Raw genomic sequence first — 277548 nt, 5'->3', positions numbered from 1 at the left:
TTAAAACTTTCATTTATAAAAAAAAAAAAAAAAGAAACTTTTTAAAACCCCAGTATTGTGTAGCTTTGAATCTTCAATATTGAATTTGTGTTTTTGTTTTGAACAAAAATATCATTTACAGACAATACACATGCATGCTGATTTTTCTTTATATGTCTACAATATTTGTTGATAATCTGTTATCTCCTTCATGTTCCATTTGTGTGCTTGTATAGTGAGTTAGAGATATGCAAGAACTGCATATTATTTTATTTTGTTTGTTTGTAAAAAAAAAAAAAAATGTATTCTTTGATAGTGCAGCACAATTAAAGGTGTAATCTGCCACCTGTCAAATTCATACTCAAAACAAATTTGGGGAAGCATATCTCCTGAGTAACCACACTGCTTAACTGTAGCTGCTGTTAGCTAGTTAGCCGCACAGCTTGCAGTAGAAACTGAGAGTTCGGAGCACCAGGGGAATGTTGAAGTGTACCAAAGTGGCTTTGGATCTGGGCGGTTAGTTGTAATATGGGAAAGCGCAATATCCTAATGGCAAGAAGCTGCAATTTTTTGATACAGGTCAAAAGTGTGACAAACAGCATCATAATGACATAGTGCTGCAGAGATGCAGTTGCAGTTTTGTTCTACCGAACACATGATTGTTGGGACTAACCTCAACATATGTCACATCATCATGATTTAATTTTTTTTTCTTTACCAGGGAGAATAAAAATTATGATGCCAAAAATATCCTTACCATCTTGAATCTTATCGCAACATCCATCAAAATAGTAGCAACATGTTTTTGTTGTTGTTTTACCATATTGTGCATATCATATCAAATTGGCTGCTATTAAAACAATGAGGGTTAAGTTGTTTCCTTTTTCCCCAGCACGTGTACATCAATATTAAGAAAGATCTTTACTAAAATAAAGACAGTCTCTCTGGTTGGTGATAATCTGACAGCCATCTTGAGTGGAAATACCTTATCGTCACCACATCTAGACCCCTGCTTGAACCTTTACATGTACTTATAGTAAAGCCTGCACATTTACATGAGCCCATGAGGAACCAATGTATTCACTACTCAGGCATAGTTTGGGCAAATTTTTGGAGCATAACGAAAGTTTATTTAGAGTTTAGGCCTAAAAATATACATATTATTGAAATTCAAATCAACATTATTTTCAATTACATATTAGTTAAAATGCATGCTCGTCTAATTGTACACACATGCACCACTACGAAACAAAATAGTTATTGCCCTTTCAATCTACACCTGGGATTGAAATAAGTGCAGGTGTTAAATTAGCTAAGTCTATATGGTTTTCTTCTCCTGCTGTCCAGCATCTTCTTGTCTGTGCAAACATCACAGCAGTTTATTCTCAGAGGATTTTATCAGCGCGGTTTGATAATTATGGACTCCAAGCTGAACTGCCCTTGCTCTTTTTTGGTGGCAGGCCATAGGGAAAACATTTGTTGGTCTGTCTGTAACTTCAGTGTGGAGCAAGATATTATATTCTGAAACATTAAAATAGCTCTGGCATTTGTAGGGCTCTCACGGCTATGTTTGCACCCTGTAATTTTGTGGACTCTGTGACCTCTCCTTTTGTGACACCATCAGGCCAAGAATTTACCTTTGAGCAATAATATTTAATAGTCAAGCTGTCCCCCAAATCTAATGGCAGGGTTTCAGTTTAACCTGCGAATGGTCCTGAAAAGGAAGAATCCTAATATTTTGGGTGACGCCCAGGCTTTTTTCATAGTTTAACCTTAAGGCCAACGTTTCCACTCAAGAAATAACATAATTTAATGTGCAGGTGCCATCAAATCTACGGAGTATATTCATGCTCACCAGAAGGTGAACCTTTTAGACTTAAATTTCTCCATGCGTTCTCTACATCCACACTACAAAGTTTGACAAACTTATTGGCTTAGATTTGGGGGTTTAGTATTTTAGTCTGGTTGTCCTTGGTACCAGATGGAAAGTCCAATCTGAAATCTAAAAGTAAATCTAGAATTATGGCATTGCGGTTGTATGCCTCCACGCACCAGCCAAGTTGCTTCTCCAGAGCTTTGGTGTTGAATAATGATCAGAAGATTTTTTGCAGAATATCATGATGTTGCAGAGCATTTAATCTCTGACCTTTTGGATTTTAAATGTCATAAAATTATAGCTTTATCCTAATAGACATTTGAATGGATTTATTATATGAATTCTTTAATTATAGCCATAAAAATAGGATTGAGGGGTCACAACATTTGACTTCTGGACCTTTGACCACCAAATTAATCAGTTCACCCTTGAGTCACTGGGGACATTGGTACAAATTTTAAAGAAATTCCGGGAATTTCTGAGATATCGCATTCACAAGGAGGGTTCGCATGAAGTCACAATGATCTTGACCTTTGACCTTTGGCCACCAAAATCTAATCAGTTCATACGAGTCCAAGTGAACAAAAAAAAAGAAACTCCTCAAATATGACAAAAATGGGATGTACCTACAGATGTACGGAGAACCTGAGAACTTCCCCAGCCGTGGCTGACACTATTGTGGAGGCATAAACATAGTATTGGATAATGCCATGATTCTCATATTGCTGAGATGCATGGAACAACACTGGGTAACAACTTAATCTAATAATGTACAATCCTATTGTTGAATGCTTAACTTTAGTGATGTTTGTCAAAATGGAATTAAAACTGTAATTTCAATTCAATTAAGTTCTCAATTTTGTTTGCATCACATTCCTGTATTTTATGTGTAAAAAATGGACTGGGTCTTTATCACAGGTAGGAGAGGCGTTTTACCACAGCAGACCTTTTTAATTCCTTGTTGTAGGAAAAGCACAGGTGCTACAAATAACATCAGCAGCAGTTTTGTTCTATTGAAGTATTGCAATAAGCCAGGAGAGTGTAACAAGTTATACCACTGTAAGCATTACTTGTGTGATGACAAATAAGCAATTCCAAGTCAGGACATTACCAATCATATCACTAACTTCATTTAATTTATATAACATTATCATCAATACAGGTCTAAAACCTTTCACAGACAGTTACAAAGATAACATTACTTATCAGTCATTATTTAGGCCATCATTCCCACTCTCTGTCACACACACATATGTATACATATAAAACTACATGCATACAAACACTCATACACATACAGTATGTAAACAATACAATACATACACTGGTAATGCACTTCAAATGCAGGTTATGTTATAATGAGATTTACTTCACCTTCCAAGTGAGATATATTGAGCGCTAAACAGCCATTAATGTCTGTGTTGAAAGGTGCAACACAGCACATTGGGGGCGTGTCTATGAAGGGATTACAATGTGTGGAAAGATTACTTTTAAGTTTCTGGAAAAAAGAAGTGAAAAATATGTTCAGGAAGAAGTTGTTGTTTAGTTGTTTGATAATAAGAAGGTGTGTCTCAAAAATCTTAAGATACTATCGGATACATGATCGGGTTACCATGGTATGCATCGGCAACCTGATAACTATAGAGTGAGTGTGTGCAGTGATATTAAACAGCCTCGTCATCAGAATACATGTTTGAAATGTATGCCTTTGCAAAAAAAGCAAACAAAAAACAGATACTGTATGTTGAAACTTTACATGTGTTCATGCTGCAAATGTACTTTTCTTTAAGTAACATTTTTTAATGTTATGGTTTGACAGGGATATGCTCATGATCTTGGTAGGTTTGGGCACAAAACGGACTTGAGCAGGATTAGACAAAGATTATGTTTTGTCTTACCTAACTGTTTCACCACAATCAGTGCTGGAAAATTCTGACTATTCATCTAAAATTCCTGGTTTCGTTGCCACAACAACACAGCTGGAAATATCCAGCTGTGTTGTTGAAAATATCCAGTGGTTTGACACTTACAAGTGTTGAAATGCTGTCTCAAACACCAGTCTCTGGCTTGGCATCCTTCCTGCTAGCTGTAACGGCATCACCATCCCCTTCACCTCACAACTTGATTGTCCACTCATATACTGATATGTAGAGTTAGTATTGTAGAAATGTTGATTGTAGTGCATATGACAGGTACAAATTTGAACATATCTGCGGTTTGCAGAAATGCAACATGCCCAAGATTTTATTCTTGCAGCTAATGTTGGCCCTCCAGTTCTTGCAAAGAATTCTAAAATCCATGTGGCCTCCTTCTTTAGGCGAATCATGTCTCAGTTCAGGTTTCACTTATTCAGTAATGGTGCAGTACCCATTTGTTCATAAATTAACCTAATGTTAATTCTTCACATTCACTTTTGTTTGCATTTCATGTCTACAGCTTTGTAGATTTCATAATCCATCATTCACCTTAAACCCTCTTTTTTTCATTCAATCACGTCATTCATTGGTTTAATTACTAACTCGTCAGATAAGCTTGTTGTTGGAATTTCTGGGACTCCATACACTCTGGTATTTGCCAACACTTGGCAAAGGTTTTTTTTTTTTTTAGTCTCTTTGTTTGTATTTGAACATTAGTGAAATGTGTGGTTCCTGGTTACGGCTGGATTACTCACCTGGCAGAGGTGGCCACTGCCACAGGGCTCTAAATGGCTGCAGTTTGACTGCAGGTGAATTGGTTTGTTGTAATTTGCTTAAATGCACATTTGTGTTGGAATGTGCCCCACTTGAATAAGTTATAACGTGGAAGCACCTTCACATTTCTGTTGTATTAAAGCACCTTGTGTTTGTTTTCTGTGCACATTTTATTTAAGTGCTTTATACACATCTGAAGCGCCAATAATTAATAAGGGTCCTGCATGATTGAGGCCCTGACATGTAAAGTTTAGTCAAAACAACAGTATATAATAACATGGTCAGCAAATATTATTGTGTTTTTAGATCTTGTACAAACAGGGCATGATACATTTGCTTTAACGTATATTGATCTATAAAACATACAAAGTAGTCAGTGCTCATCACTGGCAGAGTTGGGGGGCAGAGTAGAGTTTTGCCCTGGGGCCCCCTAGTGGGTTCATCCAGCCATGGTCCCCACCCTGTGCCTGGGCATGATGCATACACTGCCAGGGTAGATTCTTAGTAGAATGCTTGACACCAAAATATGAATATGAGATAAGAGATCCATGTGTCAGCTTCCATTTCCAGGTATTTACATCTAGATCCTTTAAAAAACTTTTGTTTGAACCCCACCCATTTTTCAAGTGAGCAAAATTTTCAGAACATGTGACTGACAGCTGTTTTATGATGCCCATGTGTGTCCTATCAAATTAATTATTCAAACAATAAGTAGCGCTGAAAGTATACTCTCAGTTTCAGCTTCGGGTTTTGACTTTGGAGACTGCATTTATAGTTAAAAAGGCGTAACAAACGTGAAGACCAGAGAGCTGTCTATGGGACAAAAAGCAAGCAATTTTGAAGCTGAGGGAAGATGGAAACTCCATCAGAGCCATTGCACAAACATTGGCCATAGCCAGTCCAACCATTTGGAATGTCCTGAAGAATAAAAGAAACCACTGGTGTAGTCAGTAACAGATGTCGATCTGGTAGACAAAGAAAAAACATCAGCAGTTGATGACAAAACACTGTGAGAAATGTGAAGAAAAACCCTAAAACAACTGTCAGTGACATCATCAACAACCTCCAGAGGGCAGGAGTGAAGGTATCACAATCCACCGCTCGCAGAAGACTTCAGGAACAAAAGCACAGAGGCCACACCAGAAGATACAAACCCATCAGTAACAATAAGAATAGGAAGGCCGGACTGGAATTTGCCAAAAAAAAAAAGTACAGAGACGAGGCTCATAAGTTCTGGGTTAAAGTTTTATGGACTGAAGAGACAACCTTTACCAAGGTGATGGAAAGACTAGTGTGGATAAACGAAAGGATCTGCTCACGATCCCAAACACACAAACTTGTCTGTGTAACAAGGTGGAGGTAATTTAAATGCTTGGGCTTGCATGACCTCTCCTGGGATTTTAGGCTGGCCAAGTCAATCTCCAGACTTAAACCCTACAGAGCATGCATTTTACCCGCTAAAGAGGAGAATGAAGGGAGAAAACCCCGAAACAAACAACAACTGAAAAAGGCTGCGGTGAAAGCCTGGATAAGCATCACAAAAGAAGAATGCAAAGGTTCAGTGATATCAGTGGGTCGCAGGCTTGTTGGCGTTATTTCAAGCAAAGGATTTACAGCTAAATATTCAGTATTATTTACTCTAATCTATTTTAAGTCTATCTCTTCCTTTACAAATTTGGTGTTCCGTTCCAAATGATGCTATCTTCGAAGTTGTGTAACAGATCTAGATGTAAGTACCTGTAAATGAAAGCTGAAATGCTGATCTCTTCTCTTATATTCATCTTCTGATGTCAAAGTGTTTTCAGAGTTCAGCCAAAATAAAGGCACTGGCCTCGCTGTTTCAGTAGTTTTGGAGGGGACCGAATGGTCCTGTCCCCGAGTGTTATGGTTCACTGATGTGTTTATTAAATGATAAAACAAGTTTGATGAAGCCTATAGTTTTTCCTTACAGTGGAATAAAATGTTTCGATAGCAATAATGCAAGTTAGTGTTTGTGTCAGCTTGCAAAATATCAGTAGAGCAGACAGTGCCTGCAGTAGCATAACATAAACTTGTCTGGGAAATACATGGGATTTTTAGATAAAGTTCTGGTTGTAATCTGTTCACAACCAAAATCTATGGATAGAGGACCTCTGGTACCTTGTGGCCATGTTCTGTGAAGAAAGTGTTGTTTTGTTTCGTTTCGTTTCGTTTTCTTCCGCTTTATCCATGCGGGTCGCGGGTGATGTTACCGCTTTTATACCACCTTTTTTCAAGGTGGAGCGGGGGTACTGGGGCCAAATCCAGTGACTCTATGGGCGAAGGCCAGGGTACTCCCTGGATGAGTCGCCAGCTCATCGCAGGGCCCTTACTGATGGCAGTGGCTGCCACGAAGGTGCCAACTGCACATCAGGTGAAGTGTTGTTGTTTTTCATAAAGCCTGCAAGGAATCACTTGTAGTCAAACTTTAATGTCACTTTAATTTCACCTCAAAAAATTGTTGCCATGTGTATTAAAGATGGTAAATAGTGTGTGGTAACCAAAAACACACAGCGATAGAGGCCCATGTTTGCTCAATTAATGATCATCTGCAGTGTATATTTTTACACTCTGCTCCGGACAGGCCATTTACTAACTTGGATGAACACACAACCCGAGAATAATGAATAAAAACAGTTTATAGAAAGACATGCAGTTTGCAGAATGTGTGTGTGTAAATTCCTCTACTCCTCATCATTGCATCTCTTTCCCATCAGGACCACCCACAAGGGGGAAACACCAGTTCAGTTATCCTTGGCCCTGTGTCATGAGGGCCCAAAATGGCCCTTTTTCCCCTGTTTGAATAACCAATTTGCACAACCTGTACCTGGTAGTATAGAGAGGTATTTTCTCTTACTCAGCTGGTCGTCAGCTGTGGTCTTTGCGGTGCGTTTAAATGCAACTTTTTGGCCAAGATAAGAAGATTAACAGTCAGCCCTCTGCACTACTGGTTCTTTGATGTAGCTTTGGTGTGCCTCTGCTCTCTGATCATCTGATCTTCTTGAGGAGCAAGACTACTGGCTGCCCTTATTCCACTGCTGACTTCACATACCTTTATCCTAAAGCGGTTACAATTGTGCAAATTGTAACTGCTTTATCCCTTTTTCAAGGGTTTGTTACTGGAGCCAATCCCAGCTGTCTCCCATCAGCTCATCGCAGGACCCTCAGGAGCAATTTGGAGTTCAGTATCTTGATCAAGGACACTTCAACATGCAGCTCAGCTCAGGGGAGCCGGGATTTGAACCAGAGATTTTTCAATCACTAGCCGCCCTGCTTTACCCACTGAGCTACAGCCGCCCCTAGTTAATATCAAAAGTTTAAAATCATTTATTGCAGGGAAACATTGAAGAAAGTAGATGCATTCTCTTTCTTCATGTTCTCATTTGATGCAATGGGCAGTAATTTAAAGTGACGTCTCACCTGGTTGAGTGTGCTACGGAGGCTGAGCCCTCAGCTGTGGCCCTGAGTTCAGTTCTGACCTGTGGCCTTTTGCTGCGTGTCTTCCCCCCCTTTCCTGTCTTACTTTTTGACCTCTAGCGTCTACAGAGAGCAGCTTTTGCACACCTTAGGGTCGACAGGTGGGTAGGAGAAGACCGAAGGCCGACAAAATAAGGAAAAGACCCCCATTCCGCACTGTCCACTTCACTTGCAATAAAGTTTATCGACAACAACGTTAATGTTCCAAACTAGAATTTAGAATAAGGGTTTGTTTATTGGACCAACACATCTAAGCCAGTGTTGGTCCAGGTGTGTTTGATGGCATTTTGAGGGATGTCTGTCTGCGGTGTGGCCTGATTGGGCCACGCGAGTCCACAACCCTACTTAAAACAATCCCCACCCATTGTCTTGTAAGATAAGCTGAAGGTCTAAGTACTGAAACATTGTTGTCAATAAACGTAATTGCAGGTGAAGTGGACAGTGTGCAGGAGTCTTTTTCCTGATCTCTAGTGTCAAAATCAAGGGTGAAATAAAAAAAAAATCTAACTTTCAAGTGCGTATGGAGAACGTATTTGCAAACATTGATGATTGAACTGAGTGAATGGGTGTGAAGCAGTAACATCTACACAGATTAGTGTATCCTGTGAGGGCCCCTGTGCTTCTGTAAGTGAAGGTTGAGAAGGGAACGTCGGCTTTTCAAACCGGTCCTTGTTTTGCAGTTGGAAACCTTGTGGGAAAGACTGTGGGGCGATTCTGGAGACTTTCCCTAGAGTACATTATTTGGGGGGGCACAAGAGAAAGAGATAAGCAGAGAAATGTACTCTTACGTGCTGAATAAACAGTCGGTGTGCAAGCTGGTGACAGTTGTGGTGCCAGACAGGAAGAATATTTCTGACTGTGGTCCTCATGAGTGAGACTGGCCATGGAGCCCGCAGCACAACAGGCTGAGGAAATGATTTTTGTAATGTATGATAAACTTACACATGTATGCACTGAGTTAAGATAAGGATGACAAGACCAGTTCCCTTATTTAGTGAATGTCAGTTAATAAGGAATCAAGTTCCAACAAATCTTTCCAGACGCAGTTTCCAGTGTCAGTGAATCCACCACGGTCTGCTCTACTGAAAGTTGCTCTACACGTTTGCTCTTTCTACCGGCTGCAAAAGTGACAAACATTTAGATTACAAACATGAAATAAGTGTTTGACATAATCCAACTTTAATCTTTGCAACTAGACCTCACCGAAAAGCAGACGCGAGCTCGGGTTCCCTGCGTGGACGAATTTCCTGATTAATAACTTTTCTTCTCTCTCTCTCTCTCTCTCTCTCTCTCTCTCTCTTCTCAGTCTAATGAATAAGCATATTACTTTATCCACCATTGCAGCGGTACAGTAGTCAGCTTTATTTTTTTATTTGCATCCCCTCATCCTTACCCGCTGCCACCAGCAGCACCACCATCACTTCGCAGGCAAACAAGCCTTTTCTGCCCGACATTATCTCCATCCAGACTCCGCTGGAAAGGAGGTTGAAATGACGGATGCAACCATGGGACAGAGACGCGGGGACAGTTTATTTACATCCGAAGAGGCTGTGTAAGTTTAGAGGGAAGCCGCTGCGTGTGTCTCCCTCTTTACTTTCACCGACCCCCTCCTCCTCCGCTGGCAGAAATTTATAAAGAACAAAAAATCCGACGAGGGAGGGAGGGAGGGGGGTTGATATACGCCGAGGCTGAAATCGAGAGGCGAACCTAGGGAAAGAGGAGTAATTTGTACACGGGACTTTCCCCCTCTGAGTCCCCCAAAAGGAGGGGGAAAAGTCGCAATATTGGAAACGAAAAGGAATGAGCTTCTAACGGCGTGAAAACGTCTGCAATTGTGGATACTTTATATATTTTTATTTCGAAAAAATATGGCCGAGAACGTTCTGGACTCTGGCCCGCCTTCAGCCAAGAGGCCTAAACTCTCCTCTCCGGCACTTTCCGCCTCCGCCAGCGATGGAAATGGTAAGTATTGTTTAACGATATCATTTGTTACGGTGTTATTCGTTCAGTTTGTTATTTTTTGGCGGCTTGGGTTGACTTGAAAGAGGAAGAAGACGCGGGATTACTCCTCTGTTTTTGTCGTAGCTTGCTAACGTTAGCTTGCTAGTAGTGAGTGTGTGTCGGACGTGAAGAAGAGCTCCCCCTGCTAGCTCGCATGCTAACAGCCATTTTAGCCGGAGGTAGCTGAGGTTAGCAACTCGGCTAACGCTAGGCTAGTCGAATGCGGGTCCTCAACTGACGGTCCCGTGTCTAATGGCTACTTTAGCCGGACTCATAATAAGCGCAATGCCAAGACAACTTATGATAAAGTTTTCGGTATCGTCCAGTTTTGCCATATTGACAGTCAGCTACAGTCAGCCCCATCCTGTTAATTGAGTTTTGAGGCTTCTAACGTCTGAAACAATCTGTTGTGTTGCCCCATCATAACTCGGACCCTTTCCCAACTAACGTTAGCTAGCTACCGCTGATGGTATTACTGAAATCAGAGGTTGCCAATGATGGTGGGGATCGCCTTGTGGGAGAGCTAAATTTAGGCCCACGGGTCCGACTGATTGTTAAGCTCAATTTGCCATTGTTGGTGTGTTTTTTGGTGGATGGCGTGTGACAGCAGCTGGAATAGTGGCCTGCGAACAAAACTGTGGAGCATGGACAGCGCCATGCCCAGCCACTGCGATATTAACCATCGAGTCAAGTTATCAAGCAAATGCTGCTCCAAGCACGAAACAGTCAACCAGATTGTATTGCTTGATCATTCACTCAATCATTTTACCATGATCGGCTGCATATAAGGCTGTGCACTTAGCTAAGGTTGTCAGTGGCAGTCAACATCTGGGGAAAGGGACTGTAACGGGTAAATCGTTCAGACGTCGCACACATTTGTGTTACCTTGCATGCTATATACTGACGATCAGAGCTGTGCTGTAAAGAAAATGATCTGTGGATACGGGATTCACTTCATTGCACACATTTGTTGCCTTCTCAGATTGTTTGTGACCCTGCCAGGCACGGTGTTTGTAACGTTAGTTAATTTGAGTAATAAAATCCCAAGACACGAAATTGTTATACCTCTGCCACACTTATTTCTGGTCTTGTGCCTCAAATCATAAAATGTTGATCATTTCCACTGTAGATTAATCATTTAACATGGTCACAATTCATCAAAACAAATAAAAAACAAACACTAATGGCACATGACCATCACAGTTGTTAACCTATAGTGATGTCTTCTAGCTGACTTAACCTATCTGACCTGTAATGAGAAATCTGAAGCAGTAACTTTTGTGATTGATGTTATTGTCTTGTTACTTAAAAAAAAAGAAAAAAGTCTGGAAGAACTTATTGATGTATAAATGTTGATTGTGCATCTTTCTTGATCACCTAAGCTGTGTGTTTTCTAGTGACTTAGCTCCATTTTGTGGCGTCACTTCTATGAAATGGTCCATTCGTCACCATGTCTGTGCAAACCTGTCTTTCTAACATGTTGAGTTATTTTACTGGTCAAGGATTTTGTGTGCGAATAGGCCATGTGGGCGTGTTTGTTTGCATACATCTTGATCTCACACACACACACGTTTCTTCTGGATCTCACCTGTAGTTTAGTGCTCAGTTGTAGTGTGTGATGGCATGTTATTTATTCTGGTGGGAGAAAATTGGTCATACACCTCTAAACTGCTTTTAACAGTTTTTAATGACAAGCATGCAATTGCATTTTCAGTCAGTCATGCTGAAAAATGAAGGATTATACCAGCTTAACATGGCTGTCGCCCTTTTTGTCCTCCTCTCACCCTTTCCCTGTGTTCCATCTCATTGTCTCCCCCTTCTAAACTTTGTATTTCTTTTCCATTTTAGATTTCGGCTCACTGTTTGACTTGGAGCATGATCTCCCAGACGAGCTCATCAGCTCTAATGAACCTGGCCTGATCAATGGTGGGGACCTCAGCCAGTTGCACACCACACTGGGAGCAGGACCTGCAGGGCTAGGTCCTGGGGGAGGCAGTGGAGGGCCAGGAGGAATGGGTCTTGGGCTTGGTCCTGGAGGGGGTCCTGGCGGTCAGGATGCAGTGGCCAAGCACAAACAGCTGTCTGAGCTTTTGCGTTCAGGCGCGCCCACTTCCACCCAACAAGGGCACCAAGGAGCCATGGGCAGCCCAGGTGGTCCCACCGCCATGGGGCAACACCTGGCGAACATGAAGGCGTCTCCGGGCCAGGGGCCTCCACAGATGATGGGCCAGGGGCAGCAACAACATCTCTCCCCTCAGCAGCAGGCCAACATGATGCAGCAGCAACAGAACGCTGCAGCTGGAATGATGGGTGGCATGAACAGGGCCATGATGGGAGCACAGCAAAAAGGAAATAATGGACAGCAGCAGCCAGGCATGATTGGGAACCAGGTGATGAATGGCTCCCCCAGGATGGGCTTTGGGACTCAGGGGATGGGTGGCAACAGCAACCTGTTGGCTGAGACCCTTCAGCAGCAAGGAGCTGGGGGCCAGGCTGGGATGAGAGGCCAGCAACCTGGAGCGATGAACAAGGTAAGAACTTCTTTTAATTATAGAAATGTTCTTTTCCTATGGACATGTTTTAAACATTGCATATTACCCTGTTGTATGCACTTTTAAAAATTGATTAAATGTATATGCAATAATATAGTAAACACCATATTGGGTAAAAAAAAAAAAAAAAAACTTTTATCCAAGTAATCGCTAAGTGTTGTTCTCACATGTAGCACTCCCGCTATCTTCCATTTAATTTGTAAAAAACCTTTACTGCTACCCAAAAGCTTAACTTCTGAAATAGAAATATGAATTATTTAGAAACATTTATGCACATTTTCATAAAAGGCATCGTCATTGCTTACACTTATCGTTTGGTAAGTATAAGTGATAAAAAACAAATTATTATCTAATTGATGGTAGGTCAGTAGAAAACCTATTTTCAAATTATATTTTGCTATTGTTTTCTATTTAACCTAAGCTACATTACTGTATACTCTATACCCACAAAGTATTGCTTTGGGTCCATGAATGTATTTTAACAACTGAGCAAAACACACCATGCTCGTGCTTGCACTTGAAGTGGAAGAAAGCTCGTCTGCTTGTGTGATTGACAGTCCCACAGGAGTGTCGGAAGAAATGTTGCAGTGGCAGGCTGATGCTGCTGAATGAATGTGGTGGAGATGCTGATGTTTGAGTTAGCCATAGAGATCAAAAGCAGTGAGTTTCCAGGCAAGGTATAGGAAGAGATAGAATAAAAATGCAGTGGAACTTGTAAAGGTGATGGAAGAAAAAAAGAGACAAAGCTGCTAAAGATGAATAGATCAGTGATTTTAAAAAAAGGGAAAAACAACCCCTTCAGTGTACAGGCAGAAAATTCATGTCAGATTGCTGTCATACTCCACTAGCCAATGTTACTGCTGTTGATGAACGAAACTGGTTTGCTAAAGTTTAAGGTGATTTTCAAATACTAATTACACATTACTTGATATTGTAGCCTGATTAATTAATTTAAAAGTAGCTTTTCTTCCTTCATTAGTGTGACTTGATGGCTGTTGAGTTTGAGCGATAGACAATTCAAGTGGTAAAAACAGATATTTGATATCCGCTGGTGAAATTAAATCTCTTGAACTTTCTTGCCGTTGATGAGGTTCATGGTGTGAGGACATATCTACAGGTCCTGCTCAGTTAGCACCCAAGATTTGACATCTTTGGAAGGGACTCGAAAAGGATGTTGCAAACTGCCAGAATGCAAAATACTGTTCATCATTGTTGAAAAGCTTTCACTTTTAACATCAGTGAAGTGTGTTTGTAACTACACCATTAATTGTTAACTTGTCTTACTTTGCAAGATGCATCACTCTCTTCTATTCTGAATGGTTTGTCATAATTCTAACCAACTCCCCTCTTCTTTTTACTCCTAGATGGGGATGATGGGGAACCCAGGGGGCCCTTTTGGTGGTCCGTATGCTGGGCAGGGCAATCAAGGTCTGGGAGGTGCAGGGCTGGGCCCTCAGCTCCAGAGCAAAGGTCCCATGGCCAATAGCCTGGCCCAGTTCAATGTAGACAAGAAGAACCAGCCCATGCAAGGAATGGCTGCCATGGTAGGGAACACGTGCAAACTAATTGGGGGGGGAAAAAATGTTTATGTGTTAGATGCAAGAATGAGTTGTACTACAATTTTTTTACCAAGTTGGCAGATTTGATTATGAATTAAAAATGCTCCCCTTGTCTTTTACCTCTCCCCTCCCGTCTTTCTTTCCACTTTACTGCTCTGTACTCTTTTCACTAACCTCACTCATCTATTACCTTAAACATCACCTCTTCTCTCCTTTTTATGTTCTTCTTCCTCTCACCTTCCCTGTTGCCTTCAACGTTACCTTTCCCTGTTTATTTACTCCTCTTGTCTCATCCACGCCCTCACTTCTTATTCCCTCCCTCTTAACTAACAGGGCTCCCAGCAGTCACAAACGGGTGTGGGTGGTCCCTCTGGTGCCCCTGTGGGAGGCGCCTCAGGGATGGTGCCCAATGCTCAGGCAGGTCTGGTGGGTCCCGGTACCCAGGTTTCTGCAGCATCTGCTGCAGCTGGAGCACCACCCACAGCCGACCCTGAGAAGCGCAAGCTAATCCAGCAGCAACTGGTCCTCCTGCTCCATGCACACAAGTGCCAGCGGCGGGAGCAGGCCAATGGTGAAGTCCGGCAGTGCAACCTGCCCCACTGTCGCACTATGAAGAACGTCCTCAACCACATGACTCACTGCCAGGCTGGCAAATCCTGTCAGGGTGAGTGGAAGGGATGCTGCATGCTCCTGCACTGGATAGCTATGATCTGCCTCTGTGTTTGACAAGCAGGCTGTACAGAGATATTTGAACATTATCATGGCTAACACAGGGTTACTTTATCTTTTATATCTTGGCCAACAAACCTCGTGAGATCATAATTGGCCTTTATTTATCCACTCAGCACATGTTGTATGCATATTGCTATAGAAATCCATTGTTGTCTGGAAAAAATAATATTAATTTAAGGAATTCATATCAAAATGTTGACATATTTCTTCATTATAATGGGTCGGGCCAGCACAGTTTATTCTGCTGAAGAAACACTGTGATAATTGTAATTTTCTTTCTGTTGAGAAGCTCTGTTGGGCTGATGTCACCTGGCATGCTCAGGGAAGAGATTTGGTGTTATCACTGATTTGCTAGATTGACGAGCTGAGGGCAAGTAAATACACTGGCCAAGTGAAGGTATAGGTATGGCCGATGTGGCACTATAGCTGTTAGGCAAACAGCACAGGAGGCATAAGCTATACAAGTGTGTAACTGCAGAGAGAATGCTTCTTGATAGATTTTTATAATTGTGGGTAGTAGTAAGTAGATACAATAACAGCAGCATTAGACAACAGTTTTCTGTGTCTTGCTGATTAAGCAGTTGTTTTTAGGTCAGACGCTGGCAATTTTAACTTAATCTTTTTGTTCATTGACCTCACTTTTGTTTCATTCTTGTTCTTCTGCCTCTTTTACCTCTGGGTTTTCCAACTTTCCCTGCCCCTTTTCCCTCCTCAGTTGCTCACTGTGCATCATCAAGGCAGATTATCTCCCATTGGAAGAACTGTACGCGGCACGACTGTCCTGTCTGCCTGCCGCTGAAGAATGCTGGGGACAAGAGGAACCCGCAGTGTGAGTGTCTGTATCTGACCAAACAACGCCATACATTCCCTTTTTTCTCACTACACAATACTATTACCAATTTGGCTTATTTTACGCAACCTTTGCAAATATATTGCTAGATTTGAACCTGCAAACCTTGGCATTATTAGGGAGCTAAATGTTATCTAAAGATGGCTAAATGATTATTTGACTTGCAGCATGATTTTTGGCTGCGTTTTGCATGAACATTCAGTCACAGTTTATGTATGTATGTGAACAGATCAGATGTATTATTAACCATCACCTCTCCTCTTCTTATGTCTTCACAGCTCTACTTGGCAGTGCTGCTGCAGGTCTGGGCAGTTCCCTTGGTGCAGTACCTGGTAGCCAACCAACTACTCCCAACCTCAACCCGCCGAGCCAGATCGATCCCAGTTCCATAGAAAGAGCCTACGCAGCTCTGGGCCTCACCTACCAGGGCAACCAAGTCCAGGCTCAGACCGGCCAGCCTAACATGTCCAACCAAGGCCTCCAAGGCCAGGCAGGCTTGAGGCCTCTAAACCCAATGGGTGAGTTAGTTTGGAAACTTGCATGTTCACTTGTGTCACTCTCCAGGTATTTTTTGTTTTAAAAGTGGGAGTTCAACTTAGGTTTCAGCGGTTGTTTATCCAGAATGAACTCTAAAATGTACCCACTAAAAGCATATTTCAAAGGGCCCAAAGATAGAGGAGATATAGCAGTCTGATCAAATATGTTTTTTAACTTAACTGCACTACAAGGTACACAGAGTTCCAGAGATAGATATATAACTGCGATATTATCAATAGGAAAGGAATACATACTTAAAACTAATTATTGAATAATGCCCTGTCCTTCTATGCATAGGTACAAATCCTATGGGAGTAAATGGAGGTGTGGGAACTCCCACTCAGAACCAACAAGCCAGCCTGCTGCAGGATACCATGATGCACCTCAACGTGACAAGTCAAGGGTAAGAAGGAACGCAAACACCATAACATGCCATTTTGCTGATACCTTGAGTAAAACACTGAAAATCTTGAGCTCTGTGGTAGGTATTTCTAATCAATTTTGCATCAAACCAGCAGGCCACCACCTATGTTATTATAAGAAGTTCAGAATTAAAATTGTGTCCTCCTACCCCTTCTAGTCTGATGAATGATGCCAGTGGGGTCGGCTCCATGCCCACAGCAGGCCCTCCCTCAGCTTCAGGCATGAGGAAAAGTTGGCATGAAGACATCACGCAGGACCTACGAAACCACTTGGTACACAAACTGTAAGTGTTAAGAAGAACCACCACTGAGACCATTTTTATTTGCTCTGAACAAGAATGTGATCTTATTGGTACATTACATTAATTCAAGGAGTGTTTCCAATGTCAAAAACATGACTGCTGTTCATAACTAGCATGTACATGTCTTCTTTGATTCAAAACTTCAGTTAAGCATGTGCTTATGACATACTGATATATACTTAACACACACCAAGCTTTTGCAATACATTGTATATGAGCTAGAGATTTAGTTAGAGTTCTGTTGCAACTAATGCAACACGTGGACCTGCTTATAACTATATTGTATTCAGAGCTTGACAAGATATTTATTGCTGATGAACACTAATGTTAACTTAAAAAGCAGGGCTATGACTATGCTCTGACACTTCACGAAGACATGTGCACACAGAGGGTAGTGAGTTGCCACCCCAGCTACAACAGAGGTAGCCACATAGAAGCTCTCTCACAGAGCCTATGATTAAGGTTTTGGTTTACAAATAAACAAATACAGGAGTTAACACATTCCTTGTTCCTTCCCCTCTGTGTTTCTCCACCCACAGCGTTCAGGCCATCTTTCCGACTCCAGATCCTGCTGCCCTCAAAGACCGTCGAATGGAGAACCTGGTGGCATATGCCAGAAAGGTTGAGGGAGACATGTATGAGTCAGCCAACAGCAGAGTAAGTTGGTCTTCTTAATGTCAGAAAAAAAGGGGGAAATTGTTGGGTGCCTGTCACTTGTTTTCTCATAAATTGAATCTAGAAATTTAAAATGTTAGTCAATATGCCATTGTGGGCCATGGATAAAGACGTAGAGCATTTGAGCCTGACAGCTGAACTACTTCAAGCTTAAGTTTTTCATTTTTTTCATGCATTATACTGCCACAACCCCCTTTTCCTTAATAATAAGACACCTACAAGGAACTTTTACTGTAGTTCTATTTCAACAGTAGATATTCAAAAAGTTATTTTCTCCTGCTCTACTATGTTTAAGACTTTTACCGTTGCCACATTGTCTTCATTTTGTTACCTTCTTTTTTGATAGGCTGAGTACTATCACCTGCTAGCGGAGAAGATCTATAAGATCCAGAAGGAGCTGGAGGAGAAGAGGCGGACCAGACTCCAGAAGCAGGGTCTGGGCATTGGTCCCACCGGCATGGGTCAGCCCCCCACTGGACTGCCTCCAAGTAAGTGGACATGCTGCATATGTAGACTGATGATCATTTCATCCGACAGAATCTGACATTTTAGCAGTGTTTTATATCTCTTACTTCATTTATTGAGAATAAAGACTTGTCCAGCTTGTTTTTGCAAAGTATCGTTTTAGCTGAGAAGAGGAGTTGACATCTATCTGATTCTTTCCTTTGGTTTTGTTGCCATGCATTTTCTTGTCCGGTGTTTTCTTTTTTTGTAACGCTAGGTCTTCTGAATAGAGAAACTTGTGTCAGTCTGCCTGGTATTGTCTGTGTCTTGATTTGGGTCAGTTTTGACACACATTATTAATGAAGTGTCCCACAGATCTTTTGATAAAAAGGATGAAACATTCCAGATTTTGTGTGTCTCCACACATACTTGGTTGGGGTATTGCCATATCTTCTTCTCCCAGTTCTCACAGTGAGAGGTTGATTTCCTGAATCTTGTATCTCTATTTTTACAGACGGTCCCCTCCCTGACCCGTCAATGGTGCGACCAACTGGCCCCAATCAAATGGTCAATAGGATGCAAGGCCCAGGTAAAGAATCATAGGCATTGTGTTTATTGTATCAGCCCAAATCTTACTTTCAGTCAAAAATGTGTTGAGTCTGCACTGTGTTCAAAACACATAAAAACCTCCCTGCACATTTATGGGATCTATTTAAGAACAAAATATGTTATATACCTATGCTTACACATAAAATGTTGTGTGTTGTATCTTAATATTCCATGCGTTTTTTTTGTCAGGTATGAATCAGTTCAATCAGATGGGTATGCAGTCTATGGGCCAGAGGTCAACGCCTCCCCTCCCCATGGGACCAACTGGCAACCAGGTCAGTAGTGAGCTCACAATATGTCACAGTGTTTTGTTTTGAAATTGCCCATAAACACAATTAAGAAAACATTTAAGTGCCCTCAGACTTTTTATACACTTACACAGTGGAATTTAAATGTGGTGAAAATGAATTGTTACAAACTAGCTTACAAGAATGCTTCCCCAACTATTCAAAAGGCTTGGCAGAAAATGTTGCATAAACCTGTCTAAGAACCCTTCCCATGCCTTTTTATACTTGAATTCTAGATGGGAATGGTGGGACCCAGGATGGGGCAGCCCAGTGTCAACCAGCTTCAGAATCAGTATCTATCGCAGGGTCAGTTTCCAGGCTCAGGACCAGGAGTTGGAGCAGCCCAGCCTGGGATGGGTCAATCTGGAGCACAGACAGGCATGGCACAGGTAAGCTGGCATGAAGTTCTTTTTTCTGTTAGAGATATCTTAATGTTAGATGTATAGGAAATTGTTAATACTGAAGCACAAATATCCATTTAGAAATAAATGTTCTGTTTTTGCTCTAATGCTCTATTTTTTGTAATAGTAGGAAATTGATGTAAGTTTAAAATGCGTTAACCAGGAACACTTAATACAGCAAGTGAGTTGTTCCTGTGCCGTCAAAGAGCACTATAGGCCTCCCAGGGAGAATAGTTTTGACTAACCCTAACCCCAGGAATTACAAATAGAAGTGCGTTGTATAAAGTGTATAAAAGTTCTTAAACATTTTCCAACAGTATAAATGTCTAAATTTAAACACTGAAGACTTGGTAAACAACTTCTTCTCCTTGGGCTTTTTTGTAGGTTGTAGCACATTATTAATTTATAGGCAATCTTCTGAGAGTGATTATAAATGCTTAATATTCTTCTTGAACTATTCCTTTTATTGACACTCCTTCTTTGCAACCCTCCCTTCATCCTCTTCTATCCTAAGACGCAGATGGGAACTCCACCCTCTCTTCCAGTTGCTAGTCCTCTAGCACAGCCCGGTTCAGCCAGTGGTCCAGGTAGTGTCCCACCAGTGGGGCCCATGGGTCCTCAGAGCGTGGGTGGCGGAGGTCCCAACTCAGCTGTTGGAGCCCCTGCTTCCTCAATGACTCCATCGAACACAAACCAGCAACCCAACTCCATCCCCCATTTGGCTGCCATGCGCGGCAGCTCGCCCTCCCCTGCTCATAGCCGATCTCCTACTCCTCACCAAACTCCCCCCAGACACGCCGGGTCCCAGACCCCACAGCCACACACCCCTAATGCACCACAGCTGGCTCCACCTTCAGTCCCCCCACAGAGCCAGCACGGCCAGGGCCCCGGCTCCAATAAGTCCCTCCAGCAGCAGCACATGGGGCCAGCTGGTTCGACCACTCCGTCTCACCCTGGAATGGCCTCTAGCTCAACGCCGCACAGTGCCCAGCTGCCACGCACTCCGGTCAGTGGGATTTAACCTATTGTAATCTTACACATTTCCACCTTATTCCACAGATCTTACTGATCCTGTAGTAGTAACCAATGTCCTTCAGGTTTATTTTCATCTCCCTCCCACATTTCTTAATACCATAAACTTCAGTGTATCCTGTCATTTAATAGTTTGTACACTCCCGTGCATCACTGCTGTATTCATTATTTCTTTGCACCTGACTTTGTTTCTTTGTCCCTCTGTAGCTGTCCCAAAAGGGTTCATTTCCAGCAGACAGTCAGGCCCTGACTCCAGCCTCTGTCAGCAGCCTGGACACTTCCTCCCAGCAGCCCCAGTCAAACGCTTCAGCCGGCAACCTCGACCCCAAGATGGAGGTCAAGCAGCAGGATGAGGAGGAGGAGAGTGATACTGGCAGCTGCTCCAAAGGAGGCAAGCTCAGCAACCTCAAAACGGAAGAAAAGCCTGTGAAATCAGAGGTGAAAAAGGAAGAGTGTTCTGGAGAGGGAGGTAAAGGAGTTCCCATGGATACATCGACAACAACGCCGATGGCCAGCATGAAGACAGAAGACAGGAAACCAGAGGTAAAGAAGGAGGTGAAAGAGGAAGAGGAGACGTCGGACACAACAACACCACAGGCTACAGTGAAAAAGAAGAGTAAGGAGGATTTAAGTTTTTATCAGAAAACTTCTGACCGTATATTCAATTTCTTATCCTCCCTGTGTGTGTGTCTGTGTGTATATATTTTTATTAACTGTTTTTAATTCCCCTCTCCAATTTTTATTTCTTCCCAGTCTTCAAGCCAGAGGAGCTCCGTCAGGCCCTGATGCCCACACTTGAATCTCTCTACAGACAAGATCCAGAGTCTCTGCCTTTCAGAATGCCTGTGGACCCACAACTGCTGTGCATACCTGTATGTATCCCTGCCGACACTGAGATCTATTTGTTTCTGTTTTAAACTGCACTGTCCCTGTCATGGTTCCAAATTTCTCTGCTTGTATTCCCCCCCTCATTTGCTTAATTGAAACTGCTGCTGCCTTTGGTGTTACCTCACTTTGTGAGATCTTGGATGAAAACCCAGCATGTCTTGACTGCTGTTTACTTGTGGTGTATTTACAATGACCTTCACCTTTCCTGCTTTACTGGTGTATATAATTGTCTCTCAGAAACTGGGACAAGAGTTAAAATTGCTCAGTTGTAAAACATGCTTGTTGTTTTCTTGCAGGACTACTTTGAGATAGTAAAGAACCCTATGGACCTGTCTACTATCAAACGGAAGCTGGACACAGGTTTGTACTTGATGCTAAATATTAAAACGTTTCATAATTCCAGGGGATCTTCAGGTACCACATTAAGCTTTTGCTTTGGTTCTTTGAAAGATTAAACAAAATGTGTATATATTCAGTGAAGTCGTAAGTTAATTTGTGTACATGTAAGAAATATAAAAACAAAAGTTTTTTTCTACTGCTCCTTTTGCTGTGCTTTGTTTGAAAGAACAGTTTCTGTTGATTTTATTTGACACGATGTGCATATTTCATGTCAATTAATTTTCCACCCCCCTCTTGGTTGGAAACCAGTACAACTAACCTGCAGACCATTTATAGCAGATGCTCCTGTCAGCCACAATCTTAAGTTTGGAGAGTTCTCTCATTCTGTCATCCCATGCTTTGTGTTTTGGTTGTAGGTCAATACCAGGATCCCTGGCAGTATGTGGATGACATCTGGCTGATGTTCAACAACGCCTGGCTATACAACCGCAAAACATCCAGAGTCTACAAGTACTGCTCCAAGCTGGCTGAGGTTTTTGAGCAGGAGATTGATCCTGTCATGCAGAGCCTTGGCTACTGTTGTGGGAGGAAGGTGAGACTGATTGCTGGACTTATCACCAGATGGGTGGAATTTGAAATGTGTTTTGGTGAGCGGCAATGTTGTGAAAAACAGGGAGGATGTTTTGAAGTAACATGTTGTTTAGCTTTGAAGGATGACTTTTGTTGATTTTGATTCTCATCTTATTTAAAAATAGGCTGATTTACCTTTATTGGCCATTAAACTTCATTTTTTTCTTGCATTTTGTGGTACTGCTCTGTTCACCGTCTTAAAGCTTCACTTGATAATGTGACAGGCTGGTAACTCCCAAAAAGTTTTCTTTTCCCACCCTCTTCTCAACTTTTTTCAGTGTCACTAAACCAACCTTTCTAGTACTGTTCAACCTGTAAACTCACCATCAGGTGCCTTCCTATGAGATGGAGTGCTTGATTTTATGTATGTTGAGAATGTCTCTCTATACATGGAATATGTTTAGAGAAGGTGTGAAGAATATTTTAGTTACAGAAATTAACTCTCATCATTCACATATGAAAATGGAAGCAGTGAAGTGGGTTCATAGCTAAATTTGGCCTTGGGCATACCATCGCCATATCACATTTCAGCTCTCATTAGACTCTGCTATTTTTGGTTTTGCAGACAAATAACAAAACTGATTGGCCCTTATTATGAGAGGCCTGCTGAAGGGTCAGACAATCAGAAACGCAAAGTAGCTTTAATTACTTTTTACATAACCTAAGCCAAAAACAAATGAGCTTAAGCACTCCACTGGGGGAGTTTTTCCAGCTATAATGTGGATGTAGGTTCATCTCACACAGCAGGACTGTCCTCACTAATGATATTTCATTTTAATAATGTCACGTATTTTGCAATGCCCATGTTCCAGTCAATATATTTGACATTTAACTTGTAAACATTATTTTGACAATATAAATGATAACCTAAATCAGTTGGACCATAATAATGCAGTTCCCCGTAAAGTCCGTAAAGTCCTGTTGGGAAAACCTTGTTTATGTTTTGCATAAACTCTCATATGTTGCAGCAGTTAATGTTAACTACAGGTGTGTTGACCCTTGATTCGCTGAGGTCAGAAAATGAATATGTTCTTTTTTGTTTCTGTCCATTAGCTGGAGTTCTCTCCCCAGACACTGTGCTGCTATGGAAAGCAGCTGTGCACTATTCCCCGAGATGCTGCTTACTTCAGCTATCAGAACAGGTATGGAGGGAAACTAGTAGGGGAAGGCAACTAGACTGGTGTTTGAATGGGACACTTAAACAGGAAGGGGTTATAGATGGGATTCATTGTAAAAGATTAAAGCAAAGAAATTATATATTGAATTGTATACCATTTCCCATTTTCTCTTGCGAAGTCATCAATGTATAAATTGTTTCTCCAAACGCTTCCGTTCACTTCATGTTCCCCGTTTTTTACCTTTGTTTGGCACCTAATGCACTGGCATTTTAACAGTCGGTCCTCTCCTCTCACATTCTTTAAGTTGTTCTTGGAGTCATGAAACTATAAATATCACCTCAGCACTGAATGTTTAAACAAAATAAGTGTTTACAAAAAGCTTTGAAGACAAAAGCAATGATAATATCCTGATTCTTTAGTGCTGTGTGCATTTGCACAAGATCATCTTTTGAACACACAGATAACTTTCTTTTAGGAAGATGCAGCAATAATGCAAAAATCTTAAGTTCTTCCTGTCTTTTTTTTACACACCTATGAAGGCCTTAATGGAATGTGAAAGGACTGACTTTAAAATGAACAGCTTGAATGAATGAACAGCTGAGCAGTCGTCTGTGCTTTCTTGTTCACATTTGTTCAGTGTCTGCATTACGTCCTGTGCTGCAACTTCCTGCTCCAGTTCCCTCCTCACGTTTAGCCCCCGTTGATTCTGCTCCTGCTCTGCCAACTGTGATGTTGGTTGTTGTTGTTGCTCATCCTGTCATGTCCAAATTGCTAATCAGTGCTTTGCTTCGGCTTTCTGCTGTGTGTTGTCTTGGATGTTCGTCTCTTCTTGTTCCCGGTCCATATGACTTGTCTGTCTTCCAATGGCTGTGATATCAACATTGGCTTGCTTTTGCCTTGACCAACCATGCACCTCCAAACCCATCCCCTCACCCTCACCCCTCAAAATCATGACTGGCTGTTGTGATGACGACTTCTGCTGTCCTGCGCTCCTACTTCCTGCTTGCTCCGCTTGTGGCACCCTACCATGCCCATGTCCCGTACCAATTGGTGACTGCCCTCCCATGCGCTGTCTGTGATTGACTGTGCTGTGGGGAACGGTGTAGTTCACCAACATTTGGGCTTCTTGCTAACAGGTACCACTTCTGTGAGAAGTGTTTCAACGAGATCCAGGGAGAGACGGTTTCCTTGGGCGACGACCCCACCCAGCCACAGACGTGAGTAATAGTCCATGTATAAAGCAAGATAACCCAAGCTTAAAATTCTTGTATCAACTTGAAAAGTGATTACCCTGGCCTTAATTATCCTAGTAGTATAGCTATGTGCCACCAACTCTTAAATCATACTTGACTATTATAAGTTTTACAACAGTATTTTTCTTGCTGTAGTTTGAACATTTCTTCCTGTTATCCTACACATTGTTACACCCCCTCTTCATTAATTTCAGATCTATAAACAAGGAACAGTTTGAGAAGAAGAAGAATGACACACTGGACCCTGAGCTGTAAGTTGATATTCAAATATAAAATCTTAGCATTCTGGAAGGAAACTGAAATGGAATTTTGTGTAGAGGACCAAAGTGTGTAATTTGTATGTTCATCTCTGTCCCCTTTTTCAGGCTTGTTGAATGTATGGACTGTGGGCGCAGGATGCATCAGATTTGTGTTCTGCACAATGACACAATCTGGCCAGCAGGGTGAGAGACAAACAATGTTTAGCAAAAAACAACCTGAGTTGAGAACAACTGAAAATGGTAAAAGCCAAATTCAATACGTGTAATTCAACTGTTTTTTTTGTCTACAGTTTTGTATGTGACGGCTGCTTAAAGAAGGCAAATAAGACAAGGAAAGAGAACAAGTATTCTGCCAAAAGTAAGCTTGATACTTTTTGCTCTTCTATCCAGTTTCTGTCTGTTTCTATCTGTTTTATTTGTGTGTACCCCTTTCATACAGAAACATGGTGTATTAGAAATGTAACCTACTTATTTTGGACTGCTGCCACACAAAATCCTCTCATGTCATCACCATTTACCATTTAATTTATGTCTTCAACTGTAGTTCCATCACTGCTTAGCCAGAGAATTGTATGAAATCGCCACCAAATAAAATCATAGTTCAGTGTAGTTTCTCTGACACTGTAACTTAGTTACTTAATGGCTTTGCACAGTTTGTCACAAGTATTCCTTCATATGTATTTGGATGAAGGAGAATTCCACATCTGGTTTTATAATGCTTTAAGTTACTTTTCTGCCTTTGCTTTTGCTTTTTAAGATAAGTAAACTAAAACTAAAATGCGTTGCCTGGCTTCCCTACACAGGGTTGCCACAGACAAAGTTGGGCAGTTACCTGGAGAATAGGATAAATGACTTCCTGAAGCGACAGAACCACCCAGAGTCAGGAGAAGTCACAATCCGTGTCGTCCATGTCTCTGACAAAGTTGTGGAGGTCAAACCAGGCATGAAGTCCAGGTAAGAGACACATTGTCGGAGTTGAGTGTTAACAAATCCTGCTCTCCCCATCAAGAGTTAGAGATGTCCGTCTTAATTCTTGTTAAATAGAATAGAACAATCAATCAGATGGATTTTTTTAAATAGTAGGGTTATTTAATCTCAATAACTTATATTGTACAAGTAATTTGCTATGATTTGAGTGATGCAGATATATTTTCTATTATTTTACTGTCACAAAATGTATACTCATGTTTTTGTCAACAGATTTGTGGACAGCGGAGAGATGTCGGAGTCATTTCCATACAGGACAAAAGCCCTTTTTGCATTTGAGGACATTGACGGAGCAGAAGTTTGCTTTTTTGGTATGCATGTTCAAGAGTACGGATCTGACTGCCCGCAGCCCAACCAGAGGTAAGGACATCTCCATATTACAAGCATAGCTAAACATGTAGTTTCTTGAAAATGTAATGTTTTCTTAAAACATTAATATTTCTTCTTTCACCATCTCAGACGAGTTTACATATCCTACCTGGACAGTGTACACTTCTTCCGGCCTCGCAGTCTAAGAACAGCAGTCTACCATGAAGTCCTCATCGGCTACTTGGAGTATGTCAGGAAGTTGGGGTGAGTGCTGCTCCTCATTTTTGGTAACGACTATCAGAATGCTTATTCAATTTTGCTTATTGTGTACTGTTTTTGCATTTCCTCCTTAGGTACGTCACTGGGCACATCTGGGCCTGCCCTCCCAGTGAGGGGGATGACTACATCTTCCACTGTCACCCTGCAGATCAGAAGATTCCAAAGCCTAAACGCCTCCAGGAGTGGTACAAGAAGATGTTAGACAAAGCTGTGGCAGAGCGGATAGTGCACGATTACAAGGTAGAGGGGCCATAATCAAATTCATTCTCATGTGTTAGAGAATGGTAACTTTGGAGATTCGAGGTTAGAAGTTGTGAGAAGCACAGTGATAAAGTATACGTAGGATGGTATAGGTGATGTTAATATTTGTTGATTACTATCCATGCAAAACACTAACTGTATTTTCAATTTACCCCAAAAGGATATCTTCAAGCAAGCGACAGAGGATCGTTTGACCAGTGCCAAGGAGTTGCCTTACTTTGAGGGTGACTTTTGGCCCAATGTGCTGGAGGAGAGCATCAAAGAACTGGAGCAGGAGGAGGAGGAGAGGAAACGGGAGGAGAACAGCACTTCCAATGAGAGTATTGATGTACGAACGCTATGACTTATCGATATGTTTCTGATGAGTATACATTTTGCTCTGTGGTGTAGTGCTAAAAAAAAGTGAAAAAAAGCTTGTTGGTGTCTGTCATTGATATTACACCTTCTTTCTTGTGCAGGACTCAAAAGGTGACAGTAAAAATGCAAAGAAGAAGAACAACAAGAAGACGAGTAAGAACAAGAGCAGCCTGAGCCGAGCCAATAAGAAGAAGCCAGGGATGCCAAATGTCTCAAATGACCTCTCACAGAAACTCTACGCGACTATGGAAAAACACAAAGAGGTATGAGAAAAATAAATGACACTTAAATGCCTAAATCTCAGGCAACTTTAAGTTAACTTAACTTTTTTTCAAAAAACATTTTAATAAGCACATTTCACCCATCCTTAAACTGTATTTTTTCTGTCCTAGGTGTTCTTTGTGATCCGACTGATTGCAGGCCCCATGGCAAATGCCTTGCCCCCTATTGTCGACCCTGATGGCCTTATGGCATGTGACCTCATGGATGGCCGTGATGCTTTCTTGACAATAGCCCGGGACAAACACCTGGAGTTCAGCTCGCTGAGGAGGTCTAAGTGGAGCTCCATGTGCATGTTGGTGGAGTTGCATAACCAAAGTCAGGACCGCTTTGTCTACACTTGTAACGAATGCAAGCACCATGTGGAGACTCGTTTCCACTGTACTGTCTGTGAGGTGAGATGGGGAAGGGTTGTTTTGGTAGTGCTGATTTTTGGTAACCTGTAAGAAATATGAAGCTGTGGAATTTATTTTCACTTCTAAACATTTTAAACCATTATTCATGTTATCCCCACCAGGATTACGACCTCTGCATCACATGTTACAACACTAAGGGCCACGAGCACAAGATGGAGAAGTTAGGCCTTGGTTTGGACGACGAGAGCAGCAACCAGGCTGCCGCTACGACTCAGAGCCCTGGAGACTCTCGTCGCCTCAGCATCCAGCGTTGCATCCAGTCCCTTGTCCACGCCTGCCAGTGTCGAAACGCCAACTGCTCTCTACCGTCCTGTCAGAAGATGAAACGTGTTGTTCAGCACACAAAAAGCTGCAAGAGAAAAACCAACGGTGGCTGCCCCATTTGCAAGCAGCTTATCGCATTGTGTTGCTACCACGCTAAGCACTGTCAGGAGAACAAGTGCCCAGTCCCATTCTGCCTAAACATCAAGCACAAGCTCCGCCAGCAGCAGCTGCAGCACAGGCTTCAGCAAGCCCAGATGCTACGAAGGAGGATGGCCAGCATGCAGAGAGTGGGCCAGCCAACACCTGGAGGAGCTCCTGGGGGTAATGGCTTGCCCTCTCCCGGAGCCAACAATGGAGCTACTGGTCCTGGCACACCTACATCTGTGGGTACACAGCCTCCAACTCCACAGACACCCACCCAAGGGAACATGCCTGCACTTCCCCAGCAGCAGGGAGTTGGGATGGGTGGAATGGGAGGAATGGGAGCTCCAGTCCAACAGCAGCAGGTTCAACAGCAAGGTGGAGCCATGCCTCCACAACACCATCTCCATCAGTTTCAGCAAGTGGGTGGTGGAGGTGGAGGGGGGATGATGAACTCTCCTCAGCAGCAGATGGTGCCTCAGCTCCAACAGCAGCCTCCTAATGTTCAGCAACTCCAGCAGCAGCAGCACCCTGGTGGTTTGCCTCCATACAACCCCAGACCACCTGGAGCTTCACCTCTCCACCAGTCCCTGGGAAAACCTGGACTGGGTCCAGCCACCCCACCCCAGCAGCAGCAACAACCCAACCAGGGCCAGGGCTCCATGCCTGGACAAGGTCAGCAGCAAGGGCCCCCTCTGGCTGCTGTAGAGACAGCCTTAAAAATCCAGCGCCTAGCAGAGTCACAAAGACAGATGGCTCAGGCCCAGGCCCAGATTCGTGGCTTGGGTCAGGGGGGCATGATACCCCCACATCCTCACCATCAGAACACCCAGGCCCAGATGGGCATGCCCCACATTGGGGCCCAGGGCATGCCCCCTCAGGTTCAGGGAGTTGTTGGCAGGACTATGTTAGACCCACAGCAACAGGGAATGCTACCAGGGATGCAGCAAGGTGGCCCTCAGTCACAATTGCCACCTCAAGTTCAGCAGCAGCTTCAACAAGTCCAGCAGGGAGGTGGACAACTTCAGTCAGCGAACCAGCAGTGGGGTGCTGGGGGACCAGCCATGAACCCACAACAAAGACCAGGCATGATGGGTCACATGGCACCACAGCAGCAGCCAGCAGTTGCTCAGCAACAGCAAATGAATCCGCAACAACCGCAACCGGGAAACCGTGGGCTGATGCAGGTAATGGGTGTATCAGGAGCGGCAGCAGGAGTACCTGCTGCACTAGCAGGTGCAGCTGCATCAGGAAACCTACCCCAGGCAGCACTACAAGACCTCCTGAGAACACTGCGCTCTCCCAGCTCACCCCTCCAACAGCAGCAAGTCCTCAACATCCTTCGTTCCAACCCAACCCTAATGGCTGCCTTTATCAGACAGAGAGCAGCCAGGTATCAGGGTGGTCAGGGTGGCCCTGGAGGAGGAGGGCCTCCACAAGGGGCCCCTGGAGGTGTGAGGTTCCAGGGGGCTGCTGGAGGGTTGCCTGGTGTTGGAGGGCCCGGGGCTAACCAGCTGGCTAATATAGATGGACAACAGCAGGTTAATGTGAACCAGGCAGGACAGCCGGGAATGAACATGGTTCAGGGTGGAGCAGGTGGAGGGAATATCCCCACCATGGCTCAGCTTCAGCAGTTACAACAGCAGCAGCAGCGCCCAATGTTGCCTGGGAATCTACAACAACAGCAAATTGCTGCATTACAGCAGCAGCAACAACAACAACAGCAACAACAACAACAGGGAGCAATGCAAACAGGGCAACAAGGCAACATGACCAACATGAGTCCCCAGTTCAGAGAGTTGTTGATGAGACGACACCTGCAGCAGCAGCAACAACAACAACAGCAGCAGCAGCAGCAGCAACAGCAGCAGATGGGGAGCCATGGGCAGTTTCAGCAGCCACAAGGACTCCAGCAGCAGCCAGGCCAGCAAGGCTTCATGCAACCTGGCCAGGGACAACCAGGGATACCCCCCTCTTCCCAACCCCAGCCTGGGGGTGGAGTTGTTGGGGGTCCCCAGCAGCAAGGAGGACCACAGGGTGGGCCAGCACAGCTAGGCCAGCAGCAGGGCTACCCCAACTCCATGTCACAGGTAGCTGCAGCGCTCCAGCAGAGGCTTCAGCATCAGATGCAGTTGCAGCAGCAACAACAGCAGCAACAAAATTCAATAGGCGGGCATCAAGGACAGGATGGAGGGCCTGGTGGAGGTACTGGAGGACCAGGAGGACCTCCACTCCAGCCTGGACAAGGTGGACCAGGACAGGGGCAACAACAAGGTGGAGCTGGTGGCGGGCCCCCACTGTCGCAAACTTCCCAAGGCATGATGCACCAGAATATCCACCAGAGGCTCCTGCAGCAGCAGCACCTTGGTGGGGGCTCTCCAGCCCAGCACAGCAGTCCCATGAGTCCCCAACAGCAGATGGCGCAGTCCCCTCACCCCCATCTCCAGGGACAGGGAGGACTTGGTCCAGCAGGGTCACTCAGCAGTCAGGTCAGGTCACCTCAGCCATCGCCAAGGCCGCAGTCACAGCCTCCGCACTCCAGCCCGTCCCCACGCATGCAGCCCTCCTCCCAACCTCAGCCTCAGCCCTCACCTCATCGCATCTCCCCTCAGACCCAGACTGGCTCACCCCACCCAGGTCACCTAGGCCAACACCACCCCAGTATGGCACCACCCCAACCGCCACAGTCCCAGCAGCAGGCGTTATCTCAGCAGCAGGGTAGTTCTGTAGATCCCAGTCAGTTCAGCTCAGACCAGACCTCCATCATGTCCCAGCTGAGCGGGATGACTGGGATGCATAGTGGGCAGGCAGGACAGTCGGACATGTTGGGTGGGAATAATAACAGCAGCAACAACAACCAGGAGCTGGGAACGAACATTAACCACAACAGTTTAGACCTGATGTAGCCTTGACTCCATACTGTCTCTTTGTCTTGATGCTCTGATCAGTTGCCCCAAACGACAAACTGCCATGGAATGAGAGCGAGGTGGGACTACGGCTTTGGGGTTTTAGAAGTTTTTATTTTTTATTTAAATATTTTTGTGATGTATAAATAAGAACTGAAGCTTCCTTCCTATGGGAGATGCAACATAAATCTTAGAAGTCAATAAATGAATAAATTAAAACAATGGTAAGTTATTGCTGTTAATATATATCTATATATTTTTGCCAATTGTGTACAAAAGGTGGAAGGGCAGTGTTTCAGGTTGAAGATATTTCTTCCTTAGTCTATGACACAATATTTTTGGGGACTGAGAATTTTGCCTTTTTATGAATATTTTTAAGATTTTAAATGTGGCTAAAAATTAAAGTGAGTTGACACAATGTACCTTTTTTATTGTTCCGTTTTCCTCTTCAAATACCCAGTCATACTTGTATCTATTTTGCAGAGAGTTAAGTATATTTTATTTCTGAATTATTATTATTATTATTATTTTTTCCCTCGATGGATCGTTAAAAACAAGCATCAACATATCTTCTGTTAGAGGAGTCGTCTTCTGGACAGTTTTCACAGCAAATGTACATTTTTCCGCGACTGCAACAATTCACTCATATAGAATTTATTTAATTTGATAGGTGGGAGGGAGGGTTCGCTAAATGCAGTTTGATTTTGCCAGGTTTCATAGTTTACTTGTTTTTTGACAGGGTTTATAGGTTGAAATTAAACCTCAACAGTGTTTTGGGGAGTGGGTGACAATGACCGTGGGTTTGGTCGTATTTTTCTGCAAATGATGGCCAGATCCGCAGAACAAATCCTTGCACCCGTGGGCCACCTCTCCACCCTCCATCTTCAGTTCTTCTATGAATGTGCACACCTTCCCTACCCTGAACCTCAGCCCCTCCCACCCCCCCCACGCCTGCTCAAAATGGAGGGATGAACTGTTGATGTCCGATGGTCTAGCTGTCAGAGGTGTATTGTGCCCCTGTTTCCAGCTGGCTGATGTTAAAAGGTTGTGCGTGTACATATATTACAACCTTGTTTATGAACTGTGACATGGAGAAAGTTGTCTGTTTTTTGGGCTGCAGAGGTTTAAGAGAATCCTGCTTGTATCCTCACCCCCCCCCTCGCCCCGCAACGGTTTCCCTTTCAGCAGTCCTTTCTCTTCTTCCCCTTTGTTCCTCATGACTGCCTCTCAGCCACAAGATTTAATTCAATGTTAGTACTGTACAAAGTAAGAAATGGTGGACTTAGATACTGTTTTTTTTGTAATGAAAGTGAAAGATGTAAAAAAAACAAAAAAAAAACAACCTGTACATACTTTAAAACCTTATGAGCAGAGAAACTATTTTCTGCTGCTCGTTTCCCCTCTTGTTTGATTGGATATTTGCTGTATCTGTAAAAGAAAAAAAAGTACTCCTGAGCTACTGTACAGTATTGAGATTTTTTTCTAAAAGGTACAGTATGGGGTGTAGTAGGTCACAAGCACCAATGCGCCTTTTTCTGTGTATTTTTGACAAGGTTTTAGGGAGGGAGGGGTTATTGCAACAAGTCACACACCTGAACAATCTCAAAACGTAGACATGAAATCCACATGAAGTCGAGCCGATGCAGAGGTTGATTAGAGGTGTGATATGAAAGAGTTTAAATTTGGTCACTTAGCTTTTTATGGAGAGGACTGAAGACACATTATTCACATACTCACTATTTTTCTCAAAATGTTGGGCTTGCTGGGTATGGGGAGGGGACGCATCAGAACCAGGTGGCAATATATCTTGAGACTTATTTTATAAGAAAAAACAAGGAAAAACTGTCTTTTATATATAGATATATTATTTAATTTTATTTTTTGGAAATAAAACTTGAAGCTACAGGAATTATTAGATAAAAACACGTTTTGTTTTGTATTAAAGATGTTATGGTGATGCAAAAAGACACTGCAGACAGTCATTCAGTTTGCCCTGGGGAGGCCGCGGAGTATATTATACCATCCTTTTTAAGAAATGTTTCATGTACATGAATATAGTTGTAAACATACTGAATCACTGTACAAACCGATGGCAACTGAACAAATAGTTATGTTTTAATCATTTCTTCTCCTTAAAAGAGACTGGAAATAAGACTATTTAAATATTTGTTTAGTATTCAAATGGAATCTTTGACCACTTTTTCGTTCCTCTTGTTAACAATTTTGGTGCTTGCTGAGAGAAAGCAAAAATAACTGTTGCTCCATTTTCATTAGTTTCTTTTTTTTAAGTTATTTTGGTGGTCTGATTGTTTTTTGCCAATAAATTAATTGTACAATAAAGTATGTTTGTACCATTGGAAAAAAGACTTGATTGTTGCTTATTTTTTCATATTAATGCAAGATATTTTCAGCAGGTTATTAAATAACTACAGCAATTTAATTAGAGCCTGAACGATGCAGGATTTCTTAAGCCACTACTACAAAGGGGAGTAAAACATTTGCAAAATCAATTGATAGGATGATATCGTTTACAAGGAATATACATAAATACGCGTCCTTTTCAGTGATTCCTCAAATGTGGTTATGAAATACTTGTGAAAAAATACAAATGTAAACTGCCAATAGACAAGTTTTCTATTTCAACTTCATATCATTAACATATCAGCTTGTAAATGCGGATTGCACAGTGTAATGTAGTAGTGTAAACTGTGAAATTGGTGCAAATTCTTCATCTGCACCTAAATATAAAACCAAGCAATTACTATTAAATTATGTTCAAAATCAGCTGCCATATGTCGGATTTTTTCAACTTAAAACTTAAAGTGTGATTAAAGACTTAAAGGTCCCATATTGTGAAAAATAATTGTTGATTATAATGCAGGTCTACGTGCCGTTTAGATACAGAGACGCTATCAAATCAGCTCCACAGAGTCCACCAATCCGCAGAGAAATGCACACAGGCTGTATTTAAAAACGTTGCCTTTAAATAAGCCGTTAGGACTTAAGTAAGTTTATGATGTTACGACTATACAGTACCTGCCCTCAGTCATGCCACCCCCCCTTGGTTGAAAGAAGACCAGGTTGCTGACGTGGAAACACGTTTGGCGACTCCTGCTCAAGCCTGTGAGAGCTGACCAATCAGAGTAGACAGGGCTTTTTGGGAGGGAGGTCTGACAGAGACGCATACTAAAACAGACTGTTAAGACAGATGGTGAATAGAGGTGCTGGAGCGATATACAGTCAGAGAAAAATAATGTGTTTTTTGAACGTTAAAGCATGAACCTGAAACTGAGCATCATATGGGACCTTTAAGGTGAGAACTGCGGAACAGGAACAACAACGGAACAAATTGGATTAAAATGATATTAAACATGAGCAACATTTATTTTAATGTTACCATAGAAATATTCTATACACAATGACACTTAATGGAGCGGAGCAGGTAATGTGCAGGTTTACATCACAATAAAGTGCAAGGTTCTTCGCTCAGTGGTGGACAAAAAGCAGCACAAGCAACCACATTAGGCGACGTCAAATCCAGGTGCTTGTTTTGTCATGTCAGTACATTTAAATATGGCATCAGCTCAGAGGTTATCACAAACTGTATAAAAACTATTCTGTTCAGTCATCTGCGTGACAAAAACACAGGTGTCTTCAAACAATAAATATACATTCAGGTAAATGTAGAAAAATAACGACTTAAAAAATACATGTTTCTCCCTCCATCTTCCTCCCCTTTAAGGTCTGCTCACATTTCAAGTCATCGTAACATCAGTGGAGGAACAGTGCAGTCAGACATACAGAAGCCAAATAAGCTGAGACGGTATTTATGTTTAGTGTGTGTGTGTGTGTGTGTAAAGGATAAAGAGAGGCGCATTAGCCGTACGGATGAAAATGATGCGACATCAGGCACTTCCATTCCCTGCGGCTTCACGTCGCACAAAGACTGTTTTCGGAATCACGAGACGCTTACCCATCGCCCTCAGTGTGGGACAAACAACTTGAGGACCGACGGGACGCCACTGTGGGAGATTCCACAGACGTGACACATCACGCTCAGCTTCTGTGTCCACTGGGCAGGAAGCCAGCAGGGTTAGACAGATATACTGGACACACTGGGTTCAGGGCTGAGCTTTTTATGTTTTAGATCGGTGACTTTACAGTTTTATCCCTGAACACAGTTGCATGAAACAAGTCTGTTAAACTGAAACATTTTACTTGAAGTTTATGTGATCTTAAAATTGAGCCATTATGAGTAAAATGGTTTTCATATAATTATTTAGAATAATTCATATTTCTAATTGTCTGATTGACGGAGGTCATATTGGTTAGTTTTTAGCCCATTAACTACAGATTGCATATACTGTATGAACCACTGCTGACCACTTTTTTAAACCATGGTGAAGGTTTTTCTGATCGACTTCCTACCTTCCAGGCAACAGCAGTTTATTTCTCATGTAGCTTATTGCAGTTTTAGAAATTCCTATGCTTTTGGACTCAGATATTTTTTTTAATATCTATATCTACTTCGATTTTGGTTTGCAAAATGATTGAATTCTCTTTTGTTTTCATTTTATACAGCGTGACAGCCATGCACTTCATCTTTATGCCATGATGATATGATTGACCCTGACATATTCTCTTCTTGTTTGTGTGTTTTTAATAAGTTCACATCCGAGACATAGAGCTGTGGTTCCTGGCTGTTTCTGACTGTTACCCACCCCTGAGTGGATAGGCTCATATTTCTCCTGAACTGTCTCATAACAGCAGTCAGGCGCCCCTATGAACACTGAGAGTTTAGCTTGCTGATGTCATTCTATCAGTTCGTGCCGGTCATTAATAATCAGATCCAACCATAGTCTCCTTTCTTGAACGCAAGAATGCATTCAAGATTTCATCTAAAGCTAGTCTTTGAAGTCTTGAAGTCTTCTTGTCTGTATCATTTTGTGGAGACACAAAGAGGGCACAGACTGCTCACGCTTCAGATAAACTTTGAAATTTATTTTTGGGTGATTTTGTCCGACCAGCGCTAAAATTGCCTCAAGAAGGGAAGTCTTCACGGTCGTTATGTACAGGAAGAATAGCAGGATTAGAGCAAGCAAATACACTTTCAATATTCATATGTGCACCTCACTATTGCTTCAAGACAGACTTGAAAAAATGTGAACCTACCCTTTAAATTAAGAGAATCTCTGCCTTGAACACCTTGGCATAGGGTTTCTTTTTTCTAAATTATGATAATTTCAAAGGCCTGAAAGGTTAAAACTGTGTTTTGTTTTTGTTTTTTAAAAAAGCCTAAAACTCTAACCCGTAGTGATATGTATTAGAATCTTGATTTTTCTAACTTCCCACCTAGACAATAATCTAGGGACCTACTACATTCATCCCATTTAGAGATGCTGACCGCCCGCTGACTGAGGCAAAACTTCTAAATTCACATGATCCTCCTTTTGGTTTTAGTTTTGGTTCAGTTTTTAGCATTATCATGTCACTATCACACAGTCTAACAAATAAATAAAGGAGACACACATCATTAACTCGAATACATATGGAAGCCCTGAGAGAAAAGTAGGAAAAATATCCTGATGATGAAGGATCATTTTTCTGTCTCCTTGTTTTTGTAATTTTCATTTCGGCCACAAGAGGCTGCAATGCACCGCTGACCCCTGTTGTAAATAGGACTAAAATCATATACTTTTTTCTTCTATGTGAGGTTTAATTACTCCATGTACCCTAAACACGAGATGTGTGTTACCAAGTAGTATAACATTCCTGTCTTGTGTTCAGAGTGCATGGAGGAATTCAAACTCACTGTGGAAAAATGATCCCAAAGACTTTTCTTCCACCTGTTTTTATAGACGAGAAAATGTTTTTGTTTTTTTTAAAAGGGGCTTCCATATATAGATTACAAGAGGGAATGCTGATTTTCCTGCTTTGTGAAAGGTAACTGGAAGGTAGGAAATAAATGAAACCTTTTGGTGTTTTTTATAAAATATATGTAAACTACTTGATTTACCCTGTTGGTTAAACTCCTGATGGACACACAAACCCTCATGACGTTCAGTAAATACAGTGCAATTCCATGATACATTCTGTCACCAAGTCTCATCTAGTTTTTCCCATTATTTTGGTACAATACTTGGTCACCACTAGTATGGTACGTTGGTATGGTTTGGGATAAAGAGCAAGGCGGACGGAGGAAACTACACTGTGCGTGTTTGCATCGCTATAACTGTACTGGAGGAGAAAGGCATGCAGGCGGATCAAATCAGCTCTTGGAGGAGTTTGATACGCATACAAGACTAAGCCACGTGTTGTACAGAAGTAACAGTCTATGTGTTCACAGGATACAGGTACATCACTGCATGTTAGTATGAGACTGACAGCAAAACCCACCTCATTGTAGTAAGGAGTATGTACAATAGGTATGAGTCCAGCACTGATGGTTAGTTCAGTGTGGAAGAGACGGAAACAGCGTCCATGTTTACATGCACAGAGAACTCATCGTCTACCTCTGATTTACATTATACGATATGAAGTCACCAAATGTAAATGTCATAAGTCTGCTACTATGCTACTTTATACTGCTGTACCACTATGTTCAAGATGACTCTTGTAAGTATTTACTTTGCAAATGCAAAGTAAAGCTGAATGACCAGTCAATAAATCAATCAAAACGGGTACAGAACGGAACGGAGCGGAAAGGAACGGAAAATTGGTTCACACTCGGTGGGTGTATTGCTTAGAACTGAAGAAGGTGCACTGTCGAGTGTGAAATATTTTTTTAGATATCATTAAAAGAAAACTTGACTCAATATGGCGGCTGGAAGAACCTGCTTAAGTACTGGCGCTGCATTTGTTTACTAGTTGAATCTGACTCGCCAATATGACGGCCGCACAAACCCATTTCTACACCAGAAAGCCAATTGTGTGGTTTTTTTCCGCGCTAACCGTTCATCTGACCAAACATCACACCCGGTGGGTGTATTGCTAAGAACCAAGGAGGTGCAGCGTCAAGTGTGAAGTTGTTAAGAACCACGACATGTTTGATAGGAGTGCAGACACATTTGAAAAAAATGTTTGGTGCAACCTTCGACTAAGTTATACCCAGAGCCATGTAGAGAGAGGGTTACTGTAATCCCCCTCTGTCAGTGCCGCTGGTTATCCCTGACGAGGTGTCAGCTAACGTGATTGTTAACATTGATGTTTTGATAGCCCTGCATCAGTGTTGGGAGTGAAGTAGTTTGAATGAGTGGTTCCTGACAAACTGCAAGTAGAGACACCAGAGGCCATACAATCTGCTCATTCTGAACAGGCATGTCTTGAATGAGCACTATTCCGGTGATAGTAAATGAAGATTCCTCGGGTTATGGACTGTTTGTGGTCGGACAAAAGAAGCAATTTTAAGACCCAATTTTGGTCTCACTGAAAATGTTTGATGTTTTACACATTAATCCGTTAATCGTAAAAATAACTGGCATATGTAGCAATAATGAAAATACTCTTTAGTTGCAGCTCTAACGCAAACTCATTATGTTAGATGAAAGAGTGAATAATTATCATGCATGAGGCCCATTCTTTTACTGCTTTTCAAGGTCCCCTGTGGAGTTTTTCACCACTAGTAGCACACTTATTTGATGTTTTGATGAGTGGGTATCTAGTTTGTTCGCTCTTGGGTGATGTCACACACGTTCCTGCTGCTGGTTTCAACCTATTTCACTGACTTGAGTCGCAACCAGTTATAACTATTTCATAACCCTTTGACTCAAGGCAACTCAAGGTCGCCTGTACCAAATGTGAACAGCTCAACTTAAAAATAACATTGACTGGAGTTCAGCTTTACTCCACGTGACTCTGTGCATGTAAACGTCTCGCTGACTAGGCCGGAAGTAGCTGATGAGAGGAAGAGCAGAGCGAGAGGTAACAGAGAGGGACCATTCACACACAGCAATGACACCATTACCTTTAAACTCCCTCTCGCAGCACCCTCCCCACCAACCTACACTTATTTATTTTAGACCCCCCGGCCCCATTCTCTGAAGAATCCCCTGGGCACTCTCGACTCTCGGAAAGTCACCGTGAGGGAGTTGAGGGTGACATCTGTGATGGTCACCTCCCCTGGACCGATGACGGGTCTCCAGGCATCGTCGTCCAGCTTATCTGACGCGGTGACCTCGTCTGGTCTGATAGTGGAGCTCCACTCCTCTGTTCTCTGTCCTGAGTGAGACAGGAACACGGAGAGAGAAAGTTGGAGGGGGGAAAAGGTAGAGTTGCATTGCATTAAGCATATCACGTGTACTGTTATTGAGTTAACCTCCCTGGACTGGCCTGAATAGATTATCTCTGCTCTGATAGATGTTATAAACTGACAAAGGCAGATAGGAGGCAGGAACAGACAGCTCTGAGTGGTTCTGAGGTGACAGAGGTGCCACAGTCTGCACTCAACCTCATTTTTTTACAAGGAAAGTCTCAACTTTAAATCATTCGGAGTATCATGATTCTGCAGATTCTTGCTTTTATTTGACTTTTGATTTAAAGGTTACGATTGATTTTGTAAAGTTCCAGAGCTGACTGCTTGTTAGACTATCACATCTGGTTTTGTATAGATCAAGGGATCCGTTTTGGTCATTTCATTTTCAAATTCTTGTTTAAAAAGTTTCACACACTTTAGAACACCACCTTGACTTTATCCTGGTGGCTTTTTGCTGGTTAGAGTTATGCAAGTGTAATCAAAGCTGCTGTTAGCATTAGTTTCTCAAAATAATAATAATCAAAATAAGTGTTAAATAGCTGTGTATTCAAAGAGAAATCACTATAACAGAGTGCTTGATAATAACCCATGTTTCTCCCCCCCGTTCATGTAGTAAAAGACAAGGAACTTTCTGGTATCCCTACGCTCTCTATCCAGTCAGTACAGAAGACTCCATTAGGGACTGTCCGGTCTGCTATAGGAACATATACCACCAAACAGGCCAAATGCCAAAAAAAAGAGAAAGAAAAGAAAAGACAGAGGCAAAGAGGCCTGCCTAGAAAAACAGGGAGGAGTTGTGCAAGTGTGGTGACGTAGAGAGGAATGAGGGGATTGCTTACTGCAAAATGGACAGGAAGTTCGCTTAAACGACAGCAAGGGGCACAGAAGCCTTAATAGTCACCAAAAACAAAATATTCCAGGGTTCAGCAAAAAATCCCAGACTTCAGTGATTCAACAATAAACAACGAAAAAGCGAATTAATAAATTGATCAGTTAAGACCCATGAGTAAACCTTCTTCTCAAAGAAATCAATAAAGGATCTCTGAAACATCTCCAACACTGTCGGAGTAACCTTCGTACCATTCAGTTGTTTGTCTGGAACTGTAGCTGCAAGCTAGTTGTGTTTTTTTCCCCTTTGGACAGTCAATGCAAGTGTATCACCGATACTGCCTTTGAATTCAGGGATTTAAATTTAAAGCCCATTTCGATCAACTCTCGCTTTAGAATCGACATTGTGACACCCCTATAAATCATTCAAATGAAACATTTTCAAATTTTACCACTCTCTCTCCCCTACCTTTCCAACAGTGTTCTATATACAGTATGTTCTTGTGCAGGTATCTTCAAAGTTAAAAAGTCAAAGTCCACACCAACAGAAGCTCCTTTCTCCCACAGGAAACACAGCTCCTGAAATGCCTTGTCAGTAGCCTCGCCTTTAATTCTGTGACTTTGTGATGTCACAATATGTCACCATGTCATACATTTCAATATTTTTTTGCCTAGTGGCTAGTCTGGCACGTAAACTATTTTCTAGCACAGCTGCTCTGTTGTTGTCAGTGGTGCTGGGCCAGGCGTGTGTGAGCTGACCAATCAGAGCAGACTGGGTATTCAGGAAGCGGGGCCTTAAAGAGACAGAAGCTAACACAGAGTGTTTCAGACAGAGGGTTAATACAGTGATGCAGTATTGGATAGTAAGAGAAAGATGAAGCGTTTTTTAAACACTAAAACATGTAAATCTATTCTAGTAGTAACCCAAAATAAAATTATTATCCTGAAAATTAGCATAATATGTCTCCTTTAAATGCCTCATTCATCAAAGATTTACTGCTATGGTGTCAAATGTTGAAGCCAAAGGACACATTTTTGTATAGACTGTGTAATTGTAAGTAGATCTTCGTGGAGACTCTACACTCACTGTTGTTCTTCATTTATATGCGCAAAAGTCTTTAAATACAGAGTCTCTAATGAGTCTACATTTTGAACTCCACATGATTTGCTCTTTAATCAGCTCTAGATCGAGGAAGTTTTTATGTCTTTGGTCGTGTGCCCAGTGATTAAAAAGACTGTGTATGTCAACTAGAGGGTTCACGAAGAGTCAAGTAAACTGGGTCATGATGCTGATTAGAGTCTACCGGCTGACCGACTGACACACTTACCATTTAAAATGCATCCGCTCTTCTCTGTTGTGTCCTTTACAGACTCCTCTTTCTCCTCCTCCACCCTGTCCTCCTCATACTCAACATTGTCCTCCTCCTGCTCCTCCTCGTCCTCCTCTCCCCCAACCTCCCAGTCCTCTTGTGTGGGACTTGGAGGGTTTGAGTCTAGGCACTTGAACTGTGACCTCCTGGGTTTGCTTTTTTGATGTGCCAGTTGCGGTTTTGGGTCCTGCCCGCAGGCACTGTACGGCTGATCCTCGTCCTCAGAGACCAGAGAGCGTGTCAAGGAGAGTCGCAGGCGAGGCGGAGGCTTCTCGGGAGCTTTGTGAGCGCTGCGGAGGTCCATGGTGTAGACAGTATCCTGAATAAAGATCAAAGAGAGCACACTCGACAAGTAAAACTTGTATTATGTGAAAAAATAATTATTTGACTGAAAATCAAACTATGGTTTGGAGCAACATTGCTGGACAGGGGCAAACAAAGATAGTTGTATTACCAAACAAAAAATGATGTATAAATTCTGTAGATTAGAAAAAAAAGTTACTCCTCAACTTTTTTAATTGAACACCAAACTTTACCTGCAGAAGAAGTCTTTTGGATTTGGATCCTTTTCTCCTGTGACCCAGAGCTCTGTCTCTCTGCTCTCTAAAAAGCCAAGCACACTGTTAAAAAGGAGGCGGATGGCAAAATGTCTTCTGTACACATGTTCTCTGACCATTTTAGGAGCTGTTATTACACTCAGTTTGAATTTTTTTTTTGTCCACTGGATTACAATTACACAAACATATCCCGTGTATTATCAACAAACATCTGTCCTCAAAAGGTAACACGTGGAGTGTTTGACCACTAGTAGCACTGTGGAGCTCTGTTTTGTTTGTTCTCACCCATATCAACACAATGATGACATTTCTGACTATGGTTTTACATTATTACACTCATCCACAGATGGAAGTAACAATATTAAAAACACCAGCAGGGCTGCAGGAAGATAGCCGGTAAACAAGTAAACAAAAAGGCGTCATATTTTAAAAACCTCACTGTAAACCAAATGCTTTATTTTCAAAAAACAAGTAGAAGAAAAAAAAAAAAGAGCGATGGAGGAAGAACACAGAGACCACCCAATTAAGACTCTGAACTGCCAAGCTAAAACTGTGGTTTTGTGAGTAACACTGAACGTAAATGGAAGCTTTGTTTATAAAAAAAAACTTCACAGGGCACCCTTAGAGGAAATCAGACTTGAGCGCACGCCTCCTTTCAAATCAATGGTACTGTTTACTACTCCAGAAAAAAAACATCTAGTGCCACTTGCTATCAGTCCACCAGAGTAGGACTGTCACAACACTTTACTTTCTGAGTTTGATACAATACTACAGTACTAGGAAAATATCCTTTTCAAGCACCACCTATAGGCCTGGGATATGAACTACAGCGTGTTGACTCGTTTTTAATGGATCCGTTTGAACGCAAATATTCTTGAAACGATGCCTTAGGCCATGTCCACATGTACCAAAACGATCTTTTTTTCCAGCCTATAGGTGGCGCTTGAAATTCACCCAAAACGGAGAAGAAGAGACGGAGCATGCGCATAAAGCCTGTGCCCTGTACACAAACAGACAGTAGAATGAGAAACCGAACAAAACAAGAAGACGAAAATAGCTAGTCGGTTGTCCATAATCCTTTTTCGCTCAGCGTAGTGGCAGAGGAGCATAATATTTTACCCTAGTAACCCTAATAGGCTCAATATCTTTTGTGGCACGAACACTAGCATGTAGTCCGCCACTGTTGTTGTTATGAGACCGCGCGGGGTTAAGAGGTCGAAGGCTAGAGGTCGAGGGGTGGGGGGCGATGGCGTCATCGATACGCAAAGTATGCAGATTCTCTGTCCACATGAGAATGCAAGGGCGTTTTCGTATTTTTCCACCCTGAGACCAGGTTTCAAAAAAGTGCGTTTACAGGATCAATGTGGACGATTGGCCAAAGCGATGCAAAACACGTGTGTTAACACACAGAAGCGTTTCCATGTGGATGGCCCCTTAGATACCATTGGCATATGACAGGGACAATTAACATATCAATGATAGCAGAAAATTAGTATGGAGGCGGTTTTTTGAAACTCAAAATCAATACATGTTGAAAAATCTATATTTGTGACAATACTACACCAGAGAACGCAATCTGTTTATTTGAAAAAATAACATCCACATTAGAGGAATACTGTAGCTAAACCACCATTCTAAATATGGCCCTATGCGTGTCTGACCACCTTTGGAGTTAATAGGAAGGCAACCTCCTCCTTACAAACGTTTAAATATGGCTATGGTGAGTCTTGGGATGTCTAGTTAGAATCTGACACACATACTACTGCCAGCTGCAGAGGTCCTGGATCTGGGCCTTGGTGTGCTGCTCTTTATGATTAATATAATATAAGAAGAAAAGTGGTTTATTCTGTACATTCCTGCTCCACTATGTGTCAAACCCTCTGGGCTTTTCCTGGATCCAGGCAAGGGTTTTTTATCATGGCAGATTAAGTGGGGCCTTACTTCTCTTCATAGGCCTGCACCAAGCGTTGGTCCAGAATGTGTTCCTCGGGTTCCCATGTGCTGTACCTGCCAGATGTACAAAAACATGCTGCACGTCACCGCCTTACACTGGGGAGTTAAATCAGTCTACTACTTCATTGTTGTTTAAGATTTTCCATTTTAAAAAGGGTTCTTGTTGAAAAAAGTTACATGTGTTGCCTGAAAAATGGACTCATCTACAGCTTCATCTCTGTCACAGTATCTCTACGCTGAGTAAACACTCAGAGTGGGTAGTACCTTCTACACACTTAACCAATCATTTACTCTTTAATCACAAAATGTGCCAGACAGGGGGGCGTTTCTGTTGCCAATAAGACCATTAAACTGAACAGAGTTTAGATACATAATCATGAATTCATGGAAATCATTTTCCGTACTTATCAGAGTCAGTCTGTCAAACAACTTTTCACATTAGCTCATCCAACAGCATTCCGTGTCGTATGTCAATGTGAACATGATGTACATTCACAGGCGATATATAATCCAGCCATCCTTCTGAGTGATTTTACATACTCACTTTGGAGGCCAACCTTTCCACTTCAACAGATACTCCACATTACCCTGTGGAGACATACAATTTCACAGCAGCATCAGCCAAGAGGTTAATATCATAAGTTATATCTACTGTAGCTTTTCACTGCCTTTCTACTACCACCTTAACCCTATGTGGTGCATATTTGGCCCATCCACACGTATAAAAGGTTTTCTTGCCTGTCAACAATGATTGCTTCCTTTAGGTAATATTGAAAACCATCTCCTAACTTATTTTAACTCTACAGTCCTTTATACTCTTGCTGTTTATTTGTAGTTTATGTGTAGGAGGATGTTGCCATGCCATCAGGCAATATCTATAATTAACAGATAATATAAAATGAGCAGTATGTCTTCCATATACCAGCCATGCTTGTCAGAGTTAGTCATCCTTTGGTGACATCATCCCATAATAATTCCAAGCCCTAAAATGTATTCTCAGAGGGTGAAGTCACCACTTTTCCTGACTTCATTTGACTCACCCAGTTCCCCACACACAGTAAAAAACAAACAAAAATGCATCTACTGTCTTTTGGGTGAGACTTGGGACCTCAATTGACAGAATTACATTGCACACCAGCAGCTCTCTACTACATATTTTGCCATATTGTTGTTGCATACACCTTGCAAGTGCACTTAGTAAATGCAGAATGTCCGTGTTATGCACTTTGTGCATACATTCTATAAATCAGTGCTGTAATTATCTTTTGCTTAATCAGTTGCTTGAATATCAGCGACTCTGGTGATCACATTTAACATTTAACTCATTTGTCAGTCATAATGTATGTCATTTGCTGGAGGCAGAGATTTTAAAGTTTTTTTTCTCTCTCTTCATTAGCGAGGTTTCTATCAAACTGCATTGCAAATGTTTACAGAATTTCTGGAAAATCTGCAAAAGAAAGTGAATGAATGCTTCCTTCCATCCATGCCTGTCACACGATTATTAAGAGTTGGTCCATCGAGATAAGCATGAGGTGGCGCCAATTCTCCAGTCAGAAAGCGATTACACCAATGCTGACAAATAAGGTGCCACAAGCTGACGGGATTACGAGAAAACTTGTGTAAGAACAGAAAAATAACATTTTAAATTAGGCCCTGGACTGATGGTTATACATTTCATTTAAAAAAGTCTCATTGTGATGGCCATTTTAGACTGAATTGCAAATTGATAACAACATGATATCAGACTGTTACAGAGGATATCCACATTACCGATGATTTTTTATCAAAAACATAATTGTGTTAATAATTTGTGAAAGTATCAATAGTCATCTCTATCATATTGTTGCAATATTTGTATTGAGGTATTTGGTCGAAAATATTGTGATATTTGATTTTGATTTTTGTGTAGCGAAGGCAGGAGAGACATCCGTTACTGCCCAAACACTTTGAAATATAGAGCTATTACTACTTATTTCAATAAAAGTATATCACTTACAGCAGCTTTAACAGGCACAGCGTCTACACACTCTGACACAGGAGGTGGCAGTAAGCAACGTTGTAAAGTTGGTTTGTGATGAACAGTATTAGCCATGAGAGGCAGGTAATTGGGAAAAAAATTCATGTCATGCATCCCTACATTTTCTATTAGGGCAGAGCGGTCTCAAACTACTCGGAAAACTCTTTTTTAAAGTGCTACTTGGGATTAAATGCTAATATGTGCTCCCTTTTTATCTGTTTTTATAACTCAATATACTTAAGAATTTGAGGGACTTTTTATCATAAAGTGTTGAATCAATGTTAAATAGTCTAGAGAGAAGCCTGTCATAACACGAGTAACCCTGGTGGGGGAACTAGTAGTAAACACAGGAGTTTCAGGGGGGGCTGCTGCGCCACGGGGGAACCACAATTTCTAGCTGCGCACCTCTTTTGTCAACACCGTGTGGTAATTTACCCCCAAATCCAATTAGCAGGCAAACAGGCCCAAAATGAACATCACCCCGTGTCCTCCTCCAGCCTATTTAACCAAACACCTGACATGCTAAGCTGCGTTGTAATGACAACACTCTCCACGCTACATTAAAGGGACATCCTCCTCTAACCCGCCCCCTTCTACACAGCCTGCAATTAGATAACCAGATTAGCCGCGCAATTCTGCTCATTTAATCTCTCAAAGCTTCCATTAGCATCTAAAGTAGCATCCTAAAAAAATTTGTCCCCCTCGCATGTCCCGCGGCTAAACTGGCTGACTGACACACTGAGGGTAAAACGTACACGGGTTACCTTCCTAACTCTTTTCTTGACGATTGATTCAACAGCGAACACTTGCTCCCCGATCGCTGACAGCTCCATCTCTGTGCACGCGGCCGCCGCTCGGCTCTTTAACTGTCAAAGTAACGTCTTTCGTTCCAAACTGAGCTAACGTGAACTGCTTGTGTCAGCGCTGCTTCGTCTCCTTTCCCGCTTCTCCCTCAGCCGCCTTGTTTCCCTGACATGTTCAGGGTCCCACTAACCGGGAGAGACTTCCTCGTACTGGATCTTTCCGAGCGTCCAGTGACTTTACAAAATCTGCGACACATCTGCACACTGCTTCGCGCGCGCCCGTCTGCCGGAGCGCGCCCACTTTAAATGAGTCCGCGCGCGCCGTCAGCTGCCTCATCATCCTCATCATTCAACCAGTGTATGAACCCACAGCATCCACAACATCACCCGCTGGAGTAACACTACAGCGTAAACACTCCGTCAGTGGCACTCAGCATCTCACTGAACTGAATGTAGAGACTAATAATTATACATTTTACCATAAAAGTACCTTCTTTTATGCCTAAAAAAACAAACTCTCTGTTTTCGGGACTGAAAAGACAATCTGAATTTAAAGGACAACCCCATTTCATCCTGTTTTACTTTGTTTATATGTGGCGGACCCTGCCACCTTTCTAACTTCAAACAGTGCTCTGGGTATCTTATTGTCCTTTGACAGTAGCTTGTTTATTCACTTACGGGAATATTTCTGACATTGTATCTTTATCTCATTATCTCCCCTTTGCTTTTATGTCATTTCTCCTAAACTGTTGGGATACAATTTTACGTAGGTAACTTGTATCTGTGTAAATTGTTACATAAATACCAAGGGCCAGTATAAACTCATTAAAACCTGTTTGAAACAATCTTATATCCATTAAACAATTAATTCCAGTTAAACTTGCAGGAAATAAATGGCTTATGGCATTTGATTCAGAGTTTTAGATGATAAGGCAGTAGGAAAAGTTAAGACTGCTTATGATTTGAAGTTGAACCTCTAGACATTGAACATTTTGAAAGCATGAAGAATAGGCTCTTTGTCAGAATTGAACCTGGCTCTCCAGATTACAAAGCAAAATATTTACCTATGCAATATGCCACAAAATAGATCATAATAAAGGTCTATATGCCTAGAGGGCCTAAATTTAAACATTACTTTAATACCTAAAAAAGAATTTTGGTAGAAAAACTTAGGGACATTATGTCAGTTTTGCAGAGAGGTATCATTATGATTAGTGAAATCTGCCATATTACAACTGCCCCCGGCCTTCCATCAAAGGTATAAACACTCACTGTGCAGAATGGCACAAGTGACGGCTAAATTAATGATTATTATCATTATCAGCCTGGTGGTACTGATGCATGTGTGAAAAAAAAAGTCTAGTTGTTGGTAGAAGAGGCCTTAGCTAATTTAGTACAAACAGTTTGTAGTTAAATCCAGTAGAAAGTATAGCAAAATGAAAATGCAAATATCTCAAAACTGTACTGAGGTACAGTACCACAGAAAATGTACTTAAAGGGTAACGCCACCAATGTTACACATAAAGTGTGTTTACAGGTCTTGGGGAGCACTACAGCAAATGTTAAAAGGTGGTATAAATCCTTTAGTGGCTCAGAGAAAGCTGTGTGTAATCTGATGAATTGCCTCCAATGATGTCACTTAACTCTGGCTTAACTGCACTGTGGGTAGTGTCCCAGATATCTCTGGTTCTGTTTTGATTGTTTCTTTTTAAACAATCCATAATGAGTTATAGACACGTAATGCTAGAACAGTGGACCATTTTTCAAATTCCTGTACCCACAATGCAACTGAGTGACATCACTGGAGGCAATTTAGATTACATGCAACTTCCTCTGGAGCCACAAGAGGCTTTAAATTTGCACATATGCAGTAGTACTAGTAAGGTTTGAAATTGGTGAAGTTACCCTTTACTTAAGCGAGGAAGAGGGACAATGACTTTTTCCAAGCGAATAACGACCCATTTAAAACACCCACACTGTGTCTTATACATAAAGTGCCATTATAAGCATTTTATTTCTATGCAAAAAAATACAAAAACAAAACAAAATACAGTGACAATCAGTTTAAGGGCTGAAAGATTGTCATGGCAAAAATCAAACATTGAATGCAGCTGTGAGATGCTAGCCACGATGTGATTGGGAATCTCAGCAAATGAGTGACAAGCTCTCTGATGTTTGATTCAGGTTCACTTAGATATGACATTAAAGGTCTACGGACTGGGCTGGAATCAAAGAGTATCATCCAAAGTAAGACATGCACCATTGGAAAAACATGTGATCTTTATAAAATCATACCATTTCAAACAACCGTAAATAAAGCATAGAGCCCTTGGCTGCAAAAGTGAAAACATCACATTGGATGAGCTTCAGCCGTTTCTCCTCTAGATTTTTTACGATAAATTGGTGCTTTGGAATAAATTTCCTGAAATGGCGTCAAACTGCACAGCCCCTCTTAATCTTTTAGAGCAACAAATATTTTCTTATGTAAACAAGTTAAGGCCAATATTGTCGTTAACGGACAATACATGTATAGTATAACAGTTTCTCTTAAGCAAATAGATTTGAAAGCTACAAACTCTCTCATAAGGCTCATTTCACAATAATCAACCGAAACACACATCTGACTAGACACGTGCTCACAGCCTGTCAACTTTCTCTTTTCTTTTTCTACATTATTCTCTACTCAGGCACACTGCACTCCATCTGACAACTTCCCACAAAACCCCTCCACAGACTGAAACATCGCACATTAGAGACCACTGCTGACTGTTTATGACGTGGTGGGACATAACTGTGACATCCTCTCAGAGCTGTTTGGCAGGTTTGAGAAGAGATGTTGCGCAAGAAGAAGAAGAAGAAGAGGAACCCTGCATCAGCTGAGCTCCTGTGCTACAGAGGGCTGCTGTAGGGGTGACCCTGTGGACCAGATTGGAGCCAAAAGGGGGGAAAAAATATACCAATGAATCGAAAGCATCGTCCCTTATTTTGTCATCTGTCTGTGCGGTGTCATTTGACCACTGTGCAAGAAATGATTGTGGCTCTAACTAAGCAGGAGTGGGTTCTATTGACGAATAATTATTAAAAAAATGCTCTCTTATATTGATTATTACGACAATCCAGACTCGAAGATCACTTACTCCCTTGTTCTGGAGCTTTTGACTTCAGCTGCTTAAGTTTACTCAGTTGCCATACAACTCTATATTGAAATGTAGGACTGCAACTCAAGGTTATCTGTATAATCTCTACCTTATTTGGTCAGCAAAATAAAAAAAAAAAATCTGCATCAAATTTTAACACATTTAATGCAAATTTTATTAAATTTAAACTGCTTGATTTTTAGTCTGATTGTCAGTGCGAAACCCAAAGATATTCAGTTTACTATTATAAATGAATGTGGTTTAACCATCTAAAAGATTACCTATAATGCAACTAATTAATTTTCCTTGTTTTGCTGATAAGGAACAAGTGACGCGGTCAAAAGCTCCTGAACGAGTTTGAGAGTAGAACATGAGTTGGACGGCTTTTTTACACGGCCAAATGTTAACTGCCATGCTGTTATACTTTGCACAAAGTATGGCCAATTCCTGTCATTTAGATTTAGGGAAAGCTTGATTGTATCTATGATTTAAACATGTTTTCTTATCGCCCTAGTTTGATAAACATTAAACCATGTTACAGTTAAATTCTAGTGAAAGATGATCATCGTTTGAACTGCATCATTTCCTTGATTACAACAACTCTCCATTACATCTGAATGTGAATAATTAAAACAAACTGGAAGAAAGGAGCTTTTAGTTCTTCCTTGAAAGGAAATTGAGGCAAACCTCCACTAGAGGGAGTGCTTGCCTGGGTGTTGCATTGCTTTGTTGCATATAAAACTGTTGTGTCAGCACAGGCTCTGTACAGTATAGGCTCAGACTGTGCCAGGAGTGTTTGGGAGGTGGATGAAATATGAATTTGGCAACGTGATAAATCACCGATTTTGACATGTGATATGAAAAAAGGGACAGGGAGGAGCAGGAGGAGGAGTTAGGTCGAGTGACACTGAGGCAAAGGAAGGGCACGCTTTGGTGAAAGTGAAGGACGGAGGATATGGACAGAGACAGATTCACGACATGAAGGTAAGGACAGCAACACAAAGATACATCATCGAACATCATGACTGAAGCAGGGAGGATCACTGAGGGAGACAGGCAGATCAACACAGCATTTTTTCATTACGCCTGATCTCCCATGACTTTGGAAACTTCAACAGTAAAAAGAAAAAAACAATAAACAGATCAAAACTGACATTGAAAAATAGTCAATATATATATATATATATATATATATATAAAAACACAGGAATAGCTGAAACAGAAGAGTGACTTTCTATAAGTCTTAACTGTGTTGTGAGTAAAGGACTGTGATTCTTTGATTCTCCCTGTAAGTGTTTGCCTCCTTCATCGCTTTGCGTCTTAATTGAGTCCAGCAATGTTTGTGTAAACAAAACCCAAAAAAGGGAAAAAATACATCTGCAAGTGTGCATCCATGTGATTGGCTGTGCACACGTCTACGTCCTCTCCTCGTCATTCTGTGATTGGCCCGTTGGCCCTGGTGGAGCTGTGGTCGGCTGCTGGAACCCTTAGCCATCAGAACGCCATGTTTGGTGAGCCTCCACTTCCTCTGAGACGACCAATAGGAGTTCACAGTTCTTCCCTCGCAGCTGCTGGCGTAGAAACTTCCTGTGATGAGTTGAAAACCACAGTTATAATGATGAAATGCAAGATAGGCAACTCCTTTTTGTCGATTTATATAAAAAAGGCAAACCCGACAATATAAAGGGTAGACCTTCCTAAAGTTGCTAGTTTAATATCTTAATGAACGCCCCTATTTTTAGGGTTCTTTTTCCAAAATGACATACCGAAATTAAAAGCATGACAGCTCCCACATAGTTTGAGACTCACGGAGTGAGCTTGGTACCGTTGGAAAGGTAACACCCTCAAGTTTTTTCTAGAAGTGTAAGTCTGATTCTATGACATACTGACACAGAGTTACAGAGGTTGGAACACAGGTTTTGGTTTCCGTCCAAACACAAGGGTGTTCCTATGTTGGAACGGTGTTCCTTAAGGGGTTAATATCTTGGCACTGAGTGGCAGCAAATACAAACTCCACCAACTCCAGATGGGAATATCTCACTCTTTAGCCGTTTAATACTCCACTATGTTCACAAGCTAGTTGCTTACTTTGTCTGTCTGGCAGGCAGTTTGTATGCAACAGGTTTATAAAAGCTTTACGCCAGAGCCACAGTGCCTGCATGAGCAGCACATGATGGCTGTGTCGCTCGATTACTGCGTTGCTGGACTACTGCAGCTTCCAAACCTCTGCGTCAGCACCATATGTGTAAATCCCAGAGGAGATGGGGGACATGATTCCGGGGAGAAATATGATTTGTCACCCCAAATATACCAGTGTAAACACAACTAAGCCATGTCAATACATGAAATTGAACTTTCTTAAGTCTCAAAAGTTTGTGACTCCCACCCTGTGCCTCACAATGGTCGGATCCACTTACCCCCACCAACTTTCCAAAGCCCACTCTCAGAATTTGGCAGTCTGTCATTAGTGGTTGACCTCTTCTAAAGATTTGTTAGGCATTTCTTTACCACTACCACTCATTGCAATCAATCATGTTTACAGTTGTCACCAATCTTCATTGTCGCTGCAAAGAAATACAAGTTACACTGGCTGAATTTGCTAGCTAGCTACAGTAACACCAACTACTGTTTGCAAGCTGTTTGAATTTGAGCCAGTCAAAGAGGCCAGCAATGAAACATAAAGTTCTTTATCTGACAGGCTGACAGATTATTTGTTAGCCACGTTACATCACTTCTTTGTACCTTTCCCCTCCAAAGTTGACTTCAGATTTTCACCCCTGGTCATAATGAACAATAATGATAATGACTAATTTTCCTGCTGCTGGAAAAAGGTTACACAAGAGCGGAATTTAAAGGGCAGAAGTCGCAAACAATGAGCTAAAGAAGTGCAAAAAAACTCCACTGAGCTGAAAGGAGCTGTCCAGTCTGGTGATAATTCTCTGTGGATTTATCAATATGAGTGAACCTTTTTTACACTTTACATAGTCATTTGATAAAATGTTTTTATAAAAAATTTATTTTTGTATAAACAATCTTTTAAAATCTGATTATTGCAGCTTTAAAAGGCATCGTTTGGAAATGGAAATGTTTGATAAGAAGACTGATACCTCTTCATATCTGTAAACTAAATATGTAGTTACTGCCAGCAGCTGATTAGCTTAGCTTGGCATGTTTTTATATAAAATGTGTATTTCCTCAAACCAGGGCTATTTCTGATTTTGGATTTTCAGAGTTGACTCAGAGTTGGCACTTCAGACCAGCCCCTTTGGCATATGTATTTGTCATGTGTTTGTGATTAATTCATTTATATAGACACTTTTATGTTCACATTTATAAAGAATAAACATTATTACTAATGTATTTTCTGCAATGATGAGATGTAAACCATGAACATGATTTCAACAGTTTTAATGTATAATGTGATCTGGTCTGTTTGTCTTTTTTAGTCACTGTTTATCTGTTTTTATGTTCTTGTTACATGTATTTGGAGAGACCAAGACACATTTCCACACACAATACAGATGTATTCTATTCTATTCTTTATACCTTACTAACAAATATGAAAAATGCATGATTCACTCCCCTGCTGACTTACTGTCAGTTGAGCACACCCATCCCACACTCAACTCTCCTGTTTGACTTGTAAGACCCACGCTTTTTATACCTTTGTTCATCATCTGTGATGTGAAACTATCAGATTTCCAGTCATAGAAGTCACACCTCTCTACTTCCGTCACTGTTAAGTTTTCTGGTGAGGTCATTTTAAGACCTCATTCTGCCAATCTGTAGCTTCTGCGTCACTCTGTGTACAACGAGCTAGCTGTCCGAGCTGTGATGCAACTGACTAAATGCGAGTAGACTCTGGGCCTTCTCAACTGATGACACCTACTCAAAATGGTGAACTATGCCTTAAAATCAACAACGCTGTAAAGAGATGCACCAAGGCTTTTAGAAAACATAGCTGTTAGAAATGACAACTATAAAATAACAACAACAAAATTACCATAATGTTGACATGCAGGCAACTACAGCAAATTTGCCAATTATCTTAATAGCTATGTCTGTGTCTATCACATCTAACAAAAGGGGCCACATTATTTTGTGACCTGTTCTCCCCTTCTGTTTTATCAGAGCAGCGATGATTTGTGATGCAGTTTTACTCTACTGCACATTCAACACTTCCCGCGGCTGCTTCACAGTAAAAGCCTTGATTTGTTCACAGCTGAAAGGCATTTTTACAGCCGCAGAAAATGTTGGTTAAGCTTAGTACCCAACTGAATATCAAGTTTCATAGCAATTTAGCCGATACTATCGTTATAAATAAATCTTACGCTGGTCCAGTCTGAACAGACCAATACAATAGATAGACGATCGCCATCACCACCCTGCCGCTAAAAGGTGAAAGAAATGGTGCGTTTCCACACTGATAAGTCCGAAACTATACCAAATCCCATAACACTGGTTAACATAACATTTCTGATCATTGCTGTCGCAGCACATGACACATGTGCTTAAACACATCACTCTCACCTGAGCTCATCCGGGTTGCCGATGGGTTGCGGGCTACGCAGCTTGGAGTCCAAGTTGTAGTAGACCCCTCCCACCTCTCTGACTCCTATCCAGTGCTGGCGTTTGAGCGGCAGCCGGAGAGGCCCCCAGCGCAGGTTGGATGGCACGTTCAGAATGAAGCCGGTCACGTTGGACAGCTCGATGCTGCCTACATCCCTAGAGGAGGCAAGACAAAATGTATGGTTTGTAAACTTCCATTTTGTCCTTGACCATTTCCTCTAGCAGACTAGAAGTTAAAGAGGGAATTCTAGTATTTTTTAAACTGAGGTTGGTATTCGGTGTACAAATAGGTCTATCAACAGAGTAATCATATCCGTAAGGTTTCATACACTTTGAATATTAACCTCACAATATAGGTGGCAAAAAACAAGCCCTTTTAGTGGACGTAACTATGACAGTCCAAGTTTCCCCAAAGGATTACATTGCAGCCATTAAAACTGGTTTCCCAGCTGCCAGCTAAGGTGATCTACTGGACTGATTCCAAGACCTTTGGTAAGTGTGAATAATTTACACATCAAACATGTAAATATAAGGCCTGGGTTTAAAAATACTGGAATTCCCCTTTAAGATTATTTAAATACACTTCTGCCTGCCTTTTAATTCCATATTATATGGTTACAATGACCCGAACTGAACCCTTAAATCTTGAAATCAAGATAGTTATAATAAGTGGAAAGAATCACAGAGTCAGTAGCAATAGGTAGAATGTTTTTTTTTCAGTTATATCACGTATTTCTTTTCCTTTGGTCTGTTTTCCATGAAGTTCACATGTAAAGCCATATGTGTGAATAAGGAGATGTTGAATTACTAGATGATGAAATGTAAGAATTATATGGTACAAAATGTATCAAACCTCCTAGAGATATGTTGATGAAGGTTCTCAGTCATCCTGGTCATAGTAATTCTAAGGGCTATATCAAAGGCAACTGGACTTGTTTCATAGTCTTAATTTACTCATTCTCAGAGATATCTTTACTTTTAAAGAAATAAAACAGTATATAGAACCTGTTAATCTCGGCTGTTAAAGTCTCGGCTGTGTGACTCACATGCACCGACAAGAAGAGTGATGTTAACACCAATGTTCAATGGAGAATGTGACTAAATGTAACGTGAATAAAACTTTACCACGCCCATGAACATTTCTGCTTGGTGGTTGTGTTAACACTGAAGGCAACAATTCCCATGATCCCATGCTACTTCCTGCTTTTGTTTTCGATTGAGAGCCCCCTTAAGCAGCAGAAATGTCATACTGTGCATTAAAGTGGCAATCTGTACGTTGTGTGTTTTAAAAACATGACCCTCCTAAATATTTACAATGACTAAAAATGTAAGGGCGGTAATCACATGTTTTAGGTCGAACAACCACTGCTGTGTCAATCAGCAACAGAGAGCACTATTGTTGTTTTTGTCACTAGATCAGAGGTCAGCTTTGATTTAGTTCCTGTTCTGGTCAAGACAGAGAAACAGGAATATGGCTTTTCTGATAACATTAACGTTTCACTGATAAAGCAAGTCTGTGGCAGCTTGTTGTCGTCAACAGTCATGTAAGCCCGTTAATGAGAAAAACAGGAATGCTGATAAAACTGTCCCGTAGACTCTGTCAACCGATGGAAGTGCTGAATAGTCAAAGAGATCATTCAAGGCACTGCTGATTATGTAGCTTAGGTGCAGATGAGGACACAGGGAGCCTCTTTACAACATCTCCTTCATCTTTACATTCTATGATTGAAGTGGATACTGCCATACTGCAGATGTCACAGCTGGTAATGGTTGTTTGACTTTTTTTCCTGTCACCACGTGTATTCACAGAAAATAAACATCCATTTGTTCCTCGTATTGATCGTTTATGAACACAGCAACAACAAGATATCAAGATATTCAGCAGCTGTTATGTAATAATTTATCTAAACTCGGTGAAAAGACGTCTAAAAATAAATAAAAGCATTACTGTGCAACAATAGTAACAAGAGAAATTTAAGTTTGCAGCATCAGCCTTACATACCTTCTTTTATCCCACCAAACTGCCTCAAACCCTCGGGTCTGTAAGGCTGCCATGATGACATTTACATCATAGTTCCCATTTCCCAGCATGCTTTTCTTGTGAGGTGTCACCAGAGTGCTGGGAGAAAGCCTGCAACAAGTTGTGGAGAGACATGAACAGATTATCCCCATCATTTCATGACCACATGGTAATTATTAGCACAGACTGATACACCAGCTTCCCCACCTCTGGTATATCTCCTGCAGGGTGTCTCTGCTGAAGGCCGTCCCGTCCTGGAAGACGTTATTGAGCGCGTGCAGGGCGCACAGCTCCCTCCGCTGCTTCTCATGATAAATGGCCGGAGGTGTCAGAGAGGCTTGGGGAGGCAGTGGGGGGGTGAGGGAGGAAGAGGAGGATGAGAGATCCTGCTGCTGCTGCTGCTGCTGCTGCTGAGAGTCAGTGGGATCCCTGGACTTCCTCTCCTCCACTCCCACCGCCACCACCTCTCCTCCTCCACCGCCACCTTTCTGCTTGCTGACCTTCCAGCGCATGCAGCCCAGCTCTTGCAGGCCACCTCGCCCCTTCCCCTTCCACTCACTGGCTGGATACGGAGCGCTCCCCATCCCTTCAACACCACCTCCACCACTGCCGCCGCCGGCACCACCTCCTCCGGCTCCACCACTACCTCCACAACTACTTCCTTCAGTATGCTACATCAGCATCATGACAACCACTGCCATGGCAACCTCCCAGAAAAGAGGGGAGGCTCGTGGCTCTCGATGTGCGGTCGAGGGAGAGGAGGGGGTTGCAAGGTGAACAAGACCTGTGGCTGTTTAACAAAGCAGCACCTGCTCGCACTAAAGAAGAGATGTGAAGAAAGGTCAGCAGGAGGGCGTGGGTGAAAAACCCCCCCAAAAAACGGAACTCGAAATCTTAACAAAGATACTCCAGATGCTCCCAAATGAAAGATCCCTCCTCCAACAACACCGGAGCAGTGTCATCAGTCAAACTGCCACTGCTGTCTTTGCATTTCCACTTCCTCCATCATCTGTGAGCGCTCGTTGACAGCTCTTTCCATCCAGTCACAGAGCCTATAGCTTTGCAGTTCTTTCCATCCCCGGGCCGCTGACCATGAAGCTTCACTTCCACTGGAACATACAAAAGAGGGGATTTGATGCTGAGCAGTGCCTGAAAAAACCTAAAAGAGAGAAAGTCTCATTTAAAATCAACAATCATGGTCCCAAATTCCCACCAGAAGTTAGCAGAGCCCAAACTGACCCTGACTCTGATAACTGCTTTTTTCTCAACCTGAACTGCAGCCAGACACCTTAAACAACACTTTATAACAATGCTAGTGCTGTTGTTGGTAATGATATATAGCTGAGATCATATCAGAAGCCGCTCCAACCTCCTCTTGGTCAGCAGACTCTAAAAATGAGCAGAAGGTAAACATTTCCAGCAGCTTGGATTGGAGAGAGGAAGCAGGCTGTTGTTAAGTAAACTAGCAAAATATGACAACAACAGCCCCGTACACAACAACACGCACACATTAGAGATCTTACAATCCACTCAGGAGACACGGCCAATGTTATACTCTGACACCACACACGTACAGCTGCATTTAATCCATGGTAGTAGCAGATATTTGGCGTTAATCTCCTGGCTGCTCTACGTGACTGCTGTCTATCAGCGAACACAAGCGCAACGCTTCCTTCACGTCTTCTAACTTCGTTTTCTCTCGCCGAGCACTTACCTGGCCGCTTCCCGACGGTGGTGTCACAGCCGGGCTGTCATAAAGCGGTCCAAAAACTCGGTCTGCTCTCCGCTGTTTTTGCCTAAACACTGTTCGGTCCTTTGTCTTTGCCAGTTTTCCCCTTGCAACAGCGCTCTCCTTCTCTCTGTCTATGGTCTGTCTCTCTCTCCGTCCGTGCACACGCGGACATGCGCAGTGGCGTCTCCCTGGCTCCATATTGCTGTCACCGCCTGCGTCAGTAGCCAGCGGAGACAGTCCCTCCCCTGAGACTGCGAAACCCTATATGTCCAACCTTATTCTTCATGGACAAGTCGAAAACACACAAGTAAATGTATAAAACAATGGTGCTCCGCATCCCGTCTGCAGCAGTGAGCTACAAGTAGTTAAAAAAAAGTTTTTGACGAGTTTTAATCCTGAATGTATTAACACGATAAACTTCATATTGTTTTTCTGAGTACCGAATGCTTAAAGTGTATATGACCAATATTTTACAGGTCAGTGATGGATCACATGATTGAGAATTTCACAGAAGATTATATCCAGACTGCAGTTTCACTGAGATTTATGGAGCTCTGTAGCCTCTTTTAGCACATTGTTTTGTTTTTTACTTGCTTTGCAGCTAAAGAGCCTTGTATTTTTCAGATGGTGGGGACTGAAACAAAGCTAAGAAGGCAAATTTGGTCGTTTTAAAACTGACTCCCATGCTGACATCAAGAAACTACTGGTGACGCAGGCCAACTAGTTAGTTGCCTGGGTCTAGGTCATAAAAGCTGCAGTTGAACACACCACAAAGACTACATCTGATGACAAACTAACTAACTCATAAAGCCACATCCTATGGAAAATATGTCTGATAGCAAATGGCAAATGGCACTGGCAAAGAGGTGGAGGCAAAACATAAGGAGGAACATCTCTAAATGGGTTACATCATGGACACTAAAGCAAAAGGCTCAGAGGCTGTCCTTTTGTTTTTTTCCCCCATCTCTGTTCTTGTGCACTGATTCACTTAGCTGAGCAGTCAGTCAGAGTGATTTATCCAACCGACACGCTTCACCACATCCACTGTACTGATGTGTGCCATTGGTGCTGGACACTAGGGCCACACACACTCACCGACGGCCCCAACATTGGCTGACTGCTGACCATCGGCCTGGTGTGTCAGGGCCCACAGGTTTACACGAAAGTCGAGTTGTTGCAGGAGGACGGCGGGGAAAACTTGAGTGAGAAGTTTGGGGGAGCTTTGGAGCTGACTTACAGGAAATGCAAGGTAAATATTTATTTCTAAAATCATGGCTGATTAACCGATTTTGTCAATTGTGGTGAGCCAACAACTGTAACAATTCATCTTGTGAGATTTCAGAGCGAGACTTGTGTTTCCGTCTTGTAAAAGACTGTCTCGTAGACTCTGTCAACGGATGGAAGTGATGACTAGTCAAAGAGATCATTCAGGGCGCTGATGATTATGTGGCTGCGGTGCAGATGAGGACACAGGGAACCTCTTCACAACATCTGCCACATGTTTACACTCTATGATTGAAGTGGATTCTGCCATACTGCAGATGTCACCGCTGACAATGGTTGATTTTTTTTCCTGTCACCACTTGTATTCACAGAAAATAAACATCTCTTTTGTCCTTGTATTGATCTTTTAGGGAAGCAGCAATGACAATGTATTATGATATTCAGCAGCTGTTACGTAATATTGATCTAAACTAACTTTTTTGACCTAACAAAGGGTCTTATTATTAGCAAAAAGGTATATCGCCATTGGAATCGTCTCTGTAATGTTGTTAGACACTTTGAATAACAGCCTCAGCCTGTCAGTGGCATAAGGGAGTACTTTCATTTGATGTCATTTTGAGGGTCGGAGTTTCCCCAAAGGATTACATCGCAGCTACTGTAGCCGAGTCACGGCGGCCGGATGAAGCAAAACCTTTGGAACTTATGAATTATATAAAGACCAAAATATTGAAGATAGGGCCCAGGTTTAAAAATACCAGAATTTCCCTTTAAAGCAGAGTGACCCCGAATAGATGTTATCGACTATGGCTGCTGGATGTGTAAATAGGCCACAATGTAAGGAATAAAGTAGGAAAATGTATTTATTTGTGTATTTACAACAAGCTGAATCGCCTCCACATCATCTGACCAGATATCAAAATGTACCAATATTCAACTTAAAGATTTTCAGTCCATCAAATCTCCTTTTTTTGATGGTATCTGGGGCAGATATCTCCTCAGTGAAAGCCGCCGAATGTATTTGCATTCTTTCGTTGCATCTTTATATAGTGGCCTCATTTGGACTGACTCTGCATTTCTTGTGCAGAATTCAAATGGCATACAATGCACAGGGGATCCACATGAAACAATGGATTCATGTCCTCAAGAGCTGCTTCCAGGATATACTTAACATAATGATGACATTGTTGATGGTCTCCTCTTGTCTCCCTTGTCAAAACAATGAATCACTTCAGCCCATGGTTTCTTTAGCAACACTGTGAAAACATAAAGGACTTGTTCCTCTTCTGTTGATTTTTTAAATTTTTTTTATTGTAGCTTAAAATGGGACACTTTTCCAGCGACACCTTTGCAATCACCACCAAATAAACCAGACCTGACTTTAAAGCTGCATTTAGTTATTCTTGACCACAAGGGGGAGAAAAACAAACACGACTCTGAGCTTGGCAAGTTATTGTGGCCCACATGTTAGCAAAGACCCGACACAAGAACAAATTGTCATCCATTTGATGTGGTGATTGTTTCCATCTGAGGAATATTACTCAATTTATTTTTAGCTCTTCTGTGGTCTGCCAACCCCTCTGAATGTGAGCTAAAAGTGGCTAAAAAGCCACAAATATTTGCACGTCCGTTCGGCAAAACAAGTGACCATTTTGAATCAGAGGAGTCACTTGATTCTGCGGTCAGTAGCCTCAAATTTAATAAGCTTAGAAACGCTGGTATTGTGTGCAGCTTTTGTGCTGAAAAAGGTGGAGTTTTTCTTCAGTTAAACTTAGCTGAAAATCCGATATGTTCCATCTATTTAAAATCAAAACCACTTTTCTACAATTGCGTCTTTTTCTCGGGTCAGAGGTCAGGCCCATGAGGATCCTGATTGGTCTGTTGAGGGTGCTGTGCTGTTATGCTGAAGGCTCTCCCCAACCACATGGCACATGTGCTTTACGAGACTAATTTGTGTTTCAGGTCATAAAAATGTGGGCGACCTCAACTCCACAACAATTAAAGTGGGTTTCCACTGCACTACCCTGACGACAAACAGTATACTTGTGAAGTAAAGATGCTATTGATATTTCACAATTAAAGCTAGGCTGATCTATTAAATCACAGATCTTATTGTACCATATATCATCTAATCACTGTCATCTGTTGCCAAAATGATGTTTTTGATGTTCACACCAGCTTAAATACAGTGCATAAAACTAGCAATTACATTTGGGCTTCTTTATTTAGGTAACTTCTTGGTCTAAATGCTGTTTCAGAGGCTCCTGGAGAAAGCACAGAGTAAATTGAACTCTAGTCTCGATGTTACCTCAGTTTATTTTCCCCGGTCATCTTTAAAGTTTGATAACTCTTATGAATTATGAAAGACAGGGGAGGGCAAAGCACTGGAGCAGAGGAAGGAAAACACAGGCATATACAAAAGAACAGACAGGTCAGCAAAGAATTACAACACCCCGGGATGGGAAAAATGAAACGTGTACGCGAACATCATAAGTAACCAAAAGCACGTGTGGCATGTTGAAAACCAAAAGGCGGCCAGAGGTAGTAAATTCATTGGGACAGTGGTGAACCAGCAGACTGGCAAAAATACCCCGACCAAAGAATCACCCCTTGCACTTAAAGCCAAAATTGCACATTTAACACTTGAGTCAATCCGGCCTGCTTACGTTTTCAACAACGGGACGACAGCACAATCTCTCTCTCTTATTTACATGTGTCCCAGTTTTCCAGCCAGAGCAGATGACATTTCAGCCATCAGCTCCTCCCTGATGTGGTCCTCCCTCCTCTGCAGCTCGTGGACAAAATGTCCCCTCTGTGTCTTCATCTCCATCGCACGCCCTATCAGCTGACTGCGCATTGAATTCTGCTCCTCCAGGGGGCGCTCAGGCCTGTTGTCCACCAGCTCTGGCCTCTGGTCGCATAGAGACAAAGCCTTTTTCAGACTTCCAGCATCCCCATCCAGCAGCTGATCTACAGTGCGCCTTCGACCCAGATGGTCTGCATGGGTGAGCACTGGGATGATGTGCCCCGCGGCCTCGTCTCCAAACAGTTGAAGGGTGGCTCTGATCGCCCGGCTGGCATCATGATCGATGCCCACGCTGGAGGCAGGAGCGCGGATCACCAGAAGGAAGGCATGTGGTCCAGGACTGGTGAGCTGGAGGCTCCTCAGAGCTTCCCTGGCTCTCATGCTGCTCCCCAGTGACAGCCCCAAAAGATCTGGGGTGTCGATCACTGCAACCTCTTCACCATCAATTACTGTGCAACTCTCGGTACTCTCCATTAGGGGACCCATGGGTGTCCTTGTTTCACTGTTGCCTAACAAAGTCTGTGCCAGGGAAGTTCTTCCTCCACCGGCGGGCCCCAGAAGGATCAGCCTCAAGTTAGATCTTTTGGAACCGTTGCGGGTCCGGTCTCTCTCTGATTCATTGGATGACCCTGTAAAAGTCACAAGTGTTTATCAGATAAATGAAAAAGCATATGGCCCACCTAACCCTAACCCTAAGCCCTGAACAAGCGAGAGAAGCAGAACCCTCAACCCCGCACCCCGAATACTGCACCATATAAAACACTTTGATTGACAGTTCATTTGAGCAGATCTGAGCTTATATGCCCGCCTTAGAGCCTAAAACAGCCAATGAGTGATCGCGTAGACAAGTGACCTACTCCCTCTTCTTTCTCATCACTCCTGAGCCACTTACATGCCAGTCCCCGGATGATTGATGCACCAAGCAGCCAATGAGATTTCAAATCCAGCAATGTATAGTTTATGTCAGTTTTTAAAGCTCTAAGATAGGGAAACCATGCAAGTTTATATAGTTTTATGCAGACGCTTGGGAAAAAAACCAGCTTATAAACTTTCAAAAAAGATAATTAGGATGATTTAACATAAATCTCCAGGAATGGTATCAGGTTCCAGTGAACTGACCTGTGGTTGACTTGAACTTGGAGGAAAGTCCTGATGGAGGAGCAGATTGTAAGACAGTTATTATAGGCTTGTAATTATTACCTACATCTGTCACTAAAATAGCTCCAGTCCCTCGAGATGCTAAATTGCTGTCATGTGTCTGCTGAGTTTCTGAGTCACTTCCTCTGCCCACTCAAATTGTAAACTTCTCCTGACCTGTTTACCTTCACTTAAAAAGTCAATTTGAAGCACACAGTGAAGAGTAAACGACATCCCAGCACAGATGCGGGCAGCGAGCGCTCACCTTCGAAAAACCGCCAAACCCTGCGCAGCCATTTAAACAGGCTCTGGATCCCTGAGACACAAGACATAGACAGAAAAGTTAGCATCTGCCTTTTTTTTTTTAATTCATAGGTGGTATTTGTGTTTTAATTCCTGTGGGTGAGAAATGAGGGATGCATATTTTGTACCACGAAGGGTTCCCACGAGGCGGCTCACCCAGCTCCAGAGAGCTGTCAGACCTGGGGTAGAAACAACACATGTTCTTGTTCTGGTGATTTTGTTTTACCATGAACACACAGGATTTGTGCACTTCTTCTCGCACTCAAACATGACAGGATAATAACAGATCGTTAGAGGCATTTCATCCATCGTATTGATGGCTTTGTGAGCTGCCAAAACCAAGGCTGTGACCTCTGGCCTCTGATTGATCACCCTAAAACTAAACTCACCAGTCAGAGAACAGAAAAGACGGATCGGCCAGCGGATCAGAGCTGGGAGTGCTGCAGGGAAAACAGACCACAATCAGTACGTTCAGATGAATACTGTGAATGTGAAGACGTAATCTGTGACAAGACAGAGCCCTAATTTGCTGATGGAACTGGCAAACTAAAGGTGAATCTCGAAATCAGGGACATTAAAGTTCCGATCCTGCGAACTGCCCTCGCCGTACAGATTTCTCTAATTCAGTGAACCAGCAACAAATTATGATACCAATAGAAAAAAGGAAGTGAGACAAAGTTTACATTTTAATATCATCTCGACATGAAATATTTCATCATTACAGTACGCATAGAAGAACAAATGTGGAGGGAAAACAGGATGCTCTCCAGGGAATTAAAAACCTTTTGTGATTCCCGGTGTGTATCTACGAATGAATAATTCATAATGCTTTTTAACTTTCTTATCGTGTCTGCGGCAGTCGGCCCGAAGCCAATATGTTCCTGTTAGAGACGTGCATCTTTAAAACAGGTCACAAACTCTGTATGTTGTTTGATTTAGTTGATTTAGTAAAAGAGGCTCAATCTTTTACTAAAACATTTTCAGCCACACCTATCAATTTCTGTTTGTGCTGTAGCAGTTCAGTGAGCGGGTAGGACTACAGCGTGTTATGCTGTACTGCAGTACATCACACAGCACCATCACTTATTTTGGTGTAACTGAAACAAATTTTTCAAGATGTCATCTGATTTTCCCTCTGATGTCCTCCTCTGTCTCTGGAGTTTCCTGAAAACAACCTGTAACTGCTGCGTACTGTAGCTACAAGTTAACTCGGTTAGACGAGAGGACTCTGGTTGGAGCGCTGCAGAGGAGGGTGGTGTCTACATCGCTATCACAGCAGACCACCCAGAGGTGGGTAACAGTAACAGGCTCAGCAGCCTTTACAGACATCATGACAGAGGTGAAGTGAACGAAAAATAACGCTGACGGAGGAACCAACGAAGAGAGAAAGTGACAGCTTGGGGCGCCAAAACGCACAAAATACAAATGACCACATAATGTTGCTTTAACTGTATTTTAACAAATGCACACATGTTCATTGTGATGGTGTGGCTCTTTTATGTATGTGACAACAATGGAGGCGCAGAGGATTCTATCCTCACAGGAAGTGCTTGTTAGTAGAATTTTTCATAGGATGTGTTTTAGATGTTCTGTGATGTCTAGTTTAGACTTGTGGAGAACAGACCAATCAGTAAGAGAAAGAACATGGTTGTATGTAAGAGGAATCGACGGTTTTGTTTTGTTTTAAATGAGTGTGAACGTGTGTGTGTGGGTGAGGGACTGACTCTGTGAGAATCTGTAGAGAAGATATCCCACCACAGTGAAAGCTCCCATCTGGACGCTGTTGCTGTTCATCAACCAGCCTGTGGACAGAGAGTGGAGGAAAGGGGAGCTTGACTTTAGTATTGCAGTGTTGTAACTTATCATGGGGTTGACCTTTCACCCACATGTTAAGTCCAGTATGAAATACTCCCATGAATAATCTATTGTTCTACGCAGGGCTTTGTGTGAGTGAATTCAGGTTTCTAATCAAAATAAATGCTTTCATCATTTATTCGATTCAGGGTCGGATCAATACAGGAAACCTAAGCACAGTTTTTAAACATGGCAGCTCACGGAAGCTGTGTAGAGAAGTGTTTCTAAATGTCACCCTGAAAATGCTGTTTTGTTTGTGCTTGTCAAATTAAAACGGTCAAGTCAAACAGATTTTGCTGCTAACTTGACGTTATAGACTACATTCTCCACACAAATGCAACCTTGTACAAGTCTGTAACAATGGTTTGGTATTTGCAACCATGGTACAATGTGAGATCCAATACGTGAGCAATGAACAATTTATTACATCCCTGTTTAAGTTGAAATATAAATGTGTTGTATGATCCCTATAAAGTAGTGCAGACACCTTTAACGTCTTTAGGAGCTACATTATGTTTGATGAGTTTTTAAATCGGAGTCTCACCTGTAGCAGCATCCTCAGAGTTCTCCTGTGGACACTGACACTCCATTTTTTCTCTGGGTTGACAGCCCGTCAGCCGGTGTAAAGGTAGCAGGAATATGTGACAGCACTTCTACTCAGAACTTGCAAAATAAACATAACACCTGGGTTGACAAATATTTTGCAGTGTCTATGTGATCATACAATACCTCAAACTGAAACTAGTTTCACAACAAGGAGAAGCTCCATAATCAGTCAGTTGTGTGAATACACGTAGCAAAGCCTCAAACCATGCATTAAACAGTCGACATATCGACACAAGTCTGGTATCCCACAGCAATGTTGAAATGTTCTTACAGCTCCATTACCTGGTGTGTAGTCAGAAAATCCTCCCTCAGGAATGCCATCTACAGTCACTCTATCAAAACCTGACGCAACTCACATGAGGTCAAAGTTGTCTTATGCTCCCTTCTTCCTGCTGCTGTGAAGAAACAAGTTGCCTGTGTAGGCCTGCCCCCAACAGGAACATTGCCCTTACTTTATTCTGCTGTGTGGCAACACAATGCAGTGAATAGGTCCCGGTATGCTGATAATGCTTTGGTCTTATTTTGGAAGGACACACCTTCTTTCCTGCTGCAAGAAGAACTGGAAGTGCAGCTTAAGTGCAGTGTACTGACTCATGCAGTTATCAAAATAAAACACAGCAGATGCAGAGCTGTAAAATATTTCGTTTTATTAAAGTAAATGCAAGACAATCAACAGGTGCCATACGTAGTTAGGAGTATTTTTATGACTATGTTTACAGTATAATGTATTCCAATGCACACAATTTCAATATGTTGTTAACCCACATTAACCAGTTTCAGAGATCTTGGTCACATGAATATTACATATTTTTTCCATTCAAACATTATTCATGTAATGAGGAACTGACAAACAAACTGCAGACATTAGCAGTGAGCTGCACTGAACCATGCTGCCTTTAAAAAAAGTTAAATTTAATCTGGTCAAACACAACAGGAACAAACTCATCAGTGTCATGTCTGTCCCAAATTCACATGTCACACGGTGACTTTTTTAACTGTTAACTGCTTTTAAAATTAATCACAAAATGTACCAGAACTGGGTTTGTGGAAAGGTGCTGAACACACACTGATCTGAACAAGCTCATGAAGGCACATTGAGGAGAATATATAACTGCTCATGAGCCCAGTCGGGCAATCAGAGCATCTATCAGCTCCTGCTTCTTGGTCCCAGTGGTCCGAACCCCAAACTGTTTACAGGCCTCCTTCAGCACGGGCACCGTCAGCTTTCCCAGGGTGCCGTTCTGCACGTGGGCCCTCAGCTCATCTTCTGGCACCTCCACTTTGGGCTTTTTCTCAGCTCCGCCCCCGGCATCAGCTGCGAGAGAAGAAGTTCAGTCAAAAGGAAAGTCTGATTTTTACTGTATCATAGCACAAAATGACAAAAGCAGTCAGAAACATATTTCAAAGTCATCAATGCTGATCAATAACTAGATTCAATTCCCTGGAAATATGGCCTTTTGGGGCAGAACAGATATTTATCTTAGACTCCAGCCCTGACCTGTTTTGCGTTTGGCAGCTGGTTTGCCCTCAGGGTTGTAGTCCGCAGGGTAGACCAGATCTTTAAACTCCTGAGCCAAAGGACCCAGTCGGTTGTTAATCTGCTCAACCTTTGGCACTGACAGAGACAAAGAGAGACAAGACAGTGTGAGACAGAGATGATAAGTGATTGTATCAGCCACATGAGGAGCCAGGATCTCTGTTTATTTGTTTGTATGTCTGCATCTTACGGATGAGGTCCTCTGTTTCCTCTGGAACCATCATATCCAGAGCCAAGGCCTCCAGATTCCTGTAATGCTGCTGGATCACTGGATTCTCAAAAGCATCACTCCTGCGTTACGTTGCAAAAAATGAAAGACGTTACAGAAAGTAAACCATTGAAATGGCCTTGTTGTTATGAACAGAGATCACACTTGTACTTCACTTATTGTATTTCTTTCATCACTACGTGTTCATATATTCATCAAGAAAGTGCAGACGAAAATAAATGAGTTACCTTTTTCTTTTTAAATGTATGAATAGTATCAATCTGAAGTGACTGAAGAGACTTACAGACAAACTGTTTTTTTTAGGAATACAGACTTTGAAAATCTACAGAATCATTTTAAATGTAGACGCCCACATGTACATGGTTAAGGAAAACTAAGCTGTTTCTATGTGTTTTGGTCTTTTTGAACACGCCTAAATGCTGCTCTAGGTCACTAAAAACGGACATTTGGAAAACTCTTGCTACGGTGATGTTATTCAGAAACTCTGTCGTCACTGGCAAACAGGCAGAAACGACACAGACCCACATGTTATCAGTGTTTGTAGCATCATTAGTGAACTTTAAGTATGTGTTATGATATTGGAGTATTTGAGTTTGTACTGTGGCAAAATGGATGTTAATTTCTTTACATTCAGTAAGACACAAACGGACATTGGCAGTACAATGACTGAAAAGAGTGCCAAAATGGCTGTTACGTTGTACAATGTTGAACTGACAAAATACCATTAATCAAAAAGATTCTATGACAAGCAATCACCTTTCCCAGCCTCATTCATAGTATTTTCTGTAATTAAGCAACTGACCAGAGTTTACAATCCCCTCCCTGTTTATCTTGGCATGCATGTATGTCCATGTATGTATGTACGTGTGGACTAGGACTAAGACCTCTTTAAAGCAGTGAACATGTACAGCTACCTGTATTTAAAGCGCAGCTTGGAGACGATCTCCTTCATCTTGTCCACCTGTTCTTGTGAGGCAGATGGGCACTGGGGAGGATCCAGAGTCCGCATGTCGTCAGCGTATGGCAGGAAGATGACGTTAAAACCTGATAGAGGCAAGAGAGGTGACATCCGCTTTTGAAATTTAATTTGCAAAAGAAGCTAAAGTTTTGCTATAATATGCTGCACTTTGGAGTAATCAGACCCAGTGGAACTCCATCTGAGCCCAGTGGTGTATTACCTGGTGGTGTAATCTGTACTTTCCCCTCGTCCACCTCTTCTTTCTGAGGCACCAGGGCAACAAATCGAGGTGAGTAGTTTCGGCGAGAAACTAAGCGACAGAGAGCGAACACATTTCTTTCGCTGCACTTCCTCATCAAAGCAGAGAACAGACACGCACTGCCTGCATGGAGAACACAGCATACATTGAGCTCAAACAGACAAGACAAAGGTTCAGTCCCACTGGGCTGCTGTTCACTCATGGTACAACATTTTAAAATAATTAATACTAAAAAGCATCCATGTTTAAAAGCAGATAACACTCAAGGCGAAATATCATAAACATATCAACTGATTCTTCCTTTCAGTTCTGAAGTCAATAAGACACAGGCAGACAAACAGTGCTACCTTTCACTTCACCCTCCTCAGGATAGAGGAAGACAGCAGGTCGGATATGGTGGTGAACTTTGAGCTTTTCCATTGGTTTGAACCCGATCAGAAACATTCCAGGATCTTCAAACTTCTTGATAGCGTCCACCTCGTCCCTCTCCATTACTATCTGCCTCTTACCGTACGTCTACAGCAGATGTGCAGGAGAAAAGAGAAGAGCCAACAAAATCACTGAATTAAATCAGACAATGATAGTGATGATGATCATTACTTGATTTCCAGTAAATCTTGTTCTGGCTGATACATTTTTCTGCTGTTTGTTGTTGCTGTTGTTTGTCATCATGTCTATTGGTGGGTAATGTATCATAATTTCATGTATTACTGCGTTGTTACTAAACTGTTTAACTTAAAGTGTCATGTAAATAAAAGTTTAAATCTTTCTCAAAACACACTTTGATGATACAAAATCAAAATGAGCATATAATGAGACTGCTGCTACCTGGGCTTTCTTTATCTCACTGGGCAGCAACAGGCTGCCTGTCTGGGTGTGGAAGGTTCGAGTTTTGCTATGGACCGGCTCGTTGGTTTCCCTGTAAAGTCTACTGGCTGATGGTTTCCTAGCCAACACAGCTGTTGAATAAATTCCCACAGCTACGTTTATGCCCTCACCAAGACACAGGTTTAACCTAAAGATAGCAGAGAAGGGGGGATGGTGTAAAGAATATGAGAGAGGAGGGGTTGAGTGATTGAAAAGACACAGAGACAAACCACAGTGGATGAAGAAAGCAAAAGATTGGGTGATAAATCATCTGCAGGATTCAAGACAGTGTGAATAACTTTTAATCTGTCTGGAAATGCTAATGTGTCACAGGTTTCTACCTGGCCTGTGTTCTCTTTGGCTGCTCTTTGGCCCACACCCTCTTCTGGAGTTCCTCCAGCTTGTCAGTAGGCTGTAGCTGCAGCCCCAATTCGCTCTCATCCTCAGGAGGACTTACAATGTCACGAAAAAAGCGTGAGACATCGAAGCCGCCTGGTTTCATCAGATGCAGTAAGTCTATGACAACACCTTGGAGAGAAAAAATTTGTCAAGTAAGTCCATGATAGACATGCTTAGCACAATAAAAGCTGCAAAGTTAACATTTAATGTGAAACTGCACCTGTAACCTATTTTTAGGCTAAATGATCAAATTTGACTGCAATACTGAAATTTGCCAGCAAAGTTCCTGCAGCCAGATTTGATTTTCAAAACCGTACTACAGGTTTTCCTGAGAGAGAGCAGCCTTTGCTTCCACATACCGGTCTCTTTGAGGTCACTGGCCTTGGTGCGAGCCTGTCGATCCTTTGTATTGTCGCCCTCGTGTGGTTCATCCCTGCAGGTGAAGATCATGAGCCGCTTGTGAGAGAGGCGTAGCTTGATGTCACTGTAGAGGTTGGCACAGCACCACAGGGCGTCGCCTAATGATGTCTCCCCGCTGCCCATGGTCTCTGCCGCTAGCTTGGCACCTTTTTCCCCCCGGAGAGCGTCTACTTCCTGCACTCGCTTTGCACCTATGGAAAATAAAGGATTGACAGACACATGAGGGTAAAGATGAGGAAAAAAGAATGAACAGGGATGTAAGAGCAATTTAAAACTTTTTTTAAAGGAATCAGAAAAATGCATTCTGATCAGCGAAGGCTCAAAAAATTGATTGCAGAACTTTCTTACAATGTTTACATTTTAGCTAAGTCATGCATTGATGTATATATCCACCAAAATCATTACATTGGTCTTTTTAGGGTGTGCTTACTTTTGTGATATAACATTTGTGAACAATAAAAAAAAAGTGTTGGTTGGTGTTTGTTTCAAAATTTCAGGATCTTACCAGGTTCATCGAGGTCATGGTACACGTAGACGTGCTTGAATGAGTTCCTTGGATTTTTGCTCTGCTCTGTGCCGTAGAAAACTAAAGCCACCAGGTCCCTGTGACTTCTGATGATCTTCTTGGTGTAAACACTGCGCAAAACCTACAAGGAGACAACACAGACATTATTATTTCTCATGTAATGTCAGTCAAAACAAAAAAAGTCTCCTATCCTCTAAAATACTTTTGTGAGGCTTATTTACACTTTGAAATGCTTAATCCAAATACTGGACTGGCCTGTCAACATAACTTCTTTTATTATATTCTATTCAATTATCTAACAACATTATTGTCATTTCATGCCACTTATTTGATAATTATATATCATAATAAAGCAAGTACATCCTTTTAGAGACACATTAACTTTTTATTCTTGATAATTATTATCAGATAATGCATCAAAGAGTTATAATGGTAGAAGTCCGCTTTGTAGTTATTCTGGTATCATGTTGGCTAAAATGTCCATGACATTTTAATGTAAACTAGCACAAATGTGTAACATGGGCAATATTGAGGTCAAAATTATAATGGTCATACATACATACATACAACCTTTACCTAACTTTTGAAATAATTCCAGCACATTTCTTGCAATTCCCAACCATGTTAGAATCGGAATAATTACCCAGTTCTATTTCTGAAAATTTCCAGCCGTTACAGTGCAAGGATGGCTGTTACATGATCCAAAGAGGCAGTACACTACAGAGACAAAGCAAAGACAGTAAAAATAACTGGCTATCTTACCTGCATGGTCATGTCAAAGTTGGAGGGCTGTCCGTCTTCTCCTTTGATGAACATTTCCCTGGAAGCATCAACCAAGAAGACCAAACTGTCTCTCCCTGTCACCTTGTAATGATCTCCTGAAAAGACACAGAGCCTGGTTAGTCATTGTGTAACTTTAACGGTTCAGACTATGTCCTAAATTATGGTTTTAAATGGTATATGATAACATCGTTAAACCTGTATGTTAAATAATGTGTTAACAACTGTAGTTCACAACACTTGACTGCATGGCATGCAAATGTAGCCAACTCTGAGTTAAATAAAGTCCTCTAATTGGTAAAATACAGAGTGTAATGATAATGTGGTATGACAAAATCAGAGTTGATTGATGGTAGCTGATCATTTTGACTTATTTGCACTTCATATGAAGTAGTGAGGAGGCTTTAATCTCACCTCCAGATTGCTCTCCTTCCTCCTGCTCTTCCTCCTCATCCTCATTCCGGTAATATGCGTTCCACTCTGCCATTTGTGCAGCTTCTGGTTCTGTCAAAGGATTCAGCAGTTCAACAGGACGCAACAACAGGAACATGAAGTGGGTTAGCTTGAATAATACCGATACTTAAGTTAGCTACTGTAACAAATAAGAAGTGCCCTTTTCGCGCTACAACAATAAGTATACATAGGACAGCCATTCTTGACAATTTATAATGTTAATGATTATATTATTAATGTTAATTTTAGGTTTTAACATTACCAGGGCAATATTTACGTTAGCAGGCTAGCTTAGCTTGTAATTAGCCACTGTTCGTTCCTCAGGTATCTTGGGGTAGCTTATTTAGAAAATATATCTTTCTGACAACGGAAATTATTTGGATTAAAAACATTAAAAAAACATGAACGGATATTTATTCATTGTAGGGGCGTGCAGTCAACTTACGGTGGTCTGCTACTTTCTGTCCACAAGTCCGGACTAGTTTCAATGGCTGGCGCGTTCAGAAACGTGAACGAGCACGCTGAAAAGCGTACGGAGCGGCACGTCGTCTATTGGACGTTTGTCTGCCAGTATAAGATACTGGCCAATCGTAGAGAGGTAGGCGGGGTTTGTTTTACAGAGATGCTCGACCCCGGAAGAATGGACCCGAGCGCCTCCATCATGATGTCAACGCACTTTTTGACAGTCATGTTATTGTTTACAGTGAGAGAGTGACACAGCACCCGGCGTCCTCGGCCTGTTCCTAGTGGGATTATCTTCGCTAACGTTACTTTATTTCTTACGTTCAATTTAAATTGTCTGGAGCCTGTGTTTGTAACAATTCAACGATAAGCTTTTCACTTTGAAAGTTATTTTGAAAGTTTTGTTTGCTAGCTACCGGTAAGCTAGCTAACCCACCGGTCAAGTCTTGTTGGATGTGAGTCAGCTAACTTGACACTAGAGTAGCTGCAGTTGTCATTTTGAACAAATCCCTTTTTAAACATGGACCAAACCGACTCTTATCCAGCACTACTGTACATTTACGACTTGTCCAAAGGCATGGCCCGCCAGCTGAGTCCTGTCATGCTAGGTAAGTTTATGAAAATAGCTACCTGTTGATGGTACTCGTGGAGGCCGGAAACAGTGTGAGCAGACATGTAGCACTTTAATAAGTCATTCTGACTGAGTTCTGTTTATTTTAATCATCACAGGGAAACAACTTGATGGGATTTGGTAAGTACAGCTTATTACAGGCTTATTTTGTACAAGTCATCTGACATTTCAGTTATATGTAACTCTGTAACAGTTTTCAGCGGTTTGGTTTGCATTGTTATAGGGTGTTTTGGTGTCTTATAGGCACACCGCTATTGTGGTCCATGGAAAGGAGTATTTCTATGGAGGAGAGGGTATAAGCAACTGTCCACCTGTAAGAACCATTCTCATACCTTCCTCAAATACAAAGCACATGCAATATTACCAGTCCTTTGTCACATTAATTAATGTAAAGGAAAATAAAAGTACTTAGAAAGTACTGGATCAACAAGTGTTTGTTAAAGGCATCTAAACAAGGGGCGTTGCATCCTAGGGTGGCACCCCGCTGGGTGAACCGGACTCCATCGTGGACCTTGGCTCCACTGAGGTGACTGCAGAGCTCTTCATGGATTACCTGACTTCGCTGTCAGAGTCCACATACGGGTAAGGGTTGACCACACTGATTTAGTGAAATAAGAATGAAGAAATAAAAACATTTGTGTGGCAAAATGCATAAATGAGATAACCTGCAGCGTTGTCAGATGTTACTGCCTGGAAATTGCCCCAGATGTCTGTAAGAATTATGATTTTTCATTTTGGCCCACAATTCTTGTAGAATGAAAAAATGCACTTTGTCTCCAAGAGGACCAAAAAACAAACAATCAAATATACAAGAGAGACACATTTAAAGTCTCACACTTCTCCGTTCTTCCTGTTATCTCTCACGATGTCCCTATCTTGTCCTTTTCTGCTCGCCCACCCTTCTCCACCCTGTCGGGCCTCTCTGTCTTTTCTCTGAAATTTGTCCGTCTCATTTCTTTCTCTCTCATCTTTTTTCTCCTGGTGCCCAGGCGTGACAAGTACAACGTGTTTGAGCACAACTGCAACGCTTTCAGCAACGAGGTGGCTCAGTTCCTCACGGGGAAAAAGATCCCATCGTACATCACAGACCTTCCATCTGAAGTTCTGTCCACGTGAGTCCCCTCAATTTAATAAGCATTTCAATGATCTTCCTTTTTTTTATGTCTTTCTTTTCTATCTCTGGCAATGCAGCAATAGAAATGTTGAATTCATAATATTGTAATCATACTTATTTTCTGAATGGCTGATGATATGGAAGTCTGAAACCAAAATAACCAAAACAAATATTGAACATAAATGTTGGCGTCAGTTAATTTATAGTGTGACATAAATTGATATTTGTGTTTTAATTGCTTCTGTATTTATTTACGTTATTTATAACATTTCTGTTTTTTTTCTGTATTTTTTTTGCATTCCCCCCATTTATTTCCCAAAACATATTTATTTGTTATGTTTGTTTACTTTTTAAAAGTTCTTTTTGAAATCATTTTGAATATCCTTCTCCATACCAACTATACCTCCCCATGGAGGTAAAGCTGAAACAATATTCTATTGCAGTGCAACATTTTTTGAATATTGATATGATACTCAAATAATATTGATATTTTAGTTATTGTGAAACCGACACCTGCCTTTAATATTTCTTCCTGGTCTTTCCTTGGTTTGCTCAATCAGTCCTTTACTGTCTGCTGTGTTTCCTCTTTAGGCCTTTTGGCCAGGCTCTCCGTCCATTACTGGATTCGGTCGTCATAAGTCCTGGAGGCAACAACATAACTGGACAGCGATAGATGGGGCTATGCTCATTAAAGAGAATACTATTGTTTAAGGGTTTTGGCGAGAGTGGTTGACTCGCCAATAGTTACCAGTCAGACCCTGATAACGCCTGTGGTTTACAGGTTGATCTTTGCTCTAAGTCACTTTTCCAGCTAACCAGCCATCATTTTGACCGTCTTCTCTCTTCAGTTTTTCAGCCATTCAGTTTCTCCCCATTTTGCATATCTGAAGTGTGCCAGCCACTGGGGCCAGGGGACTTAACAGTTGATTTCTATTCTGGATGAGATAATCAGGTGCAGCTATGGGTTTTTGTGTGTTTTATAAAGTGAGTGTACTTCACCTGGTTCGGCCAAATCATTAATAAGTATATCATCAAGATTTGTATTAAAAAAAAATATTTTAGAGGATGTTCACCCTTTTACACAGCTGTACTCTTAAGAGGCTTTTGAAAAAATATGACTTTGTCCTTTACTTGGGGACTCAGGGGTTTGAAAGTGAGTTAGAATTAAAGGACCAGTCCAGAAATTAATTGACATGTGCAAAATCAGATTTGAAAAGGTGACAAAAACATTTTTAGCTGCTTAATATGTGAACATATAATAATTAAAATATGTTCTTTCCTCAGTATATGTAGAACTTGGTGTATGACTTGCTCTCATCTTCATCATACCTCAGCCTTATCATACAGCCTTGTCTCTCACCCTTTTTGTCACCACAGAATGCCTCCTATAAGATGCTAGTTTCCCCCCCAGTGCCACCTTTTAGTAATTCAAACAGGTTTTTGTTTAGCATGCACATATGGGTTTCCAGTTTTAGAGCCTCTCTTCATCACGAGTAAAGCTTTTTATTACAATTTATCACAGTCCTCCTGATACCTGTCGAGTTATGCTTCATTTTGTGTTTTTAATGTGTGTTAACAGGTTTTTTGCACTCCTCTAAATGTGTTACTTTAAAAGCTACATTACTCCATCTGGATCTGGATCAGAATACAGATATATATACTTGGTGAACCATTCTCTTAATCATTCCTCTTTTTAAAGCTGTGTCATTTAGTCATTCGATTCTTTCCCTGTGACCATTGACATGACAGGACTGCACTTCAAAGGCAAGGCCAGAGTAAGGAAGAGTTTAAATGGTGAATACAGTAAAACAGTTCTGCTGGCCTTTCTTTGTATTCAGTGTTTTAGAAATTAGAATTTAACCAGATCTAAGGGGTTATCTTTAGTGTACACGTGTGTGACCTCTGAGATGCTTCACTCAGGAACATCTGCATCGTACTGTGTGTACAATAGTACAGGACCAATCATTTGAACATCTTCAGTTGCTTCACTTGCCAAGACTTGATAAAGTTGAAGTTTTGTATAGTTTGTATTTACTGGCAAGGTAAATATTATATACAGCCACAGCCACTTACCTGTATTACTGCAGAACCTTTAATCCCTCCTTTAAGAAAAACATATATTGTTGATGCCATTAATGTCTTTACTCTGAAGTTATTCTCATATCAGGACAATTAACTTCCTGAATAGTTACCTTGAAATCATTAACATTTTGAGTATACTTGATGTTTAACTGAAATCCTGTGCTTACACATACTTGATCAAGTTTAACAGGTGCCTGCAGGTTGTTAAAACATATCAAATGATCTTCCATTTTTATTTAACACATGGCCGCTAAAGTCACTTATAATTATTTTAAATTGGACTGTATGATGATTTTGTTTTATTTCTTGCACTTCAGTAAACTTGTTTGACAAAACGCCTGTTCTAGACAAACTAAACTCCCCTTTTAATAACCTGTCATACTGAGAAACCAATAGAGAATTTACATTACATTATTTATAACAACTTATAACTTGAAAGGGCTCATGAGTACTAAATGTAATTTGTAGTACAAGGTGCACTTTGTGAAATGTGTTTGACATTAAAATATCCTTTATTATTAAAATTCTTGTCCTGTCAACTAATTTGTGTTAAAGAACGGCTCATAACCGTTCTCGCATTTTAAAACGACTTCAAAAATGCGAAGCGTAATGAGCTCAGGATTTCAGGAAACGATCCTCACTTGATTTTTGTTCATGCAGTATGAAGAACACCCACAGGGGGACACTACAGGATCACTTCAGCTGTGGCAGGTAGTTGATCCATCAAGGCAACGCATAAATCTCGACTGCGTTTACGTTTCTAACATTGACAGGGGAATTAGTGGTAACTGGGACATGTTTGTGATTTGCTGTTTCAAATATCACCTGGGAAAAATTTTGCCTGTGTTCTGTAACGGCTGTCAGAGGGTCCGTGAGTGCAGGAGGAGCTGCTGATGGTGAACCCACAAGTGTGCTCTCAATCTCCTGTCAGTAGATAACTGGTAATCATAGCAGTGGTTCTGGAGTTAATTCACATCAGTGACACACACTATTTACTATTAACAAAGAGTTGGTAAACTTAAATCCATATTGTCTAATTATGATGTTTCACTCGTTCAAGTGCTCCCACGCAGAACTTGTCTTAAAGTTTTGTGTTCAGCATTTAGCCAAGCCCATTAATGTCTCCGCTTCTATTGTGTTTTATCCAAAAGAATCAAAGATCCAACATTTCTCTGATACAAACACAAGTCAAACCAAAGCCTCAACGAAATTTTTACAATCTTTAATATATCATCTTCAAAAGTGGCATCAGTTACTAAACAATCTCCAGCAAAAAACATTTCTAGAACATTTTGGGTATAAATTTGTTGTTTTGTAATAACAAGTACAAGTACGTACTGTATTTACACATTTTTGCTACATACTGTATATCACACCAATACACTTTGGATTTACTTGGCTGTCATTTATATTTATACATTTATAATAGCTCTGTTCTCTTATATACTCTTTTGTTAAAAAGACACTATAAAGTTCTTCACAAGCTGCAGAGGTTCATAGTGTCAAAGTGCGATGAATTCACTCACTTCACAATAAGGTAACACTTACTTACTATAACCATCATTAATGAATGGTAAATTAATAGTTAATTAAACTTTAGTTAACTGTTAAGTTTTTACTTTAAGCAATAAAATTCTTTATGAAACATTTATTAACCAATTGTTCATAAACATTTAGAATTGGTAAAAGGAGACCTATTGTGCTTTTTCATTGTTTTATAAACGTCTTTGTGCGTGTAAAAGATCTTGGAAGTCCACAACAACAGATGCTTCTCTCTCCCACAGAGAACACTGCTCCTGAAACACCTCTTCACACAGTCCCCCCCTTAATTCTGTGACTTTGTGACATCACATTATGTCACCATGTCACACATTTGCATAATTTATGCCTAGCGGCTAGTTTGGCACTTTTTAAATAATAATTGATTAAATTAATTTGGCGCAGCTGCTCCATTGTTGTTAGTGGTACTGGCTCAGGTGTGTGTGGATTGATCAATCAGAGCAGACTGGGTATTCAGGAGGTGGGGCCTTAAAAAGACAGGAGCTTAAACAGAGTGTTTCAGACGGACAGGTAATACAGAGCTGCCGCACCGGACAGTGTGAGAAAAGTGATGTGTTTTTTTAGCATAAAAGCATGTAAACTATTCTGGTTGTGACCCAAAAAAATAAAAAATAATTTTAATGAGCATAATAGGTCTACTTTCCTTAATGGGTGGTATAGAATTTCATTATTTATTAAAATTCAAATAATATTCACTAAGATTTGATTAACTATACATTTTCCATTTATTGATGGTCATTATGAAGTGTTACCAACTATTTGAATTGCAGTTCAGTAGTGTCAGTCCAATTCTGCAGCACTGAATATCACAGTCTACTCTCTGTATGTTGAAACAAATTGCTGCATTTTCACAAATGTTTCACTGCAAATCAAATTTACACTCAGCACTACTTGTTTTTGCACAATGTCACTATTGTGAAATCACACAGTAGAAACATTATCAATGGTGTGAGACAACCAGTCTGCTTTATAGTCGCTTTTTCCTACACCACAGTTAATTTGTGTCACTGTGTTTTGCCACTAATGTGAAACCCCACTGTAATATTGTGACATACGGTACAGTACGATAGGCCTGCTTTATCCTCTTCTATTGCACATCAGAAAATTGCACAACTCCGCTAATAAAGATTTCTCTATGCATCGTGTTTCATGTTATGAAAAATTGACATGAATTAATATATTCCATTAAAATCTGACATCAACACCAGTTCTAATAAATAGTCTTAGAATTAAAATGACTTTGTTCATACAGCCCTTATTTAAACAAAATACATAGGAAATGCCAATAAATAAACATATTTACACATTATTCATAAATAAAGCAGAACACATGATTTTAGATTAAGTTTGCACTACATACAACCTAGAAAATGTCATGTGTTCAAAAATATTGAATCATAATGTACGCAAGATGTCAATCATTTATCAGTAAAAGATGAAAACAAAAAAGGTTTGTTTGATCTACAAAGAACAGAGGGGTTCCGTTGTACAGGTAGAAGAGAAACACGGGAAGCTTTCGTTCACAGCGAAGACCTAAACTATTGCTTATAAAAACTGATTTTGTGCCTCTAAACCAGACTCATGACAACAAGCATCGAGAGGAATTTAAGCCTGCCCAGGAACCTTTGCTGCACTGGTAATCAGAGACAGTCAGTAATCACAGACATGGTGAACGTTTGCAGCAAAGTGAATAAAAAAACGAAAAAAAAAAAAACAGAAGAGACATGTTCAGTGAAAAAGAGACAAGATTATAGATGCAACATCAGTCACAGTGCTCTAAATGTCACTAATTAAAGGAATAGGTCACTCCAAAATAAAAATTCAGTCATTACCTACTCCTCCAAGTCTCCAAAAGAGATCCCAAACTGATTTAAAAATATGTTATTTACACCCCTTTTAAAGTAGAAATCTTCATTGTAGCTGCTAAAAGCATTTGCACGCATTAAATGTTGAGGGTGTAATTAACACCGTTTTAAATCAATTTGAGATCTTGCGGCTTCTGAAGACCTGAATAAGCTGTATGGAGCCATTTTATTAATCATTTTTGAACATTTTAAAACAAGTCCCCAACTTTCATGAGGGTGAGTAGATAAAGACTGAATTTTCAGTTTTGGGTCAACTTATCCTTTAATGCGCCAACATATTGTGCAGACAGTTAAAATCTGAGAAAGAAAGACTTGTATGTTTGTGTTTTTTAAAGGATAAAACATCACGTCTTGTGATCCGTCTTTGCTGACTGTGTGTGTGTGTGTGTGGCTTGGGGATCAATATGGAGTGGCAGTTACGACCACGTTTCTCTGTGATCAAACTATCCCTGTGGACGGTGAGTGTTTGGGTGTGATCACTCCTCAACCTTCAGTTCCTTTTTTGCATTTTTGTTTTTTTGATTGGCAATCTGGTAATGGGAGGGGTTTACAGCTCCAGTCTTAAACCTCCCAAACCGCTACAATACATTTATACCACATCTCTTAATCATTTAAAATTTTGACGACTCCGAATTTCATTACATCAGGATGTCAGTACTCTCACAATAGCCAATGAAAGAGATGTCCCTGAGCAGCTGACGGTGTTGTCAAGCAACTGTGAACAACCCTAGCCCCTCAGGCTAATGTTAACTAGCATACTACTGTTCATAGATAATACAGCTGACGACTAAAATCTTGCGTCCAGTTCTCACTGAAGACGGATAAACCACCATGATCGCATCTCCCCCACCATTTTCTCATTCATCTTCTTATCTCACGGTTTTGTTTATTTGTAATACAGCAAAGTATTGTCATTACTACAGAGATACAACATGCAAGATGTTGCGCCCCAACTTTTTGTTTACATTTTCCTCCCCATGAGATTGTGTGAGAGGGACAATGTGAGGTTTCTCCTTATGCGTGTGATGCAATCCAATTTCACAATCAGATAGGATTTGAAAAACTTTTTGGTGTGACGCTGCCACACATGTCCTCCATCAGGGAAGACAATGTTCTCTTATTATTGCAGGATCAAAGCTGCTCACAGATGTCGTGCTTCTCTATATAAAGCATGATATCAAAGGCTTTTTGTTTTTTGTTATTTCTGCTGTTAGAAGACAGTTTTTGCATATAGATCACCCTTAAGGTCTTGTGTATGTCGTATGTTGATGTGGGGGACTGAGACACCAGAATCTGATGGGTGAAATATTGTGACCCAGTGTGTTTTATACTGTTTATATATGTGTGTAGATTAGCTGCAAGAGACATTTGGTCGTTGCTACAGTATGTGTTGCGCTGTTATCATATGATTTGTCAATCATTTGCATTTGTTCTTGGCTCCGTCTCGCCTCCTTTCATCTGTTTGCTTGAATCTCAACCGCTACAAAGAACTTAACAGCTAACCAAATAAAAAAAAATTAAAAAAATGGCATCGTAAAATCCTCTGTGCTCTGTTAGCGAAAATGTTACAGAAGTTTAGGGAAGGATTCCGTACACACGTGCAATTATCAACAGTTCACTTCAGTGTGCAGTTCCTGAGGGTGTTGCAGCCATAAACTTTCACCAACAAGTACGATGGAGGCGTTGCATTAACTGTTGCATAGCGGCAGTGTCCTTTGCTGTCCAGGCCTCGGAGACAAGATGCGAAATGTTTAACGCTCCGGGTCCAGAAATGCCTCAGCGAATCCCCTTGCAATGGTGCCTGAGGGCTAGAATCGCAAAGAGGCATCCACACATGTCCATACACTCTGAGTTATGACCCAGACGGTTCAGTAGTGAGAGACCCAGATCCACAGTGACTCCTTCCCCCAAGGAAGGAAAACACGCAGCCACGTACGTTTGTTTTTCTATTTTCCTCTTCTCTCTCCTCACATTCTCTGCTTTTCTAAAGAGTCGCAGCCTCTGGCTCTTTCTCTGCCCCTCTCGTTCCTCCTCTCCTTCTCTCTGGTCGGGATGGAGGCTGATGGAAGCTGACATGATGGTGGCATTGTCCTCACCATCGAGTTAATGTGACCCCGGGGATGCTGTCCCTGTATGCTTGGCCTGATGGCACAGAATGCAAAGCGCTTCATTGTGGTGAGAGGGTGGGAGAGGCCAAAAGGGGATGGACACAAAACGAAGAGAGAACAGCTGTGCATGGAGGTAGACCAAGAGATGCAAAGTAGTTGAGGTGTTTTTACAAGAAGAACAAGGGAATTTCTGAAAGAACTGCACAGAATGGCATCTACGGGGCCTGGAAATGACCTGAACTGTGTTACCTTGAGATGATTTACGATTATACAGATTACATACGAGTTTATTTAATGTAACTTTTACATTTTCTAGATTAAATCCTAATCTGAATGCCTTTTCTGATTTATTATTCTGTGATCCAGTGAGGTGGTTGCCATTTCACAGAGATGTAAACTTTATGGGTGTTTGAGGATGTCGTTATACAATTTAACTGTGTACTGGAGTACTGGATGATCATCTGTAGTCACATTTTTATGGTTACAGATGGAGAATTTAATGGAATTTTAATGGAATTTTTATGCCAGACAATAAGCAACTGGGGTATCGCTCAAAACCCTTGTGCTCCATTCATGCTTTATAGAGGTTGGATTTTTACTGCTCCATACATCTAATTGAGCATAGCAATGAACAGCTTAAATAATATGTAGCCTGGCTTTCATATTTTTGGCATCAAACTCTATGACGTCTGAAAGCAAAGACAAAGAATTTAGCAAAGAACTGTATTAAAATACTGTAATCTCAGGGCTTCAGGGCAACATGGGTCCCAAAATCTGCCAATTGCAACTTAATATTTTCATTTGTGCGCTTGATATTCAGCAAGCACATTGAACATCTGCACTTTTAAACTTATTTTAATTTCTTGTTGCATGCGCTATGATTTAAACATTTATTCATGTTTACAATCATTTACATGATTTGTTAGGAAATTCAATTAAAATGTACAAAATTGTGTGCACATGCATTTAAATTATTAAGTGAAGTGCACCAGTATAACCAGTGAAAGCACTGGTCTGAAAATCTGAATCTCATGTTTCTGTTCAAAGGCAGATGATAAGTTTATCTTTTATTTATCATTGAGCTATATTAACCTTTTATGTATTATTCTATTTAAATTGTGTTCTAATTCATCTGCTGATGTGCAGGTACCTGTTGAATACACTAGTGACTTAATAAATTATTCACTTTTTGCTGGGACTTAGATGAGCAGATTGATACCACACATGTCTGTGTGGTAAATATGTAGCTACAGCCAGTTAGCTTAGCTTAGCATAAAGACTGGAAACAAGGTAAAAACACCTAGCTTGTATATTTCCATAGGTGAAAAAATCCGCCTACCGATTCAAAATCTAATTTAGCAACACATTTAACTTGTATCCTGTATATCTTGACACAACAAGACTCCAGGGAGTTATTTTATTGTGTTACATTTGTTTTGTTACTTATTAAGCACACAATTATAAGAGTGGTATCAATCTTCTCATCTAACTCTTTGCAAGAAATTCTTTAGGTGTATTTACCACTTTTATTCTTTAATTCTTTAATTTGAATGGAGCAGTGAATTTGTTTTGAGGGAGGTTTTAGCGCTGTGTTGCAGTTCCGACTGGTTGCCAATATAGGTAAAAGATTTTCAGTGTGTACCTTCAAATTTAAGTGAATGGTTCCTGAGGTCTAACACTTCCCACATAAAATCTATCTTAAATGTTGTAATAAACCATGTTTACATCAAAGGCAGCTGAAAGTAGCTGCATGTTTGCAGCAATTGTCTCTTTAAATTGACCATGTCAGAAAGTCTGGGCTCTGGATGCCAGCTTAGCCGGCGCCGGGCTCATTGTGGAATGTTTTAACAGCCCTACTTGACCTACTGTACCTAAACTTACTTGGCTAACACAAATTAACCTACAGGAAACCAACATGTAAAACCTTTCCACGGACGAAATCAACCTAAAGCCTGTACAACCCCAAACTCCCAACAAACCACAGTGTTCTCCCAAAACTGCTGAGAGTCTGTCACAGCTGTGTGAGCCTGAGAGTGGTTTTAAGCAACCACGGAAATTTATCTTTCAGGTACAGTCTAAAAACTTTGTGTGACCCATGTTGGAGTCCAATAATAATCTTTTCAAGCATTATCTGTCAGAGTGGTTGTTCTGCTACACTGTTTTTCTCCTGAATCTCAATGTTTCCACCAATCAAAACTTCCCTTTGCATCTGAATGTGTCTCTCGATTTAATATCCCTCCTCTGCTGGGCCAACAGTCCCAAACTCTGGCATTTAGCTAACACCAAAGACTTTAAGTATGCTAAAACACCTCTGAGGCCTTGGAGCTCAGACGGTCACCTCAGTCGTACTGTGGGTGGAGTAGCTCTTCTGCCTGGTGTGGTGGTAGTAGGGGGGTTGAGAAGGGTGCTGCCCCTGTGGATGCTGCCCCTGTAGATGCTGCCCCTGTAGATGCTGCCCCTGTGGATGCTGCCCCTGTAGATGTTGCCCCTGTAGATGTTGCCCCTGTAGATGCTGCCCTTGCCCTCCCCCCCCTCCAGCTCCTCCATACATGCCCCCATAGGGATGGTTGAAGAGATCCGGCATGTTTTCTATGCTCTGCTGTCTGCGGGTAGAGTAGGCATGTCTCCGATTGGAGCTGTGCATGGAGGAGGAGGAGGAGGAGGTTTGCCCTGGGGCGGAGGCCTGTCTGTGGACGTGGCGGCCAGTCGGCTCCCAGGCTTTGAAGGCTGAGCTGGTGAGCAGCGGGTGCGTGGTGGTCTTGGGGATGCGCGAGTGCTCCAGGTGGCTGGAGGGGATGGAGATTGAGAGGGGGGCGTGGAGGTCGTGGTGCGCTGATATGGGCTGGTGGTGGTGGATGTACGACTTCTCTTTGGGCGGTAATGGCACTACAGGCTGGAAGGCAGGAGGCGCCACAGGTTGGTACTGGGTGAAGTCCATGAGTGGGAAGCTCTTGTAGTAGCTACGAGATGCACTGTGCGCTGTAACAAAGAAAGGTGTGGGTGGAGACAGCATGTGAGGAAAAGTTACAGACCATTTATCAGCTATAAAGTAACACAATCCTTTCAGATTATTAAAGCTTGGGTCTGGTTTCACACCAAACCCCAAAAATGGCTCTTACACAGTCTAATGAGAATTGCCTGCCTGGTGCATTCTCCAAAAACATTTCTAGCGTCTGGGTTTACTTCCTGTTTGTGTGGCCCACTGAATACGCACAGTAGTGTTTGTCCTGCTTCTCCCACGGGCCCTGCCTTCAAGTTGTGATGACATCACAGCTATGTACATCCCTTTCTTGGCTCAAAGAAAGTTATGAATATAAATAATAGAGTCATAATTGACCTTGTTTGCCAGGTCTTTTGTAATGATGGTGGATAGAGAAAATAGTTTTTGCTGCAAAACTGGGCAAAGTTGGGAGCAAGACTTAATAATACATCCATGTTTTAAACATCCACATAAGTTTCCAGGCGAACTTCCTGTTTCAACTTTGACCTACCTACTCTACTGTAGTGTAGTTGTGCGCACACAGTTTTCCTGTGAAATGATAGGTAGGTATGCTCAATTTTTGGTTTTACCTCCAAATAAAAGGATTTAGATAATCTGGAACACACTTCTTATACTTTCAATCTGTGTGACCATCTGACTGCTCATTCTCGTCCTGTCATTGTTCATAGTAGCAAGGTTACATGTTCCCAAATCTCAGCAACGTGTGGTCGGCAAAGATAAAAAACTGAAATCGAAGTTGGAATCAACAAGAATGATATTCCAATATATTGTATTACGCTCTGTTTGTAACCCTTCACAATTAGGCCAGTAAAGTAAACATGTTATATTTGGCCTCTTAAAACTTGTTTATACTTTAGAGTCATATTAAATTTGTCACAGTCTGTTGCAGCTCTGAGTCACATGCAGAAGTAGCCTAAAATGAACTGTCAATGTGCAAACACAGAGTTTGTCATTGTAGGAGCACTGACGACTGAATCACACTTAATCCACGATGCATTTATGCGAGAACCTTCCGGCTCCAACCTGTCAGCAATGTCATCCTCGTTTGCTCCTCAAAGTATTTTAGAAAAACTTTTAAAGGGAGGCCATGGACGGTTTAAAGAAGAAATTACACATTCTTCTTTTCACAAATGAACACTTGCATTCTTAAAGCTGGGATTGGTCACTCGAAAAAATCCAACCCAAAAAAACACCACCTCTCCTTTGACAGACATGACAAACATTACGACATAACAGTTATTTTAGCTTTTTTGGTCTAATAAATACAAAAATATACAATGCTGTTAAATACCACAATCATACAAACACAAGCAAAATGGCTGTTATGAACGTACCTCGCCGTGAAAATGATACCTTGGCTCAGCAGTTATTGCTCTTTGCTGTGGGTGTGTGCTATGTGCTAGCATTACTGGGTTAGCCACCAGTCTGTTGCTGCTGCAGTGACTTGTTGTTCTGTGGCTCAGTGGCTGTGTACTATGGCTGGATACAGGATACAGCGTCGGAGGCGGAGCCATGTTTATTCCTATCAAAGCTGCTCAGTGAGGCGTGAAGCCAAAAAAAGTTTGACTTCCTCACTCGAATTGGCCTAAAACAAGTTAATGGTGCAGCTCTTTTAACTTTTTCCAAATGTTATTGAACAGAACGCCTCAAGTTGTCATGGTAAAACAAGTTATTTCCCTGGGGTTGTAACGCTAAAAAAACTCATCCAGGTTTTTACTGCTGCTTCTTTCAAAATGCAAGCTAACGTGACATTGTAACTACATGGCTCGGCCAGCTTGTCAAATTGGCTTTGTGGATGGATGCTGTTCCGGGGAGCATTGTCAACAAACATGGCTATTGTTAGGATACTCAAAGCGATCAAGCTCTCACTGTGGCTGCTCTCTTCCATTCTGGTGTGACTGGCTCGCTAATAGCTTTAGCAATTTATCCTCATAGCTTTCTGGGAAACTCTGGTCATGTGCCTCGACAGGTAGGCAGTTAGACAGGCAAGCAAGACCGTCCAATCATTTCACTCGACCAAGTAATACGATTGGACAGTGGCAGGCACAGATTCATGATTTTTTTTTAACCCTCGCTTTAATCATTAGAATACATGGTTGCTTAGCTTATTCAGGGGTTCTACCTCTTTGTCTTCGCCTATAGCTAGCTAGCTACAGTATTAGTATATGGTTAGCAAAATGCTTAATGATAGTAAGAAACACTAAAACAGTTTACACTATAAACCATCAAATGTGAACAGAGAGATGATTTTGGATGTAAAACTAGATGCACAGCATGGAGTAAGTGAAGGTTGAGTCGGAGATGGTATAGAAAGCAAGTTGAATGAGAAAATAATACAAAAGCAGAAAAGCTGTGCCCAATATGAAGGGTCAGTATGAGCCAAAGAAGTTGTGCGTTTCTCACATTACAAATATATGCAACTATCTTGTTCATAAAATTTGAAATTAGGGAAGAAAATGACTTTAAATGAGTGGAAAAGATAACATGTAGAGTGAATCTGAAGAAGGCGAAGGATAGTCAGGATGAGGGAGTTTGAAGAAGATCAAAGGGGAAAGCTAGTGATTAAAGTATTTCCATTTGGTGTGTGCCCCGAAGGTAAATACTCGCGGTATTCCTCTTGTGCTGGCAGATGAGAGGGCAGGAGGCACGGAGAGCGATGACGAGCGCAATGGAGATGATGGATGTAAAGGTATGTGTGTCAGGATGTGGGGACACAGCAGTGACGGTTTATAAATACCCTTGCCCTGAGTCCGGAGTGTGCACGTGGGCGTGCGTGTGTGTCATGGGCTAGCATGAATGTCACAGAGAATTATTTAAATAAACTAAAAACTGAGGTCATCGCCGCTAGCGTCCTGGCTACATGAGCAGTAACCTTGTCTCTGTGTGTGTTTTTACAATGAGTCCACTAACAGTAGCTGTTTTTTTATTTTTTACTTATCTTATTCAACAATAGGTACTAAAACTGCTTCAAATCAAAACTTTGAGAAATAATTATTGATATATAATTATAAATACACTGAGTTAAAAATGGACCTGCCTTAGGGTCAATATAGCACAAACTTTATACTGGGTTATCTTTATCCAGCACCAACTGGGTGTTTGACCCTGTGTCAGCATTATGGTGTTAATTTTACCCAAGTACCCATGGGTTAAAACCACCCAACAGAAGGTCTGTTTTGATCCATTAACCCAGTTATGTAAAAATAACACTGAGACTTGATTACTGCAGGAAGTAAGCCTGGGAACTGGACAAATCTGTGAGCTCATGTTCAGACAGATTTCTCTGCGACCTGGTTCGCGATGGCCCAGTCACAACTATTTATCTAATATGGGGTGTGTTTGGTACAGTGACTGTCAAAGCGTCACCAGATTTTAAAAAGTGGCAAATCTGGTGAAGCTGCCCAAAACTTTTCGCCTAGAGGGCCAAAACTGAAACTTGGACCACGGGCCAAAAGCAAGCATTTGTTAAATGTATTGTTAAGATACAAAATGGTACTATACATAAGCATTGAAGGCAAGTAAGAGAAGAGATTGTGTGATTTATTTTGTAAGTCTGATCTAAATTGTTGTCTCCTGTGTTTATGACTCAAGAACAGGTGGAAAAATAGGATCCCATATTCCCCTAATTGACTAACATCCTGCATAAAATGTCGCTCCGCCCACTGTGTGCAGATTATGGAAAATAATTTGCAATTTGGGATCCTTTGTATTTAAAGTGAATTTTTTACCTCACAAAATATAAAACCGCATAAACTTTTTTATATAGTCAATTACTGTTTTCAGTGCTCATGAGCTAGGAACCTTACCTCAGGAGCTACTGTAAAGCATGTCGATCTTTTGAGGTGTAAAAAGTGTAAATAAATTTCATGTACAATGTGTAAAGAGCGCTGTTGCTTGAAATATCTACATTGACGAGCCGTGATTTGCCTTTTGGCTCACTGGTAGGGGATTGTTTTGTTTTGTTCTGGTGGGACGCCTGGGGTTGGATGTCGTTGTGTACACTGTAGCACCCACTACTACTCGAGGACAACAACATGTGACCAACCTTTGTCGTCTGTACAGTCACCTGGTAAAAACCCTGCAGCCTCTTTTCATGACTGTAGTAGCTTTGCACCTACATGACAAATCTCTTACGAAACCATGTCTGAGTCACTACAAAGGTGCAGTTAGAGACCATACAAATAGTGACCCAAAGGACAATGTTCAAAAAAGTGAAAATTGTTGGGTGGATTTGTGTCCATATGTGCTACTGCAAACTAGTAGATTGGAATTAATGCAATCTTGACAGTGCTAAACAGCTAGCCCCATCCTTTCCCGGTCCAAGGCTCCTGTGCTAACGGTGTAAACACTAACACACCCTTGGTCCCTGAGCTCCCAGTCTGAGCCGCTAACTGTCTAGCTATCTATGTGAATTAGCTGAGGGCATCTACAGGTAGCAGCAGTTAGCAGCACTTAGTTGTCACTCTGGTCATAACACACCTTTAAAGTAAATGTCGTAAAAAAAAGTGATGTCAATTATTCATTCCTAAATGCTGATTAAGGCAGCCAATATAAAGACATAGCTTCTTCTGTAACACTTTAGAAAAACAATGAAATGCTTCAAAAAGCTACTTATAAATACCTCAGTTACAATTTTCTAATGCTCGCCCGAATACTTTTTATAGCTGAACTGCAGTATTTATTAATCGGTTATAAACATCAGTTGCATCTTTACAATAATACATAAAAATAATTGGTTTATAAAGAATTGTATTGTGTGTAAACAGTTTAATTAAATATAAATGTGTCATTCAATAATGTTGGTTATCATAAGGTTACCACTTTTTCTATGTGTTTTAGTGTGCTAGTCAGATACTGAAACATTTTTCCTATGTAAGATTAGTGAGTAGACAGCTATCATAAGTCTCAGACATCATGACAAACTATGTGCAAAGTGTTTGGAAAATTACTCTAAATTAAGTTAAAGGTTTATTTTGTCTAGATAAAATCAAAGTGAGGACAATCAAGGTATGCTCCCCAGTCATGCAGTTTTCATCATGTTTGCGCCAGTAGTTTCTTCCTGCCTAAAGGAAGATCAGTGCTATAATTAAACCTATAGTGTGACTGATTGGATAGTTCGTAAAGCCATGGGGAACTGTAAAAGAAAACCCCAGATTACATCAATCTCACTCAGAGTCACTTCCACAACAGGAACAGCATGGTCTCCTCTATAAGATCACCTCCCAGTTTGCCAAGAGGCAAAGATTCCCTCATCACCTGACAGCTCCTGTACTGCCATCCTACTGTACTTAAAGGTCGCTGTGTCGGTTGGAGTCAGCATCACCTTGTGCGTGTCTTTGTCGACCAACTTACCTACAGCTTTGAGGGAGGTATATTTGTTGAGTCCCACTGTGCTGTGGTTGCTGTGCGGGTGTGGCAGCCCTTGTCCGAACGGCCCGTAAGCTGAGTTATTCAGATGGTACTGTTCTGGTGAGAGACGGACAGAGAGAGAGTCGGAGTCAGTGGGAGTGCTCACATTATCTTTGTGGTCTAGATCAGAGTGTGCGTCCTGTCTCATACATACAATTCATATTGCTTTTTCCAGCCTTCTTCCATTCTATAGATGATGTAACCATACCATAGTAGCCATATTTAGATGGTAAATAAATAAATCGTGGCTTTGAAGCGTGGCTGGATTAGCCCCTTAGGTAGTCCTGGAGCAGAAATGAGCTGTGGGACCCGACTGACCAACATTTCCTTCCACCCTGTGCAGTCTGGAAGCACCCTGTCACCTTCAAGTACCCCTGTGCGTACAGTACACACTGCTGACTACACATGGCAGCTTCACTGTAATTTTCCTGCATCCCCAAATCTAACACACACTCATGTGCAGCATGTGAGCAGAATTTAGGAAGAAGAAGAAGAATCTTTATTTGGTCACATATCATCCAATGCACAACATAGTGAAACTGGTTCCCTGTATTCAAACCATCCCGAGGGAGCAGTGGGCAGCGTGTGCGCACCCATGGAAGAAGTCCAGATCTTAGTCAGTGCCTTTGGTCGAGGGCACTGTTCATGTTTGATCAGCACTGCCTTGTTTAACAGTTTGATCAGAGTTTTTCAGCCACCCCTTTCACAGTACAGAAACAATATGGCGGCTACTTCCTGTTCACCATTTTTCTGTACTGCAGCTGTGAATATTTGTTTCACAACACCTGTTGGTCATCTGTCGGCTCTTTTAGGACTCCTGGGGGCTCTGGTTGTAGGCAAAATGGAGAGAAGTTTAATATTCTCTGATGCTGATTGAAAATTGGCAAAGTTCCAGTTCAGATGTCTGCGCCTGGAAATAAGTGATTTCACTCATTTGGTTTCTTGACCTTTTTGCCTTCAACTTTTTTCCACCAGCAGCTTACAACAACACAAGTACATTTCTTCACAGTTCCACTTGCACCGTATGAGACACTTTAAACAGTTTTTTGTTTTGTGTTGTCTTTTTGCACTGTTAGTGAAGATGGAGAGAGACGTGATCCAGTCGGATTCATACTGTGGATGTTGCTAGCCTCATTCATTACCTCCTGTGTCATGGCCCTAAAGCCCATCATTAGTTGTACTGGGAATCCTTCAGGTGGGAATGTGCAATGAGTAAAGCGCCACACAAACGCTGGATTAACGAGAGTTTAAATTCCTCTCCCCTTTAACTTAGAGGCTGGTGACTTTCGGGCGAGACAGCGGCCCCTACCATGAGAGCCAGCCAGTCCCATGATAGCTGAGGTGAGGTTAATAAACAATGGAACAAACTAGCTGAGAGAGTGAGGCCCTGGCTATTAGCATTAATGAAGTCCACTGATGCAGTCAGCGCACTTGATGTCAGCCCTGGGGACGGATGGACACACATGAAGTGCTCACGAATGTCCAAAACACACACAGACACAGACACAGACACACACACACACAGACACACACACACACACACACACACACACACACACACACACACACACACACAGAGACAACATGGTTTATAAAGTCATTTTGATTCGAGCAACAGAATCAGTTTTTGTTTTAACATCTTTACCTAAAAAGTGTGTGTGTGTTGTGTGTGTGTTTGTGTGTGTGTGTGTGTGTGTGTGTGTGTGTGTGTGTGTGTGTCAGTGCCCCTGTTTGTGTACACTCTATGGATCTTTTCGACTGAATGAAACAGTTAAGTGTATTGACATGCTCAGCAATCTGGTTCGCAGTGTACAAGTACACTTGTGCCAAAGTGTGTGTGAGTGTATCAGGGTGTCCCAGTGGGAGAAGCACAGCATCAGGGACCAAAGAGAGTGACTGTCAGTGCTAAGAAAGAGGTGTACACGGCACAATGTCTGAATACTAATGACTGCACGCACGCACAAGAAAGAATCGTGTGGTTCAGATGACGAACAGAGACGGAGAGCTGGTGAAAGAGGGAGAAACATGGAGGATGGCGGGTTGCTGGTGGAATAAATTATAAAATGCTGCTGAAGCCAGGTGGGTGGAGAAATGTCAGGAGTTAGTCTTTACAGTAACAACATTTACAACTCTGACAGTGATTAAGGTAGAGGACCTTAATCACTGTCACATACACTCACACATACATGTGCTGTGTGCTGTGGTTTAAGCTGATTAACCGTGGAGTGTGTGTGTGTGTGTGTGTGTGTGTGTATGTGATCAGTGTATCAGCTAGTGTATTACAGCGGTGCTGACCTCTCAGCATGAGCTAGATTAGCGTATTATGAGGAAAACCTCCTCTTCACACTGTCATCATAATCATCACTGCCCATCACTACTTATATCATCATCTTTCACTACCTCATCGCGTATTGTTCCTCAAGACGTCACTGGAGCAACAGTAAATAACTGACAGGTTAGAAGACACACTGGTACTGTACAGTATAATCACTGGTTATCGTGACAAGTGAAGAAGAGTGTGTGAGCGTGGATTTTATTTCAATATTTTACATCATTTATCTGTAGTACCGTCACACCAAAGGAAGTTAACCTCAAACAATCATCCTTTTCAAGTGTTTTCAGTATATGTTACTTGTGATATTGCCGGTAAACAAAAAGGGCTGTGAAATGGTCACATTTTATCAATAGTTTAAATGTGATGTTATATTTTTGTTGAACAGTATTTAGTACCATTTTTACACCAAAATTAGTGCCTTCGTGCAGTTCTTTTTAGAGCGATACCTCTGCTAAAATAGGGCAAATGACACCTTTCCCATTGCCAGGAAGAGAGTTTGCCTTTCTGTTTTTTCTGGTGTGTCAAGTTCGACCTCACAAATTGTCCGAAAACTGAACTGTAGAACATAGTCCCCCCCTAGAATAATTTGAGACACAATTAATAATTTTTGAACAATGCAGTAGCAGTTATTAACACCAGAATGTAAGCGGTGCTCATTATAATCACGCAATAATGTGCTATCTACATCTGTAAAGATTTAGTCCCCCCCCCATTCCCAAATGGTTGAGTCCACCCCACACTCTTTCCAACGGGCAGAGCTAGCAGCTGCAGCAGCGTGTGGACCATAGACATATATACATAGACGCCTCATTGAGCGCTGGACCGTACGTCGACGTCGCCGCCATATTGGAGGAGGCAGATCCGCCCCGTGAACTAATACGAGTCAATGGAGTGAACTTTATAAAGCTCCTTCTACAAAGTGCTATAAGTTAATGTGTCTCATTTACACATTCACACACATACGGATATATTCAGGAAACAGAGAGGAACCAAAAACAACGTCTGTAACGTTCTCTGAGGATTATAAATGTTAGCTAATCCTCATATGTTCAGTATACAGGTCGGCACCAAACCATTTTATAATGTTTTTATGAGTGTTTACAGCTGCTAATGTATGTAACGCTGTTACTGTGATGATACATGACAGTTAAATATTCAATCTGTCCATAATAACCACATCCTGACATGCAAATGAGACATCTGTCCGCCATACTGTCAACTTGGTTAATCTAATTTAACTTTATATGGACAACTGACTGCATAATATACGAATCAGAATCAGAATCAGAAATACTTTATTGATCCCCGATGGGAAATTCAAGCGTTACAGCTGCTCCCATTCAAAGTCAAGAATATGCAGAAAATACTACTACTATGATTTCACTAATAATAATGTTGAAAACTATATATGGTGCATATTTATAATAGTAGCCTGCTGATACTTCACTTTTTTTTTTTTTACCATGAAATGTTATTTTATACCATATTTGTCATGGTGTGTATTTCTTCACTGCTGTTGCAGTTTCTCATCTTGATTTGCAGACTTTATTTTTGTCGCCATGATATTATTAGTCAAAAATCACTGTATTTATAAAATGACGGTGTTTTTGATTCACACAGATGCCACATTTGCATGTCAGGATGTGGTTATTGTGGACAGATTAAATATTTAACTGTCACGTATCATCACAGTAACAGCGTAACATACATTAGCAGCTGTAAACACTCATAAAAACATTATAAAATGGTTTGGTGCCGACCTGTATACTGAACATATGAGGATTAGCTAACATTTATAATCCTCAGAGAACGTTGTTTTTGGTTCCTCTCTGTTTCCTGAATATATCCGTATGTGTGTGAATGTGTAAATGAGACACATTAACTTATAGCACTTTGTAGAAGGAGCTTTATAAAGTTCACTCCATTGACTCGTATTAGTTCACGGGGCGGATCTGCCTCCTCCAATATGGCGGCGACGTTGACGTATCGCAGCAGCGGGCCAACCCACTCAATGAGGCGTCTATGTATATATGTCTATGGTGTGGACGGTGCCTGCTACTCACACCGTGCTTCGCGGGGTAAGAGGTCTATACCACACAGACATAGCTACATACGTTACAACAACACACATCCCTTTTACAAAAAACGCCAGGTCCAGGCTGTCTGCAACATTTATCCTGCATTGTTCAAAAGCCTACTCAATTACGAGTGCTGTTAAGCTAAGTTAAAAGCTACAGATAGTGATAGTCACAGACAGAGAGGAGGAGAGGGAGAGGACAGGACAAGAGCAGTAATCATTATTTTTGTCATTCTAAAAGACTGTCTGGATACAAATGTCAGAATCAGATATTACCGACATTTTAGATTTATTTACAGGAAGGCTTTATCCAGTTATCCAGAGTTAATTGTCTTAACTCTCTATCTGTAAAACTGTTTTACAGATAGAGAATTAGAATACATACAGTTTTGTGGCATAGTTGTCAGATGTTTGTTGACAACACAATAAATATATATTTTTGAAAATTGTTTTATGTTATTCTTGAAGGTATTTCCTTTAGTTTTGGGATTGTTTGGAGCTTTTACCTCTTGTAAAGATATTTAATGGACTGTGGTGGAAGTTAGAACAGTGAACTAAGGTATTATGTCAGGTGTGTTCACATAAAGTCTATTATTGGCACCTTCCACCTAATACCATTGTTTTGTATTGCTGGGTGAATAAACAAGAACTTGTATACAGGTAGGGTAAGGACTAATACAGTATAATGCAATTATTGTAATTATCATTACTTTTGACATTTTTTAAAACATTTGATTTGAACATGCTGACAGTGCAAGAGTGCAACACTGAGAGAGAGAGAGAGAGAGAGAGAGAGAAAAAAAATAGCATAATCTGATATCTTTCATCTGGAAAAAGGCAGTTATCTGATTATGAGAAATCTGATAAGCAAGCTTAGATGTTTGCCTGATAATTTGTTTATTCATTGCATGTGTACATGTTAATTTGATTTCAATCATTTTGTTTTAAATCTAGACATGTGCAGGTGGACTCAGCCAGTGCTAAGAAAGGTCTTCTGCCTGCCTGTTGGAGAGATAGAGAGACTAAAGCGTCAAATTGCGGTAAAAGATGCTGTATAAAAGACAGGCTACAACTTTTATTCCTTGTCCCCCCCCTGGAATTATTCTCTAAAATTTTACTGTTTATTGTCCCCCCCAACTATGAAATGGGATTTTCGCCCCTGCTGTAGAAGCAGCAGACCATATACTTCATCATCAAACTCAGCACTCACTGAAAAATAGAAAGTAGACGGACATAAAAGCACTGAGCCAGAGTCCTCAACTTCAACGCAAATCATACCATTGGGCTGGAATAGGGGTGGAAATTAGCATGTCCACAAGGGTGATATTTTTCCATCACAGCCGATAATCTAGAGCCAAAAACACCCTTGATTACTGCGGAATCACTTGACCTGGAAATGAATGGCGATTGAACTCTTTCTCACTGAAGACAAAAGCCATTTTTTTGTCCTGAGTGGATGGAGTATAAATTACAAAGGATTTTTTACATCATTTTTTATTGAGCTTTGGAAAAAAAACAAGAATTTAAGACTTTGCAAACCTTATCTCCTAAACCCTTTTTTTTTTTTTTACTATCTTAAGTACCACACTCCATAAACAAACTTTCAGCGATGCACACACAAACCTAAATCAGAATGCTTATGTTGTAGTAACCATGGCCGAGAGCACACACGCTCCCCCGCACAGAAATACACAAAACAATACCTCTTAATTAGTCTATCTGCTTGGCCAAACCCTCTTTCAGGTACAAGGTTTCAGTGATTGCGTAATGGAATAAGTATGCAAGTGCATGCGCAAGCCAACACATAGAACAGGACCTGAGGGAATGAGGAGAGGTTCCGGTTCCAAGGTTGTGGATGTTAAACCTCCAGCATGGTTGCACATATTAATTTCTCCATTAAGCACTGCTAAGTGAGCGTCTGGCATCGAGATCTTTTAAGCACAGAACAAGAGGGCAGGAAAACTGCATAATGAGTTATGTAATATCTTCTCTCGGCGGGAGTCACTGGCGGCGGATGATTAAGGTGAAGATCGGGCTTCCTTTGTATCATCTGTCTGAATGACTCAGGAGTGTTGAAAGAAGCTGACAGATCGGAGGGACGAAGAGAACAACTTGGCCCAGAGAGGAGGTGGTCACATATTTGAATTGCGAGGGGGTGTCCACATGACCAGAGTGAGAGAAATACTAAAGAATGGAAAGTGTGTTCATTTATTTAAATATTTCTTGCGAAGTTGTATTCAAAACTTCTCATAATAAAGTATTTATTTTGAAAACTACACGTAAAAAGGTTATATATGGAGGAAGCAAAATCATCAATTCAAACAGTATATGAATACAGGTATCAGCCAATCCCTTTGCTGCTCAGTTTTCTCATACAGTCCTACCATTACCCCTCCCTCTGAAACACTCCGTTTAACCTCCTGTCTCTTTAAGGCCCCACCTCCTGAATACCCAGTCTACTCTGATTGGTCAGCTCACACAAACCTAAGCGAGCACCGCTAACAACAACAGAGCAGCTGTGCTAAATGAATTAATACGTGCCAAACTAGCCACTCGGAATAATGAATGCAAATGTGTGACATGGTGATGGAGTGTGACGTCACCAAGTCGCAGATTTTAAGGCGGGACTACTGATGAGGCGTTTTAGGAGCAGTGTTTTCTGTGGGAGAGAGGAGCTTCTGCATGAGGGGACTTTGACCTTCTCAACTACTTCTTCTAAGGTCTTTTACATGCACAGAAACCTATTAAACAGTAAAGGAAAGGAAAAAATGAAATATGTGACTGTTTTTTTTTTCAAAAAGTAAGGAATACTTAAGTTGAGTGTCTCCTGATTGTGTCATAATGGCTGATTTTCCCTTTACAACATACTTGTTAACAACACTTAATAATTAATAATAAAGCCACGCAGACGTGAAACATTCTCTGATTAGCAGGTTTTTTTTTTAGATGAGAAGACTTTTTCGCTCATCTTGCAAAAATACTGGGTTATCAATAAAATAACAGTCATAACAGTCACAGGCGTCTACTTTGTCTACTGTTTTGACTCTCTTGCTGGTCTGGAAGCAGTTAACCGACTCTAGCAGATGCGCTAATGATGCACCAGCATGACATTTAGATTGGGATTCATTTCCAGGTCAGCAACTTAAGAGGAGTTTAAGTTTTTAGGAGGAGCTGAGGGAGTTTTTGATGTAATGGGAATCCTCTCTCTCTGTCTCACACACACAAGTACACACACAACTATACCATCTGCCCGCTGTCTCCACTGCCGTGCTATTGTGAGTACTCATGACCGTGACAAATGCTAAGAAAAGGCAGCGAGGCCGACACATGTTTTCTGTGCGTTCTGTGTACAAACCTGCATGTCTGAGTGTGTGTTTGTGCGTGGAGCGATACATAAAAGCAGCCTTAAGTGCCGCCGGGAGAGTGATGAAGGAGAGAGTGCACCGCATGCTGTCTGTCATCGCCGAGATGAAATGTGAACGTCTGACTGAGAGAGAGAGTGACGGCACGGGAATAAAGCGAAAAAAGCCGAGCGTAGGCCACCAACGCCTGTCATCGGTGAGATCATACAAGTCTGAGTGCATCATCATTTACTGCAGCAGAGTCAGAGCAGACAAACACAACCCTCTCCCACCCACACGCACTTTTTTTTAAATCCCCCCTCTGTGCGATCTGCTGAGCTGGTCGCACACACTCCTCTTGTCAGAGTGATCAACACGACATGAGCAGGGGAGCAAAGATTCATCCCGAGATCATTAATTTACAAGAATAAGTAGTTTGCCTCTCGTGACCCCAGGGAAGAGTCGAGAGCGCAGGGAATCATTTTGGAGAAGATGAGCGCAAGAAAGCGACTCCTCTGACAGCTGGGGCAAAGAAAAAAAAAAAAGAAGTGGGAGAAGAAAAGGTGAAATTTGTGCAGAAGAGTGATTTGTTACTGGGTCACGCCACTTCTGCAGTCATCTTTGATAAATAGGTCATCACGTTTTGCTTCAAGCTTTCTCCGCCATGAGTCACGTCGGAGACTTTGGAACCAAATATTTGCCTCCTGCGCTCGGTTAATGTCAGCTGCTGATGGTTCATGTAAATGATGATTTCTGACTTTTTGGCATTTCTAATCATTAAAGACGCAGTGAAACAGAAGTTGGAGCATCTTCATCCTCTGTATTGTGACTTCTGAAGGTTTCACCCAAATCCCTTACATGTCATTGGATCACGTAATGCTGGGTGTGGCTTAGTGAATGGGACGTGCACGCCTTCCTCACCTGTGTGATCAGACCAGGATGACTACAAAGGCCATCAAGCTGATTCTTTGGGAATGCAAATACATGTCGTCACATATTGCCATCAGTGACATTGGTGAAGATAGTGTGAGATAACTGCACGTATACAGTATACGAGTCCAAGTGTACAGTACTTCCCAGTTCATCCTCCAAACACTGTATAAAATAGTCTTCTTGTGTGGCATTGTGGGAAGTGAGCTTGCTTTTCGCTCTCCAACCCTGGTGTTGTAAAATGTCCATTAAGTGAACCTTTAATCTCTCACCGTTAAAGTCAAAAAAAGCAAGTAACAACATTTTTCTAAAAGCTTTCCTAATGTAGGTAAGCAGCGGTGAAAGTAGTACTCGAGTACCTGGAAGAAGGGACAACAGCCGCCTGCCAAATTGCACCTTCAAAACCAGTCATGATCACATTTCCAACAAGAAAAACATCTGCTAACGTTTTGCCAACTTAAACAACCCGATGTACTTTCTTTTACACATTGCTTCGATATCGTTCTAAATTGCCTCTCCCCATCCGTGTGGTGAGACATGCTGCCAAACTGGTAGTTACCGCAAGCTTACATCAGCACTCCTGCAGCTGACTGTTGTTCATCATTATCTGTTTTATTCCAACAACACGGACAGCAGCTCATACAGCCTGTAAAGTTACCGATCCAGGATTTTTTTTTTTCTCACAATTTCGCAGGGACTTACGAATCTTAACGAAAAGATAATCAGGCGTGTGTGGATAGCTGATATCTACGATTGAATACAATTTGATTAAGATCCTGAGTTAAAGGGATATTCCGGTGTAAATTTAATCCATGGTCTAAATCACCGTGAAACTGTGTTAGACTCCCTCTCGAGAGATCAAGTTAGCAGACCGCTAATTTACAGAGTTTTATCAAGCAATACATTGCAGTAAATGGATCTAAATATATACCGCCACCAAAAAGCCACAAATAATGCTCAGAACAGCACCAAACTTCAGCAACAGTACAAATAGGGTCTCAGCACATAGTCTGGGGCATCTAACCTCCGCTAGCTTAGCTGGATTTCTATTGTGAAGCTAAAAACAGATTTCAACTCCCCCCCCATCAGCTTCCGGGTCAGGGAAGTCCCGACGCGACGATTACTGAGTGCAATTAGAAATGCTCAATTCCGTTCTTTTCCCTGTCCGCTCTCGATAATAACTGTTATAAACTGGCAGGTAAGACACATATGAACGTTGATTGCTTTTCCATGGAGTCATAATCATACATTTTCATCCATGAGCCGCGGAACTCTACTGCACTCGGTAATCGACTCGTCGGGACTTCCCGTCCACAGGAAGCTGCTGCAGAAGAGTGGTAAATTTTGTCAGCTTTTCAGTAGAAATCCAGCTAAGCTAGTGGAGTTTTAATGCCCTGGACTATGTGCTGAGACCCTAATTGTACTGTTGCTGTAGTTTGGTGCTGTTCTGAGCATTATTTGTGGCTTTTTGGTGGCGGTTTATATTTGGATCCATTTACTGCAGTGTATTGTTGTCATGCCGTCGTTTCTGAGGTTGATAAAACTCCGTAAATTAGCAGTCTGCTAACTTGATCTCTAGAGAGGGAGTCTAACACAGTTTCACGGTGTGTTAGACCATGGATTAAACTTACACCGGAATATCCCTTTAAACGGGACTGTTGGGCCTTGGTGGAGTAATGAGCTCTACTGAGCGCTGTTGCAGTCTAGTTGCATTTGAATTCAGCTTTTCGTTTGTAGGACGAAGATTTTGGCGTTTCTTTTTCGAAAAGTTACATTACCCTGCTTTTAAGTGAGTGTCCGCCACAGAGAGAACAGTCAGCAGACCTTTTAACACTTGCACCCAATAAGTTCAAAAGTGTTCAATTACTCTGTGTGTAATGAGCATTACGTTTTCCAAACACCTCTGTCTGCCATCTTGCCTACTATGGAAAAACCAATAATGTGCATCTATTTTCTGCCCAGGAAATCTATGTGCTGTTCCACTTTCTCCTGTGACTCAATTAGGGAGCGTTTTGCATTACATTTTGTATTTGCATACGCACATGTGCCAGCTTACATTCACGTTGTTTTACAGAAAAAGCAAAAGCATTCCTGCAGAAATCAGACATGAGTCTATTAGGGTGATCAGAGGATGAGGATCGGGGGAAAGAGGGAGGTGATTCATGATGAAGCACTGACAGGTCGACCCTCAAATGTCAGGATGTGAATTTTCTTAAAACCATGTTATGACCAAAAAGAGTACATGCTTCAGGCTGACGTGCTATAAGACTGTCTTCAGGCAAAGTTCTAATCACAAACTTTGCTTTTTTCCCTCCCAAAAATCAACACCTGTCATTGTGGGTTCCGATGTGATGTGATGAGGAGTTTTGTTTTGTTGTATTTGCACAAAGCAGCCTGCAGAACAGTTTTTTCTTTTTTTTCTGTTCATTTCCATCTGTTTTTATTGATCGCAAACAGCCAGTGGACATTTTCCTCCTCTGGGAAAAAGTGGGTGTAATGTGCATAAACACGGAACACATTAGCATCAATTGGTATCATCATCGACACTGATTTCTCTGCCAAGTCTGCTGCCTTTCACCACTGTCACTTCACATTAAGAAGTGGACTCGCTCACATCGCACACCTGCATTTTTCACCCATTGTGTTTTCATTTAGCCAATTCGCTTCCACATGCTGCCTTCTTTTGCAAGGCTGCACCATGCGCTTGAAAAACATCCAGCAGTGGAAGGACGTGTGGCCCTCCTGTAGCAGCTGGATGATCGCGTCAATCCCCAGGCAGGTCCGCGGTTCGCAGCAGTGGGGGATTTAAAATTCCTCGGTTACGCTGTCGACAACGAAATACGACTTAAACCTTTTTGAGGGCAGCAACAGGAGGAGCAGCTGGAGAGAGCTCAGAAAAAGAGAGGAAAGAGCGGAATTGGGAATGAAGAAAAGTAGTAAGAACGACTGGAAAGCCAGGAAAAGAACCTGAGAGAAAATCAGAGAAAGCAGAGGTGCCATGGAGTAATAAAACATCAAATATTTACATTTTCTGAATACAGTTTTGGCCAGTAGAGTGTTGTAAAAAGTAAAAAATAATGAAATTTAGTTACTAGTTTAATGCAGGATGATATCAGTTTGGTCTCTGCATTTGGGAGATGGTCTTCTCTGATAAACATTAGGTTGGCGCGGGACGCAGAGGCGTGATGAAGTGGCTCACCTCTAGCAAAAGAGACAAAAGACACTTTATTGTGAACTCCAAAGATTTTGTAGTGTAAGATTTGTGTTATTCTTCCTGGGATATACTCTAAAAAAACCAATTTGTTCGCTGGCAAATTTTAGTCCTACATTCACTGGATAAGTTTACATTCTGAAATCAGCTGGGCTAAGCTAACGTTAGCTTTTAACGGTCAGTAAACAGGGTCTACCTTAAAGTGGCTCTGTGGAACTGCACTGGAGAGGCACGCATATCCAGCAGCATTAAACAACTTCAACAAATCGTCCACAAGGCTTGTATATGCAATCGAGACAGATGGGGAATTTTTAATTTAGTCATTTTTCATGTCACGATACAGTCCACTCACATATGGTCAATAAAAGAGAGATTCATTTATGTAAAATGCACAACCTGTTAGAGAAATTAACCAGAAAGCTCTGGTGTCTTTCTTTGCAGTCTGTTTTGAAGGCACACTTGTGGAAATTTCCCGGGACACCAAAAACAGTGACTGCTCCATTTTTTTTGTATTCCTGCCCCCTAAAGATAGCATGTAAGAATTGACTTCCTGTGAAATTCAGAACAAGTAGCAGGCAGCATATCGCTAAAGTCTCTGCCAACATTTGCTGCCTACTGTAGCCATCTTTAGCTAGTTAGCTCAGTTACCCGTGGAGCTAGCGGTCCTTGTTAGGTATTAGAACAGTTATATTTAGATATAACAATTAATAATTGTATAAGTCTAATCTCAGTGCTTCCCAGGAATCCAAATCCAAACGGTAAAACCTGTATATACTTTAGTCTCTACAAACACAATTTAAAGTACTAATAAGCATTTGTTTGTGGTGTATGCGCCTTATACTTTAACAAGTCAGTCAAGCTGCTTTCACACACGACTCTGCAGATTTTCTTTCCAACCGAACATAACGGGCACCTAATTTCAACACACTTCACACACACCAGCCAGGAGAGATCACGTCAGCCACTGAGATCAACTGATATGTGGTCATTAATATGTATTATGTGATAACTGCAGGGCCTTCAAGTTCTGCAGTATCTGAGGATCACGTCTGCTTTTCACTCCATCACCGCTTGATAGATTTCCTGTGCGTCGGTGCTTCTCGCTGTGCTGCAGGCTCTCTGGCCACAAGCAACATTTACTCAGCAACTTGGAGGTGAAATAATAAGGCCGCTGCCAGTGTGGCACATTCGCTCAACAGACATCTGTTTTCCTCCTTTTTTACTGTTGCTTCCAGCCCGCGTATCCGTCATCCTTTTCAAGTGAATATGACCAATCTGGATTGCGTTCACCTCATACAGTATGTCATATCGTGTCATTAGCAGTGTGTGAAATCTACATAGCAAGAGATGAGAGATATGCGCCGCAGGGGGCCTCTCATATCAAACAGTCCTCTCCACTCCCCCCCTCTGATACTCATACGCCCATGCGCACTCACATGTTCACTTGCAGGCACACAAACATGCATACTAATCTGCACACATGGGGACGCACAGTCACAGCCAACTTCAAGAGTCCGAACGTAAAGAAAATATAGTGACAATGTGATGCTGCAGAGTGGCATGCACCTGCTCAGAATCTGTTCCATGCAGGCAGCTGTATGTCCATGTATTGAGGCTGTGGGGAAAATGGCACATGCTGCCTGAAGGGGTGCAGTCTGCCTACATTAACATACTAATTAAACAGTTTTACGTGTGTGAGTGTAGTGCACCAGTGTTGCACGTGCAACAAGCATGTGTTCTAGTTACAGATGAGGGTGCTCTATTGTTCAATCTCTCACTCCGTCCTTCCCCCTCAGTGCTGCCTAAAAAAAGTCTCACCAGCCAGTGTTAATAATGTGTAGCATGCATTGTTCTGCATTTAATCTGCATCACTGCTGCCAATTTAGCTGGATTAGGTGTCTAGTGTCTGAGCATTGAACAGCATGCGTTAATCATGATGAGGAGTGAGTGAGTTCATCTGTGTAGACGGCAAACATTGAGATGTAGCAGCAGCCAGCAGCACTGACAACAGTGTCAAGAAAACCAGAGTTTGAAAAAGGTTGAAATACTGGAAAAGTTGGTGGATAAGTAGATGTATTGATGGAACGAATATGGAAGTGAAATGGAAAACAGTGACTTGTGAGATTTTAGCTCAACCCGATCACCATTGGATATGTACATCTCTGCAAATGATAAATATGATGAAACTTTTCACCTCAGATGCTGCAACTTATGATTCTTTAGGTTCAATGTCAGGTCTATGTTGTGACCTGTGGTCTTGTTCTTGTTATAGGTTTGGGTTAGGAAAAGATCATATTTCGGCTCAAAGTTTGGTTGACACAATCACAGCTTGACATGTCCAGTGTTTTCACTCTTCCAAACTGTGGACACTAACTCGATAGCCTCTCGCTCGTAAAGCACCGACCCCTGCACCCCCAATGTGAAGTTCAGACCCACATCACAACCATGGCTTTTTGATGTATAAGTATAATGAAGAGAATGAAAAAGCATGTCCTAGGGTTGTGCCGATGAACGATGCCATCGTCCACTGCCGATGACTGACAACCAGCGACTACTAATCCCTGCCATTGTAACATGGTGATTTAAAAGGCTCCCCACCAGAGAGCAGAATCAAGTGATGTGTCCCCTCAGAGTTACCGTGCAGCAAAAGTTGTGTTTGTAATATGTGGAGAGAGAAAATCGAAAGAAGTATGTTGCTGCTCAGTGTGCCGACATTACATCTCCATGTTCCTTTTATTATTTTCTTATTAAACCAGCTCAGTTAGGAGAACTCAAGATACTTGGTTAAATCCGTGGCAGCAGTGTTTCTTTTGCTGAGGGCCGTTTTTGTACACAGTTCTTTTTTAGCTTAGCTTCCTTGGCCGACATTGTTTTATGCATATGAGGCTGAACAAAGCTAAGTTAAGGACATGTGGTATGGAGATGAGGATGCTTTTAAACCTGGCACAGGGATGTATATCGGTGGTAATGGGAGATAGTTTCCTCTGCTGCCTTGGGACAACACTGAGGGCAACACTGCCTCAAATTCATAAACGACATCGTCGTCCATCACGATGTTTCACTGTAGACATCGTCATTTGCAAATTTGGCAGACATCGCCCAACCCTTGTATGTACATAACGTTACTTTTATAGCAACCATTTTTTATTCAGTAAATAGTATAGTGTTAGAATGGCTCTCTCGGAAGGTATCATTCACTTTTTGCTTTCATGTTTGAGATTGACACTTTAACTGTAGGTGGAAAACCCTCTGTCATGAAAATTGGATGGAGTGAAATTCTTTAATGAGTGTGCACATAATACTGTTCATTATACAAATAGAGAAAAACAGAAACACACAAAACGAGCTGAATCCAAACTGCTGCACGGAAGCTGTTTGTTGAGCTCCTCTGAAGTTCTGTTTTATGTTTTAGTCATTTGGCATGGGACCTACTGACATCAAACACGCACGCAAGCACACACACACACATACGCACACACGCACACACACACAATTTCACTGTATTTCTCTCTTACACCAGCAAATAGAGATTTGCTACTGCAGGTACAGCATTGGTACCTAAAGTATATTGTTAACCGAATCAACGCAATAAATGTCGGCAATGTACACTTCTGTAAACCATTGTTATATTGAAACTCCAGTTTTTTTATGTTGCAACTTTATGTTTGTTAAAGGTCAAATTTCACTTTTTTTGTTTTGACAACGCTGTACTTATGTCACATTGCTGTGTTTTTAAAAACACTTAATTTCGTTGCCACAAACAGCTGGAAATTGTCCCTGGGTCTCCTTACAAATATCCACTGGTTTCACACTTACAATGGTTCAAATACAGTCTTGACCTGTGGTCAGCAGCTTGGCAGCCTTCTGGCTTTTAAGTCCACCACTGTCCCCTTGACCTCCTGATATGACAGTCAGTTTACAATGTGAACAACGTGATATGACATGTTTTGTAGAGATGCCAATATGGTACGTTGGCCTATGACATGAACAAATGTGAACATTTCAGTGGTGTGTGCTGTGTTGTGTGTTTATATGTGTGTGTGCGTTCTCTCTGAGCACTCACCACTCCTGCTGCGCAGCATCCTGGCTGAGACGCCATTGGCTCTCCCTCCGTTGGGCGAACTGGCCGTGGCATTTTCCACTGAGCTCACCTCACCTCCCTGCTGCTTCAGCAGGTCCGTCAGTGTCCTGCAGAGCAACACATAAACATAATTAACATAAATTAGTGCTCAACGTGTAATTTTGACCAGATTGAATCACAGCGACACATTTCTAACGCACTCTTTATTCATTTTTTATAATTTCGAACATATGAATTTGCATTGTTGCATTGTTGTTTGACATCTTGTGGAGGTTAAGTCAATAAAGAAAAAAGGCTGTCTGCATACACAGTTTGATGCTAAAACAACTTCAGACTGTCAGTGAATGAGAAAACAAACATCATCTGTTATCCAGATGTGCATCACTGGTCCCCTGTGAGAGCTTTCCTGAACAGCTGGAACAAATGTGTGAACACATACATGCAAGCAATTCATTTACAGTAAAAACTCTCCTCCCAGGGGAAGGTGACACACTGTGTGTGGAAGTTAACTGTGTGTGAATGTGTGTGCAATCTGTGCAATTTTTTCATGGTTCCTGCCGGCTTGTGTTTGTGTGGTTATGTATCAGATGTGAAAAGAAGTGGTGTGTACAGTAATTTTATATCAGTAGAGTGTGTGCTGGGGTTTGCGTCAGAGGTCAACAGAGACAAACTGAAATCACATTCCCCTATAGTCCCAGTAAACTTCACAGCCACTTTGAAATGATTTATTTGTCTTTTATTGCCAATTGCCTTAAAATATTGGGCTGATGAGAAATTTTAGTTGAGGAATTTACCATTTTTATCAATGGTTATATATGGCAGAAAAGTTTTTGCTCTTTGAGGGAGCAAGAATCTACGGGTTTAATCCCCTTATTAAACATTCAAGAACATTAAAAGTTGAATCAACAATAACAAAAACTTGTGTAGTGAAAGTTAATGTGGTCAAGGGAGCTGTGAAAGCAAACAGAGGAGTTGAGTATGATAACATCAGCAGAGTGATACTGACCGTTATAAGGTTAATAATGGCTGCAATTTACACCTACTTGAATCTGATTGGACGCTATTACTCATCTGATAGCTGCACAGCTGTCAATGAGCCAGTGATTGTGACGCATGACTGAAGCATCTAATGCCAATCAGCTGATGCCAAGCACAACCTTAGTGCCTTGCCTGAACTAATGCTCTGCTATGCTGTGCCAGTTTAATTTCGCTGATGTTCTAAGTGCTGTATCGTAGGCAACTGGACTACGATACAGCACTTAGATTTACTATGACGTGGACAACTGAGAACCTTCAGCAACATTGTGCTGATGTTGAACCAAATATACAAAAAACATCCTATTAACCCAAACCGATATTGTACCACTATTTTTGTTTTAATTGAGTTTTTATAGGTGTTGCTGGAAAGCTTTTTTTAAGGAAACTGTGTTTGGCTCTCTTCGTGTGTTTAAAGGCCCCCACACACAGTTAATATAACTGTGTTACAGTGATTCAGGGCTGTTTCAGCCATAGTGATACATTTGACTGCATTGAGTTTTACCACTTTGATGCTTAACATCTCTCAATTTTAGTCTTTCTACCAGAACAACTTGTTAGCAATGTACGTGTCTGTAAACCACAGATATGCGGAAATCTTATATTTCTGTAATGTTGCAATTTTACCTTTCTTTAGTTCCAATTTTTTATTTTGTGATCTTGACAACACTGTGCTTATAGTCTGGTTAGATTTAGGCACAATTGCCACTTGGGTAGGGCTAGGAGAAGATCATGTTGTGGCTTAAAATACCTGTCTTGGTTGCCACAAACACAGCTGGAGATGTCCCAAGATCTCCTTAAAAAAATCCAGTGTTTTCTCGCATGCAAATGTTGAAACACAGGGTTGAACAGTGGTCAATGGCTTGGCAGCCATCTCTCCTTCAGCTCCGCCACCATCGCTTCCACTTCCTGATATAAAAGTCATAAATATGTAATATGAATTGGATATGACATGTTTTGTAGAGATGTGAGTTTGGCACATTGCCAACAACCGTGTCCAAATGTGAAACGTATCATTGGTTTGTAGAAACGTTAACTTCCAAATTCGGTTTATTTTACTACAATCATAAAAGTGAGCCCAATTATTGGTTTTTGAATCCTTTTTACTGCATTTTATAGTTGCTGAGAAAGATGTCATTCAGAGTGCCTCATCTCCTTGCTATTTATGTGTGTTTTGTTCTGTGTGTCCTCCACCACAAATTCCACTCAGCTTCATTTGACTGGCGGCCATTTTTGCTGAACGACATACGGGCAAGATTTCCTGCAATATGGTCGTGTTTTGACTCGGGGGCTTGTTGTGTTTGGATGAAAGAGATGCATAGGAATGACACACACACACACACCACTGACACATGCACAAAACACACACACGCACACACATACACATCCTTGTAGTTCCTAGCCTTTTCATTTCATTAATTCAGTATGATCTAAAGACTCACTGCCGACCACCCAAACCTTTTTTACACAGCTGATGACACCTCCCTCGTTGTCTCACACTAACACAGATACACACACACACACACACACACACACACACACACACACACACACACATAGGCATACTCATCACTTTGAATAAACATATTTCCGCACCCTGTGCATTTGCTGAATTTACAGTGTTGATGGAATTCACTCCCTTGATCAATAATTCAAACACTGGTGCCTCTGTTTCGCTAACGAAGCTCATGTGTTTAGCCCTTTCTATCATTCACACACACACACACACACACACACACACACACACCCACACACACACACACACACACACACGAACACGAATACACGTACAGGTACACAAAACACACACAACCTAGTGTATGATGGACCTGACAGCGACGGCCAGGGGCAGCTTGTTCACACTTAACCTTTCAAAAAGGAAAGCGAGTCCCTTTGGCCTCTTCTCCGCTCATCAACAAACTGTTTGTGGGTGTGATGATCACAGGGAGTAACAGTGTCACACAAAATGTCTCCTGCAGGGACTCTGGTTTTGGCATGACGTGGTTTCAATGTCAGATATCATGATCTGATTTTCTCATGTAAACAAATGGTGCATGTGTACAGTTTGTGCAACTTAGTTACAGTAGTAAAGGAGTAATCCAACCTAAAACACACTGTGGATGGTTTATTTCTGGGCCTGTTTTGGGGTTTATTGAATACAAAGCATGTAATTTCTGCTGCTAGAGGTCTCTCAGTCAAAGTGGTGACAAAAGATAGTTTGATGTTATTGTGAAGAAGGGAGTTCTTGTCTTCATGTTAAACAACCATCATTGCCAACAGAAATCTATCTGATGTCATCATTTTACCTTTCTTCTTCCCCCCGATAATCGTTTTGGGTCGTTTCCTTCACACAGAAGTTTGAGGAGACGGAACACGTAGCATACAGCAATGAATAAACGCCCTCCTTCGTGAGCGAGCGAAACAAACAACAGCCATATATTAGGCCAAAGTGTGTAACAGACCTGCTGGTTTACCCTGTCACTGTCATACTTGGCATCGCCAACCTGTGAAAACAACACTGGCTCATTTCGTGGTCAATAATAAATATGCAACAACCACTTACATTTTCAAAATAAAGGCACCAAAAACTACCTATTTAGGGGAAAAAAAACATACAACTACTCCCTTCAGACAATCATCATTTACTATTCTCACAGAATTCAAACCCCTGGCCTCATGGGTGAATTCCGGTGACCCACCTTTCCACCTCATCGTTCCTGTACATAGACTGTCTAGCTTTTTGTACTATGATTGTCCTTTGCCTCTGTCATTGAAGTCCCCTGCTGGTGCTGCACCTGCAAACAAACATGTTCTTTCGTGCGAGGCAAACCATGACTCTCATATGCTGTCCTCTATACTGGATAGGTGGGTGTTTTTACACACTTTGGCATAAAACTGGGCTCTTGGAATATTAAAGCAACATAATGTAACTTTTTTACCTTAGAATAACAGCTTCGAAAACCATATTGATGGTACAGGGTCTTGTAATAAATTGAATGGCGTCTCTGTCTCAGCTACTTCGCCCCATCACTTGTTTCTACACTATGTAACATCAGCGATCACAGCATTACATACATGTTTGTAAATGTTTCAATTCCTACATATTAGAACTTTAATAGTATTATTGATAACGTAGGTGAGAGGTCTCATATCGAGCCACCAAACAGAAAAATGACACCAAGAAATAAGACCCCGAAAGTCACACTTTTATGAGTTACACTATTTCTGGAGCCTAATTTTGTAACAGGATATTACATTCATTCATTCAAATCAATTCACATCTTAATCATCTTATTGTGAATCCTTTTATATACACAGTGAATGCGTGCGGGGCTGTGAAAGTCTGTATTAGATTATAAACTGAAATTGCTACCGTCTAAATATTTGCATCACACAACAAAAAGATCTAAAACGCCTCCTGATGTAAGATGTAAATCACTTTCTCTCTTCGTTTTTCTTCTCTTTTTCAATTCTTTTTCCTTTCAGTCTCCTTATTCCCCCCCCCCCCCCCCCCCCCAGCTAAACTCAGCCCTAAATCTGTCTCTTTCTCGTCTTCCCCCTCCTTAAACCATATCATTTGTCTTCCTCTCCTCCAGTCTCTCTCCGCTCTTCATCCCCTCTCTGACTCATTGCCGTGCACTGCCTCAGGCCTCCACGCACTCTTCTCTTGGCTCGCCGCTCAAACAACTTGCTGATTTGGACTTTTAATCTGCAACAAAAAACTTCACCTGTCTCCAGGCTATGGAGTGTTTATGGGGCGTTGGCTGAGCTTCACCAGAGTCTCGGCGGTTGCCTTTGAAAGAGCGAAGATGGCCGTGCAGCTGGTTTAAAGATTAAGACTGGCGAGGTGCGGTAAACGGCTTGTGCTGGCTGCCAAAGATGAAGTCTAAGTCAGTGATATTATGAATGAACGAGTGCAGCCTGGATCAGCTCTGATACACCGTCACTACATTTTGTCACCCTGTTGCTGCCTGTTTTGCACCTTAGAAACATTTACCTCTGATTCTTTGTGGTTTCACTCTTCGCAACTACCACAAAGAAGTCACTTCTCAAACTCATTGAACAATTACACAGTTGAACAATTAGCTTATTACTAATGTCGCATCCTTCCGACCTGCCAAAAGTCAGAAAATGATCTGCATCACAATGTGGCGATTGGGAACAGATCAATTATCAGTTCTGATACTCAACGTTTTTCGAGATCAAAAATATCTATATATTGCTTTTCAGATTGCCTAAATGTATATACAGATATATGTACCTAGTTAGCTCATTTAGCCTTTGAGCTGGTGATATTCTGCCGGGACTGGGAGCAGTTTTCAGACGTTGGGGGACCAAAGACATCTTTGACATAACGTAAAAACTGTTATTTCTTCAGATTATTCTGTAATTTTATTTAACTTCTGAATGTTTTAAACTAAAACTCTTGCATATTGGACCTTTAAGAAAAGTACAAGTATAACATTATTCTTAAGTACAGTACTTGAGAGAATTGTAGGCCTATTTAGCTACACTCCATCATTGCTTATTATAACCATGAATATACATTTTGGCACCAAGATTGACATGTTTACTGCACATGTATATGGTTCCAAATGTCAATTACCGGTGTCAGTGATTACTTATAATTCGTATTGTATTTATTGTTTATTCATCTGAAAAAAGCATACTGGTCGATCCCTGATTCATATGTACTACCGCATTAAATGAAACATCTTTTGAAATATGTCCTTTGTCTTTACATTACTGTTACATTATCGATCCACAAATCCAACCAGTTGTCATCACGTCATCAAAATATGATGCAAATATAGATGCATTTCCCTCCGTAGAACTATCCATCTCAAGCCAAGTTCCACGTAAATGCCCTAATTGACTCAACTTTGTTGCCGTTAACTGAGGTTCTCATGTAGAGCTCAATTTGAGAATCTGAGTTCTTTAAACCATCTTTTTTCTTCTGATGTGATTTGGATAATTAAATGAGAAAAAATTCAAACTGAATGCAAAATATGGTAAATTTAGCAAGGAAACCTTTTCTTACAAACCCATTTCTAGAAAAGGCTTTCTGTGTTTCTGTGAGAGAGGAACCTCACAGACTATCTGACTATCTCCTTATTCCTCCATAACATTACATAACAGCGACCTCATCTCCATGCTCTCCCATCTCATTAAAGCCACACTGAGATGAGAATTAGCTAATGTCCTGTAACAATAAATTAGAACACACGGCCAGTGATTTGTTATAACTAATATTAATGAAACCTCCTCAAACAGAGAAATACTCCCTCTTTCCCTCTGCAGCACGACTCCATTGATTATTGAAAAATGAATACATTAAAGAGGGGACGCTCAGCATCCTCATTTCATGTTCATGCATTAATGCACATGTTATTGATCATGTGACTGCACATGGGTGCACTTTTCACAGCACATTATACCATGAATTTGTCTTTGAGGCTCCAGTGAAATCAAGATTTAAATTGCATTATGTTAAGTTTTTATGTTTTTGATAAGATTTGGGAAATTATCTGACAAAGAAGCTTGTTGAGCTTGAATAATAAACACAAACTGACAGATAAAAGTAACTACAAAAACACACAAACCTGCTCATAAACACACACGGGCAAGTATCAGTGATTTCCCTCGTCTGGACTCATCAACACACTACAGTACTTTCACCATCTGTCTGAAACCACTTCCAAATTTTCTAGACACCATCCACCCAGAGATTTAACTATAAAACAAAACTTTTAGGTAATCCACTGAAAAGTAAAATGGCTGTCAGATATCAGTGTCACAGTCTCTTTATTTTCCCTCTGTTGTCAGTGCTCTCCTGTCAGTCATTACTCCCACTTTTCATCAAAGATACAGTTAAGACCAGCTTCCCTGTCACTGGCAATTACAGATTAAGAGCGAGAAGGTGTCAACTTACGTCTTAAACACACCACACACACACACAAAAGACTGCACACAGAAGTACTTTTGTGATGTCAGTGTGTTGATACTTCTGTTTTAGACTCCTCTCACATGTCTGCTCATACTGTCTCTGAAATCTCATGTGCATTTTTTTTATCCTTTAACATTTTAGGTGAGATCATTTTGTAAACAATATAAAAAAACCTATGTTGGTTACAGGTCTCACAAGTTTAAGTCAAAGACAAAGTCGATACAAGTAAACTGATGAAGAAATTCAAACTGCTGCAACATAGCCCACAGTGAAATATATGTGACTTTTTATGTTATTAAAAGAATAATATATACGTATATAAGATAGCTACATATATAATAATGTATATATGATTGGTTTGACGGGAACTTTTCTACTTGTACAATTTTTATATGTGTGAAAACATGCTTTTTGTGTGCTTTTTTGGGTCATGAAACAAACAAACATGGAAGCGATGACGCATCGACATCTAGGCTACTGTATATTTGCATCTGACTGCCTGACAGCTTAGTCTTTTTTAGACATGTAGGGAGCTGTAATTATAAATGTGCATGACCAACAGGATTAATGGTGACACATATGGTGATTTTTCAGTTTGCACGTAGCCTAGCCTACACAGCTAAATGGGTTATTGTTGAGCCGTTAGATTCAGGCAGAATCAGAGCGGTTTTATGCTTATAAAAGCAAATGTAGCTTAGACTTTGAGCACAAAGATTTTTTCAACAACCGTGAAATTAAAATACATGGTGATTTATCAGTTATTCAAAAGCCTTTATTATTTTCTGGGTTATGATTCAGCTGATAGGAAGGTATCATCTGTTTGGTTTTGGTTTCATGCTAACAAGCTAACTTGTAGCTCTTTCTTGCTACCTGTACGTTATCAGTACCTGGTAATAGTTCTGCCATGAACATCTGTGTTTTCAAGCTAACAGTAACAAACTAACTTGTTTAACTTTCCCGTTAGCGCCGAGGTTGTCATGTGGTTTTTGTTTAAAGAAAAAGTTCCCCCAAAAATAAAAATTCAGTCATTCTTTACTCGTTCATGTGCTGAGGGAAAGTCAGGTTACGTTTTTTTGTTTCGCAAACATTTCTGGAGCTACGCAGCAAACAAGTATTGCAGCATTCTCCAAAACAACTTTAGTGGACGAGGAAAAAACAACAGAAAAAATTTAACAAAATGGCCCCACAAAGCTTATATTGTGTAACCCAAGTCTACTGAAGCCTCAAGGACCCAAGCATCATTTACCCTCACCTTTTTAGCCACAATCTTACCTGTAGCCCCTGAGCGAACAATGTTAGCACATACCCGTCTGAAAAGTGGGTGCACAAGCTGGACCACACGTCCAGCGCATAATATATGACTTTTAAAGTCAGTTTGGGCTCTGGGGGCTTCCAGTGGTTTGGATTATACCAGACGAGCTGTATAGAGCCATTTTATGTGTTTTTTTGTCAGTTGTTTTTTATGTTTTTAAAACCACTACTGGTTAGCTTAGCAGCTACAGTTAAGATTTTAGCTTAAAATTGGGGATAAATTACCTTTTTTTTTTCTCACATCAACTTTTTCTTTGGGCTTCAATAGACTTATTGTCCTCGTCCCCGTCGACTTCAGTCGAATGCAGCAAGACTGGTTTGTTGGGAGGCTTCAGAAATGTTTTGCGGTTGGCAAAAACTTCACCTGACTTTCTGTCAGCGTGGGGGTGAGTAAATAATGACAAGAAAGTTTATATGGTGACTTTTCAGTTCTAAAAGCACCCTTTAGGTTTTTCTGGGGTATTATTCAGCAGTTTGACGCAGGTATCATCTGAGTGCTTCTGTTTTCACTCTACCTAACGTGTAGACTAGCCTTTTGAAGTCTGTTCTTTTTCCTTCTTCAAAACGGCTTCAGTACGGAAGAAATGCAGTTTTGTGCTAAATTAAAAGTTTCCAAGAAGCTCACATGTTTATCTGGGTTGTGTATAGCTGGTTTCCATGCCTGCTTGAAACTGCAAACAGATGGCCCATTAGAAGTTTGGATGAAGGATGAAATGGAGCTTCAGGGGCCGACTCACTGTGTGTCTGCAGGTCGTCCGAACTTCACTTTTGACTGATATGAGTTTGACTATGACAGACGAAATACTTATCTCGGAATCTTCTATTTCACTCAGTCCTAAAAATGGGAATGCCACCTTCAAGGAATGACGGAGAATGACTTTTTCATATGTCAAACATTTTAGCTTCACCCTGATAAACAGACTGACAAACACAAAAACAGCACACAGCCAAACCCTTGAGTCAGTGGGTGCTGACCCACATTTAAGCGTGTGTGTGGGCCCGGCGAAGCCTGGCAGGACTGAGGAGGAGCAAGAAGAGGAGGCGAGAGGAAGGTAAAGCAGCTGGAGGGTGAAAATTGTCACATCTGATGCAGCCAGGAAACTGTCAACTTATATGTCCTCTCACTTTGGGAGGATTTACAGCAAGTGGTGACGCAGGCGCATACATGTGCGCATTTTAACACATTGACTCGCATGCGCACATGCATGGAGACATGATCGTGCACACAGTGGTGACAAGTCGGAGGTGATGGAGAGTGACAGCACAGCCCTGGAGGTAATCAGAAGGCAGGGGAGACGGAGAGGGGATGAGAAAGTAGAGCAGAGGGGGAGGCAACTTTGTGAGAAACTTCTGTCTCTTTCCACATCTTGGTGAAAACGTGTTTTCACACATGGCAGGTATTTTTGGGTTCACACTTGTGTGATTTTTTTTTTTTTAACCTCTCCCATAAAACCAGAGGAAGTCACCGTGAAACTAGCGACAACAGAGAGGTGGAGCTCATCACAGAAATAGCACAACAGATGTGTGGGCTTGAATTTGCTGATGCCGATTTGTGTGTGGGTTCCAAGATATGACACATTTTGTACATTAGTGAGCACTAATGTAACATTCTTCGGTATGTTTTCATGTTCATGTGACGGCTTCCATACTTAGTGGAAGCCTATGGACATCATCATGACTTTGTAGCTACTCTGAGCAAGTGTGACCTCCTCTTTAGAAATGTTGTTCCCGTCATAAAAACTCAACAAAGCTTCAAGACTCACTAACTCAACCTTTGCCCTCGGTGACTTGAAGAGAATAGCGTTGACGTTTCCGAAAAAATTTATTTTATATCTGTGAATTCACCAGTCCAGTGGTGAGCTGGATCTGCAGTACCTGAAGAATACAATCTAGCAGTGGTGAAAAAGTAAGCAAAGTACATTTACTCGAAACCTGTACTTAAGTACAATTTTGAGATACCTGAGCATTTCCATTTTCTGCCACTGTATAATTCCACTCAGCTACATTTTGGAGGCAAACACTGTACATTTTACTCCTCTACATGTATTTGATAACTTTGTTTACGAGTTACCTTGCAGATTACATGCTGCATCAGAGCCAAAGTATCAACATTCAGTTAAAACTATCACGATTCCAATAATTATAAGCTTTTTGATAGTCTGTCGACCCATAGTATACGGTATGTACTTGTAATTTTTTAAACTTAAGTACATTTATTATTAGATACTCTCAGACTTTTACTCAAGTACAATTCATATGGGTGACTTTCACTCTTTACTTTTACTCTAGTATGACTTTTTTTATTTGTACCTTGGAAAAAAACATGTATGGTGTTTACCTGAGTTGAGGAAACTTCACATTGATATCAGTGCTGTGATGCTGAGAGTATGACTTTTTAAAAGACGACATGATATACAAAAAGTTTGAGCTCATAAACGTTGATAAATTATATAAAGAATGTTTTATCGGTAATAGCTTAATAATGACGGGTTTAAGGTTTCCAAGTTGTCAAAAATCCTTCTTGCTAGAGTGTATAATTTTTTTTTTCTTCTTGCTCTTCAGTCCTCTAGAGAATTCAACTTGCAGGATTTCGGACAGTCCTGACAAAATCCATTCATTATAATCGCAGCCCCCTGCAGATTGCAGTAATGGAAGAACCCTTTTCATGATCCGCTCACTTCTGTAACTTCAGATCTGATGTGAAATTCAATGCTAAGAAACTTAGTGACTCACTATGAATGACTTAATTGCTTTCTAACAAGTCTGCAAGTCTGCAGTTATAAATGTAAGTCATTATCAGGGGGCATGAGTTTCTTACTTTCTAATAAGCCATCAAGAGAGATTAGAGAGCTCTCAAAAAGACAAAGTTATACTGGCTGAAGGGATTTCCTAGAACCAAAGGTTGCTCTTATTAATGCCTATTACTAATTTATAAGCATTTATTAACATTTATACAGCCTTATATTAGAAGGTCAGACCAGAGTACACACCCTGAAGGTGGTATAAATGTTTAAATGATGATATATGTGGTGCTAAAGTATGATTTGAGCCCAAAAGGCTCAAACTGTCCCCCAAAAAATCCCACGAGCAGGCCAAAAATGAACCTTAAATATGAACCATGACGCCATACCCTGATGTCATTATCATGTGTGCATCATAGAGAGAGAGAGTGGCTGAAAAGTGTTTCCCATTTGTTGTGTGTGGTCACGGCCAATATGTTCACCCCCCCAGCTGTATCGAGTATTGCTTATCTGTCGACCCTAAATCAGACCAGAGTGGGACGGGACAGCCCTTCAAGTGGCGGTGTCCTTCATTACATAACACGGTGGCTTAAAAAGCCCACTGCAGTGCAAACACAGACACACACATAGACACAAACACTGGAGATCAGACACAAAATATAGATCTGTATGCATGTTGTGTAGATGGCAGGTGAAAACCTTGCATCAAAAGAACTAAACATTGTTGTGTTCAGCTTAAAGGGGCGCTATGTAGTTTTGGAGAAGAAATTCAGACTTCTTTCTTATTAATGAGGTAATGATACAAACTCAGACATATTTATTTTTTCCATAACTGAGTAAAGAAGCTGTTCTAGAGGGAGATAAGGTCCCCAGAACACTGTTTGGAGCTGGGAAGGTGGCAGGGTCCGCCAATTGTAAACAAAGTAGAGCGGGATGAAATTGTGTTTGTGGTCAGTTTGTTTATTGAGTTTATTCAGTCATGAAAACAAAGAGAGTTTGTTTATTTAGTTTGTTTTGGCATGAAGTACAAATCAATGACTCCCCAAAACTACACACTGCACCTTTAAAGACGAATCATTTAAAATGTTACATACTCTGTGTGAGCAGAATTCATGACCACAATGAATCAGGGAATTTCATATAATTACATTCGTATGATCTGATGTTTGGAGACACAAGGTTGTTCTTTCTGACGGCATCTGGAGCGCCGGGGCCACACAAATGGCGAGAAAACATACATGCATACGCACACTCTCACGCACTCGCATGAATGCACTTACTCTCACTTTCCCCCACATTTGCACACACACACACACACACACACACACACACACTCCGTTTAAACCATGTGACCTCCGCTGACACGTTGTTGGTCCTTGGCCTCGCGCACTCGTGTAAGGTGGACGTCGTATTTGAAGTCACCTCCTGGCTATCGCGACCCCTCGCTGTGGTGAGCTGAACCGTATACTCCCGCGGCCTAAATGCCACCACTATCATTCTTGTTGTTAATTGAACTATAAATCAGTGTGTACGTGTGCGTGCGTGTGTGTGTGTGCGTAACAGTCATGAAGGTCATCTTGTGTGGTTGTTTACTCTCTGGGTGTAAGGCCAGCCTCTCTCCGGTCGAGGCCTTTCATTTGACGTGACACGTGTGACCTAAGGCGACGCTCTCCGTTTCCTTTTGTTGGCTGAGGATTAGCGCAAGCATGCAAACACACTGAACCTGGAAGGAGAGCGGAGTTCACGTAGTAGAAGGTGTGTATGTGTGTGAGGGTAATCTGAGAGGAGGATCACTTTGGATTTGAACTTTCAAAGCTGATTCGGGAGAACTGGTGGGATTTCGGAGCGTTAATCATCGTCTGCTTGCAGGATGCTTGCGACAAAGCAAAAAAAAAAAAGAAGATGTTGGGAGAGGGAAGAGGGAGAAAAAGGTGCGCAGCAGAAAGTTGCCTTTTGAACTTCATCCCCACATCAGTATCGGAATCTGAAGTCGGTGGGCGTTCATCCATATTTATGCATTTCCACCTCACGAAGCGCGTGCGAGTCCACGAGGTCTTAGCCGCACGTACACTTTTGGACCAGGGATTTATGTCAGCAGGCTAATAACTAAATGAGCGTGCAGGCAGAGAGCAGTCCAGAAACGGTAAAGCTGTAATCTTGGTGAAATTTGTTTAATCGCGAGGAGGAGCGGTAATCTGTTGAGATGGGCTCACGGAGAGAAGGGAGGGTGTTTATGCAGCCGGAGTGTTTCTATTTCAGTGAGGTGTTACCCTGCAGGAAATATTAATCCTGGCTGTGTGTTATCCACCGAATGAGTCTTGGCGACTCAGGTTAATGGGAGACGCGCGAGGAGGAGAGTGTCCCCTTGTCCGCCACCGCAATTGAAATGCAAAAAGAAACGAATGAAAAGAATAGGTGAGGGAGGAGGAAGTGATGAAGATGTGAGCGGCCTCAGCTCTTGGAGGAGGAGGAGGGCCAGCTCACGGGAGGTGTGGAGGAAGGCCGGTGAAGAGGACAACAGTGTAAATTCTGAGAAAGAGACAGAACAAACGGCATCATGCGCAGCGAAGTTTGCGGAGATCAGCAGCAAGGAACTCGGGAGAGATGAGAAGAATGAGCTGCGGAGACGGAAGAGAATGAGGAGAGGCAGCCAGCGAGGGTTAGATGGTTTGGGATGAAAGCGGGGAGATTTGAGCCCATGCCGTGCGCCGTATGCTGTAATGATCTCCTGAGGCGAACAGATTGAACCCACGGACCACATATCGAACCCAACTGCAGCGGGAGTGTGTGTTTAAATGTGCTTTGTGCACGCTCGAAATGTCTTCTCTACACAAGGATGGGGGAAGCGATGACATTTTTAATCATCTGTTTCCCAATCCGAAAGCGTAAGGACATGATTTGAACCGTGCCCATTGCAAAACCCTGCACACGTGGGGCGAAAAAAAAGTGTTTGGTCGATTTATTTGTTTGTTTGTTTGTTTTTTTCCAGGTTTTTTTGTTTATTTCAAATATAAGTCATGCTTACAAGCGAAGCAAATGGTACACAAAGGAGTGAAATACAAAAGCATATGAAAAATAATTTGAAAAAAAATAGAAAAGGAGGAGAGACAAAGAAAAAACAAGCACAGAGAAATGAAAACAAAGAAAAATGCAAAATTAGAAAAAACATGTGAAAAAATTTTGAGCAAAGTCAGAATGAATGTGGGGGTGTGGAGACACACGGGCATGCATGGAGCTGAGCCGGGACTCAGGGAGGGACATGGCTCGGATTTCTGACTTCTTCTCTCAGCTATTTTGTCCTCCCTCTCTCCGACCCTTTACGTACATGTCAGTATGAAAGTTCTGAACTTCTGCTCTGAAAGGTTTTGTAAGGTCGGGGTGAGCTGGTCACACTTTGCTGCGTGTTGTTAGAAAAAAGGCAGTTTTGTACACATGCAAGCAAACACACATACATGCAAACGTGTTAGTAGGCCTACAGACGCACGTTCAAAGTTGGAAGTTGTAAATTCCAAGCTGGCAGGTTAAAATGTCGGTGAAACAAGAAATTGCACCTCAAAAACGTTCCACTAAAATTTTTTTCTGACTCTACTGCTTGGTTGAAATCAGAATTTCCAACTTACCAACATCCCTTCAACACATCAGAAAACACACACATGCAAATACGCAAACACACGCACACACACACTCAGGCTTCTATCCACCCCGGCTTAAGTCTTCTCTATGTTGAACAGCTTTGATGTGACATCCACATACACACTCATACTCACACACACACACACACACTTAGACACACCCTCATGCTCCTCACCTGGAGTTGAGGTCAGCATGCCCCGCCCCTGCTCCTCCTCCTCCTCCGCTCCCTCCACGGCTCTTCTCCAGGCCCAGTTTGGTGAATATGCCCACCAGCACCATGATGGCCACCACGCCGCAGATGATGTAGACGATGAGGTGCGTGCGGTCCCGGTCCTGGTCCTCCTGGCCCTCGGTGACGGCGGCCACAGGCTTGCCGGTGTTGGCCCATATGGGAGTGTCGTAGTTGGAGCAGATCCTCTGGTCCAGCCGCTGCTGGCGGAACTGGCAGCAGAAGCGATAGAAGCAGGTACCGCAGCAGTACAGAAAGACGCCGGCGTTGCAATTGAACGGCGGGTCCCATTGGCCCATCACGTCGTAGTAACCCATGCAACGTGTCCCGCCGACCGGAGGGGCGTCCTCGTCGTCCGCGTCCCCACCGCTGTTGGGAGTGGACAGCCCTGTCTCCAGAGGAGTGTTCTGAGTGGTGTCCAAGGAGGTGGGAGTCGTCTGGTTGGCCAGGGTGGTGGGGACAATGAATGGGTCGCCTTCGGGTACCGTCACGGCTGTGACGGATGGTTCCTGGGTGAGGGCAGGTCGAGTAACAAGGAAGGAGAGGAGGAGGAAGAAGAAAAGGTGGCAAGAGGAATGGTTGGCGGCCGCCATGCTGCTGGGAGGACTCCTTCTGTCCAACAGCTCACCTGCAAGCTTTGGACAGGAAACGTTTGGAGACGGGTGGAGAAGTGTTAAAGACGAGACAGAGAATCACTATTAGATGCCTTTATTTTATCATTTCAAACTCATTAAAACAAAGAAGCAGTACATTCACTGACGATGAAAGGTGAAGTTGCGGTTTGGAGAGGACGATAAAAAACAGATGGTTCCTGTTAAAGTCGCTGATCCGAGCTGGACTGAATAAATACATGATGTATGTATTGATCTCACATTCTTATGGAGTCAATAATGAAGGGAAGGTAGAGGACGTTTTAAACAGGTCAGTCAGAATCACTATTGGAGACCGTTAACACACGGTGAGACGCGATCACTAGCCAATTTTAGGTCTAATAGAGCAGCTCCATCAAGGCAAATGTAATGATCAGAATCAGCCGTCCGACTGACTAAAGTCAAATATTTGATTTTGAGGTGAGACAGCTGACACAAAGTAAGCCCTCACCTTCCAAATAACAAATCACAAGCCTGTTTTTTCCTCTTTTTTTACAGCAATAAAACAAAAAAAAGAATCCTCTGAAAGCGCTCTCACCTTTGTCTCTTCACAGTGTGCGCACGGTTGACCCTTCCTCCGCGGCTCTTCCCCAAAGTTCAAGGGCTACAAAATTCCTTCTAGACACATCCACAAACTTTACTCAGCAGCATTTTCTGTCTCCCTCGAGTGGCCCCGCAGATCTCCCCTCTCATCCTCATGTGTTCTCCATTGTCAGCTGGGGGGGGGGGCTCGATCCAACAAACACAAAGCCACGCGCGCTCCTTCCGCTCCTCCTCGCCCTCTTTCCTCCTCCCGTATCGCCTCCTCCTCCTCTTCTTCTCTCGGTTTCCTCCTCTGCTCAGTCTGCGCTGGCAGCTGAGAGCCGAGACCGGTCCGGGACTGTTGGGATCTCCTGCTGCCAAGACCCCTGTGCGCTGTGAGAGTGAGTGTGTGAGTGTGTGTGTGTGCATACACTGAATGTGTGTATGACTGGAGCTGAACGTGTGTGGCGGCACTGAGCGCTGCAACAGTTCAGGAACCAAATGAGATCTCCTCCCCTGTTTACCTCTGCTCAGTGCCAGATAGACAGAGAGAGGGAGAGAGAGAGAGGAGTGAGAGTGTGTGTGTGTGTGTGTGCATGTATGTGTGTGTGTGTGTGTGTAGGGGGGGGTAGTTTATATCCAGCTGCATCTCCCATCATCCCCAGAGGGAAAAAGCCTGATAGGAGGAGGGAGGAGGGGAGGGAGAGAGAAAGAGACGGCAGAAAAAATAAAAACGAGGAGGGAAAAAACTGAAATGTGGACTGTAACTGAGTGATTAGTCACTTTTTTCATCTTTTTTTGGTCTTTTTTGTGTCGTTCTCTTTCTCTGCCTGTGTGTGTGTGTGTGTGTGTGTGTGTGTGTGACTGTATGTCAAACGTGTTTACATGGCAGGCGGAGGACGGTCAACATCTGCTGCGGTCACTCCTGCTCATCGTCTACTTATCGTTCTCCTCGTCCCCGTCTGTCTCCCGCTTTTCCTGCACCCCCACCCCCCTCACCAGACACACACACACACACACACACACACACACACACACACACACACACACGAGCATCATCACATGACCCCCACCACCCCACCTCCCAATCTCACATCTCCGACTTTGCCGTCCACTTCTTCTCCCGTCTCTCGCCGCTTCTTCCCTGCCATCCCCTCACACCTCGAGCATAGATAACACACTTGTTTGCAGATTTCTGTGTCGTGTGTGTGCATGTGTGTGTGTGTGTGTGTGTGTGTGTGTGTGTGTTGAGCCCGTCTGTTTGCATCAGAAAGATTTAAGGAGTCAGCAGGGTCAAACTCCAGCTTCGCCTCTTCTTTTGTTTAAATCCGCAACCTGCGCCGGAGATGCCAAAACCTGGAGCCGAGACTGGCACACACTCCCAAAGGCACACACACACACACACACACAGATTTGCGCACAAACACAAACACAAACACAAACACATACATTCATACACACACGCTGGAGCCACACAGACAAAATCAGCACACATGCACATGGGAAAATGTACAAAGTGCAGATAAACACCTGCTCATTTGCACATAAACTGTGTACTGCTCTCTCTCTCTCTCACTTACACACACACACACACACACACACACACACACTCAGATGCCACTGCTGAGGCCAATTATAAGAGCTTTACCCAAAGTAAACTACCACATGTACAATTTTAATGGAATTATAAGCCAGATTGACAAGGGGCTTTTTGTTTTGCCTCCCTCTAATCGCCTCTCCCAAAATCCCCTCCTTTATGTCTTGTCATTCCGGAGCAAACTCAACGCTTCCTCCACTTTCCCTCTGATTTTCACTCCGTTGCGTGCTGGATATCGGCGAGGGGGAGAGAGATGGCGAGGGAAAGACTAATAGAGAGAGTGAAAAGAAGGGAGTAAATGTAGGGCAGTGGGGAGGAGGGCCGACGAGAAAGGAAAGAAAGGAAGGAAAGAAAGGAAGGAGGTGGGGGAGGGAGACGCACGGAGATAGCGACGGAGACGACGGGTTCAGAGGAAGAAGACGGAGGCGAGAGTTTGGGCGTGAGGATGTGAGGAGCGGAGAGGCGACAGTTACAGGATGGAGGAGTGAAGGGGGAGATGGTTGACATGGAGGGAGTGGTGATGAAGGGAAGAGCAAATGAAAAGAAATACCTTATCTATTTATTTGTTTATTTACAGGATACATTTATTTTCCACCATTTGATGCTGGTGAGACTGGTGATGTGTTAGAAGTGATCACAGCAGCAGGTTGATGTCACAGTTTACATGCAGGTGAAGAGCCAATAGCAATGTTTGTTTACAAACAATACAGTAACTTCCGGGTAGAAACGCCCTGAACACAACAGTTTACGTACATGATTTTTTTTTTTCATTTTGGTATTTCCAAGTGTAGCCATCTCATTTGATGCTTTCATATGTTACCAACACTTTCACTAATATCTGGCTGGAGAGCTGATTTCCCTGTTCCGCCGCAGACTCGAGAAAACGACAGCATGGCTTTACCCCAAACTAGCAGTTGGTTGGATTTGGTTTGTTTGGTTAGCAGATAAACACGACACGTCAATTAAGCACCGCGGAAATGGCACCTAGATCATGCCAACTCGGTCAGTGGCCAAAAAGAACAAACCGAGGCTTTATTTGTTATTGAATATGAGTCAAACCTTCGTGTGAATGCATAATTAGGACGAAAGAGGCACTTTTAAGATTTACTGTAGTTTCGTTTTCGGGCAAGCTAATTTTCAATGGGAGTGCTACGGGCACTCGTACGCTAGCATCAAAATCGCTTTTTTTAAAACACTAAGAAGGCTAGCATTAGCAGCTGCATCTCCGGCGCGCCGCCGTCATGGCAGACAAAAAGTGCCGATCCCCGAGTGCGACCTAACAGGCAGGAGAGTAATGGTGGACCGCTCCTCAAGCCTTCCTGTTAGGTCGCACTCGACGATCAATGCTCATGTTCATGTGTAGAGACCCTGGTGATACTACGAGCAAAGTTTCATGTGGTGTCGAGCCTTCTTAGTGTCTTAAAAATGAGTGCCCGTAGCACTCCCATTGAAAATTAGCTTGCCAGAAAACGAAACTAGGGTAATTCTTAAAAGTGCCTCTTTCGTTGTTATTATGCTTTTACACGAAGGTTTGACTCATATTCACGTACAAATGAAGCCTTGGTTGCTTTCGGTGAGAGTTTCACTTTAAGCTTCAAACTATGATGCTCTACCTACCAGATACTCTAGTGTCATTGTTGCATTTGGAGGGCTCCGTGGTCGAGTGAGCAATAACACGTCACATGCTACACATGTCGACTTTTGGACTGTTATAAACATGGCTGGGTTCATAAAAACATCCTATTTCCTATCAAAGTCACTAAGTTCAGTCTCGTTACGCATTTAACTTTACATATGTACGTTTAAGAGATACTATGTAGGAATTAGGGTTAACCCTAACCCCAAGTCTACTGAAAGTGATAGTTTGGGTCTTTTGCTGTGAGGTTGTATGAGGTACTTATTCCTAGTCAGTGTATTACATAGAGATGCACCGATCGATCAGCAACCGATCGCAATCGGCCGATAATGCCCCTATCGGTTTTGATCGGAGTTCTCAAAATAGATCACATCAGGCCGATCAGATGACGTTTAAGTATAAAGACAGTGCATTAACTGCATGCAGGGAGGGAATTTCATGGCCGCCGTTACCCCGCGCCACAGTGGCCTCTGTGCCCCTGGCCCGGTCAGCGTAGCGAGCTTGCCTTTAATTACAGCCACCTGAGTGCACAGTAGTCACTCACAGTAACTTCAGTGAGTCCGCGGTTCGCGCAGGTGGAGTCTCATCATCACGATGATCTCACGTGAAAGCCTCTCACACAGCAGCAGCGTCTCTAAACAGAAGAACGAAACTTACAGCACAGCGAGCGAGCGCAGCCGGTTTTTACATGATACGTAACTGACTTATGTGGTAGGATTTAGTCCGGTAAAGTTGGAAATATATTCACAGATTTGAACTTCCCGGATCAATAACTCATAAGTGCAACCTTGTTAAAACACAAACGACGGCTCTTTCCTACCGTACTACGATAGACAACGAGCTACAACCGTATGTTAATCAAAACGAGCGTCTGGACATTAACTCTGGTCTGTATGGTCAGCCGGCTGTGAGACGAGGGCGCAGGGACCGTCTACAAAGTGCAACACCGAAAAGAGAAACTACAAAAAATTCAATCAGAGTGTAGTGTCACCAAAATCACTCCACAAATCAGTGGTCTCCTGCTGGTTATTCTACAATTTTTTGTTTGGAAAAAATGTGCTTTGCCATAATTTTGGGGAATTTCTATTGGGAGAAATATTCAATAACACTAATATTCAGTGAGGTGTCACAAAACTCACCTCACCCTAACCCTACTTAACAAAAACTACTTTCTAATGTAACTTTAACTTGATTTTGGTATTAAAAAATGTTTTAATACACAATCCATGTCTTATTATAAATTAGGATGTTATAGTATCAGTCTGAAAGGTAAATCAACACATTTTACCCAGTGGCCTTTGTGCCCTGTCATGTGGCCTTTGTGCCCCTAAAAAAAAACTGAAGGCCAAATGGACTTGCCCCTAAAATGACAAAAATCCCACCCTGACTGCATGCATTCCCACTAGTAAGCTACACTTACTCTATGTAAGCTGAGTCCAAGTTGTCTCTAAGAGAGTCTCTAGAGTGTGAAATATTGTACATTGCCTCAGCCTGCAATAAAACGGTGGTCAATTCATGATACTTTCTCATCTCCTAATTTTTATACTTAGTAATACAATGTCAATGTTGTGTAAGAAGAATCATTAATTAAATATATGAAAGTTACACAAGACAACAATATAGAAAAATTTATGGATTTGACGCTGTGATCAGTGATCGGCAATATCGGGATCGGCAGATACTGCTTTTGGTGATCGGTGATCGGTGATCGGCCCCAAAAATCCTGATCGGTGCATCTCTAGTATTACATGCAGTAGATGACGTCAGCTTGCGGCGCGTAACACTGACAGGGTAGCAGAGCATCGTACTGCTAAACGGTACTGACAGAAAAATGAAGGCCCCCTCAAAAGATTCTAGCAAAGGATAACTTAAGAATTTTATGTGTGTATAAAATTAAGCGTAAGTAATTTACTTGATTTGATAGTGGCTCATTTTTTCATAAATATCTTTTTTATTAAAGAGAAAATGTTCACTTCTCTGTTATGTCTCTCTGGATGAAGTCTATAGTCATTTTAAATTACCTGTCCGTAATACATTTGGAAGTGTGCATATTTTTATCTAATGCTCTGGTATTCTTGAGTGCTGTTGTACCCTAAGAGGTGTGTGTGTGTGTGTTATTGTCTTCTACCACATTATTGTTCCTTGTGTGTGTGTTTGTGGCCTGTTTCCTGCTCCGACGAGGTGGGGTCTGCGTGACCGAAAAAATAAATTGCGTGTCTGCAGAAGGGATGAGTGTGCAGATGTTTTGACTTCTTTCCATTTGCTATATGTTTTGCGAACAACCCCGTCTTATTTTGTGGTGGCGCACAATACCTCCGGTAACGTTCACAGCATTCAAATGCACAAATTGCCTTTTCACCCTAAATGGAGAGCGCAAAAAAAAAGATATGTTGCTTCCGAATAAAAACGTCGCTTTTGCAGTCCTGTTTTCGACAACTTGGCACCTTTAGTAAAATAGAGGTCAAGGTGTCTAAATGAGAAGGCACGGTGTGTTGTTGTAGCATTTAATAGGAATGGGAAAATGAAGATGACGTGAGGTGTGTGTGTGTGTATGTGTGGGTACAGTTTAAATGCAGAGGGGCTGTTGTCACCACATGAATTCCAAATAATCCTGTTGAATTAATGTTCATCTTGAACTAGATTCACAAAGTGCCTGCAGGTCTCTGATTTACCCGAGCAGTGTTGCCCCCTTCATTAGGAGACACTTTGAATTTCCCGAAAGTGTTGAATATTTCATCCGATGGCTTCACATCGTCTATGAATATTCATATTTTGGCTTTGTGTGCTTCCACTGATTCGTGTTAACGGGAAGAACTTAATCCTAAAACACATGTTCACATCAGCCACCGCTACTCTGCAGTTTTTTTGGGCCTTTTTGTCCAACTTGTCTCATTCGCTGACAAGCAGAGGTGCCGTATAGTCACAACTTTTCCAGCAGAATACGAAAGAGTTTTGATAGAAGAGTGAAAGTGTTAGTAATTAGATGTCAGTCTCAGGTGTTGCTGTCAGTCGCTGCAAAACAAAGCGCTTCTTTATTGACACCAATCATAGAGAGAGAACCACTGCAGAAGAGGTAATGAAGCCTTGCATCTTAATGTATGAGTTAAAGATAAGACACAACTTTTGCATTCCTTACCACCGTCCGGCTAGTTTGCCGAACAACACAAACAAAGCCAAAGCAAAAAGGCTAACACCTCAATTTCAGTTTATAGCCATGCCACACATCATTAGAAGGCTTAGATTCTTGTGATTCTATTCACGCGTTAAAAAAGTTAACCACATCAGCAAGGTGCAATCAGACAAACAAGCTAGCAAACTAGCATTTAGATTGTCGAGCCAACTTACCAAAAACTCTCTTGTTATATACCCAAATGTCCAGTGGATCCATTTCAGTAATTATTAGTAGTATTAAGTCCAAAGCAAAGTATTCCATGATTAAAGGGGGGCACAATGGCATAAATTACTGTGATTGTGGATATTTTTTAATGCTTTTATCTGCAAAAAGAGAGCAGATGCCATTAAACCTCTAAACCAGAGATCCTGAGATGGCAGCCATTTGATTGACAGCTCATTTGAGCAGATATGTGTCTATATGTCCACCCTAGAGCCTACAACGGCCAATGTGTGACCATGTAGACTAGTAAACTTGGACCATGTAAGACTATGAGATGTTAAGTTGGCCCTATACTGTCATTTCTGCAGTGTGGTATCCCAATGAATGAGAAAAAATCCATGTTGGGGGTTGGTGGGAGTTATATACAGGAGAGCAGTGTTCTTGTCCTGTGTGTGGCCAAGTGTCAACGTAGACTTTTTTTAAGCTATTCTACTTACGTACGGTAAGTTTTGTTAATTAAGTATCAAGTATGATACGTATGTGATGTAACGTTCTTATTTTAAACCCAAAGCACGATCTCTTTCTCAAACTAACCAAGCGGTTTTGGTGCCTAAACCTACTGTTTCACGTTACGAACAGTCCAAAAGTAATCAAATAATAAATCTTTGTCAGCAAGCTTTATTAATGAAAGGTTAACCGGAAGTTCAGAACAGATCAGGGAAGCAGCCAAATTTGGCTGATTGTTGTGGACGAAGTTCACGTCACGTACAAATATTTGGATTTTGGCTCAGTGCTGTGTCACACCTTACATTGCTTTGATTGGTTGTAGGTCTACCCAAATGCGCCAAGAGGAATTTTGGTCTGTGACGATTGATAACGCCCCTTGAATTAAAAAATGAACTGAGAGGTTTTCAGATTAATACGCACAGTGGATTGGTGTGGTGATGTCAGGCTAAGTGAGAGAGGATCAGTCCTTAAAAACAATTAGGCTCTTGATCTCTTAAAACCCATAAGGCGCTAACTCATTCTGGATGATCTGACTATGATCATTTAAATACATATATGTCTTATTAATTCAGATATGAGGGCTGAGCAGATATTAAACAGAGGTACAGCAGGCAGAGAGGAGATTACGTCTTGCTTAAAAAGCAATTTCAGAGGATGTGTCTAACTTTGAATAAAACTTGATGATTCTAAATTGGTGCTTTTGAAAGCGGGGCCGTGTGTGTGTGTGTGTGTGTGTGTGTGTGTGTGTGTGTGTGTGTGTGCGTGTAGGAGAATGTTTCAGTGTGTGTGCATGAGAGAGTGAGTACTCCACTTGAGGCTGAAGAGCCGTGCAGCGCTGTGATCAGAGGGAAGCCCCTTAATGAGTTGATCCAGGCAAAGCTTTGATGCTGCTCCCCTCTCAGGGGATCCTGGGAAATAAAAGGGAGGAGGTGGGATGGTGGAGTGACCTTTAAACTTTGCAATCGCTGGACAAACTTAACGCTGCAGGGCTACAGTAGAACAAGTCAGATGCGATATGCTGCGCAAATCCCATTTCGACGAATTGTGCTATACTTACAATCAAAGGTAGATTTTTCTCATGCTAGGACGTGCACTTGTAAACAAGAAGCACACACATTCGGTCAGTCTAAAATCTATTTATTTTTTAGCTACTTTAGTGGTATGGCTCATGGCATAGCAGTATTAGTAAGTCAGTCCACCACTTTGGTTCAGACTGAAACATCAAAACAGCTATTGGGTAGATGGCCATGATATCTTATAGAGACATTAACGCCCCCTTCAGATTCAATTGTAATAATTTTGTGACCTCTTATCTCTTCAATTAGCGCCATTTTGGGTCAAGATTTTGATTTTAAGTGGTCCAATACTGGTTGACAACCAAATAACTAAAACATATGCTAACCCCTATAGCTTCAGCTTAGCAAATGCTAACTTTAAAAACGAAGAGTTTGAACACAGCCAACATTAAACCTACTAAACATCAGCATGTTAACACTGTCACTGTAAATTCTGACATTAGCATTTACAGTACATCACCAGAAAGCTGCTTAAATTGGCTTTGTAACTTGCTTTCAGCTGGAACGTGTGACATTTTAGAATGAATAAGACCTGTTAAAACAAAATTATAATGTTCGGTCAAACATCTGACCATTGGGGTGATTTTAATCCAACGTATGGCCCTTTGCTTCACATCATCCAATATCTCTCTCTTTCTTATCCAATTTACTCTCTCTGTTCATTTATACTATATACAGTTATAAATGAATCAATTAAAAAGACCATTTCTATTTATACAGTTTATAAAAAAAGATCTGACCATATACTCCACATGTGTAGACGATGGTAGGTTGGTATTCAGAGTAGGCTAGAACAGTGGCAGGCATGCATGCAACTTGTCCTCAATTTAAAAATGGATATGATTAACTTCTAAGCTGGTTTGGAATGAAAACTGATTATTTTTATCTTTGATCAATTTGATAGATTTTGTGTTTGTGATCATTTCAACTTGTTAGCTAGCTAAAGGTTTGAAAAAAATCCCCCCTCTAAATTAGCAGAGTTATGGAGAGTTCTGGGGATGGACTGTAGCTCAAAAAGGTTGAAGCTATCAGTAAGCTTGTCAATCCTTATATTATAAATGAACTCTATATTAATATACTGTTAATACAGCGAGAATACAGTCAGGTAGCCTTACTGCTAAGGATGACAGCAGTGCGCCACATCAGTCAGTGTTGCTGATTGTTTTGTCCTGTGTTCTATCACGACTGGGGGTCAGACCAAAGTGTGTGTGAGCGCCTCTCTTCGACTGTCTCAGGGCAGTCGATGTTCCTGGCATTTCTATTTGCATTGCATGAGTGATAATTGTGCATCCCGACATTTACAGGTGACCAACGCAGTCGAGCCTTAGTGTGTGCGTAGAACGCAGCCTAAAGTCCAAAGGTTATTCAGAGAGTTAGCCAACTTCATGCACCATAAATTGATCCACACGGGCCAGTAAATTCTATGTTATGCTCCTTTACAGATTCTGTTATCGTAAAACATCCTGTTTTTAACAAGTCTGCTGACCTATTGTGTTGAAAATACACTGGAAAATGTTGCATAACTGTAAATATCTATTTAATATGTGTCTATAAGACTGTAAATACAACATTTTAGCAACTGAAAAGTGAAAACAGAGGTCTGGCAAAAAAACAAGCAGATTGAGATTGTAGAAATAACATACACTATCCACCCACAGGCACACACACTTACAGTGACTGTACATTAGTGTCTCCTGGCCAACAGATGTACTGTGTCTCTCAGCTGGTGTGACAGGGTCCAGGGCTTTGGGTCAGGCGATTATAAGGTCAGCTCCTCAGGGGCAAGCTGACTGACCGCACACTTCAAACAGGAAGCTGATGGATCACAAACATCAGCCCATCGATCTCTGCCCGTACAGCATAATGTCATGCAACCGCCTCATGAAGGCGGCTCTGTGTGCATGCCTTTGCGTGTCGGATAATGTATTCGGTGACTTTACTAAGAGCTTGTGTGACCGAGCCGGGATATACATTTACATGTTTTTATTGTATATCGATTGATGGGATTCAATGAAGGAAAATGACTGCAAACAGATGACATCACAGTGGAGGTGATACGTACCCTCTGAGGTCAAGCTGTAAAGAGCACATTTTACATGAACCCCGATGAATAATACGCTTAGAGGTGATTTTCCTCCAGTCATTCAGGGCTTTTGGTTGCGGTCACCGGGAGCTCAAACAGTGTTGACATGAACAGAAGCCGTCACATTTTAAAGCTCTATTAATGTTAAAGGAGACATATTACGCCATTTTTCAGGTTCATAATTTTGGAACCTGAAATTTTGGATTACTATTATAATAGGTGAGCATGCATTAATCTTCAAAAAACACGCCCGTTTTCTCATCCTGTCCAGTGGAGCAGCACTCTATTCCCCCTCCTTCTGGAATGCTCTGTTTTAGCTCCTGTCTCTTTAAAGCCTCATTGCCAAATATTCAGTTTGCTCTGATTGGTTAGCTCATGCACACCTGAGCCAGCAACCCTATTCGTGACTCCAGTTGGCTCCGCCGTCTTTTCAGCTTCAGTTAGCCTAAATTCCAGCATGCATATAGCCATACATTACAAACGTGTGACATGGTGATGTCACAGAGTCAGACAATTGAGGTGGGACTGATGACGAGGCATTTCTGTTGGCGCAGACTTTGGACTCTCTAAGGTGACTACAAGCGACTTTTAAGTGTTTAAGAAACAGTCTTGTGATTCCTCTGATGGTTATAAATGACCTGTAAAATCAAACAAGACCATCAGAGAGAAGACTGCTGTTTTATATGGTTATTATTAGTGCTGGTGCTCGGGTCAGATAACATATAAATACATCACCTCATCACGACCCATCCTGCTATCTCTCTATCACTTGCTTCCAAAACTAATGCAGGCTCTGCCAGCATGCACTAGCAAGGATCTATACAGCAGCAGGCGCTGTTGTCTGCCTCCTCTGTCAAAAAGAGGCCGCCAGGATTAACAAAATTTAAAGTTCCTTGTAGTCACTTAAACTTTCAAGAAATTTTACATGCACAAGAACCTCTACAACACACTGAAGGAAATAATAAAAAAAAAAAAAATAGGTGTCCTTTAAATATCATTGCAATATGCAGTAACGAAGTCAGCGAGCTCATTTCGCTTCTCAGCGCAACACCAATGTTAGTATTCTAATGGACTCCGCCTGATAAAGCCTTTGCTCATGCAAGGGCCTTTTAATGAATACCAATTACATATGTTAATTCAGGCAATGCTTTATCTGCATTTATATGGTCGCGAGTGGAGTCTGTGATGTTCCTGTGTGCTCTCATTGGACCAAATTCTAATATGAAGAGTTTATACTCCAAGGAGCTGGAAAAGGTAATTACAAATTACCTTGTGAGGCACTGAAAGACACACACACACACACACACACACACACACACACACACACACACACACACACACACACACACACTGAAACACACAGAAACAAGCTTGGTAATAAATGAAATGCTATTACTTGCACTGCTTTGGTGCATCATCGTGATGTTTGTGTGTCAAGTGCAGTTTGTGTGTGTGAGCCTTATTCTCTTATCTCTCTTATTCCCCTTCCATTGGTGTAAAGTAAATTCTTGAATTTGAGGCGTCAGCTGTCAATCCTTTGGTCTCTTATCTCACACAAGCCTACGTGTGTATGTATATGTGTGTAAGTGTGTGTGTGTGTGTGTGTGTGTGTGTGTGTGTGTGTGTTCAGCCTGTCAGTGCACGTTGCAAGTTCACAGCGCAGAGCTAATGACTGACTGAGCCTGATGTTTGTGATGCTGCAGGACTGAACTCGTTTGACGCCACGTCAACAGACCGACGCGGCGAACAACCCGACAGACTGACACAATGATTCGAGTCAAAGACGTTTACCGCTCCACATGTTTTGACCAGACTAAATCCTGTTGACTCCACAGCTCTCCTTGGGGTGGTGGGCTTTGATTTGTTGATATGAGATGTGATGTCGGGAAGTGTTTGCCCCGGCTCCATTTTGTCTCGCCCGGAGAATCATTTAAATCTCTCCCTCTGTAGCTGTCTGCTCCCTCATGCATTAACACAGCACAGTACATATAAGGTCATACGTCGGCTGCTGCTTTAATAAGGGAACTTGAGGTGAAACATCACTTCGTGGCCATTATGCATCGTTGTAACATGTCTCTCTTCTCGTATAAAAAAAATCCCTATTACATATTGTGACACAACATTTGCATAAGGTAATGTTTCATGTAAAAGAACACCAGTTTAAATAACACGGCGCACCAAAGAAAGGCGTCACATTCATACTAATTGAGAATTTTTCATCCATGCCTGTATGTTGTTCCGTCATTGGTCACCTCTCTGTCCACAGCGGCAACCCAATTGTCCAATTAAATGTTGCCGACATATGTTTCTACAAACCATGTTGACATATTGAAACTTTGCATTTTCTTTATGTTGCAACTTTACATTTTCTGTGCTTTTGATTTGGGTTTGGTTTAGGCTCAAAAAACACTTGGTCACACACTTTGTCTCCTTAAACATGACTGAAAAAATTTCCCACTTTTTTTCATCTCAAATATCCCTTTCTGTCGCCACAATTACAGCTGGAAAATATGTCAAAATTCCGTGGTTTGGCTGCACACGCACAGGAGGAAATTGTCCAAACTTGTTGTCCAAATGATCTGGTTTTGTCTCCACAAACATGGCTGGAAAATGTCCGATGTCTTATCAAAAATATCTGCTTATTTTGCGACAAAGAAAAAACAAAAAAATAAGTTAAAAAAGTCTTCTCAAACATATCAGGTAATGGATGTCTGGTTGAAAATTTCCAGGGGCTTTCACAAAGCGGTAACTGCACCAAGTATCAGAAGTACATATTAGAACTAACATTCCATCTTTTGATGCTGGGATTATCAAGATGAAAAGTATAAAATCAGGAAGAAGACGTTGTAAGAAATGTGCAATGAAGCACCGAAAGATTCCCCCCCCCCCCCCCCTTTTTTTAATTCTAAGAATTGTGTCAAAATTACCTCGTTAGAATTATTTCTGTTTCTAATTCATTTGAAAAATCCAGTATGTTTGGACATGCAGGACATAGCCAAAGTACAGCGATAGTTCTGCAGTCAAGATTTGTATATATTTCATCCACTTCATCGTGCTCATCATACAGTTTTAGAAGGCTTTTATCACTTATCACATATGAATTGGTTGGGCATGACCTTTAAGTTGAGGGTTACCCAGCTCCGTATTGATCACTGACTGCCTTGTATGTGTGTCTGTTAAAACCAGGCACAATAAATAGAATGGCTGCACCCATAATCCATAAAACAACAGTGACATTGATTGCTTTTGCTGAGTGCGTTTACGCTGGTATTGAAATAAAGGTTGGTGCATATAAACTGCATCCTGTTTACAAAGACAGGGGGGTGAGCTCATTTCTTTATTTTTAGAAAAGCAGAGGATGGGATACGGGAATGTTGCAACACTGGAGTTTGTTGAAACCCAATGCAACTGTACGGTGGCTCAGGATTTCCACAAGTCTTGATTCACCTATTAATTGAACAAATTTGTCTCAAGGAAGGAAAATGGCTCGACGAGGTCGAAGTCTGGCTTTCCAACCTCGCCCCGAGGTGTTCCCTATGTTCTCTGAAAGTTGTGTGGAAAGGAACACAAAGACAGAGAGGGACGGCAGAGTTATTAGAATCCGTTAGGTGAATGATTAGTAATTTTCCTCTGACTGTTTGGCTGCACTCTGTCAGCCAATTAGAAAAGCAAAGACAAAGAGGGCAGCAGAGCCCAGAGGGCCTGAATTAGAACTACCATCCACTGACGCACACAAACACTATGATTGTGTGCTATACAGATGCTAAAAAGTACAAAGAAACAACTAAAAGGAAGAGTATCTTATGTTGGAGGATTGAGACACAAGACAGAGAAATTGTCTCCAATCAGGGGACCTTGTGTGTGTGTGTGTGTGTGTGTGTGTGTGTGTGTGTGTGTGTGTGTGTGTGTGTGTGTGTGTGTGTGTGTGTGTGTGTGTGTGTGTGCATATGTGTGATTTTCCACACGGTCCCCTCTGGGTCTCCCTGTCAGCAGTGACCTTTACCAAATCAAAGGAGATGCAAATATCCAGCTTCATTTGGGCCTATTACAACTGCACACACAGTGACTTATAAAAGTGAATGAGCTCCGTGCAGACACCCAGTGAGAATAGCTGTCACTCTCCGCGGCCGGCTTTGATTAGCAATTTGAAGGGCCTCTCCCCGGCCCCCGACTCTCCTCAACAGATACAAATCAGCCCTGACGCTGCCTCGTCCATTACTGGCTTCATTTCTAAAAAAGAACTATAATGAATCTCATTTCCCCACGGCCTCTGTGTCTCCATGCTCTGATCTTCTCTCCTCACTCACAGCTTTCACACCTATGTCCTGTTGGTTAGAGCGAACGTTTTGAGCACAAGCACACCGTAAATACCTGAGTGGTGATTTAACTGTGTGTGATTCAACGGTAAGGTGCTGAAAAATTTTTTAGTCATACATACCTTAAAAGTTCACATTAGTAAGTCTATAACATAACCTGAGTTTGGAAATAAGACTCAGCAAATGCAGATACAAACCTGATCGGTTATATATCGTAACCTGACCTCCCTGTTTTGAGGAGTACTGAGAATAATTCTGTCCTACAAGGCCACAATCTCAATCAGCAGCATAAAATTGCTACCATCAATATACATATCAAGTCCTAATACAACAATAAATTTAAATACATCCCATGTCACCATGTATGTGTAAAAAAAAAACCCAAAACACCCTGTATCATCATCTTTTACAGAACACTGTTTTTGGGCTTTTTCACACAAGTTTTACATTTTACTGCATGTAATAGCCTTTATCACACACAAAAGAAGTTGTGCTTTTCAATGAACAATGTTGGATTTCAACTTCAGGTTGACGTCACCTCACCCCAGGGTATGTGCTAGAATATGGATGCCGGACCTAAACACAGCGGGAACCAAGGGGCTGGGTCAGGTTTGGTCACGTTGACTTAACATTGGTGCTTTTAAATTCCTTAAGTGAAGAAAAAAAAATGTATAGTGTAAATTGTACAGCTAAGTGGTTGGCCTGTGTGTCTGTAATCAGGTTAACTGGGCAAGTTGTGACTGAGCTCGGTGCTTCGGCTTACATCAAGTGCATCAATGTTCTTATTAGCACTGAACTTAAAGGAAAGTGGAAATGAGAACGATGGGAATGTCAGTAGTTTAACAGCTATTAATTGCTGACCATAGTATTGAACACATATGCACAAGTACAGTATGTAGCATCACCTGCCACATACCATTTATAGCCAAATCTAAATACAGAAAACTCAACAAATACATTAAGTACAGTACAAACACGAACTCAGCCAAAAGACCGTACAATACAAACAGAACAATATAACACACAAACTGTAATACAACACAAGAAAACACTTTAAAGTCTGATGCACAAGAGCATTCATGAGCAAGTAACTGATCCTTCTTCAAAAAACGTTTCAGCTTGAGTTTAAAATGATCCCTGTGAGGATCCAGTTTGAATGTATGTATTCACAAAAAACAAAAAATGATGGCGCTAGATGAAAAGTGAAGGGACCATTGAAGCTTTTACTGTACGTTTAAATTCTTTCAAGGTCATGAATATTTACAGCAAATGTGGTGGAAATCCATCTAGTAATGTCATGACTTTTCTTAAAAAAATGTACATGTAAAAAGTAAAAGAAGAGAAACCCACAAATGTCTGTAAAAGGTTGTTTTCGTACTTCCATCCGTAACAAAGTGGTGGACTCACCCACTGACCAGCCGGCATGGTGCCATTCCTTGAGCCGTGCTGCTTAACAATGTATAAACCCTAGGGGGTGATTTAGCTGTGTTAAAATAACATAACACATGCATCGTGATTCCTCACTGGAGAGACTCAGCATGATGTAGATGCAAATAATCCAGGGATTCAGAGTGCTTGCCAAGCGCAGGCTGCCTGCCAACTAGTTAAACGCCGGCTGGCTGATTTACTGCAGAAAGTCACATTTTGGAAGAAGCTGGTGAAGCCTAACGAGGTTATGCAGTGATGACAATAGTGTGAATCTGCCCCGACCGTGTTTCTCCTTGATCTTGTTGTGTTTAACATAGCTTAATGAACCAATCCTGACAATGGCTTGACTCTACGAACCATGAACATCTTAACAGTATGCATTAGATACAGTGTGGGATACATAGATAGTATTTCTAGTGTAGCGCCACTGCTGTTTCTTCATGGTTAAATGATGCAGAAGCTATACCGACTTCATTCTCGTCGTGAGCAGGTCAGTTGGGAAGTCGATGCCGCTGATTCTGATGTTTTACATTTGAATAATTTTCAAATCATTGTGTAGGATTTAATGACATCCAGGGGTTATGTTGCAGTGTGCAAAAAAATTAATCTCGCCCACCCCTACGGTGGCCAGTATTTGGTTTGTCTGTTCTGGGCTACAGTAGAAACATGGCCATTCAACCTGTCGGACTCTTTGGAAGAGGAACTGCTTCATAGATTTTCAATAGAACCCAGATAGGACAGCACCACTCAGCCGTGCCTCCAATTTAGCCCGGTGGCCACTTCCGGTATTCCGGTATAGACTGCCATTTTAAAAAGAACGTCTGTAAAATTGATGACAGGACACCTCGAACTGCAAACCAGGTCAATTAGGACTCTTTCTGCCATGAATTTTGATGCATGGCAGTTTTATATTTGCAAAACGTTGGCACATTCAGCCACATAACCAGGATGTAAACCCAGAAGGTAGAAAAATGTTTTTGGCGTAAGCCCTCTGTCGAGTAATGCTCATTGGTTTGAATTGGCACCATCTTTGCATCTGGTATCCAGTTCTTCTATATAAATCTCTGACCTGATCCCTCAGTGCATATAATGGCTGATTCTAAGGTAATGAAGAAACAATCATTTTCAGCTCCATGTGATTATAAACTTCTAAAACCAGGATTATATTCCATTACTGCCAATGGATGATCTTAAATCCTACACACTGGACCATTAATATGTAAAAAGGTAGGAATATAGAAAAGTTTAATAAAAAGAAAAAAAAGTTTTTAATGGGCTTGGAGGACACATCCACATGTGTGAATGGGGTGAATGTTGGGTGTTTACTGCCTGACAGTTGCCTTGCAGTTCTGCAGATAATACCTTATTACAGAGACACACACCATATACACTATAGACATTCAGTGATGTTTTTGCCCTTGTGGCCTCCGGTGGGGACAGAAAACCTATAGTAATAAATGGATACATAGATGGAGAGATGGATTGACGGGCAGATAATGGATGGATCAACATTGACAAACAGCTGTACACAATGACCCAGTGTCCCATTGATTGATGGAGTAGACAGATCATTAAATGAACGGTTACTGTAAGGGAAGGGGATGCATAGTCCTTTTGCTGAAGATCACGATCTCCAAATCTAGAGATTTCATGTAACTTTGATAGCCTATCTGAGTTTTAATATGGTTTAACCCATGAATTCTGTCAGTATAACTTAATTTAGTTATTCATTTTTGTTTATTTTCCTGAATCAGACCCCGCTCGAGTTTCCCCTACATGGATCAACCGAAGTTTAATTTTGAATGTCAACAACTCAACCTTACAACAAGAGACATAAAATCCATCGATGAAGTCAAGCCATCGACTTCTACTCAGCCAGAGACTTTTCTAACCTGCAGCTGTAAAAGGTCACGGTGTCAGCGCTCCCTGTTACTTTGGCCAATCACAGAGTTTCTTCTTGGCAGAGCAGAAAAGTGTTGTTTTGTATGAAGGCAGCGCAGGCGGGGCGGCATGTGTCGGAAATAGTACATTTATTCTGTTTGATGTGTTGCAGCCTTAATGAAATTGCATCCTGGATTAGAAATTGAACACGCACATGTGACAACGTTATTTCAAGAAAACTATGAAATAAGAGAAATTAATGGGAATATCAGGAAGGAGCTTCATCTAAGCTATATCACACTTAGCATAAATGTCCACCACTGAGCAGTCGTCAGTTAAACCCTGTCCTCAGAAGGATAGAGGTAAAAGGAAGACGAACACACAGGAGCGCCTGAATGCGACTCGTGGGAGGAAGAAAGGAGAGAAAATATAGCAGAAGAATGAGGGACGGCTTAGTGCAAAGCTTTCATATCTGTGACGGAGCACACTGTGACGCGGAGTGGAGAAACTGGGGAGGGGAGGATCCTTAAAAACCTGCAGAAAGTGCAGATGAGAGATTTGCTGCTTCGGTCTGAGAGTGAGAAAAACATAACCAGCGCCAAGATATCCTCACGCAGTGTGTGGGGAGGTAATGATGACTGGATGATTAGAAGACATTTAAACCTTCAGGACAACCCAATTGCCACTTTACACTTTTTAATGTTGCAATTTAACATCCTGTGCCGACACTTTGTTTATTGGCTGGTTAGGTTTAGGCACAAAACCCACTTGGTTAGGGTTAGGAAAAGATCATGTTTTGGCTTAATGATGTCCAAACCTCTTGTCAAAAGTATCCAGTTTTGTCACCACAAACACGGCTTGAGATTTCCCGACTTCTCATTAAAAACACCCTGCTTTGAGGTCACAAACATGGCTGGCCTCCTCTCCTCTAAGTCCGAGAGCACATCGGTGGCTTGCAGAATCGTTAACCGCAAGCATTTTATCGTGGCGACCAGGCTGTCCAAGAACAGTGAGACTGCATACAGTTAATTTTATTTTCATCTTATTTTATTATATTTATTGGTGGGCCCATTTACAAAAACATCCATCTCTAAAAGGATACAAGATGTATTGGATTAGGCTACTAGCTGATTTCCATCTGCCGTCCCCTGGCAGGTAGACACAAACACTGATACAGCTTATGCACTTCTACACAGACATAAATTTCAGGTTGTAAATTCAATCACAGAGCCGAACATATTTTCAATTTTAATCATAACATCCAACATTGAAATATACTGTACATGTACAGTCAGTGTAATTAAGTAAGTTGTCATGGTTACTATAAACTGGTTTACAAGCAGCAGGTCAGTAATCAGATTACTTATCCTAACTGTGGTAGTGACTGAACACGCTACTGTGTGTGTGTGTGTGTGTGTGTGTGTGTGTGTGTGTGTGTGTGTGTGTGCGTGTGCGTGTGTGTCTGGGGCCGTGAAAGGACAGACAGAAGAAGCAGTTTATCCCCAAACAATGAATCTGTATCAATTTTTTCAGAATCGTACCGAATGTTCGACAGTGGAAGCAGTGATATACACTTACGGAGGCGACTTTGTGTCAGCTTTAGTTTCAACAATTATTCTGAGCACAGGGATGTTCTCATGAATGTAATGTAACTTTTGCAGTGATAGCTGTGCATATACGTGGCTGGAGATGTCAGGGGGTCTCATTACAGAAAACATGGTTTTATCGCCACAAATGCAGCTGGAAATTGTCCCGAGTTTCCCTTAAAAATATCCAGCGATGTCCCACTTACAAATGTTGAAACTAAGTCTTGAACCGTGGTCACTGGCTTGCCAGCTTTCTCGCCTAACTGTAACTCCCCTACCTTTCCCTCCACCCTAGTGATGTGAAAATGAAGTCATAAGAACTGTAAATGTGTATTGTTGAAATGTCAATAAGGTATGATGTGTAGAAATATGAACGAATTGCAGAAACTGCCATCATTTTACTCTGGTGACGCGGCTGCTACAGTTTAGTTTAATTTTTTTCACATCTCCATGATATTCTAGATGTGGCCTTCAAGACCAAGTTTTCACAATATGTTTAATCTCAAATTAAAAGTCATGAATTCGCCCTGTGATGAGCTGGCATCTTGTCCAGGGAGTACCCTGCCCTCGCCCAGAGACAGCTGGGATTGGCTCCAGCAAAACACCCGCGAACCCATAAAAGGGATAAAGCAGTTACAGACAATGGATGGATGGAATTTTTTTTCTTTCTATTCCCCAACTTTTTCATTTGCCTCATGCCTCTATGCCTGTTTCCATTGTCTGCAGTAAAATAATCCCACAGATTTCCCCCAAAGTTACCAATATAAATTCCTGATTAGAGGCCGACAGAGGCGGAACAGATGTGTGTGTTTTGCTACAAATAAATTATGATACTCTAGTTTAATATTCTGCACACAACATCGGTAAATCAACGATGGCATACGTCCGCCTTTACATCCACTGTCTCGCAGGAACAAGTACAAACTCCTCCTGACTTCCTATGGACGCTGTGATGTACCTTGTTGTCGCATACATTTGCAATGCTAAGCAGCAGCCAGGTGAGTGGCAGTCGCAGTAGTTGATTTTAATAGGGAGCTTCTATTTTGGTAAGTCCTCCAGCAGCCTTCTTTCTCTGGAGTTAATCACAGCGAACAACACACCACAGTGCTGCAGCTCCCCTCTCGTCCTCTCTGGGGCCTCCACTGGCTCTCCCTTTACTTCTGGCTCCGCTCTCGTCTTCCTCCTCCCATCGCGCTCGCTGCTGCAACTTGTCTTTATTTATATCCACATCTGTATCGCCTCCCTCCCCCTCGTCTGGTTTGCAACGCTCAGTCCTCCCTGCTTCTTTTTTTTTTCTTCACTTTTCTCAGTTAATCACCCAGAGTCTCTCAGGGATGTATGGGCTTGAAAGTCATTATGTCGGCTGCATCGGAAATAATACCCATCATCCCTACCAGGCCACCAATCTAGTTTCACCCGGATGAGCGTCCTTCGAACTAGCCATCTTTCCCCGAAAACTACCACTCATACACACACGTCACCAGCCGGTCGGTTGTCCATCACACAGCGACCATTTTTAACGGACAGTGCCATGAACTTTACCTGAAAGATCGAGTATGAGGATGCCTCTTGTGAAATTCCAGTTCAACAAAATAATTGGCTCTCGTTTTTATAATTTTGCCTATTATGTCTTTTTTTATTTTTGGCATTTTGGCCTTTATTTGACATTTGATGGTGAAGAGGCGGACGAGAAATGAGAGGAGCGAGAGGAGGTGGTGATGTGCAACAAGGATCCCTGGCCGGAATAAAAAAAATAAGAACCATGCTGTCTTGTTAAAGTATTTTACTCGCCAAAACTCAAGCAACGTTTCTATGACAAAGTCCGATGGGACGACACGATCAACAAACCAATGGTTAAATCAAGTTATCTAATCACTGTCTAATCTAATCACAATGTTTTAGGTAGTCCTTCATTTTATAGAAAAACTATGGCAATAAAGTTGAACCACAAAGTCTGTACGTAGATGGATTTAGGTGTTTATGAGGGGCCTGTTAATAATTCAATGCATTTTTTTCACACTGAATTAGTTTTCTCTTCCAATCTGTGAGTAACCATATGGAAGGCAAAAAATGCCATTTAAGTATTTATTTGTGTATTATCTTGAGAAGTGCAAAGGCATAAGAATACAAAACCAAGTATAGAAATAAATACATCGATCAGTACATTTTGAAAATTGATAAATAAATACAATGTACAATTAAATCGGAAGTAAATAAATAAAGAAGCAAATTAAAAAAGAAATATCGATCTATGTTACATTTCCATTATTTTTATATCATTTTTATAATTTAATGGCCTATAATTAATTAATAATAAAAGTATTTATTTATGATTTGGACAAGTTTAGATCTCCATATGACTTACCTTTGGGTTTGTTAAAAGCGTGTACGCTTGTGTATTTTGAACCTGTCGGACGTCATTTTAGCAATGATGGTACTATTACCCAGTAGACTGGGGTTTTGTCCTGTTTGGAAAATGTTGTAATTCTCTTGATTTATCATTTTGCGCAAAGCTCACAGGTTTTTCTGTTTTCTGACACAGTTTGTTCAGTCAAGGAAACAAAAATATATTTAGCAGAACATCCTTTGTGTTAGAATAGACCCTTTTGCACTGGATAACCATGTGTTAGATAGGATGACTTCTCCCACTTGCATATTTTTCCAAAGTCACAACACTACGACATTACAAAATGTGATCGGTCAGTTGCTGTATTGGTCCTGGATCAACATTACTTATGACGTTCCAAGAACAACACCGGCACGGCGATATCAGAGAGGGCATGGGAATGATAGCCAAAACTAGGAAAACATGACCCCAACATCCCCAACAACTCTCCTCCAGTACACAATCCATATTTACCTTACGCCGTCGTTTCAGCAGGGTTGGACTCCGGCTGTCTGAGGGACAGGGGCCAAACAAATAAAAAGGGCACCCCAAGGGCGCATGGTGGAGCAGCAGATCCTGAAATATCTGATGCATTTGTGGTTAAACAGTTCCAAACCCTAGTTTAGATCAATTAAAAGCGATAGTTAATAGTGTGTAGTTCGCAATAGAAATTAAGTATAACTACTTTTCTCTACCAGAGGAGCATCCTGGACGGCAATTCATTATATTTTAATACACACTGAGCCACCATTGCCAGAACCTCTACTCCCCTCCCCTGCAGCCAACGGACAGAAAGTAAAGTGAAACATACAAACAAAACATCACAAGTATCTGCTCAGAATATTCCTGAGCACAGCCAATCTTTACCAGCTCACACTGGTCTTGTTGTGTTTGCGTTCTCAGAGATAAAAATACCACCCGATGTAATTAATTATCCTTTGCATGTAATTAAGCTCTTGTTACTACGACAACAAACACACGCACACACAATTTTTAGCGATGCTGCACGTGAGCTTCGTGGGAACTTCAGTTATTTTCAGCTCTGAAAGCGAAATATTTCTTCCAGGGGACTAATTGGGAGGAAACAGATGGTGGACTGTTTGATGCCGTTTTGTTGCAGATAAGATAATGTATGCGTAGAACTGTGTGTGTGTGTGTGTGTGTGTGCAATTTGAAAAAAAAAAATTCAAAGAAGGAACCCGAAATTTTCCCGACACTATTACATTACTCGCTTACCGGATACTTTTATAAGACACATAAATATCCTGTAACGACTTTCCCTGATGTTACTGTACCCGGCGTCCCGGTTGTACCACTGTTCTACTTAATGTAAGTGATTTTAAGTACAATCGGCCTGATCACGTCTCTGCTCGGTCGCTCTCATCAAGCGCCTGAACTAATGCTTCCCTCCAATTAAACTGAGAGCTCAGGGCTGTTTGGGCTAAACCAGTCAATTCATTGATGCTTCCATTGTGATGAACCTACTTTCATGTTGTGCTCTCATCATGTCCATTCAGTATCATGTGCTGATCCGGAATCGGATCACTTGACACAGATACACTGTTGAACTAAAACATGGCCAACCGAAATCTATTCACTATAATGGAGGATCAGAAATAGAGCTTTTGTTCAGCATGTTTCATCTACAACGGTCGTAAACAGTTTCTGTGCTTTTCTGAACAAACTCATCAAACTTCTGTAGGAAAACCGCTCGTCTCATATCGGCCTTATGACACTAGTTGGCTCCAGTGGGCCCTAGCTACACGTCAAACTGTCTGACGCCCCTTGTATGCTAATGAAGATCCATTGATCTAGAGCGAAATTGATGCCTCGGGCCATTGCGCCTAACTCGACATTCATGCTTCATTGTTCCTAGTCAGACATGCTTTGTTCTGCACATAAGCCTCTTCTGCAACCCATGACTTCAATAGCTTTTAAACAGGTGGACCAACATTTGACCTTCCACTTCATCGCTCTCCGTCCCCTTCCACCGGCTCAGAACAAAAAAACTCTGAACCAGGCCAACATGGTGCATTGCGTAACTCGCCCTCACACGGTTTTCGCTGCACCAAGGTTATGCTCAAGGACCTCGATTACATAACGGCTAGTCAACCGAGGGTGAACCCGCCCCGCCCCAAAGGCCAGTATGATCCCACCCGGGTCAACATGCCACGATTTATTTTTCAGAGCGGGGGAAAATTCACTTATGTTACATTGAGATTGATCAGGAATTGAAAATCTATTCAAACTTTAAAATGTCACTCACAAACTGGGTTGACAGAAACAACTGTCACGGGCAACAACATACGATAAGTTAAAAGGATAGGTTCACCCATAACTGAAAATTCTATGATCTACTCAACACCCCCCCCCCCCCCCCCCCCCCCAAAAAAAAAAAAAAAAACTTTCTGGAGCTTCACAGCTAACACTATTAAGTTTGGTTCGCTGCTACATTGAGGATCTCGGCTTTAAGAAGGGTGTAACTTTACTCTTTTTAAGGATCAATTTGGGATCTCTGGGCTTCGGGAGACTTCTTTTTTCTTTTTTCTTTTTTGTTCACCCTCAAGCCAATGGAACTTGCCAACGGACATATGCTTGAGGGTCGAACTGTTCCGTTTAGTAAGCTGAGGTCTGAAAATGTAATTGATGTTTGCCACTTAAGGGCAGTGTTGGGGCTCGTTACTCAAAAAAGTAATATATTACACATTACACATTGCTCTTACACAATTGTGTTACATTCATGTTGCTCCACGGTTCCCTAGCAACAAGCTTTGTGTGTGTGCGTGCTGTCTCTGTGGGTGCTTCCGGGTGCTTCGTTAAGTTTGAGGTAGTGTTAGCAGCGATGGAGAGAAGTTTCCAACACGGACAAAGTGTGCACCTTACCGTCAAGTTATTTTCCTTACGTTCAACAAATTCAAAGTAATATTTGTATCTCCAACCGTCAAAAGTGGCTTTACGCAGCGGGGAGTCTTCAATCGGTGATGGTGAAAGATACCTCGTGCCAAACCCCAACCAATCACTGTTCCATTATCGACAGCCCCCTCCCCCAGCCCCTTGTGTGTGATGCGTGCGACTAGCAATGTAACCTAAGGAACAAGCTTAGCGAACCGTAATGTGATTACTACATTCAGAACAGTAATGCCTTACACTACTCGTTACTGAATAAAGTAATGTGATTACAGTAACGCGTTACTTTGTAACTCGTTACACCCAACACTGCTTGAGGGCAGTACAACAAGTGTTAAACACAGCATTTAAATATTATCACTATATGAAGTGCATCTGGCATCTGGCACTCATTTTTGGTTTTATTTTACTAAAGCAGGTTACTGTTAACAGCTGTTAACGGTATCCCCCCTCCTTACAGCTATGCCACTAGTTGTTACCTGTGCCTTGCAATCAATAGGCAACTGTGTTACTATGATTTACGCTCAGAGTGTGGATCATAGTGTGGCTATGTTTTATCTATCACGCCCTCCTCTGCAACCGTCTCGCTCTCTGTCTCTTTTGCCCACGTACCCTCTCGTCTTTCAAACAAACAGGTGTAGAGCAAAACACTCCTGCTATTCTTTCGGCGGCCTCATTCCTCTTTGCCTCCCACTTCCCCTCCTGATCCCCCTTCTCCCCCCCCCAAGCCCGTGCAAATGTCAGCCTTCACATCCTCTGCTATCAAAGGCTCCTCAGTCGCAGCAGGATCCACCCAAACCTGACTGCTCCTCTCACATCATACAACCTCACACAAAAAAAGAAACGGGAGGCACGGCGAGAAACATTTACACAAGGCGGTTCTGAGGAACAAACTAAAACGCGCGTGTTCGGCTTTGGCGGTGTGCAGTGATTAGCTCAATTATGGGTCAGATGATGCAATTTAGCATAGTGTGATTGCTGTTACAGTCATCACCAGCATTATGATACAATCAACAAAGACAGTTAATATGGTTACTATGATGAATGAATGAATGAATAATTTTTACAATTCAGGTGTGATTTATTACACTATAGAGAGAGCCAGGTAAGCTGTCTCCCCCTCTTTATGCTAAGCTAAGCTAATCACTTCCTGGGTCTAGCACGTACCAGTGAGTGGTGCCGATCCTTTTGGCAAGAGAGAAAATGAGCACATTTCTCCAAATGTCTGACAGCTCATTAAAGGGAAGGTGCCCAGCAACAATCTGAGTCACGCTAAATGCTGAAACCTGCACCTGTTTCAAAGCAAAGCTGGTGGAGCGAGCTGGTACAGAACTGATTAGTGACAAAAGCAGCAAAGCAGTTTTCTCTGAGCTGTTACAGGTCTGATGATAAGTTGTGATTATTGCTTATTGTGTCAGGATCATGGTAATTTAGCAGATTATTTAGTACTTTAAGAGATTCTTTCGGTATGGAACCGTGGTTTGGACGATAGTAACAGATGTTCCTCTCATCCCTCCACTCAAATAGTCTCGCAGGAACAACATGAGGGATGTGTAGCGTGTGGGGAGACGTTCAGCTCACTCTTACTTGGGGAGAGTGGGTGCAGTGTCTGTATCTTTTGTCTGCACTGGTCCCCATGAGGCATGTGCTGAGGGTGCAGAGCTCTACATCTGTCACAACTGTGACGTAAAGAAAGGGAGAAACTGTGTCAGTAATACAGCAAATGGAATGACAGTTAGTACTACAACCCTTTCACAGTTATGGCTACTACTACAGTACTGAAATGTTTTAAACAAGAATAACAAGAACTACTAAGTTTATACTGTGTTACCTTTGTTATAATTTGACTTTGAATAGAAGTTACTCATTGTAACGTTTGACCCCCCAATTACAGCAAAGTCTTTAAGCATTTGTACAAATTAGCACCTGGTATTGGTACAACCAAGACATCGTCAGACTGAATCGGTCCATTGCTAGTGACTCCCAAAATGACATATATCACCATTCCCTAAACAACATGACTGTTGCAGTGCCCCAGCAACAGGCATGCCGGGCGCTCAGAGAACACCACCTGGTTAGGTTTAGGATTACAACTACTTTGTTAGGTTTAGGCAGCAAAACTTCTTAGTTAGGTTTAGGGAAACATTACGGTTTACCTCAAAATAACTACATTACATATGTAACTTCAGGTAGGAACATACCCACATCATGTACTTAACTTTGTTAGTAAGTTAAAATAACTCACCCCTGACTTTCTCTTTCACACCGGACACGATCCTGCTTCCCTGCTGTAATAATTACTTCACCCACTAGAGGACGCCACCTGAAAAGAAACGTAAATATGGGTGATCTATGTAGTCATATTTGTTTTGAAGACGAGCCAGAAACAACCTGCGTGGGAGTTGTTCATCCCAATGAAAATTAATTTCCGTCTGTAAACTTTTGAAATGCCGTTTGTCTTTAAAGTGCCGCTTTCGCCCCGGCTCCTCCTCGTTTTCTTTCATTTTCGCACCTTTCACATTTCTGTGAAAAACGGTTTTCTGAGCACGTTTGAGTAATAATCATGCGTGTCTGCTGGCTGCAGGGTGGCGGCCTCCTGTCAGTGGGATGTGGAATACTGAGGAGATCTTTAGCCCTCGTGGCGCTGCGGCCCTTTGGAGCTCACTGTAGTTAATTAGTAGCATGGCCTCTGGACTTTTATCTGCTCTGTGTATGAGAGAGAGAGAGAGAGTGTGATGGTACTGATGCTGCACTCTGGAGCTGCTGCTGTGACCTGTGTGTGTGTGTGTGTGTGTGTGTATGTGTATGTGTGTGTGTGGTAAGTGAATCTATAAGAATGTGTTGAGCTGATTGCATGTTTGCGTGCTGTGCATTGGATATCTGTACGTGCTGGATTCAGTGTGTGTGTGTGTATGTGTGTGAGAGAGAGAGAGAGAGAGCTACTGAGGGCTCATCAGGGTCTTTGAGAGATGATGAGGGGCTAGCTGAGTGGAACTTGAAAGGCTAGAAGAAGAAGAGTGTGAGTGAGTCAAACAGGGCATTAGAGCTCGATTCAGCCCGTTGTCACAGAGAAAGGAACGAGGAGATGATGATGATGAAGAGGTCACTTAAGCCTCTCTGTTCAAAACAAGGGCTCTGTAATTACGAACACATTTCCCCCTTAATTTTGGTCATTGGATAGAAATCAGTTTTCTATTCATCGAGGGATTTCTCCCTGAATGGACCGCGCTGGAACAAAATGGTGGCTCTAGAAAGACGTCCTTGTTGTTTGAGTCCAACCCTGACATTTAACTCTGATGTTTTTAGATCACTGACACTTTTTACTATACTCTACTGTACCAGCAGGAAATCAGTAAAGATGACAACATGGTTAGTGTTCGGTTCACCAAATCAAGGAAGAAAATACAACCAACACAGACCATATTCACATGGCGGCCATTTTCCTCAAAGGTGGTGCTGCTGTGATGCAGGTTAGAATTTTACAAACATAAAGAATCTGACAAATCATTTTAGTTTCACCACTTCCTGGTCCATCAGCAACTGAAAAGAAGATGGCTAGTGAAAATCTGTAGGGACATCCGGCCACATTTCAAAGTAAAACGTCATTTTAATAACCCATTAGCTAACATTAGCTTTCGACCCCTTCCTAGCTAACATCACTGGTTGGTGACATCCTGTGAGTTTTACATCCAGGACAAAAACAGTGTTTCGAAGACATGCGCTGATATATTAAAAAGAAAGTGTATGAATGCTAACATAAGCTCCTGCAGAAGCCAATGTGCTATCAAATGTGGTGTAACTCATGGCGGACTATGAAACAACGTCTCAAAATTAATGCAGCAGGACCGGGGATATCATCTTCTTCCTTGTTAAAACTTGCCATCTACATTTCCCACGATGCAGCTCACCCACCAACCCATTCAGTCAGAGATTCAGTGCATACAAAAATTGCCTACAGTCCCAAATGAAACAAATAACCTACACTACTCACCCTATAGATTTCTCATTTATCATGAACTGATGCAATGTGAATACAGCTTGTCATGTGCAATAGAGGGTGTGAGTGTGTGTGGGGTTTTTTTATTTCAAAGGATTAAGTGTGGAAGTCTCACCAGGAACTGGGAGACAATATTCTGTAGTCCCGTTGAGCTGAGGTCTTGGGGAAAAAAAGTCAAAATATTGAGATGACATCATATCGGAGTATAACTGTGTTTGAGATTGTAATTTTAAAAAGTGTGTTTTATCTGGAGTTCTATGCTTCGCTACACATTTCAATCACATCCAGTACTGAGTGTAAATGGAGTCTGACAGTGTACAGTAAGTTCACAGAGGAGTCGGGGTAAACAGACCTTTTGACCGTTTTAAAAAAAAATATATGGTGATTACCAGAAATATATATATGAAAAAACCTGTAGAATGTAATAGTGCTATACAACTGTATGTTGAACACTACATGAAGAGGAGTGTACCAATGTTCATGCGTGTATGCAAAGAAACACCAGTAAGGAATCCAAGTGGTGTGACTGGGAAGTGCAAATTTCAGGTACTTGTACTTTAGGTGAGAATTACCTTTTAAAGCCGCTTTGTACTTGAAAAGTAAATACTGTACACTTATATTTGGATAACAACAAGCATGAAATAAGACGTGAGGACTTCATAAAGTTATCTGATTTATGATCATTCATTCAGAACGAATGCAAACACTGAAGGTCCAGCCTTTGAAGTTCCTTGACATTTAAAAGGACAGAAGGATAAACTGCTGGAAAATTATTTTAAAAAAGGGTCAATGAACTGATTATTTACCAGTGTTTGGTTCTAAACCTCCCTTCAACACCTCCACAATTGCTGATCAGACATTAACGGTTCTGATTATTGTTACTATGTGAGATCACCCCTCTTCCACTTGTTGGTTTCCAGGCTTCTGAGGGATAGATCAGACAGCTGATTTCTTTACAATGGTGCCCTCTTGTGGTCTCTGTCTTAATCACTGATATTAAACCACAATGTTCAGTAATGATTTAATAATAGGTAATGAAGTCATTAATTAGCCTGATAAAACTCAGATGTTTCTCTTTATGAAAGTTATAGTCTTTTTGTTTGGACACTTTTTTATTCTGTGTTTACCTGTTGTGAAGATGTAAAAGAAAAACAGACGCATCCTTTGAGTTTTTATAGTATGTTTTTATTTTTTTAACTTTTTTTCTTTAAAAAATGACAAGGTCCAAGTATTTTGGAGGCCCTGCCCTCGCCCTATGTTCCCCAGCCGGCTAGCTCGACTCTAAAGCAACCAGCAAAGAAAAATAGTCATATGGACAATTGATAATATACACCCCATATACAGCAATACATAGTGGTCTACCATAATGTTACCAATAATACGCAACCTCCAATGAGGCTTCAATTCAAACTGTTGCCACTGATATGGTTCATTCCAATAGCAACTGCCAACCAATGACGGTTGTGTTTTTTGACTAGTGCGGGTGGGGCTCAGGTTGCCGCGTTGAGGCGATGAGCTCGCCAACAGCTGCCTTTTCATTTCACACCACCGGCGGCCCAGCAGATAACACGTGATGGCTTCCGCTCGGCCTCACCAGAACGCCCCTTCCCCCCCTTTAAACCAATCAGATTCAGCATAAGTGCAAAGTTTAGGAGGCACTGACACACACACACACACTCTGCTATCCTCGAGGAGCCTGAGTAAACGCCACTGACGGCCCCTACTCTGCTCTAATCTGTCAAACCGCTTCCAATGGTTGAAATGATGTATTACAGTGACCTACAGCTGGTTCACTCTAACCTGGTCATAATGCAGGTCGGGACACAGGAAATGAATCATCTGCGGTTTGGATCCTCATAGAATTAAATTTCAAAAGTTCACTTCAGTTCCACCAACTTCAAGTCTCCTCTATGAATTTCATTTCTATGTTTCTCTCTTATTTCACCTCATCCTGCATACAGTAACAGCCAGTGAAAGACAGGGCAAACTGTAAATGTGTGTGTTTGCATGTGCCAGTGACCCCAGCAGTGGTACAGACAGCATAGAGAAGGTTTCTGTATGTGCATGAAATAAAGACAGAGCCTGTACACAGTGTGAGCCAGCGCGTGTCCGTGTGTGTGTGCGCAGGGCTACAGACACGACTCCCAGTGCAGCTGCAGGTCCGTGCTGTCCAGAAAGTCGGTCGAGAAGACGCTCTGCGGGGTGTGCGGTGCCAGCGGGGCCAGGCTCGTCCCCCCGTCACCAGCTCCCCCTCCGCCTCCTCTCCCCCCTCCGCTGCCTGCGCTCCCTCCGCTGGCGCTCCCCACCATGGAGATGTCCAGCCAGTCCATGCTGTCCAGGGTGGGGTCGCCAAAGTCAAGCCCCGTTGAGTGCGGGGAGAAACCCAGGTCAGACGTGTCCATGGGGGTAGGAGGGTGGTCCAGGATGCTGGGCGTGCTCAGCATTTGGCTGTGAAGGTCGTCGATCAGCGTAAGGCCGCCGTCAGGCTCCACACCCAGCAGCGGGGCGCCTGTGGTGCTCTCCAGGAAGTCCTCCAGGCGTCCACTGCCAGTGCAGGGCTCTCCCATAGAAGGCTGAGGGGAAATGAGGGGGTCCTTCGGTGTGGGAAGGGAGAGGTGGAGAGGGGACGGGGGAGAGGATGGGGAGGGCGGGTCAGAGTGGAGGGGGGCAAGGGAAGGGTCCGGGTTGGCCTTGAAGCCGGGGATTTCTGAAAGGACAGAAAGAGAAAAATGTAATGAACAAAGCAGATGACAGAGTCATGATGTCTTTGTGTCATTAATGTTGGGAACAGTTCATTACCTCCACTTTTCAGCAGGATGTCAAACAGGTCGTCCATCTGCTGACTGTTGCCGCCATTCTCCTGCTGACAGAGGAGGGAGGATGTGATCAGTCAGCCACCAGTCACACACGTAAACACAACACCACTGACTTATACACAACAGACAAACACAAATTCTGACTTTCCTACTTTCGTTAGCATTTGTCTTATCTTGTTGGATTTCAAGCAAGACCTGCATTACATAATATTACAGCTAAATTTACAGAGACCAAAACCATAAAAAAATGTTTTAAATGTATTTTACACACTTTTAGAAGCTTAACTACACTGATTGTGTGTTCGGCTCTGAGTGCTGCCAGATTGCGGTTGACCCACACTCAATACTGTGCCTGTACACATGTTGTGTAGACAGAGCACGGGCGAGAAAGTCTAATATCAACTATATTACTGAGAGATTCCTGAACAAGTGGTAACTCTGCTAACGAGCTAAGGAATACTACCTTGCTACATTTGCTACCTCAACACTGGTGAATGTTACTATATTGTCCTATAAAAGTGCTTTACTTTTGTGTTAGTGAAATTATAGAAATTACATTGTTGTTTTTAAAGTGATATATTGCAGCACTGATGCTGCTGCTCTGTTAACTTGCTGCTAAAGCTACACTTTATGTTAAGACAATGAGTTAGTCGCAGTGTGGGCTGTACAGGTATATCAAAAGCCACCCAAGTTTATTTGGCAAACCATTTTATACACATTTTTTTGTAATCTGACCAAGAGAACGACATCATCCGCATTCAATCAGTGGACAATCGGCCCTCGCTCTTTCCCTCCAGTCAATCAGAGATGCTCTGCAGAGAGAGAGAGAGAGACGCTCTCTGGTATAACCTCCCTCCCGTAAAATGGACTGTGACCTCTCCCAATCATTGTAGGCCTACTTATGCAGTTGCTTTTTGATAGACAACATTAACTTATCAAGTTGCCTCCACATGCAGCTCACCTGCTGCTAGGACAAAGGAATCCTTAACGCAAGATATGTTTTTTAGGGGGACATTCTAAAAAACGTACGGCTGACAGAGACAGCAGATAACGTTGCTGGTAGAGTGAAGAAAGAAAAAGAAAAGATTTATCCTTGGAGTACTAGTAAAGTTCCATTGAACCCTGAGGTATTCAACATACTTTTTGGCCTATCGAGGTGTGTTTGTGTGGATGTTTAAAAACACAATATAAAATACAGTTAATGTAATTGTCGCCTTGTGTGAAAATGTTGAATGAATCCACACTTCGGGAGCCACTTATCAGTAAACCTAAGAAACATCTGTTTTAGTTCCCCTGTCTGGTTTATCGCCTAAATGCAAATCAAACTAAAACAGGTTTTGGTATCAGTCACTTAAACCTACAGCTTTAGGGAGTCAGACATGATATCAATAAACTGTGGTCTGTGATTTTCACTTTCTCTCAGCTGGAAACACTTGACTGGCCTCCAGTTACTTTCTTTTACCTGCAGATATCTCACATCTAAATGTCACTAGTTCACAATCCCCGCTCTTGGGAACATAGACACGTTTCCCATGATGCTTATGGTCAGCACATGACAAAATTGAGAGTGGGCTCCAACAAAAATACATAAAGTACGAAAATGCTTTAAACATTAAAGGATTTTCTTTAAATCAGACACAAGTCAGACACTATCAAACAGTAAACCCAACATCACTTCAACCTCTCTGCCCAACATTTTCCAGCTGCCTTCTGAGTTCAGAAAAATGGGCCCAAAGCTCAGTGTGACTCTAAGAAGGAAAATGGAGGAACAGACAGAAACAGAAACACACTGAAGGAGAGATGGAAAGAAAGAGGACATACTTTGGAGCACTGAGGAGGAAGGGAGGTGTTGGGTTTGGGAGAGGGAGGGGTGAACAGTGTGTGCCGGTCGTAAGGCGGACACACTGCCGCTCTCTGCCCGGGTGGAGTGATGGGATGAAAAGAGAAGAAACAAAGAGAAAAAAAGTTAATGCCATGTGGAGAAACCCAAGCAGTAGAGATGAAATGATGGAGGAGCTGATCGAGAGCGGAGGAGGGAAGGAAGAGGAGGAGGAGGAGGAGGAGGAGGAGGAGGAGGAGGAGGAGGAGGAGGAGGAGGAGGAGGAGGAGGAGGAGGAGGAGGTGTGGGTGTTACCTTTAGAGAAGAGAAGTTGCTTTGGCATTCGCTGTCTGACATGTCGTCAAAGAAAGGCTGCAGATTGGGCGGAGCGGTGACTGACAGGCTGGTTTGTGGCACGCCATTGGTGTCTAGGTGTAGTCCCGCCTTCTGTCCCTGTGTGAAGACAGGGAAAAGACTCATTTAGACTGTAAAACAGCAGGCATAAATATGTTGCGTAAATCATCTGTTATTGGCTAGTTAGGTCTTTCTGAATAACAGGCTGCTATTTCATATTTCAGCCTACTGTCTGTGTGATCTGGAGGATTTTTTTTAACTGTGTTTGTGGCGACACCTGGTGGCGGGAAGATGTCACTGCTTGGAAGATGAAGCCAGTCTGACAAGACTACAAAATGTTACATTACATTGATCATCCTTTAACTATGTGGCATTAGTTCATGCTATATACTTTTCCGTATAAATTGAACATTAAAAAAATAAATAAAACAAAAAAAGTTATTAAAAAGCGTGTCTCAGGTGTACCTTTTTGATTGGTTGGCTCACAGGCTCGGCCTCTGGCTGCTCTCTCGATTGGCTGTCAGTGCTGGGGAGTTTACTCGGAGTCGACTGCAATCTCTAAATAAAATAGAACAACAAGCAGAGATAAATATTTCGTCACATATTATAAAGCCATCAAAGAAAGTCAGTGTAACTGTACCTGCAGCGTGATGCGTCCGTTGGTTTTTGCCAATGAGGACACTCCGTTCTGTCCGTCCGTGGTGTTACTGGTGAGAGCGATCAGGTAGTGGTTGCCGTTGCTGTCGGTGACCAGTGTTGGAGCGCCGTTAGCCTTGAGGAGGTCTAATGAAATGGCCTGAGTGTGGATCTGAGTGCCATTCTGTTGGTTGATGAAAACTGGAGCCACCTGGAAACCACAGATTTGATAAAATCAGACAATGACAACTTAAAAGGGCTATGATGTTGTCATTGAATGTAGTGCCAGTTCAGTCATTACATTCCCAGTCTGCTGCGTGATGTGTAGCTGCTGGGATGTTACCTGCTGTGTGGTTACAGCTGCTGTCTGCTGTCTATGCTGCTGCCTCTGCTGAGCCTTCAGGTGCTTCCTCTGCTGGATTTGGCTCACTGCAGGTTTCTGGATCTGAACCTGCTTCAGCTGGACCTGGCTCTTTTGCTGGCTCTGTTGAACTGGTCCTTGGGTTTGTTTCAGCTGGTTCTGCTGCACCAGCTTCTGCTGACTGAGTTTCTGCTGGGCAAGTCTCTGCTGTGCTAACTTCTGCTGGGCCTGCAGCTGTTTCTGTTGGGTTTGCTGTATGATGAGCTGCTGCAGCTGCTGCTGCTGATGGAGCAGGATTTGGGCATCTTTCTTCTGCTGTTGTAGTTTTTGCGGGTTCGACTTTAATTCCGCCACCTTCTGCAGTTGCACCTGGCTCTGCATCAGAGTTTGTTTCTGCTGTTCAGCTTGTTGGACCTGCAGCCGATGAATCTGCTGCAGCCTGAGCAGAGTCTCCTGTGAGCACTGCATCGGCTGGGCGGCCTTCTTTACCTGGGCCTCCTCTGTTACTCCCTCCATCCCCTCCTCAGGCTCCACCTCCTTCTTCACCGTCACCACAATGCCATTGGGGAGAGTGGGGGGCTGGATGGCGGAGGCTTTTATCAGAGTTTGAAGTTTAACCTCTGGGGATGATTTGCTCTTTTCACTTCCTTCCTTCTCCAACACTATTCCGCCTGCCATCTTGCCTTGCTCCAGCTGGGACCTGAGGGTCTCTACCAGCCTCTGCTTCTGCCTCAGCATCCTGGTCAGCTCCTCAATCTGTTTGTCCTTCTCCTGGAGCATCTGGTCCTTGTCCATGGTGTCCATTGAAAGGGACTCTGGATGCTGACACGAGGCAGGGGAAAGCCTGGAGAGGCTGCATGAGCTCTGGATCTCCTCTTTGACCTTGGAGAGAGCCTGTGAGAGCGGGGAGAGGTTTGATGGGTGCTGAGGAGAGGGGTGCAGGGTGAGTTGGGTCAGTGGGGAGCTCACCTGAAGGACGACAAAGCAAGAAAAATGTCAGGAAAAGGCTTGAGGGAATAATTTAAGTATATTTGCTTCTCATAAATATCTCACCATCTCTCCAAACATGTCTCCGTTACAGCTCGTCTCGTCTGGACTCATCCCAGCCAGAGACCTCTCAGACGGAGTAGGTGACACCGGAGGGCTGGAGCTGGTGCTGCCAAATCTCATGACCCGCCCTGGAACCATCTGAGCCAATGATGACAAATTTAACTTAAACCCACCCTCTCCTGAATGGTGGTCGGGTGTGGTGTTTGTTGTAGTTGGAGAGGATGTGATGGCGCTGCCAGCTGAGGTCGTGCCCTGCTGGCTCTGCTGACAGATGCCATTTTTCAAAACTGTTGTGGTGGCGCCATTTTGCTCCTGGTAGTTGCGGAGCCTCTCGATGAGATCGTTCTTAGTGCCTGAGACTGTCAGACCACGCAATTTCAGTTCCTGTTTCAGCTCAGCGACCTGGAGGATGAGAAACCAGACCATTACTCTTACTTAGCAGGAGCTGACTCAGAGTGAAAGAAACAGAATAACTGATATGTGAGGGACAAAAAACAATAAGCTCTGGGCCCAGAATCCCCTTAAAAGTCCCAAGATAAATTTGAGTGGGTCACAAAATTGTTAAGAGGTTTAAGAAGGAAAATTAGATAACATCAAGACTATTTCTCTCCCCCTTTTTTTTCGCTTCTCAAATATTGGACACTATGACCTTTGTAGGCCTACGTTTCTCACACTCAAGTCGAAGCTAAAGGTTAAGAAACTGCTTTAGTTGACTTCTGGAGGTTATGTGAGTGTGACGGTTCATCAAGGACATTATTAGTAATCATTTCTTTTGCAAATAACCGTACACTTATTAATAGTCAATTGCCATATTTTTGATATGATATACTGCATTCAATTCAGGACAGCAAACTTTGACTTCATGCCTAAAAGAACTCTTGGTTTATTAATTCAAAGCACAGACTGGCTAATTGCATTTTTAGTCAGCAAGATAGTTTAAACATGCACTTCCTGATCTCCTGGAATTAATGTCACTTAACCCAAGTACTATAAAAGTTACAATAAAACACATTTTAGAAATATTCTTGGCAGGAGCATTTCACTGGGCAAAGCTGTCGGTTTAACTTAGGCTACATCCATACCATTTCGTTTACATAAAGCAACCACACTACTCCAGTATTTTAGAACCATGGATACTATTGGAAACACAGCTGACATTGTTATAGATCCAGAACTCAAGACTGTGTTATTAGTCTGGACGGGCAGAAAGTGACACTTTCACAATGACACAGACAACCATGTTTGCTTCCTGATTGGGTTTGATCAGTCACGATGTGTCCTTCCCCTGACTTTGCCTTATGACCCCATCATATGACCCTTCTCACGAAAGAAAACAAGCCTTGCTTACTAGTGGTGAATTTTACACAGATAATGAATTACAAGCAGTGCTGGCCTTGTTTTCCATGCTGGCACCTGTCTTGCAGTACATTCTGCATTGTCTCTTCTTACTTTTCCACATTGCTCTTCTTCATTCACAGTATTTTCTGTAACTAAGAAGCTAACCAACAGAGTAGTCAATCTGCTTCCTGTTTCTCTGAGAATGTTCATGTGATGTGTGTTTTCAGACGTGTTAGTATGGACGGAGATCCTGTCTGACACGATTGTAGAACACTCGTTTTAGAAGTAGCCTTACTTTGAACTCGTCCAGGTTGGCTGGCAGAGTGCTTGGTTTGGCTCCACCCACTACAGTTTGGCTCTGACGGGCAGTCCCGTTCTGACTGGAGGGGGCCGGGGTGGTCGTCATGGGAATGCTGCGGGAAGGGGAAGGGCCAGAGTTGGTAGTGGGAGGCTGCTCACTTGGTGGCCTGAGGGGAGGCAGAAAACAGTAAAGTTTGAATATTACTTGTACTTCTTTGTTATAGCAGGGAAACATTAAATATGCTGTACAGAATATTATATTATACTAGCCAATTATATTAATGTTTCTTTACTTTCTTTAGTCCTCCAAAAGCAGAAACAATAACATAAGGTCTTCATTGGGATTTGAAGTTCCATTGCATAACAATCTTTCTTGCAGACCAAGTAAATTCCGCAAGTCACACACTTTTATTGTCTAACCACAGAAGCTAAACTGGGATATACTGTCAGTCTCAAACATTACTTCTGCTTCTGGCTCTATAGATTCACCCAAAAACCACTAATGTGGTGGCAGAAAATGTTGGGAGAACACAGGAAGTCATTATGAACACCGCCTGCAGGCTGTGCTGCAGAAATGAACTATGGGAAATTACTACTGGCTTATATGAAGAGGGAAAAAAAAGAGGGTGGCAATGTAGTTCTCACAAAACCAGTCATCCTCACTTCCACGCCACACGCACGGTCATGCTTGACACTCACTTGGGAGGGGCAGGCAGGATGGTGTGGTAGTTGTAGTGCTGCTGTTGCTGGTTGAGGATCTGCAGCTGCAGGAAGAGCTGCTGCTGTTGGAGGAGCTTCGCGTAGGACGAGTCCATCTGGGGAGGACGCTCTTTGTCTGCTTTCTGGTCGGGAGGGATGTACTGGTGGTACTTCAACTTCTTCACCTGCACCCAAGAGACCAACAAGTTAAGACAGGACTCCAGTCTTTTTTGCAGGACATTTATCTTGCTGTGTCTTGGCCTACAAAAGTTAAAACTTTCAAAAAGCACTCTGGCAATTTGAAAAACTGTACATGCATTTAGTGAATCTAGGTAGAAGGATCAACCGTAATAACATAACTACAGCCAAATAACAATAACACTTCCAGTTTTGAAAAAGAAAGTATGTATTCTGGTGTATTGAGGATATTGCGGTTAGAGAAAATTGCCTCTCATCTATTTCTACAATGGATTTCTCCTTCTTTTCATGAAATGACGAAACATTGAGTCTTGAGAAAAGCCCTGTGAGAAGTGACACCAAAACCACAGGGAGAGAAACTTCAGGTTGTTGGTTGATTCTGACAAACAAAACATGAACTGTTGAAAATTTAAAAAAATCAAACAAAGAGTGCGCTGACCTTAGGTTTGCTGTCCTTTGGTTTCTTAGGTCTCTGTGGAGGGCGGTCTGAACTCGTCTTGGACTGAGACTGATGACAGAAAGCGTGAGAAATGGGGTCGGGAGCAGGAAGTAAGGAAATGAAGAAGAGAGAGAGGGTTAGCCAGTTATAGCTGCTCCACAAAAAGAGATTAAGGTCAGATTTATTCACAAGTCATCAAATCTGCAGGATGCTCATCTCGAAACAGAGAAATACTTCAGTTTCGTGTTTGTAAAAAGATAGGAAAATAACCATAACGATATTTCCTCACCTTGACCTGTCCAGTGGAAGGGCGGGAGTTCACTGAGGTCAACATCATCCCATTTGTGATTTTTGGGAAAGGGGAAGAGTCCGACCCATTCACTTGGGGAGGAGGAGGTGGTGGTGGAGGTGGAGGAGGAGGGGACTGCGTAATGAACTGAGAAGATATCAATCTGGTTAATTTCACAATAAAGTCTCATTTGAATTTCTCTCCACTCTAGATGATTAGACATAAATGACATCCTGCGTTAGTACCTGTGTGGGGGACATGTCTCCGTTCTGGCTGTGCACGTCAGACGGGGACAGCTGAGGGACGGCGCTAAGAGGAGAGTCGTGACTGGTTGGCTGGTCTGGTGACAGAGCATCACTGCTGTCTTCGTCTAAAGACGAGCTCTCTCCCCCGGCTCCCTTTGGAGAATCTGTGACAGAGAGCGGATATTTTAAGATTAAAAGAAACAATCTGGCCTGTAATGAACATCTGTGGCCAGTAAAACAGTGAACATGGCTCCTGAATTTGGAAATTTGTGAGTGCAAGGCAGTCGAACACAATGACGACTGTTTAATGGATTGCTTAACAGTGATGACTAATTTTAGAGAAGTTATACAACACTGTACCATGTTTCAAAACAGGACTATGTCCAAATGTAGCTGTTGTGTCATTTCTGTCGCACAGTTGTTAGTCAAAGGCTGTGTGGTGTAGTTCTTCACATCCACATCACATCCGCTAGGATGTTGAAACCTGTAGTTAGCGTGCGTGTGTGTGTGTGTGTGTGTGTGTGTGTGCGCACACACTAACCCTGAATAGACAGTATTACAAGAGTGTGTAGATACCTGGATGTTGTAATTACAGAGCTAAAGGTGTGTTCCGACTGAACGGAAGTCAGATTTTAGAGGCGGTGCAACTGCACACAAAGGAAGAGGTATAAGAGCAGCTCAATAATAGCGGTGAACATGTTTTAACTTGACTCCTGCACTTATCTCTGAGCTGAATGGCTCCAGAAAAATTCCGCAAGCATCCATCCTAGGGCGAACTCAAGATATGTGTTTTGGTCTAGCTGGGGCTGTTTAATTCATCGAAATGCAATTCAGACATCAATATGATGCAATTAAAGTGCAATATCCAAATCACAAGCAGCTATGATGCATCACGGTAAAAATGTGTGACAAAACAGCCTCATGACAAAGTACTGTAATGCTGCAGAGGATGCAGAGGATTTTGTTACATCATGATTGTAACAGTTTTTTCAAAGTGAAAACTTGAATGCAAAAATTCAACAATTGTAATCATAATTTTTCTGTCAAAATAATCTTGCAGCTTTACTCCCAAAGCACCTTCAAGAGTCCAGTGGTTTTATACACAGTTTCCATGAAATCCTGCAGGTGTGTATTTGAATGTTGTACAAGTGTGTGTGTGTGTGTAGTTACCCAATGGGGAGTGCACAGGGATGTTGACGGACAGGATGTTCTTGTGAACCAGTTCGATGGGACCCGGTCTGTGGGAGATCTTGTCGTTGAGGTCATCGGCCAGTCGCGCTCTCTTCAGCTGCAGCTGCTTGGCCTGCAGGGACGGCTCTGCCGACGTTTCTGCCGTGGACACAACAGGCGACATAGCATGCATGCAAATTTATTCATCGAGTGATTCAGTTTCATCTGCAGCTCAAACAAGATAACACCAGGAACATGCTCTGTGTGCAAAAGATCTGAGAAAACAGGGAGTTTAATTACTGATGATCACTGATACAGAGTTTTAGGGCCCTTTAGAGCCCAAGCTCAATTTAATTCCAAACTAACACAACAGCAGCTACTGGTTTAACATTAGCATTAAGGGACAGCATCAAGTTACGCTGACACAGACTGACAGACCAACGTGCCACTTCATGACTGAGCATGGGAAGAGCCTCATTTCAATGTCATGAGGCTGTCAATGTGTTTAATGTCATTTATGTCAAATTCTAAGAATTTAGTTGAACTCAGTACTTAGAAATATGAACCAGAACTAGACCGTAACCTTATCACATGGAGCTGGTTCCTTTTGTTTACGGTATACTTCCTTTTTTAATCAAGTGTCACGTATTTCAGGAAACTTGAGCTGCTCATTGTTAACTTTTAATATCACTAAGGAAGATCTCATGCGTCTTAAAATGCAGTTCCGCTTTTAGGTAAAAACTCACCCTCCAGAATATGCATCCTGACCAGCTCTGAGCGTTCAGGACGACTCCGGATCTTCCTCTTCAGATAGTCCTCGGTCTGGGGAAACACAGAATGGGGGCGGAGGAGATGTAAGAAAAGAGGATCATGAGCCAAAGAACAAGAAACAAAGAGCGTAGAGTCCTAATGGACACCTGTTACCCCTGTAGACTGCATATCTTCTAAGGTGCTGTAGTTTTTCAGCACCATACTTATCAGATATCACTTTTAACAGTGTGTCCCATAGTGCGACATTACTTTTATTTTAGTTTCTTTTTTCTTTTCTTGTTTGTTTAGCAGAGAGAGTTGTTGTTGCTAACGGTAACTATGCTACGCTTAAAAGCATTTGCCATAAATTAAATTGGTTGCAAAGTGAAAAATGAGAAGTAGATCAGAACTTCAGTTATTAAAAAAAACAAACAACTGTCTAATCATGCTGTGCAACCCAGGTGGTTTGTGCAGCTCCTTCCCTGAAGAGCACTACTGTTTGACTGGCACCTACAGTTCGATTTCCTGTAAACATATAAGTGCCTATCCTGACAGCAAAATTCAATTTCATAAAGTGCTTTGTAATCTATGTCGTTTCAACAGACTGTAAAGATGTTGCCCAACGTAGCTTCAACAAAGCAAGTCCACAGAGAAAGGAGGAAAACCACCATATTCTGAGATGCTCACCCTTGCTCGCTCAAGACTCCTCCGCTGTTCGTGAAAGGCTGCCGGGCTCTTCAGTGCTGCAGGGAGAGATGGATGGAGGCGGGAAAAGAAAAAGGGAAAGAGAGATGGATGAGAATGTGGCTCACACAGGCGCTCATCGGAGTTGTGATGCTCCCTTCATCAACTGACAATGTGAGAACAGAATTGGCTACAGAGGAAGACAAGACTCAAAGCAGAAGTAGCTGCAGGACGAGAAGGTCAGTAGGAGTGCTGTTCTGACCGCACACTCTGATGACAGCTCAGGAGGCTGATGGGCTGCTGCAGCGTGCTGTGCGTGCACCAATAAAGCAACATTTGTCTGCAGTGCAAGCCAGCAGAGATATCACTAAAAACTGCAACTGCAGGTGATTTCTTTGGCCTGTTACTGCACTGCTCAGATCCCAGTCATGTTATCATTAAAGCAGCTGCAGGAAGTGTTGCAGCCAATGGTGATGGTAGCTTAGCTTAATTTAGTTCACACAAAATCTGACATTCAGTCATTTTCTACTCAGCCTCGTACTGATTGAAAGTCTGCTAAAGTTTTGTGATGCACAAAACATTTCTTGAGCTTTACAACAACAAAGCGTTGAAGCATTCTACTTCAGTTGTTTAGGAGAATGCTTCCACGTTGTTTTGTTGTAAAGCTCAAGAAACGCTTTGTGGACTATAAACTTGACATGACTTTTCTTTGGGATGATGGTGAGTAGATAATGACTGCATTACCATTTTTGGGTGAACTTCTTTTTTTAGGGAGCAAATATGCAGACAAACCTAATGGAAATGCATGACTAAAACCATGACCAAGACATTCCTAAAAACCTTCACTCAGCAGTTTCATGAGCCTAATTGTAACCATACGGCCTCTTTTGGTCACAATATTCCATACAGTTTTTCCCATGTATTCATTCTCTTAGTTTGAGCTGAGTACAGAAGTTAGTTTGAAGCTACGTGTTGACCTTTTTTGCATCTTCTTTTATTAATAGTTGTCCCAAACCTACAACATAGCTTTAATTCGACGTAGTGAAACCTTTTCCGGTTGGCAAATACACTTCTAATAACTGACTAATAGTTAAATGGTTATTTTAAAGAGGAACGGCAACAGATGTGAACTGATAGAAAACATTTTTGCTAAGATTTGGAGACAGCAGACTGCTGGAACTATTTCAGGCCAACTGTCTGTGTTACAGTAAGTCTGAGAGATGGACAGCAGCTAGGAGTCTGAGAGACATCAATTCTTGATGACCAGTCGTCTGGAATGGATCGTTAAAAGGATAGAGGAGAGTGCGGGCTGATGAAACATCTATGTCCATCACTGTACTCAACATTTACTGTGTGTAATGTACCCAGTGAATGTCTATGTGGTATATAATGTGTGAGTGGAAACATGCATTTATTTTTAGCCAGCCATTTACAGCCTAGAACCTGTAAAATCTACAAATATAATTTAGAATTTTATGATAGAAGTAATTTTGGATTCATAGACTAATTCCAAGACAATTTAAAGAAATTGCTCAACAGATTTGTTCCTTTTCACGTCGGTATGTAAGGCAGTTTGGTACCGCCAAGGAATTGGGCCAAGAGCACAAGCACAACGAGTTATCAATCTAACATCATGACTAACCAAACACCAAAACCAAATAAAGAATTCCTAAAATGTTTTGAATTGGACTTGAATACTAAGACCAGCAACGCTTACAGTCTTTGACATTTTAATTCCAAACGACAAGCTGAGAGTTAAGAAATGCCCTGCACAGATGTACAAAGACGTTCCCTCTATTTTGTGAAGGATATTGGGAAGACAGCGGCAGTTGTGATGATGCAACACAGCAATCGTCTGATTGGTCAAGAGCTGGTGAAATCACTTGTATGTGAGTGTGGACATTCTGGCCACAGCGGGGCGTCAGCTGTACGTGTGCCACAGATGACTAGCTGGGGTTGGAGGGAGACATTGCTCATGACACAATCCCACGATGTTTAAAGCTGAGATACATACCAGTTGTGGTATAACCAACAGCCAAAATGACAACAAAACAGATAACAGATCCAGTCACTAACACACCCTCATACTGAAGAACTTGTGAACATTCTCTCTCAAGAAACAAGGGTTTGACTGATAACATGTAATGAAGGCTTAACTAATACCTTGATGTATAACTGTCAGTTTGTCTCTCGTAGCACTTCCACTTTCAATGGAATATTCAGAAACTATCTCCCTTTGAGTCCTTCTGTTGGTATGTCAATGCAACCCATCTCACAATGTAGCTCTAACGGACATTTTATTCTGTTCATCATAGCTGTGCAATTAGCAGAAACAATATACAGTAGTATTTAACAGAAACAACAGAATACAACAGAATACAACGAACAGGTAAGTGGCCACAATTCTCAAAAAAGATCTACTGATTACAACCTTACACAGCCTCTTCAACATGGCCTGGTACTGCTGGTTGCACCAATTAAAATGTAGCATAAAAAGGCATAAATGACATCTTAAATCTTACACCTAGCCCTTAGTATGGTATGTGAAAAGTCCATCGTAAAATAGTGATTGGCATTGGAGGGTGCGAAGAGTGGTTTAGTGGTTTTTTCTTGCTTTACGGTCCGACATAGCCAAAGCCCAGTAATACACAAACTAATGTTAACCTGTATTAACACTATAGAACTAGCAAAGCACCACACTTAACTAAATTTGACATTAGGCACTAACTTTTTAGTGTTGGCAAGCAAATATAAGTTTAGATAACTTTCAACAATTAAAAACTACTAATTTACAACAGTTTGCTATCATGTGGTAGTTAGTGTAATTTAAGTAAGTAAACTACCCAAGTAAAACATATGTGTGGAAAACATTACAATGTCAGCTTCACTGGCTGTAGATTACGGTTGTATACCGGTAGTTGTCACCCAATCATAGTGATTTGTTGTTTGATGAATGCTATTTTAGCCAAAAGCCTCTTTGCAATTGCATAGCAGTGTGTTCACAGATAAGTGGACACGGAAGACAACACAGTAATCATCACTGCACTGAGAATAGTGGTTTTTACTTATCAGCAACAGGAAGTGAAAATGCCACTTCAGGTATTTTGGACTTTATGTCAGAGAAGTTAAGAAGAACTCTATACTATACTCCTGTGGTGCAACAATACATCAACACAGCTTTAGTATCAAACTAACTGATTTGAACATGTTGTTCTCGCCCAAACATGAGACAGAACTTGCACATAGCCACAGAAATTTCACCTAGCGCCATCCAAACTCCACTAGTCTGACACTGATGGTAAAATCTACAGAATTTCAGAGGCTGATTAGGATATTTGGGTTCAATGTTTTACTTTCAAGTTATCAGCACTAGCTCAGACATACTATGAGTTTTTGGTGAATGACATCACATGTGTGCTGTGTTAAATCATGACTGACCTCAAGACACAGGAGCATTGTTATTGTAAAAGATTCACTTGTCCAGCAATTTGTCCTGCCTCATATTTACATGGTCAATATGGACACAGTGCAACTACAGAAGGTGGGAGGACGGAGTGTCTTATTCAAGAACCCCTAGACAGTGGGAAGGTGGAAAGTTACTCATTCACACCACCTCTAGCTGCAAAACCAAAGTGACAATTTGACACCAGAGCAGAAACTGACCCTCCATCAGTTCCCAGAACTAACTGTCTCCTTTATAGCTATACAGCATGGCTGTAAGAACATTACAATATCATTAAGAACATTTTACCACTAATAATATACATCACAATTTTGAAACTGTATATAAAACAGAGTTTGGTCAACATTTTGCTTTTATCCCTGTGATACGATTCCAGTATAGTCTTTAAAGTCTATAAATGACGATTCTCCCTGCTAGCTCGTTCAACAGTTCATATGATCTTTGCTGTCCTATAATTCAACAGGGGCCTTGACAGCTCAACAGCCTTTGCAATACCTTGCTGTCTCAAAATAAGAGCTTCTGTATTAAGGGAAAACATCGCCTTGAGAGCTTACACAATCTTTCATGAATCTCTTATGAAGCCAGGCCCCTTGGCGTATCTTTTCTCTTTGTGTCTCGACTACGGAGATTCTTGGAAGTGATGGAAATGCCAGAATATGCTGATCCAAATTCAACAGTCTGGCATGAAGCCTGTTACATGAAGGGGACACGGCAAGATTGAATGTAACTACCTAATGGACTTCAGGTTGGTCTGAGTGTTCCCTCTAGTGCAATCTTTCATGCCTAAACCATACTTTTTAATGCACTCTTAAGACTCACCTTGAATATTCAGTGTGTGCTGGGTCTCTCTGTCTGAACTGTCAGATATGATGGCTCCTACTTCCATGTGGAGATTTTTTTCTACTCTCCGCTACAATGACCTGTTCATAGATGACTAACCCTAACCTTAAACTTGTATACTGTATGAGACTGTATGGCACGATTAGACATTTTGTCCACAGTAATGTACTACACAGAAGCAGAGGAACATTTAAAGAAAAAATATCTCTGCCTACTGTGTTGTGCGGAACTCTGAAACAGGAAGTGGATACAGAAGAAGAGGAAGCTGCCCTATTTGATAACACAAAGTGTTGCAAAGACTCCACAAAATACGACACTTGAAGAGCGCAGACACAGTCATGCGATAACACATGCAGATAAGGGCTGACATTTTCAGCAAAAGTCTCCTATAACCTAACATGTTACAGGAAGTCAAGCAGAAGATACAAGTTGCCAACATATCCTGTTATAGTAGATCAGAATAATCAGATATGTAATAGAACAGAGCCCATCTGGCTTATGAATAATTCAACCACACACATATAGCTCAGTGTTAGTGTTATGTGATAACCCCATTCATTTCTGAAACGGTCTGACATGCTGTCTGATGCTGTAGTATCAGGAAAGGGTTAACGCGTTGACCTAGGCTCAAAGGCACAGACACACCGCCCCAGTTGTTGACTGTAGCGTGTTTAGAGCGAGAGAGTAGATGTAACAATAAAATGTATGTGTAGGAAATAATCACAGTGCTCAAGTTTGCAATGAACAGTTTGAACTGAGAGAACACGCATCTACTGAGCATCTCAAACTTACGTGGCATGATCCCTTGGCTGACCAGTTCCTCTCGTGTACGTCTCTGCTGGAGTTTGAGCTGAAGGACTGCATGGAGACAGGGGAGGCGGAGGTGAGGGGAGAAAAAAGAGGAGAACAGAGTCAGTGAAGGCCGTTGAGAATAAGAAACTGCAGCGATGGATTTCTGAGCTCCTTAAGCTTCCTTATGGTCTCTTAATGTCCACTGATCAGTACTCCATCGACCATGTTCAGATAAATAACCCTGCACAGGAACCCAGATGCGTTTGGGCTGACGAAGAGAGGACCCAGTTCATCCTCCCATTTCCCCCTTCTTCTACCGTGCTTTTTTTTTAAGCTACAGAGGAGGCGGGTATAAGGAGGGTGTGAGCAGCCTACTACACACTTCCTGTTTCTGGACTTTTTTTTTTTTTTAATCTGTGTGGCAAGTGTGCGCATATGTGTGTGAAAAAAACAGTCAGCATTCATCGAAGAATCAGTGAAACAGTCAGGAACAGCAGAAAAGATGAGAGAAACCAGCAGAGGAAGAAAAAGAGAATACTTAAGAGTACAGACTGAAACAAGGCTCTTTTTGAGAAAACATGAGGAAAAAAGAGGCGATTGCGCCGTCATTTCAAAACAGGAAGCACTTGTTACATAATGCAGAGGCCGGGAGAAAGAGTCTCAAGGAACCCAGGCCCGAACAAAAGAAACTGGACCATTTTTGACCTTTCACTGTGCACAAAGTTTCAGTTGTTGTGCATTGTGCAGCCCAGTTGTTCTCCTCTTGGAACCTTTTAAAGTTAAACTAATTTAGGGACTCAACCCCTGGGCTGAAAGCATATTAACTCCCCTTCTATTCAATTAAATGCCCAATTAGAAACGAGATGAAGAATCTAAAGAGAATAACGATTTAAACACGGACAGCAGCTGCAGGATTACGCTAGTGCACTGTGTTTCACCATTTACTGCAACACACTGAGAATTTAGGGAAGTGAGCCGGACCCTTCAGTCAACCACACAGACAACTTGCATAGGCCATGCCAAGAATGAACAGCAACAGGATTGCCACTGCAGACACTTGTTTGTGGTGTGATGTCTTTTCTGAGGTGCATAAATAACTCATACTGCAGTCAACTTCCACTGTGCTTCTTGGCAATAGCCTGTTTCCATTTAAAACCAAAGATGTGACACACACTTATCACTCATCTTGGTTTTAAGTTTGATAAAATCTGAGGGAGGCATTCGTATGTTATTGTGGCAAATACTACTTTCACCCACAGACATTCAGCTCAGCTCCACTGAGCTCAAACTCTAGTTTTATATGTACCAGCTGTCCCTTTTGAAGGGGTAATATGTGTTTCTGTGTGCATGTGTGTGTGATAGAGAGAACACAACACTGAGGCTTCCCAAGCATTTCAGGCCCGGGTTGTGTTTGCCACACAAGCAGCACCTGTTCGTTCCCACTAACGAAAGTGACATCATTGGTGCTTGCAAGCTAGCTAACCAGTTTGCCATGCGTAGCTGCTGCAGTGTAAGCCCTCTGTTATGACAAATAATCCAGGCCTGGATGAGAAACACTTCAAATTCACGTCAGAGCCTGTGCGGCTAAATGTCACTCCTTGGCTCCTAACCCTCCGTTATATTTACAAGGGTGTACTCTCTACATCTTGAAGGATGATGTTAGCACTAGAGACTCCTCTCTGGAAGCAATAACATGTCAACTCTCAGTCAGCGACGTAAACACAGAGATATAAACACAGCCAGGCAAGTTCATGTATATGTTGCACGAGAGCAGCAGCTAAGATTGATTCTCCCTCAATGCCAAACACAAGGGCAAACACTTAGCCGACTCACGTGTTGCCTGAACCTGCACACACAGACACACACTGACCGTGCCGTGGCAGAGTGCAGGATAAGATGCCGAGCCACTTGGCACTTCCGGGGAAGAGGTTTATTCTGGGAAAAAGAATCTTAGACTTTCCTTCTATCTCAGCCTCACATCTCCACGCTCCCTCTACATATTCTTTCAGACAGGACACTCCACTTCACTTATTTATTCTCTCCTGCACTCTCTTTACCATCACTTTATCAACCAAGTGAACTGGTAAGTAAAGACATCAGCGCGTAACAAGACTTCATGATAGCATCACCATTAAATCAATTTGTGTGTGTGAAAAAGAAATGCAGAAGTCTCACAGTGACACATCACACATGCTGATGAAGGTGTCAACTGTGAAAAGCTGCAGTGGTGTTGAAACTGTGGGCTGATGTTGGGAGACCAACATCACGCGGCAATGACAACAAAATGATCTAGAAAATAATGTATAGCAAGGAAAAAATAAATACTTATTGAGGCCTAAAGTTGTTTGTACTAGAATCAGCTGTGAAAAATGCACAATACAGTTTCCCAAAGGTGGTGTCCTCAAACTGCTTTTTTAGTTCAACCAACAGTCTCAAATTTAAGAACCTGGAACAAGCAAAGTTTTGACATTCCTGCTATAAAAATGACTATAATAATTACTGTTACCATGTTTTAAATAGTTGGTAATTCCATTTCTTTTGATTGACTAATCAGTATATCGACTACTTGTTGCAGCTTTACTGCGGCAAATCACAGAAAACACATCATCTGCTGAATTTTAGGGCTTTTCTATCAAATCATATCTCTTGGATCGAACGAGGGGCATCTCATAAACCTCTGATCCAACTGTCTAAACTAGGGAGCACTGATAATCAAGATTCTGTTACTACATGGCATATTTCTATAATGTTGTCAGAAACATATTTTAGCAAGTTGTTTAGCTGCATTTCAGAAAGTTCAGAACAGGAAGAAACCACAATAATGTTCCTGTACCATTAACTGGGCAGTGCTCATCAAATATTAACCACATTCCTGTCCACTTTTTTTCTTTTACCGCATACCGTTTAGCTGTAATACAAAACTTTTTGCTACCAACCAGCCGCCATACATTTTCCTGTCTCAAAACGGAGCTAAAACCAAGCACTGCCTAACTCTCACGTCAACCATCAGTGGGAGTGTTCATTGGTCTAGTCAGGCTTAGTGCAAGGTAGTTGTTAGTTTACTACCATTCAAGCAAAAGGGAATACCACTATTTTGTCTGGTCAATGTTTGTCTTTCTACTGTACAGACAGCCCAGTTTTAGGCAAGGACAGTTAGACTTCCGATAGATAAGCCGATTATCTTGGCCATGCCTATGTATACTGGCAACTGAGGTTTTAACGTATTGTTTATGTTTGCAGGCATGGGAATCGTCGCAGTGGCAGCACTGTGGATGGATGAAATAAAGACCATTACTCCAAGTAATGCAAAACTGTATACAAAATAATGAACCTGTCAGTCTAAAAATGATATAAAATACATCTACAAAGGGTTTCACGGACGTACAGTAAACTATTTGTCAAATGATAAACATGCACCCAGTATTAATATACATTATGTTAGAGGCCTACAGAGAAATATAATATGATACTGACCAGCTGCATGTAAACATGGGTAAAATAAATAGGTTATTGCAGTGCATGTAAACATGTGCTCTGATCTTGCCTTAGTATAACTTCTTACAGTAATGTTTCATATGTGCATGTAAACACACCCAGTAACAATGTTGATGATTTGTTAATTGTTAAGGTAAATGTATGAAACATTAAATATGACAATGGCTTCATCTAAATCAGGTTTGAGGGGCATTTTGGTTAATTTAAGAAAAGGATGAAAAGGCAGGGCAGTTTTTTTGGGATACTAGGCCACAGCCAAAACTGGCCTCCGCAGTCATAAAAAGTTATGGCGAAGGAACACAGAGGGAGAGAGACAGAAAGGCAGACAGCAGATGCGGCTTCATTTACAGCTTTTAGATGGAGCAGAGGAAACGGTGGTGGACAACAGCCTGCTGGTTTAAACAAGGGCACGTGAGCCCGCCATGTTTAAGTCACAGGATGGCTCGTTTCAACAACTTTCATGACCTGCTTGCCAGAGATTCACAGTGAAATTCACAGCTTCAGTTTCAGAATAACAACCGCACACTATAATTTCTTAATGTGAGAATGTGTGTGAAGTGAAGGGCTACATGTTGAAGTTATTTTATTTTGCCAAGTTATGTTTGAGTAAATGAGTAATTGTAAATAAAGAGATAAAATGTCATGAACATTTACAATTGCCCATCTGAATTGATTGGAACCCAAAGTAATGTCAAAAGTAAGATGTTTTTGTTATGTGACCAGGAAAGAAAACAAAATTGTACCATTGCTAAAACAGGACCAGCAGGCCTTTAATATTCCTAACCTGATAACCAACTTTCATGATTTTTTTAACCGCATCTGATGAAAATTTCTGTAGGGTCAATCAAGTAATCATCTCTGATAAGTTTAGTATTTCAACACAGCTGTCTTGCAGCTACAAACTATAGCACACTACACAGCAAAAAGTTGTGTGCTATTTTGAATAGTGTGACTCGTTGCAAGTTTATAGTAGTAAGACATGGCAGGTGGGGAATTCTGTAAGCGTACACTGACACAAGGCCCTCGACAAAGTAAAAGTAGTGGGGAAAGAGGGATCCGGGGGGTTAGGTTTAAGGTTAGAGAGGGAGGAGGAGGTCAGCAAGGTAGAGCCAAGCTCTTGGCAGCCAACTAGGCTAATCCTGCTATGCTCATGTGTCGTTAGATCTGATTAAACCTGTCTGAGTTCGTCACTGTCCCAAAAGACCCCAAGGCTTGGCACAGCTATGCCTACACAAACTGACCATAGCAACCGAATGAAAGCAGCACGATCCACGCCCACACTGGGTGAGGAAGTGGGCACATGAGGACGGAGACAAGACATGGTCGTGCTGACACATGCCCAGCTAACAGACGCTCTGCGTGGACGTTGCACTTGGCATTGGTATTGGAAATCTACTTGGACAGCCTTTAAATATTCTCCAGCATGAGCTCATAATTTTTACCGCAGTTTGATTGCATCTGTTCAACAGAGAGATGAATGCATCACCTGACCACAGCAAATGCTTCACACGTCGGTGAGATCGGAAGAGGATAGAGGGCAGGAACAATACAAGGTTAAGGCCATTCACTCGCACTGCAGCACTGGGCTGGGAAGCCAGATGACAGCAAGAAGTGTTGCAGTGAATACTAATTGTCTTAAAGTTCAAGAAAGATGAGTCAAATTCCCAAAGCTTTTCGTGGATTTGCGCACTTCCCTTCACTCTCACTTTCTCTAGACATGACGTGTGCCTCCAGTGAAGACTTAGTTAGTGAGCAAAAAGCAGACCTGGAATGACTTTTCAACTGACAGCTGTAGCATCATGTACGCACAGTGAAGGAGTCAGCTGTTGTTACACCACTGTAGAAATTCCATTCACAGTTTTTTTAAGTGTATCGCCCTCGCTCTTCTCTTTACCTCCTCAGTCTTGCTTGAAATGTGTGGTATAGACAAGAGGAAGCTTATTTTAACTCAAACCATTCCAAATTAGGCTGTATCCCCAAAACCTGATATTATGTCAACATTTGCAGTCTTGACTTTTTTCCTTTATATAGAAAAAGACATTTTTGTAAGCACTAAGACTGTTTATTTTCCTCTCATTTTGCAAAAAATTTGAAAATCACATATAAATACAAAAATATAGGAAGTGTCACACTATCACATTTCAAACTTCGAACTTTCAATCTGGCTTAAAATTAGATTTTTAAGTATTAAATATTTGCTTGGAAGAATTGTAGGATGATTGGAGAACACTGCCAACCCAATGGATTATGTGTTTAACTTGGAGTAACAACCCCATAAGAGGGAAAGACCACAGATGCATACCTCATATACTTTTACTGACTGCTGAAAAATCATAACTGTAAATTGGAGGAAAGCAATTTCACAGACACAAATTCAATAGACTCAAGAAACTGAAATATTTCTATGTAACAGAGTCCATAGCAGCAAAACTCCAAATGAAAGCGGACAATTTTCTACAAAGATGGCCTCCAGTTATGCTGTACTTGAATGTCTAAATGGCAGAATATAAACAAATGTTCTAGGAAAGGCAAACAAAGAAAAAAGCCCTCTGTCAAGGACTGTTGTTACTGTTGTAACAGTGTTCAATGTTAAGTGTAACTGTTAATGTGGTTTTGCTAGCAGCTACAGTTGGGTCATAATTTGACAGTTCCCTGTTGAGTTTTTTTAAATACAAGTTAAGTTTTGTAAGAGTGGGTCTCTTTGTTTGTTGTGCATGCTGGTGATGCGATACCTGTTCCTGCTAATAGTTTCATACTAAACCACTGACCTACAGGCGGCAGTAAAAATGCAGCAAAGTGCAATCAAAAGCAGGTAAGAGGAAGACTGCTTGCACGTAAATAATATTGTAAACAGTTGCTTTCTAAATTTTTATGAGAAAGAAAATGGATTTTACAGGTTTTTTTATACCTCAGGGAAACATCCAATGAGATTTGGTGACTGACACTGACTGTAAACAATGATTCGTTTGTTTACAAGAAAACTCCACAGGGCACATTTAAGATTGTAGTAATAAGTGATGTTACTTTAACACCACACATTCAGCCATTCACAACTGCAGTTGCCCATGACTCCTTATTTTTTGCATAGTGGTCAAGTCTAACCTATTAAACATCTTCATCAGAGAGAACATATATCCAGGCCAGTGAAGCAAAGCGCTTATCTTTAGCAAAACACCATAAACCATTTATGCTGTATGAAGCCATAAAGTACTGATATGAACCAGACGGGCACATAAACACAAATCATATCAGATATCTTGTATCTGTACTGACTGTGCAGCTCCAGAAATCGCCCACCTTCTTTCAGGCTGTGATAGACATGTCTGTCATGATCCATCGTCAGTCCTGCCTTCTCCATGTCTTCTCCCATTGGAGGAGAGCCCGGTGGGGAGGGCTCAAAGGAGAGGCAATGGTTGGTGTCCAGCATTATCATTCAGAATGGAGATCAATTATTTGGTAAACATTGAACTCCTCGTTCAAAAGCAGCCCTCCTCACAAGACCCAAATGTTGGCAAGTCTGGCTGAAGAGGGGAGGAAAGAAGAGTCCTCGATGTGTCAAAACTGCACCAGCTGTCCCTTCAATTAGCTGTCCTCTCTTTCCTAGGGAAGGACATGAATATCAAATGTTTCAAAAGACTCCCATACAAGTCAAAGAGAATCTCCTTCTAAACGAAAGCGTGTCAGGGAAAGGACTGCTACTGCCTCGCCTCTTCCCTCCCAGTGCCTCTCTCTTCTTAGTAATCGATTGGTCTGTCTCAGCTTCTCTCTTTCTCTTCTTCCTCCAGATCTCTCCTTCCCTTGCAGTGGCAGTCGGCAAGTCACGACAGCGCCGCTCCGCTCTGCAAAAGGATTCCCGGAGAGACGAGGAGAGGGGGAGAAAATCCACAGGGCCGGTCGTGGATGAAAAGAACAAGAGAGCCGAGGGGAGAAAACTGAAAAGAGGCCAGCAGCGGAGGAAGAGAGGACAGCAGTGAGCTCGCCAGAGAGAGCGCCCAGAGAGACTGCTCTGGTTGCAGCTCCTCCTGAATCTCACACAGACACACAGACACACAGACACACACACACACACACACACACACACACAAGCAGGGAGTGCTGCCGATAAAGTTCTCCTGTTCAGCTGTTGCCATTCATTCACCGTTACAGGCTGGTGGGGGGGTGCCACGTACAAAACCTCTCTATCAAACACACACACAAACACAGCACACAGAACAAACTCACAGCACCTTGGTGAAACAATATGTTATTGAACACTTTCTAGACTTACACACTGGCTCTCAAGAAAGGTGACTCAGTCGATCTATGAGCAGTTTTTATTGGACGGCAGTAACCGTTTTCAGTAATGACCTCATCTGACAGAATCGACCTTTGTCGGAGATGCTTGGGTAAATCTGATACTAGGATGAATCATACACTTTTAGAGTGATTGATTGATACTCAATCACGACTGCAACTCTGAAATGGTTTGTGAACAGTCTGCCCTTGACGAGAGGCATCTCATTCAGACAAGGACTCAATGAAATATATTTTGAAGAGGACCGGTGCAAACAGAGAATCAAAGATGACGCATCCTAATCCTGTCCACCAAACTGTCTCAGGCTCCTGCAGAATTCTGATGCTAAACGCCGTCCCTGGACGCACCCCTCCCCCTCTTCTCCACTCTGTTTTAAATAGCAAGGCCAGCTGGCCATAAGGGGGCTATATTCAGCTTGGTATCACCTATGCGCTTGCAGGGTAAGGTTACTTCCAGGCATACACATCACGGCCTGCAAAAACACAGCAAACTTTTAAGCCGCATTTTCTTGTACTAAATCAATGTTTTATGAGGCATGACACAAAGGGGGATACATTGCTTTCATACCATTCATTCCACCATACATACAGCACAGAGAGGAGTATTAATAAAACAAGTAAAGAGTAAAAATATCAAACATGAAAACTCAGCACACAGAGTGACATCGTTGCTGACCAGTCCACAACACCCCTATCTTAAGGGTGACACACTCATGACTTCTGTGTATCTGAAAACACACAGGCGACACCTTGAACAAACGACGGCTGCCATCTACAATAACTGTCTGTTATGAGTCTGTGATTAGAGTCCACCTGCTGTTATGATTCATAGTCTGTGCAGGAAGCACAGGGATGACAACACACACAGGGATTAGGATGTTGCTGTGTGGGTTGAGCCAATCTCAGCAACTCACTCTTTCTCACACACACACACACACACACACACACACACACACACACACACACACACACACACACACACACACACACACACACACACACACACACACACACACACACACACACACACACACACACAGCATGCCAAACATGTTGTTTTATTTCAATCTTCATGGTTCAAAATCCTGAACTGGTTGTTATTTTCACTTGATTATTCCTGCAACTGCCTTTTACCTACTCTGATTTTGTAATTCTGTCTGTGGGCTCTAATCTACAAAATATGTGCACATTTCCATGGCAACATAAATGCCATGAGAGGATATCAATTTATAGCTCAACAGTAATGTGTAATTCTATGTTCTTTGACAATTGTCACTGTTACTTTGACCGATGGGATAAGGCAGACGTTTGCAGGGGAGGTTTTATGGTCTTAGGGCTTGGTGGCCATAGTGTGTGGGAAGTACGGCTATATTCTTTCCCATGAACCGACCACACCTGAATTAGTAACTTTGGACACTTAAGGACACAGTAGACTAGTATGTAGTAAGTATAAAGGAAACTATTGATGCAACTAAGAGCCTACAGCCATGCTAGTAGCTCTGTAAAGGCTGTATGTAGGCCCTGCAGTGCTTTAAGCTTAAAGCTAAGGCTAGCGTGGCAACATGGCAGGTAAAATGCTTACCATGTTTACCATATTAGCTTTGCATGTTAGCTTGTTAACAAAGACGAAGTGCAGCTGAAGCTGATGGGAATGTCATTAGTTTTTCTTATTTGGGTTTACGTATTTTGTCATAAATCAATAAGTGGTCTAATCAAGATTTTGACTTAAATCAACATTATTTAGAAATTGGCATTTTCTGAGTACAACACCACTAACATAATGTAAGTGCTAATTACAAACAAAACTCATCACATCATAATAATGTTATGTCCTTAAACTTCTATCCAGAAATAAACAAGTATGTAATACTGTGATCCTGCCCTCTCATTGAAGTTGCATAGTGCAACTTGATGATGGGGGGGCGAAGTGGCTGTGACAGAGACAACATTCACCTGATTACAGGACACCATACCATCAAAATGATTTTTGAGCTGTTATTTTAAGGTAAAAAAACTTACGTAGTGTTGCTTTAATGGTGGCACCACATAAAAAGTGAGGGGAAGACCAACAAAATACTATAATCACTCCTGAGGACAGAATGAATGTTTCCCAAAATATATGGCAATTACTGCAATCACTGTTGTGACATTACTCAAAAGCAGAGATGTTAACTTCATAGTGGTGCTAGAAAAAGAGTCAGCCAAAGCCATCTGAAAAAACACATCCCCAAAGCACCATAGATATCTGTAAACTTCATGGCAGTCTATTTAAAAGTTGTAGTGTTTGAGTCTGAACCAAAGTGGTGAACAAACTCACTGACAACCCTAGAGACATGCCACTATCAAGTCTAAAAACAGCATAAAGTCTAAGAACTATTAAGTACGATGGGCCTGTTTCCCAGTATGTTTCCCAATGTTTAGCTGTATATCAGCACTACTCGTATATGACGCTCTTGCCTGTGTGTACAGTATTCTAGTCACATCCACTGCATTGGGTCGTGATGTTAACCTTTAGTAACAGAAATGATCTATCATGGCTCTGGCTTCAGGAACATTCCAGTGAAACTATTTGGCCTTGGACATCGTTATCTTGGTCTTTCTTAATTCGTCACTGAAAAACATTTCTGGGAATCAACCAAAAGAAAATCCCTGCTGTTTGTGCAGGCAGACAGGATATAATTACTGTATGAAGGTCCTGCCGAAATAGAGACTCCGAGACTTCCTGTGGATGTGTAAATGAATGGAAAACTCCCCAACGGCTTTCACTCGGTCATCATAACCTGGACCACCGAGGGCATATACAGCATTAGCAGTGACTTCTTATAAAATGGCAACATGTTTAACTTTTTGTCCACTACTTGCTGTGGCATCTTAAACATCAGAGCAACAATAAAATTGTTATTGCAAAAAAAAAAACAACATCAGAGCAGCACTTAAATAGCCTACAAGCTGGTAGAGTACAACATGACTTCCACATAATGCTTTTTTTTTTTATCTACAAAATGGTTGAGGGAATGAAGTGACTTCAGTCCAAATATTTTTATTTTCTATCCTGGTGACGGAACATCATGACCTTCTTAACAGAGAGTTAATGTCATTCAGACACGACCTGCCCAAAATAATTATCCCACCACATTCCATTTACCTTCCCACAACAATTAGCAGGTTCCGTTAACCCTCCCCCAATCATTGCCAACTAACAAGACCAGGCAAGCTCGACTCAGGTCAACCACAAAAGAAGGTTCTCAAAAATTTGAGCATTGGTCCATTCCTCACCATTTGAGCAAGAATTTCCATCCTTAGTTGACCACTGATCTCAACAACATGCCTCTCAGACCCTTCTATTCATGTTTGTAAAGGTCTGTGTTTGAAGAAACAAACAAAAAATGCTTTTTGATGTCACTGTTCAGTTAAAAGTACTTTTTTAACCAATTTCTCTCCTCTTCTCTACATGCCGTTTGTGCAGTGCTAGAGCAGAATGGTCTAAATAGTGAGAAACTGCACTGGACAAGATTATGTGCTTTCCCTTTTTGTACCTTTACATGAGTTTTAAAAGAAAGGGAGAGCATTACATCTTCACTCTGCTCACTCATTACTGACCAAAATGTGTTAGTGGCGTGGTGTGTGATTTGTCAGGTATCTAAAGTTTGCATCAAATGCTAGGTTGGCATTTCAGGCATGTGTACTTGTTTTTGACCAGACATTTGATTATCTAAATGAGGAAAATTAACTTTCGATTATGTTTAATTTAGGCAATGTTCCGTCGTTAACACTGATGCGTAGAGAAGGCCATTTCTGTTCAATAAAATAATTCACAAACTAGGATGTCAGAAAAGGCCTTCATTTATTATATTTACAGACGCTTGAGTAATATTTTGGTACTATACTTCGCAGTGCTCCTCATTTGTATTTTCCCAGGATTCCGTGGGTTTTTTACTGGTGACGTTCTAGTCACGATCAAGTTTACCAATGAAACAGATAGATACAGAATGCACCAAACAGATGAACCAAACCAACCCCCGACCTGCCAAGAAAACAAACCAGGCCGTGCACCAGTCTACCACAGGTCAGACCAGCCATTAACATTCCAGCAGGAAAAACAGAAGGTGTTTTTTTCCGTTTACTTCCTGGTATCCCCCCACCCCACCCACACTGCTGTGGAATTTACCAGCACTGTTTGCATTAGGCTGTGACTCAACACTGACATCAGACCTAGGATTTCTTAGTTTGATCCACAAAGAGAACCAGTCTGAGGAATGTAGTCAATGATATCTGAACCAAGGTGTTCACACTGGTAGCTGCATGGCAGCCATGTGTGTAATCATAAAGAAAGGATGTGGAATCTGGCACAAAACCCTAATGTAAATGTTGGTATAGCAAGCCTTCACTTAATCACTTACTGTACTGTACTCATTCCAGAAGCTAGTAAGCCAACTCTGCCTGTGTTTGCAGATGAAGAATTTATACAAGTGCTTCTGGGATATCAGAGGCATGATCCCTAACTGACCTAATGCTGCACTTCAACTTGGTTCCCAAGAGGAATCTTGTTTTATTCCAAGACTTGAAAGGAAGTTCTGTTGTGCAATGTACAGATTTATTAACTATTGCAAAAATATTCTAGAATGATTGCCACATATAAAGGAAATGCATCATGGGAAAAATGGACAATGGACAAAAAAGGGGGAAAAACGTACTCACATGAAAACTGCAACATCTTAAATTGACATAAAAGTAATTTCATTCAAAGGGATCCAGGGTGTTGAGATTTAGGCTGTCATTAAATGAAAACTAAAACATGGTTCCTACTTTCACAGTTTGGACTATCGGTTCTATTGGCTCTGATTACATTTTACTCATCAAAGGAATCATTAATCCTGCCAAGACCACTGGTAGGTCAATAATTACAAATATATACTCATGTTAAGACGGATGACTTTTTTCCATTTGCTGTACTGATGTTTTGCCATAATGTGGTGTATTGAGTCTTGATATCTTACACATACTATCTATAACCAAACTTCAGTGAAGGTTTGGACGAAGTAGATGGAGTTGTTTTGTAAGCTGCGACCAGCAACCATGTAATTTAAGACCTATGTGCAAAATATGGACATATTTAAGACTTTTTAAGGCCTAAAATTGAGATTGTCAAATTTGAGACTTTAAGACTTTTTAAGACCCTGTGGAAACCCTGAGCTAGTCCAAAAAAATCCCTACACCCTCTTGCAGCGAGAGCTTCAAATGAGTGTGTTTTTGTGTGTGAAGTAGGGCTGGGAAATATATACTGGTGTCTAGGGGGGGGTGGTGAAAAAAATCGATTATTGATTAATCGCGATTATAATATTGACAATTATGATTCGATTATTAAATTTCCAAAAATCAATTTTAAAAAAAAACATTTTTTTGGGGGGGGGGGAATAGTAATACAAACTGGAGTACTCCTCTTACTGGCTTCCACTACATGGTCCACAGTCTGGAGCCAAGATATGTTATTCCATCCTGGAGCTTTTTCACACTTAAATCGATTCCAAATCTTTACAAGGAGACAAACCTTTCCGTGCAAGTGTCCCTCAACTCTGCTCACAGGGTAGCAATAATCTGCGATGCCTGGACATCCAGAGCTACAGTCTCATATGTGACCGTTACAGCTCAGTATGTCAGCAGTTCATGGAAGCTAATGTCCTACAAACTTCAGATGAAAGCTATGGATGATAGCCACACAAGCGCAAATATGTGTGAGTTTCTCAAAGCAATGGCAGACGAGTGGGGAATAGAGAAACACGCCCTGGTTCTCGTCACCAACAATGCTTCTAACATGAGTCCAGCTGCTGAGCTTGGCAACTTTCTTTTAACAGTGAAACACTACATTTAAAACAAATTAAAAAATAATAATTTTGATATTACAGTTACACTATACAATATTGAAGGTGCTGTGAGGTGTTACTCAAAAGATAAGTAAAATAATTCAGCAGCTGACTGATGTTAAATGGAAGATCAATAATCGTTAATAATTGAAAATCGAATCGATAATCGTTAATAATCGAAAATCGATTTGGAATCGAATCGAGACTTCAATAATCGGAATCGAATCGAATCGGGAAATTGGGCCGATTAACCACCCCTACTGGTGTTGTGTTATAAACTGTATAATGTCTTTGCTGCATTACAGGAAAGTGATGTTATTTTCTTCTCAGGCTGTTGTACTTGTTGTTGTACTGTTCTAATTGCTATATAATCGATATTGACATATTTGGTCAAAAATATTGTGATATTTCAGTTTGTCAAACAGTCTTACTATTTATGAAGTGTTTTTGAGAAGATTAAAAAATATCGAGATGTATATTGTGTATTGTGATATAGCTATATTGCATTGAAAAAGGCGCATAACTTAATGTAAGAATTCAAATAACATGACCAAACTTTGTAGAATAACATGCTGACACACCATTTTGCCACCTCCCCTCTCAAAACTTATGAACCATTTGTTGTAAACTGTTGCAAGTGGCATCATTGAGTTTCCCTTTCATTGCTCTATCACCCTCTGTTGGTCCATCAGTTCAACAAAAATCTATCCTTGAGTCTACCCTATAACGACTGCAATTTGGAGGCTGAAAACTGCTACGGAGGACAAGTGTTAGGTGAGGTTATGTACGTGTAACACCTGGATGTCTGTGTGTACCTGACAGCTTTAGCAAATTTTCGCTTTGTTTACTTTATTTTTATTTTGCTTATTTAAGCTATGACAGGGTGACACATGGGGTTTCTATAAGCTTAAAAACAAGCACACCGATACCCACTGAGCCTTTAGCACATTTGCACACCCACATACAGAATGCTATAGGAAATTAAAGCCATTAAAACCCTGGTCATTTTTTTTGTGGTGAAGAAAAAAGGTACTGGGCAAAGTAACAGAGTGTTTTCTAAATGGTCAAAGGTCCTTTGTTGAGCACGCATTGACCACTCTGCAGACCCACCCATCAGCCGTCTCACATCTTGTCAATAAAACTGAGACCAACTGTGGTCTAATTGTGTACTGTTGAAGGAAAGAGAAGCATCTATAAGAGCGCCAGTGTTAAAGGACAAACAGAGGCATAGACCAGCTGGCAGCTGTTAGCATCTGGTAACATGAGCCTTCACTGTAAACCAGGGAGGACTGAGGGAGGGATGGAGGAGGGGAGGTGAGGTCACGTTTAGCAAATGGGTTTTAGAGAGGAATACAGGCGGAGAAAGAGACAAGAGGGAAAAACTGAGTACCAGAACCAGTGATGACGGCTTTGTAACAGACTGTTACATAACTGGAACATCTGAAAATAATTTTTAATGTAACGAACCCCCTAACCTCCTGCCCCATTTACAGGGGGAAACACTGCTTTCTTTTCTCGTTTACGACTGGCTTCCATTTCAGTCCTACAACAACAGACTCCTGAGCAGACTGGCTACAAAGAAAGGCTGTCGAAGCAAATCAGGAGAGGAAAGAGAAGTAAAGACAACAAAGCTGAAGTGAGGGCGGCATGTGTGCAGCATGAGTGTGGGACAGAGAGAGAGAGCTTCAGCCTGATACGAGAAAGTTACTCACTAATGTATGTGTGTGTTTTTTCTGGTGTTTCCCTTCAAGTTTTACAGGCCTCTCCTTCCTGCCTTCCCCCTTTATACATCTAATAAAAGCCTGGCTGTTAATTTGCTTCAGCAACCAAAATGACGGTGCTTTTATTAGACACTGACCTTTAACTGGGACACTGGTTTCTATTCTTATTTTTCATTTTAAACAGAAATCCACTTAAATATTACCTCTTTAGACTGGCATATTTTTTCAATGTACTACACATATCATAGAAACTTGTGGTGTTTGCAGATCTGGTTCACTGCTGATAATTAGATTTGTCTTTTGCTTTTTGATGCATCTGACTCATAACCTATCCAATGTTTGTGACAGACTGTTCTAACACTAAGCTTATGAAGCCGCCTATGTTCTCACCAAGCTAAGAAACAAAGGCACAACACCGACAACACTCGAAACACTTTGTGGGGAGCGTGTGAAGGTGAGAATGAAGAGGTACTGTGACTATGACGAGTCCCTGACGACCATGAACATTTCAATCCGAGCACAGACAGCTGCGTTCCTCAGTCTGGTCTGACAGTGGGTACACACTGCTGGCAGTGTTCTCGGAATAAGAGAGTAACAAACTGACAAGACGGGAGCAGAGTTTTCCCTGGAATTTGGTGACACTGTTGATGCAATCTACTGTTGACAACAAAGTTTCCTGTTTGTGTGAGAGAGAGTCAGCTCAATTCTCACATTTACTTGGACATCAACCTAAACAACCTAAAATTGAGTTTTACTCTTGGCCTTGCCAGATCAGTGAATATGAATGGTTTCCTGAATCCCATTCACATATGCCCCAAATAAAGTGCATCTTCAAACAGCTATAACCACATTGCTTCCACCTGATGCTGTCAATAGCTGTGAATTATTGTCTGCACATGGCTTGGCATCTGAGTCACTCTAGTGACAGAACAAGAGTCCCGTCAGCTCACAGTGACCTCTGCTACATTCATCAGGAAACGTTAAGTATGGCACACTGTGTGTCAGCAGGTGAGTCAGGCTAATGGCTGTTCTATTATTCAGAAATGGCAGAGCAATTTGAGTTGCAGATGAGGCAGTGGCTAAATTAACCAGAGGATACAGGATGTGTGGTTGTTTGTTTAAGATAGGGATGTTCCTAACAACTAATTTCCCTGATGTTTAAAAAGTTTACTGGTCAATTGGTAGTTACCATGTACACTGGCTTAACATTTTTTTTATATCAAGTTTCATGTCTGTCTGGACATCATATTTCGTGAAATTATAATAGTTTTTTCGACCCAAAACCCCATGATCTTATGAAACCACTGACACTTCTGACATGTAGCATACTGTAAAAATATCATACTGTTACATTCCTATCAACCAGTCTAAAAGTAAATACAACACTAAAACTCTAAATACAGTCAAAATTGTGGACAATTTAATCTATTAGATTTCTAGCTTCAAACAGTGTTCTGAGGACCTCATTTTTAGGTTTATTCAGTTATGGAAAAGATAAATATTTCTGAGTTTGTATTATCACCTCATTAGTATTGTAAATATTAAAATTCAAGAGTTTGAATGTGTTGTCATGAACTACATAAACACATTTAAATGTGTACATAAACAAAAAATAAGTTTGACTAACAGAGGACAGCAATGTTTAATCGACTGATCTTGCACGTCTATAGTTGAAACATTCCAGCAGCATCAGGTTTGTAACTTCGGAGCAGGAACTTTTAATTCTCATTTGCATACTTTAAAGTAGAGGTTCTGCAGTGGATAATGTTGGGTTGAGTTGTTTTTTAAGGCAGAGTAGTACAGTATTTATGCTACAAAATCACCCTTTATTAAAAGAAACCTGAACCTTTTCATCACCTCCTTCAAAACAAGCTGTGGCAGTACAGCTCGTCCTGCTGCACAATGCAGTCCCCCAGTCTAATTAATACTGAGCACATTTCGATCGCAGCGTGTCTGAACAAGACGATACATGAATTCAAAGTTTTTCTACCCAACACTGACTATAAACGTGAATATGTGAGCGTGTGCTGCAGCTTTGCTCTGATCATGCACTACATCATATATGCATTTAAAAGACAGTATTGAGGTGTTTACAGACCTCTAAATGTACATAGTCTGATATGTGTGGGAAAATGTGCTGCTCGACCACGCATGTTTTAAGACTATCGCAGGCTTGTGTGCCCTCAAGTGTTGCATGGTATAAGATCTGCACGTGTGTGTGCATTTGTGTGTCTTTAAAGATCACTTAGCTACGTGAGTGGGCTTGTACCTGTGGGTGTGCAGTCACCATGCTCCTGTTGCTGAGAGCAGACCTACGAAGCTGATAAAGCGCTTTTCTTTAGCTTCAGGCTACAAATCTGAGCGAATCTCTCTTGCTTCTCATTATCTAACAGGAATTTACTGGATCGCAAATCAAAGATGTGAGTGTGTTCGTGCTTGTTGAAATACCGTGCTGTCAGGACACACTGTGAAAATGGACGGCTACCAAAAGCCTGTGAGTGCATGTCCAGGTCCCGACAGTGACATGAGATGTGAAGTGTGTGTGTTTGTGTGTGCCTTTGTGTGTGTGTGTTTGTGTGCGTGTGTGTGTATTTGTGTGTCCTGGTGAGTCATGCATAGCCTGTGGGTGTGTGCGTGGTGTGCTGGACACATTTAAGATTTAGACCTCTCGCAAAACTTGCATCAGTTGCATAAATATGTTTGTGCCTGTATGTTTATTAGACTGAAAACTGTTTACATTCAGCCAAAGACATTTGGTCACCTGCTGTTTGGATTTGGCCGGTTTCATAATGGTACTGGAAAGCTGAGATTTGTCTTGCAGTTTAATCTTATCCTGTATAATAATTTTGATGTGTTTTTTTCTTACTTTCTTTTTTTGTCATACATTTAAATCACCTGGTTTTCTTTTTGACTGAACACCATCTATGTACGTGATTGTCTTGGGAATATGGAGATTATCTAATAGCATGACAGAGTGAGGCAGAGAGGCGAGGAGACAGACAGCTGGATTGTGTTTGCTGCAGCTGTGTGTTTGGATACATTGAAACATGACCCCCCCTCCCTCCCATCCTCCCCCATGTCCTGTTCTACAGAACTTTTAATGGTCTTATTGGTCCTTATACTTTGGTCCTCTTTAATGCAATTTTTCACGTGTTCTCTCTCTTCCCTTCTCTCTCCTCTTTCTTGCTATCTATCAGTTTCTCCGTCTCCGTAACTCTTCCCTCTCCTCTCCCCTCCTACTCTCAGCCTGACAGAGTTCTGTGGGGCCTCTGCTGCTGGCTGCCTCCCAATCTGTTACATAACAGTACCGCCAGCCTCCCTGAAACACTGCGGGGCTAGGCTAGCCTCGGCCAGGCTACATATCTTGCTATCGTATCTTAAATGCTGCCCAGCAGCAAAGCGTCTGTCTGTGTGGGCTCAGATTGCATTAGCATTTTTAATTTCTGAGGGCAAACCGATCGTTTCTGGCGCCTCTTGAGCAGAGGCAAGCACTATTGGCACAACACTGCGGTTTACAGTAAGCTACGGCCCATCTATTGTCATTATGCAAGGGTGGGGACGCATAGGGACGTGATCTTTATCGCTTTATGTTTACATGTCTGGGTGATGAAGTCAGCCAAATCCCAGACCTCACTGATGGAATTTTTACCAGCTCCTCATCCAAAATTCAGCCACAGTCTCTGTTCACATTCAGACCACTTTCTGAAAGATATCCCAACATGCTTTCATTTTCTTTTCAATCTCACACTCTAAAAACAGCCAATGAAAATCACAGTATACCAGTCTCGGGGTCTGATATTCACAGTCTGGCCAGCTGATTTTAACTTGCCTGTGTTTCTGCAACACAAGAATCTGCAGGGTTTCATTGTAAGCCTCACACTGCAACAGCCAACTGGTTTGATTCGTCCCCATCAGTGGTTGTAGGTGTAATAATCAGTAAAATCAGCTGCCGTAACCAAAAAATAAATCTGCAGGCTCCCTTGCCACAGTGGCTCATGATTACAAATCACTGTTCTGGCTTCCTGAGGACACATAAAGCACTGCCTCGTTGCATTTATCATTTGCAATCCACCGTCTAGTCTTGGCAGTAGTAGCCGTAGTCTGTGTTATGATCTGGAACAATCTGTTCCGACATGAAATGAGTGGGTCACTTCCAATGTCTGTGACACCTCTAACCTACTTTCCCCCGAAAAGTCCCCGTCAGTTAGCCCGGGCTGTGTTCTCTGTTCCTCCACCCTCAGCTAACATCCAACTCTCCAGCCCTGACTGTATCCTGGCCCCTGGCCTGGAGCCGGCCCTCGGGGAGCAGCAGTGCCTTGGATGGATAGTTGACAGCTGCATTGACCTTTCCACCTTCTCCACACTTTCATCCACCCAGTTCTGCTCAGTGCAGACCCCGCAAACTTGGCCTCACTGCCCTGCCTGTTCGCTTTGTTCTCGGGAGCCTCGAAGGTACAACCCTGGAAACTACATTCGCAATCTACATATTGTAATTGCCACCAACCCAGACTTTTTAAACAACTTCTTTTACAGTGTGCAGCCTTTTCATCATTAATAATTTCATAACATCCGGAAGTTTGCACTTTATTTCTTCAGTTAAAACATTTTTTTAAAAAAACTTTTTTCCTTTCAATAAACTTTTATAAATCATGTTTCCAACCCGACCATGTTTTCTTGATATTAATGGTTTATGTGTACAGAAAAGAATGCCTACAGTTTGAGTTAAAAGTTTTACAGCGAACAATGCAGAGCAGCCATCATCTTACACAGAAGTGCACCAACACTTAAGACTGCAGTGTCAATACAGCGAACATTTACTGACACATGCAACAGCTCACACCACACCTGGAGTCAGCAAAGCCCACCTTACTTTACAGGTAATTTTCAATCATTATCATCGTGTTCTCTAAAAGACAAGACAGAGGCCTGAAAGCAAAAGACGGCGTACTCAAACGGACTTTACCTGACTGGATAGTCATATCCCTCTGCACCATGCTGAAGGGAAAGCTTCACCCTCCCGGCAAGATTAGCGATTCATACTCCCAACACAAGCAGAATAAAAAAGTGACTGGGAAAAGAAGGCTGGAGAGAAGTTCCAGTCACAGAAGAAGCCACATTAAAATACGTTTTCCTCTCACCGGCTCGCAGCTGATACTCCACAGGTAGCAGTGCACCTCACATTCCCTTTCTCTTGACTGTCTGTCTACAAGTGTGTGCACGCCTCGACAGCGAGGGCGTGTGTAGGTCTGTGTGTGTCTGCCCCTTTATTGCTCCTTGAATAACAACACCCAATGGTTCCAACCCCTCTGTGGCTACACCTCTGTTTCACTCCCATGTACAAACTTTGGGTCACTCCTCTGCACTCTCTCAGCCAGTTTGGAAGTACAAAAACTGAAAAAGAAAAACAAGCTGGTGCCAAGCCTCACCTCCTAAAATACAACACGCCCCCTCCTTTCTTGCTTTCCATTTTCCCTCGCTTTCCTTCTGTTCCCTCTCTGAGAAGTTATGCAATACTGCCATTACAGACGTGACCTCCCCCTCCTCTCCTCTTCCCCTTCCTCCTTCTTCTGCTGCTGCTGCCGCCGCCGCAGCCCACATTCAAACTAGCTTCTCCACCTCTTTTTAAAGTTTTGAATGATCTCACATTATCATAGCTTTCACAGGGCTTTTGTTTGCAGTGGAACAATTAAGAGGCAGGTTTGTGACTGAAAACAACAAATGTGAATTGCTTTGAAGATCGCTTTCTGTCGTGTCAGCCTTTATGTCATGAATCACAGCTAACCCTCTCACAGACGCATGCACACGGATGCATATGGTCCTTAACATCTGTTCCTGATCCTCAACCTGAAAACATGTCACCTCTCTCTATTTATACTTGCACGTTTGTTTAACAATAAACCTCCCAGCACTTGACCATGACTGAGGAAGGAACCTTGTGCAATAAACACATTGCATAACCTGTTGTCCGAGATAAGGCTTTGATAAGCTTTACTATGGGGGCATTCCAATCTGTTTCACTGCCCAAGCTGTATGCAGTCACATGTGATGCGTTGCTCCAGAGCTCTGAAAGCATCTTCATGTAGCTGAGCTACAAGAGTGCCTGCAGCAACATGTCTGCTTCTGGCTAGCAGAATTAAGTGTGTAAGGAACAGGACAAGAGCAGGGGTTGTTTAAGTTGGGAGTGGTGGCCTCAGGCTATGTGTGTGTGGGAAAGAGTGTGTCTTAGTGTGTTTCACTGAGGTAAACATGGTCCTGTGACTACTTGTCAGAGCTCCATTCTTAAACATTTCTGAAATGATGTAAACATTTCTTGAAATAACTGTTCATGTATTATAAATTAAGTTTCTTCTGTTTTTATTAATTCAGTCTTTGGTTAGCGCTCGCTGTACTGTGCCTTAACTTCTTTTTAAACGGTTTTTATTGTATGTATCACTGTTAGACCCGCTCTGAAGAAGGTAAATCATTTACGTGTCTGACTTGATGTACCTTTATCTCCTGACAAATCAAGAGCGGGTAACCAACTGCGTCTCTATAAAAACAAGGCGGCCAACGCCCAGCTGGGAACAATGGCTGATGGTGCAAGGTGTGTGTATGTTAGTAAGTAACAGTTACTCCATTAGCAGGTCTGACCTATGCTCTGATATCTCAGCTTATCAAACAGACTTGTCGGCGGAAACATTTTGAGACTTTGTTTGCCTAAAAGACTTTGAGTAGGCCGTGCCAATGTGCACCCTATACTATGTGCCTGCAGTTGTATGTTAACTGATGGTGCAATTCCACCAAATATGTGAAGCGCAGTTTAGCTGAACTTGGTCAGATGAGAAAGATGCTATCTGATCATTCATAGCCGACAGAAATCACAGCAACACTTGTCTTGACCTTTTATTGACCCAGTTTAGTGTGTTTTTTTATTTTTTTATTTTTTTATAGTGTGAACTGATAGCAGGAAACCACTTGAATCAGGTTTTATTGCTGTAAAAACAATTGTGTACATCTGCAAGCCAGTAGCTGCAGGTGCTTGGAGAAAAACACAACAACACAAAGCAAGAACTAACTGCAAACTGAACTAAATGTTTGCTTAAATAACTTAACAGGGAACGCCGTTTAGCTCAGTGGGTAGAGCAGGTGTCCCATGTACAGAGGCGTTGACCTCGCTGCAGAAGCCCCGGGTTTTAGTCCCGGCCAGGGGACTGTTTCCTGTCACGTCTTCATCTGTTCTATCAATAAAGCCAAAAGGCCAAAAAGATATAATAAATAAATAAATAAATAACTTAACAGAGCTCAAAGGGAGTTCTTCAAATACCTCGTCAGACAGACTAGTCAAAAATCAGAAGAAACTGAGCTTACAAGGCAAGTTTATATGTATCACATCTTTCAAGAAGGCAAATCGAGTACAACTGCACAGAATTATATAAAACATAGTAAAAGCCACAAATCCACAAATTTGAGAGGCAAGAATGAAAGAAAATTTCATTCAAAAGCTTCTATTGAGATTTTCGAAGTTTGACCGTACCACCCTAACAGAATCAAAATCTAATAAAATGGAATGGCGTGATTCCAGCCATCACTGGAATCTGATTCTACAAATAGTATCATCCTAATTATATTAGTATTAGTTGCAACAACACATTTAAAATGAATAATGAGACATGCAAACAAAAGAAAACAAAAACAAATAAAATATTGATTTAGAATGTAAATGTCAACGTTATGAATTGCTTCGAACTATTCGGCACACGCTTATTAACAACTAATTATTTTTCACAACAGTTGCTGCTTAATTGACTTAATCAATGTGTCAGTTCAGCTGTATATGCACATATCCAGCTTCTACTACATGACAGCAGAAAAGGTTTATATGCTCAATGGACAGACTTGAGTTGGATTATATTAAGACCGTGACCAAGGGCTCACAATAGCCATGCTAACAAAACCCCTGTCCAATAAACACGCTATCTCTGAGTTATGTGACTGTCATTTGTAAGCTTTGATCAGTTGTTATTTGGCCGTGTGAACCTAAACAAACCAAACACATAAACCCGGTGAAGTCAATTTTTCCACCGTGATTCAAACCAATGGAAGCTGCTGCCCGTCACTCTGCACAGAGAGTCAAGTGCTTTAAGCTCCGCGCTAACTCCAGACACAAAAAACGGCCTTCAGAGTCAAACACAGCAGACGTGCAGCACAGTCTAATCTAGTGTAACAAGAGGTCAGCGCAGAGGAGCAAGCCAATTAGGTACGGCAGCTTCTTCACTCCCTTCTTGCTGGAGACTTCACCACACACAGTCCTCCCCACAAGACACACGCTCACAGCTTCACCTTAGTACTTAAACCTTCATGTTTCTCTCTCTTTACCACCGTCCGTGGTGAGGTAAGCTCTCCACTGACAAAAACAAGACATACAGACACATCTGACATTTAACTTCTGTCTCTCAGATAAGTGTTTCTTTCCCACTTCTACTTAGCCTAAACTTATGTAACATGTTCTCTTGCATGCTTTTTAGCTGAGAGGAATTCATGTTGGAAATAGGCCACCTGTGTGAAGGATGAGTAGTGCTCCACCAAAACATTACACAAGCTGGAAGCAGGAGTGTTGGCCTACAAGGTCTGCAGGGTGATGTTTTTACAGTAGATTCAAAATGTTTAGGGGCTGTAACTGAATGAATCCCCATCTGCAAGAACAGAGGTTTAACATGCTATGACGAAAAGTAACCAGGAAGTGTGTGCCCTTCTCTTTACGGGATGATGGCTGTGATTGACCACCAAAGAAGAATGAAGAAAGATGAGTGTGGACTGGAAACATTTTGAAAAACAACCAAAAGAAACCGCTTCTGTAAAGTACTTGTCATTTTCACATTGAAATACATTTTCCGCACTCATCTGCTTTAAGCAGTGTTCAAGTCAGAAATAGCTCTGGATCGAAATAATGGCTTTTTTTTCCAAAGCTGAAACCATGTGCAGCAGTTTTCACAACTGTTTTTTTGGACTATTCTGCTGCAAATCTGCTGAGCCAGGATGATCCATCCAAAAATATGAAAATACCAAAATGTGGGATTAAGCGTGGTGATCGAAATTCAAAAAGTGTGCATCCACCATGATCTCACCATTCTTTCTCTCTTGCAGAGGCATCGGGTCGGGCGCAGGCTGAAGGGATAGCTCCTGGAGCTCACTGGTCACTGCCTCACTCTGCGGGCTCAGGGCCAAACCTGCCGTCTTGGAGGCTTCCACGCTGCCAGGACTAGGCTCCTCCCCTTTCTGTGGGTGTAGCGTTGCCATGGTGACAGAGAGACCTGCAGCAAAATAAGGACATTAATAGCTTGATAACTTATCAAATGACTCCATGTGATATAAAGATAGCTGCTACTGAGAATGAACTGGAAATGTTTATTTTAAGGTGCAATCCGTAATACGTAAATAAAAGTAAAACATAATCCACCATATGCTATGGATTTGGTTCAGTTTTATCTTAACGTCTAATTCAGAACATCAGTGCATTATTTAAAAAGCTCAGGGACTCGAGACTTAGAAAACTTCAGTCCTGATGCAGAGTTGGCATTTTATCATCTGACAGGTAAGCAGCTTACGATCTAGCTACAGAGCACATAATCCTGCTGGCTGATGTTCGTCTTTGATGCAAAAATAACAATCATCAGGTCATCACAGGATCACAGTCAATAACATTTTGAAGTCAACCTGTGGTATTTTTGTTGTTTGGTTGCCATTTTAGCTTTTTGCCAGTTCATAGGACTGAAACAAAAAAGATGGTACAAGTAAAATAAGCCATACATTCTACTGTGAACTTGAGCAGTGTGGCAACAAAACACCTGAGTCAGTTTATACTTATAGAGGTAAGTATACTGTGCTTTTTCACTAGTAAAATGTGGCAACGTTTGATAAAAATACCCTCGGGTCTAATTTCTGAAGCCCTAGCTCCTCCTCTGTTCCATCTATCTAAGACACACAATGTATTTCCCCATAAAGGGTTTGTTTTATCAGGAAAAAATGTTACAGATTCAGATTGTCTGTATTAGCCAATAAGAGTTAAGTATTGAAACCAGTCATTGAACCCGGGGCACTTCCACAAGCTACAACAAGTCAAAAAGTTCCCACTCAGGGAACTAAAAACGTCTGTTTAACTCTCCGTCTGGCTCCCTCACATACACACAAACAACTGGGGAAAGAAGAAGAATGCAGGGCTGTAGGCTAAGGGATTAAAATCAGCCGTCAGAGAAGAATTTGCATGTTTGAGCTTTTACAACTGTTGCTGTGGCCGCTGCTTTGGACAGACTCAACTTTGTTTATGGATCCCCCCCTCCCCTTTAAACTTCTTAACAACCGCAAAGTGATTTCCATACATTTAACCCTTCTAACAACGTCAACAAGACTCACAGCTGGAGGCATTTCATAAAGGAAGCTATAAAAGATGTGAATGTTTGTGAAGGCTCAGCTGAGAGTTGAAATGGGGCTTACTGTAAAAAAGGTTTACTTGATTAAGCCTAAACATCTTTAAAAGGCAATTCAGACTATCTCAAGCCTCGAGACTTAAAAGAATGTTGACATTCTGATGGTCACATAGCAGCACATTTTACACATAAATTAACATTGAAAAGGAAAATGTTAACACAAAGAAAGCCGCAGAGAGCCTTTGCAGCACATTATAAACCACTAGTGGGTACACACTCTTGACATCTTCAACTGCTGAAATGGTTGCATTTGTAGCAGCCCTCTTCTTGTAAATGTGTCATTATAGGACCCAGTCCAGCATAAATAATGTGAATTTTCCTAAGTAACCTAAATGGATGTACATATACAAGTTCCATGATAAGATTAAGATACTTTAAAAGGTGCAATATGTAAGAATTGGCCACCTGTCAAATTCACACTTGAAGCAAAAAAGGAAGCAGCATATCACCAGACTAGCAACTAACTGCTGCTAACTGTAGCTGCTGTTAGCTAGTTAGCTCAGCTAGCAGTCTGGACTTTGATCTTGGGTTAGCTGGTTAGCATGCTTCAATAGATATCTCTGCTACTCGATACACAGACATTATAAAGTCAAATATGCTATTAATTCACATTCTATTTGTAATTCTGGTTGCTGTCTGAAACTGTGCACAGCTGTCGTGGTTTTTGACTTCTGATTTCTGACATTTTGCCTTGAAATAGCAGGAAAAGCACAGGAGTTACTAATAACATTAACAATGACTCAGTTCTATTCCACCTTTCCAGTAAGTCGTATTGTCAGTAAGTCAGCATGCACAAAACTAGGACATTGAGACTGAAGCAAGAAAATTTAATTCAGCTATCATTCATTTCATTAATTACACCTTTGCTTATCCTACTGTGACAAGTCAAAATGTCTTCTGTGAGAAATGAATATTATATATTAGGAGGAAACTAAATCCTAGTAGCATATTGGGAAGGTACTCTTTCATATTGAATCCAGCCCTATTTACATACATTGCAATGACACTAATGTTTCAAAATATTGACATGCACAGCACAGCAGTAATTACTGAGGAACACCATGTTTCAGACTGACAGGTACATCTGTAATACAAACTGGTTAATCTGAGTGAAGTGAACACAAACCTGTCTGAGATTAGCCTGCTGTAGAGGGATATGTATCCATTGTAACCAGGGTCAAATTTATCTACGCCTGCTTTACAGAGCAGATTCTTTGAGATTCAATGGAGTAAGCCGCCCGGTGTGACTGGTTCTCTTCCTTCATGAATACACTCCCCTGGACTGAACAGGCCCAGTAACTTGGGCAGCACATCACTAACGGTTGTTTACAAAAGCAGGCCCGCCTGTGTTGTGTTGTGTGTTGATCTCTCTCTTGCTCTCTGTGCAAATATGTGTTTCCTAGCCGAGGGGTTCTGATGGGGATTCTGTCACTGCTGCACAGTGAGCCTGAAAACAATGAGGCAGTGTTGTCTGAGATGTCACTCTTCTCTCTCTCACAATCAAATGCTAGCGCGCACACACGTGTCTGAATAGCAGCACACTGACCACATGACACACTAAACGTATGCGTGTCGCTGGGCTCAGGGTGTGTGCAAGCTTTATCATGCTACATTTAACACACTAATGGCCTTTTGCAATGCTTGCTATAACAAAATATAAATTAAAGCAGAATATCTGCAAACATGTCAGAATAAAGGCAAATGTGCTTACTTCCACAAGGTAGTATTTCAAATATTGTGTTTTTAAAATAGATTTAAAATACCAAAAACACAAGTGACAGTTCTCAATTTTTTTGGTCTGTAGTGTGTATCAAAGCCTGGCCGATATTTTTTGTTTTTCAGGTTTGATGCTGATACTGATATAAGCCACTGAAAACATTCTGATATGCACATTTTTACCATGATCCCTCAAAAGTGGTTATAAGCACTCGTGACAAAGACATGTGATCGCTGAGTTTTGCCATAAATACAAATACTTTTTTGATACCTTCCATTGGAATTGCACTTGCTCGATCATAACCTTATATCACATGGTACTGATGTTCAGAGTCAAAACAAGTCCAGCGAAAGGGAGTCACAAGCTTTTCCAGTCAGGCTGAAAGAAACAAACCAGGAAACCGGTTTGGTAGGGGAAAGATATAACATGACAGTGAAATCTTGTAGTGCTAAAATGCAGCATTAAATCAAGAATGAAGGGTCAGGCTGCTGCAGTATGATAAGAAAGTACGCTGTACCTCGATTAGTACTAGATAATGTACTGCTCGTATCATTATTGTATAATTAAAAACAGTTCAAACAGCCGTAATAATGTTTGACGTTGCTTCAGGACAACATGTGATCTCTGCCTCTCCATATATTCGAGATGTTTATCGCCCATCAACAAGACATCAGAAAGTACGTTTGGATTTACATCTCTGTGGCGTACACAACAATTCAGTTTCTCAGGGCCCAGGACTCTACACTAACCTTGACATCAAGTGTAACATGAGTAATTAAAAGAGATGTGTTTCCAGAGATGCTCACTGCAACATCAGTTGCTTCATCCTCACTTTCCCAAGAAGGGGCTGCTGTTCTGACATGCACTGTGTACTGCTCTGGTGCAATGCACTGTAGAGAGACACTCTGTACTCCAGCATTCCTCTCCACACGCCCACACTAGCCTTTCAGATTTGAATCACAATTACAAAAGGTATACACAGAGACAGACAGCTGCTTTGTATCACCATCACACTGCTTGAAAACAATCACGACCCATTTTCAGTGAGCAGCACTGCAGCAGGGTGAAGGACGTTTCCCACCTGGTCTGTCATAAACTAGGCTCGATGGGGACTCAGCAATGTTTTCTTACCTGTATGACTAAATCAGCACGGGGCGTTTTCCCATTTCAGCAGGACGGAGCTTTGAACGGTTCTGTTGGATGAAAAACACAAAGAGCAAAGGTTCAACAGGCGATGAATGATATCTGATCTCTTCCCCTGCCAAACCCTTGTCTTTACTCTGCGGATTATGATGCTGAGCAGCGGTACTTCTATCAGTGTGGAAGAGCCATTGGGCAGGTTAAAAATGAAAAGAAAGGAGCATATGGGCCAGATGAATCCACGTTGCAGAAGGCCTTTCCACAGATGTCATGGGGCAGCAGCCTTCAGCTGTCACTGTCCAAAACACAGACATGCTAAGCTATTGTTAGCTTGTCTGGGGTGGGAGTTAACCCTGGACAGAATACACGCAGGTTTAACTAAAGCTACGTTGTGAAAATCGTACACAGCCAACAATTATGAACGTGAAAGGTTGCCAACTACAACATTACGTACTAATTTCTAACGCCGGCTCGTTTGAAACCTTCTCGGCATCCCTGTTTACTGCAGACTCCCCAAGTTAGCTAGCTACCGTTAGCATGCTATGTATCTGCTAGCCACTAACCCCAACTCCAGACATTTAGGTTAGCTAGCTGCTCGGCGCAGTTCCTGCCTGTCCTCTCTGGTGGGAAAGCTGGCTAATGTCGTGACGCTACCTGTTTAAATGTGCATATATTTAAGCTTACGTTTCATGGTCGCCGCTTGTGTGTTGTGTCTGTAAGGATAAAACGGCTTTGGCAAAACACCACCACCACTTCCGAATCACAAAGGAAACTTTAACCGGAAAACCCTCCTCTGCGTGGGACGCAAAGACCCACTTCCTTCACGACACCTCTCTGACCAGCTTACTACTAAAAGTTAGTTCCCTGTGACAGGAGGAGAGAGTGCGGCAGAGTAATTTCGGCGTATATCATATACTGTCCTGGCTTCAATACAATATGTGTAGTATTTAACGCGAAGAAAAGCAGGAAATGAAATAACGGCAGATGTATGCACACAGTAAACAACATACCGACCCCCCTGCAAGGTCTCTGTCTCCATCTAGTGGCCAACTGCGTGAACTTCAGGAGGCAACAGCTACAGGTAGGTAAATCACAGTGCCAGACTAATGGTGCAAACCAAGTTCACTGTGTCATCTCAAGTAAAGATAAAACCTCTGACTGCGTCCCCGAGGGTTTGCAATAATAAAGTTACATATTTTTTCCCCAACCAGCCAGTAAACAGCATGAAGGCAGCATTATAAAAGAGTACCCGACAGTCATATTTGAATAAAAGATCTTCAAGTTCAACCTTACGATAAACTTAGTACTTGATTAAAAGTGTCGATATTGAATTAACTTACCTTAAGTATCAAAAGTATTTGTCTGGCAATAAATGTACTTAGGGTATAAAGTAGCCAACAAGTAAAAGGAAATTATACATACATTTATACGTATGTTTATACTGCACTATACTGTATTATCGACCTGGCCAATTAGCTGATCCCATATTAATCTTTTCTGTCATTATCACATGATCAGAAGTCAGTCAAAACTCGAGTCAATTCATTAATTTAGTCTATAATGGTAACGATAAAGCATATAAAATGATGCCAGGCTGCCTGCCTGACTAGATCACCACTCAGCCTTCATTTTCTGAGGGGATTTCATCTCTGTTGGCAGAAAAAAAAGGCACAATGAAAGCGGGATTCACGGGGAGCCGATCTAAACGCTGACGGTGTCATTATTACCTGAGGACAGGTGGGTTGCTGGCTTGGTGGCAGAGCTGTGGCCTTCTCCACCGCGCTGCAGAGTGGAGCTCGAGTAATCAAACTGATTTGAACCGAGTTACAAAACGAATGACACTCTTTTACGTCCGTGCTTTATCCAGCCCGAGGCAAATATAAAAGCAAGATAGGGAATCATGCCAACATCAGAGGTGGTGCTGATGTCACAGGAAGAAATCGAGGACAAGCAGCAGATAAAAGAAATACCTTCATATAGGAAAGATAGGAGAGGGGATTTTTACAAAACTAAATGAATACAAAAAGAGACGGAACAGATAAATGAACAAAGACTACAAAGGGGTGAGGGAGTCCTTTAAAAGAGCAAGGATTGGGATATGGATATGTATAGTTTTTTTTAGCCTTCTTAGCTGTTTTTCCATATTCTTCAAAAACTCACAGAAGTCAACAGACATTTGGATAAAGAAGGTGGGAGATAACCTCGTGTTATGTTCAGAGTAACTGTTTGAAATTGGCTTAAAATCAGCTAAAAAGCACCTTTCACTTTAGAAATAGCGTCTAGAACCAGTTGGCACCAGCCATACTTTTTTTTGTCAACTGAGGGTATAAGATAATACAGGATATGATAAGATGTACCTTTATTTAGTATATCAGAAATACTTCGTAAAAGACCAGGGGACCCCAAGTACTGCCAGTTTTATAGGAATGGTTTATTAATTCATAATGGAAAATGAATAACGACAATAAACAGACGCCAAGAACTGTATTAGATTGCATCCTATCACACTATATCGTCCTTCAATCAAAATGTATTGTCCCTGAATCCTATCGAAGCCCACGTGTCTCGACGTGTGTCGGATCATCTTGTAAAGAGGGGATGCACAGCCCTACCGCATGAACATGGGAACGCTTCAAATATCAAACAGGTACTTTATTTAAAAAAACAACAACAACAAAAAAAAGTAAATCAAACTGGAGCACAGCTCCCATTGGTTACAAATGATATCACAGCTGTACATCATGTCTCTATGGCAACTACAGCAGATCCAACTCATCCATCTCTGAGTTACTGGTATGAAATATGATCGAGTGGGAATTCAAAATGTGCATTTCACAGTGCCTATTTCATTGTTTAAAGTGCCTCATTTTAAAGGCTGAAAAAACCAAACAAGGCACACGACTATTTCTGTATCAGTGTCAAAAAAAAAAGAAAGGTTAAAGACGATCCCGTGAGCGCAGGGTTCTGTTTTCTTTACATGAACTGGTAAGTAAGGAAAAGATTTAAGACAGACATTTTATAAAAGTGAATCAAACTCTTGGTTGTTCGCTCTCTTCGGCACCGAAACACCAGCTGATGGTTCTCACACACTCCCCCAAAACACAACAATAGCAAAAATATTGCAGGTAAAAACATGCACAGTAGCAAAGTATCACAGGACGTTTTTTTGGAAATGAATTACTGAAAATATGTTTTCATGTCCTGACTTGCTCTCTCACATTAAGAAACACTTGGATTTGTCGTCAGCCAAAGACACGCCAACTACAGTTACCACTAACAACCTGTACAATGAAATGTAAAAGTCCTCTCAAAGGGACGGGTGATGTTTCGACTCTAAACACCGAGTCAGGCAACAGTACAGCATCATTCATCAATGGTGCTTTGTTTTACATTTTCTTATTAATGAACCATCAGTGTTACTGAAGCCTGCACATTAAAACTGTGTTTAAAAAAAGACCTCTGAGCAGAATGTTAAGACTGAGGACAGCCTGCCTTACAGCATGAATCAGTAAATAAGCAAAAATAGAATAAAGTTTTAAAGTTTCTGATGGAAATAGTTAAGGCCAACCAGAAAAGACTATCATATTTTCCCCAGCACAGTGTCTTGGAAATGTAGTCTTAACTTCAAACTTTAAATCATACAGGCTTTTCCCTGTACTTCTTGAAATAAGGTGGCTAAGGCTGGAGATTGTGTAGACAGAAAAGGACAAAAGGGCACAGAGCCTAAAGGAAAAAAAGTGAAAACACGAATGATGAAGGAAAACAAGCTTTTTTCAGTCTGACCAGGGAACAGATACAGTCACAGGTGGATCATAAGTGTTCAAACATTATAACAAATGAATCAATAATGCATTAGCAATCAGAATAAGAGTTCAATTTGATAATTCTTAATCATTTCTTGATGTCATAATTTCCACCAATTTGGCCAAATCAGCATTAAAGTGGTAATTCAGTGTCTTTGTCTCAGTGTGTCACCTGCAGTAAATGACCGTCAGCTCTCCCCCTGTGTGGAGAAGCAGCGACAGGGAGGCAGAGCGTGGTACTGATAAACGGGACCAACAGCAAGATGTATTTCAGCCACCTAAAATATGAATAAGTGAATAAGATGGCAGCAACACATGGCACCTTTAACGTGCCCGTTTGGATCTCCTCCCATGCCGCCTTTTACTTTATCCAGCCCTCTATCTTACACAATTAGAGCTCAAAAGCAGATGTAGGGATGAGTGTTACATTTTCAGTCCATGAAATGCAACAACGTCTTTGCCGAGTTTTAACAAATGAGTGGGAGAGAGGACAAAGACATTTAGTCTTGACGACAATGCCGGCCAGCAGCACCAGTTTGAATTCTAATTAGTCCCCAGCGTGGCAGTCGCAAGGTGAAACCGGCTGGTGGTGAGATCAACAGGCAGACTTGCTGGAAAAGGTCGAGTGGCAACAGGTGAGAGATGATAACTGCTCATAAAAAGGTGAAACATCAGTGTGATGTCCATGTGGTTCTCACCTCCAGCAGTGCAAATATCAATGCAGCAGAGCACTCTTTTTTGATGTGCAGCCACAAAGCTGCTTCTTCCTTTGTCAAATGATCGTAGCAGCAGTCCAAACAAATGAAGCGAGAGCTTCTCTTCTGGAGCTGTCTCTAGCTGCTCTCAGCAGTATAACAAGAGTCACGCTGCTTCAAGTCTCAATGCAGGTTATAGGTGGTACAAGTTTTTTGGTATGGTTTGGAGTAAAGGGTGAAGATCAGATGGCCATGGGATCTCTTCTGGAGAAGGTCCAGTCCCACATGATGCCGTCTCCATTTGGCAGATGGCTGGACGGCAAGAGGACCCGTGTGAACCAATGACTGAGGAACAGAAGGAAAAATAGCCGGAATTATGGCTAGAAACAACAAAGGACATTCTCATACATGCAGTTCTGATCGGGAGTCAAGAGTTGGTCTGTAACTGCTTAAACTTAAGTTCACTTGTGTTTCACATGAAACAGCTCTACCAGCTGTGGTGCTTGCTAATCAATAAAGACTATCTCACTGCTTACAAATCAACAATCAGAATGCAGGTTTGACATACTTTTGCCTAAAGTATCCACCAGGATTCATAAAAAAAGGTTGGGCATTATGTAGTTTTAGAGAAGAAATTGAAACTCGGAATTTAAACATTTACAATATTAATGAGGTGATAATAAAAACTCCGAAATATGTATTTTTTCCACCATGGAATAAACAAGCTTTTCTCAGAGGAAAACAAGGTCCCCAGATCACTGTTTGAAGCTAGAAAAGTGGCAGGGTCCGCCAAATACAAACAAAGGAAATGTGTTTTCCCTTTAAGGTTAGTTTCTTAAATCAATGAATTTGGTCGAGTAAATGAAGAGAGTTAATCTATTTAGTTTGTTTAAGCATAAAATAATATTCTAAATTTCTCTTCTGATTAAAATTAAAAACTACATAGTGCACCTTTAATGGAATTCCTGTGATAATAGGCAAAAAAGACTTAAATTAGCAAAAACCTTTTTTCAAGATTTCAAGCAGCTATGAAATGTGAAAACATGACTGAAGGCAACTTTGGTTTGGTTAAGCATACTTTATATAAGTGTAATTCCCACCACTAGGTGGCTCTCTATCAAAACAAAACATAAGACATATGCAGAGTGTTGAGGAGACAATGCTCAGCTGCTCAGAGAAGACCAAAGTCTTGGGGTCTGATCCAGACCTGTTCTGATCTCGAGCCGTTTACCGACCGGAGGACAGCTCAGAGATTACTCTAACTTCTGAGAATAAAAAGTGGATTTATCTACACTCCCGTTTAGAAGAATTTCGAATTTAACAGAATTTGGTCTCATTCATAACAGCAGCTGCACTGTTTACTGTTACTATCTTTACAACATATGAGGGATGTATTATGTTATCGCTAATGTAAGTCCAACATTTCTCTCACTCCAACAATTCAACTGGTGAATTAAGGTTTGGGAAAAGCACCAACCGTGTTCACCCATCAATCAGCATGTGATCAGATATCAGAGTGCTGTTGTCATTATTACTGATTGATTTTTAAAAATGTCTGTCACAGCCAAGTCACCTCCCTATCAGTTGTTTGGATTTGTATATACGACAGTGGTGCTATACTCAAAACCGCACAAAATGCCAATTTCTACATAATTTTGCTTTACCAACAGATGCACTGTAAACAAATAGAGAAGTTGCTCTTGTGTTGTATTATTTTTGGAAATTGGGTGACTGAACTCACCTCCTTTTTTCTACACCAAGCAGTAACTTCCAGTTGTTCATGTTACCATGGTGATATGGATTTCTGAACACCTGCGTGAGAACAAAAGGAACTTGTAAGCTTTTTGTCTTAAAATTGAGATGTCCAATACTGCCTTTGTACAAGTGTACGTGTACCTTGCCCTTCTCCCGTAGTCTTCTGGTCTCCTTGCGGTTGATGTGTCGCTCCACGCTGGTCTCTCCTCTGCTGATGAGTATGACATGCCAAAGTGTGAGTCCTCCCAGAGCGACTGCCACTGAGCTGCAGGGGGGGGGGAACACGTTACAACTTGACCTGTCTGCATGATGTTGTCAACCTTTACCTGTTATGTAAACAGGGGAAATAATACCGCATGTAGTGTTTTTTACCTGGTCAGCACCCAGAGGAAGATGATACACTTGTGAGCAGTGGTTTCCCTCAAGGTTTCCATTGGAGGAGGAGTCATATAGTAACTCTGAAGGAGAGATTATTTATATCAGAATCATATGGGTGTATATATTTCACTTCAAAAGGTCTGATTCGAGGATGGTCAGTGTTTTCTTTATAAGGCTTTTTTTAATTCGAAGAACAGCTCCAGAAATGACAGGAAACAGGGTGAGAGAGAGAGGGGGAGTAAAGGGACCCAGGCTGGGACTCGAACCCAGGGCAGCTGCAGCGAGGACAAAGCCTCTGTATATGAGACACCCGCTCTACCAACTGAGCTAAACAGCGCCACTGGTCAGTGCTCTCTGAGGTCACTTTGGCTCAGGATCAAAATGCCACTTGCAATATGGGTAAAATTACAAGTCTAACATGCCGGGTCCTGTTCCCGGTTAAGTGATCTTTGGTTGCACAGGACATCCAAACTTACAAAGTAATTGGTATTCGAATCCGAGAGCTGTTTGTTTACCAGATGGTGCACAATCAACTTAGTGATAAGATCATCCTGGATCCGATAAATATGAGCGCCGAGGGAAAAGATCCTATTCAAGTCTCCTGTTTCACTTCTCATTAGCCACCTGAGCCCAAATTCTGCCTTGTTACTACTGCCTAGCAGGTGCTACGGTACTAGCTATAGCTATAGCTCCTCACCTAACCTCGCACCATTAACAACACCTGGACAAACCTCAAGAAGAGAGAAAATTAATGTAGTAATGTTAAACTTATGGGGTTTATGAGGTAGATCATTCTTTGTTCAAAGGTCTGATGATGAAGCCTCACCTCTATGGCGCTGTAGGCCTCCAGAAACAATTCCCTGCTGCTGATGCTGCAGTAGATGCAGCCCAGGGTCATGTACAGGCAGAAGGAGAAGAAGTAGCGGTGGTTGAAATGGCCCACACAGTTGTTCAACCAGGCTGGAAGCATGTTCAGTTTGACTTGTACAAGGTTGGATATTAAAAAGTACATTTTAAAATACGTAAAAACATTTTTTCATGTATTCTCTTCTGGCTCTTTTACGTGTTGCTTTGTCAGAAGGATACGACAGTGGTGGTCCATCTTCAAAACGCACCTTTAATGAAGCAGAGACAGATCACCATGAAAAAGATTAAAAAGACAAAATAAATGAGGAACTCAGTACACGAGCATCATCGTTTGATCATCTTACGTGTTGCAGATGCTGCAGTGGTGTGTCCTGGCCGGTTTTGGGGTGATGCATTTCTTACAGATGGACACAGAGGGGATATGAACTTTGTCCTGAAATAAACATAAACAAGAGAATGAGAGAATGTGAGAATTGTGTCAACCCCTAAGTGTCAACCTTGTGGCACTGAAAAAAAAGACATTTTATCTGCAAAATACCAGTGAAATAATTTCAACAAATCCAAAACACAAGGCAAGAACAGGGTTGCAATGTATGAGATTTTCATGGTACCCTCTCAAAAATATCAGGGTTTCACCATGTGCAGCATTACACAATTAAGATAATAATTACACTAGCAGTTACAATGACCTCAACAAAATGAAAACTGATGCCCTAAACCTTAATATTATTTTTTGAATAACACTTGTACAGTACAATTCAATACCATAGCAAGGCAAATGTAAAAGGTATGATAATCGTCCATTTTCATATCACGGTATACCATGAAAACTGGTATATGGCGGCAACCCTAAGCAGAACTCTTTGTTTTTAGTTTCATAATTGTGTTAGGGACCCTTATCTTAAGCTGACATGTGATGTCAACCAGCATGTCAACTACAGCTGCAACTAACTGATTAAAGGTGCAGTATGTAGTTTGGAGAAAAACATTTTAATCTCAAAAGAAGATCGTCATTGACTGATTCTTTTATGCCAAGACAAGCTGATTTTCACGACTGAATAATCTGAATAAACAAACTCACCTCAAAGGACAACACAGTTTCATACCTATTTTACTTTTACCTTTAATTTGGCGGACCCTGCCACCTCTCTGTCTTCAAAACAGTGTTCTGGGGAGCTTTTTTATTCACTTAAGGAAATAATAACTATCTATTAAGTTTGTATTATTACCTCATTAATATTGTGAATATTAAATTCTGAATTTCATCTTAGAAAAAACTAAGAATCGGTACCTTGGGTGGGTGTCCTGGGGAGGTGGTGGTGGCCTTGTAGTAATGGAAGACCACCATGACGAGAAGCCAGTGGCCGCAGCAGAGGTGCCAGACGACCCAGTGCAAAGGGTAAGCGCTGAGGATTGTGGGTAGGACGAACAGGTAGATGATGACTACGACTGAGGTCGTGAGCAGTATGACTAGAGTGACAAACACCTGAGAGGGAAAGACAAGAGAGGGTGAGGAGTGTAGTTAGGGAGTGTGGAAACATCCATGATAGAAATCCAACCCCTCACCACTCCAAACCAGCGGGTCACATTGTCCACGATCCAGTAGACGGGTTCAAACGCACAGTCCAGCAGGGTGTCCGAGTTGCTGAGGCTGTTGAAGTACAGTGACTTGAGCAGCAGCTTGCTGTAGCTCCACAGCTCCAAGAACCTGCCGCTGACCCACGGCTTGGTTCCCCCGCCTCGGCCTCCCCTCTGCGGGCGGCACAGCCGGCACCAGCGCAGCGCGAGTCGCATGGCCCGGGAGAGCTGCCACCTCCAGCTGCTGCTCATACGCATGCCACCCCCTCTCCTACACACTCTGCCCTCCAGACACACGCACACACACAGACACACACACCAACAGTTAGAAACGCAGGCCGCGTAAAACAGAAGCTCGTCGTAGCGTAGCTTGACGACTGCTGAGGGCTCCATTGTCATCTCAAGTGAAGTTTGTTTAAGATGAGTGAGCCAAGATGAAAAGAGCAGAGACACAAGTCCGCATGTGGGACATCCGCAGCCTGAGAGTGCTGCCTTTCTTAGAAATGACTAAAGGTTGGTGACGGCATCCTCCGTGTGACACACGTCCTTCAAAGAAAACAGGAACTGGGGCTATCAGGTAATGAGCTACACCCATCAGCTCCTACAAATAAACTTCTCCTGTTAATAATTCAAGGCAAATCCACATCTCCTGGCCAAAAACCTATTAGAAACTTGCAGGGGAGACGCAGAGTGGTAACCCTGTAAGAGGGAAATACACAGGGCTTAATGTCTTAAGAGGGAAATAAAGTGGCTACCTGATCCAGGGCATCATTTCATGAAAGTGAGTATTGGTTACACTGATAAGGCTTGTTCAGGTTCTCCAAAATAGCGTGGCATTAATAATGAGAGATGCCAACGTGGGACCTCTAGTAGACAATAACAGTAAGGTCTGGAAACAATCTGTCCTCTTTCTGTGCCATCGGCTGCTTCTTGACTTTACCCTGCTGCAAACTTTGATCCACATTATTGTTTTACACTCATACAGCAAAAAAAGAGTGCATGTGCAATAAGCCGTCTAACACAGCAAATGATGACACTGTGACTGTTGTCTATTCCATCTTCATTGAGAGGTGAGACAAACAACATTAATGAATCATGACCAACTTAATTTGATTTCATTAGAGTCATTATTCTACACAAATGTATGGAAATTAGAGTATATATGTGTGTTTATTTTAAATGTAGGTTAGCCTGCTAAAAACAGGGGATTAACTCCTTTCACAATGATGCCAGTGGACCAGTTTCCCTATTGGTTTTATTTGTGTTCCCCTTGTGTGTCGCATTTGTCATCATAAACACACAGAGAAAAAAAAAACAGCACCAGAAGACGATAAAACATACTCAAACAGTCTTCTTTTCTGAAATAGACACATTGTTTTATCAGACAGATGCTGCTACAGGAGTGAGACGTCTCACTTCTTTTCCCATCTCTTTTGAGAGTTGGATATGTGCAGTGCCGATCGAGCAGCTGGCAGTGAGGCTCAGTTATGAGTGACAAGGGAGCTACTCGGGTGTGTACTACGGGTCTCTTTTTCAAATGTAGCACAGACAGAAGTGATGTTTCGGTGCTGCTTGGCAGAGGCGGATTTTAAAGTATTACCAAACCAGCAGCTTTAAGGGTGTTGTGATAACATTAAGCCACCAAATGTGGCATTCCATCTCCCCACTATCATTACATTCACATTGCAACCCAGCTGCTGTTTGAATCAGCTGCCCCCTCAAGTGGCTGCCAGTTTGTGCACTAGCTGATGTTGCTAACAGAAGAAGAAGAAGAATCTTTATTTGTCAGATATGCAAACACACCCGAAATTTGTCCTCTGCATTTAACCCATCACTAGCTGCACATTCTAACTATACACATACCCACACAAACACATTGCAAGCTAGGAGCAGTGGGCTGCTATGTCAGCGGCCGGGGAAACAGTACAGTACCTAATGCTAACATTATAGCCAATCGAAGGTGGAGATGATAAATATTAGTGACTACTGTAGCCATTTGACCTGGGAGTGAATGCAGATTGTACAATACACATTCACATTGAAGACAAAAGTAAAATGTTAGCAGGAGTTTTTTGTGAGAGTAGTATTACTGCGTTTAGTTCAGACCAAACCAATCACACTGACTGGTAATACAACCAAGATTGAACGGATGGTTCACAGCTCTAAAAATGTTTTCAGTCTCATAATTTGGATTTAGAATCACATATTTTTGAATATTTTTTATTTTTGTCATTCAAAACATTTCTGGATTTTTTGTTTGTCCTGGCAAAAATGGGCCTTCCGGACAGATGAGACCTCGACGTTTTCTTTGTGATCAACCAGGCCAAATCGAAGAAAATATCATGTGCCAACACTTGTGCTCGTTCACACGCGCAGGCTGTTGTTGGCCGAATAAGAAGGACCTTTGAAAGGCGCAAAATGTATTTGCATGTCCTGTACCTGGCAGAGACAGTAAGAACATGAGAGAGTGGCACACAGCGGGGCACCACAGTCTCCATGGCAACCCGCTGCCCTAAATCTGGTCTTAGAGTGAGGCCGATCACTGTCTGCGTGTCTCACTGTAATAAGCTTTACTTCGTTCTGCTGTCTCTCTCTCTCTCCGACTCCAAGAGGAGAAACATGTACGTGTGTCGATGAGGAGAGACAGCAGATAAACTTCAGTGTGTTTAAGTCATGCAGAAACAGATGTTAATGAAGATTCACACCCTTTTTTTAGCCGTACAAGACAAATACTTTTTGCGCATCAGTTTCATGAGTAAAGTCGCTCTGGTACTTTGCTACTGAGATGTCACTATTTTTTTGATATTTTTAAGGGTAGATATCAATCACTATATAAACAAACATTAACAGCATTTCTAAACTTCTTGAATTGATACTCAGCTGCCTTAACAATCGATTCTTGGTTAATCATTAGTAATATATGAAATATGTTTTAACCATCGATACGACTTCTGTTCAATGCAAAATCCTAGTATGTTACATTTGGGATTAAAAGAACAGATAGGATGAACAACAAGTTACATGAATGATAAACTAAATAACACAAAATAACGCCTTTAGCTATTTAAAAGCTAAACAGTAATAATACCAGTTTATGTTTATTGTCTTTTTGTATTCTTAAACTACAAATTATTTCTTACTTTTGATTAAAAACATTTTCTCATACCAGCATTTTGTATTTCAATGTTGATATATTCGATCTGTTTTCTGTTTCTGTCATTCGTACCAGATAATACTTTATGTACTTGTGCTCATCTCTGATTGTCAGTAAGTAGATTAGTAATCGGTTATATTCTTAACAGCAATTGATCGATTATTGATTTATCATTACAATCACTCATTTACAGTGTAACAAATATTCTGTCTCTGACCACATTTACCACTCTATCGCATTTTTCTTTTACCGATTATCAAATCTGAAACTTGGCCAGGTATAAATGAAGAAACACCTCTGGATCAAACGTTCAAACCCATGCACTCACTCACTGTGCCTACTGCATATGAAGTAGACTGAAATGAAAGATGAAAACACTTCCTCTGGATTTATTACAGTTCAGAGTTGCACTGTTGTCAATCATTTTTCAAGCAAAAATGGTAGTTAATATCCTGTTCCAGCCCTCCAATATGATGGGTTCTGTACTTTATTTAATTGTTAATTCAATGTGTAGAGTAAAAAAGTCTGCAGATTAATTGATTAGCTGAGTGAAATGAGCATGTTTTCCATCCATTTGGTCACCATTTTTCCCTCTTGTTATATAATCGTCCTATAGTTTAGAATATATACTGAATGACAGCACCAGCAGTCACACCCAGAACATAGTTACACTATTATACAAACAAGTACTGAAGCAAGACATATCTTGCATTACTTTGTAATGTAGTATATTGCTTATTCAGTACACTGATCTTATCAGGACATGAGGGGGCTGAAGAATTCAATAGACGATTGAGGTTAAACAGTTTAACAAATGTCCACATCAAGACAGTTCACACCATTCAGTCTTTTAACCAAGTGGTTAATCTTGTCAGCCAGTAGATGAAAGCATTCCTCCCATTAGCTACAAAATGTCATGCTTTAGCGTTAGCTAGCTGCTAGCTGCCTCCAGACCCCTTCAACCTGCCCATGTTACCAGGCATTTTTTAAATGTATCCACAATTATGGTACACTCACTCCGACCACATTTGTCAGTGGCATACTGTACCTGGTCAGGTGAGCTGGGCGGACAAGCCTTTGGCACCACAGTCAGGTCATGGTCAGGCGGAAGGTTTAGCTAAGGTCCCCGCTGCAGAAGCACAGCCAAGAGTAGCGGTGCTGTGAAGATTGTCTATCTGACAGGGGTTTCACTCAACTGTAGCGAACACACACGTCTTCCGGTGGACCGCTGGAGGAATGTTGATTTTTTTTAAGCACAATGTAACAGTGCTTGGTCAAATACCGACCCGCCAGGATACATTAGTTTGGTTAATTTATTCCAATTAACACATTAGACAACAAAAAGTCCAGTGCACGAAAGTTAAATCCAAAGTGGGACCTCTTCATTTTCAGTCTTCTCTTTGGTGGCAATTCGCTTGAGAGCGCGCAATGTCTCCTGGGAAATGAAGTTGTTCTTTGCTGTAACAGTTCGTCAAATTGTCCCTGAATTCACGCTGTCGTGGTTACGAACGGGGAAATAACACCGTATTCCATTGTTACATTATCAGTCCTCAAGATAACAACAAAAAATTATGTATTGACCCGCCATTTGAGACTAAAAGCAGCGCTTTCTCTAAACTTGGCATAACCAGGAAGTACTGAGGTGTCATATGATGATAGAAAAATGGCTGCGGTGCAGTGGTAAGATGCTATGTTTCTCATACAAAAACTGTCAGTATGCGCACAATTCATCGGTTATATCATGTATCAATTGACCTTTTACAATTTCTTGAACGTACCAGAGTGTTTGCCGTGAGCGTAATTGTAATTTAGCTTGCCAAATGAAATGTCCAGTGTTTTTTTGCAGGTTTTCACCATAACAAGTGTTGTTATGGCTGTGGCCCTCATCAAATACCTAATTTGGCTATATTTTGGTTGTCGTCTAGCAAAGCTTGTGGGGATGTGTTACAAGATATTACACATGTTGTTGTTTTTAGCACAACGTTACGTTCACAAGTGTAATGGTAAATGTACGTGTGAGGACGTACCCTGGATTACAGCAAGTTTTAATATCGTTTTCTCATAAACACATCATGAGTTTACTGTTGATACATAGTCCAGATGGTGAAAGCAACAGTGCATCCTTACACAAGTGTCTTTGTCTTTTATTCTTTAGAGTAATACTGTAATAACTCATATCTCTGTCATGAACTGACTGTGTCCTTTGCCTGCGGAGATCCAGCAAGCTCTCGGATCCAGATGAGACTTAAAGGGGCACTATGTAGTTTTGGAGAGGAAATTCAAACTATATTTTATAACTATAAATTTTTTCCATAATAAACAAGATGTTCTCAGATGAAAATAAGGTCCCAGAACACTGTTTGAAGCTAGAAAAGTGGCAGGGTCCGCCACATATAAACAGAGTTAAACAGTATGAGATGAGTTGTCCTTTAAGGTCATTTATCCAGTTTAGAGCTAAACCTGTTCTGGTCTTCTGTCTGTCTGTTGTGTAACAAGGCGTTCCCGTGGGCGCAACTATGACACAGAGCTGCAGAGATGTCGTCCTGAAGCTGCTCCGGTGGAGTTTGGCGACTACCATCCCCTCAAACCCATCATGGTAGGCCATCTGCTGTTGTCACTGTTTTCTTACCGTTTCAACTACAAAACACCACTCTGTCAAAACATGGCAGCACAGCTCAACACAGTCTGTTATGTTATGTGACAGAATTTATAATCACTGACGTTGTGAAAATCATAATTGGTTTTCTTTGATGATCAGCTCAGATCTCCTCCCCTCCTCTCCACCCAGGTGACAGATACAAAGACCCGCCGCGGGGCTCGTAAAGGCAGCACCTCCTCGTCTTCCTCCTCGTCCTCCTCAGCACCCGCGGACCCCCTCAGCTCCATGCTGGATGGGACCGACCCCCTCTCCATGTTTGCCAGCGAGGCTCCGACCATCTCACACAGCGCCTCAACAGGGGTAGCACATACAAACCAGTCGATATTTAGACAAATGTTTTTCAACACACACAAGACGTGGAGAGGCAATGATGCCCAAACTTGTTTTTAAGGAGAGATGTTGTGATTCCAGGACCTGGGACGGAAGAGGAGGGAAAAGGAGGAAGAGGCGGTGGGACAAGACTTCGAGCCCTGGTCGTCAAAACGAGGAGAGATCCTAGCCAGGTTCACCACCACTGAAAAACTCTCAATTGTGAGTCATCCTCCATCACAACAGCAAAGATCAAGTTGCTCTGTTTCTACAGAAGTTTGTTTGGTCAGAGGCTGTGTGTACAGCTTTGCTTTGTTAGGCCGTAAATAATTCATATTTCTTTGTCTTCATAGAATCTTTTCATGGGCTCTGATAAAGGTAAGATCTGTGTTTGTACTCATCATAATAATTTAATTAACTCTTCTGAATTAACTGAATTTTTCTCAGTGTTCGGAAACACTCCTAATTTGGCAACTGTTGATATTACTAACACGTTAACCCTATCCACTTTAAAAGATGATAATACATCAGAATAATTCCTGCTTTCCCTGCAGGAAAAGCTCCAAGTCCAGGATCAGCAGTTTCAGAGAAAGTTCGTACTCGCCTGGAGGAACTGGATGATCTGGAGGAGGTACCTTTTCTCTATAAGTGCACGTCGGACATACAGGCTTGTTTGTGTCTTAACTTAATTATTCTGTGGTGCAAAAGTTTGCAGGAGTTAGTAGTTAAATAAGTTAGTGCTTAAATAAATATTCAATAGATTTGAATTGACCATCACTTGAACTAAGCACAGTGAATCAAGGAAGTGTTGTGAACTTGCTTTGTTTGTCTGCGTGTTCAGGGCTCCCAGAGAGAGCTGCTGAACCTCTCCCAGCAGGATTACGCCAACCGCATTGAGGAGCTGAACCAGTCCCTGAAGGAGGCCTGGGCCTCGGACCAGAAGGTCAAAGCCCTGAAGATCGTCATCCAGGTAATCCAGGGGTTTTGAAAACACGCAATCACCAAAACAATGAGGATAAATCTCTTGTCTCTTGTCAAATTGTCAGCGCTGATCTGTGATCTGTGTTCCAGTGCTCCAAGCTTCTGTCCGACACCTCTGTGATCCAGTTCTACCCCAGCAAGTTTGTTCTCATCACCGACATCCTCGACACTTTCGGTGTGTACGGCAGCCTCATTTCTCTCAGCTCAGTAAAAAATGTGCAGGTTTTCTGACTGTCATCTCGCTTGTTTGTAGGCCGGCTGGTGTACGATAGAATCTGGACCATGTGTTCAGACCCGAGACCCCTACCAGGTACAGATGGGATGTTGTGTTTGCTACCTTCCCATATCTAGTCAGATTTAATTTCAACCTGTTGATACACTTGAGGTCGTAGCATTTAGACTTTTGTCTAGCTTCTGATGGGACACTGCACATTATTAATTGAGTATTTAATCTTGTTTTCCTCCTTCAGAGTCCTTCACAGTTGATGATGTGAATGACACAGCAAAGGAGACGTGTCTCAACTGGTTCTTCAAGATCGCCTCCATCAGAGAGCTTCTGCCCAGATTGTATCCTTTACTACTGTCAGCAAAGGCCTCAATGCTTCAATCTGTCTTTTAGGACCAGAGCTATATCAGACCTGTTAAAACTTGGACTTCTGATCCCTCTTTCTCTTGACTCTCATTTTTCTTATTTTTTTCCATATCTGAGCATTAGTTTTACAGAAGAACAGTTAGACAGTCTTGGTATGGATTGATTTGCCTCTCAGGACTCGACTGGACCTGGTTTCAATATGACTCATTGTCTCCACCAAGACGCACTCTTTACCTCGGATGAATTTGACTCTTTAACGTTTGTGAACAGATACGTCGAGGCTGCCATTCTCAAGTGTAACCGCTTCCTAAACAAATCGTAAGTTTTGATATCTGTTTCCATCGTGGACCTCTGCATCCCAATATCCCCTTAGTTCTGTATAGTACGCAAACTGCATTCTGCCTTTACTTGTTTCAGTTCTTTAGTTAAATAAGGTTCCGACTTTTTTGGTTTTTTATCATATCATGCACAATCTATGGAAGCACAGAGAGCCAAGTGAGAACAAAAAATTCTTGGACTCCAATTTAAAATTTTTCATTTTTATTTAATTTATCTGATGTATGTTGAACAGACAGTTTTTTCTTTTTCCCCATTTGTTTTGACGGGTTTGTTTTTGTCATACTCATTTTGGCCACACGAGGCTGAAGTGCACCCCTATCCGATTTTTTAAATGGGATTAAAAGCATTCATGTTTTCCTCTTGTGTGTACAAGTACTGCAAAAACCCTCCCAAAAAAAACAGATAATCAATTGTTAAATTAATATAAGAATGACATTCATGCTTTAAATTTGTCCAATTGGTCCCAACAAATACCCGTTACTGCTTGAGGGGACTTTCAGACTAATAACATGGCTTGCTCTCACCCTCCACAGTGGTATCCAGGAGACGCTCCCTCGGTTGACGGCCATGATCAGAGGGATCGGGGACCCTCTGGTGGCAGCGTACACCAGAGCTTACCTCTGCAGGGTGAGACTTACCCACTGCTTACTTTACCTCTTGTGTTTTTGTTTGTCTTTCTCTCTTTCTCCAAGTCTTTTCTTCCCTGTTTCTGTATTTGTGGGGTGACACCAGTGGGTGAGGTATGGAAGCCCTAATTTTTGATGATCCAAGTGAAGTTAGATGTTCTGGAGTTGCATTGTCATGTCCACAGAAACCTCCAGTTCTTCCAGTGATCACTGGTTCAGGTGAAACAAGTCTTTGTCCAGAGATAAGTGATACAGTCCCATCTCCCCTTCTCTCTCTAGGTGGGCATGGAGGTCGCCCCCCAACTGAAAGACAGCCTGAATCGCAACTTCTTCGACCTGCTGGGCACCTTCCGGCAGATCAGCGGGGAGAGCGTCCAGAACCAGCTGGTCCAGCAGAGGGTGGAAGTGCCCGAGTACCTGACGCTGTATTCGCCCGCCATCAACTGGATCCTGCAGTGCATCGCCTACAGAGCTCCAGAGGCATGCTGTCACACACTTTTTACTCGAGCCTATTCAGATGGATTTCTTTACATGTTAAAAACTATTGAACGTTGGCAGAAATGGGTAACTTTCTTCTAGTCTCAGTGTCGGACTCAGTCAAAAATGTTGTTTGTGTTTCCTTTTCAGCCCCTGCTGACGGAGATGATGGAGAGATGCAAGAAGCTGGGGAACAAGTGAGTGTTAAAAAACTGTGTAATAATGAGGTGAATTTAATTAGTAGGTTTATTTCTGTGGGGGAAAGACTTGCTTGGACTGGCTTTTACCTTTTGTGAATTCCAGTACAGTTGTACCTCTGTCTCTTCAATTCAATCAGTTCATGGAAGTAGCAAAACAGCGAAAGCAAATTTTGTTCCCAGAACACAATGTGTGTCCATCTTGACATTTCCTATCGCATCACTTTATTTAGCGTTTTTGTGAACTGTTTACTTGGAATCTCTAATCGGAATGATTACGACTGGGCTGACGAAAGATTGATCCATGGAACCACGGCTCATGTTTCAAGGGTTTTTTGTTGTGGTGAAAAACTTTCTTTCTTTTCCACTGCAAAGATCAAACTTTTTTTCCCCCACAGTGCCTTGCTGCTGAATTCAGTCATGAGGGCGTTCAGGCCAGAGTTTGTTGCGGCCAGAGCCACAGACTTCATCGGTATGATCAAAGACTGCGATGAGGCCGGCTTCCCGAAGGTCAGAGGACACCAACAGCTGTGATGTGCTGATCCGATAAAAGTGAATGTTTAAATTCAAAGCTCACTCTTCGCCTCCTCTCCAGCACCTGCTGTTTGGGTCTCTGGGTCGCAGTCTGGCCTGTGCTGACCCTCCGGAATCCGAGAGGCTGACGATTCTCAATGAAGCCTGGAAGGTCGTCACCAAAGTGCGCAGTCCTCAGGTACTGTGAGGACAATGCTGCTCACTCACAGGTGTGTACTTTCCATTGAAACAGGTTATGACTGTACATGCGATTTTGTCTTTTAGGATTACATCAACTGTGCTGAGATCTGGATGGAGTTCACCTGCCGGCACTTCACAGTGAGTAAATCACAGTAAAGAGAAGGCGCCTTGACACTTGTTACTGTGTGCAATTCAAAATGACTCCTTCCTTCCTTCCTTTCTTCCATCTCTTGTTCTCAGAAACGTGAGGTCAACACCATCCTGGCTGACATCATCAAACACATGACTCCTGACCGGGCATTTGAGGACGCTTATCCACAGGTTGGCAGCTCAGCCTGTTCCCTCGCAACTGAAGCATTCCTCCTCCTCCTCTTGTCTGCTCTACCAGCGGCTCTAACTTATTTTGTTCTCTGCATCCAGCTGCAGTCGGTGATAAGGAAGATCCTCACCTACCTTCACGACTTCTCTGTCCTCTTCGCCATGGTGAGCAACCACGATGAAACACTGAAGGCCTGAAATACTCAATAATGAGTGACCCTCGGTTCCCACATGTCTCTTGTTTCCCAGGAGCGTTTCCTGCCGTTTCTCGACATGTTCCAGAAGGATAGCGTGAGGGTGGAGGTCTGCAGATCCATCATGGAGGTCTTCATCAAGTGAGAGATTGATGGAATGATGAGATTTATTTCTCTTTTTGACACAAAAGTGGCGACTACATGCAAATGTTGCCTTACCTGTTTGTCCCCTGCAGACACCAGGTGGAGCACACCAGAGACCCGGTCATCCTCAACGCCATGTTGCACATCTGCAAGACCATGCACGACTCTGTCAAGTAGGATATTTGCCGTGTTTGTTCGTGTTATATACCAGTAATTAGTTTCATTCTCTCAGATCCTTGGAGAAATTATTTTATTTTGAATTATGTTTAATATGAATTTGAATGTCAGTGAACATCCATTTGTATTTCTAGTAGATCGATACTAATTCACCAGTCAGACATCATCTGCCTCCTCTCTGTATTGCAGCGCTCTCACTCTTGAGGATGAGAAAAGATCTTTGGCTCTGTTGATCATCGGCTTCATCCGCATGGTGAGACTCCTCAGACGTTTGTCTTTGATTTAGAAATAAGAAGTTTACTAGATGTTAGTTTATATTTTCCCACTGAGAAACTATTCATTTGTCTGTCTCTATACTTTATGATCATTGTAATGTTTTACATCGCTCACACTTGCTAATGTTACGTATTGTAAAGCAATGATTTGTCTATATAAACTTTTCATTAATATGGCCTTTAACGCTCTACTGCTGTCAATCTGATGGGTCGAATTTAGCCAGTAATAGATGGTGATTGACAGATTGTTCGTCCAATCACCTGCAAAGTATTTTGTGAAAGTGCCCGCCCTTTTCTAAACGTTTAGAAACGCCGCCTTTCCACATAGTTCTGTGTAAAAAGCCATCTGTTGTTCAGGTTAGGTGTATGTGAGGCTGACTAGAAAAAGTACATCGCCAATGTTAATGACAGAAGGAAAAACATGTCACCCAGCGCACATCAATGAATTCTGAACGACAACTGGAGCTCTGTGGCACAGAGAAATCACATATGTCAGGCTGTGAATGCACAGACGCTACTTGTTAGTAGGAGGTTTGGTTTGTTTCTTTTGGGATTTGATAAAACTTGTCTCCTCACATTGTTGTTATTTTACGTACTATACATTTCTGACTTACAGAATCTCTCAGCATTAACCTTTTCCCTACAAATTCAAATCTGTTTGCACTCTAAATGTTTGGCAAACACTGTGATTTGTAGTGCACCAGTTATTTCTTTACTTTCTTATTTGACCCCTGTGAGCAGACAAAATGAGGAATGAAACAAACAACAATCAATCAATGACACTACAATGTCATCATGGTAAAATGTAATGAAATGCCGCTGTCTCTTCTTCCACTCATGTACTCTGCCTGTTTGTATTTAGGTGTCTTTTGGTCGTGACTTCGAGCAGCAGTTGAGTTTCTGTGTGGAGGCCAGAGCCACCTTCTGTAACCTGGAGCCAGTGCTGGTGCAGCTCATTCATGTAAGCGTACATCGGTGTGTTTCATTTGTGCGTGGTATTCACGCGCACACCATCCTCAGTGTTCAACGTGTTGTTTTCCAGACGGTGAACCAGCTGGCGATGGAGACCAGCAGGGTGATGAGAGGGAGTCACTCCAGGAAAACAGCGGCTTTTGTCAGGGTGAGTCAGCCTCATCCGTCACACAGAATCACGTATTGTCACAGAGCCAGACGGGAGGCAGAGTGTCTGAACTCTGGCCTCATCAACCAGTCCTTGCCTATTCAGAGACTGTTCTGTTTACCTCTCCTCCAGGCGTGTGCTGCCTACAGTTTCATCACCATCCCGTCCCTCAGCAGCATCTTCAGTCGTCTCAGCCTCTACCTGCTGTCTGGTCAGGTTGCGTTGGCAAACCAGTGTCTCTCCCAGGGTGAGCTGCTGCTTCCTTTCAGGATTTTAACATGTGATGATGGCCAGTTAATTTTTATCCTCTTCAGTAATTCATGACATCCTTCTTCTGTTTTCTCCCCCATCTTTCCTCTCTTCTTTGCTGACATCGGTCTTTCCTCCTTTCTGTATCTTCCAAATAATTTTTCTTTAATTTCCTACCTTTTCCAAAAAAAAAATGTCCGATACCTCCCTCTCATTGCTTTCCATTCGTCCTTATTTCCTCATTTTCCTTTCCTTGTTACCTACTGTCCTCCCTCCCTCTGCCCATCCTTCTTTCCTCACCTCCAGCGGATGCTTTCCTAAAGGCAGCGGTCAGCATTCTTCCGGAGGTTCCTCGCTCCATCAGCGTAGAGGGGAAGCTGCGCTCCTCAGAGAGCTTCCTGCTGGACTTCATCAACAACTTCCTGGCCACGCTTCTGGTTGTCCCGGTAACACAATTCATCTCATCTCCCGAGCCTTTCCGAACAGAAAGATGAGGAAGATCATCCAAAGCAGAAACATTCAGTGCTCGTCATTCCTCTGTTTAGATCGTTTTAGTTTGGAGTTCAGGTGCAGTTTTTGAGTCAAAGACGATGAGGCACCAAAGCAATAGGCCAGTCTCCCTAAAAGTTATACATATGTGTGTGTGTGCGCGAATGTGTTTGCAGGATCACCCAGAGCACGGCGTGCTCTATCTAGTTCGCGGTCTGCTCAACATGGTCCAAGATTACACCTGGGAGGACAACAGCGACGCCAAGGTGCGGGTCTACGTCAGTGCTCTGCCCCTGCTGGCTGCCATGAGCCAGGAAACCTACCTGTACTCCATCCCTAAAGGTCAACAGGCACACACACACACATGCAAAGTGACTGTTAGTATTGCTCATATTTTACCAGAGAGAAAAAGTCTAGAGTGCTCAGATGTTTAAAAATAGTGTGATGAAGGTGCTGTTTGGTAGGAAGCACAGAATGTCAGAAAAGAACTCTTCTGTCAGAAAGTTTAAATAGCCTTCTTTCAGGCGGCTGTTTCATGCTGGAAGTCTGAAAATCATTTGATATGCATGTTAAAAGCAAGTAAGCTTTCTCAAAGACAAATCCAGCTTTTGCTCTCTTCTAAGCACTTATTTTAAGACCACTAAACCCATGATTTTCCCCAATTTCAGATAACAGAATTTCCTAATCCTCCTCAAGGATTACCCCGAGGTTAATGTCTGTATACGTCTAGATTACCAGGTTTTAAGTGTCGCATGACGGGAGGCTGTACTTTTAATCCATTGTACGCTGTAGACGTCTATAAATGGATTTTAGTCTTTTTAGCGTTTTTTCAACTAAATTGATCATTTTTCTCCTTTCCTGGATTCAGTGGACTCCAATGAGACACTTTACGGAGGAGACCCAAAGTTTTTATCAGAGATCAACAAGCTGTCCGAGACCCTGATCGGACAGATCCTGGACCACCTGAAGACTCTCGGTCGGGACGAGGTGAGGCACAAGCGCCTTTATTGTATTACATTTTTGTGTCTTCAACGTTGGCAATAGCCGTGGCCACATATTGTTTCCAGGTTGTCCATCTGTCCTTCCATCCTATTATCGTGAACGTGATACCTCAAGAACGTCTCAAGTGGATTCCTCCTAAATAGATAAATGTAATACCTCAAAGTCAGTTAAAACCTTGCAGATTTTTTCATACTATTCATGGTTGACATGAGTAGGTATTTATTGCAGTCAAATTCAGTGATTACCTCTTCATATATATGTGGTGGTTTTAATTGTTGGTGGCAATGTACAGTTGATGGGTGAACATGCTTTTTGATCATTTTTGGGGGCTCAATTCTCTGATTGCTCATGTCTTGGGTTCATTAACCAGTTTATTTTACAGTTTTACTTAACACACACATATTTACAGAATTTTCTTGACTAATAATCCATCTTTCGAGTATGCACAAAACATGTACAAACATGTAAATAGGGACAATTATTTAACCGACATACTTTTCACACAAAATTGAAAATTCTTTTAGCTTCTTTTATGTTATTTCCCTTCCATTAACACACACTTTACACCACGTAACAGTGCTTAGTCCAAAATTCAGCTTCAGGACACAATTGAATATTCAGTTATGTGTTATATGTGGCTGCACATCAAATACAATTGTTCTTGTTTTATTTAGATATTTTGTTGTTTTTTTTCTCACAAATGTTCTAAAATTTTAGCTCGACATATTTAGTGTTGTTAGAAGCAGTGATTTAATCTGGAACTGAAGATGAATGACTGTGGAGTTAACAGAGGTTTAAATAGATATTCTCCATACAACACATGCATCATGATGACTTCATCAGATTAGCGCGTTGCTTATGAAATGGGACACATTACAGATATTTTACTACTAGGTATAAACGAATCACCACAGTAAAAGAAAAAAAAAGTATTGCAACTAAATGCATGTTTTCCCTTGAATAAAAGTAAATCATGAAGTGAGATTTATTACTACTTAGTCTACTTAGTTATTGTCAGGAGAGATGATCAGAGGTGCAGAATTCTCACTTCCATAGATGAGACCGGGACTGAAGTATGGGAGGAGTTTCTCAGTGAAGGAGCAGCCAGTGAAGCAGTAGATAAGAGCTGCAGGAACTGTGTCGTAAAAGGAAACCAGACCCTCCTCATAATCCACAAACACCCCCACCTTCTGAGGCTGAGACCTCAGGGAGAGGCTGACAACAGGGTCATCGAGAGCTTTGTACTCGTTTCCATTTCTCAAACATACAGTCCAGTAACCCTCCTCAGGACTCAGTGTTATTAGTCCCTTCCTGTTGATCGACTCTCTGGCCACTCCGACATCCCAGTCAGTCTTTCCTTTAACCTGAACCTCGAAGTAACATTTTCCTGAGGGGAAACTCTGTTTTCCCAAGACGCAGAGGCTAGTCGAAAATCTCCTTGGGTTGTCTGGAAGCGTCTTCTTCACATCACCATGATTAATTTGTTTTTCATCACGGGACAGGATGAGTTCAGGATGTGCTGTATCGGGATCAAGAGTCACTTCCACTGCATTCTGCTGGACCCTCTTCATCTCAGCTTCAAATAACCTTTTCATCTCTTTATGAAGCTCCCTCTCCAGCTGAGCAAAAGCTCTTACCGCAGTCCCCTCATATGATGGTGGGTGAACGCTGACTTCTGTCCAGTCTGCGGTGGGAAGTGTTTGGTGGACGTTTAGGGACTGAACACTCTGGAGAAGATGGAAGTGGTCTTCAGAGAGCGAGAGCTGCTTCAGCTCAGCGCTTCTTTTCATCAACTCAGAGATTTCCTGTTCCAGCTCTTGGATGAATACGTCAGCATGTTTTTCGGTTGTTTGCTGTTTCTCTTCTATAGTTTTGAGGAGCTCATTCAGGCCTCTCTCGACAGAATCCTTCAGAGAAGTGAGGACCCGAACGCCTCCTGCTTTCTCTCTGTCTGCATTTTTCTTACTGAGGTCGACTGAGTGTTTGATGTCCTGAATCTTCAGTCGTCTCACCTCGATCGTTTGCTGAATTTCAGCCTCAGTCTTCCCCAGCTCTGCCTTCTTTTCTTCAGACACGTCCTTCAGAGGAACAACTTCATGTGTCTTGTGGTCTAAAACAGTACAGAGCATGCAGACGCACGTCTGGTCGGTCTTACAGAACAGTTCCAGAAATTTATCATGCTTCGTACACATCCTGTCTTCCAGGTTGTCCACGGGGTTGATCAGCTGATGTCTTTTCAGGCCTGACATTGTCAGATGAGGCTCCAGGTGAGTCTCACAGTAGGAGACCAGACACACCAGGCAGGACTTCAGGGCCTTCAGTTTGGTTCTGGCGCAGACCTCACAGGGAATTTCTCCTGGTTCGGATGCCTGTGGCTCAGTGCTGCTGCTGCTGCTGGCTTTCTGTTGAGCTGCCTGTCTGAACTGAGCAGCCATCTCAGAGAGCAAAGTGTTGACGTGCAGCTCAGGTCTCGTGTTGAATACCTTCTTACACATCGGACACAGGTACTGGTCATTGGTATTCCAGTGTTCAGTGATGCAGTTTTTGCAGAAGTTGTGCCCGCATGGCGTGGTGACAGGGTCAGTGAACGCATCCAAACAGATGGAGCACAGAAACTGATCTTCGGACAGCAGATCTTTCAGAGCAGCCATATCTACACTTGCACTGTGGAAGAAAAGAAAACAATGTTTTATTCAGAATACAGTTTCAAATATTAAAAGAATTAAGTGTTAAAAGAAGAGTGTGGTGACTGTATGGCTTGTTTAGGCTTGCACCAAGCTGAGCTGTGAATAATCCAACCAACGAGATCGAGCTCACTGCCAAAATAGCACAGAATACATGTCCAAATGTCCTTTTGTGTGGACACGTTTTTTGTTGTGCAGCGCTGCAAACAAAGCTCTGCCTACTTGATGACCAACACATTGCGTTCCCTATCACTCCTTTTGAATTAAAAGCTTCCCGCGTGTTTTGGTGGTGGAAAACCTTTAATGGGAACAGTCAGGAGAAATGGACTGTAGAATAGCTGTACAAACGGAGCAATTAGTAAAACATAATAATAGCGGGAAATTCGGAGTGAAACTAAACTCCATACCACAGAGAAACAGTTCTAAGTTACCAAAATCCTGAGAACTGGATCAGAGAGACTGTTCCAGTGGGTTACTTGTAATGTGGGCATTTGGACAGACAGCCATTGTTGAATCTAAGTGTCAGTATGGAATGAACAGAGTGGATCTTCTTGGCTGAGTAAAACTTAAGTTTTGTGTTGATTCTGGTGTTGTAAATGCAAATATGATCAGCTGTACTCACCAGTGTTTGTCAGAGACTTTGCTGTTAATGACGACCCGATGGACTCGGTTTGAGTTTGCCTTGAGAGAGAATGCGTGACTTGTCTGGACTGCTGTGTGGCTGCTGCTGATAAACTTGTAAGTTTCATTTCTGGAGTGTGACGTTGAAGCTCTCTTCTTTTCCAGTGTTACTCCACCTCTTCCTCCTGCCCTGTCAGGGTTTGTTCACTCTTTCTGTTGACATGATTATTGGGAAATACTTTGGGATTATGTTTTATGGTTGTCCTACCAATTCTTCTGAATGTGATATCTCAGGAACATCCTTAAGGGAATTGTTTCAGATTTTGGCACAAATATTCGCATGGCTTAAGAATGAACAGATTACAAACTGGTGGTCATTGTGACCTCACAAAACACATTTTTGGCCATTACTCAACTATTTATATAATGATTACTACAGAATGTTACACAATACAGTTAAACGTTAGACACAAACTGCTGAAGTGACGACATTTTAAACCCAACGGTCAACTTCACTGTGGCATCGTAGTGTTCCGCAAAGAATGTTTTAGCCATTACTAAATGCCATAGCCCAGGAACAACAGCGAGGCTGATGCGCAAAGGCACACAACTACAAGGTGGTTATTCTAGTTTGTTAATGTACAGCACTTTTTCTAGTCATAAGTCATGTGACTGACATTGTTCCTGTTGCCCCCTTAGCAGCAGAGCACGCGGCGTCAGGGCGCCCTGGCCTTTTCCCTGTTCGGGGTCCTGCTGGCTCACGGCGACCTGAGGAACAACAAGCTGAGCCAGCTGGCCATCAACCTGTGGAACCTCAGCCACAAACACGGATACTGTGAGACTCGTGTCTCGGTGAGTTGACACACATTCACATCTCCAAAATATGTAATCATAATCTCATTCATTGAACACCCTACAGGTGAATGCAGCATTATTGACTTCCTGTTTGTCTCTGCTCCAGGTTCGGACTCTGGAGTACATCAAACACCAGGCTCTGCAGCCGGACATGAGTCACCTGACAGACACCGTCCAGAGGCTGGCACTGCAGTCCCGCACCTGAACACCAACCCTCACCAGCTTTTTGTTAAAGTGGCTGTGCTCCAAGATTGTGTAAATAAAAGATGCCAGCAAGCACGAGGAAGAGGAGGAAAATGCCTTAATGTATTCTGAAGAGGTGTACATGGATAAAAAGCACTTTGGTTACTTGGCGCTGAATGTTTGGTCAGTGTAAAATGTAAAAAGCTCAGTATTGATACTTGTAGACTGAAGTTACAGGAAGCTGTTTTTGTGCCAATTTTCGTGTGTTTTTCATGTTAAAAATAGCGAATGATTTAACCATCACAGTACAATAAACCCTAACAGAAAAAATATTTCAAGGTTGTTAATTCATCTTATGCAGTGTTGCTGTTTAAATAAATGATGACATTATACAGAAGAAGACAAATAACACTACTCGGCATGTTCTCTGCTCTACTGTATAGTCAAAGAAGAGGAAGAGGACAAACGAGCTGATAATCATGTCTGGTGTTTGTTGCCTGCAGTGTTTCCCTGCACCTTCAGTTTCCACCACAACTGATCTGTTGTGTGACAACATCACCGAGCGTCACACATACAGTTTTTATAATGTAATATTGCAGGTTGAGTAAGTGATTTAACATGTTGTCCTCTTAATAAATTTGTAAAAGAAACAATGCTGACTATTTTTCACACGGCAGCCATTTTCCTCGGGCGGAAGGCTCAAATGATGGGATAATATCATGTGTTCCACGCTGCAAGTCTTGTATACGTAGGGAATCTGAAATTTCACCACTGTGTCACTGATCAACACCTACAAAGGCAATGGCTAGTAAAAATCCGGAGGGACATTGGGCCATATTTCAAGGTAGAACAACATATTTGACAGCCCGTTAACCAACATTAGACAACAGCGTCCAACCACTTCGTAGCTTATCATTACCATTTGATAGTGTTACACAACCTGATAAAAAAAAAAAATTATAAATAAATTGTAAAATACCAGCACACCTCATAGACATATTTATGTAGGCCTGGAGGTGACACACACTGGATATAGTCAAAGAGTAATGTTCCGCCATCCATTTCATTTCCAGTTGCCGATCAATCGAGAAGCGGCGAAACAGCAACAGTCAGCCAAGATTCCCCACATTTATACGCTACATCATCCTAGCATTTGAGCTTCCCGCCCTGAGCGTGACGTCAGAGGAAAATGGCCGCCACGTGAATGTGGTCTGTTGGATAAAATGGTGAAGTTATGACACTTTATATCCAAAAGGTGAAAGGTCAGCTTTGCATGACATCCTATTATTCTGCAAAAAATGTTCTGGCCAATGGCTCAGCAACCTGAAGGATGCGATGTGGTAATCCTAGTCTCTTCTACATTATAAATGAAAATGTTGGTTTTGGTACCCCCCTCCACCAACGTTTTGGATAGGGATATGGATGGAATGATGGAATTTTTCTGCTGATACCAAAATCACCTGCTTCTCGCGGCCTGATACTGATTGGTAAACCGGTTATTTCACATTTTTTGCATTCTAAAAATAAGTTCCTAACCTGTAGTTTATGCACAGCTAATGAAAGGCCGATATGCAGCGAGCAAACATAGATAATTTCATTATCCGCAGCTCAGATTCACTCACGTGAGGGCATGCACACTTCTCCCTCCTCTCTGAACCCTTGCCGTGCATGTATTGCAAATTGCAGTTGTGTGGTCTTCCTCCGAAACTGTAGAAAATGTCCACACCGGAGGCTAATTGTTTGTGTCTCTAGTCTAAACTGCGTGGCTTCTACCTGGTTTGCACTTGTTTGTCTCCTTCTTCTCCTCTGCGTTTATCAGCGGATCACAATCCAACTTTCAAGATGCAAACGCCCCCCCCCCCCCCGACTGTATCAGAGTTTGTAAATGTTGTGGTAATTTATCAGTCTCATGCATTATCATGCACCCCCTTGCAATAACGTGGACAGAACAATATTGGTTTCAAGACATTCTCAAAGTCTTCTCAGTTGTAGTTTATTTACTCAATTAGTGAATCATCGAAAAGGCAAACACTCCCCTTTAGTTCTCAAAAGGAATAGAATTATTAGAAAACAAAAGCAAACAGCTGTAATGACGTTCTCTCAAATAGATTTGGTCACACACCCTTTTTCCCCTCCACTGCCAGATAATAAAAAAGGGAAAATTCTAACAAAACTGACTTTCAGGTTAACAAATAAACAAGATGTTTTATTCCTCTCTGCAGTCAGCAAACTAAAAGTGTTAACACTGAATAACAAAAACCTGTGTGATGTGTATATCAGAGCACGTTCTGTGGTATTGTTTCGGTGATCGACCTCTCGGGGAAATGTGCACAATTGAGGAACCTAAAAGTCAATTTTGCCTGATTTCCCTTCAGACGGTCCACCTCAGGGGTTTAACTGGGAGGTCTGCAGGAACAGACAACCCCTCTTAACAAATGGGACTTTCCAGCCCAATCAAACACAATACTGTTAAAGCTGAGTCATTGAGAAATCAGTTAGTGGTTTTCTTTTACATTTTATTTTTCAGTCTCCAATGGCCACTGCTCTTAAGTCTTTGTCTGCCGCCTCGCTGCGCTCCTTCTCTTATACATTAATAGGTATAATCACAGCAGAGTGTGTATATCAACAACTCAGTACTATTCTATCTGTCCATCTGTAGCACTACGACGTCGAGCCAGCTGGTCCCATACGGAACACCAAAACAACCAACATTAAAGCATTTTATCAAACAAAGAATCATGCAAATACAATGAGTAAAATGTTTCAAATGAACCAACAACCTGTCATGTCGATGAATACGTTTTTGTGGAATTATTAAAAAAAAATTTTTGGGAGACGTCATTTTATATTCAGTTTTTAAAAAAAGTGCAATATGCAAGAATCAGCCTCCTTTGGAATTCTTACTTAAGATAAGTAGGGGGCAGCATATCGCCAGATAAACTGCCAACTGCTGCTAACTAACTGCCATCAGATAGTTAGCTCAGTTAGCTGTGCAGCTAGCGGTACGGACTGGAAACTAGCAGAGCAGGGGTGTATAGGTATACGTAGACAGCATAAGGTCAATATTGTTATTTCTTCATTCTACTGTTATCAGTTTACTGTAATTAAAATTCTCATATATTGCACCTTTAATATGATATTACCCAAAAATGAGTTGAGTTCTTTCAAGCTGTGCACTGGTTCATTTATACATTTTATTCTATTCCATTTCACAATTATTGATTTCATAATGTCTTTTTTTAGTATTGGCCATTTTGGTGTTCTGTAAGTCCCACACAGATAATTACATAGAAGTAAATAAACTCTAACGTAGAGTAAATTACTCTACGCTGGAAGACCTCTGGACTTTCCTAGGTCCCTAGTATTCAATTAAATTTGATTACCCCCATTTTAAGATGATTTGGAGCAGAGGTCAGGATAATTCAACATAAAATCCTAAAACAGCAGACTGACCTGAACCGTGTGCCACTATGAGGACAAAAAGAAGCTGAAGATTGAATGGTGTGAGGTGAGAAAAGACAGATATCCAGAGCAACAAGCAGAGCGAGAGTGTTCTCTGAGGGCCGATCAAGTTAACACTGATAAACGGCAGCTATTGTATGAATCACACTTCCAAATATGCACCGACTGAAGTGATGTGGGACTCCTGACTCACCTCCAAGAGGAACTGTTGTAACGGAAAAACACCAAATTAAAACAGAATGGAGAGAGAAAGACAAGTCAGAGGCAGCTAGGTACACAGCTTTTGTAACATGAAAAACAAGACTCACTCCAACAGGTCATCTCACTTTGCTCATCTGATGAGATTTTTTTTTTTTTCCTTCTTCTTCTTCTTCACAGAGACATGTAGACAGTCAGAGCCAACAACCAGCAAAACAAACTCGTAAGTGCTTTAAATGCCTCAATGCAAACTGTAACAAAAACAATAAATAAAATGGATACCCTCCTCATCGTTCCTCTTGGAGATGCAAAGAAGCTGCAGATCAGCAAGTACACGGTAAAAAGGTGGGCCCTCTACAATGGAGCTATTAGTATAAAGGGTTTGTTTCGTTCATATTTAAGATGCAAGATGACTTTCTAGTAAAAACTTGCGCTGTTGCCTTGTTGTCCATTTAGCTTGCTTGACAAACAAGATGAGAAACTAAGAGTTGGCCATGACTACAAGTACAATTTAATCTACTACTGAAAGAAGAAACTTTTAACGGAGAAAGTTGTTGACAAGTGCCAACAACAGCAGCTCTGTGTGGCCGTCTGGCAAACAAAACATTTGGATAATCTTTGTCGTGAGTTGATTAAACCCTCTTTTAATGATGTAATAATCAGTTATGAAGAGGGTTTCGTGTGTAATGCTCTCCTCTCCACTGGGAGCCTGCAACCATTCCTGTCTCTGGGGGCAGGTTTGCACAGGGAGAGGGTGAGAGTTTGTTATATTTAAAAATCATACACCCTAAAACAGAGAGCAAGAGTCCCACACTGACAAAAATAATGATTAAAATAATATAATTTTACAATAATGCAACAGGGGAAGAGTTTGCAGTTTGACGCAGCCAGTCCCGGCAGTGCTGAGAGGGATGTTTTGGCGGCCTGATATTTGCTCTGATTTTACACTGGATGGGTAGGGAAGGGGTTTTTGGAAACAGCACGCCTCTGAAGACACAGACCAGCGCCTCGCCCCAACCTTGTTGTGGAGGTGAAGGAGGGAGGCGGCGTGGTCTTCCTCTATTTTGTGTGTTCGTTTGTTCTTTGTCCTGGGGCGGGCTCAGTCCAGCTCTATGGGGCTGCTGTCCTCCTGGGCTTCTTCACCCACGTCATCCTCCTCACCCGAACCCATCAGGCTGTTCAGCAGGTTTCCTGCAGCATGATACATACCGATTGTTATTCTGTGCATACAATGCTGCAACGGTGTACAGGATTACTCTGTACAGACAACAACTTTCTTTCAAGGGGTGTACATAAGCATGCAGGGACTTCTTTTGGTCTATTATGTCACTTTTAAAAGGTGCACTATGTCATTTTTGACAGTTTGTGGGAAAAAAACATCAGAATGGCTGAGTTCTATAGCATGTGCTCAGAATACCATCTCTGACTGTACTGCCCTAATGATGGCTAGCTGACATCAGCAATGTTAACGTTGTTGGAATGTGAATGCAATGGAAGGGGCGAAAGGGGGGATGTGGAATGCCACTCTTCCACTGCATTAGTTGATAGATTAATCATCTAATCAAAAAAAAAAAAGCATGATTAGAATAATTGATAAGTAATAGATAAGTGCAGCCCTAGAATACATTTACTCACATAGCCATAATGGTACTTAAAAGCATTAGCCAAGATTTATTTTTCACTGTACAGTGGTGTTTCAGTATTACTGTAGCATTTTAAAAGGAATCAGCCTACCAGCTCCACTCAAGCTCACTATAGTGCAGACTCAGCGCTCTGCTGGTTACCTTCTGACAACATGACTACAGAAGTCACTGCACCCAGCAAATGTTTAGCTCCTTATTTGCCATAAAGACATGATGGGATGATGTCAGGTTGAGTTTTAACAGCACATATGGGGAACAAAACTTATGTGTAGATAATCTTTGACATCAGTTCACATTAACGTCCTGGTCCACTCACCTAGCAGGCCACCGTACGATGGGGACTGTTTGGGTGGAACTCCAAAGAAAACTTGTCCTATTCTGTCGAGATACTGAGAGGCCAAGACGAAGACGAAGACGAAGAAGAAGAAGAAGAAGATGCGTGTGTGAATAAGATTTGTTAAATATTACAGCTGAGGACAGTGAGGTTCATATGGACTGAAACATTCCATCATGACATTAAAAATGCTATAATAGGACACTGCCATGTTTTTGATTACTTTGAAAAGGTGCAATATGTAAGAAATACAGCTCCTTTGCTAGTGGTGTAAACACCAACACTCCCTATGGTCCTCCTAACTTTCAGTCCAGACTACTAGCTGCTAACTGAGCCAACTAGCTATCAGCAGCTAATTAGCAACAGTTAGCGGTCACTCTAGCAATTTGCTGCCCTATTTGTTTTGAAATTGACAGGCAGTAAATTCTTACATATTGCACCTTTAACCGGAATAAAGATGGAGTCAAATTATGCAGTGTAATACATAAGGTACACATGGTTCATTCACGTTACAGTCACAATAATAAAAAGGCGATTTAATATCCAATTCATGGCAATACATAACTAGGCATCAAGCTGTTTTTTTAACACTCACCTCATTATACATGGGGTCCCTCTTCAGGGAAGGTTGATATTGCTCACATAACACTGTGAAAACTGTTAATTTACCCCTGACGATACAAAGAGAAGAAACATTTTAAACACTGTACGTTAAAATCCTCAGTCCAAGGAGTCTGTACAGATATACAACAGAATAAGACATACGTTTTTGAGTGTTAAAGACAAGGTTTTTCCTCACCCATCCACTGCCAGCAGCAGAAACCAGATAAAGTTTAGCAGAGGCTGGACGAAGGGAGGGCCCTTCTCTAAGGACGGGTGTTTCTCTGTGTATGTGCTGAACACCACAGAAGCGCTGTTTTTGTTCTTTAAGCAGAGGAACCTTGAGGGCGGAGGTTCACAGGAGGATCACAGGAGGATCACAGGAGGAATGGACAGAAATAGAAAAAGAAACAGATTAAAAACAGAAAAAGTGAGGGATCAAAGACTTTTTAAAAAGGTTGCTGACGAACAGAAAATGGATCCGACTGCAGGGGGAGGATATATCAATACAACTTAACTGATCCACTGAACAGACCGACTCTGAATACTCCACCTTAAATCTAATGGAGCATTTTAGATTACATTTACTGAACACTACGGACTACCGATATGCTCATTTTCAGATTAAAAGTCAAGACATTCATTTCTGGCAGGCTGGTGTTGGTTAAACATGGAAGGTGATTTCAGTTTTTATACTGTGATGATATCAAGAAAACTATTTTTGTGGGACTGACTCTTCACTTACTGTAGGACGGCCTGCGCCACAAACATGTCGACCTCGCTACGGAAGCCTCGTGACGCTGAATACTCCACCAGCATCTGTGCACAGCCCTCACCGTCAGACGAATGCAGGAAGTGGTAACGAGACTCACTGTAGTTTTGCTCTGGAGACACAAGTGGTTCAATATCTAAATTAAATCGATTCAGATGTTAACTTTTAAGCAGGAACAGGGCAACTCCAACATTACAAACAATATTAAGGTCTTCCATATAGATAGAAGACTAAGTGCAGCAGTCTGGGAAGCAAATGGAATAAATATGGTCCCTGGAGTGGCGTATCGTGACACATTACGTTAAGCATCTTTATGACTTTGACTAATAGATATTTGAATAATTGATGAGATCAAATGAGAGACTCAGAAACTTTGTTTTATATTAACTTACATTCAACATTTACAGTCTTGTGATGATCAACCACATGATTTATAGATTACCTTTCCATAAGGTGACAGCCAGCAGCTGGTGTAGTTTTGGGTGGCCCAACTTGCTGGATCCTCCTGTGGACCATTTCAAGGCTCTAGACACAAATGCTACTCTCTCTGGGGAGTTCTGGTCCATCTGGCTGAACAGCTTAGCCAGGTTTTCTTCTCAACACACAACCACACACAGATCAGATAACATCAGAGAATGTACGTTCTGATCAGAACAATCCTGCTGTCCTTCTGAGAGGCAGACTTTAAAGTGATTTGTAGTTGTTATGAAGACAAGAGATATCACTAGCAGATCAGTACAGTATTAGCGTCAATCAACAGCAGGTCAGTATATAGTATAAATCGTTTGTATATGCTACATATAGAACACATAAAGCCCATTACCATCTCAATATAAATACAACTCACTGCAATAAAACACTGGTACATTTATTCAGGATACACTGTAAATAATGGAGACCTTGTAAAAACATTTTAACATTAATACTTTTGGGTTACCTTCTTCCCCTACAGCATCATTTCCAAAGAAAGTGGATTTTAATGATTTTTTCTATTGCTCAGTGGTGAAAGGTCTCTGGGTATAGAATGATCAACTTGAAAAGCTGACATTTTAATAATTTCACTTCTCTTTCAGAAGGTAACAGATATGAAAGCAGACAACAAATCCCTGCAACTATACACAATTAAATAACTCATTAAAATATACTGTTTAGGGCTGGTAGTCTTGTACATGGTCAGGTTTCTTTTAAAGGCGAAAGGCTGCCACTCACCTAATATTTCATCTTCAACTTTTGCCTCAGATTTCTCCAACACCTCCAGTACCAGCATGGACAAGTCTGCTGCACTGTTTTGCTGGGGATTAAAACACAACCAACCATATTTTTAATTCAATATTTTGCATGAGAATTTGGGAGAAGAAGTTTAATCAATGGATCTTACATCAATATCATCCAACTAGCAATCTGACATCTAACTCCTGACTTGCTTTTAATGCACACTTAAAGCTAGGGTTGTGATGATACTGGAATTTATAACATACAAAATCCCTTGCAAAAGGTTTATGTTCAAAAACAAAGGAAAAAACTGACACAACATTCAGGACCATTCAGAACATTTTTGATATGTTATCAAAAGATTAATATAACATGTGTTAGGCAACAGTAAGCTGATTGACTTCTGACAATAGTCATAGAAGTGGGAGTGAGTCAAGTTGCTGTCAGAGAGAAGAATGTGAAGAAATTTCACAGAAGTTTTGTTGTTATATCAAAGATGTCTATGAATTGTGCTACAGTGATCAGAGATATCTATTGAGGTTGGCATGTTGACCAGCTTGCTCCTAGCCAGTTTGTACCTCAAGAGGTGATAGTCCTACTGTAAACTTCACCAACCCTCTCCTGGTCCTCTGAGCCAACAGCCTGGGCAGAGTCGCCCAATACAATAAAAGCTGCACAGTTAAATGAGCTTATTAGCTAACGGCAACTAAAATTTGGCGTATATAGCAGTTACTCCCGTGATATGCTTCCCCTTATTTGCATGAATTAGCCAACTCTTGTAAATATTACATCAGAATTATAATATATACACTCAATTATGCAAAAGTAGACAATAAACAAAGTCAATCAACAAAGCCTTTACGAAACACATCAATATCATTTTCCTATTTAGAGTGTTTCCATGACTGTGTGTACACTGAACACATAACAAACAAAACAGAAATGTATAATGTACCTGGTTATAGCTGAAGAAGAGTAGAGCGCCATTGTACATCAGCTCCCTGGCCTCAGCATGTTTAGCCTGTGACATGTACCTGATGGGAAAGCAGGAGTGTCAGCACTACGCACATGAGATGATACCATCTGCTTATCAAGACTGACACAAGACCTGTGTACATCACTCAAAACCAGTCTGGCATGGGGCTGCAAGATAAGATGCGTGCACACCTGTTATGCTTGAGATACAAAATATTACTTTTTACAAAGACTAGAATAATATTATTGAAGACCAGGGGACAGCTGTAGTGGTTTATGTTTGAGAGGATTTCAGGAGTTAATGTTGCAGTCATGAGTGCTAGTCATGAGAAAGCACAAGAGAGGTAGAGGTAGAAGTAGGAGGGTACCGAACTCAATCTGTCATATGGAGAAGGTTTGGCCTTAACTGGATTGGATTTTGAGCAGATCACCTTGTTTAGTAAACTATTCTCGAGGTGGACAGCCAACCGGTCTGGTGGCATAACGATCATTACCCCGAACAGCATCCGGGTGTCCATACTGAACCGTATAAGGTAACGTTAGCTATATACACTTGAAAGTGTGTGAGTACCCATTCCTGAAGTATACACCGGAAAACACCCCAGCACTTATTCTGACCACTCATATGTCTGACTTTGCAAATATGTCTGTCTGTCACGTTAGCATAACCAGCTGTAGATAAAAGCTATTCCAAAAAATATACCAGGTAGTAGGAAAAACATGTCAGGTTCAGACTGCGGTGGTGCAGTGTGTTGCTATCTGGTTAGCGCTAGCACAGCTGGACAGCTTCAACACACGTTAGTGAAATGACAGCGGTGAACGGAGCAGTTAGCTGCGATGTTCTGCCAATTTACACGTGACGAATCTGTTCCGAAGCCGCATATACACAGACTGTCTAGCTGTCTTGCATTAGCAGTTTAGCTAGCTCCACTTCGGCTATTATCAGTTTGTGTTGCTAACACCTAGCTAGCTAACTAGCCGTAGTTATCGGTCCTATTTTGTGACTGTAGGAGATTGACACCACAGCAGTCCACACAAACAGTCAGACCGACGTGAGTGGGTGGGTCCGCGGTGAAATTCATCCAATCATAAACGGCCAGGCACAGAAGCAAGGTTGACAGTCGAATGATCTGGAACAGGCAGGCCCCAAAGCCAGATGACAATTACAACTGCACCTACGAGCGTGAAACGAAGACTTACCTAAAAAATAAAGTCCTGTACATCTGGTGTGCTTCATAGTAATCCCCCTTTTCTACGCTGGCTCGCAGTTTTCCTTCCACCCTCTGTACGCCTCCACGGTTCCTGGCACTGGAGCACCTCAGAGACTCCTGTTCCGACATCGTCTTGCTCCGCAGCAGCGCTCGAGCCAAGTGTTGACAGTGGGAAACCGGAAAGCTTTAAACAAGACAGACCCTTCTCGCTTGCCGTAGCCGGTATATTATGGTAACTTGGACGAAATTCATGTAACCTCTGTGAACGACTAAAGAGACCCGATAGCAGCATGAGTACCCTGAAACCAAGTACTATAAATTCATTATTCATTATAGCAAATCCATATTTATAGCCATAGATATATATCCAATATTTCCGCTTTAATAATAATAATAATAATACAAAATAATGATGATGATGATGATGATTATTATTATTATTATTATTATTATTATTATTAAACCACTGGGTAGTTTAATTTACCTTAACATTACCCCAATGCTGTCTTTGAGGTACTTTAGTTGGGTATAACACGATTCAACCTAACCTTAACCCTAACCCTTTGTGTTTATTTCCTCAAACATTACAAAGGCGCTTAATAAACAGAACAGAAACAGCCTAATTTTTCCCAATTTTAAACTGCATTCATTCCTTGAACCCAGGGGTGGATTGGCCATCGGGCATACCGGGCATTTGCCCGGTGGGCCGATGGGGATTTTGGGCCGGGCCTTTTTTTTTTTTTTTTTTTTTTTACTAATGGTACTAGTAGTAATGGTATTAATCATGATACCTATTGGTACACAAAACTGGTAGATCGGCCCATTAGTCATGATTGACTCCGGGCCGGACCAATTACAGCAGAGGGCCGATGCCTTCCCTCTTGGCCCTCGGCTGTCAATCAATCAATCATACAGAGAGAGAAGATCACGAAAATGGAGAACAGCACTCAGCGGAAAGGAGGCGCGGAAAAGAATTGAGCGAAAAAGAGACAGGCCCTTCAGGCATTTGCACAGAGGTTTGCTGGTGGCAATGGCGGAGCCTCGTCTTCAGCAGCAGCGGCATCCGAAGCGGCCGCAGGTAACGTTAATGATGGCGGAGGTGGCCGTCAGGTGGATGAGGGGAAGGGGAGGCAGGAGGAGGAGAGACCCGCGGCGTCCGCCGGTGCGAGTGGAAGGGAATCTGAACTTCAGGTAAGAAGTGATGAACTGCGGTCTACCTGGGTTAGATGTAGTTTATTTTCGTTGTGCTTGTTAACTGTTAACACAGTCAGTTACAAGTTTAGCTAGCTGTGCACGCTAACTAGCAAGCTGGAGATGTTTATGCTGATGGCCACTGAAAAGGACATTGGCATGTCATTGGACTCCGACATGGTCAGTGACAGGGTAGCTGAGAAGAGCGAGCTGTTTTTGTAGCCTGATGAGGTAAAATAAAGTTATCAAAACACTCATTATAATGTATCAGATAAGATTAGATTAAACCTTGTCATTGCACAAAGTACACAAAGTCCAACATAAAAGTTTTGCATCTAACTTGAGTGCAACCAAGTAAAGTGCTCAGAAAATGCTTATATTAGATTTAATTAGAATTAGTGCATCTTAATAGGTCTTAATGCATAGGACACTAGGTGGAATAAAGATAAGAATGAGGTATTGTTTATATGGGACAGCTGTTTTCTTCCAGCCTTAACCTCTCACTGTCTCTTATAGGATGCTGTCACTCATTTTCGGAAGACTGCCGGGGTTTCCTCTAAGTAAGTACTGTATACTTTATACACTGTTCTAACATTCTACACAAAGTTCTGTTCGCAGATGATACAAATTTTTTCTTATCACACAAGAACATAAACGATCTGCAAAAGAATTTAAATGTTGAATTGATCAAGGTTGATACATGGTTAAAATGCAATAAATTGTCACTAAATTTAAATAAGACAAACTTTATAATTTTTCGGTCAAACAGAAATCGAAGCAACCTTGAACTTATTGATATTAAAATAAATGACAGCCCTATTGAGAGAGTGAAGACCACTAGATTCCTGGGAGTTCAAATGGACGAGTTTGTAAATTTCAGGGGGCATATTGATGTATTAACCAAAAAATTATCAAAATATGTCGGACTATTTTTCAAGTTAAGGCATTTTTTACCTGGTGAAGCACTTGTAACATTATATCGGTCATTATTTGAACCACATCTTAATTACTGCAATAATATTTGGAGCAATACATTCCCCAGCCACTTGGGGAATTTTTTAAAATTCTGCAAAAGAAGATCATTCGAGCTATGTCTTGGGCTAAATTTGACGCTCCTTCCGACCCACTTTTTCATGGCTATGGCCTCCTGAAAATTACTGAACTTAATACTTTTCATAATGCTTGTACTATGTTATATGTGTTGTTAATAAGCTCAATGAAAGATTTTGTGACCTGATTCCAATTTCCTTTCCTCTGCATTCATATCAGACTAGGAAGAAGCATCTTATTAAGGGTAAAAATCGGAAACTCAAATATACCAGTCTCAGTATTGTTTGTAAAGGTCCACAGGTATGGAACAATCTTGATAGAGAGATGCAAATGTCCCCATCTATAACTGTTTTTAAAAATAGACTAAGGAGGCAGCTGTTGCTGAAATATTCTCAGTCATGATCCTGATATGGCAATTTCTCTTTCCTACACTGTAGTATAATTCTTCTTGGACTGTTGGTGACGTGACCACTTGGACCATGTTAGGAGTAGCTTTAGGTTAGGGTATCTCTTGTTTGGGTGTGTATGGTTGAGAGTGTTATATGTGCATGTAAGTGTATATATGTGAAAATGTATTCTATGTTATTTTTTTATTTTTACTTGTATCTACTTTGTGCCTGGGCCCCTCTTAATAAGCTTTTTAAGCTTCCTAGGGTGTCCCATTTCACATAAGATTATTACAGATTTAAAAGAGTAAGCTGTTTATGATTTTAACTGATGTGAATAAAGAAATGAAATGAAATGAAATATAGAAAACATGATTCAACTGTTTTTGAAGATACCAGTACTGACATCATCTGAGCAAGTCCATCAGGTGTCATTCTTTCTCACATTTCTCTGTATGTCTCCTTTCTCTTTTTAAAGGTTGCCATGTTTGAGGAAATGTTCTATGTTGCTGTGCTGAGTGTTGCTGCTGTGGAGGTCTAAGGTGACAGTTTATTGATGTGGTGGGTACATAGTCTGTGAAAATATCACTTAATCACAGTCTGTCATGTATACATTTTAATATTCATCTCATCTATGTTCTTCTGTGTCCTATTTTTCAGGATCCCATCATACATTGTTCAGGAGGTTCCTCTAAGTGAGAATATGACACAACTATTTTCCCACATTCTTCTAGATATCAGTACTGTGATCATATGAGTAAGTCCAGCAAGTGTTCTCACCATTCTTTCTCTGTCTCCTTTCACTTTTTAAAGGTTGCCATGTTTGAGGAAATATTCTGTGTTGCTGTGCTGTTTAATGATGTGGTGAATAAATAGTCTATGAAAATATCACTAAATCTGTCATTTATTCATTTTAATATTCATCAATGATCATGTCTCACCTCTATTCCTTTCTGTCCTAATTTCAGAATCCCATCATATGTTGTACATTGTTCAGGAGGTTAACTAGACCAAGCAGCCTTTTGGTTTCCACTAAGTACTGTATTGAAAAACGGTACTGGGAGGATGGTGTAGGTTTAAGTTTATTAGACAAGTACATATACACCAACAAGACAGTGTATAAGCATTGTCACAAGAAAGTTTGTTTCATTCGTAGGCTTCATCGTCTTTCCATCAATACCTGGTGGGCCGGTCTCGGCTCAAAATGCCCGGGCCAATTTTTTGTCCCAGTCCAGCCCTGCTTGAACCCACGGCATGTGAACCATCTCAAGGATATTTTTTTATATAAAGATATGTTGCATTTCTTTTCATTCTAAAAGGGTGATTCTGAAATGTTCTTTCTTCAGCACTCAGAAACATTTTGAACATGAGACCTATCCATAGATAGAGGATAAAGGGGACTGTCATAATTGTATTTTTCAAAGGGGCACTATGTAGTTTTGGAGAAGAAATTCAAAGACAGAATTTTAATGTTTACAAGATTAATGAGGTGATAAAACAAACTCCATAAATATGGATTTTTCTGAATGAACAAGCTGTTCTCAGAGGAGAATATGGTACCCAGAACACTGTTTGAATCTAGAAAGGTGGCAGGGTCCGCCATTTATAAACAAAGTAAAAGAAAATAGGTAATTGTGTTGTTTTTTTAAGTTCAGTTTGTTTATTCAGTCAAGAAAAGAAGTTTGTTTATTTAGTCTGTTTAGGCATAAAAAATTCTCTAAACTACAAATTGCACCTTTAATACTAAATCACACCACTGATTTGGTATTGCCCTTCCTTAGAGCTGGTGCGTCCACAATAGACCGACTGAAAAACAAGAATGATCACAATCTGAGCAGCAGAGGCTGATATCCTGACTTTGGGTCAGTATGGATCACCATGCTCTAAATTCCTGAATTTAGAAGATAGGATCTGAAAATTAGTGGGTTTTTTGATCATCACAATCAGTGGTTGTCTGAGGCAGCATCCAATCTATAAAGTAACTAGTAACTAAAGTTAATAAATAAATGTAGTGTAGTAAAAAGTACAATATTTGCCTCAAAAGTATAGTGGAGAAGACATATAAAGTAGGAGAAAATTGAAATACTCAATTAAATTAAATGAACGTGAAACCAACAAGCTGTACATTAGGCAGTAATACTTATTTCATACACATAGCAGTTGGATGTGTCACATGACCAGTGTGTGCATTTGCAAGATGGGTGGATGATGGGATGGAAGACATACAGCAAAAATATGCCTGCATACTAAATAAAACTTCTTGGATGTGCAAGACCTAAAATTCAACTTTGAATAATTGAAAAAGCATCGTCATACTTGAAGAAAATACTGTATAAAACACACAGAGCAAAATAGTTCAGATTCAATCTCTCTATTGTTTTATTTTTTCAATTAACGACCAATTTAAACCTAAAGCACCAGTTTAACTGGAATGTTTAGGTGGTGTGGGGGAACCGGAGTACCCGGAGAAAACCCACACAGCCTTGAAGTCCCACGTCTTAAAGACTATGTCTCGAGGTAAATGTGCTTCAGGTGAGGGTGGGTGGGTAGATGGGTGGGCAGCCTGTGCACCTGGAAGCTGAGACCGCTCCTTGAACCAGGCTCGAGTTTCTGATGACAAAACAGATGATTATTTGTCAAAAGCTCCATCACTGCAGGAATCGTTTCTGTGAAGCTGTTAGACATCTCAACCTCAGCCTGTCAGTGCAAGCACTTGTAGTGACGGTCGGAGTTGCATGCCACGACCCAGCTGCCAGATGTAAGGGCCCGGGTTTAAAGGAAAGTACTGCTCAGAAGTGTTGAGATCGACTCACCTCATCATCACAGATCAGGAGCCATATTTATCAAGCAAAAGAAAAAGTGCTGACACATACTGGTGCACGGGCCGCTCATCCATCCACCCACCCACAACCACCCCCACCTTACACACATTTACCTGGAGACATAGGTGTCTTTCAGACTAGGGACTCTGACCAGGTAGCAAAATTGTTGTGGCCCAGATCTGGCCCACTCCAGACATGTTCTGATCGTCTAATTTGCTTGATAAATACAGGCCCTGAAAATACTTACCTTAAACACACCTACAATTACTTAATCTATCTATCTATCTATCTATCTATCTATCTATCTATCTACCTATCTACCTATCTATCTATCTATCTATCTATCTACCTATCTACCTATCTATCTATCTATCTATCTATCTATCTATCTATCTATCTATCTATAAAATGGCGGTGGAGGTGGAGGTTTGACCATGAACCCTGAAGTTGTAGAGGCAGGTGTAGTTCTTTTCTCCCCAGTTGCTGTCTATCTGTAGCTTCACGTGACTGAAGACACCTTTGTCCTGGTCCTGGTAAGAGACAAGAGAAACAAATGAATAAAGAGCGTCAGGCATTGTAACAGAACAGACGTGAGGACAGGACATCAGAGACAGAGATGACATTTTGATCCACCTGACATCTATGTGGACCACATGGTGTTTTCTGAATCAGGTTTTAATAACTGTCTTAGTTTAACTGCCGCAGTTTGAGGCAGTGTTGCGGCAGCAAGAGATTTTATTAAGAGAAGATCACTAAAGTTGAAGCTCATCTTTACTTCGTGTCCTATACATACATGTGTACTACGAAATAATCTGGGAATGTTTTTGTTCAGTGTTCACAATGTTTTTCAATTACAAATGCATGTTCATGGGAGTGCCGCTGCATCACTTATAACATACTCACAGGCACTACGAAGGTCTGTAATGATGGACCGTCTTGATCGTAGACTAATCTAGCCAACTCGATGTTCTTATCATCACTCCTCATTCCCTGGAGAGAAAAAAAACAAAAACAGACAGTCATGAGTTTCACCTTTGGATGTGCAATGTATGCAGGATATTTCTAGGTAGGATGGCGACAGAAAATGGCTGACTTACAGAGATAGTGAATTCCCTCAGCGCGCTTGCGATGTTGCCACGGGGGGACAGGATTTTTGATATATGGCCGATCGTCACGTGACTGATGGAGGTCGGGTGAGAGAGAGAGATCACAATATGTCCACGGTCGCCCGGAAAGCACCAACAATGTCCTGGTTGTAATGGTGAATGTCCCTGAGGAGAGAAATGAAATATTTTAGTTTCACAAACTGCCGCCGTTTCTCTATGATCACATGAACTACTAGAAGCTGCAAAAGTGTAATTTACAATCCGCTTTAAAACTATCTATGAACACTGTAAAACAGCCATCTCCCACGTAGTTTTGGAGGACAAATTCAGACTTAAAATTTTAACATATACAATATTAATCAGCTAATAACACAAACTCAGAAACATATATTTTTTCCATGACTGAATTAATCTTGACTGATTAAAATGTCTTCCCCAAAACTACACAGTGCACCTTTAAGTTTCACAACACGAGATCTGGAGAACTAGTGGTTGTGAATTCGTACCTGGATCACACGTCGCTGCGATTGGGTTGAATAAAACCAGTGGTGCATTTTGTCCTTTACAATCCAGATGTGAGGATTCCTGTGCCAATATGTGTCCGAGGATAAACTGTGCCAAACTCTTGCACCTGCGTGCACACAAATCAAGAACACAAAAGTTAGAAATCAACCTCCAAACATGTTCCACAGTAACACACATATGAATCATCGTGACACTGAAGAAGGATGATGGATGATGGGATAACTTACCTTGTGGTTCTAAGGCAAAGTTGGGCATCGTGTCTGCCAGAGGAGTGTCTCCCTGCTGTCTGAGTGACCGCACCTCCTCATTCAGCTTCAGATTCACGTTCACCAAGATTCCTGGAGGATGAGAAGCACAAAGGTCAGACATGTTCCTACTAACAAGGAACGTGACCTGAAACCTGGACCGAGGACTTGGTTAAAACCAGCTGTCCTAGGTTTTAATTTTTGTTCTAGAAATGAAATGAAAGTTTGAAATCTCTCACCAAGAAGCATGACCAGCAGGAGGAAAGTGGCTTTCATCATGCCTCTCCAAGTAGACCTGAACGGTGCCTTAGTCCCTGTGGTCCGTTCATCAGTGCTTTCCTCGTCAGGCACATCCTGATACCCGTCCAAATGGTCGTCACTGGCAATGGAGTCGTGGGAGTTGTAGTGGTCGTGGGAGTCGTGGTAGTCGTGGGAGTCGTGGGAGTCTTGGGAGTCCTGGTAGTCGTGGGTGTCGTGGGGGTCGTGGGAGTCGTGGGGGTCGTGGAGGATGCGAAATCTCCTCCTCCGAAAGACCCTGAAGGATGAAATGGAAGTTAGCAAAGACTGATACATGTGTAGATTTTATGTACAGTGTTGTAAGCACACAGAATGTTTTCATACTGCACAGAGATCTGACCTGTGTAACTTCTCCTTGTAGGAAATATGTGGAGTTCCTTCCTGCGTATAATATTCTGACCACTGCATGCGCAGGCTTCTTCTCAACGCGTTTGTAGACGGCTAGAAAGACACAGAGGAAAATCATCAGTGACACTTCATGACAACCATCGTGTGTAAATGGAGAAATGTATGGTTGATTAAACTTTATTAAATAGTTATTTCGCTGTCAACAAACAATGAAATGCTTTCAAATCAATTTATTAAGCAGCTGTAAAGGTTTATAAATGCTCTCTAAAAGCATTTCGCATTGTTAACAGTGAAGAAACTATGAACTGAAGCTCAGTGAACTCTAAATTTACCATCAACACCACACAAGTTGTATATTGTCAGTATAGCAGACAGGTAATGAAAAAACATGGTTACAATAAGTCTGTGTGCCCAGCGTGAAGTCTGTAACTTACCATTATTTCTGTAGAGACCGATGCTGTCTTCGAAGCAAATGGTTGAAATCCTAGTTGGCAGATATTGTCTGGATATATGTCTTACTCAGCAACAAATAACAGTCCTCTCACTCTGCTGCTGTGAATGAAATGGAGTTCAGATTATGATTCAGTGTTACATTACGTTACAGTCAATCAACATTCTAATGGATCCTTTAGATCAAAGCCCCGTCACATGTATGAAATAGCTGAACATTCTATATGCAAATCAGGTTTATATTTAAAAAATATTTAAAAATAGACGTCATATCTATGTTTGTTTATATTTAAAAATGGTTCTGTCTGCTTGATTTATTTTCCCCCAACACACAATCAATAAAGTTTGAATCAGTTGTATTATGATGCAGTCAGGTCTGATGTATCAAGGGTAATCTTGAAAGATCCCCACCACATAGGCATACATACAAATGTGTGTGTGTGTGTGTGTGTGTGTATAATATCCTTAAAATTGTGCCCACTCTGTCTCCCTCATTAAAAATGACTGAATATGTAAATATTCCAGAAGTTGATGCTGGACACACCTTCACTGTACAGTCCATTCTGGAGGCTTTAAGTTTCCACACCACATTGTGTACGCCCAATACCGGACCAGGATTGGCTTCCAAACTATCTGTGATGTCACAAATCACGCTCGCATGCCCGCCTCTTGAAATCAGATTCACCATGGGCACAAAAAACATTAGAGAGTCGCTGCTTTTTAGTCGTGGTCCCAAGTTTACATACACTTGTAAAGTACATGTATATCATGTCGCACACAAAAAAAAGTAGTTTTGTTACAAAGTAGATCAGCAGATTTGGTCACATTTTCAGATGACCTGTAATAAAATTCATTATTTCAAGTTTTTGTGATAAGGTAGTCCGTGTTCCACTCCTTCCATCACAGATGATGATGTAATGTAATGTAATGTATGATGTAAATGTTGAGTGCACAATGTAATGGCTATAGAATAATGACACCATCAGCATTAACATTGGCTCCCCCCAACATTGTGCCTTTTTTTTTCTGCCATCAGGGATTAAATCTCCTTGGAAAATGAAGACTGACTGGTAGCGTTTTTTAAAATCTGCTTTAACATTGCCATTATAGACTTATGGAATGAATTAACTCAAGTTTTGTCCTGTGTTTTTAGTAGTTGTTACTCTGAGAACAAAATTAAAAAAGAAAAAAATCCAATTGGAAAAGTTGTTTGTTTCAAATGAATTTATTGTCAATCAGATCACATCAGATAATCAGCCAGGCAATACTACAGTATGTTTAGCTATAAACATTCATATAAATATATGTATAAATTCCTTTTACTTGTTGGCTACTTTGATACATAACCATATTTATTGCAGGAAAATTACTGAAATTAAGTGAATATCGACACTTTTAATCAAGCACCAGGTTATTCGTAAGGGTGACCTTTACCTTTACCCTAGTCTAGTAATAATTCAACACAAGATCTTTACCTTTTCTCAAATATGACTGTCGGGTACTTTTTACAACACTTAAGTCATGGCTGTATTTGCGGTTCAATGGCTGGTTGGTGAAAAAATATGTCACTTTATTATTGCAAACATCACACCAGAATTTAAACCCTCTTGGAGACAGTTAAACGTGCAGCTGTTGCCTCCTGAAGTTCACGCAGTTGGCCACTAGATGGAGACAGAGGCTGTGCAGGGCCGGTGATTGTTGTTTACTGCAACATGTGCCTTTATTTTATTTCCTCCTTTTCTTCACGTTAAATACGACACATATGATATTGAAGCCAGGACAGTATCTGATATACGCCGACATAACTTCTCTGTCACAGAGAACTAACTTGTTGAAGTAAACTGGTTAGAGGAGTCATGAAGGAAGTGGGTTTGTGGGTGGGTTTCCTTTGTGATTCTGAGGTGTGATGCCAAAGCCTCTTGTCCTTACAGACACACCACACAAGTGTGCATATATAACATGATACAAACTACATCAAATGTTTTTTGTTTAATTAAAAAGAAAAGTTTAATGACATGTTAAGTTAGACATTTTAAATATTTTTGCTTCCTTGGCATAAGTTGATGTGAGGTCAAAAGTCAGCCAACCTCACTGAAATGACTCAACTACAATATAGCATCAGCATTTGCTCAGATATAGAAAGAAAATGAAGAGGATGGTTGACACACAGTTCTCACAACTTACAATCTTCATTCAATGTACATTAACTTCAACATAGATGTGTATTGATGTAAAATTAATTTTAAAAGTTCACTCATGTCAGTGTGGAGGTGTGATACATGTGGAAGTGCTCGATTGATGCCACCCAGTGAAAATCCAGTGAACAACCTGCACATCCATATATTTCCCAGGTCGTGAAAATCAGCTCCATCCAGCTGGCACACCGGAGTGACACAAATCAAACACGCCTGCTATTAAGACATTACTGCTCAGTTACACATTCATCCAGATAAGAAGATAAAAAGGCTGACAGTGCCTGCTGGGTTCAGTGCTGCTCTTATTTGGCTTCAGGTCCACGTCTTTATCTGCAACAAAGTGATTCTTGTTGTTTTATGGCGCCAAACATTCTCAAAATGCTCATAAAAAAAAAAAAAAGAAGAAATTATACGTAAGAGTTGGTTCAAAGTGCATTCATCAGGAGCCATTTTGAATTTTAGAACCTAAATTATCTTTAACTTCCTCACCAGATCCACACAACTTTGATTAGATTAGATGAAAATGTTATGTTTTTTTGAATTATTGTTATTTTGTTCCAGAACATCACATGATAATACTAAAACGATTATAAAGTAACCATACGCAATATTCAAAAATACGGTCCTTCATTTCGTTATAATCACAAAATGAATTCTGGGTGTTACTTAAGCTTCTAATCTGACTGAGTAGGACACCTAAAAGATGAAACTTTGGGCTCTTGTGATGGGCATTATCAACAAAAAAGCTTCCATGCAATCTGACGTTGCATTTACTCCCAACAGGTAGAAAGAACAGACAGCAACATAAACAAGGCGTGTTACATTTTAAACTGATCAGTTTCTTTCTTTTCACTTAGACAACGCTCCGCAGTCAGTCCATATACTCTTATTTGTGCGTTCATGAAGATCCAGACAGTAACAACAAAAACATTTCAGTAATATTAAAAAGGGAGGCGACCGAGGAGAGGGAGCTTCTGTTTGGACTCCACAGCTGTGATTCTGGGTACCTGGTCTTGGAGTTTGACTTTCCCCAAATCTGTATTATTCAAGTTCAGGGAAGAGGGAAGACTTGAGGAACAAAATCAACTTCCCCCCGGACTTCCCAACAGGAACCTATGAGGAAAAACAAGAAAGAGGCACCGTGTTGTGAGGAACCAACTATGAGGACACAGTGCAGTAACTGGTACCTTTTCAATATCTTATGTCTTTTCTTTTTCTTTCAACAGTAGGGACTATTCATTCCTTTGCATATTTTTCACTTAATTTTTTACAGGATTAGAGGGGCTAAAGTCATTGACATTAAGACAAAATGTGACACATTGTGATTTCCGATGCATTTAGAATTTGAGTTTTCAGTGTGGGATCTGATTCTTACCACTCTGATCTCGCCTGAACCGCCTCGTCCCTCACCAGCCTCTTCTTGTCGTCCAGGGGGCGGGCCAGAGCTCGTAGCACTCGGGCCCGAAACGGCAACACCTGAAACAGTGACATATGTTGGAAGGAATTTAACTGTTTTGTAGCAGTATTAGATGGGCATAAATGTGTTTGTACATGTATACAATATGATGTTTAAAAATTTGAGTGCAACAGAATCACAAAACTTGAGTTTTTCTTCTCAATGGCATGTGAAGATTTTCTTCTAGTGTCCATAAAAATAGTAATACGGTAATAATTTAATAGGTCAAATATGCTGGATTAATATACTGGGAGGGGTGGCACACTATTTCCTACTGCAGCCATCTTTGACAGTAACTTGTGCAGCTACTAGTTACTCTCACTACTCTCAATCCAGACAGTAAATAAGTCTGTCTTTAATATATAAAAAAACCCAAATGGGTTCACTGAAGAATCCACATTAATGGTGGAAGTGGAGGGGAAATTATAGGTGCACTATGTTAGATCTTTAGTTCAATACATTTAGAACTCAATAATGATTTAAAATTTGACATCAATCAGACATCTACTGAAGTTAACAACAAGCTAGTCCCAGCCCCTCTCTGAGCTCCTTGTCTGGACTGCTAGCAGCATATCTAACTGAGCTAACTATGTTCAGCAGCAGTTTCTCTGAAGAATCCACATTAATAATATATACTACTAATATACTACTAGTATATATTATTAACTAGAGTTGGGCAATTCTTACATATCGAACCTTAAAGGGCGGAAACATTTTATTCAAAATTCTTGAAAGGAAACGTCTGAGGTTTCCTTCTGTGATAAATGAGTTGCCTCAAAGGAAATTCTTACTTGAGTGACCGAGAAGAGACTCTAAACGTGTGATTTTACATTTTTGAACAGCTAAAACACGGACAGCTTTGTGTTTTACCTCATGTACGGGGAAGCGGGAAACAGCATGGATGCACCGCAGTGAAACGATTCTTACGTTCTGCAAGAAACAAAAGATATAGATCAAAATAGTTACAATATTCATGATAGAAGCTTTCATTTGACCAATCAAGACACAGTATGATATAACTGAATATGTGCAGTGTGGCACCTTTGAACAGAAGGGATGAGCTGGTGAGTCGCTCAGTCTCTAGTCTCTTCATGTATATTCATAGGGTCGACTTGCATTTGTCATCGCTTATACATATTCTGTTTTTCTTTATTTGATAGTATCAGCAGAGAAAAGCCTTCAAGGTGTGACATCTCACTAACCATGGCTCGACTAGATGTGAGGGCCAGCAGCCTGTTGACCAAAGCCTCTAGCTGCTGTATGAGTGCTGCTGGTGGGTCGATGAGGACGGGCTCCAGGCAGGACAAGGTGGACAGCTGGACGCCCTGGTCGGGACATGACAGGGCCTCCAACAGCAGAGATAGAAGCTGGACGGGGACAAAAACCTCACATTAAATGTTGACCGATTGTAGTTATTGAAGTTCTTTAAAAGAAGTGACCGAAACTGAACCTGCAGTGACCGCTTGCAGCAGTTTGGTCTTTACTCACCGCTGGTAGTTCAGTGACTTGAACCTGTTTGGGCAGTTTGTTGACGATGTTAGACAGAGCCTTCAGGTAGTTGGGCTTCTTCTCTGCAGGGAAATTTGGAAATTTCACATATCAAATGTCCCGTAAATATTTTTCGAGTTATTGAGCACGAACAAGCCTCTGTGGCAGCTTGTAAAAACATGAAGCCCAGGAGAAAATCATCTTTCAGACACTGCAACTGGAGGAAGTTAATGGATTTAATCTAAAACTGTAGAACTAAATAAAAACTTCCATTAATGTTCATACCCCAAAAGATCAGAGGTTAAACGTCTGTGACCTTTGAGTATACAAGGTACATTCAAGTGGACCTGAATGCACCATGAAGTCCCTTTCCCTGTGTTGTGTGTGACACTTCCCAACAGACAGACAGCAGAAGACAGAAACAGCGTATTTTTTGATCACATGACTGTTTTGCTACAAACATTTATCCATGTGTGGCGAAAAGCATTCAGAGATTTACTCGCCAATGCTTAAATAAATGCTGAAACCCAGGGCTGTCTGTAACACACAGCAGCCTCTATTTCTGTCTGACTTTTATGATAGAAGACATTTTCAATACACACTGGTTTGAGCAGTGCCAAATACCTTGTGGTGCAGCGTTGAAGCCCTGGACCAACTTGGCTGAATTCTCGCTGAAGAAGCGCTGGCGGTACATGATGCGTACGTCTGCGTGACAACTGCGGTTCAGGACGTCAGAAGAGTCGCTCATCAGCAGCGAGAAGCCGTCTGCTGCCATCGGACCGAGGTCGGCATCGTCGAGCAGAGAGAAAAGCTTCAAGGACACACAGTGGAAGACAATATAAACCACATGTCTGCAGAAGTTTGTGAAATATAAATGGAGAGAATGCAACTGTTGTTACCTTGTCAATCAGTGCTGTGCACAGAGGGTGGTATCTGAGAAGCAGAGCCCTGGCAACCTGGAGACAAGAGCAACTTTACTTCACCTGCTGCTTCTCACACGAACAGAAGTTTATTCATTTACCAATCAACTTACTACGTTCATAGACAACTGACTGCAAAATAAGTTATGTAAAAATACATTTGTGTAAAGTCACATACTAAATGTTTTAATTATCTGTCCAAACATTTTGACAGTCATAAAGCGACCCTCTTGAAAACAGCATGACTCTTACCCAGATCATGAGGGTGAAAGCCTGAGTGCGAACAGACGAAGACTCAGAGTCCAGCACACTATAAACTCTCTTCATTGTGCTCTGAATGAGGCTGTCCAGAGAATCACCTGAGGAAGAAACCGTCACAGCTGCTGTTAGGTGACACAGTTTGGTTCTCATGTTGGACAAAAACAAGGAGGAGTGTACAGACAAACTGACCCGGCGCTCTCTTATTAACCAGGCCGGCAAAGCACTTTGCAGCTGACGTGTACGACGGCGGGTGGCTGCAGGTGCAACTCAGCTCCTCCAGCTGCAACAGCAGCTGATCCATCTGAGGCACCTCCACCTAGATGACAACATGCCCCCCTTAGAAAACGGCAACAGTGACAGAAACATTTGTAAAAGCAGAATTAAGTGATGGAATGTAGACTCACGCTGCGAGGTAACGAACACACACATCCCATTAGCAGACAAACCATCTGGGACTGGCTCCATGAGTCTCCCTTCTGCTTCTGGGGAAACATTATATGTATCAATAAAAAAACGTTTTCACTTAACACTGACTTGAGATATAATATATATGCTGTAAGATATAAATAATATGAAAAATTCTTATGTAAATTCGTGACAATGTCTAAATGACTGAGAAGTATTTTAAACACAACCCAAAGTGCACAAAAGTTAGGATGCTGTGAAAGAAAAAACAGTGCAACAGTTTGCAAACGAGCTGTGTCTCACGACAACAGCTTTACGAAAGTGTTCCTGTGTAACGTTCAGGTGTTTTGGGGGCGTTTTACAACTTCGCCTGTCTTTTGTTACATCCGTCCCAACTTGTTTGAAACTTGGTGCTGGTATCTAAAAAGGTCGATATGATAAAACATTACATTCACTGACTGTGTACTTTTTTTTCTATTTTTTTTTCTCTTCTAGCATCCAAACTTTTTTTGGAATGAGGGCTGTATTGAGTCTTACAGTAATCAAACTTGAAATCCAGGTTTATACAAACCTTGAGCAGCTGGATATCTGAAGGGAAGGAGTTGTCAGGCAAAAAAGAAACATCACCATCCAGGAAGAGAGACACAGCCCTCGACGCCGTCTTTTCCGCCAACCTGGAGACATGAAACACCCAGAAAGGAAACCACACAAACCTCATGAAAAATGCTCTGACAATGTTTTGTGAAAAACAAATCAAAGACACTGACTAAATAAGAAAAGGTGAGAAACAGACAGGACATTTTAGAAAAGAAACTCTCCCAACTAATTACAGTTTCATTGTCCGTCAACTAAAAACAAGATGCATGTGGTAATTAAGTGTATGACAGTCATCTATTTTAAATTTACTTTTAGTGTTGAAAAGTGACATAAAACGAGAGTCTAATTAGAGAGCTTGTACTGACGTGGGCTGCAGCCTGGAGCAGGAAGTACTGATGACAGGGACCATGGCAGACAGGACCACCTCCTCCAGAAGAGGACTACGGCGACCAGTTGACCCCTCACCTGCAAAATATCGCAGAGAATTTCACCTGAAATGATGCACCTTTTCAACTGTCGTGTTAAAAACGGTAAACCGATAGTGCAGCCGTTATGAAGAGAGAGAGAGAGCAATTAAACATACGCCAAGGAGACAAACTATTTTGAATATGACTCTGGTGAAAGTGTAAAAAATGGTCAGTAGACACAGGTAGAAAAATATGTGGGGTTTTGGTGAAAGGTTAAAGAGAAGATTGTCATCATTTTATTTCAGCTTAGAACTGCTCACCTTGCAGCCCTGCCTGCAGAGCCAGAGACAGCAGGCGCGGGATGATGATGTCATGGAAGCACCGTCCCGTCTCCTCGGTGTCCTGAACCTGCTCTGCTATTCTCTGGAGGCTGCTACACGTCAACACCACTTCCTCCACTGAGAAACCAACACTCCCTGAAAAAAAACAAAACCAAAAACAAAACCAACACATTACACTGGCATTCATCTGAACCCGGTCACAAGTATGTTAATATCCAAGGAAAAAGCATGAATCATTACGTAATATTCCTATTAGATGCTTAGCAATAAGCTAACTCTATAAGTGTCAATAGCATCATAAACATGTTTACAGTTAGATTATACACCATTTTTAAGCACTTATAAGAACCATGTTTACAGTTCACAGCTGCATGTCATCTAATACAAATGCTTACTTGCTCAAATATGGAGAGATCATTGGGACTGATTTAAGGCAACTTATGAGAAAATGCAAAAGCATTTTGTGTCATCTAAACGATGAATGTTGTTTATTTTTTGACAGTCAACTTCCACCAATCAAATTTGTCTGCATCAGAAGTAATAAAATTATCCGTCCACGCAGATTACCTGTGTGTGCTGAGCTCAGGACCTCCAAGAGGACAGGTGTGCTCTCCTGAACGACACTGGGCTGAATGGACACCGCAGCTAGGGCAGACAAACACCGCTGGCGCAATGCATGATGGGACTGCTGCTCAGAAGCTTCTCTGTTGTTGTCTTGATCCATGGGGTCTGAGCAGGGAAGAGGAAAAGGTTTGTCAGGTTTATTCATGGTGTTCCATTCAGCTGACATAATGTTAAAATGATAAATGAAAACAATTACTGGATTTTAAAGAACAAATCACCAGTGCCAAAATATATGAAGTGTTTTCATATATTCCCATAGCCATATGTTGTATTTCCAATATACATTTTTCACTTACCAGAAAACATCTCCTTCTTTAGTCTCGGGATAAGTTTAGTGATAAAAGCTGCGGGGTGCAACTCTGCTAAGGCTCCAGCACACTCCACCACAGCAAGACTGGAGGCAGAAATGAAGAGAGAGACATATCATGTTTCTGATTTTGTCAAAAAGAAAAAAAAAAGGTAAAATTAAGACAGCTTTGTGTATTTTAAGGGAAACAGAGAATTAGCAACACAGGAATGAAGAGGATGCTAGGGGAGAGGAAAGACAGATGGAAGTATGATCAACGTGAGCTGACCTGACTTTGTCGTCATCCTCCATCAGCAACAGTCTGATCAGGTGATCTACGGCAAGCTCGATATCAGAGTCCAATAGCAGACCTGACAGACACAGCACATCTGTGATATTACATCACTGCTGAATTTCTGACCAAATCTGAATCTGCTGTGAGTGCCACAGATCATCTCACCTGTTTGCTGTGCCAGTGAGGTGAGCACAGAGCTGGCTGTGATCTGCAGGCTGGCATTAGTCTCTGTCACAGCTGAAAACACTATGCTGCACAGGGACGAACGGAAGGCTCCAAACACACTCTCCTCTAATGTGGAGGGACAAAGGAAACAGACACATGTTAGAATCTGGGGTTTGTGTCTTTAGTTTTTGAGGTCATGCACAAACAGCACTGTTAACAGTTACAATATTTTAAAATATAAAAGCACATAAGCCTTTTTGAAGTTTCTATATGAAAAACTTGTGTTAAAAAATTTGTATAAAACATTTAAGTTATAGTTTGACTAAGCACTAATCACACAACAGTCTCAATGGTTAGATAGCAACATAAAACAGGTGAGTTCCATATCCCGTGAGTCTATCCCATTTGAAAATGTTTTAAGTTCTCAACAGAATGTGAAGAAATAACAGTTTTGACATTTTCATGTCTACCTATTATGGTGCACAGATATACACTGAAGTGAGAATATCAACCAGCTAGCTCTGACCCGTCCCTATTAAAAAGCTCCTGTGCTAGACTGCTAACTGCACGGCTAATGGAGCTAACTAGCTTACAGCAGCTACATTTAGCCGCAGCTTGCGGTTACTCTATGCTGCCCCCTTTTTTTTTTGTATTCGACAAGTAGTCAATTCTTACATACTGCATATTTAAATATCTAGATTTTATCAGGGTCCACACTACAGAAGAAACGCTATTTAGCATATTTCATTTTGAAGAAATAATAAACAAAAGTATCAATTATCAAAATAGATGTACAGATTCAAATCAGACAAAAATGTAGCTGAAAGTAAAAGATGTCAAATATGAGCGGACACCCTGCAGAAAGACAAAAGCACTCACCATTCTCTGGGGGCTGGCAAGTTTTTACTGACTGGATGAATCGCTGCACCACCTCCAGTATTGTTCGTCTGTGGGAACACTGTGCAAAGAGAAAGAGACCACGATATCATCACACGCAATCAGCAGTCTCACCGAAAGATTTCATAAATGAAGATAAAATGTGAATGAAGATAAAAAAAGAATCAGCTCAAAAACACAACCTGGTTGTTACAATAAAAGAGTCCAAGTAAGAGCGGCTATTTTCTATAGCCAAACTGGTTCATATTTAACTACACCTCAGCTTCACTTGTTTACCTGTGTTCTGTTGTTGTACTGCTCGATGATAGAGGGCACGACAGCGGTCACTATGATGTGGCTCGCCCTGTTGGAGGCGCTGCAGGCGGCCTGGAGCAGCTTGGCGCTGGGCCACACAAGCTTCAGGTCTGGTTCACACAGGTGATGTTTGCAGTCTGGAATTACATCACACTTTCAGTTAAAAAAACAAGAGCACTGGACATGTTTTACTGCATCATAATGATATGGTAACTGCACTAAAATTACCCTAGGGTTGGGTGATATGACACCATGTGACTGTACAAATGTGTCCACAGGTAGAGATTTGACAATGTTGTTTTACAATGCACGGCGTTGGCAGATGGGAGATATTACACTATAACATAAATGATGGACCAGCATGCACCATGTTTTGCTTTCCTGATCATGTCATGAAATAAATTAAAAAGAAACAATGCAGACTTAAACTAACTACAAATAAGCCTCACAAAAGCAATCAAATGATCATACATTATAGCTTTTGGGGCATTATTGATCCTACATAAAACAAAGGATATAACTATTGCACAAATGCGATTACTTATCGTATATCTGGCAACACTGCCTTCGCAGGAGTGTCTCTAATATAGCATATTATCTTGGGGCTCCATTCTCATGTGATCTCGTAATCTTGTGAAACAAGCTGCCTCCATACAAAGTAACGTGAGGCCCGCAGGTCTGTTTTACCACGTTCAACAATTCAATTACACGGATCTCATTTGAAACCTTAAAGCATCCTTGTTAGGGCAGGTACTTTTGTTTGGATGGAAAAATAATAATAAAATAAAATACTAAAATAATCAGATGAATTTTAATTGACTTTACAGAAATCAACTAATATCTGTCAATATCTAGTGTGTTTATTATAATTACAGCCAAAAGTGCCTTCTAAATTATGATAGAGCTTATATTAAAAAGGTACTTATAATCACTTATATGTCGATGAACTTAATATAAAACTCTCCTAACTCTAACTTGCACTTCGGCAGGAAACTAACCATCATCTGAGGGGAATCTTTTTATCTTGTTGACAAGACTTGTAAAATTAAAGAACTTGAACAGTCACTGTGGTAGAATTTCCTGCCCATCTACTGCAGTTAACCCTCCCATTACCACAGCTTTGACATGTTTAGTTCAAGCCCAGTTGTTTTTGTGTGATCCAACTAAAGCTCTAATAAAACTGACATTATTCACATGTTTTTATCGTTACTTCGTGCTTTTTGCAATTATACATTCTTATATGCTCGATTTCACTAAACTTCACCTTTGAGTACAAGATCCAGAAAGATGCAGAGAGAGTCTTCAGAGTCAGAGTTGAGGACTGATCGAGACAGACAGGAAGTGAGTGCGGTGAGCGCAGCGAGGCCAGCAGACTCAATCTTCTCGCTAGATGTCTGAAACACCTGCAGTGAAACAACAAGACTTCAATGTGTTTGAAGAAGTTCATTTGACAAATCTATGTGTATGAAAAGTGTTTTCAGTGCATTGGGCCATTTCTTTTAGATGATCTCAGTTGCATTCTCACTCCTGATGATCCACCCATCAGCTCTATTGTTAGAAGAATGTGACTCACAATTTCCATATGTCCTATTATTACAAGTTGAAGAGTTGGTTGATGTGAATACAGTCGCGAAGATACTTCTTGATTTTTAGTGGCTAAAGAAACCTTTCTCACAAACCAAATAAGTTGAATGGCATCTCCACAAAAGAAACACACACTTAAAAAGGTGCAATATGTAAAAATAAATAAGAGCAGTATAACTGCTTACTGATGTTAACTGTTAGGTTGGCTTGTTAGCTCAGTCAGCCATGGGAGAGTTAACTTCAGTGGATATCGCTTCAACCCAATACAAAGACGTCATTCGACGACATAAGACGACATTCTGTAGATAATTCAAGTTAATTAAAAAAAAATCTTTAACCCTAATTTCTTACATATTGCACCTTTAAAGATGCTGAAATCAGTCAATTACAAGTGCTTTAACTGCTTTTGTACAAACCTCTCTGCGCAGTGACGCCCACAGTCCCTCGAGGAACTCTGCCAAGTCCTTATGTTCATATTGTGACACGCAGGCAGTCTGAAAAACAAAGAGTGGTGAGATAAGAAACCAGGTGCATAGATTGTGTAATGTGGTTCTGTTTTGCTAAAGGGTATAGCAACAATATATCATTCACATTTATGGCCTTTTGCAGCTGAGCATGAGCTGGCAAATGTCCAGTCAAATGTTTAAATAACTAACTCAACAGACTCATCATCAGAGGCACATTTTAGAAAGTAGCAAAGATTTTTCTCTCACCAGAGTCTGCAGCGAGTCCAGCTTCGCACTCTGAACATCTGAGTCCAGCTTCTCGATGATGAGAGGTAACAGAAACTGTAAAGGATAATACACTTTCTTTATGGCACTCATAGAAAATGTTGTTATACAATTCCTCTCAGGGCAAAACATCATCATCGCACCAAAAATCAAAACTTAAGTTGACAACGGTACCTCAGCAAACTGTGGTGTGCCAGCGAGGACGTCCCTCAGTGTCAGGATGAGCTCCTCTCTGGTGATGCCGTGGGGGTCATTGGGAGGCTGAAATGGATGGGAGGGTGGTTTGCATAGGGGGGGATGAGGTTGAGGAAAGAAGAGACAGACAGATATCATAAATTCACCGACAAATTAATCATGCATGTAATGTGTATATCCACAACAAAAGGCTCTGCAGGTATGTGATGTTTGGAATTATAAGAATGTTATGTTGATTTGGGTTGATGTTCAATCAAGTGAGTGTCAAGAGTGATTCAAAACTCATGCATTTGGTCTGCGAGATTCCTGGGCCGTGAGGGCTGTAAAAGGCTATAAAAGCTTGAAATGTGACTGCATAACTTTTGCAATTATAGGTCCGGATAAGGATCGGATGTCCGGACCCAGACAGCATATATTTGTTTAAAAGTGTAAACTGCTCTGAGTTTTTACAGAGTGTCTTGTGAAAAATGTGGTGCTACTGGAAATTGCATGCCGTTTCAGAGGAATTTCCATGTTGAGACCAGATAACCATTTAGGCAAAGAGCATGGGTTTTGATCATCTTAATTATTGTTGATGGACCACTTTTTGGTTGGATTTGAGCCTACAGGATTTCCCCTCTTGCCAAATTTCAGGATATACTTTAAGCCCAAAATATAAACCATCTAAACATGTGTCAATGATCCACAAATATTTAAAAAGCTGTTTCATAATTATCTGGTCACACAATGTTGCCTATGTCACATGAAACCTGACATGACATAGCAGCATTGTGGCATGTACTGGTTTTTCTCCAGAGAGTCAACAAACGATCACAGAGCTGCAATCCTCTGTGACGTAGACATGGGAAACGTGCGTGAACAGATGAGGAGGCAGACACTGTGTGATTGTTTTCTACACAATCCCCCTGAGGTCACAGGAAGTCAGCGATGACATTTCTGTCTGCTGTCCGCTCTGCTTTCGTCAGCACTTGGGAAAATGCAGCTGAGTAAACAGGGACTTACTGGGCTGAAGTCGATGGGGAAATAGCAGGATGTCACTTCGAACAGCTCCTCTGTGAATTTACCTGAGAGAGCAGACAGGAAATTAACAGGAGGCTAAATAGAGTCAAAAACAATGGAGACGAAAAATGCTGCATGGGTGTTTGCACCTCTATATGCCCTCACCTAGATCATAACCTCGATGGACGATGCTTTTAGCGATCTGGAAGGCTAACAGGAGGTTGCGAGGATCCCTCTCTCCGTCCATCGACTGGACAAAACCAAACACAAAGTCCGCACCCAGACCCTTCAGTTCTGTGAAAGAGTCACAAAGAAATACACAATTTTGTTTTCTGTATGACAGCTGACATTGTTACCTCTTTCTGACAATCTGAGACAGTTGTTGATACGTAGGGTGTTGGCTACAACTGTTGACTATTAAGACAAGTAAAATCTATGACCGGAGAGGAGAACATATCTGGGTCTATTTTTCTGTTAAATAAATTATTCTATTTTATTTTTTGCTATTATTATGTTTAATTCTACTACAGTAAAAGCCTTGATCATTGTGGGAAACTGTTTGGACTTTATTAACTGAGACACTCTGAGTCAGACTTAAACACGATTTCGCTTACCAGCTTCTCTGGTCTCCATGAGGTTGATGAGCATGTTGTAGACACAAGCTCTCTCCGCCAGCATCAAAGACTGGAGAAAAACAAACATATGAGCTTACCCATGATGCCCAAATGTAAGAACAAATTAGAAGTATCAAACTGACTCAGAAAGCAAAATTGATAAAAGAGGAAGTGCAACAAGACAGCATCTTCACACACTCTCAGAAATGTGGTCAAATATTGCATGGGTGTTTATTTGCATACATCAGGAATCAAGAGGAAGTTAGATGCATTCAGTCAGTTACACACTGCTGTTGTGTATTTTAACATCTGGCCAAGGACATCAGATGAATATAAGACCTGTACACCAACTCATATACAGTTTTTTCTCTGTTGAACAATGTTTCTCACAAATAAAACTAAACAATATTATTCAAAGTACTGCTGACACTAATGGATTAAAACCCCTGTTGTGTCAATTCCTCACAAAAACCCTCAGGATCCTCTGACAACAACAGACTTCCTCAGCTGAAGGCAGGTGGCAACTTTTACACCTTTATTGTAACACAAAAGCGAGTCTTACCTGAACGTGAACATCCTGGAACAAAGACCTCAGCATGGACACAGCTGAGCCAGGAGGCAAAGCTGTGCATTTTGTCTGTGGGAGAGGGAAAAAGCATAAACACACTTACATTGCGCATATATTGGTCACTGTGATCCCATCTGGAACTTCTCAAAATGACTAATAAACCTGCTGAGCAGACACTAACGTTCAAACTAAACTGTCAATTAATCTTATGCAGGATGTTTCACACACTGTTCTCACTGAAAATCTATCATGGACAGACACTCACCAGCGCTCGGAGTCCCTGTAGGACAGGCGGTGTGATGACGTAATGGTCCTTTAGCCGGTTTTCATAGAAGGCAATGAGCACTTCCACTGCGGAGAACAGAGACAGGCGGACAAGCTGATGAAATCAATCTTTACATGAACTCTACAAAATATAAGAGTAGATGTGTACCTTCTCTCTCTGTAAGACCTCCATAGCACTCTTGTAAGACCTCAGAGAGAAGCTGGACGCCTCTGGCTCGCGTGTGAGGCTGAGAGCTGGTCAGACTCAGTCTAAAACAGAGGAGAAAGTAAAGTGTGATTACAGTTCAATAGAAGTCAGCAATATAGTGGAGATTTCTTTTTCATAATATGTGATCTTTTAACAACCATTTATAAGACATACCTCTACCCTGACTGGCTGGGTGATACTGCCAAACAGTTTCTTACTATTTTTAAGTGAAACTAGTTCTGTAACATCAGAACATCCACCAACTCCCTTGTCTAACAAGTATCAGAATGAAATAAGAGTAAGCTATATAAGGTATGCTTTTGTTTTGTTCATATTATTGCTATAATGTTGGTAAAAACGGTAGCATCTTACCCCAGTGCTTCCACTAGCTGCAGTACTGTAAACTCTCCATCTTTGACACCTTAACAGAAATGGCAACAGAAAGTTTAGTGAATTGTAGCAACGTTAACCAACCAGAAACACACACAGAAAACAGACACAAAAACACATGGCAATAACTAATTTATCTCTCATAGTTAACTACAGAGTAACTAGCAGCATCGGCGGGGTTCAAAGGTACAGGGTTCATTGACAGGATGCTTTCAGTCGGAGGCAAACAGAGCAGCTAGCAAACAGCATGCTGGGAAACGACACTGGGTTAGCATCAGAATTCACATTACTAGTCGAATGACAGCACAATAACACTTTAGGCATGCATTCAGTTTGTGCAGGCATCGTGACAAAACGAGCAGACCATTGTCAAAACGCGTGTGTTTTGTATCATGAGGTTGTTACACCACACAGGATGTTGTGGCGCTAAGTTAGCTAGTTAACCATCATGCCGTGTTGCGCATCCTCGAAGCGGCAGCTTAGCAGCCACAACAGCGCTTTTTCCGCAATGAGCTATTCTGCGTAGGTGAGAGGGAAAACGGGATAAAGACCTGTGTACCTTTTGCTGTATCTTTAGCCTTGCTGTCCTGCAGTCCCGACACATATTCCTCCACAAGAGACAGCATCAAGGCAGTGTCCGCAGCCATCGTGCCCCTGAAACTCAACCAGAGAACATGCGCATGCGCATAAAGTTGGGGATGAAACGCAAAAGTGACCAATTCTATATAAACGTTTATCATTTAATAAATAATTCAAGGTTTATAAATGGACATTTAAGTCATGTGAATGTCGCTGTAAATTTAAATGTTTGCAAAATGTGGAAATAAAACCGCTGTTACTTTTTGGTGCTGCCTTCAGGTGCTGTCCGAATTCCGAAACATCCCAGCAAAAGCCGAATTCTCTGTGATGCTCACCTCCCTCTTAATATGAGGTACGCTGTGTTTTTTAACCAACAATTTCAAGCGAATAACGACGAGTATTGGTTTAAGTGATATCAGATTGTAACTTTTCGCAATAATGGTGTGACACCTCCGTCGGTGTTGAAATTGTTCGCACTCCTGTCCATTCATAATTGCTTTTCGTCCTGACGTAAGAGAACCCAACACCTGCCTGCCTGCGTGCTTACGCGCAGGCGTAAAAAAGTTCGGTCGCGCTAGCTCTGCCGCTAGTCACCTTTTACCAGCAGAGAGGGAAGTAACGTTTAGGAGATTTAAACGAAGAGGAAATTGGAGACAACATCAACGAATTTAAGCGGCGTACCGAGGGCTGCGGGAGAGCGCAACTATCTGCTGCGTTTAGGAGAAACTCAACGAGCAGGGACATGATCATCACGAGTGCGCGGAAGTTTGTGTTTACTGATGTTGCGGTAGCTAGCTGGTTGGCCCTGTTAGCTTGTTAGCGAGGAAGGTGCGCGCTGTTTGGACTGCTAGACATCGGCATTTACAACCAGCCAAACTTACCAGGCAAGTAAGAGAACTGTCACGTTGCTGCTTATATCTTAACAGTAAGAAGAAAGTGTCTGGCAGAGGTTGCGGCGGCTTGCTGGTTCGGCTATCAAACTCTTGTAACGTTGATGCGGGCCACGAGCTTTGACTCTTGAGGGGTCGAGTCAAACACAACCAGATAGAAAAAGAGAGAAGACGCACATTGAGCCCTGATGTTACATGTCTAGATCAGCTCGGCGCTATCAAACATCAGTGTGTCCCTCTCGGCCGTCACGGATGACCTGTCAGGCTCGCAACGTTGGACCTGCGACCCGTCCTCCTCACCGGACCTAGTTCATCGTCTTCGCCCGTGATGGGCCCCCTGTTCAGCTAGTACGACGCGTGGAAACGATCTGCAGCCCTCTAACCATGGGAGGATGTGTGGGGAGATACTGGGAAGGCTGGGAGGACACACAGAGCCGAGGCTCGTCCAGGAACGGCGGACGAGGAGGTGAGACTACTTGCAGTCTGTGGGGTTGTGTGTCTGTGTAATTCTAAAAGCTGTTATTCTTGCAACACTTCCTCTGATGTACTTTTATCCTCGGCGATGGCATTGTCAGATCAGTCCTTTTGTTTTAACCCCTGCTGGGCTGAAGAATGGCCTTTGACACCTGACAGCTTTCCCAGCTCCGCTTAATTGCATGTATACACAGAGTATGCTCACCCAATACACATTGAAGTGCACACAAACGGCACCAGATGTGGTCGAGACTCGCTTCTTTCGTTTCACCCCTGCCTCAGACTCGAATGCATCTCAAGTGTCCACTTGTGATTGGGTTTCACCTCCTTGCTCACATTGTTTTGTTTTTTTGTGTGAGCAATGGACTGCTGGGTGCATCACTCTGGGTGGTCTTTCCTCCATGGTATTCGCAGGGAATTCATTTGCATTCACAATGCACCACACATCCTCTTAACATCAGCATGTTTGGAAACGTGTATTCGATTTCTTTTCTTTTTTTCGTCTAAAGTGGGCAATCGTACTGTGCACAGTGACATTATGCAGAAAATGCCTGGGATGATGAACAACACAACAGAAAGTAAAGCAGAAGTGCACTGATGGATGTGCATTATGAGGCGCTGGACAGACGGTCAGAAATGTGTTTGCTGCTGCAGACACATTCCTAGATTAAAGTGTAAATGCAGTTGTAATTCACCTGTATACTGTCTGGATTCAGCTCACATGTTAAAACCAGTGCAGAACCTGTGTGTGTGTGTCCTCTGCAGGGTAAACGCCAGGCAGCTGCTAATTCTCGCTGGTTAGTGAAAGTCCCTCCCTTGTTTTCACAGTACACTGGCTTTAGTGTAACTCCCTTGTGCTGTCTAAGTCCAGCACCTAGGCGAACTCTACCATCAGACCCACCCTCGACGCTGATTACTTCCACGTTCACCAACACTACACCTACAAACACCTGAAGGTGCACAGGGCTGACAATTTTCTCACCCAGCGATTCCCGGCCTCACACTTCATTTCTAGACGGTGAGCTTATTGGGCCAACTGCCATCTCAAAAGTGGTGGTATTGTAGCCCCGTGTGCTCCATATTAGACTGCTGTTTTATGGTAGAGTTGGTGTAGTTACCAGAAATGGCGTCGCTGCTGATATGCAGATTTATTCACTTTCAGGGACTCGAGTTCAGGTCCATTACTTACTTACCTTCCCGGAAGATAACATTCTCCTGAAGATAAACACTGGACGACCGCCACGTTTTGTTCCTTCACACTTGTGTTCGATAGTGACAGATAGAATTTGGATTGCGGCATCAGCACTAAGGAAGAGTAAATGTTGTGTTTACAGCCAGACTAAACCGAGTGACGCAGGCGCCGCGCAGCTGAACTGGCAGACATTCCGAATTTCTGCGTACAGACGACAATGTCAATATATTTAGCGCGACCTTTTTGTGAAAAATGGTGCGACACATGAAAATGCTTATTGTTTATTGGATGATTAGAGGCGTTACTGGCGTGCAGGTTTGTGAATGTTGTAATAAACTCTATTTGGACAGGAAACAACCATTTAGGACCCGTCTGAGAAGTCTTTAAATGTCTGCTGAGGTCAGCTCTACCACACATTCAGCAGTTAAACAAATTCAGTTCAGCCTGTTGCATTACTGTCGCGTTCAGCATAACTGAAGCAATAAAGTTCCCTTTTATAGCGACTGTTGAGGAATCTAAGTGTCTGTTATTCATTTGGATGCAGGTTCAGTCTTCTTTGTTTCCTCCAACTGTACGGATGGAAAGTTTTGCAGTCTCTCTCCAGCAGGAATTGTCTCCAGTTTACATCACATAGATGGGACATTTTTTTAGGATTGCACATCTGATGTTAATTTATACAGCACAGTGCGACCTTCAGACGAATGTGTCTTGTATTTGTCGGCCGCCAAAGTTGCAGATGTACACATGCATAACTAAAGTTAAAGTCGTCACAGTAAAGATTCCCGGGCTTTAGCAGCGTCTCATGGTAATTTCCCACTCTGATTGGTATCAACAGGCACTCCCTGCACTATGAGGATCTGATAAAAAAAAAATGGCAAGTCGCATCATGTTCTGTTGCGTCATTCACTGGCTCCTGTAATATTCCTGTTGACACTCCCTCGTACAGCAGAGGTTCTCAAATCTTTTCTATGGTGCCCCTCTTTGGAACCTGAAAGAACTATCATGCCATTTTTGGTGGTACAGGAACAGTGATAGGGGAAGCAGCTACACAGACAGACATACCGACTGCCAAGTGAAAGAAAGGTTAGATATGAAACAAGGCTCATGTTATCTGGGAGCACCTTTCACAATATACAATCATTGATTTCAGTTCTTAACAAGATTTGTTTGTATTTTCTTTGGGTGATTTACCTCTGTTATTAGGGCTGTGACGGTATGGGTCGTATCCGTGCTGTTGGGTGATTTACCTAGGCTAATGAAATTATTTTAATTATATAATACACCTGTTACCTCCAAACAACAAGGGATTTTTCACATTTGTTGGTTTGTGTTTTTGTTTGGTTGGTTTGTCATCAGGATTACAGAAAAAGCTCCTGAACAAATTTCGACGAGACTTGGGCATAGGGTGGGTCTCGGCCCAGAATAGACCCCAGTAACTTTTGGTGCGGATGACGCAAATCTAGGTATTTGTTATTTTTCTCACATTTTTCCACATTGCCACATAGGGTTTGTTTTTCCCCCAACATTTTTGTTCATTTCTCAAGGAGTAATGTGTGTATGTCATCGAAAATCTCTGGTTATCAAACAATACCAATGTATCTTACAAGTTGTTCTGAAATATCCACTGTGGTAGAGTTGTTTTGGACCTGACTCAGTTATCAGTAGCTCGGTTTTGTTGCTCATCTCCATAGGAAAATTGGAGGTCTACCAGTCCCTTATAGGGTCAGTGATAAAAGTGTGTATTTTCTGAAATACTACCTTGTGCAGTGTGTGACAGAATAAATGTCACTGTTCCTCATCCGGTGAGGGTGTTTTTTCACAAGTAGTTTTATGGACTTTGTTAGTGACTATCTGCATGTCCAGAAAGCTGAACGCACTGTTGTGGTGATAAGATAGCCAGCTACGAGGCATGTGTTTGACGGCATGTGGGACTGTGTGTCCACTGAGGAAATACAGTCATACATGGATTCAGTGTGCATCCGGTTTAAAGAGCCAACTTCCCTTCTATCCACTGTTGATCTCCAGTGTGTGTTCACTGATGTCTGCTTGTAAAGGGGAACACAGAAGACATTTCTCTCATGTCAGGGAATGTGAGAGGCTGTTAAATGCCTTCACAGCGCCAAAGCTACGTTATGTTACTGCTGAGCGTTCTTTTCCCAGGAGCAGCTAATCCTTTAACAGCCACCTATGGCTGTTGGGTGTGTTGTTTTGTTTGTGTCCCAACATACAGCACGGAGAAGCCTCATTCATGGCGCATTTCAGTGACAATCTTAAATACAACGCGCTTCCCCATCACCTCATCACATGGCAGCAGTTTGCAGTTGGCAGAGTCCAGCTGTATGGAAACACCCTGATATTGCTTCACGTGTTTGCAATGCATTGCTTCATGTCTGTGTTTTGGTGGGCTTCAGTCAAGTTCAACAGAACCGTTTGTTTGATTTCCTTATGTTACTGACTGCTTTTCATGCACACATTCCACCGAACCACACTTATTTCTATAAAATGTCCCTTTTAGATTTTATTTCTACCACTTGTTTGCGCAGTGTTTTCTTATAGCATACAATTTCTGGCAAGTGGTTTGGTTCAGTGTTTTTTCTTTTGTAAAGAGTTCAGCTCACTTTCAACTTCAAGGGCTCTCATACACAATACAGTTTGAAATTCTGGAGCAGAGGAAGCTTCCCTGATTTGCATTGCTTGTCTGTTTCCTAACTCAAGCCCGCCTCTGATGATTTTTGTCAAGCTTCAGAGTCCTAAGCTGTTCAGAAAATATTCTCGGCAGATGTCATGTTGACTCAATATGTCGCTAAAAGATAACCGGGCAGAGTTCTGAGTCAGACCTCCCCTATGGAAAGAGGAGACATCAGTCGCTACAGAAGAATCACATTACTGTGATGTTACATTATTTTACCAAAAGTATGGCTAGTTAGCTCTGTTAGCCATGTAGCTAGCGGTCCAGGCTGGGAGCTCCGAGCACTGGGAAGATGTTTGTGTTTACACAGCTACAGTAGCACAGGAGCTTTGAAACCTGACAGGCCGGGGCTAACTCATTAGCATGATTGCCGTTGTAAACATCTCAACACAACACATAGATGTCATAACATCAAAAGTGTTTTTCCTCAGCCTTCTGTTTATAATTTTAGCGAACTTTTGAATGTTTTGAAAAAAAATTCCGTACATATTGCACCTTAAATATCAACAGACATGATGCTGGGATAAGAAATGCATAGCAAGACATTTATTCACATGAACTGATAAAATGTGTATTAAAAAGAGAGATATAAATGTGCAAAACTATGTTCCATTAATGAAACCATGTGCACCAAACTGCATATAATCTCAACCCTATTTTTTGATGCCATTTCTGTGTCTGGTAAATATGAAGTGACGACGGCAGCGGGTAAGCCTTGCTTAGCATAATGAAGGAAAACGGGTGGGTAAAGCTAGCCTCACACTATCCAGTGGTACCTATACAGCTCCAAAATAAGGGTTTTATATCTTGTTTGTTTAATTCATACAAAAACCAATTCTAAAGAAAATAGACCGGCTTATAGTAGGCTTTTGAGGCCTATATTGATCTGCATTTTGGGAAAACAAAAGCTGAAAAACCTTAATGAATCCCCATTAGATTACTCTCAATTCCCCCACTTTACTTTTTCGCAATCTATTCGGAAACAACTGTTGACCTCAAACCTAGTTGGACATTTCTGTAAAGCACTTTCTTGTTACTTATCAGTCAGCGAAGCACTGATACCAATTTATCTGACCAATTTATCGGTCTAACTATAGTAAAGGCAACAAAATGTAGTTTCATGGGTGTTTACCATGACTTGGCCAGACCCCTGGAGGTCACTGGCTTACTGGAAGCAGGTTGAGATGCCAGAAACCAGAATAGTGTTCAGAGTTCAAAAGAATCACATCACAGCTGCTCCTGTGTTGCAACAGCACAGACACTGGTCCCAATGTACTGGCGATACGTTTATCCAAGAGATTGTGTCACAACTACAGGCTACAGATATCAGTTACTGAAGCTTCTCATTGAAAAGAGGATGTACAACGGTATATTTCGCCCCCCTCCTTGTAAACAGGAAGTATCATTTTGCAACCAAGACAATTAGGTTGCCGTGGGCTACAACTGGAGCCTATAATTACTTTGTGGCCAATAAGCACTGTAAAATGTGTGCAAAAGTAGCTTTTAGCAGTTCTTGTTTGAACTCGTACCCAATATGGATGTGCTCACAACTTTTATATGGGATTACAATAAGAGCTCCAATGAATAGTTTTATAATCGACAGACGGAAACATAATCTTCAGCTTCTTTAGAATTATTAATTGAATTATTGAATGGAGGTTTATTTGGAATGGACAACAAAGGTTAATGATAAAATGATATCCTCATAAAGTGTAAGACACACTGAATCCCCTGGGAAGACACACCTCACTGTATGAAAATAACATCATAACAACATGTTAATATCACCACCTTGAGTGTATATATAGTATGCATTCAGACAGATACAGCACTATACCCAGTGTCTTACATTGTAAAGATACCACCTGTCCACTACTACTTTGGCTGGGCAGCAGTGAGGAAGCCCCCCTCGCCTCACTTTGGGATGCACTCTGCCCCAAGTGCTCATCCTACACCACCTCATGACCTCCACATTGCTCCTCCTAAGCCGCCAACACTATAAATAATTTGTTTGAAAGAAATGCAACCTCTTGGATGTGTGCCGTCTCCTTTATACACCTCTTCATTTTCCACCCGTCATTCCTCACTGCCTGGAATCTCCGCCTCTCAGGCATTTGGAAATATAAGCTCACGCTGGTTTAAATCCAAAGGTGCCTTTTTGATAACATCGACTGAAGTGGCTGGCAGTTGACAACATTTACAGTTGTTGCAGAGGACTGCATCGCGGCTTATTAAAGTATCAGCCGCGGTGGGAAATGTTACACCAGTCAGTTGCTTGTATGATATTTTTAGTGTCTGGCAGGTAGCCGTTGTTGATGTTTACCTCCTTGATGGTGGTTGGAAATGTTAGTTTTCTGTCCTGATGAAAGCCTACTATTTGCGTTTGGCCTCTGCCCTGGTCTAGGTGTGCTTTGTATTAATATTGAATGGTGGGAAACACAGGTAAGGTTACAAGTCAAGACGGATATAGGCCACAGATGCTTCATGCATATTGCAAACTCTGAATGATCTCCTAATTTTAGAATCGGATGGCGTAGTGCGCTGGGGTTGGATGAGACTATCCATCTCCAGTGACGGCTAGCGTTTCTCTCCGCTGGCACCTCAGTACATGAGTTTAAGGAGATGATAACACAGGATATGAGTTATATGGGACACCCTATGATTCATGAATCAATCTGCCAATTCCTAGCAGTCTGTGGTGCATTTACACGACCGCAAAATTCATTTAAATCCCCTGTGGTACTGAAAGTACACTCAAAACCGTTGTCAGGATTCCGCATCTTCCCTCCCCAATGACTTGTGCTATGACTATGAGACGTCTGACTTCTAGTTTATAAATTATTAGCAGCAGATTTGCATAAGATTGATATCAGCAACAGTATACGCATGGAAAAATGAGTTTGGATTGGTAACATGCATCGCGGGAACACACAGTCTTGTGTGTGTGTGTGTGTGTGTGTGTGTGTGTGTGTGTGTGTGTGTGTGTGTGTGTGTGTGTGTGTGTGTGTGTGTGTGTGTATACATTATTAGACTTTCTTCTGCCCTCCGTTTGTCAGTTTTTGTCACTATCTCTCAATTGCTGTGTCATTGTTGTGTTCAGACCACTATTTCCACACATTAAACCTTATCTTATGTGCTTCCTGTCCTCCCTTCATTCCCAGTCATTTAGGTCAGCATGTTCACAGCAAGTTTCTTCATTCTTGGGCTCTATTTGTTTCCCCGTTGATCACTGCATGGACCAGAAATGTTTCTTCTACTTGCGGCAATAAAGATTGATTAAATAAAGGACCTCGCAAGCAACTTGAGAAATTTCACTTGCGTTTAACATATTCTTGAGCCCAGAATCACTTGTACACTGAAACCTGTAAGATCACCAAAAATCTCCAGTCCACATATCTGAGAGAAGTAGAATCCAGAGATGTAACTACTACGTAACTTGTGGACCATAGGCAAGATCAAATCCTTGTTTCCACTGAAAAAATTGATCAAATTGAGCATAAAGGCAGTTTTCCTCAAGTTTAGTCCTTGTTGTGGACTGTTTCAAACCGAAATGAATCATAGACCTTTTCACTACCTGCACTGACCTTTCCTTGCTTTTCCCTTCCATCACAGGGCGTAACGAGCCTCTGAAGAAGGACCGACCCAAGTGGAAGAGCGACTATCCGATGACCGAGGGCCAGCTACGGAGCAAGCGGGACGAGTTCTGGGACACGGCGCCGGCCTTCGAGGGCCGCAAGGAGATCTGGGACGCCCTGAAAGCTGCGGCTGTGGCCCTGGAGTGTAACGACCACGAGCTGGCGCAGGCTATAGTGGATGGAGCCAGTATTACACTGCCACATGGTGAGGACAGGGGATGTATAGATCACAAAAGCACATGAAGAGAATAACCCAGGGTAACATTATTTGTTTTCCTTTACGCTCCCGTGAAGGTACTCTCGCAGAGTGTTACGACGAACTGGGGAACCGCTACCAGCTGCCCGTCTACTGCCTGGCTCCACCTGTCAACCTTATTTCAGAGCGCAGTGACGAGGACCCCAGCGACAGCCCCGAGCCCCCTGCGGCACCCAAAAAGGAATTCCAGCTCAAGGTTTGTTTTACTACATTTATTGTGCAACTTGTCAAAGTATTTGTACTGTATCTGCAGTAAGTCAGCACACAAACACCTGCCAAGACTTACAAAAAATGCACTTTATTTTGTTTAAAGGTACAATGTGTAAGAATTGAGTTAAAAACATTCAAAATGAACAAAAATGATCAGCAGAATCTAAAAAATAACAGTTTTAACATCATGACGTCTAAGTATTGTGTTTTAGAGGTATCTACAGATGTTAGCGCGCTAACCAGCTAGCTCCAGCCAATTCTATATGGATCAGTTCTGCACTTGAAGCTGAAATGTCTCAACAACTATTAGAGGAATTGCCTTGTTATGTTTGATAAACATGTTTCCCAGCAGATGAATAATAATGATTGTTTTAATCCCAGAGCTAGAATATGCTAGGTCACTCAATACATTCCTTACATGCCGCGCACCTGGAGAATGTTGTCATTTCATGGACACCACCATATTTTGTTGCTCAATGAAATTGGATAAGCTGTCATAAGGATATACAGTATGTACAGTATATACTGAAACATAGTGTCCAATACCATGGAGAAAAAACTCAAACCTTCTGCCAAAACATCAATTGAAAATGTCATGCTGATCTTTACTTTCTGTTGAATGACACTCATCAACATAAACGGCTAACGGCTTTTCCCCTAGCTTAACTATGAGATTGAGTTTGTGCGCTTGAGTAAAAAGTCTATTGGATAGATTGTCATTAATTTGGCAGACACATTCAGGTCCCCCTCAAGACGAATTGTTAAAACTTTTCCCGTAGAGCCATTATTATATGAAAAGTGTGGTTGTGACCTGTAAAACTGGTGATATCAGGAAATTGGCCTCAGCAACATGCAAGCATGCTGACATGCTAAGCTAAGATGGTGAACATGGTAAACATCGACCAACATTAGCACTAGAATTGACATTGTGAGTTTGTTAGCATGCTGAGCAATCTTGCAGAGGAATAAGAACCCGTTCTTTTCATGGTTATGAATTCATGTGAACACGAGACAGAAAGGGCACAACCGCTGATTTATAACCTTGATATTATTGTTGGGGTAAAGTTAGACTATTATATGTTATGTAGATGTACACCCTGGTAATTGCATTACTGTATTTTAAATTTTTTTTTTTCTTGTGTGGTCAACACAAACTTTTGACATCTAACGTCAGCCTCCGCCATCTCACGACCGGCCACTATTACACATTTTACCTGCGTCTTTTTTTCGCCACTGTTAATTTCCCCACTTCCTGTTCCCTGTAGGTACGGCTCTCCACGGGCAAGGACCTGCGCCTCAGCGCCAGCATGGCCGACACCATAGGGCAACTGAAGAAGCAGCTGCAGGCCCAGGAAGACATCGACGCCATCCACCAGCGCTGGTTCTTCTCCGGGAAGCTGCTCACGGACAAGACGCGGCTGCAAGACACTAAGATCCAGAAGGACTTTGTCATCCAGGTCATCGTCAACCCGCAGGCCCTCCAAGCCCCCAAGCTGTCTCCTACCACCACTGCCTCCTCACCCGCGTCCGAATAACTGAGGACACACAGGATGGATGGATGGATGGATGGATGGATGGATGGATGGACGGATGGACGGATGGAGGGGTGGTGCAGTGGGTGGTGAGGACGGTGGCAGACTCTAAAGGACCAGAGGTGCCTCATCATTGCTGGATAGCTTTTTGAAAACAGCTGCTGTTACTGAAATAAAATCAAACTGTGGAGATACTAAGCTGGTTCGAAGCAAAAACATGAGGGAGAAACTCAAAAGTGCTGCTTTTGTTTATCTACCATGTGTCATTGTATTTTGGGTGTCTGCTGGGTTGCCCTCTAACTGAATCCAGTCACCACACTAACTCTGGAGATCCTTGTCCCCGTGTCTCTCTGAACCATTTTGAATCGAACGTGCGATGCTGGTGTGCAGCCTTTCAACCACGTACAGTATGTGCACATCACACAGACTCTGCCTCCGCCTTTGTTTCTGCACTAATGCTAACTAAAGTGCCAACGGAGGAGATGCAGAGGGGGTTTGTGTTGGTTCTAAAGCACATTTCTACTATGACGCCCACGGACCTTTTTCTCCTCCACAGAAACAGGAGGGGCCGGCGGAGAGCGAGATACTGAACATTTTCTTCTTCTTCTTTTTCCTTCTTTCTTTTATCAAGGAAATAATGTAAACTGAGCTTTTTTTGCACATTTGAAGATTATTACTATACTTTTGTGGTAGTTTGTGTGCCTTCTCTAAGACGAAACAAAAAGGAAAAGGGGTTAACGTTCCGAAAGATGCTAGTTTTACCACGAGGCTAAGACATCTGTATTTTTTTAGATTCAGGAACACTTTAGATCAATCTGAGCTACAACTGCTGCCTTTTTTTAAAAATGATTTCATGAATCTTGCAGACAAAACATTTACCGTGTGGGTGCTGACGCGGCTGTTTGTGTGTGTGTGTGTGTGTGTGTGTATGTTTGTGTGTATGTAAGCGTGCGTGTGCAATATACAATTCAGTTTAACGTAGCTCACAGAGACAAGACTGTTTACCTGGTGTGTGAGACATAGCTTTGCAGTCAATCATATCATATCTCGGAAAAAAGTGGAATTCCCGCGTAACAAAAGGACGGTCCTAAAAACTGCATTATTAACCACTTTTAATGACCCTCAGACCACTAGGGGACGGCCCTGATATATTCACTTCAGTCGCTTAGGGCTAGTTTTCCTTGTCTCTATCTTGCCACCTGATGAATGTAAATCCAGTATTCACTTGCCTTTTTTATTTGTGTTTGATGTTTTCCGATAACTTTAAAAGAAAAGATACCTGTCATATTTTTCACTCGATGTTTGACCTTTGTCACCAGCATACAGATGGCACGGTGGAAATGGCTGTCTGTATGTGTTTTTTTGTTTTGTTTTTTTTTATATGTGGGATTGGTGAGCAATTAGCGGTCTGTATGGAGCGGTGAAACAAAACAATGAGCTGTGAAAGGCTGTAGATTTTGGTGTCGATTCACAGCACTAGATTGCTTCAAAGGGGCACTCCACCGATGTAGCCACGAAGGTTTGTGTACCTGTCGTGGTGAAGTGTGAAAACGAATTACTCTCTGTCTTCTGGTGCTCTGGAGGAGCTTTATCGGGTCGGAGAAAATGACCCTGATGATGCCAGCGATGTTATCTTGGATTCCACACATTTGCATCAAAAAGCTTAGTTAAAACGGTGCTCAGTCCTAAATCCCTGTCCAGCTGTATTATGGGAAATGTAGGACCCAGTTTTTGACCCCATACAAGGGACTTAAAGTTGAGGCATCTCGGATTCTGCTCCCTTAATCTTCACCATTAATTTCAAATATGTCTCTCACAACTTTGAAGAAGTGAATCACTAACTTGCTGTAGTTTCCCTTTAATAAATGTTATTCTGATGAAATAACCATTCGGATTTGATTGAAAAAAAAAAGCCACCATGTTGGATGAGTGATAATCATCAAGTGTTTTTCCTTCTTTGTTTCGTCTGGAAACTTCCCAAACATTCTGCGACTGTCCACCTGCTCGAGTGGAAACATTGCATTACTATTTTTTAGATGGCTGCTAGTTTGAATTCTTCACTTCGACACCGAGCTTTGCCAGGCTTTTGCCTGTAAATAGAGGTACAGCTGCAGTGACTATGACTGATCGATGTCTTTATGACAGTCATGTTTGTTCCGAATGGAAGAGAGTCTCCAGCTCTGTCACCAACCACAGCGGCCGCCAGAAGACAGAATCTCGTTGGCCGCGAACATAATTGCCTTGAATTTACGCCGGCAGCTCATGGCTCGAGTTCCCATTTGGCCTGACAATCTAAGTGGCATAAACCCTGTGGGCTACATTCATGCTGCAGCTCAAATTTCAAAGTTTAGTTATCTCTCTCTCCCCCCCCATCACATGTGACAAAGCGGATTTTTGATTACCGTACACATCAAAAAAAAATCTCCAGATGCATTTGGTTTCATGCTCCCACGAGTTATGTGGGCATGCAAGAAATTATTTTTCTGAAGCTTCAAATCACAAAGTTTTGTATTTTCAACCTGAGACATTTATTATACATTTGATTACATGGCAGCGTTTCAGAGCAGTATGTTAGCACAAAAAGAAACATGACAGAACTGAGGAAACGGATCATGGACAAAATTGCTGTTAAAGGACTCTTCTCAGTTTAGTCCATATACATATCGCAGCAAGAAAATTCCATAATGATTTATATATTTATCAGTAATTACCTTGTTGTGAATACGACTGTGAATACCAATTTATAGCACTTGGTAATTTTTCTTCAAGTTTCTGTTGATTCATTGTAATTTTGAAATTTCAAAGTACATTTTTGGGGGGGAGGGGAAGTCACACATGCAGATTCCAAGAAGTGTCCAAGATTTGTTTTCTGACTTGAATTTTTAGATCAGCTAAATGACAGACTCACTAAATTTAAGATGCCGCAGGATTTCATCTCTCGCTAGCTAGAATGCTAGTCATGCTAGCGCTGTGGCTCCAGGAACGGCTCTGTGGGGCCGTCCACTGCTTTAGCCTTGACTAAAATATCTTTATTTAGTGTATATGTAATTGAGTCAGGTTCAACATCCAATATCCAATACATTAGTTCATGACCAAATACATGCTAAGCTAATAAAATCCCATCAGACTCAGCTATTCTTTGTGTCGAGCGCTAATTAGCGACTTTTAACGTGCTCTTGCAAATCCAAGATGGTGAACTTTATACTTGCAACACACGTTAACATTGTCATTTTGAACATGTTAGCATCCAGACGGTAGCATATAGCTCATATCATGTCTGGGCCTCTGTAAAGCCTCGCAGAGTTGCTAGCATAGCTTTAGACTTGTTCAGTTTGAAACTTTTTCTACCAATTTGAGAACCTTTTACAAAATAAACAACAAACGCATGAATTTACCTATAAAAAAAATTCCAAGATGACCTGTTTTCCATAGTGGACCAAAATATAAACAATAATAATAATATTGCAGCGCAAGCCAGGATACGACTGGCGCTATTTTCTTGGCAATTACATAAAAGAAAAGGAGGAGTTTGTTTTTTGGACGTGTCCTCCATCCCTCGGTAGTGAAGCAAAGACATAAAAATCCCTTTGCTTTTTTTGCGTCCCAGCCTCCTTCAGCTCACTTCGGTGTTAGATTTGGGTTACATCCCAGAATAGACATTCAGGCAATTCAGGTTCGAGAATCAAGACCTGCTTTAAGAATGTAGCCTGTATTATGTGGGTGCCATAAGAAGCCTGCCGGTCTACGGCTCGATGTGCATTGTTTTCGTTTCACCGCTCCCGTCACACAGTCCTCAGGCCGTGTGATCATAGAGGGAATGAAACTGAACCATCAGTGTGAAGCCTAACTGAGCCACAGCTCACCACATCAAGATAGTGTTTTATTTGAAATCATAATTTTTGTGTCTTTCTATCCGGTCTCAGCTGATCACAGTCACACTTTTCCTTTGTTATTCCTAAAACCTTTTTGTTTTTTTTTGTTTTTTTTGCTTTCCTTTCACAAATGGTTCATCCGGAGATTTCTGTCAATCATCATTGTATGCAAACTTGAATCAGCAAATTTTCTCTGTATGTGCAATACAATAGACATAGACCTCATATCATGTTTGTTCTGACTCTACGGATTTCATAGAGCACCAGCTATGAGTATTGTTCAAGAAATGTCAGCGTGCAGGTACAAGCCTGCTACACTCTGATGCTTCTGTCAGCTGTTTTAAATGTTCATGTTCGTCACTCTGAAAATGTATCGTCTCGACCCTTCAGATGGGCTCTCACCTTTTCACAGAGTAAATATCTCGACATTAAAAAAAAATGCCTACACAACTTTTCCCTCCCCGTGTCCGTTTGGCATTCTGCTGCGCACGTCTCAGCTGTGAAGGTTAGGGTTTCATTGGGCCTCGGGGTGGGGGGAAAAAGCTCTGTTGACAACTTCATCGATAACGTCTCCTGTTACGGTGTGCTTGCTGAAGTGAGCTGTGGGTGTTTGTCTTCATGTTTCTGACTGTTGGCCCCTGTGAGTGCCGGGACTTTTAACTCGTTGCTGACGACCGTGAGCCATTGTGTCAAAGTCAAACCAAGGTACAACATTACTACACAGTTAAAGGGCTTAAGGAGGAACTTTAAGGAGTTTCTCATGTTGCAATCTTCAGGGCCCTTTTACACAGAAGTAGCTCTGGTTCTCGACTCGGTTCCTCGGTGCAATCCGGCCCACTTTTTCACCTTTTTCTGAGTGGACCTGTTGTGATAAAGGGTACGTCATCAAGGAAGGGTGTTGAAGGACGCGCAATGACCTGCGCAATATGGCTGAATCCAGATCTCCACCCTCTGGACTTGTGGAGTGAGCTCTCTTGGATTCACTCATACGTACTGCGATGTGTTCACTGTCATCACATCTAGTCTGATTGGGGGGGGGGGGCTGATTACCTCTACAGCCTGTACTCAGTACAAAGTTTTAATAAAATAATTGTTTCACACTTTCATAA

General features: G+C 41.7%; 15 protein-coding genes and 1 long non-coding RNA gene across 36 annotated transcripts; 5 read left to right on the top strand and 11 right to left on the bottom strand.

Annotated features, from left to right (window-relative positions):
• The first annotated feature begins 9413 nt into the window (after window positions 1–9413).
• Window positions 9414–33494, top strand: ep300a (EP300 lysine acetyltransferase a). 4 transcript variants are annotated; one of them, XM_030399292.1, is made up of 31 exons: window positions 9414–10002; window positions 11890–12572; window positions 13958–14137; window positions 14486–14816; window positions 15600–15713; window positions 16013–16252; window positions 16569–16674; window positions 16852–16977; window positions 17535–17652; window positions 18017–18158; window positions 18629–18703; window positions 18913–18998; window positions 19247–19399; window positions 19926–20417; window positions 20651–21059; window positions 21197–21315; window positions 21628–21691; window positions 22087–22262; window positions 23354–23442; window positions 24555–24635; window positions 24866–24922; window positions 25037–25114; window positions 25222–25289; window positions 25735–25885; window positions 26132–26278; window positions 26378–26491; window positions 26581–26746; window positions 26928–27095; window positions 27226–27387; window positions 27517–27798; window positions 27921–33494. In XM_030399292.1, exons 1-31 carry the CDS (start codon window positions 9909–9911, stop codon window positions 31128–31130), a joined length of 8481 nt encoding a protein of 2826 aa, XP_030255152.1. In that variant the 5' UTR covers window positions 9414–9908; the 3' UTR covers window positions 31131–33494. The 4 variants fall into 4 exon arrangements, with proteins under 4 accessions (XP_030255152.1, XP_030255150.1, XP_030255149.1 ...); XM_030399290.1 differs by having other exon boundaries at window positions 24525–24635; XM_030399289.1 differs by having other exon boundaries at window positions 15600–15719; window positions 24525–24635.
• A 990-nt stretch (window positions 33495–34484) lies between these two features.
• On the bottom strand, window positions 34485–47227 carry cbx7b (chromobox homolog 7b). The gene is made up of 6 exons (XM_030399293.1): window positions 46871–47227; window positions 44634–44677; window positions 44078–44143; window positions 42116–42182; window positions 41538–41898; window positions 34485–39347 (listed from the first exon to the last, which is right to left on the bottom strand). Exons 1-6 carry the CDS (start codon window positions 46937–46939, stop codon window positions 39145–39147), a joined length of 810 nt encoding a protein of 269 aa, XP_030255153.1. The 5' UTR covers window positions 46940–47227; the 3' UTR covers window positions 34485–39144.
• Window positions 47228–48885: 1658 nt separating this feature from the next.
• josd1 (Josephin domain containing 1) lies at window positions 48886–58545 on the bottom strand. 2 transcript variants are annotated; one of them, XM_030401151.1, is made up of 5 exons: window positions 58350–58545; window positions 56843–57744; window positions 56618–56746; window positions 54577–54771; window positions 48886–51633 (listed from the first exon to the last, which is right to left on the bottom strand). In XM_030401151.1, exons 2-5 carry the CDS (start codon window positions 57217–57219, stop codon window positions 51534–51536), a joined length of 801 nt encoding a protein of 266 aa, XP_030257011.1. In that variant the 5' UTR covers window positions 57220–57744; window positions 58350–58545; the 3' UTR covers window positions 48886–51533. The 2 variants fall into 2 exon arrangements, with proteins under 2 accessions (XP_030257011.1, XP_030257010.1); XM_030401150.1 differs by having other exon boundaries at window positions 56843–57794; window positions 58350–58542.
• A 2332-nt stretch (window positions 58546–60877) lies between these two features.
• Window positions 60878–66813, bottom strand: LOC115570793 (GTPase IMAP family member 8-like). Its single transcript, XM_030399528.1, has 8 exons — window positions 66577–66813; window positions 66233–66351; window positions 65559–65636; window positions 64224–64274; window positions 63963–64013; window positions 63797–63847; window positions 63514–63543; window positions 60878–63023 (listed from the first exon to the last, which is right to left on the bottom strand). The coding sequence occupies exons 2-8, from the start codon at window positions 66276–66278 to the stop codon at window positions 62296–62298; spliced, it is 1035 nt and encodes a 344-aa protein (XP_030255388.1). The 5' UTR covers window positions 66279–66351; window positions 66577–66813; the 3' UTR covers window positions 60878–62295.
• A 111-nt stretch (window positions 66814–66924) lies between these two features.
• Window positions 66925–73273, bottom strand: xrcc6 (X-ray repair complementing defective repair in Chinese hamster cells 6). Its single transcript, XM_030400693.1, has 13 exons — window positions 73168–73273; window positions 72684–72773; window positions 72252–72367; window positions 71469–71610; window positions 70903–71154; window positions 70486–70672; window positions 70106–70292; window positions 69625–69793; window positions 69239–69400; window positions 68975–69104; window positions 68022–68122; window positions 67793–67909; window positions 66925–67609 (listed from the first exon to the last, which is right to left on the bottom strand). Exons 2-13 carry the CDS (start codon window positions 72754–72756, stop codon window positions 67410–67412), a joined length of 1836 nt encoding a protein of 611 aa, XP_030256553.1. The 5' UTR covers window positions 72757–72773; window positions 73168–73273; the 3' UTR covers window positions 66925–67409.
• A 61-nt stretch (window positions 73274–73334) lies between these two features.
• Window positions 73335–77535, top strand: LOC115571338 (desumoylating isopeptidase 1-like). Its single transcript, XM_030400694.1, has 6 exons — window positions 73335–73792; window positions 73914–73935; window positions 74059–74128; window positions 74288–74397; window positions 74805–74927; window positions 75521–77535. The coding sequence occupies exons 1-6, from the start codon at window positions 73705–73707 to the stop codon at window positions 75600–75602; spliced, it is 495 nt and encodes a 164-aa protein (XP_030256554.1). The 5' UTR covers window positions 73335–73704; the 3' UTR covers window positions 75603–77535.
• Window positions 77536–78217: 682 nt separating this feature from the next.
• shisa8b (shisa family member 8b) lies at window positions 78218–123968 on the bottom strand. Its single transcript, XM_030399208.1, has 6 exons — window positions 123883–123968; window positions 123014–123673; window positions 121772–122460; window positions 106912–107036; window positions 90898–91011; window positions 78218–85523 (listed from the first exon to the last, which is right to left on the bottom strand). Exons 3-6 carry the CDS (start codon window positions 122416–122418, stop codon window positions 84871–84873), a joined length of 1539 nt encoding a protein of 512 aa, XP_030255068.1. The 5' UTR covers window positions 122419–122460; window positions 123014–123673; window positions 123883–123968; the 3' UTR covers window positions 78218–84870.
• A 28933-nt stretch (window positions 123969–152901) lies between these two features.
• mrtfab (myocardin related transcription factor Ab) lies at window positions 152902–203297 on the bottom strand. 14 transcript variants are annotated; one of them, XM_030400042.1, is made up of 20 exons: window positions 203166–203297; window positions 198656–198717; window positions 194449–194634; window positions 169975–170040; window positions 164883–164938; window positions 164192–164267; window positions 163446–163616; window positions 162276–162439; window positions 162031–162177; window positions 161742–161810; window positions 161105–161289; window positions 160401–160572; window positions 158771–159169; window positions 157700–158686; window positions 157361–157567; window positions 157186–157278; window positions 156682–156819; window positions 156369–156461; window positions 154531–154594; window positions 152902–154438 (listed from the first exon to the last, which is right to left on the bottom strand). In XM_030400042.1, exons 3-20 carry the CDS (start codon window positions 194618–194620, stop codon window positions 153861–153863), a joined length of 3837 nt encoding a protein of 1278 aa, XP_030255902.1. In that variant the 5' UTR covers window positions 194621–194634; window positions 198656–198717; window positions 203166–203297; the 3' UTR covers window positions 152902–153860. The 14 variants fall into 14 exon arrangements, with proteins under 14 accessions (XP_030255902.1, XP_030255900.1, XP_030255903.1 ...); XM_030400040.1 differs by lacking the exon at window positions 203166–203297 and adding an exon at window positions 199349–199615; XM_030400043.1 differs by lacking the exon at window positions 203166–203297 and adding an exon at window positions 199349–199615 and having other exon boundaries at window positions 154531–154591.
• zdhhc16b (zDHHC palmitoyltransferase 16b) lies at window positions 201075–212280 on the bottom strand. Its single transcript, XM_030400059.1, has 10 exons — window positions 211943–212280; window positions 207729–208020; window positions 207454–207648; window positions 206507–206595; window positions 206382–206410; window positions 206122–206255; window positions 205290–205375; window positions 205059–205182; window positions 204904–204974; window positions 201075–203507 (listed from the first exon to the last, which is right to left on the bottom strand). The coding sequence occupies exons 2-10, from the start codon at window positions 207996–207998 to the stop codon at window positions 203405–203407; spliced, it is 1101 nt and encodes a 366-aa protein (XP_030255919.1). The 5' UTR covers window positions 207999–208020; window positions 211943–212280; the 3' UTR covers window positions 201075–203404.
• A 104-nt stretch (window positions 212281–212384) lies between these two features.
• vps35l (VPS35 endosomal protein sorting factor like) lies at window positions 212385–226749 on the top strand. 2 transcript variants are annotated; one of them, XM_030400057.1, is made up of 30 exons: window positions 212385–212574; window positions 213391–213490; window positions 213683–213853; window positions 213965–214084; window positions 214216–214240; window positions 214417–214493; window positions 214704–214832; window positions 214934–215018; window positions 215097–215153; window positions 215314–215410; window positions 215706–215753; window positions 216308–216401; window positions 216680–216880; window positions 217028–217074; window positions 217473–217584; window positions 217670–217786; window positions 217873–217926; window positions 218029–218109; window positions 218209–218271; window positions 218356–218441; window positions 218537–218617; window positions 218811–218874; window positions 219759–219857; window positions 219939–220016; window positions 220149–220263; window positions 220572–220711; window positions 220931–221096; window positions 221623–221741; window positions 225764–225913; window positions 226023–226749. In XM_030400057.1, the coding sequence occupies exons 1-30, from the start codon at window positions 212558–212560 to the stop codon at window positions 226119–226121; spliced, it is 2892 nt and encodes a 963-aa protein (XP_030255917.1). In that variant the 5' UTR covers window positions 212385–212557; the 3' UTR covers window positions 226122–226749. The 2 variants fall into 2 exon arrangements, with proteins under 2 accessions (XP_030255917.1, XP_030255916.1); XM_030400056.1 differs by having other exon boundaries at window positions 212386–212574; window positions 225761–225913.
• On the bottom strand, window positions 222114–225765 carry LOC115571039 (E3 ubiquitin-protein ligase TRIM39-like). Its single transcript, XM_030400058.1, has 2 exons — window positions 225063–225765; window positions 222114–224420 (listed from the first exon to the last, which is right to left on the bottom strand). Exon 2 carries the CDS (start codon window positions 224405–224407, stop codon window positions 222761–222763), a length of 1647 nt encoding a protein of 548 aa, XP_030255918.1. The 5' UTR covers window positions 224408–224420; window positions 225063–225765; the 3' UTR covers window positions 222114–222760.
• A 1304-nt stretch (window positions 226750–228053) lies between the features above and the next one.
• On the bottom strand, window positions 228054–236698 carry get4 (guided entry of tail-anchored proteins factor 4). Its single transcript, XM_030400060.1, has 9 exons — window positions 236496–236698; window positions 235276–235354; window positions 234318–234399; window positions 233551–233700; window positions 233082–233220; window positions 232536–232676; window positions 232332–232407; window positions 231719–231791; window positions 228054–230950 (listed from the first exon to the last, which is right to left on the bottom strand). Exons 1-9 carry the CDS (start codon window positions 236633–236635, stop codon window positions 230859–230861), a joined length of 972 nt encoding a protein of 323 aa, XP_030255920.1. The 5' UTR covers window positions 236636–236698; the 3' UTR covers window positions 228054–230858.
• Window positions 236699–237283: 585 nt separating this feature from the next.
• Window positions 237284–240024, top strand: LOC115571036 (uncharacterized). 2 transcript variants are annotated; one of them, XR_003981867.1, is made up of 5 exons: window positions 237284–237697; window positions 238214–238257; window positions 239612–239694; window positions 239794–239828; window positions 239947–240024. It is a non-coding gene; the product is annotated as an uncharacterized LOC115571036 (long non-coding RNA). The 2 variants fall into 2 exon arrangements; XR_003981866.1 differs by having other exon boundaries at window positions 237286–237697; window positions 239794–240024.
• A 1464-nt stretch (window positions 240025–241488) lies between these two features.
• Window positions 241489–245071, bottom strand: LOC115570822 (sperm-associated antigen 4 protein-like). Its single transcript, XM_030399581.1, has 8 exons — window positions 244911–245071; window positions 244469–244569; window positions 244071–244366; window positions 243814–243924; window positions 243568–243692; window positions 243053–243226; window positions 242859–242945; window positions 241489–242485 (listed from the first exon to the last, which is right to left on the bottom strand). Exons 1-8 carry the CDS (start codon window positions 244911–244913, stop codon window positions 242357–242359), a joined length of 1026 nt encoding a protein of 341 aa, XP_030255441.1. The 5' UTR covers window positions 244914–245071; the 3' UTR covers window positions 241489–242356.
• Window positions 245072–246896: 1825 nt separating this feature from the next.
• mms19 (MMS19 homolog, cytosolic iron-sulfur assembly component) lies at window positions 246897–261770 on the bottom strand. 2 transcript variants are annotated; one of them, XM_030399996.1, is made up of 31 exons: window positions 261670–261770; window positions 261093–261141; window positions 260682–260782; window positions 260514–260599; window positions 260243–260317; window positions 259681–259750; window positions 259232–259360; window positions 259070–259131; window positions 258047–258133; window positions 257855–257929; window positions 257558–257635; window positions 256822–256960; window positions 255540–255694; window positions 255246–255324; window positions 254367–254492; window positions 254196–254277; window positions 253917–254014; window positions 253564–253725; window positions 252976–253131; window positions 252614–252713; window positions 252223–252325; window positions 251651–251728; window positions 251436–251562; window positions 251238–251344; window positions 250965–251021; window positions 250690–250876; window positions 250066–250148; window positions 249780–249944; window positions 249448–249507; window positions 248497–248597; window positions 246897–248234 (listed from the first exon to the last, which is right to left on the bottom strand). In XM_030399996.1, the coding sequence occupies exons 1-31, from the start codon at window positions 261755–261757 to the stop codon at window positions 248204–248206; spliced, it is 3096 nt and encodes a 1031-aa protein (XP_030255856.1). In that variant the 5' UTR covers window positions 261758–261770; the 3' UTR covers window positions 246897–248203. The 2 variants fall into 2 exon arrangements, with proteins under 2 accessions (XP_030255856.1, XP_030255857.1); XM_030399997.1 differs by having other exon boundaries at window positions 251651–251725; window positions 261670–261757.
• Window positions 261771–262234: 464 nt separating this feature from the next.
• On the top strand, window positions 262235–276889 carry ubtd1b (ubiquitin domain containing 1b). Its single transcript, XM_030399998.1, has 4 exons — window positions 262235–263045; window positions 270547–270774; window positions 270864–271021; window positions 272301–276889. Exons 1-4 carry the CDS (start codon window positions 262964–262966, stop codon window positions 272568–272570), a joined length of 738 nt encoding a protein of 245 aa, XP_030255858.1. The 5' UTR covers window positions 262235–262963; the 3' UTR covers window positions 272571–276889.
• The last annotated feature ends 659 nt before the right edge of the window (window positions 276890–277548 follow it).

The sequence above is a fragment of the Sparus aurata genome, chromosome 20 (genome assembly GCF_900880675.1).
Source record: "Sparus aurata chromosome 20, fSpaAur1.1, whole genome shotgun sequence".
In the NCBI taxonomy this organism is placed as follows: Eukaryota; Metazoa; Chordata; class Actinopteri; order Spariformes; family Sparidae; genus Sparus; species Sparus aurata.
Note: the sequence above shows the minus strand (reverse complement) of the source record. Positions and strands in the feature narration are given on the sequence as shown.

Bases quoted from the DNA above. Each gene is read 5' to 3' on its own strand.
- shisa8b (XM_030399208.1), bottom strand. From the start codon at position 122,418: ATGGCGGCCGCCAACCATTCCTCTTGCCACCTTTTCTTCTTCCTCCTC. The intron at 107,037-121,771 runs GTGAGGAGCATG...GTTGCTCTGCAG, and splicing joins CATGCTGACCTCAACTCCAG to GACACTGACGGACCTGCTGA. The intron at 91,012-106,911 runs GTGAGTGCTCAG...GTCTCTCACCAG, and splicing joins GATGCTGCGCAGCAGGAGTG to AACAGTACCATCTGAATAAC.
- ep300a (XM_030399289.1), top strand. From the start codon at position 9,909: ATGGCCGAGAACGTTCTGGACTCTGGCCCGCCTTCAGCCAAGAGGCCT. The intron at 25,886-26,131 runs GTAAGAGACACA...TTTTGTCAACAG, and splicing joins AAACCAGGCATGAAGTCCAG to ATTTGTGGACAGCGGAGAGA. The intron at 27,388-27,516 runs GTATGAGAAAAA...TTTCTGTCCTAG, and splicing joins CTATGGAAAAACACAAAGAG to GTGTTCTTTGTGATCCGACT.
- xrcc6 (XM_030400693.1), bottom strand. From the start codon at position 72,756: ATGGCAGAGTGGAACGCATATTACCGGAATGAGGATGAGGAGGAAGAG. The intron at 71,611-72,251 runs GTAAGATAGCCA...GTCTCCTTGTAG, and splicing joins ACTTTGACATGACCATGCAG to GTTTTGCGCAGTGTTTACAC. The intron at 70,673-70,902 runs GTATGTGGAAGC...TTTCTCTCCAAG, and splicing joins CAGTGACCTCAAAGAGACCG to GTGTTGTCATAGACTTACTG.
- mrtfab (XM_030400042.1), bottom strand. From the start codon at position 194,620: ATGGCAACGCTACACCCACAGAAAGGGGAGGAGCCTAGTCCTGGCAGC. The intron at 158,687-158,770 runs GTGAGATATTTA...GTCGTCCTTCAG, and splicing joins GAGACATGTTTGGAGAGATG to GTGAGCTCCCCACTGACCCA. The intron at 157,279-157,360 runs GTACAGTTACAC...TATTTTATTTAG, and splicing joins ACGGACGCATCACGCTGCAG to AGATTGCAGTCGACTCCGAG.
- LOC115571338 (XM_030400694.1), top strand. From the start codon at position 73,705: ATGGACCAAACCGACTCTTATCCAGCACTACTGTACATTTACGACTTG. The intron at 74,398-74,804 runs GTAAGGGTTGAC...CCTGGTGCCCAG, and splicing joins CTGTCAGAGTCCACATACGG to GCGTGACAAGTACAACGTGT. The intron at 74,928-75,520 runs GTGAGTCCCCTC...TTTCCTCTTTAG, and splicing joins CCATCTGAAGTTCTGTCCAC to GCCTTTTGGCCAGGCTCTCC.
- zdhhc16b (XM_030400059.1), bottom strand. From the start codon at position 207,998: ATGCGTATGAGCAGCAGCTGGAGGTGGCAGCTCTCCCGGGCCATGCGA. The intron at 207,649-207,728 runs GTGAGGGGTTGG...TTTCCCTCTCAG, and splicing joins TGACCCGCTGGTTTGGAGTG to GTGTTTGTCACTCTAGTCAT. The intron at 205,183-205,289 runs GTAAAAAACACT...CCCCCCCTGCAG, and splicing joins TTCCTCTGGGTGCTGACCAG to CTCAGTGGCAGTCGCTCTGG.
- get4 (XM_030400060.1), bottom strand. From the start codon at position 236,635: ATGTCGGAACAGGAGTCTCTGAGGTGCTCCAGTGCCAGGAACCGTGGA. The intron at 231,792-232,331 runs GTGAGTGTTAAA...TTGGCCTCTCAG, and splicing joins GGGACCCCATGTATAATGAG to TATCTCGACAGAATAGGACA. The intron at 230,951-231,718 runs GTGAGTGGACCA...ATCATGCTGCAG, and splicing joins ATCGTACGGTGGCCTGCTAG to GAAACCTGCTGAACAGCCTG.
- josd1 (XM_030401151.1), bottom strand. From the start codon at position 57,219: ATGGGGAGCGCTCCGTATCCAGCCAGTGAGTGGAAGGGGAAGGGGCGA. The intron at 56,747-56,842 runs GTGGGGAAGCTG...AACTTGTTGCAG, and splicing joins CTGCAGGAGATATACCAGAG to GCTTTCTCCCAGCACTCTGG. The intron at 51,634-54,576 runs GTGAGAGTGATG...AACTCATCACAG, and splicing joins GGCAACCCGGATGAGCTCAG to GAAGTTTCTACGCCAGCAGC.
- LOC115570822 (XM_030399581.1), bottom strand. The intron at 244,367-244,468 runs GTCAGATCTCTG...TTCATCCTTCAG, and splicing joins TACAAGGAGAAGTTACACAG to GGTCTTTCGGAGGAGGAGAT. The intron at 242,486-242,858 runs GTGAGTATGTTA...GTCTCTTACCAG, and splicing joins TACAGACCTTCGTAGTGCCT to GACCAGGACAAAGGTGTCTT.
- ubtd1b (XM_030399998.1), top strand. From the start codon at position 262,964: ATGGGAGGATGTGTGGGGAGATACTGGGAAGGCTGGGAGGACACACAG. The intron at 263,046-270,546 runs GTGAGACTACTT...CTTCCATCACAG, and splicing joins CAGGAACGGCGGACGAGGAG to GGCGTAACGAGCCTCTGAAG. The intron at 271,022-272,300 runs GTTTGTTTTACT...TGTTCCCTGTAG, and splicing joins AAAAGGAATTCCAGCTCAAG to GTACGGCTCTCCACGGGCAA.
- cbx7b (XM_030399293.1), bottom strand. From the start codon at position 46,939: ATGGAGCTGTCAGCGATCGGGGAGCAAGTGTTCGCTGTTGAATCAATC. The intron at 42,183-44,077 runs GTAAGGCCCCAC...TTGGCTTTTTAG, and splicing joins GTGCAGGCCTATGAAGAGAA to AGAGCAGAGAGACAGAGCTC. The intron at 39,348-41,537 runs GTAAGTGTGTCA...TGTCTCACTCAG, and splicing joins GAGCGGATGCATTTTAAATG to GACAGAGAACAGAGGAGTGG.
- mms19 (XM_030399996.1), bottom strand. From the start codon at position 261,757: ATGGCTGCGGACACTGCCTTGATGCTGTCTCTTGTGGAGGAATATGTG. The intron at 257,636-257,854 runs GTGAGAGAAAAA...TTTGTTTTTCAG, and splicing joins TGGACTCGCTGCAGACTCTG to ACTGCCTGCGTGTCACAATA. The intron at 253,726-253,916 runs GTAAGTGAAAAA...TTCCCTGCTCAG, and splicing joins AAAGAAGGAGATGTTTTCTG to ACCCCATGGATCAAGACAAC.
- LOC115571039 (XM_030400058.1), bottom strand. From the start codon at position 224,407: ATGGCTGCTCTGAAAGATCTGCTGTCCGAAGATCAGTTTCTGTGCTCC.
- vps35l (XM_030400056.1), top strand. The intron at 214,833-214,933 runs GTAATCCAGGGG...TCTGTGTTCCAG, and splicing joins CCCTGAAGATCGTCATCCAG to TGCTCCAAGCTTCTGTCCGA. The intron at 220,017-220,148 runs GTGAGTCAGCCT...CCTCTCCTCCAG, and splicing joins AAACAGCGGCTTTTGTCAGG to GCGTGTGCTGCCTACAGTTT.
- LOC115570793 (XM_030399528.1), bottom strand. From the start codon at position 66,278: ATGGAGTGTCAGTGTCCACAGGAGAACTCTGAGGATGCTGCTACAG. The intron at 64,275-65,558 runs GTCAGTCCCTCA...TTTTCCCTGCAG, and splicing joins TCTCTACAGATTCTCACAGA to CACTCCCAGCTCTGATCCGC. The intron at 63,024-63,513 runs GTCAGTTCACTG...TGACTTTTACAG, and splicing joins CAAGTTCAAGTCAACCACAG to GGTCATCCAATGAATCAGAG.